Source organism: Bombina bombina, chromosome 7 (genome assembly GCF_027579735.1).
Source record: "Bombina bombina isolate aBomBom1 chromosome 7, aBomBom1.pri, whole genome shotgun sequence".
Classification (NCBI taxonomy): Eukaryota; Metazoa; Chordata; class Amphibia; order Anura; family Bombinatoridae; genus Bombina; species Bombina bombina.
Window position 1 is genome coordinate 558079273 of NC_069505.1, and position 288358 is coordinate 558367630.

Below are 288358 nucleotides of genomic sequence, written 5' to 3' on the forward strand. Positions count from 1 at the left end.
AGGGAGGCTCAACATGGTTATCAAAGCAAAGCTTGCACTGAACTATAGGAGCAAGTTCCTGGTCCATAATTGCAATAAAAAATCTTTTAAGGCCAAAAAAGGATTAAATCCTGCACTGTCCCTTTTATTATTATCCGGTATTTGTAGAGCGCCAACAGATTCCGCAGCGCTGTAAAAATTTTAAGAATTTATCGGCTCCCAAAGGACAATCTGTGTCCTCGCCAAAATAATGCAATAAAGCTCTGGCTAACTAATGGCTAATTTGCAATTTGAGTGGCTAATAAAAAATTGGGAGAAGGAACTAGACAGTAACTTATGCAAAGACCTCTACACCTCAGCGTATAGCTGAGGCACCTACCTGCCCCCTCTTGAACCATGGAGCTGCAACTCCAATGCAACAACAGAATTTCTGCTGAAGCACAACTGCTACGGTCTCCGATGAACAGAAAATCATGTGACACATGATCGGCTTAGAAACTGCGCCACTATCATGAAAGCGCACGCTCCTAGCCGAAACAACCGCCTCTCAACAAGATCCGCCTCCTAGTACCAAAAACGCCTCTCTTTTTAGTTAATGGGGCGGTACAAGGTTACCATAAGCGAGAAAAAGTCTTGTCAGCACGGTCTGACCCTCGCAACTGAGCGATCAGAGAAAAGGTTGCACTAAGCACTAGATAAATTAACTAAGCCACCAAAGGAAAATAAACACCTTCCAAGGAATTTATTTCCAGTCTCTATGGTCACAGTCCAAGTGCCTGCACACTGTCCCAATATACAGTATGTGCAGCTTTTAACAATTTTAACCCTTAAGTTCTAGTGACTCTTCCTAGAAGATAAAAAATGGCACTTACCTGCACCTCTAGCTGTCCGACAGGAGGACAGCCCACCTGGTATGAAAGGAAGCCACTCCTCACAGAGACCTGGGGAAAAAAGAAAAAACAGAGTAATAATACTCTGGGCTTTCTATACAGGGGCAGCAACATGTTAGGAAAACGCAGTGAGGCCCACCTCACAAGTTCCTAACTGCTTGAACGCCACCACTGCCCTACTGAAGAGACTAATGTGGAGTATGGCTAGACCCAGTCCTTGAAAAAGGGGAAAGAACAGAGTAAATCTACTCTGGCTTTCTGAAGTAGTTAAAATCTTGCTTGTAGCAAAAGAAATCCAATTTTTCTTCAGACACCAAAACTTCAGTAAATGATGACGTTGTGGACTCACCATATCTTAGGAAAGAAATAAAACCATTCCCAATCAGGCGCTTTCCAGAAGGAATGGCATAATGAATTAAAACCTGTCTGTACTGTATCGCCAACACCACTAGCAGAAATGTAGCCCCAAACCAGGACAGACCCTCCACCATGTTTCACTGAAAGCCGCAGGCACTCATTCTTCCATCTCTCTCAGACTCTTCTTCTCACATATTGTCAACGATTGGACCCAAAAATGTCAAACTTGGATTTGTCACTTCATAATACGTTGTTTCCCACTGATCTTCATTCCAATCTTTTAAGCTTTAGCATATCTTAGACTTTTCACCCTGTTCCCCTTCCAAAAAAAAAAATGGTTTCTTGGCTGCTACCCTTCCACAAAGACCATTCCTGATAAAGCTTCTTCAAGCTGTAGAAGGGTCAACTTGGCATCCAGATGAAGCTGCCAGATGCTGAGCCAGGTCCTTGCTGGACTTCTTTTATGCTTTCAAATAAGAAACTCTTGGTGTTTTTTGTCCTTGACCTCTGCTGATTCTTCAAATGTCTTTATAACAGCTTGAATACCACATCTTGAGTATCTAGTTTGTTTGCCGATTTCCCCTTGAGAGTGGCCTTGCTGATGCAAAAGTATGATTTTATGCTTGTCAAATTCTGTGATCTTTGGCATTTTGAATGGAATGATGCGATTGAAATTTGGTCTTATTAGTAAGCTTCCAATAAATTAAACTCATACCACGTGTATATAATGCTCAAGCATGTCTTGCACAAACCTGGTGTAATAGACCTTTTTCACATTCATTTTACGTTAAATAGTAGGACAAATACAGGTGTTAGCAATGACATTAATTATGGTTCCATTCCATTTAGGTTTACGAGAGCCAGGTTCTACTTGCCACTTTAACCTATAGAAGCTGTTTTCTTCTTTTTTTAACTTACCTATGAATATACTGTGTATATATATTATTATTATCGGTTATTTGTAGAGCGCCAACAGATTCCGCAGCGCTAATATATATATATATACATACACAAACACATACAGTATATTCATAGGTAAATAAATAAAAAAAAAAACAGGGGCTCTATCTGAGTGATAGCAAACATTTAAAATTCCATGGTACTTGGGACAATATTTGTAAAAAACTTGGGGTTAATAATGTTTAAAGTCCCTTTAAGCGGGCTTTGCTGTGAGGTGGATAGTTAAAGACTGGCAGCTGAAAATAAAGGAAAAAGTACTAGGTATGGAATTGTTCTTTGTTGAGTGCTACTAGGGTGAGCCAAGATATCCTTTTTTCTTTTATTGCTGTAGATATTTTTCAATCACTGAGAAAGGGATTGTCATATTTTTATACAATAAAATTGCTCCACACAACCTTCATCTATTGAAAGACATGCATACTTTCTGAATTTCCTAACCTAATGAACAATAATCTGAAAATCTGACAGGGTCTTTTACCATTTAAGCAGATGGGAAAATAATGCTGTGGGATTGAAGGGGATAAGCTCTGATACATTAGTTTAAGATGAGGAGCTCTTTATATGCATCAATAAATAACAATAAAATCATTTGTACTATATTAGCATATATGGGGATACGAGTAAGGGTGCAATTAGAACCGTGAACTATTGGAAACAAAGCATCTGTGGATTGTATAGAGCACATCTTATAGGTCTATATAATATTTTAGCAATGGGCCCTATTGTCTCTGTCTAATTCCACTCCCAGTATAACAGCTTGAATAAGTATTACATGACAAATATATATATATATATATATATATATATATATATATATATATATATATATATATATATATATATATATATACAGTATAAATATATATATACATATCAAACTAAAAAAAAAAAACAGAGTGCAAGTTTCTAAACAATCTTTTACTGTGAAAAGTGACGTTTCGGGAACAAAGTATCCCCTTCCTCAGACCCGGGAATACTTTGTCCCCGAAACGTCACTTTTCACAGTACAAGATTGTTTAAAAAAAAAAAAACCAGAGTGCAAGTTTCTAAACAATCTTTTACTGTGAAAAGTGACGTTTCGGGAACAAAGTATCCCCTTCCTCGGACCCGGGGATACTTTGTCCCCGAAACGTCACTTTTCACAGTAAAAGATTGTTTAAAAAAAAAAAAAAAAGACCAGAGAGTGCAAGTTTCTCGTTTGCTGTACTTATACCACACTAGCACCCTGGCAGCTGTTTGACTCAATGAGAGTACTCACCTTTGCTAATAAATATATATTTATATTAAAAAAAAAAAAACATAAATTATGCTTATCCTGATAATTTTATTTCCATTGAGGGGAGGAGAGTTCACGGCTTCATTCATTACTAGTGGGAATTAAGAACCTAACCACCAGGAGGAGGCAAAGACACCCCAGCCAAAGGATTAAATACCTCCCCCACTCCCCTCATCCCCCAGTCATTCTGCAGAGGGAACAAGGAAAAATAGAAGTATCAGGGTATAAATGGTGCCAGAAAAACATAACAAATTTAGGTCCGCCCATCGGAAATACAGACGGGAGCCGTGGACTCTCCTCCCCTCAATGGAAATAAAATTATCAGGTAAGCATAACTTATGTTTTCCATTTAAAGGGGAGGAGAGTCCATGGTTCATTCATTACTAGTGGGAACATATACCCAAGCTCTACAGGACACTGAATGAAACCAGGAGGGTAAAAGGCGGACCCCTAGTCTGAGGGCACCACAGCCTGTAGAACCTTTCTCCCAAAAACAGCCTCCGCAGAAGCAAAAACGTAAAATTTGTAAAACTTTGTGAAGATATGCAAGAAGGACCAGGTAGCCGCCTTGCAAATCTGCTCCATAGAAGCCTCATTTTTGAAGGCCCAAGATGAGGCTACCGCTCTAGTGGAATGAGCCGTAATCCTCTGAGGAGGCTTATGACCCGCTGTCTCATAGGCCAAGCGGATCAAGCTCCTCAGCCAGAAAGACAAAGAAGTAGCAGAAGCCCACTGACCCCTGTGCTTCCCTGAATATACAACAAAAAGATTTTGATTGTCTGAAATCCTGTGTAGCCTGAAGATAGAACTTCAAGGCACGAACCACGTCCAGATTATGAAGTAACCTCTCCTTAGGAGAAGGGTTAGGACACAAAGGAGGAACATGTCAGGGTTTTTTCCGTTTTGTTTGCCATGTGCTGCTGACAGCCATTTTACTCACCGATCTTGCTGACTCTGGTGCATACTGTGTGATGCTGCTCATTTTCTGCACTTCCTTTTATGGCCAGACAGGTGTACATCATCCGTGTGAGACCGGATGAAGTCTCAGAATTGTGATGTCATCACTTATTATTTAAAGGGCCTCTGTTCAGTATGCTTTGCCCTTGCGTTGTCTAAGACCTGTTTGTGAGAGCTCCTGTGTATTACCTGGCTGTCTGACGTCCCTCGTGGTTCCTGATACCTGGCTTGTTCATGACTCTGTTGTTTTCCTTGTTCCTGATTTCGGCTCATTTGACTATTCGCTTTGGCTCCTGACTCGGCTTGTCTCACTACTTGCTTTGGCTCCTGACTCGGCTCGCCTGACTACCAGCTCTGGTTTTGATTCCTGGCTTGTTATTTGACTTGTGGATTTTTTATTATTTTTTTTATTAATAAAGGTGCAATCATTTTTGCACTTCTCGTCTCAGTCTGATTCCTGGCATCCTGACATTACGCAAGGGCCATGAATCCTGATGGTGCTAATAATCCACCTTTACCTGCCATAATTTCCAGGATGGATGAACAGGATCACCGCTTGGATCAATTTGCACTAGCCCTGCAAACCCTGCTGACTCGCACTGCACATTTGGACCAAAGTGTCCCGCAAGTTATGGCTGCTCCTGTTTCCGCTGTTGCACCTAGTCCTACCAGGAGCATGCCCGGTTCTGCACCTCTAATTCAGTGATATGGAGGCGATCCTAATCAGTGCAGAGGGTTTTTGAACCAGGTGGGCATTTACTTTGAGATGTTACCTCAGGCGTTTCCCTCTGACAGAGCTAAGGTGGGATATCTCATCTCGTTACTCTCTGACACAGCTCTTGTCTGGGCTAATCCCTTAATCCCTTGTGGGAGACTAATAAACCTGTGATTTCAAATTACCCTGAATTTGTGGCCTCCTTTTGAAGGGTATTTGATATTCTGACTCGCTCCTCCTCTGCTGCTAAACAACTCATGTCCATTCAGCAAGGTACAAGATCTGTTGCTCAGTATGCCATTGAGTTCCGTATGCTTGCCTCAGAGGTAGGTTGGAACAATGAAGCCTTTGTTGCCGTCTTCTTTCATGGGCTCTCTGATGCGATTAAAGACTAAGTTGCTGCCAGAGATTTACCAGAGGATCTCGAGGCATTTGTGTCTTTTTTGATCCTAATTGACATCAGACTCAGAGAGAGGCCCTCTTTCAAGGAGTGCTTGCGGAAGCCTCCTTTTCCGTTGTCTCCTATGTGTTTGTTCCTACCCATGCCTCCCTCTCCTCCCATGCCTCCTGGTCCCGAGTCACCAGGTACTGCTGAACCGATGCAGTTGGGATTCACGTGTCTCTCACTGCGGTGAGGGCCTTTATGAGGAGGGAGGGGCTCTGCCTCTATTGTGGGTTACAGGGCCACCTTTTGAAGTCTTGTCCTACATGGCCGAGAAACACTCACACCGAAGGTCCTGTCGGGGACAGACCTTGGGTGGTTTATTCTTGTCCCCTGAACCGCTAAATGAGAAATGTTTGGTTATGGTTGTCCTTTCCTGGGTGGACTCCTCCATAGTCACCCAGGCTCTTGTTGACTCTGGTGCTGCGGGCTATTTCATTGATAGTACTTTTGTATCAAAGCACTCCATTCCTGTTTTGCCTCGGTCCGTTCCGCTTGCTATTGAGGCCATTGATGGCAGGCCCCTTCAACCCGCACTCGTTACTCACGAAACTGCTCTGTTATCCATGGCTGCTGGGGCTCTCCATTTTGAAACCCTCCAGTTCCAGGTGATAAGCTCTCTGCATTTTCCGGTTGTTCTGGGTTATCCCTGGCTCCAAAAGCACAATCCCAGTCTCGACTGGCACAGGTCCGAAATTTTTTCGTGGTTAAAGTTAAAGTCTTGTGCACTTCTTCGGTATCTCAATTGCCAGAGGAGTACCGAGAGTTCCTAGACGTTTTTGACAAGGTGAGTGCCGGTACATTGCCTCTTCACCGGTCTTACGATTGTGCCATAGACCTGCAACCCGGAGCCATTCCTCCTCGGGGCCGGGTTTACCCTCTGTCTGTTGCAGAGAATTGTGCTATGGAGGAGTATGTTGCCGATGCTCTGTCGCGGGGGGATCATCTGCAAATTCTGTTCTCCTGCAGGGGCTGGCTTCTTCGTTGTGAAGAAAAAGGGTGGCGAGTTAAGACTACGTATCGATTATAGGGGTCTTAATTATCTTACCATTAAGAATGCTTACCCTATTCCGCTCATTTACACAACTCTTTGACCGCCTCAAGGGAGCTACGGTCTTTACCAAACTTGATTTGAGAGGAGCGTACAATCTCGTTAGGATCAAGGAGGGCCACAAATGGAAAACAGCATTTAACACCAGAAGCGGGCATTATGAGTATCTTGTAATGCCCTTTGGCCTATGTAATGCCCCTGCTGTTTTCCATGAACCTATTAATGATGTCCTACGAGATATGTTGCAACAGTGTGTTGTGGTGCACTTAGACGACATCCTCATACACTCACCCACACTTGAGGCTCATCGTTCTGATGTTACACGGGTTCTTCAGAGACTACGTGAGAACGGCCTGTTTTGTAAACTCGAGAAATGTGAGTTCCATCAGACTCAAGTAACCTTCCTAGGTTATGTTATCTCCGTTGCAGGGTTCTCCATGGATCCTGACAAGTTATCTGCAGTTCTGCAGTGGCCTCGCCCAGTTGGTCTTCGGTCTATTCAACGTTTTTTGGGGTTCCCCAATTACTATAGAAAGTTTATTAAGAACTTTTCTTCCTTGGTCAAACCTATCACAGACATGACCCGTAAAGAGAATGATCCACTCCATTGGTCACCTACTGCCATTACGGCATTTGATAGTCTTAAGACTGCCTTTGCTGCTGCTCCAGTTCTGGCTCATCCTAACTCTGTCCTGCCTTTTGTTCTTGAGGTCGATGCGTCTGAGACTGGAGTAGGTGTCCTCTTGTCTCAATGTCCTACGCCTGACGGTTCCTTGCATCCGTGTGGTTTCCCCTCTAAGAAATTGTCTCCAGCGGAGTGCAATTATGAAATTGGCGAAACAGGAAATTACTAGCCATAATTTTGGCACTCAAGTAATGGAGGCATCTACTCGAGGGTACTAGCGTGCCAGTGCTCATTCTTACGGACCACAAAAAATTTACTTATCTATCTGAAGCAAAACGTTTGTCGCCCCGACAGGCCAGATGGGCGCTATTTTTGTCTCGGTTTAATTATGTGTTCTCCTACCTGCCTGGTAGTAAGAATGTTAGGGCTGATGCCCTCTCTCGACAATTTTCGCCTCTGTCCAAGGAGGAGTCTGTACCTACTCCAGTTATGCCTCCTGACCATATTTTGGCTACCATACATACTAATTTGACTTCTCCCTTGGGGGAGGAGATCCTGGCTGCACAAACCAATGCACCTCCTGAGAAACCTAGTGGTAAGATTTGTTTCTGAGAATCTTCGAACTAAACTTTTGCACACTTACCACTATCCTAAAGCCGCAGGTCACCCAGACAAGAACCAAATGATTTGGTCTGTCACTCCACAATCCTGGTGTCCAGGTCTTCGTTCTGATGTTGCTGCGTATGTTGCCTCCTGCTCAGTTTGTGAACAGAATAAGACTCCTCAACGTCTTCCTGTGGGTCTTCTTCAACCTATTGCTAATGGTGAGCATCCTTGGACACATATTTCCATGGACTTCATTGTCGAGCTCCCTGTTTCCAATGGCAATATTGTTATCCTTATGGTGGTTGACCGTTTTTCTAAAATGTCACATTGCATTCCCTTAAAGAAGTTGACTACCGCTCAGGAGCTTGCTTCAATTTTACATGGGTTACCCAAGGAGATAGTGTTGGACCGGGGTAGCCAGTTTGTCTCCAGATTTTGGCATTCCTTTTGTGCTCAAATGGGGATCCAGCTTTCCTTCTCCTCGGCATATCACCCTCAATCCAATGGGGCTGCGGAACGGTCTAATCAAGCTCTGGAACAGTTCCTCCGTTGCTATGTCTCAGATCACCACAATAATTGGTCTGAACTGTTACCTTGCTTCCTCCAAGTTATCCCCGTTCATGGCGAATTATGGGTTTCAACCATCCTTGCCCGATTCATTCATGTCTCAGGGTATTCCGGCTTTGGAGGAGCATCTCCGGCAACTCCGTTCCACGTGGGTGCAGATTCAGGATTGCTTTCATCGTTCTATGCAGCGGCAAAAGTTCCAGGCTGATCGTAGGCGTCTGCCCACTTCTTCCTACCAGGTTGGTGAGAGAGTTTGGTTGTCCTCCCGCAACTTGAACCTTTGTGTGCATTCCAATAAACTGGCTCCTCGTTATGTTGGTCCTTTTCGTATACTCCGATGGGGGAGGGGTCGTTGAGGGGAGGGTACTGTCAGGGTTTTTTCCCTGTTTTGTTTGCCATGTGCTGCTGGCAGCCATTTTACTCACCTCTCTTGCTGATTCTGGTGCATACTGTGTGATGCTGCTCATTTCCTGCACTTCCTTTTATGGCCAGACTGGTGTACATCATCCGTGTGAGATGCAGTCTAAGAATTGTGATGTCATCACTTATTATTTAAAGGGCCTCTGTTCAGTATGCTTTGCCCTTGCGTTGTCTCAGACCTGTTTGTGAGAGCTCCTGTGTATTACCTGGCTGTCTGACGTCCTGCCTGGTTCCTAATCCCTGGCTTGTTCCTGACTCTCTTGTTCTCCTTGTTCCCGATTCTGGCTCATCTGACTACCAGCTCTGGTTTTGATTCCTGGCTTGTTATTTGACTTGTGGACTTTTTATAATTTTTTGCTATTAATAAAGGTGTGATTATTTTTGCACTTCTCGTCTCTAGTCTGATTCCTGGCATCCTGACAGAACAATTATCTCCCGATTGATGTTATGGTTAGACACCACCTTAGGAAGAAACCCAAAGCCTGTACGAAGAACAGCCTTATCCGCATGAAACACCAGATAAGGGGGCTCATATTGCAAGGCCGCCAGCTCAGTGACCCTGTGTGCCGATGCAATGGCCAACAGAAAGAGGACCTTCCATAACAGGATCTTTATGTCAAGAGAATGCATAGGCTCAAACAGAACATTCTTTAAAACTTTAAGTACTAAGTTTAAGCTCCAAGGAGGAGCAGACTGCCTAAAAACAGGACTGAGACAGCGCCTGAACAAAGGATTAGATGTCAGGGAGATCAGCGAGTCTCCTATGCAACAGAACAGATAAAGCCTAAATTTGGCGGCAAGGCCCTTTTCCAAACACTCTTGGAGAAAGGACAAAATCCTGGATACCCTCACCCTATGCCAAGAGTATCCATGACTCTCACACCAGGACAAGTAAGTCCTCCACACCTTATGATAGATGTGACGAGTGACTGGCTTCCTTGCTTGAACTAGAGTGCCAATCACGTTTTCAGAAAAAAACCTTTTCGACAAGACTAAGATTCAATCTCCACGCAGTCAGCCTCAGAGAATCGAGATTTTGATGTTGAAATGGACCCTGTTCCAGCAGATCCCTGCGTCAGGGTAACCTCCACGGCGGAGAGAATGACATCCCCACCAGATACGCAAACCACGTTCTCCTCGCCACGAAGGAGCAATCAGAATGGAAGACGCTCTCTCCTGCTTTATGAGAGCCACTACGCGTGGAAGAAGCGGTAACAGAGGAGATATGTACACTAGACCGAACCCCCAAGGAACCGCTAATGCATCTATCAGTTCCACCTGGGGGTCTCTTGATCTCGACCTGTAACAGGGAAGCTTGCAATTCAATCGTGATGCCATGAGATCGATCTCCGGCATTCCCCATCTGAGACAGATCCCCGCAAACACTTCGGGGTGGAGAGACCATTCCCCCGGATGAAAAGTCTGTCTGCTGAGAAAATCCGCCTCCCAGTTGACCACACCCGGGATGTGGATCACAGAGAGCGAACAACTGTGGGTTTCCGCCCAATCCAGGATCCGAGACACCTGCCTCATTGCCAGGGAGCTTCTTGTGCCCCTCTGGTGGTTGATGTAAGCAACAGAGGTAATGTTGTTCGTCTGGAACCTGATGAAGTTGAAGTTCCCCAGACAAGGCCACGCCTTCAGAGCATTGTAGATCGCTCAAAGCTCCAGAATATTTATCGGAAGGGACTCTTGCCGAGACCACTTCCCTTGTGCCATCTTGGCACCCCAAACAGCTCCCCAGCCCGCCAGACTCAGATAAGAATGGTCGCCGTTCCACTGTCTCAACATGCACAATTAAAGAGGTCTGAGATGAAACCTGGCGAATGAAATGATGTCCATGCTGGAAACCATGAGCCCAATCATTTCTATGCACTGAGCTACGGATGGTCTCACTGTAGACTGAAGGGCAAGACAGGTAGACGCCATCTTTCCGCGTCGCTTGTCCGTGAGAAAGATTTTCATGGACACGGAGTCTATGATCGTGCCCAAGAACTCCACCCTGGTACTGGGAACTCTTCTTGACATTGATCTTCCAACTGTGAGATTGAAGTAAATGTAGCAGAGCCCTGGTGTGAGCCTCTGCCAGATGGGACGACGGCGCATGAACCAGATGACGAGAAGAGGCTGCTGTCAGCAGAATCGAAATGGATATTCCATCTGGACTGTTTATACCCCAAAGGTCTTAACAATAAAGAAGATCTAGCACATTTTCTCAATTTCGTTTGAGTGATGCGCATATATGTTTTATCTTACTAATATGTGTTTACATCATACAAAAATTGAAGTGTGATCAAACTCCTACCTTTACTATGTTCTGATCCCCCTCTAACAGGGTTTAAATGACTAAGATTCAAGTTCCACTACTAACTCTATCATTTACCCTATGGGGTAACCCTCTCCTGACATCCAAGTCCAAACAAATAAGCTTTAATAGCATTTTATCTATAACTAACGAGGAAGATCCAACACCTCAAGCTATCAAATATAATAATTAGGGAATTATTATATATCCCTTTAATACTATCTGCCAATAGTATGTATCCCCCTCTCAATTAGAATCCCTCAATTTGGTACAACGATATACCCTGTAAGAAAATACAGACTACGCAAGAAATATACCTATGAATGTTGACATCTAAATGGACTACCAGAAACAATTGAATAGAGGTAGCATACAATAATATGGTTTAATAACCCAAGGAGTACCCCCTCATGCCTATATCCCTGCCAACTATGACCGTTCTATATATCTTCAAATTTAAGATAGAAGTAGGTCCACATACAATCCCTTTCTAGATAGTTTAACTAACAAGATCGGGAATTGGATTTTTAGAATGATACTTAGCTCCGCAGATCAAGCAGGGTTTAACTACTTCCCTTACTTGTCTCCCCTCACAGTTTCCCAATAAGCAATCAATTGGAATGGTTATGTATTATTCACCATATGAGTTTGCTTATAATTTACATGGAAACAAAATTTGTTACTCATCTGCTCTCTTTAAATTTGTAACTCTATAAATTTCCCGTCATCCAACATAGGTGTATAAATATCCAACAGTTATACATTATACACCATATGAGCTCGATTATGTTTTATACAGTAATAGAATGTTTTTTCATAGTAACACAAAATGTGTTACACAATTTGTTACTCGTCTGCCCCTTTAAGGTTTTACCTCTCTTTATTCATATCCTGTCATCCCTCGTAGTTTAAAAGTTTTTATTAAGGGTTAAGTTTATATTTATATGTTTACGATACCCATAGAAACCGTATGACTCATTGTTTTTAACGATACCCATAAAAACCATATTGACTCATTGTTATTCATACCAAATGTGTATAGTTTTTCAAGAAGTTCGTCTATGGTGATTAAGACTTATAACCACAATCAGAATGTGCACAGTGAAAGGTCTGATAGATCTAAACTATTAGCTGTAACTTACAATAGCAGTAATCTTTAGCACAGATGGCTGGTTGACACAATCTTTTGCAGCAATCAGCTGTAGTGTGTATACACAGGTATAAACCAATCAGGCTCCGTTCCTAATAAAGAGAAACCAATCAGGAAGCCAAATGTCCACAATGAAGATTCGACTATAGGAACTGTATGGTTTAATGTTTTATCCTATCTTATTGCCAATACCAAAAATAAGTAATTACATCCAATAGTACTGCGCATGGTGAACTAAGATTCATACAGACAGTTTGGAGTCAAATCGTTTTTATTCAAATTGTCTGGAGTGGGATTCAAAACGATCATATATTTTTTTGGATAATGATCAGCTGGACTGTGACACTTATTTAACTGTTTGTGGATTTGCTGTTGTTTTCTGTTTTTTGATTATCACTCACGACACCCTTTGTGGTTTCACTCACTACACAGTGATATCACCACCATCCAATTTTTATTTTCAATTTTTATTTTTGGTTTCCCAATTTTTGTTTTTCTAATTTTTGTTTAATTGTGTGGTATTATCACCACCATTTTTCACATCTTTTTTATTCACCTTTTTTACATTTATACTGGTTACTCCCATTGCCACACTCCACCAGGTGTGAGTCAGCCTCAATAAGTCACAGGCCCACACTAGGGTCTCATCTTAGACCTTACAAAAGATAGGTTACTCTAATAAAGTACTATTGATTTATTCCTGTTAGCCAGGTGGATCCACCATTTCAGTACATTGTATCACACTGTAATTTAGTGTAATTTTATTGTGTTTTTATTGTACTTTTATTGTTATTTATTGTGTAAATCCATCTCAGTGTATGGTTTTTAAGCACATTGTAACTCATTTATCGTTTATGCATTAAATTTAGTACAGATTTACTGCACCTGCCTTTGGCGCTTCTCACTATCTATCACCTGAAGCAGGATATCGTCCAGGTAGGGCGCCACCACGATGCCCCGGGATATGGCCGCTGCTAGAAGGGCCCCCAGGACCTTCGTGAAGACCCTCAGGGCCGTCGCCAGACCGAAGGGAAAAGCCACAAACTCGAAGTGCTGATCCAGAAAGGCAAATCTGAGGAACCTGAAATGGTCCCTGTGAATCGGAACATGAAGGTAGGCATCCTTCAAGTCTATCGTGGTCATTAGCTGCCCCTCTTGAACTAGGGGCAGAATAGATCTGATTGTTTCCATTTTGAACGATGGAACGGACAGGAACTTGTTTAAACATTTGAGGTCCAGAATCGGGCAAAACGTGCCCTCCTTCTTTGGGACCACAAACAAATTTGAGTAGTACCCTAGATCCCTTTCTGCATGGGGTACTGGTACGATAACACCTAGAGCGGAGAGATCCCGCACACAATCCAGAAAGGCCTGCCTTTTTTCCGGCCTTGAAGATAGGTTTGACAGGAGAAATCTGCCCCTGGGCGGAGATTTGAACCCTAGCCTGTATCCCTGGGCAACCACATCCAGAACCCAGGGGTCCTGGACATCCTGCAACCAGGCGTCTAAGACAAGAGACAATCTGCCCCCCTCGTGGTCCGCAGACCAGTCGGGGGCCGCCCCTTCATGCGGACTTAGTCCCAGTGGGCTTCTTGTAAAGGGTAAAGACAGGAGCCTCGTCTTAGACGTCATGTCCGCTGACCATGATTTTAGCCACAGGGCTCTGCATGCTAGAACCGAGAAACCAGAAACTTTAGCATTCAGGTGGTTAATTTGCATATTAGCGTCACAAATGAAAGAATTGGCCACCTTTAGGGCCTTAATCTTTTCCTGCACTTCCTCAAAAGAGGGTTCACAATCAATCATATCAAATAAGGCATCACACCAATATGACGCAGCTCAGGCAACCACACCTACCGCCGCTGCCGGTTGAAAAACAAACCCCGTTTGCTGAAACATCTTACGTAAAGTTTTCCATTTTTTTATCCATAGGCTCTTTGAACTAAGAACTATCCTCTAAAGGAATCGTTATGCGTTTGGCGAGCGTGGAGATGGCCCCATCCACTTTGATTCAAAGTGGCTGAGCCTCCGGAATGGGGAAAACTTTTTAAACTGAGAAGGGGAAAAGGAAGAACCTAACCGCTCCCATTCATTCTTTATAATGTTTGCCATCTTGACAGGAACCGGGAAAGTCTGGGGAACCACCCTGTCCTCGTAAACCTTATCTAACTTAGGAATGGAGGGCTCTTCTGGAAGCTTCGGTTGCGGAACCTCCAAAGTAGCCAGCACTTGTTTTAGTAAAATACTTAAGTTCTCCATCTTAAACCTAAAGTCAGGCTCCTCCGCTGCCGGAGTTTTAGATGACACAGACTCCGACCCAGAAGGGGCCCCTTCGGATGCGTCGGAATGGGCGTCGTCATCGTACCACCCTTCCGGGGCGTCCGACAGAGAGAAATCCTGGGTTGGGCCTCTATGTAAAAGCCCTACGTTTGTGCTTAGTAGAACGCGGCAAAGCATGGATCACCTTTGCGACTGCCGTTTCAAGCGGGTCTGCAAAATCAGACGGCAAAGCAATCTCCCACCAAAGGGGTAACAGTTGGACCCTGGGACGCTGCATGTGGGATAGGGGACGCCATTAGGGAACACACCTCATGGGAAGGTGACCTCTCAGAGGTGGACAGCCCAGTATAGTGCTAGACTTTCACTTATGTTTAGAAGTCGTAGCTTTTTCGAAGCATGTGGAACACAGTTGCGCAGGCTGGTCTACCAAGACCTCGCAATAAACACAGGTATAAGACTTAGTGAAAGAGGGAGTACCCTCTAACGCGTCAGGATCCTCCATAGCTTGAATTAATAAAAGATAAGACAGACACATTTATAACCACCAATGGCCGGGGCACTCACCACCTCCTATGACCCGGACTCCAGAAACCGCTTTGTCTCCTCTGTCACAGATCAGACCGGAAGTGAAGAAGCCCCACCCGGTCACACGGCTATCTACGCAGGATCGCCCATGCCGATGAAAAAGTGCGCCAAAAAAATCCATACACATATATGCATATCTTTTGAACACTTTTTTGCACACTGTTGTTTAATTTTTTCACTCAGTTGGAACACACCAAATATTTGACCAGCCTGAACAGGTCACAGGACTGTTCTTGGATTTTCAGGATTTCTTTTGGACATTTCACATCAACTGGACATAAACTGACTGAATAGCAGTACTTCCATCATATATATACTATAGAGTTGTGCCTATAGTCCTTTTTCAGCAGCACCATATGTGCGCTTAGATTGTATACATTTTTAATCATTTTTAACTATTGTCTTCACTATCATTTAACTCATTGTTATATTAAATGTTATATATTTTAATCTTATTTAGTATTTAGTAGTGATTTATTTTATTTTGCAATAATTTTAAATTTTGGATCTTACGTATTTGAACCCACTAGTCATTTATATATTTATAACCAATCGTGGACACCATCTTTAGCCACATACCCTTCATCTAGGGTATTGTAGCGCTGTACCTTTGGCATTTTATTCTACAATCTGTGAAACTCATCAACGCTGACTGCTGTAGGAGCTGTTAATCTGAGTCGGGATGGTGTTGCAAAGGGAAGCTCCCTCTGCATCTCCGGACTCTAACGTTCACCCAGGCCCTCAAGCTGAGAAGCTTACAGGGCTACTTAAACTCCTGTCCCATAGCGAAGGGTAGAACCCCTCATAAGAGACTTCCGATTTTCCAGCACCTCTCTGCCACCTCCTGTGACAAAAGGCAAAGAATGACTGGGGGATGAGGGAAGTGGGGGAGGTATTTAAGCCTTTGGCTGGGGTGTCTTTGCCTCCTCCTGGTGGCCAGGTTCTTAATTCCCACTAGTATTGAATGAAGCTGTGGACTCTCCCCTCCCCTATAAAACATAATTTATGTAAGAACTTACCTGATAAATTCATTTCTTTCATATTAGCAAGAGTCCATGAGCTAGTGACGTATGGGATATACATTCCTACCAGGAGGGGCAAAGTTTCCCAAACCTTAAAATGCCTATAAATACACCCCTCACCACACCCACAATTCAGTTTAACGAATAGCCAAGAAGTGGGGTGATAAGAAAAAGTGCGAAAGCATCAAAAAAATAAGGAATTGGAATAATTGTGCTTTATACAAAAAATCATAACCACCACAAAAATAGGGTGGGTCTCATGGACTCTTGCTAATATGAAAGAAATTAATTTATCAGGTAAGTTATTATGTTTTCTTTCATGTAATTAGCAAGAGTCCATGAGCTAGTGAAGTATGGGATAGCAAATACCCCAGATGTGGAACTTCCACGCAAGAGTCACTAGAGAGGGAGGGATAAAATAAAGACAGCCAATTCCGCTGAAAAAATAATCCACAACCCAAATCAAAAAGTTTTAATCTTATAATGAAAAAAACTGAAATTATAAGCAGACGAATCAAACAGAAACAGCTGCCTGAAGTACTTTTCTACCAAAAACTGCTTCAGAAGAAGAAAACACATCAAAATGGTAGAATTTAGTAAAAGTATGCAAAGAAGACCAAGTTGCTGCTTTGCAAATCTGATCAACAGAAGCCTCATTCCTAAAAGCCCAGGAAGTAGAAACTGACCTAGTAGAATGAGCCGTAATTCTTTGAGGCGGGGACTTACCCTACTCCACATAAGCATGATGAATCAAAGACTTTAACCAAGACGCCAAGGAAATGGCGGAAGCCTTCTGACCTTTTCTGGAACCAGAAAAGATAACAAATAGACTGGAAGTCTTCCTAAAATCTTTAGTAGCTTCAACATAGTATTTCAAAGCTCTAACTACATCCAAAGAATGCAACGATCTTTCCTTAGAATTCTTAGGATTAGGACACAATGAAGGGACAATTTCTCTACTAATGTTGTTAGAATTCACAACCTTAGGTAAAAATTGAAATGAAGTCCGCGACACCGCCTTATCCTGATGAAAAATCAGAAAAGGAGATTCACAAGAAAGAGCAGATAACTCAGAAACTCTTCTAGCAGAAGAGATAGCCAAAAGGAACAATACTTTCCAAGAAAGTAATTTAATGTCCAAAGAATGCATAGGCTCAAACGGAGGAGCCTGCAAAGCTTTCAAAACCAAATTAAGACTCCAAGGAGGAGAAATTGACTTAATGACAGGTTTGATACGGACCAAAGCCTGTAAAAAACAATGAATATCAGGAAGATTAGCAATCTTTCTGTGAAAAAGAACAGAAAGAGCAGAGATTTGTCCTTTCAAAGAACTTGCAGACAAACCCTTATCTAAACCATCCTGAAGAAATTGTAAAATTCTAGGAATCCTGAAAGAATGCCAAGAGAATTTATGAGAACACCAAGAAATGTAAGTCTTCCAAACCCGATAATAAATGTTTCTAGAGACAGATTTACGAGCCTGTAACATAGTATTGATCACTGAATCAGAGAAACCTCTATGACTAAGGATCAAGCGTTCAATCTCCATGCCTTCAAATTTAATGATTTGAGATCCTGATGGAAAATTGGGCTTTGAGATAGAAGGTCTGGTCTTAACGGAAGTGTCCAAGGTTGGCAACTGGCCATCCGAACGAGATCCGCATACCAAAACCTGTGTGGCCATGCTGGAGCCACCAGCAGTACAGAGGAATGCTCCATTAGAATTTTGGAGATTACTTTTGGAAGAAGAACTAGAGGCGGAAAGATATAAGCAAGATGATAATTCCAAGGAAGTGACAACGCATCCACTGCTTCCGCCTGAGGATCCCGGGATCTGGACAGATACCTGGGAAGTTTCTTGTTCAGATGAGAGGCCATCAGATCTATTTCTGGAAGACCCCAGATTTGCACAATCTGAAGAAAAACCTCTGGATGAAGATACCATTCGCCTGGATGTAACGTCTGGCGACTGAGATAATCCGCATCCCAATTGTCTACACCTGGGATGTGAACCGCAGAAATTAGACAGGAGCTGGATTCTGCACATACAAGTATCCGGGATACTTCTCTCATAGCTTGAGGACTGTGAGTCCCACCTTGATGATTGACATATGCCACGGTCGTGACATTGTCCGTTTGAAAACAGAGAAACGATTCTCTCTTCAGAAGAGGCCAAAACTGAAGAGCTCTGAAAATCACACAGAGTTCTAAAATGTTGATTGGTAATCTCGCCTCCTGAGATTCCCAGACCCCCTGCGCTGTCAGAGATCCCCAAACAGCTCCCCAACCTGAAAGACTCGCATCTGTTGAGATCACAGTCCAGGTTGGACGAACAAAAGAGGCCCCTTGAATTAAACGATGGTGATCCATCCACCAAGTTAGAGATGATCGAACATTGGGATTTAAGGATATTATTTGTGATATCCTTGTATAATCCCTGCACCACTGGTTCAGCATACAAAGCTGAAGTGGCCTCGTGTGAAAACAAGCAAAAGGGTATCGCGTCCGAAGCAGCAGTCATGAGACCTAAAATCTCCATGCATAATGCTACCGAAGGGAACAATTGAGACTGAAGGTTTCGACAGGCTGAAACCAATTTCAGACGTCTCTTTTCTGTCAGAGACAAAGTCATGGACACTGAATCTATTTGGAAACCTAAAAAGGTTACTCTTGTCTGAGGAATCAAGGAACTCTTTGGTAAATTGATCCTCCAACCATGTCTTTGAAGAAACAACACAAGTTGATTTGTATGAGATTCTGCAGAATGTAAAGACTGAGCAAGTACCAAGATATCGTCCAAATAAGGAAATACCGCAATACCCTGTTCTCTGATTACAGAGAGAAGGGCACCTAGAACCTTCGAAAAGATCCTTGGTGCAGTTGCTAGACCAAACGGAAGAACAATAAACTGGTAATGCTTGTCTAGAAAAGAGAATCTCAGAAACTGATAGTGATCTGGATGAATCGGAATATGCAGGTATGCATCCTGTAAGTCTATTGTAGACATATAATGCCCTTGCTGAACAAAAGGCAGAATAGTTCTTATAGTCACCATTTTGAATGTTGGTATCCTTACATAACGATTCAATATCTTTAAATCCAAAACTGGTCTGAAAGAATTCTCTTTCTTTGGCACAATGAATAGATTTGAGTAAAACCCCAGACCCCGTTTCAGAACAGGAACTGGCATAATTACCCCAGCTAACTCTAGGTCTGAAACACATTTCAGAAACGCCTGAGCCTTCACTGGATTTACTGGAATGCGTGAGAGAAAAAATCTTCTCACAGGAGGTCTTACCTTGAAACCTATTCTGTACCCTTGTGAAACAATGTTCTGAATCCAAAGATTGTGAATCGAATTGATCCAAACATCTTTGAAAAATCGTAACCTGCCCCCTACCAGCTGTGCTGGAACGAGGGCCGCACCTTCATGCGGATTTAGGAGCAGGTTTTGACTTTCTCGAAGGCTTGGATTTATTCCAGACTGGATTAGGTTTCCAACCGGAAACTGTTCCTTTAGGAGAAGGGTCGGGCTTCTACTCCTTATTTTGACGAAAGGAACGAAAACGATTAGCAGCCCTATAATTACCTTTAGATTTTTTGCCCTGGGGCAAAAAGGCTCCCTTCCCTCCAGTAACAGTTGAAATTATAGAATCCAACTGAGAACCAAACAATTTATTACCTTGGAAAGAAAGAGAAAGCAAAGTTGACTTAGAAGTCATATCTACATTCCAAGATTTAAGCCACAAAGCTCTTCTAGCTAAAATAGCTAAAGACATATACCTTACATCAATGATATCAAAGATGGCATCACAGACAAAGTTATTAGCATGTTGAAGAAGTTTAACAATGCTATATGCATTATGATCTGTCACTTGTTGCGCTAAAGCCTCCAACCAAAAAGTTGAAGCTGCAGCAACATCAGCCAAAGATATAGCAGGTCTAAGTAGATTACCTGAACATAAATAAGCTTTTCTTAAAAAAGATTCAATTTTTCTATCTAAAGGATCTTTAAACGAAGTGCTATCAGCCGTAGGAATAGCAGTACGTTTAGCAAGGGTAGAGATAGCCCCATCGACTTTAGGGATTTTATCCCAAAACTCTAGTCTATCAGATGGCACAGGGTACAATTTCTTAAACCTTAAAGAAGGAGTAAATGAAGTACCCAAACTATCCCATTCCCTAGCAATCACATCTGAGATAGCATCAGGAACTGGAAAAACTTCAGGAATTAACACATGAGGTTTATAAACCGAATTTAAACGTTTAGCAGTTTTAGTATCAGGAGGACTGGATTCCTCCATATCTAATGCAATCAAAACTTCTTTTAGTAATGAACGGATAAACTCCATTTTAAATAAATATGAGGATTTATCAGAATCAATATCTGTAATAGAATCTTCTGAACCAGAAAAACCCTCATCAGAATCAGAGAAATCAGAATGATGACGATCACTTAAAAATTCATCTGAAATATGAGAAGTCTTAAAAGACTTTTTACGTTTACTGGAAGGAGGAATAACAGACAGAGCCTTCCTAATAGAATTAGAAACAAATTCTTTTACATTAACAGGAACATCCTGAACAATAGATGTTGAAGGAACAACAACAGGTAAAGGATTATTACTAATGGAGACACAATCTGCTTTAGAAAAATTTTCATGACAGCTTTCACAAACTACAGCTGGAGGAACAGTTACCACAAGTTTACAACATATGCACTTAACTTTGGAAGAACCAGCATCAGGCAGCGTCTGTTCATTAGTAGATTTTGATCCAGGGTCGAGATGAGACATCTTGCAATATGTAATAGAAAAAACAACATATAAAGCAAAATGATCAAATTCCTTAAATGACAGTTTCAAGAATGGGAAAGAATGCAAAAAAATAAGCTTCTAGCAACCAGAAGCAATGAAGAGAAATGTTTAATAATGTGAGAAAAAATGGCGCCACAAATGACGCCCACATTTTTTGGCGCAAAAACAATGTCTGAATACGCATGCGTCAAAAAAGACGCTAGACAGAATACAACTTCCGGGGTCAACTACGGCGCCGGAAGTGACAAATTTTTGCGCCAAAAAAGTCAGCGCCAAGAATGACGCAATAAAAAACATAATTTATGTAAGAACTTACCTGATAAATTCATTTCTTTCATATTAGCAAGAGTCCATGAGCTAGTGACGTATGGGATATACATTCCTACCAGGAGGGGCAAAGTTTCCCAAACCTTAAAATGCCTATAAATACACCCCTCACCACACCCACAATTCAGTTTAACGAATAGCCAAGAAGTGGGGTGATAAAAAAGTGCGAAAGCATATAAAATAAGGAATTGGAATAATTGTGCTTTATACAAAAAAATCATAACCACCACAAAAAAGGGGTGGGCCTCATGGACTCTTGCTAATATGAAAGAAATGAATTTATCAGGTAAGTTCTTACATAAATTATGTTTTCTTTCATGTAATTAGCAAGAGTCCATGAGCTAGTGACGTATGGGATAATGACTACCCAAGATGTGGATCTTTCCACACAAGAGTCACTAGAGAGGGAGGGATAAAATAAAGACAGCCAATTCCTGCTGAAAATAATCCACACCCAAAATAAAGTTTAATAAAAAACATAAGCAGAAGATTCAGACTGAAACTGCTGCCTGAAATACTTTTCTACCAAAAACTGCTTCAGAAGAAGAAAATACATCAAAATGGTAGAATTTAGTAAAAATATGCAAAGAGGACCAAGTTGCAACTTTGCAAATGTGATCAACCGAAGCTTCATTCCTAAACGCCCAGGAAGTAGAAACTGACCTGGTAGAATGAGCTGTAATCCTCTGAGGCGGAGTTTTACCCGACTCAACATAGGCAAGATGAATTAAAGATTTCAACCAAGATGCCAAAGAAATGGCAGAAGGTTTCTGGCCTTTTCTAGAACCGGAAAAGAGAACAAATAAACTAGAAGTCTTTCGGAAAGACTTAGTAGCTTCAACATAATATTTCAAAAGCTCTAACAACATCCAAAGAATGCAATGATTTCTCCTTAGAATTCTTAGGATTAGGACATAATGAAGGAACCACAATTTCTCTACTAAAGTTGTTGGAATTCACAACTTTAGGTAAAAATTCAAAAGAAGTTCGCAACACCACCTCATCCTGATGAAAAATCAGAAAAGGAGACTCACAAGAAAGAGCAGATAAATCAGAAACTCTTCTGGCAGAAGAGATGGCCAAAAGGAACAAAACTTTCCAAGAAAGTAATTTAATGACCAATGAATGCATAGGTTCAAAGGGAGGAGCTTGAAGAGCTCCCAGAACCAAATTCAAACTCCAAGGAGGAGAAATTGACTTAATGACAGGTTTTATACGAACCAAAGCTTGTATAAAACAATAAATATCAGGAAGAATAGCAATCTTTCTGTGAAAAAGAACAGAAAGAGCAGAGATTTGTCCTTTCAAGGAACTTGCAGACAAACCCTTATCTAAACCATCCTGAAGAAACTGTAAAATTCTCGGTATTCTAAAAGAATGCCAAGAAAAAAGATGAGAAAGACACCAAAAAATATAAGTCTTCCAGACTCTATAATATATCTCTCTAGATACAGATTTACGAGCCTGTAACATAGTATTAATCACAGAGTCAGAGAAACCTCTTTGACCAAGAATCAAGCGTTCAATCTCCATACCTTAAAATTTAAGGATTTGAGATCCTGATGGAAAAAAGGACCTTGCGACAGAAGGTCTGGTCTTAACGGAAGAGTCCACGGCTGGCAAGAGGCCATCCGGACAAGATCCGCATACCAAACCTGTAAGGCCATGCCGGAGCTACCAGCAGAACAAACGAGCATTCCTTCAGAATCTTGGAGATTACTCTTGGAAGAAGAACTAGAGGCGGAAAGATATAGACAGGATGATACTTCCAAGGAAGTGATAATGCATCCACTGCCTCCGCCTAAGGATCCCGGGATCTGGACAGATATCTGGGAAGTTTCTTGATTAGATGAGACACCATCAGATCTATTTCTGGAAGTTCCCACATTTGAACAACCTGAAGAAATACCTCTGGGTGAAGAAACCATTCGCCCGGATGCAACGTTTGGCGACTTAGATAAACCGCTTCCCAATTGTCTACACCTGGGATATGAACCGCAGAGATTAGACAGGAGCTGGAATCCGCCCAAACCAAAAAAATTCGAGATACTTCTTTCATAGCCAGAGGACTGTGAGTCGCTCCTTGATGATGTATGCCACAGTTGTGACATTGTCTGTCTGAAAACAAATGAACGATTCTCTCTACAGAAGAGGCCAAAACTGAAGAGCTCTGAAAATTGCACGGAGTTCCAAAATATTTATCGGTAAACTCACCTCCTGAGATTCCCAAACTCCTTGTGCCGACAGAGATCCCCACACAGCTCCCCAACCTGTGAGACTTGTATCTGTTGAAATTACAGTCCAGGTCGGAAGCACAAAAGAAGCCCCCTGAATTAAACGATGGTGATCTGTCCACCACGTTAGAGAGTGTCGAACAATCGGTTTTAAAGATATAAATTGAAATATCTTTGTGTAATCCTTGCACCATTGATTCAGCATACAGAGCTGAAGAGGTCGCATGTGAAAAACAAGCAAAGGGGATTGCGTCCAATGCAGCAGTCATAAGACCTAGAATTTCCATGCATAAGGTTACCGAAGGGAATGATTGTGACTGAAGGTTTCGACAAGCTGAAAACAATTTAGACGTCTCTTGTCTGTTAAAGACAGAGTCATGGACACTGAATCTATCTGGAAACCCAGAAAGATTACCCTTGACTGAGGAATCAATGAACTTTTTGGTAAATTGATCCTCCAACCATGATCTTGAAGAAACAACACAAGTCGAATCGCATGAGATTCTTTGAATGAGAAGACTGAGCAAATACCAAGATAATCGTCCAAATAAGGAAATACAAAAACCCTGTTCTCTGAATACAGAAAGAAGGGCACCGAGAATTTTTGAAAAAAATTCTTGGAACTGAGGCTAGGCCAAACAGTAGAGCCACAAAACTGGTAATGCTTGTCTAAAAAGAGAATCTCAAACACTAAAAGTGATCTGAATGAATCGGAATATGCAGATACACATCCTGCAAAACTATTGTAGACATAAAATGCCCTTGCTAAACAAAAGGCAGAATAGTCCTACAGTAACCATCTTGAATGTTGGTATACATAATGATTCAATATTGATAGATCCGGAACTGGTCTGAAGGAATTGACCTTCTTTGGTACAATGAAGAGATAAAATAAAACCCTAGCCCCTGTTCCAGAACTGGAACTGGCATAATTACTCCAGCCAACTCTAGATCTGAAACACATTTCAGAAATGCTGAGCCTTGCTGTGTTAACTGGGACACGGGAAGAAAAAAAAAAAAAAATCTCTTAGCAGGAGGCCTTAACTGAAGCCAATTCTGTACCTTTCTGAAACAATGTTCTGAAACCAGAGTTTGAGAACGGAATTGATCCAAACTCCTTTGAATAAAACGTAATCTGCCCTATACCAGCTGAACTGGAAAAAAGGGCCGCACCTTCATGGGTACTTAGGAGCTGACTATAGGTTTCTATAAGGCTTGGATATATTCCAAACTGGAAATAGTTTCCAAACTGAAACCGCTCCTGAGGATGAAGGATCAGGCTTTTGCTCCTTATTATGAGAAAAAGAACGAAAAAATGATTATTACCCTGGAAAGAAAGGGAAAAACAAAGTTAACTTTAGAAGACGTATCAGCATTCCAAGTTAAATCCATAAAGCTTTTCTAGCTAAAATAGCTAGAGACATATACCTGACATCAACTCAAATGATATCAAAAGATGGTATCACCAATAAAATTATTAGCATGTTATAGAATAAAAATAATGCCATAAAATTATGAACTGATACTTGTTGCGCTAAAACTTCTAACCAAAAAGATGAAGCTGCAGCAACATCCGGTAAAAATATAGCAGGTCTAAGAAGATTACCTAAACATAAGTAAACTTTTCTTAGAAAGGATTCAATTTTCTTATCTAAAGGATCCTTAAATTTAGTACTATCTGCCGTAAGAATAGTAGTACATTTTAGCAGGAATAGAGACAGCCCCAAACCTTAGGGATTTTGTCCCAAAAAACTCTAATCTGTCAGATGGCACAGAATATAATTGCTTAAACGTTTAGAAAGAGTAAAAGAATTACCCAAATTATTCCATTCCCTGGAAATTACTTCAGAAAAAGCATCAGGGAGATTAAACACTTCTGGAATAAATACAGGAGATTTAAAAAACCCTATTTAAACGTTTAGATTTAGTATCAAGAGGACCAGAATCCTCTATATCTAAAGCAATTAATACGTCTTTAAATAAAGAACGAATAAATTCCATCTTGAACAAATAAAAAGATTTAACAGCATCAACCTCTGAGACAGAAACTTCTGAATCAGAAGAACCATTATCAGAACGATGATGTTCATTTAAAAATTCATCTGAAAAAAAGAGAAGTTTTAAAAGACTTTTATGTAAACTAGAAGGAGAAATAACAGACATAGCCTTCTAAATGGATTTAAAAAATAAAATCTCTTATGTTTATCAGGAACACTCTGAAAATGAAATGTTGACGGAACAGCAACAGGTAATATAACAGTACTAAAGGAAATTTTATCTGCATTAATAAGTTTGTCATGACATGCAATACAAACAACAGCTGGAGAAACAGGTACCAAAAATTTATAGCAGATACACTTAGCTTGGTAGCTCCAGCCCCGGGCAGTGATTTTCCTCAAGTAACTTCTGACTCAGTTGCAACGTGGAACATCTTGCAATATGTAATAGAAAAAACAACATATAAAGCAAATTGATCAAAATCCTTAAATGACAGTTTCAGGAATGGGAAAAAAATGCCAGTGAACAAGCTTCTAGCAACCAGAAGCAATAAATAATGAGACTTAGAAAGGACTTCCGGTAGGAGGGCGGAGAGAGCAGACGCACGGACCAGAGCTCCGCAGTTTCCAGCTATTAACCTGGAAAAAAACAGCACATAGCCCCAGAAAAAGCCGGCATCCTTGGCAGGGATACCCCTCACTGCCCGGACACAAGCCGGCAGGGATTCTAACAGCGGAATCCACTACCGGAGAAGTAACAGACCACAGAAGTGATTGTAAGTAGCGGCTGTAGCCGCGAGGGACACAAACAAACAGACAGGGGAATTAGAAGTGCTCCACGCTACACAAGGAGCCAAGGATTTGAACCGTATAATACGGATTAAAGACTCAGACCCCTACAAGAGAAGGGTGGGACACGGAACTGGGACCTTAACTAACGGCGGGAACGCCGCCATCTTGCCCCACTGCCGCACTTGCCAAAAAGTTAACCGCAGAAGCGGGTAATATTCCATCACTCTCACTTACACCTAGAAGAAGTAGGAATCAGCAACGGACCTCACAGTCAAAACTAACGCTGCTGAATATTAATTACCTTACCTAACATAGCCCTCACAGATCCAGGGGTTAATCAAGAGGAAGCTGTCCCCAAATCTAGATTCCACACAAAGTGTGTAGGGCTGCATAGGAGACAGGAGGTGGAGAAATATGAACTTTGGCCCACTGGACCCTACCTTTCCTAATAAATAATATAGGCTAACACACCATGAGAGGCTAGAAGGCACAGACCTGCCCCTACCCTTCCCACCCACCGCTCAACAAGCATAACAGTGAACCTGTGTTCAACCTTATTCTGAGGCCTAAAATAACTAATAGAGGGAAATAGCAACTTGTAATAAAGTAAGCAAACAGGAGTCACAGTACTGGCGAAGCTGATTGACAAAACACTAAAGCTGCATGCAAAAGTATTATAACTCCTATATAAAAACAACAGGGACAATGGCAGGCAGACTTAAGCACGCAGAAAAAAAAAAGAATCACTTAGAGACACCGCAGACCCCAATGGAAGCGGATCCATTACCAAACTCTAACAATATAGACACACACCCAATTGTCACACAGATATCTGCACTATTCCTACCCAAAATTGAGCAGTTGCAAACAGGGATGGACTCACTCACAACTGAGGTTAAGTCATTTAACGGCAGACTGACACAGGTGGAACAGAGAGTGGCAGAAGGAGAAACCCGTCATAGAGAAACAGAAACTAATATACGAGCATTACAACAACAAAATGACCGGTTATGGGCAAAGGTTGATGACTTGGAGAACAGGTCGAGAAGAAACAACCTAAGAATTGTAGGAGTCCCCGAAAACATCCCGGGATCAGAGCTAATAGACCTTGCAGAAAACATCCTCCCAAAGCTGCTGCGTATGCCTCAGTCCTGCCTCCCGTGCTTAGTCGAGAGAGCACACAGAGTGGGAGACCCACGAAAACAAGGAGAAAATACCCAACAGTCACGCCAGGTAATGGTGAAATACCTAAGTTTCAGAGCAAAAGTAGCGATCCTGCAGGCCTACAGAAAGGCTTCACCCTTGGAATATGAAGGAAGGAGAATATATTTATTTCAAGATTACTCAGCAACAGTTGCAGCCAAAAGAAAGGAGTTCACGCCCTACTGCAAACAACTCATGGAGCAAGGCAGAATGGCAGCCCTATTGTACCCGGCGAGGCTGCGGCTCCACACAGCCAATGGACCTCTATTCTTTGAGTCCCCGAACCAGCTTAAATTACACCTGCAGAGAGAAGAAAGACGGAATCAGCAACAAGACCATGAAGCTCAGCCTGACGACACCTGAAAGCAGAGACACTTATCAAGGCCTCAGAAACCATAGACTAAAGACCCTTAAAACTTAGAGACATGACAACTTATATCCTTTACAAGTGGGGGGGGGGGGGGGGGGGGGGAAAGAGGGAAGTGACAAATTGTTTATTGTTTATTGTTTATTGCTTATTGTCTGTTATATTGTTGAAAATTATTGCCTGTTTTCATCTCTCTTAAACAAGTTCAAAAGGAGGTCTTAAAAGTTTAAAAGTTAATACTCACTAACCAGATTGCTTTTTGTTTGTCTTAGTGATAGATAGAACACATCAGATCTCAGGGCGCTCCCTCAGGGGGAGAATAGACAGATTTGGGACATTGCAGAAAACAGTAAGTAAGGCTCATCACCCTATACTGCAGTAACTACACATCGCACTCCACACCTCACACCCTTGACAAATTGTGACACCCTCACACAACAAAATACTTATTGTAGGAAAATGAAAATCACCACTTGGAATGTGGGAGGGATAACATCCCCTATTAAAAGAAAGGCGATTTTGAGACAGTTAAACACAAAAAAAACTGATATAGCTATACTGGAAGAAACACACCTTTCTCAAATAGAACACCAAAAGCTTAAACAGGGGTGGGTGGGAGAAGTACTCTTCACGCCTTATGAAAAGAAAAGAGCGAGAGGGATTGCAATGCTGTTCCGAAAGGGACTAAACTATGACATCTCACAGGTGATCACTGATGTAGAGGGTAGATACCTGATTATAAAATTAACGATTGACACACTAACCCTGATACTCTGTGGTATATATGGCCCCCAGACGCAGAAAAGAGAATTTCTAATCCACCTCCAAAGCAAACTCATACAATTTTCAGACTTACCCATTATAGTGGGTGGAGATTATAATATAGCGCCACATACACCTGCGGACAGATTCCGCAACCCCACTAGTAACACAAATCCCAAACAGCCATGGACAGGATCTAGAAGAGAAACACTAATACTTAAAAACTTCAGAAATAGTTTAGATCTCCTTGATGTATGGAGGGAAAGAAATCCTGAGGCGCGTGATTACACATGTGCACACCCATCCAAAACCACACTCTCCCGCATAGACTATTTTCTAGTCTCAAGTCAATTGTGTTCTAGGATAGGAGACATTAAGATTGATCCCATAACCATCTCGGACCACTCACCAGTGACACTAGAGCTAACTACTGATGCCCCTCAGAGAAAGATGTGTGGGTGGAAATTCCCTACATACCTGTACCACGACCTTAATTTGCGAAAACACTTAGTGGGAGAGTGGTTAGCTTACAAGGAGCTTAACAAGCAACACATAAAAGACATCTCACTGTTTTGGGAAACGGCAAAAGCGGTGCTAAGAGGGGAGATCACAACTTATGCAATTAGAATAAATAAACTTAGCAGAAAAAGAGGGGACCTACTTCTACGCCAACTCCTAAACGCTAGAAATCAATACCTTAGACACCCGACAGACCAAAACAGACTAAAATACAGAGACATCAAGACCCTCAGAGACACTCATCTTATTCAGACAGCAGGCAGAGCCCAAACTAGGACGCAGGCTAAATTCTACCGCTATGGGAATCGCACAGGTAAATTATTAGCAAAGATCACCAAACTAACCAGGAAAACTAATACTATAACAGCCATACAGGGACAAGGAACAATATTAACAAAGAAAGAGGATATTCATAAAACATTTGTAGACTACTATTCTAAATTGTATAGCCCACAAGTGATAGATGAAAAATTGAAACAAAACTTTTGGAAGGACTTAGTCCTCCCGCAAATAACTGACGCGCAGCTACAGACCTTAAATAAGCCAGTGACCCCCCTGGAGACTATTGGAGCTATTAACGCGTTGCCCCTAGAGAAAACACCCGGGCCGGATGGCCTACCAGGGGAGTTTTATAAAATGATCAGGGAAGAGGTGGCGGAGACACTTACTTTAATGTTTAATGCTATAATGAAAGGAAGGGCTGACCTATCAAATAGATTTACAGAGGCGAATGTGACAGTCATCCCCAAACCAGACAGAGACCCACTACTGACATCCTCGTACAGACCAATCTCACTACTCAATTCAGACTACAAACTGTTTACCAAAATTTTAGCCAATAGACTGACAGAGATACTACCGGACCTGCTACACGAGGACCAGACGGGATTTGTTAGGGGTAGATCCTCAGTTAAAAACATGAGAAAATTACAATTAGTCCTGTCACACTACTGGGGGGAAGATAATCAAGAGGGAGACCGGAGGGAAGGAGACGCTTGTATACTACTGGTAGACGCTGAGAAAGCGTTCGACAAGATACTATGGGACCACCTCTTCACAACTCTTAGGAAATTTGGAATTCAGGGCGACTTTATGACAGCCACTTATGCAGTGTATAATGAGCCCCGTGCAGCAATTCTAGTTAACGGCGAACCATCAAAATCTTTCCCGCTAATGAGAGGCACGAGACAGGGGTGTCCACTCTCCCCGCTCCTCTTTGACCTGGCGCTTGAACCATTAGCAACCAAAATTAGGAAAAACACGGAAGGACTAACTATAGGCAAAGAAACCCTCCATATATCCCTTTTCGCAGATGATATGATTCTATACACAAGAGAGCCTAGGCAGAACATCCCTATTTTAATGCGCATCATAGCCGAGTTCGGTCAAATTTCAGGATACTGTATAAATAAAGACAAATCAGAGCTGTTGTGGCTACGGAATGAGTCGCCATCAGACCCATTGCAAGATAACTTTAAGATTGTCACTAACTCGTTTAAATACCTAGGTATTAATCTCTCTAGAGACCCCAGACAGTGGTATGGACTTAACTTCCGACCACTATTTAAAGAACTAAGACACTCACTCCTAAACTGGACACCACTACCACTGACACTGTCGGGAAGAGTGGGGCTAATTAAGATGATTCTATTCCCCAAACTGCTATACACACTACAAATGCTACCCGAACTCATCCACAAACAAGACCTCCAGACATTTTATTTTATTTATTTATTTATTTATAAAATATTTTACCAGGAAGGATACATTGAGATTTCGCTCGTTTTCAAGTATGTCCTGGGATCACAAAACATTGCATTGATACAATAGGGTACAATAAAATACAAAAACAATAATAAAAATACACATTATATGCAAACATTTAACATAGAGCAGGTATGAAATATTTAACCATGACAGGAGCATTCTGTTTTGAGATATGTATAGAGTGATCTCTTAAAGGATTTTAGGCTTGGGGAAGTTTTTAAAGTGTGAGGGAGGTCATTCCATAATTGTGGCGCTCTGTAGGAAAAGGAGGATCGAGCTGCTTTTTTTTTGTATTGAGGCAAGCTAAATAATGTGCTGTTATTGGATCGGAGGTTATAGGAGGTGGGAATAGCAGGGGAGAGCATTCTGCTCAGGTAGGGTGGGAGCTTCCCAGAAAGGCTCTTAAAGACAAGGCAGGAAAGATGGAGGGTGCGTCTGGATTCCAGCGACAGCCAGTTTAGTTCTTTTAGCATGTCACAATGGTGGGTCCTGTAGTTACATTGTAGCACAAAGCGGCAGAGCGAGTTATATAACGTATTTAGTTTATTAAGGTGAGTTTGCGGAGCAGGTGCATATACTATGTCCCCATAATCCAAGATAGGCATCAGCATTTGCTGTACAATCTTTTCCTTTACTGTAGGGCTGAGGCAAGATTTGTTTCTGTACAGGGCACCTAGTTTTGGATAAAGTTTAGAGGCAATTTTTTCTATGTGGAGTCCAAAAGATAGATTGGGGTCTAACAACATACCTAAGTATTTAAAAGAGTGGACTGCGGTCAGCGTGCAATTCGATTTTGTTTTGATGCGAAGATGGGAATTTTGTAATTTATGTATTTTAGGTCCCGTTCCAAAGATCATTGTGACCGTTTTGTCAGTGTTTAGGAAGAGTTTGTTTTTTGAGATCCACTTTTCTACCTCTGTGAACTGGTCTTGGAGCACTGTTTCAAGCTGCAGCAGATCAGATTTGTTTGCATAGATTACCGTGTCGTCTGCGTACATGTGTACAGTTGAGGATTTGCAGACATTAGGCAAATCATTTATAAATAATGTGAATAGTAGGGGGCCGAGAATGGAACCTTGGGGAACACCACACGTGACTGGGAGAGGGAGGGAGTCACTGTTAGAGACAGAGACATATTGTGATCGATCCGATACATATGATTTAAACCAGGTTAACGGGTGATCAGCAATACCAGAGTTTTTTAGTTTGAGAAGTAGTAGGTCATGGTCCACTGTGTCAAAAGCCTTTGCAAAATCAAGGAAAATAGCTCCAGTTAGGTCTCCTTGTTCCATGGCAGTTTGGATGTCGTTGCAAACTTTTAGGAGGGCAGTTGTAGTGGAGTGATTTGGTCTGAAACCTGATTGATCAGGGGTCAGATAGTTAGAAAGTTGATAATACTCGCATAATTGCGTATGGACGCATTTTTCTAGGATTTTTGACAATACAGGGAGCAGTGATATAGGACGATAGTTAGAAACCAAGGTTAACTCCCCACTTTTATGAATAGGCACTACTCTTGCAGTTTTCCAGAGTTTGGGTATGTATCCAGACACCAAGGATTCGTTAATTAGGGTTGCAACAGGCTTAGCAATTGCCGGCGCACTGAGCTTCAACAGCATTGCTGGGATTTGATCAGGTCCTGACTGGTTTTTCATTTTTAGATTATTGAGGTGTTTCTTAATGACATTGAAGGGTACAGGTCTAAAATTGAACTTTTCTATATTGGGTCTTTGCTGTTTTAGTGGGGCCTGATCCACATTTGTAGCTTCAGGATGTGTGCCATTTATTAGTTTGTCAATCAGGGTGGTGGAGCATCCTACAAAATAATTGTTAAAGGCATTTGCTACTTCTAAGGGGAGTTGCAGGTTTTGGTTATCCACATTGACAGTGGAGGGTTGGGAGTGGATTGGTGGATTTTGTAAGTTATTTATGAGTTTCCAAAACTTTCTAGGGTTACATATATTATTGTTCAGATTTTCACAGAAATATTGCGCCTTAGCCAATTTTGTTTGTTTAGTACATATATTTCGCCAATTTCTATATACACAGTGATCATTCATAGAGCCAGTATGCTTGAACTTTGACCACAATGAATCCCGAAATTGGTACATTTGAATGAGGTCAGCTGTGATCCAATTCAAGTGTGCTCCTTTTACTCTCACCTTACGCAGCGGCGCATGTAAATTCCAAACTTGTAGGAGTTCAGACTGAAAGAATTCAACTGCAGAGTCTAGATCTGGGATTAGGTTTAATCTGTGCCAGGGGAGGTTCTTGATGTCATTTAGAAATGATTGAAGATTAAATTTTTTGAAGGACCTGGTGATTTTAACCTTGGGAGAGGATTTAGTTGCCTTTATTTTGCGCACGCAGTACACTAAGCAGTGGTCACTGAAATTGTTAGGGAGAACACCTGCCTCCTGGATTCGGTCGGGAGAAGTGGAGAGAATCCAGTCGAGCAGGGTATGATTATGGCTTTTGATGTTTATGCGAGTTGGGGAGGAGATTAATTGTGTTAGCTGCAAAGATTTAAACAGCGAGCGACAACTGTTATTTTTTGGATTCAGCCAATCGATGTTAAAATCTCCAAAAACCAAAATTTCACTTTTTGGGTTTTGAGTTATGGATTCACTAAGGAGCTGTGCTATGTCCGAAATGGAATGCACAGGGGAGCTTGGTGGGCGGTAGATTCCTGCAACAATGATTGATTTACTGCACGGGATCTCAATTTTGCCAGAAAGGAAATCAAAGGTGGCAGGAGAGCTAGATTTTTGTATGGGGGTGAACTTTGTGGAGTTGTCAACATAAATTACAATGCCGCCTCCTCTCTTTGCTCTGTCAATTCTATGGCATGAATACCCAGGTATTGCAATGGCAGAGTCAGGTATTTTTGCAGTTAGCCATGATTCAGAGATCACAATGATTTTTGGCTTGTATTGTAAACACCAAGCTTGCAGTGCATCGATTTTTGGAAATAAGCTGCGTATATTACAGTGCACAAAGGAGAGGCCTTTTTTAGCTGGAAGGCTAGGAATGGAATTTGCTGGGGGACCAGGGTTAGACTCTACATCATTTGCAAGGGCAAGTAGCATAAGGAATAGGAATTTGGACATAGTTTTTGTTTGGCTATATAGTGAATGGCATACTTTATAATTTTGTGTGGTGGGAGTAGGAGGGCTATTTTTTATAACTCTCCACCAGCACTCAGCAGATAAGTTAAAGCAACAGAGCAGGCCATGGTGTATGATAATTTGTTTTCCAGTTTGAGGTGGGTGATTATGGCGGTAATGAAGTGAACAAAATTGGAGTGAGAAAATAGTTGTCACGAATATCAGTATGGTCATATTTTTATACATGTTAGTGCTATGAGATGTGTAGGTGAAAATAAATCAAGAATAGTACAATATAAAAAATAAATATATATATGTATACATACACACACATACACATATATATTCACACACTATTGGTGTGGGATATATAGCTATTTGTAGGGAGAGAGGGTATGTATTCTAAAGGGTTAAGTGAATGGAAGGATGAGCTGATTAGTGTTTGCAGCTGTCAGTTTGGGAGAATGAAAGGTGTGTGGGAGACTATCTATAAATTGGGGAATGAACCTGGGGTGGGTGGGGTGAGGGGTAGGGTGGGAAGGTAACTATCTTCCTGTAACTACCTGATGCAGAGAGCAGTTTCAGCTGCAAATGTGGGTCTGTGAATGTTCCTTAGACTTGTTGTGAGTATACTTTAAGTCAGCTGATGCAGAGAGCAGTTTCAGCTGCAAATGTGGGTCTGTGAATGTTCCTTAGACTTGTTGTGAGTATACTTTAAGTCAGCTGATGCAGAGAGCAGTTTCAGCTGCAAATGTGGGTCTGTGAATGTTCCTTAGACTTGTTGTGAGTATACTTTAAGTCAGCTGATGCAGAGAGCAGTTTCAGCTGCAAATGTGGGTCTGTGAATGTTCCTTAGACTTGTTGTGAGTATACTTTAAGTCAGCTGATGCAGAGAGCAGTTTCAGCTGCAAATGTGGGTCTGTGAATGTTCCTTAGACTTGTTGTGAGTATACTTTAAGTCAGCTGATGCAGAGAGCAGTTTCAGCTGCAAATGTGGGTCTGTGAATGTTCCTTAGACTTGTTGTGAGTATACTTTAAGTCAGCTGATGCAGAGAGCAGTTTCAGCTGCAAATGTGGGTCTGTGAATGTTCCTTAGACTTGTTGTGAGTATACTTTAAGTCAGCTGATGCAGAGAGCAGTTTCAGCTGCAAATGTGGGTCTGTGAATGTTCCTTAGACTTGTTGTGAGTATACTTTAAGTCAGCTGATGCAGAGAGCAGTTTCAGCTGCAAATGTGGGTCTGTGAATGTTCCTTAGACTTGTTGTGAGTATACTTTAAGTCAGCTGATGCAGAGAGCAGTTTCAGCTGCAAATGTGGGTCTGTGAATGTTCCTTAGACTTGTTGTGAGTATACTTTAAGTCAGCTGATGCAGAGAGCAGTTTCAGCTGCAAATGTGGGTCTGTGAATGTTCCTTAGACTTGTTGTGAGTATACTTTAAGTCAGCTGATGCAGAGAGCAGTTTCAGCTGCAAATGTGGGTCTGTGAATGTTCCTTAGACTTGTTGTGAGTATACTTTAAGTCAGCTGATGCAGAGAGCAGTTTCAGCTGCAAATGTGGGTCTGTGAATGTTCCTTAGACTTGTTGTGAGTATACTTTAAGTCAGCTGATGCAGAGAGCAGTTTCAGCTGCAAATGTGGGTCTGTGAATGTTCCTTAGACTTGTTGTGAGTATACTTTAAGTCAGCTGATGCAGAGAGCAGTTTCAGCTGCAAATGTGGGTCTGTGAATGTTCCTTAGACTTGTTGTGAGTATACTTTAAGTCAGCTGATGCAGAGAGCAGTTTCAGCTGCAAATGTGGGTCTGTGAATGTTCCTTAGACTTGTTGTGAGTATACTTTAAGTCAGCTGATGCAGAGAGCAGTTTCAGCTGCAAATGTGGGTCTGTGAATGTTCCTTAGACTTGTTGTGAGTATACTTTAAGTCAGCTGATGCAGAGAGCAGTTTCAGCTGCAAATGTGGGTCTGTGAATGTTCCTTAGACTTGTTGTGAGTATACTTTAAGTCAGCTGATGCAGAGAGCAGTTTCAGCTGCAAATGTGGGTCTGTGAATGTTCCTTAGACTTGTTGTGAGTATACTTTAAGTCAGCTGATGCAGAGAGCAGTTTCAGCTGCAAATGTGGGTCTGTGAATGTTCCTTAGACTTGTTGTGAGTATACTTTAAGTCAGCTGATGCAGAGAGCAGTTTCAGCTGCAAATGTGGGTCTGTGAATGTTCCTTAGACTTGTTGTGAGTATACTTTAAGTCAGCTGATGCAGAGAGCAGTTTCAGCTGCAAATGTGGGTCTGTGAATGTTCCTTAGACTTGTTGTGAGTATACTTTAAGTCAGCTGATGCAGAGAGCAGTTTCAGCTGCAAATGTGGGTCTGTGAATGTTCCTTAGACTTGTTGTGAGTATACTTTAAGTCAGCTGATGCAGAGAGCAGTTTCAGCTGCAAATGTGGGTCTGTGAATGTTCCTTAGACTTGTTGTGAGTATACTTTAAGTCAGCTGATGCAGAGAGCAGTTTCAGCTGCAAATGTGGGGTCTGTGAATGTTCCTTAGACTTGTTGTGAGTATACTTTAAGTCAGCTGATGCAGAGAGCAGTTTCAGCTGCAAATGTGGGTCTGTGAATGTTCCTTAGACTTGTTGTGAGTATACTTTAAGTCAGCTGATGCAGAGAGCAGTTTCAGCTGCAAATGTGGGTCTGTGAATGTTCCTTAGACTTGTTGTGAGTATACTTTAAGTCAGCTGATGCAGAGAGCAGTTTCAGCTGCAAATGTGGGTCTGTGAATGTTCCTTAGACTTGTTGTGAGTATACTTTAAGTCAGCTGATGCAGAGAGCAGTTTCAGCTGCAAATGTGGGTCTGTGAATGTTCCTTAGACTTGTTGTGAGTATACTTTAAGTCAGCTGATGCAGAGAGCAGTTTCAGCTGCAAATGTGGGTCTGTGAATGTTCCTTAGACTTGTTGTGAGTATACTTTAAGTCAGCTGATGCAGAGAGCAGTTTCAGCTGCAAATGTGGGTCTGTGAATGTTCCTTAGACTTGTTGTGAGTATACTTTAAGTCAGCTGATGCAGAGAGCAGTTTCAGCTGCAAATGTGGGTCTGTGAATGTTCCTTAGACTTGTTGTGAGTATACTTTAAGTCAGCTGATGCAGAGAGCAGTTTCAGCTGCAAATGTGGGTCTGTGAATGTTCCTTAGACTTGTTGTGAGTATACTTTAAGTCAGCTGGGGGGAAAGATAAATTAGTGTTATATTGGTCTGCAAAAAAAGTTAAGGGAGGGTGCTAGGGTCATACAGGCCAAAAAGAAAATAAAAACCAATAAAAAAAACACAGAGAAAGATCACAAATTAAAGAGATAAGAGAGGTATCCATTGAGGAAAATAAAACCATTTAACAAGCAAGATAAATGGCCCATCAGTGTGCTCCAGTATGCATTTAAAATACAGAATACAAATAATAGCAAATACATATTACAACATACACATTATTAGAAAACAGGGGTGAAATATAATAAGATGACTTTCTTCCTGTAACTACCTGATGCAGAGAGCAGTTTCAGCTGCAAATGTGGGTCTGTGAATGTTCCTTAGACTTGTTGTGAGTATACTTTAAGTCAGCTGATGCAGAGAGCAGTTTCAGCTGCAAATGTGGGTCTGTGAATGTTCCTTAGACTTGTTGTGAGTATACTTTAAGTCAGCTGATGCAGAGAGCAGTTTCAGCTGCAAATGTGGGTCTGTGAATGTTCCTTAGACTTGTTGTGAGTATACTTTAAGTCAGCTGATGCAGAGAGCAGTTTCAGCTGCAAATGTGGGTCTGTGAATGTTCCTTAGACTTGTTGTGAGTATACTTTAAGTCAGCTGATGCAGAGAGCAGTTTCAGCTGCAAATGTGGGTCTGTGAATGTTCCTTAGACTTGTTGTGAGTATACTTTAAGTCAGCTGATGCAGAGAGCAGTTTCAGCTGCAAATGTGGGTCTGTGAATGTTCCTTAGACTTGTTGTGAGTATACTTTAAGTCAGCTGATGCAGAGAGCAGTTTCAGCTGCAAATGTGGGTCTGTGAATGTTCCTTAGACTTGTTGTGAGTATACTTTAAGTCAGCTGATGCAGAGAGCAGTTTCAGCTGCAAATGTGGGTCTGTGAATGTTCCTTAGACTTGTTGTGAGTATACTTTAAGTCAGCTGATGCAGAGAGCAGTTTCAGCTGCAAATGTGGGTCTGTGAATGTTCCTTAGACTTGTTGTGAGTATACTTTAAGTCAGCTGATGCAGAGAGCAGTTTCAGCTGCAAATGTGGGTCTGTGAATGTTCCTTAGACTTGTTGTGAGTATACTTTAAGTCAGCTGATGCAGAGAGCAGTTTCAGCTGCAAATGTGGGTCTGTGAATGTTCCTTAGACTTGTTGTGAGTATACTTTAAGTCAGCTGGGGGGAAAGATAAATTAGTGTTATATTGGTCTGCAAAAAAAGTTAAGGGAGGGTGCTAGGGGTCATACAGGCCAAAAAGAAAATAAAAACCAATAAAAAAAACACAGAGAAAGATCACAAATTAAAGAGATAAGAGAGGTATCCATTGAGGAAAATAAAACCATTTAACAAGCAAGATAAATGGCCCATCAGTGTGCTCCAGTATGCATTTAAAATACAGAATACAAATAATAGCAAATACATATTACAACATACACATTATTAGAAAACAGGGGTGAAATATAATAAGATGACTTTCTTCCTGTAACTACCTGATGCAGAGAGCAGTTTCAGCTGCAAATGTGGGTCTGTGAATGTTCCTTAGACTTGTTGTGAGTATACTTTAAGTCAGCTGATGCAGAGAGCAGTTTCAGCTGCAAATGTGGGTCTGTGAATGTTCCTTAGACTTGTTGTGAGTATACTTTAAGTCAGCTGATGCAGAGAGCAGTTTCAGCTGCAAATGTGGGTCTGTGAATGTTCCTTAGACTTGTTGTGAGTATACTTTAAGTCAGCTGATGCAGAGAGCAGTTTCAGCTGCAAATGTGGGTCTGTGAATGTTCCTTAGACTTGTTGTGAGTATACTTTAAGTCAGCTGATGCAGAGAGCAGTTTCAGCTGCAAATGTGGGTCTGTGAATGTTCCTTAGACTTGTTGTGAGTATACTTTAAGTCAGCTGATGCAGAGAGCAGTTTCAGCTGCAAATGTGGGTCTGTGAATGTTCCTTAGACTTGTTGTGAGTATACTTTAAGTCAGCTGATGCAGAGAGCAGTTTCAGCTGCAAATGTGGGTCTGTGAATGTTCCTTAGACTTGTTGTGAGTATACTTTAAGTCAGCTGATGCAGAGAGCAGTTTCAGCTGCAAATGTGGGTCTGTGAATGTTCCTTAGACTTGTTGTGAGTATACTTTAAGTCAGCTGATGCAGAGAGCAGTTTCAGCTGCAAATGTGGGTCTGTGAATGTTCCTTAGACTTGTTGTGAGTATACTTTAAGTCAGCTGATGCAGAGAGCAGTTTCAGCTGCAAATGTGGGTCTGTGAATGTTCCTTAGACTTGTTGTGAGTATACTTTAAGTCAGCTGATGCAGAGAGCAGTTTCAGCTGCAAATGTGGGTCTGTGAATGTTCCTTAGACTTGTTGTGAGTATACTTTAAGTCAGCTGATGCAGAGAGCAGTTTCAGCTGCAAATGTGGGTCTGTGAATGTTCCTTAGACTTGTTGTGAGTATACTTTAAGTCAGCTGATGCAGAGAGCAGTTTCAGCTGCAAATGTGGGTCTGTGAATGTTCCTTAGACTTGTTGTGAGTATACTTTAAGTCAGCTGATGCAGAGAGCAGTTTCAGCTGCAAATGTGGGTCTGTGAATGTTCCTTAGACTTGTTGTGAGTATACTTTAAGTCAGCTGATGCAGAGAGCAGTTTCAGCTGCAAATGTGGGTCTGTGAATGTTCCTTAGACTTGTTGTGAGTATACTTTAAGTCAGCTGATGCAGAGAGCAGTTTCAGCTGCAAATGTGGGTCTGTGAATGTTCCTTAGACTTGTTGTGAGTATACTTTAAGTCAGCTGATGCAGAGAGCAGTTTCAGCTGCAAATGTGGGTCTGTGAATGTTCCTTAGACTTGTTGTGAGTATACTTTAAGTCAGCTGATGCAGAGAGCAGTTTCAGCTGCAAATGTGGGTCTGTGAATGTTCCTTAGACTTGTTGTGAGTATACTTTAAGTCAGCTGATGCAGAGAGCAGTTTCAGCTGCAAATGTGGGTCTGTGAATGTTCCTTAGACTTGTTGTGAGTATACTTTAAGTCAGCTGATGCAGAGAGCAGTTTCAGCTGCAAATGTGGGTCTGTGAATGTTCCTTAGACTTGTTGTGAGTATACTTTAAGTCAGCTGATGCAGAGAGCAGTTTCAGCTGCAAATGTGGGTCTGTGAATGTTCCTTAGACTTGTTGTGAGTATACTTTAAGTCAGCTGATGCAGAGAGCAGTTTCAGCTGCAAATGTGGGTCTGTGAATGTTCCTTAGACTTGTTGTGAGTATACTTTAAGTCAGCTGGGGGGAAAGATAAATTAGTGTTATATTGGTCTGCAAAAAAAGTTAAGGGAGGGTGCTAGGGGTCATACAGGCCAAAAAGAAAATAAAAACCAATAAAAAAAACACAGAGAAAGATCACAAATTAAAGAGATAAGAGAGGTATCCATTGAGGAAAATAAAACCATTTAACAAGCAAGATAAATGGCCCATCAGTGTGCTCCAGTATGCATTTAAAATACAGAATACAAATAATAGCAAATACATATTACAACATACACATTATTAGAAAACAGGGGTGAAATATAATAAGATGACTTTCTTCCTGTAACTACCTGATGCAGAGAGCAGTTTCAGCTGCAAATGTGGGTCTGTGAATGTTCCTTAGACTTGTTGTGAGTATACTTTAAGTCAGCTGATGCAGAGAGCAGTTTCAGCTGCAAATGTGGGTCTGTGAATGTTCCTTAGACTTGTTGTGAGTATACTTTAAGTCAGCTGATGCAGAGAGCAGTTTCAGCTGCAAATGTGGGTCTGTGAATGTTCCTTAGACTTGTTGTGAGTATACTTTAAGTCAGCTGATGCAGAGAGCAGTTTCAGCTGCAAATGTGGGTCTGTGAATGTTCCTTAGACTTGTTGTGAGTATACTTTAAGTCAGCTGATGCAGAGAGCAGTTTCAGCTGCAAATGTGGGTCTGTGAATGTTCCTTAGACTTGTTGTGAGTATACTTTAAGTCAGCTGATGCAGAGAGCAGTTTCAGCTGCAAATGTGGGTCTGTGAATGTTCCTTAGACTTGTTGTGAGTATACTTTAAGTCAGCTGATGCAGAGAGCAGTTTCAGCTGCAAATGTGGGTCTGTGAATGTTCCTTAGACTTGTTGTGAGTATACTTTAAGTCAGCTGATGCAGAGAGCAGTTTCAGCTGCAAATGTGGGTCTGTGAATGTTCCTTAGACTTGTTGTGAGTATACTTTAAGTCAGCTGATGCAGAGAGCAGTTTCAGCTGCAAATGTGGGTCTGTGAATGTTCCTTAGACTTGTTGTGAGTATACTTTAAGTCAGCTGATGCAGAGAGCAGTTTCAGCTGCAAATGTGGGTCTGTGAATGTTCCTTAGACTTGTTGTGAGTATACTTTAAGTCAGCTGATGCAGAGAGCAGTTTCAGCTGCAAATGTGGGTCTGTGAATGTTCCTTAGACTTGTTGTGAGTATACTTTAAGTCAGCTGATGCAGAGAGCAGTTTCAGCTGCAAATGTGGGTCTGTGAATGTTCCTTAGACTTGTTGTGAGTATACTTTAAGTCAGCTGATGCAGAGAGCAGTTTCAGCTGCAAATGTGGGTCTGTGAATGTTCCTTAGACTTGTTGTGAGTATACTTTAAGTCAGCTGATGCAGAGAGCAGTTTCAGCTGCAAATGTGGGTCTGTGAATGTTCCTTAGACTTGTTGTGAGTATACTTTAAGTCAGCTGATGCAGAGAGCAGTGTCAGCTGCAAATGTGGGTCTGTGAATGTTCCTTAGACTTGTTGTGAGTATACTTTAAGTCAGCTGATGCAGAGAGCAGTTTCAGCTGCAAATGTGGGTCTGTGAATGTTCCTTAGACTTGTTGTGAGTATACTTTAAGTCAGCTGATGCAGAGAGCAGTTTCAGCTGCAAATGTGGGTCTGTGAATGTTCCTTAGACTTGTTGTGAGTATACTTTAAGTCAGCTGATGCAGAGAGCAGTTTCAGCTGCAAATGTGGGTCTGTGAATGTTCCTTAGACTTGTTGTGAGTATACTTTAAGTCAGCTGATGCAGAGAGCAGTTTCAGCTGCAAATGTGGGTCTGTGAATGTTCCTTAGACTTGTTGTGAGTATACTTTAAGTCAGCTGATGCAGAGAGCAGTTTCAGCTGCAAATGTGGGTCTGTGAATGTTCCTTAGACTTGTTGTGAGTATACTTTAAGTCAGCTGATGCAGAGAGCAGTTTCAGCTGCAAATGTGGGTCTGTGAATGTTCCTTAGACTTGTTGTGAGTATACTTTAAGTCAGCTGATGCAGAGAGCAGTTTCAGCTGCAAATGTGGGTCTGCAAATAGGGACATACTACACTTTTTATGGAAAGGGAAACGACATAGAATAGGACATAAAAAAATGACATGTACACCAGAGATGGGGGGACTAGCACTCCCAAATATAGAGTATTACAACTGGGCAGCCTTGGCTAAGTATGTAATGGATTGGTTTTTGGACAGAAATGTCTTCACCAACAGTGAACTAGAGACGGAGCTTATTGCTCCGTGGTCATTAAAAATGCTCCCACATATGACTCGCACACAACTAGAGGGAATAGTGGGACACAATACTATTCTCCTCCATCCTGTAAGAGCATGGTGGAAAATCTGCAGGACCTTTAGAATAACATGCAAGAATACCGTATACCTACCCTTACGAGGTAACCCAAACTTTCAGGCAGGTTTCACCACATTGCCTTTTAGACAATGGGAAACACTGGGACTCTCTACTATTAGACAGGTCCTGACGCCAGACCAGAAATCAGTCAAATCGTTTGCCGAATTACAATTAGAATTCAATTTACCTCACAAACATCACTTCGCATTCCTACAGACAAGACATTATGTACAAAGCATCTTGGGGATGGGAGACATGCCGGACACCAACTGCGAAATATACAAACTACTGACTCTGACAAGAGGAGGACTGACCTCAATCTCACATACTTACAAAGCACTCCAAACGGTGACTAATAAGGCTACTAGAGACCAAATCCAACATAAATGGAGCACTTGGACTGAACACCCAGTTACAGACCAAATAATTGAACAAAGCGTCTCAAAGGTGAGGAAGGCATCACTATCAAATGACATACGGGAGTCGCATACAAAGCTATTACATAATGCATACATTACACCAAAGATGTTTCACAAATGGAGTCCTGAGACTTCGGGACTTTGTCCAAAATGCGCACACCCAAACCCCAACATAATCCATATGATATGGCAGTGCCCAAAACTCACAAGATTCTGGAACATGGCGCACAAATGGGCAATGAGAGTTACGGGAGGGAGCATAGACCTGAACATTCACGCAGTAGTATTCCTCCACACACAGTCGGACACAAACAAACATATGGCGTTTATTCATAATGTCATACTGTTTGCCAGAAAGCTCATCTTCAAGAAGTGGTTAGAGCCTGACTCACCAACACTCACACAGCTCAAACTAGAATTACAACAGCAAATTATTCGTGAACAAGTAGATACACAGGGTGACATCATAAAACGAACTAAACATTTTCTCAATAAATGGGAACCCTTAATTCGCAGCTTAGACTTAGCACATCAGAGACAAATCTTGCACCCACTTAAAAACTCAGAATTTGTTCTCGAAGCCCAGTTAAGAGGCAAATGGAACATCTTTTAAACTACCCAATTAACAAGGGAATAAACCAATGGAGAGACTAAGATGAGAGACAGGAACAGAACCTTGGGGGAGCGCCCTGGGCGGGGTTAGGGTGGGAGAGAGTAGGAAGCGGAGCTGAATGGGGAGGGAGGGAAACTTAATGTGTTGATATATGAAACCTAATAACGAACGAGAGACTCACCCATAATGGAGCTGCAATGACTTGCTGATTGCAAAGGACTACAAAACACTAGAGACTCTTGGAGAACCTTGATCTAACCAATATGTTATGCAAACTATACTGTTATCTGTTGAATTGCTATATAAGGGGAAACTAGTTATAATAAGTTAGATGAGGAGATAAGGAGAATAAGTAATATCTGGAGTAACTATGCTAATAAGACATAGAAGAAAATGCAGTGCTGTCTTTGGTAACAATTTTTGTTATTATATTTTGCAAAATTCTGTTGTACATACCATTTGTTGCTTTTTTCAGTGCTGAATATATAAATAAATAATTTAAAAAAATAATGAGACTTAAATAATGTGGAGACAAAAGCGACGCCCATATTTTTTTAGCGCCAAACAAGACGCCCACATTATTTGGTGCCGAAATGCCTTTTGGCGCCAAAAATGACGCCACATCCGGAACGCCGACATTTTTGGCGCAAAATAACGTCAAAAAAATGACGCAACTTCCGGCGACACGTATGACGCCGGAAACGGAAAAGAATTTTTGCGCCAAAAAAATCCGCGCCAAAAATGACGCAATAAAATGAAGCATTTTCAGCCCCCGCGAGCCTAACAGCCCACAGGGAAAAAAGAGTCAAATTTTTGAAGGTAAGAAAAAATGAATAATTCAAATGCATTTATCCCAAATATGAAACTGACTGTCTGAAAAATAAGGAAAGTTGAACATTCTGAGTCAAGGCAAATAAATGTTTGAATACATATATTTAGAACTTTATAAACAAAGTGCCCAACCATAGCTTTAGAGTGTCACAGAAAATAAGATTTACTTACCCCAGGACACTCATCTACATGTTTGTAGAAAGCCAAACCAGTACTGAAACGAGAATCAGCAGAGGTAATGGTATATATAAGAGTATATCGTCGATCTGAAAAGGGAGGTAAGAGATGAATCTCTACGACCGATAACAGAGAACCTATGAAATAGACCCCGTAGAAGGAGATCACTGCATTCAAATAGGCAATACTCTCCTCGCATCCCTCTGACATTCACTGCACGCTGAGAGGAAAACCGGGCTCCAACTTGCTGCGGAGCGCATATCAACGTAGAATCTAGCACAAACTTACTTCACCACCTCCATCGGAGGCAAAGTTTGTAAAAACTGAATTGTGGGTGTGGTGAGGGGTGTATTTATAGGCATTTTAAGGTTTGGGAAACTTTGCCCCTCCTGGTAGGAATGTATATCCCATACGTCACTAGCTCATGGACTCTTGCTAATTACATGAAAGAAATAAACCTTTTCTGCCCCCGCGAGCCTAACAGCACGCAGGAAAAAAATGGTCAATTAAAATTTTCAAGGTAAGGAAAAATAAATTGAAAAGCATTATCCCAAATAATGAAACTGACAGTCTGAATTTTAAAGGAATACTGATTATCCTGAATCATGGCAAATATAAGTTTATAGACATATATTTAGAACTTTACATATAAAGTGCCCAACCATAGCTTAGAGTGTCACAAAAAAATAAGACTTACTTACCCCAGGACACTCATCTACATATAGTAGATAGCCAAACCAGTACTGAAAACATAATTTATGTAAGAACTTACCTGATAAATTCATTTCTTTCATATTAGCAAGAGTCCATGAGCTAGTGACGTATGGGATATACATTCCTACCAGGAGGGGCAAAGTTTCCCAAACCTCAAAATGCCTATAAATACACCCCTCACCACACCCACAAATCAGTTTAACGAATAGCCAAGAAGTGGGGTGATAAGAAAAAAGTGCGAAAGCATAAAAAATAAGGAATTGGAATAATTGTGCTTTATACAAAAAAATCATAACCACCACAAAAAAGGGTGGGCCTCATGGACTCTTGCTAATATGAAAGAAATGAATTTATCAGGTAAGTTCTTACATAAATTATGTTTTCTTTCATGTAATTAGCAAGAGTCCATGAGCTAGTGATGTATGGGATAATGAATACCCAAGATGTGGATCTTCCACGCAAGAGGGATAAAATAAAGACAGCCAATTCCGCTGAAAATAATCCACACCCAAAACAAAGTTTAAATCTTATAATGAAAAAAACTGAAATGATAAGCAGAAGAATCAAACTGAAACAGCTGCCTGAAGTACTTTTCTACCAAAAACTGCTTCAGAAGAAGAAAATACAACAAAATGGTAGAATTTAGTAAAAGTATGCAAAGAAGACCAAGTTGCTGCTTTGCAAATCTGATCAACCGAAGCTTCATTCTTAAATGCCCAGGAAGTAGAGACTGACCTAGTCGAATGAGCTGTAATCCTTTGAGGCGGAGTTCTACCCGACTCAACATAAGCATGATGAATCAAAGACTTTAACCAAGATGCCAAGGAAATGGCAGAAGCCTTCTGACCTTTCCTAGAACCAGAAAAGATAACAAATAGACTAGAAGTCTTTCGGAAATCTTTAGTAGCTTCAACATAATATTTCAAAGCTCTAACTACATCCAAAGAATGCAACAACCTTTCCTTAAAATTCTTAGGATTAGGACACAATGAAGGAACCACAATTTCTCTACTAATGTTGTTAGAATTCACAACCTTAGGTAAAAATTGAAAAGAAGTTCGCAACACCGCCTTATCCTGATGAAAAATCAGAAAAGGAGACTCACAAGAAAGAGCAGATAATTCAGAAACTCTTCTAGCAGAAGAGATGGCCAAAAGAAACAAAACTTTCCAAGAAAGTAATTTAATGTCCAGCGAATGCATAGGTTCAAACGGAGGAGCTTGAAGAGCCCCCAGAACCAAATTCAAACTCCAAGGAGGAGAAATTGACTTAACAACAGGTTTTATACGAACCAAAGCCTGTACAAAACAATGAATATCAGGAAGACTAGCAATCTTTCTGTGAAAAAGAACAGAAAGAGCAGAGATTTGTCCTTTCAAGGAACTTGCAGACAAACCTTTATCCAAACCATCCTGAAGAAACTGTAGAATTCTAGGAATTCTAAAAGAATGCCAAGAAAAATGATGAGAAAAAAACCAAGAAATGTAAATCTTCCAGACTCGATAATATATCTTCCTAGATACAGTTTAACGAGCCTGTAACATAGTATTAATCACAGAGTCAGAGAAACCTCTATGACTGAGAATCAAGCGTTCAATCTCCATACCTTCAAATTTAAGGATTTGAGATCCTGATGGAAAAAAGGACCTTGCGATAGAAGGTCTGGTCTTAACGGAAGAGTCCACGGTTGGCAAGTAGCCATCCGGACAAGATCCGCATACCAAAACCTGTGAGGCCATGCTGGAGCCACCAGCAGAACAAACGAATGCTCCTTTAGAATCTTGGAAATCACTCTTGGAAGAAGAACTAGAGGCGGAAAGATATAGGCAGGACGATACTTCCAAAGAAGTGACAATGCATCCACTGCTTCCGCCTGAGGATCCCTGGATCTGGACAGATACCTGGGAAGATTCTTGTTTAGATGAGAAGCCATCAGATCTATTTCTGGAAGTCCCCACATTTGAACAATCTGAAGAAATACCTCTGGGTGAAGAGACCATTGGCCCGGATGTAACGTTTGGCGACTGAGATAATCCGCTTCCCAATTGTCTATACCTGGGATATGAACCGCAGAAATTAGACAGGAGCTGGATTCCGCCCATACCAGTATTTGAGATACTTCTTTCATAGCCAGAGGACTGTGAGTCCCTCCTTGATGATTGACATATGCCACGGTCGTGACATTGTCCGTCTGAAAACAAATGAACGACTCTCTCTTTAGAAGAGGCCATGACTGAAGAGCTCTGAAAATTGCACGGAGTTCCAAAATGTTGATTGGTAATCTCGCCTCCTGAGATTCCCAAACCCCTTGTGCTGTCAGAGACCCCCAAACAGCTCCCCAACCTGTCAGACTTGCATCTGTTGAAATCACAGTCCAGGTCAGAAGAACAAAAGAAGCCCCCTGAACTAAACGATGGTGGTCTGTCCACCACGTCAAAGAGTGTCGTACAATCGGTTTTAAAGATATTAATTGAGATATCTTTGTATAATCCCTGCACCACTGGTTCAGCTGAAGAGGTCGCATGTGGAAACGAGCAAAGGGGATCGCGTCCGATGCAGCAGTCATAAGACCTAGAATTTCCATGCATAAGGCTACCGAAGGGAATGATTGAGACTGAAGGTTTCGACAAGCTGAAACCAATTTCAGACGTCTCTTGTCCGTCAGAGACAGAGTCATGGACACTGAATCTATCTGGAAACCTAAAAAGGTTACCCTTGTCTGAGGAATCAACAAACTCTTTGGTAAATTGATCCTCCAACCATGTTCTCGAAGAAACAATACAAGTTGATTCGTATGAGATTCTGCTAAATGTGAAGACTGAGCAAGTACCAAGATATCGTCCAAATAAGGAAATACCACAATACCCTGTTCTCTGATTACAAACAGAAGGGCACCGAGAACCTTTGTAAAAATCCTTGGAGCTGTTGCTAGGCCAAACGGCAGAGCCACAAACTGGAAATGCTTGTCTAGGAAAGAGAATCTCAGAAACTGATAGTGATCTGGATGAATCGGAATATGCAGATATGCATCTTGTAAATCTATTGTGGACATATAATGCCCTTGCTGAACAAAAGGCAGAATAGTCCTTATAGTTACCATTTTGAATGTTGGTATCCTTACATAACGATTCAATATTTTTAAATCCAGAACTGGTCTGAAGGAATTCTCCTTCTTTGGTACAATGAAGAGATTTGAGTAAAACCCCAGCCCCTGTTCCAGAACTGGAACTGGGATAATTACTCCAGCCAACTCTAGATCTGAAACACATTTCAGAAATGCTTGAGCCTTCACTGGATTTACTGGGACACGGGAAAGAAAAAATCTCCTTGCAGGAGGCCTTATCTTGAAGCCTATTCTGTACCCTTGTGAAACAATGTTCTGAATCCAAAGATTGTGAATCGAATTGATCCAAATTTCTTTGAAAAATCGTAATCTGCCCCCTACCAGCTGGGCTGGAATGAGGGCCGCACCTTCATGTTGACTTGGGAGCTGGCTTTGGCTTTCTAAAAGGCTTGGATTTATTCTAGACTGGAGATGGTTTCCAAACTGATACCGCTCCTGTAGGGGAAGGATCAGGCTTTTGTTCCTTATTGTGACGAAAGGAACGAAAACGATTAGTAGACCTAAATTTACCTTTAGATTTTTTATCCTGTGGTAAAAAAGTTCCTTTCCCCCCAGTAACAGTTGAAATAATAGAATCCAACTGTGAACCAAATAATTTATTACCCTGGAAAGAAAGGGAAAGCAAAGTTGACTTAGAAGACATATCAGCATTCCAAGTTTTAAGCCATAAAGCTCTTCTAGCTAAAATAGCTAAAGACATATACCTGACATCAACCCTAATGATATCAAAGATGGCATCACAAATAAAATTATTAGCATGTTGAAGAAGATTAACAATGCTATGGGAATTATGATCTGTTACTTGTTGCGCTAAAGCTTCCAACCAGAAAGTTGAAGCTGCAGCAACATCCGCTAAAGATATAGCAGGTCTAAGAAGATTACCTGAACATAAGTAAGCTTTTCTTAGAAAGGATTCAATTTTCCCATCTAAAGGATCCTTAAAGGAAGTACTATCTGCCGTAGGAATAGTAGTACGTTTACCAAGAGTAGAGATAGCCCCATCAACTTTAGGGATTTTGTCCCAAAACTCTAATCTGTCAGATGGCACAGGATATAATTGCTTAAAACGTTTAGAAGGAGTAAATGAATTACCCAAATTATTCCATTCCCTGGAAATTACTTCAGAAATAGCATCAGGGACAGGAAAAACTTCTGGAATAACAACAGGAGATTTAAAAACCTTATTTAAACGTTTAGATTTAGTATCAAGAGGACCAGATTCCTCTATTTCTAATGCAATTAAGACTTCTTTAAGTAAAGAACGAATAAATTCCATTTTGAATAAATATGAAGATTTATCAGTATCAACCTCTGAAACAGAATCCTCTGAACCAGAGGAATCATTATCAAAATCAGAATGATGATATTCATTTAAAAATTCATCTGAAAAATTAGAAGTTTTAAAAGACCTTTTACGTTTACTAGAAGGAGGAATAACAGACATAGCCTTCTTAATAGATTTAGAAACAAAATCTCTTATGTTAACAGGAACACCCTGAGTATTAGATGTTGATGGAACAGCAACAGGTAATGTAACATTACTAAAGGAAATATTATCTGCATTAACAAGTTTGTCATGACATTCATTACAAACAACAGCCGGAGGAACAGATACCACAAGTTTACAGCAAATACACTTAACTTTGGTAGATCCAGCATCAGGCAGCGATTTTCCAGAAGTATCTTCTGATTCAGGGTCAATCTGAGACATCTTGCAATATGTAATAGAAAAAACAACATATAAAGCAAAATTGATCAAATTCCTTAAATGACAGTTTCAGGAATGGGAAAAAATGCCAGTGAACAAGCTTCTAGCAACCAGAAGCAAATAAACAATGAGACTTAAATAATGTGGAGACAATAATGACGCCCATATTTTTTAGCGCCAAAAAAGACGCCCACATTATTTGGCGCCTAAATGCTTTTAGCGCCAAAAATGACGCCACATCCGGTAACGCCGACACTTTTGGCGCAAAAACGTCAAAAAAATGACGCAACTTCCGGTGACAAGTATGACGCCGGAAATAACAAAGAAATTTTTTTTGCGCCAAAAAAGTCCGCGCCAAGAATGACGCAATAAAATGAAGCATTTTCAGCCCCCCGCGAGCCTAACAGCCCACAGGAAAAAAAGTCAAATTTTAAGGTAAGAAAAAAATTGATTATTCAAATGCATTATCCCAAATAATGAAACTGACTGTCTGAAATAAGGAATATTGAACATCCTGAATCAAGGCAAATAAATGTTTAAACACATATATTTAGAACTTTATATAAAAGTGCCCAACCATAGCTTAGAGTGTCACAAAAATAAGACTTACTTACCCCAGGACACTCATCTACATGTAGTAGAAAGCCAAACCAGTACTGAAACGAGAATCAGTAGAGGTAATGGTATATATAAGAGTATATCGTCGATCTGAAAAGGGAGGTAAGAGATGAATCTCTACGACCGATAACAGAGAACCTATGAAATAGACCCCGTAGAAGGAGATCATTGAATTCAAATAGGCAATACTCTCTTCACATCCCTCTGACATTCACTGCACACTGAGAGGAAAACCGGGCTCCAGCCTGCTGCGAAGCGCATATCAACGAAGAATCTAGCACAAACTTACTTCACCACCTCCATGGGAGGCAAAGTTTGTAAAAACTGATTTGTGGGTGTGGTGAGGGGTGTATTTATAGGCATTTTGAGGTTTGGGAAACTTTGCCCCTCCTGGTAGGAATGTATATCCCATACGTCACTAGCTCATGGACTCTTGCTAATTACATGAAAGAAACGAGAATCAGTAGAGGTAATGGTATATAAGAGTATATCGTCGATCTGAAAAGGGAGGTAGGAGATAAATTTCTACGACCGATAACAGAGAGCCTATGAAAAAGATCCCCTAGAGGTAGACCATTGTTCTCAAATAGGCAATACTCTCTTTACTTCCCTCTTTCGCTGCACTCTGAGAGGAAAACCGGGCTTCAACCTGTTGCGAAGCGCATATCAACGTAGAATCTAAGCACAAACTTACTTCACCACCTCCACGGGAGGCAAAGTTTGTAAAAACTGAATTGTGGGTGTGGTGAGGGGTGTATTTATAGGCATTTTAAGGTTTGGGAAACTTTGCCCCTCCTGGTAGGAATGTATATCCCATACGTCACTAGCTCATGGACTCTTGCTAATTACATGAAAGAAATTATATTTTTATATATATACATATATATATATATATATATATATATATATATATATATATATATATATATATATATATATATATACACACACACACACACATACACAGTAGGGTTGCACGTTTTTTTTTGCGGTGCATTAAAAAAAAAAAAAAAGCTCTATTCCTAATGAAAAACTGAGGCGTAAAGGGAGGATGAGAGGCGGACCAGTAAGCGGCCGTGGGCGGACCTCAGAATGCCCGCGAAACGGCCGTTTTGGCAGAGATTGCAGACAGAGTGTGTGGGGAGCAACAGGTCTTCTGAGAGTCATCTGGGAGTGGTGTGGCGGTGGTGCAGCTCAAAGCTGTGAGCAATAAAGTGAGTATTCTTGGAAAAAAAAGTTTAAAGTGCCTTTTTTTTCCCCTTCTGTGTGTGATGCATATATTTTATTTATAAATGTTCATTAAGGGTTGCTTGTAGGATGTATTGTGAAGTGAAAAAAAATATAGCACAACAATTTGTTATTATATTTTTCCTCTAATTAAGTGTTAATGTTTAATTTACATTGCCATTACCCTTATTATACCAGTTTGCAGTCCAAAATAGCATACTTAAGTGTGCAATCTGCATTCATTGTGTCTGGTGTGCAATGCCCTAACCTGTCCATGTGCAATGTGAAGCCACAAAATATCAGCCTGGCTTCTGAAGTTTGCCTATTTCCTAACCAATTGTGTTTAAGAATTTTAAGAAAATAGCTAAGCTAATATAATAAGTCAAATCAATAATTCAATTGTGAATGTTGTTTAAAATTGCTCTTCTATTGCTCTTGAATTTGATTGATTGGTTCAGAAGTTGAACCCAAAATACATTCATTAATTAAATGAATAAAAAGTGTTTTTTTCCTTTGATGTCTCTCCCAGTCCATTACTGTTTCTGTGTGTTTGTGTTTGTTTTCTTTCCAAAAAGAACTTGTCTCCCCTGACCACCCCTATTCTATTTTGTCTATTTTTTCCTCCCTCCCATCTTATGCTAAACATCTTTTATGTTATTGTTCAACCAACATCAAAGACTGCCTGTGGTTCCAGAAAGATTGCAGCCTGTTCCTTCTTCTACAACAGCAAGGCCATCCACATCCTGCACTGCATCCTTTCTTCTTCTACAACAGCAAGATCATCCACATCCTGCACTGCAGCGTACTTTCTTCTTCTACAACAGCAAGGTCATCCACAATCCACATCCTTCTGCAGCCTGTTTCTTCTTCTTCAACACCAAAGTCATCCTGCAAGTGCACTGCAACTCTGCAAGCCTGTGTCTTCTACAACAGCAAGGTCAGTCATCAAAAGCCAGTGTCTTCTACAACAGCAAGGTCAGTCATCCAAAGCCAGTGTCTTCGACAACAGCAAGGTCATTCATCCAAAGCCAGTGTCTTCGACAACAGCAAGGTCATTCATCCAAAGCCAGTGTCTTCGACAACAGCAAGGTCAGTCATCCAAAGCCAGTGTCTTCTACAACAGCAAGGTCAGTCATCCAAAGCCAGTGTCTTCTACAACAGCAAGGTCAGTCATCCAAAGCCAGTGTCTTCTACAACAGCAAGGTCAGTCATCCAAAGCCAGTGTCTTCTACAACAGCAAGGTCAGTCATCCAAAGCCAGTGTCTTCTACAACAGCAAGGTCAGTCATCCAAAGCCAGTGTCTTCTACAACAGCAAGGTCAGTCATCCAAAGCCAGTGTCTTCTACAACAGCAAGGTCAGTCATCCAAAGCCAGTGTCTTCTATAACAGCAAGGTCAGTCATCCAAAGCAAGTGTCTTCTACAACAGCAAGGTCAGTCATCCCAACCAAGTGTTTTCTACAACAGCAAGGTCAGTCCTCCAGAGCCAGTGTATTCTACAACTGCAAGGTCAGTCTCCTCCAGTGAAAGCCATTGTTGCCTCAGTCACTCTCAAATAGACAGGATGATGAGCAAGCCCATTGTTGTCTTCTTTATATTCAATGCATTTCAAGTGTAAGCCTGTGGTCTCTTGTCTCTTCTCAATCAAGGTGACTGCATCATCAAGCCTATTGTTTTCTTCAAGCGCAGCAAGCCTGAGTGTGTTCTTGTCACATATATATCTATGTACTGACTTATTGGTAATATATCTTTATGGGTTCCTTTTCACATCCTATAAAAAGCTCCTCCCCTCTCCTCCAAATTGCTTGGTAATTTTGGTTTACAACTAATTAACCTTCCTACTCAGTTGTGGATTTCCCAGGTCTCTCCTACACTAGAGTTCACTCTCTAGAATCTCAGCAGCTTGTTGTTTCTCCACCTAAGTTTTGCCCCGTTCCTACAGAAAGACTTAACTCTTGCCTTTTACTTGCTACAGACGGTGGCGCTCCGTCTCATCTCTAACTGCTGCCTTCTGTCAGCTGACCCGACATTCCTTCCTGCTGCTATCAGCTGTGAGCAGCGTCTATACAGCTTACTGACGACAGTGAACGGTCACACAGACCTCTACAGTTACCGGTCAGGTGATCCTCTCGCCTCCTTGTTTTGTTTGCTGAGAGCAGCATTTGTGGCCGACTACAGCTTCCATTGCACTGACTTCAATCCACACCGCTGGAGGAATACTCAGCTAAGGTACCTTACGCTTGTATGTCTGTTCCGCCTGATGTTTGCAACATATTATGGATACCCATTACCTCCTGCGTAATACTCAGTCTCTTTTGCTATCATCAACATACGCTACTTGTTCAAACCAGTGTATTTAACACCTGAGCCTATTATAAGATTTCACTGTTGTACAACTTGTAGTGATATTTTACCTACTCTGTAAAGCTTAATGAAAAACCATTCCTACACTTTACAATGTGTCCTGATTCCTCATTAAGTATAGGAAAGCTACATTTAACCCCTCACTTCTCAAGAAGTGACTCCTGAGTGGTTAATACTAGCAACACTTCTAAAATTCTCCTTAAACTATGAATAAACTAGAATGGTTCATAATAAGATCTCTTCTTAAAAATTGCAGGAACATTTCTGCTGATCTCTGAAGGAGACCTGAGAATATTGTGACAGTTCTCTTCAATCAAGGTGATTGCATCATCAATATCATTGTTGTCTTCTTTATATTCAAGCGCAGCAAGCCTGTGTTGTGTTCTCTCTTCAATCAAGGCGACCGCTTCATCAAGCACATTGTTGTCTTCTTTATATTATTTCATTAATTTCAAGAGCAAGCCTGTTGTCTCTTGCCTTAATTGCTGCAGAGTGCAGAAGATCATCCTCATTATTGATCCCAAAAAAAACAGAATTTATGCTTACCTGATACATTTCTTTCTCTTACGGTGTATCCGGTCCACGGCTTCATCCTTACTTGTGGGGATATTCTCAATCCCTACAGGAAGTGGCAAAGAGAGCACACAGCAGAGCTGTCCATATAGCTCCCCTCAGGCTCCGCCCCCCCAGTCATTCGACCGACGGTTAGGAGAAAAAGGAGAACCATAGGGTGCAGTGGTGACTGTAGTTTTACAAAAATAAAGTTAAACCTGACTTAATTGCCAGGGCGGGCCGTGGACCGGATACACCGTAAGAGAAAGAAATTTATCAGGTAAGCATAAATTCTGTTTTCTCTTACATTGGTGTATCCGGTCCACGGCTTCATCCTTACTTGTGGGAACCAATATCAAAGCTTTAGGACACGGATGAAGGGAGGGAACAAGTCAGGTAACCTAAACGGAAGGCACCACTGCTTGCAAAACCTTTCTCCCAAAAATAGCCTCCGAAGAAGCAAAAGTATCGAATTTGTAAAATTTGGCAAATGTATGCAGTGAAGACCAAGTCGCTGCCTTACAAATCTGTTCAACAGAAGCCTCATTCTTGAAAGCCCATGTGGAAGCCACAGCTCTAGTGGAATGAGCTGTAATTCGTTCAGGAGGCTGCCTTCCAGCAGTCTCATAAGCCAACCGGATGATGCTTTTCAGCCAGAAAGAAAGAGAGGTAGCAGTCAACTTTTGACCTCTCCTCTTGCCAGAATAGACGACAAACAAGGATGATGTTTGTCTGAAATCTTTAGTTGCTTTTAGATAGAATTTTAAAGCGCGAACCACATCAAGATTGTGTAACAGACGTTCCTTTTTAGAAAATGGATTAGGACACAGAGAAGGAACAACTATTTCCTGGTTAATATTCTTATTGGAAACCACTTTTGGAAGAAAACCAGGCTTAGTACGCAAAACAACCTTATCTATATGGAACACCAGATAGGGTGAGTTACACTGCAAAACAGACAATTCAGAAACTCTTCGAGCAGAAGAAATAGCTACCAAAAACAAAAATCTCCAAGATAGTAACTTAATATCTATGAAATGTAGAGGTTCAAACGGAACCCCTTGAAGAACTGAAAGAACTAAATTTAGACTCCATGGAGGAGCCACAGGTCTGTAGACAGGCTTGATCCTAACTAAAGCCTGTACAAACGCCTGAACATCTGGCACAGCTGCCAGACACTTGTGCAACAGAATAGACAGAGCAGATATCTATCCTTTTAAGGAACTAGCTGACAACCCTTTCTCCAATCCTTCTTGGAGAAAAGATAATACCCTTGGAATCCTAATCTTACTCCACGAGTAACCCTTGGATTCGCACCAACAAAGATATTTCCGCCATATCTTATGGTAAATTTTCCTGGTAACAGGCTTTCTAGCCTGGATCAACGTATCTATAACTGATTCAGAGAACCCACGCTTAGCTAGAATTAAGCGTTCAATCTCCAAGCAGTCAGTTGCAGAGAAACTAGGTTTGGATGCTTGAATGGACCTTGGATTAGAAGGTCCTGCCTCAAAGGTAGCTTCCATGGTGGAGCCGATGACATATCCACCAGGTCTGCATACCAAGTCCTGCGTGGCCACGCAGGAGCTATCAGAATTACCGAAGCCTTCTCCTGTTTGATTCTGGCTACTAGCCGAGGGAGAAGAGGAAACGGTGGAAAGACATAAGCTAGATTGAATGACCAAGGCGCCACTAAGGCATCTATCAATGTCGCCTTGGGATCCCTGGACCTGGACCCGTAACGGGGAACTTTGGAGTTCTGGCGGGACGCCATCAGATCCAGTTCTGGAATGCCCCATAGTTGGGTAAGCTGAGCAAAGACCTCCGGGTGGAGTTCCCACTCCCCCGGATGGAAAGTCTGACGACTCAGATAATCCGCCTCCCAGTTGTCTACTTCTGGGATGTGAATTGCAGATAGATGGCAGGAGTGATCCTCCGCCCATTTGATGATCTTGGATACCTCCCTCATCGCCAAGGAACTCCTTGTTCCTCCCTGATGATTGATGTACGCTACAGTCGTGATGTTGTCCGACTGAAATCTGATGAATTTGGCCTCCGCTAGTTGAGGCTAGGCCTGGAGCGCATTGAATATCGCTCTCAATTCCAAAATGTTTATCGGGAGAAGAGATTCTTCCCGAGACCATAGACCCTGAGCTTTCAGGGAGTCCCAGACCGCACCCCAGCCTAAGAGACTGGCGTCGGTTGTGACAATGATCCACTCCGGTCTGCAGTGATCCTGAGACAACCATCAGAGGAGCGAGTCTCTGGTTTTCTGGTCCATTTGTATCTGGGGAGACAAATCTGCATAATCCCCATTCCACTGTTTGAGCATGAACAGTTGCAGTGGTCTTAGACGAATTCGGGCAAAAGGGACTACGTCCATTGCCGCAACCATTAGACCGATTACCTCAATGCACTGAGCCACAGAAGGCTGAGGAATGGCATGAAGAACTCGACAAGTATTCAAAAGTTTTAACTTCCTGACCTCCGTCAGAAAGATTTTCATTTCTACCGAGTCTATTAGTGTTCCCAGGAAGGGAACCCTTGTGAGCGGGGACAGAGAACTTTTTTCTACGTTCACCTTCCACCCGTGAGACCTTAGAAAGGCCAGAACAATGTCCGTATGAGCCTTTGCTCTGTGAAAGGACGACGCTTGTATTAAGATGTCGTCTAGGTAAGGTGCTACTGCAATGCCCCGCGGTCTTAGAACCGCTAGAAGGGACCCTAGCACCTTTGTGAAAATTCTGGCAGCAGTGGCCAACCCGAATGGAAGGGCCACGAACTGGTAATGCTTGTCCAGAAAGGCGAACCTTAGGAACTGATGGTGATCTTTGTGGATAGGAATATGCAGGTACGCATCCTTTAAATCCACGGTAGTCATATATTGACCTTCTTGGATCATCGGTAAGATTGTCCGAATGGTTTCCATCTTGAATGATGGAACTCTGAGGAATTTGTTTAGGATTTTTAAATCAAGGATTGGCCTGAAAGTTCCCTCCTTTTTGGGAATTACAAACAGGTTTGAGTAAAAACCCAGTCCTTGTTCTGCGGTTGGAACTGGGTGTATCACTCCCATCTTTAGAAGATCTTCTACGCAGCGTAAGAACGCCTGTCTCTTTGTCTGGTCTAAAGACAAGCGAGAAATGTGGAACCTTCCCCTTGGAGGAGAGCCCTTGAATTCTAGAAGGTACTCCTGAGCAACAATTTCTAATGCCCAGGGATCTGGAACATCTCTTGCCCAAGCCTGAGCAAAGAGAGAAAGTCTGCCCCCTACTAGATCCGGTCCCGGATCGGGGGCTACCCTTTCATGCTGTCTTGGTAGCAGCAGCAGGCTTCTTGGCCTGTTTACCCTTGTTCCAGCCCTGCAAAGGTTTCCATGTGGGCTTGGGCTGGGAAGCGTTACCCTCTTGCTTAGTGGCTGTAGAGGTTGAAGCAGGTCCGTTCCTGAAATTGCGAAAGGAACGAAAATTGGCCTTGTTTTTAGCTTTGAAGGGTCTATCTTGTGGAAGGGCATGGCCCTTTCCTCCAGTGATATCTGAAATAATCTCTTTCAACTCTGGCCCGAATAGGGTCTTACCCTTGAAAGGAATATTAAGCAATTTTGTTTTGGACGACACGTCCGCCGACCATGATTTTAGCCAAAGCGCTCTGCGCGCCACAATGGCAAAACCAGAATTTTTCGCCGCTAATTTAGCTAACTGTAAAGCGGCATCTGTGATGAAAGAATTAGCCAGCTTCAGGGCGTGAATTCTATCCATGACTTCGTCATAAGAAGTCTCCTTCTGAAGCGAGTTTTCCAGTTCCTCAAACCAAAAAGCTGCTGCAGTGGTTACAGGAATAATGCAAGAAATTGGTTGAAGAAGGAAACCTTGTTGAACAAATATTCTCTTAAGTAAACCTTCTAATTTTTTATCCATAGGATCTTTGAAAGCGCAACTGTCTTCTATTGGTATAGTTGTGCGCTTTGCAAGTGTTGAAACTGCCCCCTCTACCTTAGGGACCGTCTGCCACGCGTCCCGTCTAGGGTCGATTATGGGGAACATTTTCTTAAATATAGGAGTGGGAACGAAGGGTACACCTGGTCTCTCCCACTCCCTAGTCACAATATCCGCCAGCCTCTGAGGGATCGGAAACGCCTCAGTGTGTACCGGGACCTCTAAGAATTTTACACAATTTTTCTGGGACCACTAAGGGGTCACAATCATCTAGCGTAGCGAAGACCTCCTTAAGCAGGACGCGGAGGTGTTCTAGCTTAAATTTAAACGCTATGGTATCTGGCTCTGCCTGCTGAGAAACTTTTCCTGTGTCAGAAATTTCTCCCTCAGACAGACCATCCCTCACCGCCAAGTCAGATTGTTGTGAGGGCACTACAGATAAATTATCCAACGCTTCTGATTGCTCATTTTCTGTATTTAAAACTGAGCTATCGCGCTTCCTTGGAAATGCTGGCAGTTTGGATAAAAATGCTGCAAGAGAATTATCCATTACTGCTGCTAACTGTTGCAAAGTAATAGGGATCGATGCGCTAGAGGTACTGGGCATCGCTTGCGCGGGCATAACTGGTGTCGACACAAGAGGAGAGGAAAGAGTACTATCCTCAATACCTTCTGCTAAAGAATCATCTAGGGCTACATTTTTAAGTGTCACTGCATGGTCCTTAAAATGCTTAGACGCTATAGCACACTTTAAACACAAATGCAATGGGAGTACCGCCATAGCTTTTAAACACAAAGAACAAGGTCTATCTGAAGGCTCAGACATGTTTGACAGACTTAGACAGCAATATAATGCAAGAAAAAACACTTTTTGAAAAAACGTTACTGTGTCTTTAAATAATAAAAGCACACACTTTTTTTACCAAAACATCAAAAAAACATCCGATCTTAATGAACTTTTCACCACATTATCCTAATGCTTTGAAATGATTGCACACAAATTTTCAAATCAATTAACCCCTTATTGCCCAAACCGGAGCTAAAAGAAGCAGGCAACCGGTTGTAAACACTACAGCACGATGCCACAGTCTCTACTGTGGCTTTTACCTTCCTTAGGGATTATTTGAAGATGAAATAAGCCTCTCTGAAGTCCTCCCTGAAGTCTCTGGACTCTACACGTGAAGCTGCATGAACTGTCTAATAAAAACAACTGCGCAACTGAGGCGCGAAAATGAGGCCCCCTCCCTCTTCATTCCGAAGTGATGGGGCCTTCTGAGATAGATTAGGTGTCTAATAATATGCCAGGCGAAATAAAAACCCCAGAAAGTGTTTAATAAGTCTAAAAACACTTGATCCAATAATAAATTATGCTAGTAAAGCATACGATTTAGCCCAAAACAGTGTCAACCAGTATTTAAGCCCTTAACCTAAGCCATCCTTCTATACAGTCTCAGAAAATGGCTTACCTTCCCTCATGGGGATTCCTGTCAGTCTTCTAGCATTACTAGGTCTTGTTAGAAAAAATGACTGATCATACCTGAAGCAATTAAGCCTGCAAACTGTTCCCCCCAACTGAAGTTCTCCGGTACTCAACAGTCCTGTGTGGGAACAGCAATGGATTTTAGTTACGATTGCTAAAATCATATTCCTCTCAGCAGAAATCTTCATCACTTTCTGCCTCAGAGTAAATAGTACAAACCGGCACTATTTTAAAATAACAAACTTTTGATTGAAGAAATAAAAACTATAAATCTAACACCACAAACTCTTTACCCTCCCGTGGAGATGCTACTTGTTAGAGCGGCAAAGAGAATGACTGGGGGGGCGGAGCCTGAGTGGAGCTATATGGACAGCTCTGCTGTGTGCTCTCTTTGCCACTTCCTGTAGGGATTGAGAATATCCCCACAAGTAAGGATGAAGCCGTGGACCGGATACACCAATGTAAGAGAAATAGGGATTCGAAAATCTTTAGGAAGCTTTTTTAAGACTGCTTCCGCTGCGTCATCTCTGCAACTTGAAGAAGCTAGCATCAGAGCTAAGCTAACAGCTATCTGCATCATCAATCAAAGCCATTCAATTATTCTGTCTTTCTATTCAAGTGCAAGCCTGTGGTCTCTTGTCTATCATTGTGCCACAGCAGTTGCCGGTGCCATCCTACTGATTGTGGCAGGCAGTGTGTGTGGTAGTATAATCTCATCATTTTCAGTGTCAGCTTGCAGTGTGTGCGGTAGACTCCGGGATTTTAATTCTCACTTTTTTGTGCCAGCTGGTATTTTGTGTGATGCGCTTTACATAATATTCAAGATGAGTTCTGAAGAGCTATCCGTGTCCAACAATTATGATGTTGCTAAAGAATTGTTGGTGCCAAAGAAAAATTCAACATCAGTTGTTTGGGAATATTTTGGATTCAGAAAAGATGATGTGAAACAGAACCAAGTAATCTGCAAGACTTGTGGAACGAGTGTTGCAGCAAAACGAAGTAACACATCAAACAGCGGCATAAGGAAATCTTTCAACTATGTATGGCAAAAACAAAATAACCCTGATAAAGATAAGACAACACAAACAAGCTGTAAAGCTAAAGTTGAGCATCAACAATCAATCATAAAGGCATTTGCAAACACAGTGACAACACCATATGCGAAGACCTCTAAAAGGCATAGAGAAATAACCAAAGACATGGTGCCTGCATCGGTTAGTAAAGAAGGCTTCAAAAGAATGATACACACACCCGACAAGAGATACCAACTGCCATCTCATAATTACTTCTGCAGAAAACAAAGTCACTGTTTCATATGTGAAACCAGTTCTGCATCTATTAAACACAAAGATACTGGCTCTGGAGGAAGAGGATTCCTTCTGACCTTAACAAGACACTGAAATCCAAAAATCTTTAATATATGTATGAAGAATGAATTTAAATAGAATTTATGAAGATGAAGATACTCAAGATCTGCTAGATATGGCATCATTTCTTGATGCACGATTCAAGACAACCTACATAAATGTAAATAAAATTTAAATCATCAAGGCCAGGGTGATGTCTGATATGGACATTGTGTCTGAGCAGCAAGTCCTGCAAGCAATCAGCAGTCCCCCATGAATGTAGAAGAAGAAAGAAACTGTGCCATAAATGCCATAACCTGGGCAGCCAGGTTAAAACTTCCAATGTTTTGAATATTGGATTATCTGTTAAATTTAAAAATGTACTCTTACTGTACTATGCTGCAGTGCTGCTGCTATTAGTTGATGCATGGATCGATGTTAAATGGGTTGCAGGATTTACCTTGTCAGTGCCCCATCCCTCATGTTTTCCTGGATAGTCAATCAGCTAAATGACTAACACACATGAAGCAGTGTACATTGACTACCGAAATTACTAGACTTAGAAACACAAATCATCAGTCAAATCAATCAATCATTCAATCAAATCATTCAAAAATCTAATTAATCAGTCAGACCAAAATCAAGTCAGCAGTTTTCAGGTTTCTACATGCATAGTTACACTGCTTCATTACACTACATTACATTACACTGCACTCATACCACAGCTAGATCGACTGCCCATTAGAAAACATGGACAATGTGGTAAGAACTGGACAGCTAATTTTTTTTCAATTAGCTGTGTGTCTTGAGTTCACTTGTTTGTATTATGTACTCTAACTATAACTGTCTTCTTAGTGTTATGTACTACTACTACAGAATAGCTGTGTGATGTAATATGACAGGCAGTGCAGGATGTCAGGATTGACCTTGTCAGTGCCACATCCATGTTTTCCTGGATAGTCACTCAGCTAAATGTAGGGTTGCCACCTCAGCCATGTTTTCCTGGACACTTATGAGTTATACATGCTGCAGAGTGTGCAGGGAGGAACATGAATTTCAACCCTGGACAGCACACACATGGTGACACTGAACAGCACTATTCATGTTCCTCTCTGCACACCCTGCAGCATGTATAACTCATAATTGTCCAGGAAAACATGGCTGAGGTGGCAACCCTAGCTAAATGACACATGAAGCAGTGTGCATTGACTAGACTACCTAAATTACTAGACTTAGAAACACAAATCAGTCAAATCATTCAAAAATCAATCAGTCAAAAATCTTGTCAGCAGTTTTCAGGTTTCTCCATGCATAGTTACACTGCTTCATTTGTTACTATACCACAGCTAGACTGACTGCCCATTAGAAAACATGGACATGGATGGTCATTGGACAATGTTGTAAGAACTGGCCAGCTCATTTCCTTTCAATTAGCTTTGTGTGTCTTGAGTTCACTTGTTTGTATTAAGTACTCTCTAACTATAACTATTCTTAGTGTTATGTACTACTACAGAATAGCTGTGTGATGTAATATGACAGGCAGTGCAGGATGTCAGGATTGACCTTGTCAGTGCCACAGCCATGTTTTCCACTCAGCTAAATGGCACATGAAGAAGTGTGCATTGACTAGACTACCTAAATTACTAGACTTAGAAACACAAATCAGTCAAATCATTCAAAAATCATTCAATCAAATCAATCAGTTAGTCAAAAATCTTGCCAGCACTTTCTCCATGCATAGTTACATGACTGCTTCATGTGTTACTATACCACATCTAGACTGTGACTGCCCATTAGAAAACATGGACATTGAATGTGGTAAGAACTGGCCAGCTAATTTCCTTTCAATTAGCTTTCTGTGTCTTGAGTTCACTTGTATTAAGTACTCTAACTATAACTGTTCTTATGTACTACTAATAGTACTACAGAACAGAATAGCTGTGTGATGTAATATGACAAGCAGTGCAGAATGTCAGGATTTTCCTTTACTGTATACTGTCTTATACACAAATCATACTGCTATAAATTCAGCAATTTTCAGGTTTCTACATGCATACACTGCTTCATATGTTAATCATACCACAGTTATAATGACTGTCCAAGAAAACATGGCAATGGTGTGTCAGAAGACCTAAGAACTGGCTAGCTGCTACTATGTAACCACAGCAAAGGCAGCAAATTTTATTTTAACTATTTTGTGGTTTGTATTTTTAAGCTCCAAGAGTGTTTTGTACACTGAGAAACATGTACATTAAGATTCTGTAGTGTTAAATAAACTTTTTAATACAAAATTAAGGTGTTTTTGTAATTTTTAATAAAATCGTGATTAAATCGCAACAGAGTTTGTTTGTTTTTTGCCCATATCGCACAGCCCTAATATACACACACAATCAAACCCACTACTCACCTATATGTCAAAGGTTTGTTCTGAAGACTTCGGTTTTACTCCAACCACACAAAGGCATGTGTGCAATTTTAAACATATATATATATATATATACACACACATATATATATATATATATATATATATATATACACACACACACATACATATATATACACACACACATATATTTTTTTTTAAAGAAATTGTACCAGCTGTATTTCGGAAATAATTAATAGGTCGAGTAACAAAGATGCAAAAAATGCCTGTTACAACTTTGGTGCAAGAGGGTAATAAATGTTAAATTAAATAGAAATAGAAATACCCTTGTTCCAGCACTAACTCATTCACCAAACAATTTTAATATACCCCAGGTAATAAGTGTGGGTCAAGAATGGACACAGAAGCCGGTGATGAGCACGAATAAATCAAATGCATTTATTAAAATAATGCAAATCTTATAAATGTATCATTACCTATATTACCTTGTTAATAAGTTCGTAACCACATGAACTATTAAATATTATATTAGCAAGGTATTGGCACCGAACAATTGCAAATAAATAACAGCTGTAACTCTGTCACAAATAACATTGTCCATATATACATCATGTCAATGATAAAGCCGGATTTTAAATCTTCGCATGCAATTTGTAATGAATGTTGGTATTTCAATATTAGACCATTACTGGTAAGTATAGCTGCAGCTGGTCGGTAGCCAAGCAGAGAGATTAGTAGCAGCAAACTGATTGGGTTAATGCGACTTAATAGCTAGTCCGCCTTTAACAACTGTTTGACAGAGCACAAAGTCAATAGTGGTGGAGCGGTACTTCCCCTTACCTTCACAGTGGTAAACACATTCACAGCTCACCTCACCCAATTCAAATCTGAGTCCAAAAAGATACTCCCGCTTCCTCCGTTACATATATTACTATCACAGAATCACCTGTTTCTCCGGATAGACTAGCGGAGCCGCCAGCAGATAGAGGGACAGGTCCCGACGGTGAGCTTTCCACTGACTTACTTTGTTCCTACTAGGATCCAAGGCTAGGGCACACTGTATGGGGGTAAACCGACTTCGACCAAACAGACGCCACGCTCACGGAGCTCCTGTGAGCTTGAACTTCCTAACAGCAACACGTGTTTCACCCATTCCAATGATTCTATTGGGTTTCATCAGGCATGTGATTTCAGCATGTCATATATGAGCTATTTATATTATACCGGGGGAAATATTTAACAAGTGCGGTGACAGAAAAAAATTTGATGTTAATTTTAATTACGCTAAGTTCAAAAATACATACACACACATTCACACACATATATACATATAAATATATATATTTAAAAAAAAAATAATTAAATATGTGCACCACGCAAAGAACTAGTAAGAAACAAAAAAATTTATTCTCAAAGTTTTTACAAAACCAAAAGTTACTTAACAAAGTAAGAGGGGGGGAGGTATCCAAAATACCCCGGGTGAGATACCCAAAATACCCCGGGGGAGATAACCCCATTAATCCCCGTCTTAAGATCAACCTAGAGGGGAGATACCCTAAGACATTTCTTCTACTCTCAATTCCAGGAGAGGGCACATTTGCGGACATCGCACAAAAGGGTGATGTACACAAAGCAATTCCTGTGTGGCAACCAAGCGCTACTACTAACCGTAACCAGCTATGAAATAGAGACCTGCTGATGCCGTAACTAATAATTCCTCCTAACCCCACCCCTAAAGTTGGCCTTATATAACCCCTCCCAATACCACCAGGGTAGATAACCCCAGAAACGCATTTAAATAAACCCCAGCAGAAATCGGGTATCCCCTCTCTTTTAATTAATTATACAAAAAAGGCTGGAAAATCAGTCCGAGAGAACAATCACTTCTTCTGGGTCACACTGAGTAGAGGCATTGGTCTGATAAAGGGAAAAAAAAAAAAAAAGTAAATCAGTTTAGCCAATACCGTACATTTATCTTATCTCTAGCTTTAATAAAAAGGTAGCTGCTTGTCTCTTACCTTCTTGTTCTGGCTGGTTCTGGAGGTGGGTGGGCTGCACGAAACAATCATCTCCAGTGACAGATCTTGTGAAGGGTCCTTGTCAGGAGAGCTGGGGAGGGACAATAAATATGAACTGTCGAGAAAAATTTGAAGAACATAGGGGTAAAAAGGGAATTTTAAAGACAGGTGTTTTGTGCAGCGAAAAGGTCACTCAGCCTCAAAAGATGCTCTTAACCCCTTAACGACCAACAACGTATGGGGTAAGTCCTGCAAAAAAATGCAGTTAACAACCAAGGACATACCCCGTACGTCGTTGGTCTTTGAAAGCGGTGGAAGCGATCCTGATCACTTACAGCTGCTTTCCTGTTATTGCAGTGACGCCTCGATATTGAGGCATCCTGCAATAACTGTTTTTAGTCATCCGACTCTGTGGCCCTCTCTGCATCGGACATCGATGACCGTGATCGTTGGTGGGTGGGAGCCGATGTGGGAGGCGGGTGGGCGGCCAACGCTGGCGGGTTGACGTCAGAGGGGGGCGGGATCACAGGTGGAGTACCCGGGAGCGCGCACAGGCGCGCGTGCACGGGGGGCGGGTGCGTACACGGGGCGGGAGCAGGTGGGAACCGCTACACTATGACACATTTGCCCTAAAAAGTGGGAGATTGGAGGGATGGAATGATGATCGAAGGGATCTGGGAGGGGGGTTGGTTTTTGAGGGGGGGGGGGGGGGAAGCTACACTACAGACAAAATTGGTAATAAAAAAAAAAAAATCTGTATTTTTTATTGTATTATTGTAAACTGGGTACAGGCAGACAGCTTAGAGAGCTGTTTGGAGGGGGGTCAGGGAGGTTGGGGCTAAGGGGGGATCCTACACAGCATAATATGTTTTTATATATATATATATATATATATATATATATATATATATATATATATATACACACCCCCCTTTTATTTTAGTACTGGCAGACTTTCTGCCAGTACTTAAGATGGCAGGGACAATTGCGGGGTGGGGGAGTTAAGAGAGCTGTTTGGGAGGGATTAGGGGGTGTAATGTGTCAGGTGGGAGGCTGATCTCTACACTAAAGCTAAAATTAACCCTGCAAGCTCCCTACAAGCTACCTAATTAACCCCTTCACTGCTGGGCATAATACAAGTGTGGTGCGCAGCAGCATTTAGCATTTAGTCTGCTATTTCTAAACAAAAGGGATCCCAGAGAAGCATTTACAACCATTTGTGCCATGATTGCACAAGCTGTTTGTAAATAATTTCAGTGAGAAACCCAAAGTTTATGAAAAAAAATTGTGAAAAAATGAACAATTTTTTTTATTTGATCGCATTTGGCGGTGAAATGGTGGCATGAAATATACCAAAATGGGCCTAGATCAATACGTTGTCTACTACAATACACTAAAGCTAAAATTAACCCTACAAGCTCCCTAATTAACCTCTTCACTGCTAGGCATAATACACACACACACACACACCTTTTATTTTAGTTCTGGCAGACTTTCTGCCAGTACTTAAGATGGCGGGGACAATTGTGGGATGGGGGAGGAAAGAGAGCTGTTTCGGAGGGATCAGTGGGTGTGATTTGCCAGGTGGGAGGCTGATCTCTACACTAAAGCTAAAATTAACCTTGCAAGCTCCCTACAAGCTACCCAATTAACCCCTTCACTGCTGGGCATAATACAAGTGTGATGCGCAGCGGCATTTAGCGGCCTTCTAATTATCAAAAAGCAACGCCAAAGCCATATATTTGCTATTTCTGAACAAAAGGGATCCCAGAGAAGCATTTACAACCATTTGTGCCATAATTGCACAAGCTGCTTGTAAATAATTTCAGTGAGAAACCCAAAGTTTGTGAAAAAAAATTGTGAAAAAACATAATTTATGCTTACCTGATAAATTCCTTTCTCCTGTAGTGTGATCAGTCCACGGGTCATCATTACTTCTGGGATATTACTCCTCCCCAACAGGAAGTGCAAGAGGATTCACCCAGCAGAGCTGCCATATAGCTCCTCCCCTCTACGTCACTCCCAGTCATTCGACCAAGGACCAACGAGAAAGGAGAAGCCAAAGGGTGTAGTGGTGACTGGAGTATAATTTAAAAAATATTTACCTGCCGTAAAAAACAGAGCGGGCCGTGGACTGATCACACTACAGGAGAAAGGAATTTATCAGGTAAGCATAAATTATGTTTTCTCCTGTTAAGTGTGATCAGTCCACGGGTCATCATTACTTCTGGGATACCAATACCAAAGCAAAAGTACACGGATGACGGGAGGGATAGGCAGGCTCTTTATACAGAAGGAACCACTGCCTGAAGAACCTTTCTCCCAAAAATAGCCTCCGAAGAAGCAAAAGTGTCAAATTTGTAAAATTTGGAAAAAGTATGAAGCGAAGACCAAGTTGCAGCTTTGCAAATCTGTTCAACAGAGGCCTCATTCTTAAAGGCCCAAGTGGAAGCCACAGCTCTAGTGGAATGAGCTGTAATTCTTTCAGGAGGCTGCTGTCCAGCAGTCTCATAAGCTAAACGTATTATGCTACGAAGCCAAAAAGAGAGAGAGGTAGCAGAAGCTTTTTGACCTCTCCTCTGACCAGAGTAAACGACAAACAGGGAAGACGTTTGTCGAAATTCTTTAGTTGCCTGTAAGTAAAATTTTAGGGCACGAACTACATCCAGATTGTGCAGAAGACGTTCCTTCTTTGAAGAAGGATTTGGACACAAGGATGGAACAACAATCTCTTGATTGATATTCCTGTTAGTGACTACCTTAGGTAAGAACCCAGGTTTAGTACGCAGAACTACCTTATCCGAGTGAAAAATCAAATAAGGAGAATCACAATGTAAGGCTGATAACTCAGAGACTCTTCGAGCCGAGGAAATAGCCATTAAAAATAGAACTTTCCAAGATAACAACTTTATATCAATGGAATGAAGGGGTTCAAACGGAACGCCCTGTAAAACGTTAAGAACAAGGTTTAAACTCCATGGCGGAGCAACAGCTTTAAACACAGGCTTAATCCTGGCCAAAGCCTGACAAAAAGCCTGAACGTCTGGAACTTCTGACAGACGTTTGTGCAACAGAATGGACAGAGCTGAGATCTGTCCCTTTAAGGAACTAGCGGATAAACCCTTTTCTAAACCTTCTTGTAGAAAAGACAATATCCTAGGAATCCTAACCTTACTCCAAGAGTAACCTTTGGATTCGCACCAATATAGGTATTTACGCCATATTTTATGGTAAATCTTTCTGGTAACAGGCTTCCTAGCCTGTATTAAGGTATCAATAACTGACTCAGAAAAACCACGTTTTGATAAAATCAAGCGTTCAATTTCCAAGCAGTCAGCTTCAGAGAAGTTAGATTTTGATGTTTGAAAGGACCCTGTATTAGAAGGTCCTGTTTCAGAGGTAGAGACCAAGGTGGACAGGATGACATGTCCACCAGATCTGCATACCAAGTCCTGCGTGGCCATGCAGGTGCTATTAGAATCACTGATGCTCTCTCCTGCTTGATTCTGGCAATCAATCGAGGAAGCATCGGGAAAGGTGGAAACACATAAGCCATCCTGAAGGTCCAAGGTGCTGTCAAAGCATCTATCAGGACCGCTCCCGGATCCCTGGATCTGGACCCGTAACGAGGAAGCTTGGCGTTCTGTCGAGACGCCATGAGATCTATCTCTGGTTTGCCCCAATGACGAAGTATTTGGGCAAAGACCTCCGGATGAAGTTCCCACTCCCCCGGATGAAAAGTCTGACGACTTAAAAAATCCGCCTCCCAGTTCTCCACTCCCGGGATGTGGATTGCTGACAGGTGGCAAGAGTGAGACTCTGCCCAGCGAATTATCTTTGATACTTCCATCATTGCTAGGGAGCTTCTTGTCCCTCCCTGATGGTTGATGTAAGCTACAGTCGTGATGTTGTCCGACTGAAACCTGATGAACCCCCGAGTTGTCAACTGGGGCCAAGCCAGAAGGGCATTGAGAACTGCTCTCAATTCCAGAATGTTTATTGGTAGAAGACTCTCCTCCTGATTCCATTGTCCCTGAGCCTTCAGAGAATTCCAGACGGCGCCCCAACCTAGAAGGCTGGCGTCTGTTGTTACAATTGTCCAGTCTGGCCTGCTGAATGGCATCCCCCTGGACAGATGTGGCCGAGAAAGCCACCATAGGAGAGAATTTCTGGTCTCTTGATCCCCATTCCACTGACTTAGCATGCACAATTGCAGCGGTCTGAGGTGTAGGCGTGCAAAGGGTACTATGTCCATTGCCGCTACCATTAAGCCGATTACCTCCATGCATTGAGCCACTGACGGGTGTTGAATGGAATGAAGGACACGGCATGCACTTTGAAGTTTTGTTAACCTGTCTTCTGTCAGGTAAATTTTCATTTCTACAGAATCTATAAGAGTCCCCAGGAAGGGAACTCTTGTGAGTGGAAAGAGAGAACTCTTCTTTTCGTTCACCTTCCATCCATGTGACCTTAGAAATGCCAGTACTAACTCTGTATGAGACTTGGCAGTTTGAAAGCTTGAAGCTTGTATCAGAATGTCGTCTAGGTACGGAGCTACCGAGATTCCTCGCGGTCTTAGTACCGCCAGAAGAGCTCCCAGAACCTTTGTGAAGATTCTTGGAGCCGTAGCCAATCCGAATGGAAGAGCTACAAACTGGTAATGCCTGTCTAGAAAGGCAAACCTTAGATACCGGTAATGATCTTTGTGAATCGGTATGTGAAAGTAAGCATCTTTTAAATCCACTGTGGTCATGTACTGACCCTTTTGGATCATGGGTAAAATTGTCCGAATAGTCTCCATTTTGAACGATGGAACTCTTAGGAATTTGTTTAGGATCTTTAAATCCAGGATTGGCCTGAAAGTTCCCTCTTTTTTGGGAACCACAAACAGATTTGAGTAAAACCCTTGTCCCTGTTCCGATCGTGGAACTGGATGGATTACTCCCATTAATAAAAGCTCTTGTACGCAGCGTAGAAACGCCTCTTTCTTTGTTTGGTTTGTTGACAACCTTGACAGATGAAATCTCTCTCTTGGGGGAGAGTATTTGAAGTCCAGAAGGTATCCCTGAGATATTATCTCTAGCGCCCAGGGATCCTGGACATCTCTTGCCCAAGCCTGGGCGAAGAGAGAAAGTCTGCCCCCCACTAGATCCGTTCCCGGATCGGGGGCCCTCAATTCATGCTGTTTTAGGGGCAGCAGCAGGTTTCCTGGCTTGCTTGCCCTTGTTCCAGGACTGGTTAGGTCTCCAGCCCTGTCTGTAGCGAGCAACAGATCCTTCCTGTTTTGGAGCAGAGGAAGTTGATGCTGCTCCTGCTTTGAAATTCCGAAAGGAACGAAAATTAGACTGTCTAGCCTTAGGTTTGACTCTGTCTTGAGGCAGGGCATGGCCTTTACCTCCTGTAATGTCAGCGATAATTTCTTTCAATCCGGGCCCGAATAAGGTCTGCCCTTTGAAAGGTATATTAAGTAATTTAGACTTAGAAGTAACGTCAGCTGACCAGGATTTTAGCCACAGTGCTCTGCGCGCCTGAATGGCGAATCCGGAATTCTTAGCCGTAAGTTTAGTTAGATGTACTACGGCATCTGAAATAAATGAGTTAGCTAATTTAAGAGCTTTAAGCTTGTGTGTAATCTCATCTAATGGAGCTGATTCAAGTGTCTCTTCCAGAGAGTCAAACCAAAATGCTGCTGCAGCCGTAACAGGCGCAATGCATGCAAGGGGTTGCAATATAAAACCTTGTTGAACAAACATTTTCTTAAGGTAACCCTCTAACTTTTTATCCATTGGATCTGAAAAGGCACAGCTATCCTCCACCGGGATAGTGGTACGCTTAGCTAAAGTAGAAACTGCTCCTTCCACCTTAGGGACCGTTTGCCATAAGTCCCGTGTGGTGGTGTCTATTGGAAACATTTTTCTAAATATCGGAGGGGGTGAGAACGGCACACCGGGTCTATCCCACTCCTTAGTGACAATTTCAGTGAGTCTCTTAGGTATAGGAAAAACGTCAGTACTCGACGGTACCGCAAAATATTTATCCAACCTACACATTTTCTCTGGTATTGCAACTGTGTTACAATCATTCAGAGCCGCTAACACCTCCCCTAGTAATACACGGAGGTTTTCCAGCTTAAATTTAAAATTTGAAATATCTGAATCCAATCTGTTTGGATCAGAACCGTCAGCCGCAGAATGAAGCTCTCCGTCCTCATGTTCTGCAAGTTGTGACGCAGTATCTGACATGGCCCTAGCATTATCAGCGCACTCTGTTCTCACCCCAGAGTGATCACGCTTACCTCTTAGTTCTGGTAATTTAGCCAAAACTTCAGTCATAACAGTAGCCATATCTTGTAATGTGATTTGTAATGGCCGCCCAGATGTACTCGGCGCCACAATATCACGCACCTCCTGAGCGGGAGATGCAGGTACTGTCACGTGAGGCGAGTTAGTCGGCATAACTCTCCCCTCGTTGTTTGGTGAAATGTGTTCAATTTGTACAGATTGACTCTTATTTAAAGTAGCATCAATGCAGTTAGTACATAAATTTCTATTGGGCTCCACTTTGGCATTAGCACATATAGCACAGATGTCTTCCTCTGAATCAGACATGTTTAACACACTAGCAAATAAACTAGCAACTTGGAAATACTATTCAAGTAAATTACTATGAAAACGTACTGTGCCTATAAGAAGCACAGAAAGAGTTATGACAGGTGAAAGTTAATAAACTGAAAAGGTTATAGCATCAAATCTTTGTAAAAAAAAAAAACACAATTTTAGCAAAGGCTTGTTCCCATTAGCAAAGGATAACTAACCCTGATAGCAGAAAAAAAGTTACAGAAATAAACGCTTTTTATCACAGTCAACTACAATCTCACAGCTCTGCTGTGAATGATTACCTCCCTCAAAACAAGTTTTGAAGACCCCTGAGTTCTGTAGAGATGAACCGGATCATGCAGGAAATACAATGAGCTTCTGACTGAATTTTTTGATGCGTAGCAAAAGCGCCAAAAAAGGCCCCTCCCCCTCACACACAACAGTGAGAGAGATCAGTAAACTGTCATAAATTAAATCAAACAACTGCCAAGTGGAAAAAAATAGTGCCCAAAACATTTTATTCACCCAGTACCTCAGACAATGAAAACGATTTTACATGCCAGCAAAAAACGTTTAACATAAATTAAGAGTTATTAAAAAGCCTGTTGCCAGTCCCTGCAAATTAGGCTAAAGTCTTATGCACACAGTATAATTCCAGTGAAGTACCATTCCCCAGAATACTGAAGTGTAAAATATACATACATGACAGCCTGATACCAGATGCTGCTACTGCATTTAAGGCTGAGTTTACATTATATCGGTATGGCAGAATTTTCTCATCAATTCCATTGTCAGAAAATAATAAGCTGCTACATACCTCTTTGCAGATTAATCTGCCCGCTGTCCCCTGATCTGAAGTTTACCTCTCCTCAGATGGCCGAGAAACAGCAATATGATCTTAACTACGCCGGCTAAAATCATAGTAAAAACTCAGGTAGATTCTTCTTCAAATTCTACCAGAGAAGGAATAACACACTCCGGTGCTATTATAAAATAACAAACTTTTGATTGAAGGTATAAAACTAAATATAATCACCATAGTCCTCTCACACATCCTATCTAGTCGTTGGGTGCAAGAGAATGACTGGGAGTGACGTAGAGGGGAGGAGCTATATGGCAGCTCTGCTGGGTGAATCCTCTTGCACTTCCTGTTGGGGAGGAGTAATATCCCAGAAGTAATGATGACCCGTGGACTGATCACACTTAACAGGAGAAATATTTTTTTTTATTTGATCGCATTTGGCGGTGAAATGGTGGCATGGAATATACCAAAATGGGCCTAAACCAATACTTTGGGTTGTCTACTACACTACAGCTAAAGCTAAAATTAACCCTACAAGCTCCCCAATTAACCCCTTCACTGCTGGGCATAATACAAGTGTGGTGCACAGCGGCATTTAGCGGCCTTCTAATTATCAAAAAGCAACGCCAAAGCCATATATGTCTGCTATTTAACAAATGGGATCCAAGAGAAGCATTTCCAACCATTTGTGCCATAATTGCACAAGCTGTTTGTAAATAATATCAGTGAGAAACCGAAAATTGTGAAAAAGTGAAGAATTTTTTTTATTTGATCGCATTTGGAGGTGAAATAGTGGCATGAAATATACCAAAATGGGCCTAGATCAATACTTTGGGGTGTCTTCTAAAAAATATATATATACACATGTCAAGGGATATTCATGGATTCCTGACAGATATCAGTGTCTCAAAGTAACTAGCGCTAATTCTGAAAAAAAGTGGTTTGGAAATAGCAAAGTGCTACTTGTATTTATTGTCCTATAACTTGCAAAAAAAGCAAAGAACATGTAAACATTGGGTATTTCTAAACTCAGGACAAAATTTAGAAACTATTTAGCATGGGTGTTTTTTGGTGGTTGTAGATGTGTAACAGATTATAGGGGTCAAAGTTAGAAAAAGTGTGTTTTTTTTCCCCCCTCATTTTATATTTTTTTCAATAGTACATTATAAGATATGATGAAAATAATGGTATCTTGAGAAAGTTCATTTAATGGCGAGAAAAAAACCCTGTATATAATATGTGTGGGTACAGTAAATGCGTAAAAGGAAAATTACAGCTAAACACAAACACAGCAGAAATGTAAAAATAGCCCTGGTCCCAAACGGTCAGAAAATGGAAAAGTGTTGTGGTCCTTAAGGGGTGAAAGGGAAATTGGAGTCAAAATTAAACTTTCATGATTCTAATAGGGCATGTAATTTTAAACAACTTTCCAATTTACTTTTATCATCAAATTTGCTTTGTTCTCTTGGTATTCTTTGTTGAAAGCTAAACCTAGATAGGCTCATATGCTAATTTCTAAGCCCTTGAAGGCCGCCTCTTATCTGAATGCATTTTGAAATTATTTTCACAGTTAGACAGTGCTAGTTTATGTGTGCCATATAGATTAACACTGTGCTCACTCCTGTGGAGTTTTTTTATGAGTCAGCACTGATTGGCTAAAATGCAAGTCTGTCAAAAGTACTGAAATAAAGGGGCAGTCTGCATAGGCTTAAATACAAGTTAATCACAGAGGTAAAAAGCATAAAGGGACACTGAACCCACATTTTTTCTTTCGTGATTCAGATAGAGCATAAAATTTTAAGCAACTTTCTAATTTACTCCTATTATCAAATTTTCGTTATTCACTTGGTATCTTTATTTGAAATGCAAGAATGTAAGTTTAGATGCCGGCCCATTTTTGGTGAACCTGGGTTGACCTTGCTGATTGGTGGATAAATTCATCCACCAATAAAAAAAGTGCTGTCCAGAGTTCTGAACTAAGAAAAAAGCTTAGATGCCTTCTTTTTCAAATAAAGATAGCAAGAGAACGAAGAAAAAATGATAATTGGAGTAAATTAGAAAGTTGATTAAAATCGCATTCTCTATCTGAATCATGAAAGAAAACATTTGGGTTCAGTGTCCCTTTAATATAACTGTTGGTTATGCAAAACTGGAGAATGGGTAATAACATAATTTATGCTTACCTGATAAATTCCTTTCTCCTGTAGTGTGATCAGTCCACGGGTCATCATTACTTGTGGGATATTAACTGCTCCCCTACAGGAAGTGCAAGAGGATTCACCCAGCAGAGCTGCTATATAGCTCCTCCCCTCTACGTCACCTCCAGTCATTCGACCAAGGACCAACGAGAAAGGAGAAGCCAAAGGGTGTAGTGGTGACTGTAGTATAATTTAAAAAGTATTTGCCTGCCGTAAAAAACACAGGGCGGGCCGTGGACTGATCACACTACAGGAGAAAGGAATTTATCAGGTAAGCATAAATTATGTTTTCTCCTGTTAAGTGTGATCAGTCCACGGGTCATCATTACTTGTGGGATACCAATACCAAAGCAAAAGTACACGGATGACGGGAGGGACAGGCAGGCTCTTTATACAGAAGGAACCACTGCCTGAAGAACCTTTCTCCCAAAAATAGCCTCCGAAGAAGCAAAAGTGTCAAATTTGTAAAATTTGGAAAAAGTATGAAGCGAAGACCAAGTTGCAGCCTTGCAAATCTGTTCAACAGAGGCCTCATTCTTAAAGGCCCAAGTGGAAGCCACAGCTCTAGTGGAATGAGCTGTAATTCTTTCAGGAGGCTGCTGTCCAGCAGTCTCATAAGCTAAACGAATTATGCTACGAAGCCAAAAAGAGAGAGAGGTAGCAGAAGCTTTTTGACCTCTCCTCTGACCAGAGTAGACGACAAACAGGGAAGACGTTTGTCGAAAATCTTTAGTTGCCTGTAAATAAAATTTAAGGACACGAACTACATCCAGATTGTGCAAAAGACGTTCCTTCCTTGAAGAAGGATTTGGGCACAAGGATGGAACAACAATCTCCTGATTGATATTCCTGTTAGTGACTACCTTAGGTAAGAACCCAGGTTTAGTACGCAGAACTACCTTATCCGAGTGAAAAATCAAATAAGGAGAATCACAATGTAAGGCTGATAACTCAGAGACTCTTCGAGCCGAGGAAATAGCCATTAAAAATAGAACTTTCCAAGATAACAACTTTATATCAATGGAATGAAGGGGTTCAAACGGAACGCCCTGTAAAACGTTAAGAACAAGGTTTAAACTCCATGGTGGAGCCACAGCTTTAAACACAGGTTTAATCCTGGCCAAAGCCTGACAAAAAGCCTGAACGTCTGGAACTTCTGACAGACGTTTGTGTAACAGAATGGACAGAGCTGAGATCTGTCCCTTTAAGGAACTAGCGGATAACCCCTTTTCTAAACCTTCTTGTAGAAAAGACAATATCCTAGGAATCCTAACCTTACTCCAAGAGTAACCTTTGGATTCGCACCAATATAGGTATTTACGCCATATTTTATGGTAAATCTTTCTGGTAACAGGCTTCCTAGCCTGTATTAAGGTATCAATAACTGACTCAGAAAAGCCATGCTTTGATAAAATCAAGCGTTCAATTTCCAAGCAGTCAGCTTCAGAGAAGTTAGATTTTGATGTTTGAAAGGACCCTGAATCAGAAGGTCCTGTTTCAGAGGTAACGACCAAGGTGGACAGAATGACATGTCCACCAGATCTGCATACCAAGTCCTGCGTGGCCATGCAGGCGCTATTAGAATCACTGATGCTTTCTCCTGTTTGATTCTGGCAATCAATCGAGGAAGCATCGGGAAAGGTGGAAACACATAAGCCATCCTGAAGGTCCATGGTGCTGTCAAGGCATCTATCAGGACCGCTCCCGGATCCCTGGATCTGGACCCGTAACGCGGAAGCTTGGCGTTCTGTCGAGACGCCATGAGATCTATCTCTGGTTTGCCCCAACGTCGAAGTATTTGGGCAAAGACCTCTGGATGAAGTTCCCACTCCCCCGGATGAAAAGTCTGACGACTTAAGAAATCCGCCTCCCAGTTCTCCACTCCCGGGATGTGGATTGCAGACAGGTGGCAAGAGTGAGACTCTGCCCAGCGAATTATCTTCGATACTTCCATCATTGCTAGGGAGCTTCTTGTCCCTCCCTGATGGTTGATATAAGCTACAGTCGTGATGTTGTCCGACTGGAACCTGATGAACCCCCGAGTTGTTAACTGGGGCCAAGCCAGAAGAGCATTGAGGACTGCTCTCAATTCCAGAATGTTTATTGGAAGGAGACTCTCCTCCTGATTCCATAGTCCCTGAGCCTTCAGAGAATTCCAGACAGCGCCCCAACCTAGTAGGCTGGCGTCTGTTGTTACAATTGTCCAGTCTGGCCTGCTGAATGGCATCCCCCTGGACAGATGTGGCCGATAAAGCCACCATAGAAGAGAATTTCTGGTCTCTTGATTCAGATTTAGAGTGGGGGACAAATCTGAGTAATCCCCATTCCACTGACTTAGCATGCACAATTGCAGTGGTCTGAGATGTAGGCGTGCAAAAGGAACTATGTCCATTGCTGCTACCATTAGTCCGATTACCTCCATGCATTGAGCTACTGACGGGTGTTGAATGGAATGAAGGACACGGCATGCATTTTGAAGTTTTGTTAACCTGTCCTCTGTCAGGTAAATCTTCATTTCTACAGAATCTATCAGAGTCCCCAGGAAGGGAACTCTTGTGAGTGGAAAGAGAGAACTTTTCTCTTCGTTCACCTTCCATCCATGCGACCTTAGAAATGCCAGTACTATCTCTGTATGAGACTTGGCAGTTTGAAAGCTTGAAGCTTGTATCAGTATGTCGTCTAGGTACGGAGCTACTGAAATTCCTCGCGGTCTTAGTACCGCCAGAAGAGTGCCCAGAACCTTTGTGAAGATTCTTGGAGCCGTAGCCAATCCGAATGGAAGAGCTACAAACTGGTAATGCCTGTCTAAAAAGGCAAACCTTAGATACCGGTAATGATTTCTGTGAATCGGTATGTGAAGGTAAGCATCCTTTAAATCCACTGTGGTCATGTACTGACCCTCTTGGATCATGGGCAAAATTGTTCGAATAGTTTCCATCTTGAACGATGGAACTCTTAGAAATTTGTTTAGGATCTTTAAATCCAAGATTGGCCTGAAGGTTCCCTCTTTCTTGGGAACTACAAACAGATTTGAGTAAAACCCTTGTCCTTGTTCCAACCGCGGAACTGGATGGATCACTCCCATTAATAAAAGATCTTGTACGCAGCGTAGAAACGCTTCCTTCTTTGTTAGGTTTGTTGACAACCTTGACAGATGAAATCTCCCTCTTGGGGGAGAGGATTTGAAGTCCAGAAGGTATCCCTGAGATATGATCTCTAACGCCCAGGGATCCTGAACATCTCTTGCCCAAGCCTGGGCGAAGAGGGAAAGTCTGCCCCCCACTAGATCCGGTCCCGGATCGGGGGCCCTCAATTCATGCTGTCTTAGGGGCAGCAGCAGGTTTTCTGGCCTGTTTGCCCCTGTTCCAGGACTGGTTAGGTTTCCAGCCTTGTCTGTAGCGAGCAACAGCTCCTTCCTGTTTTGGTGCAGAGGAAGTTGATGCTGCTCCTGCTTTGAAATTACGAAAGGAACGAAAATTGGACTGTCTAGCCTTGGCTTTGGCCTTGTCCTGAGGCAGGGCATGACCTTTACCTCCTGTAATGTCAGCAATAATCTCTTTCAAGCCGGGCCCGAATAAGGTCTGCCCTTTGAAAGGAATATTAAGCAATTTAGATTTAGACGTAACATCAGCTGACCAGGATTTCAGCCACAGAGCTCTGCGTGCCTGAATGGCGAATCCTGAATTTTTAGCCGCAAGTTTAGTTAAATGTACTACGGCATCTGAAATAAATGAATTAGCTAACTTAAGGAATTTAAGTTTGTGTGTGATGTCATCTATTGTGGATGATTCAAGTGTCTCTTCCAGAGACTCAAACCAAAATGCTGCTGCAGCCGTGACAGGCGCAATACATGCAAGAGGTTGCAATATAAACCCTTGTTGAACAAACATTTTCTTAAGGTAACCCTCTAATTTTTTATCCATTGGATCTGAAAAAGCACAGCTATCCTCCACCGGGATAGTGGTACGCTTAGCTAAAGTAGAAACTGCTCCCTCCACCTTAGGGACCATTTGCCATAAGTCCCGTGTGGCGTCTATTGGAAACATCTTTCTGAATATAGGAGGGGGTGAGAAAGGCACACCGGGTCTATCCCACTCCTTAGTAACAATTTCAGTAAGTCTCTTAGGTATAGGAAAAACGTCAGTACTCGTCGGTACCGCAAAATATTTATCCAACCTACACATTTTCTCTGGGATTGCAACTGTGTTACAATCATTTAGAGCCGCTAATACCTCCCCTAGTAACACACGGAGGTTCTCAAGCTTAAATTTAAAATTTGAAATGTCTGAGTCCAGTTTATTTGGATCAGAACCGTCACCCACAGAATGAAGCTCTCCGTCTTCACGTTCTGCAAACTGTGACGCAGTATCAGACATGGCCCTTGCATTATCAGCGCACTCTGTTCTCACCCCAGAGTGATCACGCTTACCTCTTAGTTCTGGTAGTTTAGCCAAAACTTCAGTCATAACAGTAGCCATATCTTGTAATGTGATTTGTAATGGCCGCCCAGATGTACTCGGCGCTACAATATCACGCACCTCCCGAGCGGGAGATGCAGGTACTGACACGTGAGGCGAGTTAGTCGGCATAACTCTCCCCTCGTTGTTTGGTGAAATATGTTCAATTTGTACAGATTGACTGTTATTTAAAGTAGCATCAATACATTTAGTACATAAATTTCTATTGGGCTCCACTTTGGCATTAACACATATAGCACAGAGATATTCCTCTGAATCAGACATGTTTAACACACTAGCAAATAAACTAGCAACTTGGAAATACTTTTCAAAGTAATTTACAAATAATATGAAAACGTACTGTGCCTTTAAGAAGCACAGAAAAAAATTATAACAGTTATAGCATCAATCTTTGTCAGAATATACAGTTTTAGCAAAGGATTGTTCCCCTCAGCAAATGATAACTAACCCAGGCAGCAGAAAAAAAATACACAAATAAACGTTTTTTATCACAATTACAATCAGCACAGCTCTGCTGTAATGATTACTTCCCTCAAAAAAGGCTTTGGAGATCCCTGAACTCTGTAGAGATGAACCGGATCATGCAGGAAGAAAATTAACCTCTGACTGAGTTTTTTTTTTTTTTTTTTTTTTGATGCGTAGTAAAAGCGCCAAAAATGGCCCCTCCCCCACACACATAACAGTGAGAGGGATCAGTGAACTGCTCTAATTTAAACCAAAACTATTGCCAAGTGGAAAAAATAGGCCCAAAACATTTTTTCACCCAGTACCTCAGAGAAAAAAAACGTTTTTACATGCCAGCAAAAAAACGTTTTACCTCAATAATTAATTGTCATTTAAAACCTATTGCAAGTCCCTGCAAATTAGGTTAAGTCTATGCATACAGTATAAAACCAGAGAAGTACCATTCCCCAGAAAACTGAAGTGTAAAATATACATACATGACAGCCTGATATCAGCTACATCTACTGCATTCAAGGCTGAGTTTACATTATAACGGTATGGCAGGATTTTCTCATCAATTCCATGTCAGAAAATAATAAACTGCTACATACCTCTTTGCAGATTAATCTGCCTGCTGTCCCCTGATCTGAAGTTTACCTCTCCTCAGATGGCCGAGAAACAGCAATATGATCTTAACTACTCCGGCTAAAATCATAGAAAAAACTCAGGTAGATTCTTCTTCAAATTCTACCAGAGAAGGAATAACACACTCCGGTGCTATTATAAAATAACAAACTTTTGATTGAAGGTATAAAAACTAAATATAATCACCATAGTCCTCTCACACATCCTATCTAGTCGTTGGGTGCAAGAGAATGACTGGAGGTGACGTAGAGGGGAGGAGCTATATAGCAGCTCTGCTGGGTGAATCCTCTTGCACTTCCTGTAGGGGAGCAGTTAATATCCCACAAGTAATGATGACCCGTGGACTGATCACACTTAACAGGAGAAAAAGGGATTATCTATTTTTTTTAAATAATAACAATTCTGGCGTAGGCTGTCCCTTTAAACACATGGTTCCTAAACCGCAGTAAATACTGTTACTACACACTGTTCTATCATGGGTCTAGCATCCCTATAGATCCTCTTTTGGCTTCTATTAGAAAATTTCTTAGAGGGACAGTATACTGTAAAATAGTTTTTACCTTAAAGGGACACTGAACCCAAATTTTTTCTTTCATGATTCAGAAAGAGCATGCAATTTTAAGCAACTTTCTAATTTACTCCTATTATCACATGTTCTTCATTCTATTGGTATGTTTATTTGAAAAGCAAGAATGTAAGTTTAGATGCCGGCCCATTTTTGGTAAACAACCTAGGTTGTCCTTGCTGATTGGACAGCACCAATAAACAAGTGCTGTCTATTGTCTGAACCAAAAATTTGCTGGCTCCTTAGCTTAGATGCCTTCTTTTTCAAAGAAAGATAGCAAGAGAATGAAAAAAATTTGATAATAGGAGTAAATTAGAAAGTTGCTTGAAATTGCATGCTCTATCTGAATCATGAAAGAAAAAAATTGGGTTCAGTGTCCCTTTAAAGTGAAGGTTAACTTTGATCGTTTCTAATGAAATTTTGTATTTGTCTCAAAAAATAAATGTCAGTTTCATTAATCAATACTTTTACTTCTACATTGTTCCTTAGATATATCAATTGTTTCTTTGTAATTTCGCTATCAGTAAATCAACCCTGTTTTTTTTTTTGTTAAAGGATGATCACGTTGTTTTGCTAGCCAATTGACTTTTAGGTCGTTAGGCGGCCGTCAATTGACGTCAGCAGTTACTTTGACAATATGCGCATGCGTCAGTATTCTCTGTTTACATCGGCAAAGCGAGCGCGGCCCCGTTTCGCGCATGCGCACTGCAAATATTATTTATGCACTGTTAGTTAACAGCAGTTCCACGACAAGCTGCAACAGTATACAATGTTTTTCAAGTAACGGGAACAAAGGATCACTAAAAAAGACAGCTAATCTCTGTCTGTTCAAACATAGTATTGAATGGATATTGTTATTCATTCAATACTATGTTGCGGATGAATGACGCATGCGCTGAAATGGGCAATGGACTTGATTAACGCATGCGCATTGATGAGAGTCGGAGAAAGATGCGCATGCGCAGTTTTGGATAGTCTCCGTGCACAAGCCTACTAGACACGTATAGAGCGGGAGGGACCGCTCTATACGTCACTGGATCAAAAACCAGGAAATAACTAATGGGAGGAGAATAGAAGGGAACAGTAAGCAATAAATATAGCGACTAGATATTTAATATGCATAGAAGTGTAATAATGAAATATGAAGGCTCTAACTTAACCTTCACTTTAATGTGTTTCCAATTACTTGATATACCAGCTGCAGTGTATAAAATGGATGAGAAATTGCTTGTTTAGGATTATTTTTGTATATGAAAGAGGTTTTTGTTCTTTGGAACTACAACCCATTAAAATAGGTTGAGGTTGCAGGGAAATCATCTTATTTTATCACTTTCTGTACACACACATGCTTCTTTATATTATCTCTGTATACCAAAGCCAAATACTTAGAGAAAACAAAAATTTCAATTGTATTGCTTTTTTCTTTCTTACCTCCCACTGGGAGTGTAATTTCTTCAGCTGGCTATCTTGACACAGCTTTCCCATAGCCAATACTTAAAGGGACACTCAAGTCAAAATTAAAACTTTCCAATTTATTTCCATTAACAAAATTTGCATAGTTTTTTTATATTTACATTTTTTGAGTCACCAGCTCCTACTGAGAATGTGCACAAATTCACAGAATATACGTACATGCATTTATGATTGGCTGATGGCTGTCACATGATACAGGGGGAATAGAAATAGACCTCACTTTAAAATTTGTCACACAAAAAATCGACTTATTTGTGTATATGAAATAGCTGATTTTGTGTTTTGAAGCCACAACCTAATAAAATGGGTTGAACTTGTAGGTATAATCAGATCTCATTACTTTATCACATTGTGTACATATACCTGCTTCTTTATCTTATATCTGTCCATAAATCAATCACCAATACTTGGAGAGAACAATGGAAGTTTAACATTTTATTACCTTATCTCTTCTATAACCCACTGGGAGTGTAATTTCTTCTACTGGCTGTGTTTACACAGCTTAGTCTCAAGGCCAAAAACTTTCAGGATAGGTGGGATACCACAGGCTAAATAAACTATTTCAAATGCCAATATGAAAGTAAAGGAAATACTTGTAAACAATTTAATACACTCCAGCAGGTAAAGTGGATCATTGGGAACAAATTAAAGGGGAGAACATTTTTGAGTAAACTGTCCCTTTAAGTATAGAAACTCTCACTATAGATAGGGACACCACAGACACAATCAACTATTTTAAATGCCAATATAAAGGTAAAGGAACTATTTGTAAACAATTTAAAACACTACAGCAGGTAAAATGAATAATTGGAAACAAAGAGATTTTTAATTTTTTTTTAAAGTAAACTGTCCCTTTAAAGAGACACGAAACTACAAAGTTTTCTTTCGTTTTTCCGACAGAGCATATAATTTTAAGAAAGTTTCCAATTTACTTAGATTATCAATTTACCTTGTTCTCATGGTATTATTTGTGGAAGAGCAAACCTGGGTAAGTAACATGCACATATCTGCAGCACTAAATGTATAATATTGTTAACAGTATTCTTGCAAAACTGTAGTAGAAATACAATAAGAAGCGGTGCTGTCATATGGCGTGCTAGACACGTGCATACTCCTGGGCCTAACTAACCTCCATTAAACAAGGATAGGAAAAGAACAAAGTAAATTTGATAACAGGAGTAAACTGGACACTTAATATTGTATGCTCTATCTTTTTTTTTTTTTAGGCAGGCTCAGGAGCAGCAATGCACTACTGGGAACTGCTAATTGGTTATTGCCTCTTGACGTTGACTCATGTGATGTATTCAGCTAGCTCCCAGTAGTGCATTGTTGCTCCTTCAACAAAGAATATTAAGAAAATGAAGCAAACGATAACATAAATAACTAATGATAAAGCAATAATGAAGTATTCTAATGCAGAGGAAGGTCAAATAAGGCCTACCCCCTGTTTTCTACAGCCTGGGAACATTTTTAAGTGTTTGGGGGGTGGAATAATCAAAATAAAATTCATGCTTATCTGATCAATTTCTTTCTTTCCGGATATGGAGAGTCCACAACATCATTTAATTACTAGTGGGAATATCACTCCTGGCCAGCAGGAGGAGGCAAAGGAGCACCACAGCAAAGCTTTTAAGTGTCACTCCCCTACCCATAATTCCCAGTCATTCGACCAAAGGGAAATGGAAAAGGTATAACACAAAGGTGTAGAGGTGCCTGAGGTTTAGCCAAAATAACTGTCTTAATAAAGGGTGGGGTCGTGGACTCTCCATATCCAGAAAGAAAGAAATTTATCAGGTAAGAATACATTTTGTTTTCTTTCCTAAAATATGGAGAGTCCACAACGTCATTCAATTACTAGTGGGAACCAATACCAAAGCTAGTGGACACAGAATGAACAGGGAGGGAGAACAAGGCAGGCAGACCTAAACAGAAGGCACAAGTAGTAAGAAGTGAATACAGCGCCAACAAGAGGCCAAGGGATAAATATACTCACAGAGAGATAAAAGAAGATTATTTAATGAACCATGTTAAAAAACATCAGTAATAAAAGACTATGTATAAAAAATGTAAAAAGCACATATAAATAAAATTACAAATACAGGAATATCTTACAGAAGCGGCTCAAAGGGCCAAAGCTGATAATTACAATAAAAACAGAGGTAATAACAGGTGATCAGTGTGAGTGGTACACCAGAATAAGAGTGTATACTAATAAAACAGAATTAGCCTAAGTGCAACTATAACAAGTGCATCAAGCAAAAAACTAATAAACAATAATACAAACAATAGTGTTCAAAATTAGTGTTTCAAAAATAGTGTTCCAAAAAAAATAGAAAAATGCACTGCAGTGCAAAAAAAAGGGGGGTAACAAAATAATTGTATAGATACAATCAAATAGTGAGTGAGTGCAAATGGATATAAAAATGCTAGCTACTTAATATATAATTAAATAAAATACACAATATGCAAAAACATATTTGAGCCGCTTCTGTAAGATATTCCTGTATTTGTAATTTTATTTATATGTGCTTTTTACATTTTTTATACATAGTCTTTTATTACTGATGTTTTTTAACATGGTTCATTAAATAATCTTCTTTTATCTCTCTGTGAGTATATTTATCCCTTGGCCTCTTGTTGGCGCTGTATTCACTTCTTACTACTTGTGCACATTTTTTGGAGGTTGGTTAGGATCTCTGTTTGGATACAGCTTGGGGATTACCTTAGCGCTTGTACACTACCCCTTTTTCACTAAACAGAAGGCACCACCGCTTGAAGAACCTTTCTCACAAAAGAGGCCTCAGCCTAGGCAAATGTATCAAATTTGGAAAAAGTATGCAGAGAGGACCAAGTTGCAGCCTTGCAAATCTTCCACAGAAGCTTCATTTTTGAAAGCCCAAGAAGAGGAGACAGCCCTAGTGGAATGAGCTGTAGGTTGCTGTCTAGCAGTATCATAAGCAAGCCAAACTATACTTCTCAACCAGAGGGAAAGAGAAGTAGCAATAGCCTTCTGATCCTTACGCTTTCCTGAGAAACAAACAGGGCAGAAGACTGGCAAAAATACTTAGTTGACTGTAAGTAGAATTTTAGAGCACCCACAACATCCAGGTTGTGCAACAGACATTCTTTATGAGAAGAAGGATTGGGACAGAGAGAAGAAACAACAGTTTCCTGATTAATATTTCTATCTGAAACCACTTTAGGATGAAACGCCAATTTAGTACGAAGAACCGCCTTATCCACATGAAAGAAAAGGTAAGGTGAATCACACTGCAAAGCAGAGAGTTCCGAAACTCTGAGAAGAAGATATAGCAATAAGAAACAAAACCTTCCAAGATGGGGGGGGCGGAGCCAACTGCAGTTCAGGACAGTCGCACAGAATCAGAGCTCTGCTAAAAACTGACAGAAAAACGCTATTTAAACTAAATAGGAAGGCTTGAAAATTATTACTAAGTGGCCGGGAGAGTTCCAGGATACCAGCAATAGCACCCACAAGACTGTAAAGTGTCTCATAGCAATCTCCTCCTGAACACCACTGGTATAGTAGTAGAAAAGACCGCGGCTGCGGCCTACTACAGAAGAAACATGCATCTATAAATATACTGCGGTGGATAAGTGGACTCTGAGCGGCACACTACGATAGATCCTTTGTCATGGAGGAGATCTATAATGTGTTACAGACCTACATGGAGGAACTTGAGAAGACATTCTGCGAGAGAATAGACAGCATGACTGAGTCAGTGAACAAAGTGAGAGACGACTTGAGGAGCAGAAAAGTAGCAGGCGCAACACCGACTCTAAAGACGATCCCTACAGGACCTGCTTCCCACGCATCCACTCATGTACTGACAGCAGATGAGGGGGGGAGAGGGGAGCTCATGAACCCTCAAGAGCATCCGTGCGAGTTGCAACCCCCCGATGATCCGTCCCCTCGGAGATGTAGCCCGGCAGCGGAAGCGAGTCCCTCTGGACCGCGGGATGTCTGGCGGCAGGTTAGCTCTGAGGAGGAAGATGCCTGGAGAGATACCTGGATGGTCAACTGGGGAGGTATGACGGGTTCCCTGAATTGCTGCCTGGGGTGTGTATGGAGGGGACGAGAGGCCTGCAACACACCTCTCTAGTCACCAACACCTCATATGCAGCGGTCGCCTCCGTGCACACTCAGTACAGTATGGACTATATTGGTGTCTGCCTCACAATCATGGTCGTCATAGCCAAGAGGGTTGGTGTGGGGTAGTTGTGCTGATCCCTGGGCTCCAGAATGTTGATACTGAGAGACACTGTGGGACTGTTTTCTGTATCACCCTGATGCAGAGGATTGCGACAGCTACTTGTTTATTGGGAAAGCTTTGCTTTACATATGCATCGTAAAGGGTGGATATAAATGAATGGACTCGCAATATAGATGTTTAGTGAACATTTTGTGTCCTGCTGTTCTCCTGGTACAGTGTATGGTGTACTCCTCCCGTTTTCTTTATGTTTACTGTGTGACTGTTATGGGTTGTTCATTCTAAAATACCGCCATTTTAATGTGCTCTGGATAATATAATAGCATACTCTGCGCAAAGGGGGCTTGAAATGACGATTGCTTTCTGCTGATCTATAACCAGGGGATGTGCATCCTGTATCCCCAACTGACCCCTACACTAACATCTCCCTGTATTTGTGATCTGGTTCCGATGGCCATTTACCTATATATAAGGTGTATATTACTTTAGCTCATGTGTCTGATCCATTTAGGGGGCTGTTGGCTGCTACTCCTATAAGACTACAGCTTCACATTATGCTGCAGCCCTTTGGCTGGGGGACTAGGATGTATTATGCCTAATTATTAATAATGCCATTCTTTCTGTACATATTGCTTTACAAGATGTTTTTATTTGACTGACTGGATTTATGCACACCTGCTAAGCACTGTTAATGTTTAATCCTATGTCCCTAGTAGTAAATTTAGAAGACATTACCCCCACTATAGTACCCTATACCAGACAATAAGTAAATTCTAACATCTGGTTTTTCTCTTTATCAAATTATGGTCAAAATATATACTTCTCTATTACTATTAATACGCACCGCGGATAGATTACCAAGCATCATGTGATCCCTTGGGATCTGGCTGTATCTGAATCCTCTTTATTATTTTCTCCTTAATACTAGAGCTTGTATATCTGTTGAGTATGCTAACCTGCAATGTTAGGGTAAGCTATTACTGGTCTATCTTCCGCCCCCTGCCACTCTTGTGCGGTAGGGATGAATACTTTCTCCTCCGCACTCCTTTCTGGTAGAGTTAAGCATTCTCTACCTAGTCCGAAGACCTAGGGCTAAGTTTTCCCCTGCATTCATGTGAAAAGGTTCCTCGGGCCCTAATACAGGAAATTCTCCTTTGTTTATTGTATTTTGGCTTATCAAATCTTATTTGTAACTATAGTTTTGCTAATGTTCACGTTTCTATCAATGTTCAGTACGAATGTCAATCTATGCTTATAGTGGCAACTGAGATCTGTTCTGGTGCATCACTGATACCAGCTGGTAGAGTAATTTTGATACCATTTTTTGTACTTTTATTTGTGTGTATGTATGTTTAACTCAAAGTTTGCCTATAATTTATATACACTGAAGCTGGTCTTTTTATTATTAACTTCATCATCATGTCCTTAATGGTTTAATGCAGTCGCTGGTCCCTTGATTGGACCTGTTTGGTTAGGGGACATTATGAATCCATACCAAAAAACAAGCTAGTATATGATGAGGACTCTCCGAATTCTTGAAGATGTCTTCAGATTGGCCCCAGTCACCAGTTCCCATGAGCGGATCTCTAATATATTGAAGACGCCTGAGTGTTTAATCACAAAAAGAGGCATAGATGAAGGGTGATACTTTGCCTCAATTAACGTTTTGCTTAATGTTGTATTACTGTATGAGACTACTGATCTGTATTATTGTTATGGAGATGTTACCCTTCATTCCATGATTGTTATCTTTGTTTCTTTTTTTTTTGCCTTAATAAAAAACACTTTTGAGAAAAAAAAAACAAAAAACCTTCCAAGATAGCAACTTAATATCTATGGAATGCATTGGCTCAAACGGAGCCTGCTGCAAAACTTTGACAACAAGATTAAGGCTCCAAGGAGGACCAACAGGTTTAAACACAGGCCTGATTCTGACCAGGGCCTGACAAAAAGATTGAACATCTGGCACATCCGTCAGACGCTTGTGTAACAAAATAGATAATGCAGAAATCTGACCTTTCAGAGAACTGACTGACAACCCTTTCTCCAGACCTTCCTGGAGAAAAGACAAAATCCTAGGAATCCTGACCCTAGGATTTTTCGAGTAACAGGCTTGCGAGCCTGCATCATGGTCTCAATGACACTTAGACAGAACTAAGCGTTCAATCTCCAAGCAGTCAGCTTCAGAGAAACGAGATTTGGATGGAGGAATGGACCCTGAGATGACATCTTCACTAGGTTTGCATACCAGATCCTGCGAGGCCATGCAGGAGCTATTAGAATTACCGATGCTCTCTCCTGTTTGATACGAGCAATAACTCGTGGAAGGAGAGCAAACGGAGGAAACTGGTATGCTAGACAGAAATCCCAAAGAACCGCCAGAGCATCTATCAGAGCGGCCTGAGGATCTCTTGACCTTGAACCGTACTTTGGAAGCTTGGCGTTCTGTCGAGATGCCATCAGATCCAACTCCGGCAGCCCCCATTTGAGGGTTAACCTGGAGAACACCTCCGGATGGAGAGACCACTCCACGGGATGAAATGTCTATCTGCTCAGGAAATCCACTTCCCAGTTGTCCACTCCAGGAATGTGGATGGCAGATAGACAACAATCGTGAGCTTCCACCCACTGAATAATCTGTGCCACCTCCCTTATGGCTAAGGAACTCAGAGTTCCTCCCTGGTGGTTGATGTAAGCCACTGAGGTGATGTTGTCCAACGGAAACTTGGTAAACTGGGCTAAGGACAATTGAGACCAAGCCAACAGAGCATTGTAAATCGCTCTCAACTCCAAGATGTTTGTGGGGAGAGCAGACTCCTCCCGAGTCCATAGTCCCTGCGCCTTTAATGAGTCCCAGACTGCTACCCAGCCTAGCAGTCTGGTGTCCATGGTCACAATTACCCAGGAAGCATGTGCCCTGAGACAGATGGTCCTGAGAAAGCCACCACGGGAATGAGTCTCTTGTCGACTGGTCTACATCTATCCACTGAGACAGATCCAAATGGTCTCCGTTCCATTGTCTAAGCATGCATAATTGCAGAGCTCTGAAATGGAATAGAGCAAAGGGTATGATGTCCATGGAAGCGACCATCAGACCAATTATCTCTATACATTGAGCTACTGATGGCCGAACAGTAGACTGTAGAGAAAGGCAAGAAGAGATAATTTTGGATTTTCTGACCTTTGTCAGAAAAATGTTCATAGACAGGGAATCTATTATGGTCCCTAAGAAAACCACCCTTGTAGCTGGAACAAGGGAACTCTTCTTTAGATTCATTTTCATCAGTGGGAACGTAGAAAAGACAACAAGATCTCTGTGTGAGAGTTTGCTTGTTGAAAAGATGGCGCCTGAACCAATATGTCGTCCAGATAGGGTGCCACTGCAATTTCCTGAGACCTGATCACTGCCAAGAAAGCCCCCAGAGTCTTTGAGAAAATTCTAGGTGCTGTGGCAAGGCCAAACGGAAGAGCCACAAACTGAAAGTGTCTGTCTAGAAAGAAGAATCTAAGGAATATGTGATGATCCCTGTGGATGGGAACATGAAGATACGCATCCTTCAGGTTTATGGCTGTCATGAACTGACCCTCTTGGACCAAAGAAAGAATGGAACGAATGGTTTCCATTTTAAAGGATGGTACCCTGAGAAACTTGTTGAGGCACTTTAGGTCTAAAATGGGTCGAAAAACAAAATTTATGCTTACCTGATAAATTTCTTTCTCTCGTGGTGTATCCAGTCCACGGGTTCATCCATTACTTGTGGGATATTCTCCTTCCCAACAGGAAGTTGCAAGAGGACACCCACAGCAGAGCTGTCTATATAGCTCCTCCCCTAACCCCCACCTCCAGTCATTCGACCGAAGACAAGAAGAAAAAGGAGAAACTATAGGGTGCAGTGGTGACTGTAGTTTTAAAATAAAAAATAAAAACACCTGCCTTAAAGTGACAGGGCGGGCCGTGGTTTGGATACACCACAAGAGAAAGAAATTTATCAGGTAAGCATAAATTTTGTTTTCTCTTGTAAGGTGTATCCAGTCCACGGGTTCATCCATTACTTGTGGGATACCAATACCAAAGCTTTGGGACACGGATGAAGGGAGGGACAAGGCAGGAACTTAAACGGAAGGCACCAATGCCTGCAAGACCTTTCTCCCAAAAATAGCCTCCGAAGAAGCAAAAGTATCAAATTTGTAAAATTTAGAAAAAGTATGAAGCGAAGACCAAGTCGCCGCCTTACAAATCTGCTCAACAGAGGCCTCATTTTTAAAAGCCCATGTGGAAGCTACCGCTCTAGTGGAATGAGCTGTAATTCTTTCAGGAGGCTGCTGGCCAGCAGTCTCATAAGCTAAATGGATTATGCTTCTTAGCCAAAAAGAAACAGAAGTTGCCGAAGCCTTTTGGCCTCTCCTCTTTCCAGAGTAGACAACAAACAATGCAGATGTTTGACGAAACTCTTTAGTAGCTTGTAAATAGAACTTTAAAGCACGAACCACGTCAAGATTGTGTAACAGACGTTCCTTCTTTGAAGAAGGATTAGGACACAGAGACGGAACAACAATCTCCTGATTGATATTCTTATTAGAAACCACCTTAGGAAGAAACCCAGGTTTGGTACGCAAAACTACCTTATCTGCATGGAAGACCAGATAAGGGGAATCACACTGTAAGGCCGATAATTCTGAAACTCTTCGAGCCGAAGAGATAGCTACTAAGAACAAAACTTTCCAAGATAAAAGCTTGATATCTATGGAATGCAAAGGTTCAAACGGAACCCCTAGAAGAACTTTAAGAACTAAATTTAAACTCCATGGCGGAGCAACAGGTTTAAACACAGGCTTAATTCTAACTAAAGCCTGACAAAACGCCTGAACGTCTGGAACATCTGCCAGACGCTTGTGCAAAAGAATAGACAGAGCAGAAATCTGTCCCTTTAAGGAACTAGCCGATAATCCTTTTTCCAATCCTTCTTGGAGAAAAGACAATATCCTAGGAATCCTGACCTTACTCCATGAGTAACCCTTGGATTCACACCAATGAAGATATTTACACCATATCTTGCGATAGATTTTCCTGGTGACAGGCTTACGAGCCTGAATCAAGGTATCAATGACCGACTCGGAGAAACCACGTTTTGATAAAATCAAGCGTTCAATCTCCAAGCAGTCAGACGCAGAGAAATTAGATTTGGATGTTTGAAAGGACCTTGAAGTAGAAGGTCCTGCCTCAGCGGCAGAGTCCATTGTGGACAGGATGACATGTCCACCAGATCTGCATACCAAGTCCTGCGTGGCCACGCAGGTGCTATCAAAATCACCGAAGCTCTCTCCTGCTTGATCTTGGCAATCAGACGAGGGAGGAGAGGAAATGGTGGAAACACATAAGCCAGGCTGAAGGACCAGGGCACTGCTAGAGCATCTATCAGCGCTGCCTGGGGATCCCTTGACCTAGACCCGTAACAAGGAAGTTTGGCGTTCTGACGAGACGCCATCAAATCCAGTTCTGGTTTGCCCCATAGTTGAATCAGCTGGGCAAATACCTCCGGATGGAGCTCCCACTCCCCCGGATGAAAAGTTTGCCGACTTAGAAAATCCGCCTCCCCTGCCAGGGGACTCCTTGTTCCCCCCTGATGGTTGATATAGGCTACAGTCGTGATATTGTACGACTGAAATCTGATGAACCTGGCCGTAGCTAGTTGAGGCCAAGCCTGGAGAGCATTGAATATCGCTCTTAGTTCCAGAATGTTTATCGGAAGGAGGGCTTCCTCCTGAGTCCACGAACCCTGAGCCTTCAGGGAGTTCTAGACTGCGCCCCAGCCCAGAAGGCTGGCATCTGTCGTCACTATAGTCCACTCTGGCCTGCGGAAACTCATTCCCCTGGACAGATGGACCCGAGATAACCACCAGAGAAGAGAATCCCTGGTCTCTTGATCCAGATTTAGCAGAGGGGACAAATCTGTGTAGTCCCCATTCCACTCATTGAGCATGCAAAGTTGCAGTGGTCTTAGATGTAGGCGGGCAAACGGAACTATGTCCATTGCCGCTACCATTAGGCCGATTACTTCCATACACTGAGCCACTGACGGCCGAGAAGTGGAATGAAGAGCACGGCAGGAAGTTAGAAGCTTTGATAACCTGACCTCTGTCAGAAAAATTTTCATTTCTACTGAATCTATCAGTTCCTAGGAAGGAAACTCTTGTGAGAGGGGAGAGAGAACTCTTTTCTTCGTTCACCTTCCACCCGTGTGACCTCAGAAAAGGCCAGAACAATGTCCGTATGGGACTTTGAAAAGTCGACGCCTGTATCAGAATGTCGTCTAGGTAAGGAGCCACCGCTATGCCCCGTGGCTTTAGAACCGCCAGTAGATACCCTAGAACCTTCGTAAAGATTATTGGTGCCGTGGCTAACCTGAAGGGAAGAGCCACAAACTGGTAATGCCTGTCTAAGAAGGCGAACCTGAGGAACTGATGATGACCTCTGTGAATCGGAATGTGGAGATAAGCATCCTTTAAGTCCACGATAGTCATATATTGACCCTCCTGGATCATAGGGAGGATGGTTCGGATAGTCTCCATCTTGAAGGATGGGACCCTGAGAAATTTGTTTAAGATCCTGAGATCCAAGATTGGTCTGAAAGTTCCCTCTTTTTTGGGAACTATAAACAGATTTGAATAGAAGCTCTGCCCCTGTTCCTCCCTTGGAACTGGGTGGATCACTCCCATAACCAGTAGGTCTTGAACACAACGTAAGAATGCCTCTCTCTTTATCTGGTTTACAGATAATTGTGAGAGATGAAATCTCCCCTTTGGAGATGAAGCTTTGAAGTCCAGAAGATATCCCCGGGAAATAATCTCTAATGCCCAGGGATCCTGGACGTCTCTTGCCCAAGCCTGGGCGAAGAGAGAAAGTCTGCCCCCTACTAGATCCGGTCCCGGATCGGGGGCTACTCCTTCATGCTGTCTTAGAGGCGGCAGCAGGTTTTTTGGCCTGCCTCCCCTTGTTCCAAGCCTGGTTCGGTCTCCAGACTGGTTTGGACTGGGCAAAATTTCCCTCTTGTTTTGCATTAGAGGAAGCTGAAACTGCGCCACTCTTGAAGTTTTGAAATGAAGAAAATTATTCTGTTTGGTCCTTAATTTATTGGACCTATCCTGAGGAAGGGCGTGACCTTTTCCTCCAGTATTATCATAAATGATCTCCTTCAGGCCCGGCCAAAATAGGGTCTGTCCTTTGAAGGGGATGTTAAGAAGCTTAGACTTTGAAGTAACGTCTGCTGACCAGGACTTAAGCCATAATGCCCTGCGCGCCAGAATGGCAAAACCTGAATTCTTAGCCGTTAGTTTGGTTAGATGAAAAACGGCGTCAGAAATAAAGGAATTAGCTAACTTGAGAGCTTTAATCCTGTCTAAAATATCATCTAACGGGGTCTCCACCTGTAGAGCCTCCTCAAGAGACTCGAACCAAAAAGCCGCTGCAGCAGTAACTGGGGCAATGCATGCAAGAGGCTGGAGAATAAAACCTTGATGGATAAAAAATTTCTTAAGGAGACCCTCCAATTTTTTATCCATATAATCTAAGAAAGCACAACTGTCCTCGACGGGGATAGTTGTACGCTTAGCTAGGGTAGAAACAGCACCCTCCACCTTAGGGACTGTCTGCCACGAGTCCCGTATAGCGACATTTATGGGAAACATCTTTTTAAAAGCAGGAGGGGAGAGAACGGAACACCTGGTCTATCCCATTCCTTAGTAATAATTTCCGAAAACCTCTTAGGGACTGGAAAAACATCAGTGTAAACAGGCACTGCAAAGTATTTGTACATTTTACACAATTTCTCTGGAACTACAATGGGGTCACAGTCATCCAGAGTCGCTAAAACCTCCCTGAGCAATAAGCGGAGGTGTTCAAGCATAAATTTAAAGGCTGTCATTTCAGAATCGGACTGAAGTAACGTCTTCCCTGAATATGAAATCTCACCCTCAGATAGCAACTCCCTTGCCACGGCTTTGGAGCATTGTGAGGGTATATCGGACATGGCTATTAAAGCGTCAGAAAGCTCTGTATTTGTTCTAGCCCCAGAGCTGTCTCGCTTTCCTTGTAACCCTGGCAGTTTGGACAATACCTCTGTGAGGGTATTAGTCATAACTGCCGCCATGTCTTGTAAGGTAAACGCATTGGACGTGCTAGATGTACTTGGCGTCACTTGAGCGGGAGTTATAGGTTCTGACATGTGGGGAGAGCTAGATGGCATAACCTCCCTTTTGTCAGTCTGAGAAACCTCTGGTGATAAATCTTTAAATGCCATAATATGGTCTTTATAATTTATAGAAATTTCAGTACATTTGGTACACATTCTAAGAGGGGGTTCCACAATGGCTTCTAAACATATTGAACAAGGAGTTTCCTCTATGTCAGACATGTTTAACAGACTAGTAATGAGACCAGCAAGCTTGGAAAATACTTTAATAAATGTGAAACAGCAATTAAACAAAAACGGTACTGTGCCTTTAAGAGAAAAAAACTATCACATAAACTGCAAAACAGTGTTAAAAAGTAGTAAATGCTTCGAATTTTTTACAGTGTGCATAAGGGACTAAAGCAGCATTGCACCCACTTGCAAATGGATGATTAACCCTTTAGGCCCCAAACCGGATTTGAAAAACGTTAAAAACGTTAATAAAAAGTTAAACACCTTGCCACAGCTCTGCTGTGGCTCCTACCTGCCCTCAAATACGATTTAGGGAAGAAATAAGCCCTCTATAGTGGTCCTCAGATGCCAGAGGACTCCTTTAGGGAAGCTGGATGTCTCAGTCTGAATATAAACTGCGCATCTAGAGCGCGAAAATAGGCCCCTCCCACCATGCACTCGATGTCAGAGGGCCTTAAGAAAATACTCCTAGTAGTATCTGACTAGCCATGTGGAAACTAGGCCCCAAAAAACGATTTATCACCCTCAGAGAAAAAACGTTCCTACTATATAACATGTAAACATTTTGTCACTAAGAAATATGAGTATTAACATGAATATTACCCTTTTTTGTAAGCATGATCCCAGTCGTTGTTAAATCACTGCATCAGGCTTACCTCAATTATACAAGGCTCTGTCAGCATTTTCTAGATCTTATCTCTCTAGAAATAAATATACTGAACATACCTCAAAGCAGGTAATCTGCAGACCGTTCCCCCAACTGAAGTCTTTCCCATACTCTTCAGTTATGCGTGAGAACAGCAATGGACCTTAGTTGCAAACCGCTAAGATCATCAACCTCCAGGCAGATTCTTCTTCTAATTTCTGCCTGGGAGTAAAACAGTATGACGCCGGTACCGTTTAAAAATAACAAACTCTTGATTGAAGGTAAAAACTACACTAAGTCACCACATATCTCTTATACTTCCTATCTTGTCGAGAGTTGCAAGAGAATGACTGGGGGTGACAGTTAGGGGAGGAGCTATATAGACAGCTCTGCTGTGGGTGTCCTCTTGCAACTTCCTGTTGGGAAGGAGAATATCCCACAAGTAATGGATGAACCTGTGGACTGGATACACCTTACAAGAGAAATAGGCCCCTCCCACCATGCACTCGATGTCATAGGGGCCTTAAGAAAATACTCCTAGGAGTATCTGACTAGCCATGTGGAAAACTAGGCCCAAAATAAAGACTTATCACCGTCAGAGAAAAAAACGTTCTTATCTATATAACATGTAAACGTTCTGTCACTAAGTAATATATATTACCCTGTTTTATAAGCATGATCCCAGTTGCTGTTAAATCACTGCATCAGGCTTACCTCAATACACAAGGCTCTGTCAGCATTTTCTAGACCTTATCATCTTTCTAGAAATAAATATACTGAACATACCTCAAAGCAGGTAATCTACAAGCCGTTCCCCCAACTGAAGTTTTCCCATATTCATCAGTTATGTGTGAGAACAGCAATGGACCTTAGTTACAAACCGCTAAGATCATCAACCTCCAGGCAGAATTCTTCTTTTAATTTCTGCCTGAGAGTAAAAACAGTACAACGCCGGTACCGTTTAAAAATAACAAACTCTTGATTGAAGGTAAAAACTACACTAAGTCACCACATATCTCTTATACTTCCTATCTTGTCGAGAGTTGCAAGAGAATGACTGGGGGTGGGGGTTAGGGGAGGAGCTATATAGACAGCTCTGCTGTGGGTGTCCTCTTGCAACTTCCTGTTGGGAAGGAGAATATCCCACAAGTAATGGATGAACCCGTGGACTGGATACACCTTACAAGAGAAAGTTCCCTCTTTTTTGGGAACCACGAACAGATTTGATTAGAATCCTAGACCCTGTTCCCTTACTGGAACTATCACTCCCAGAGAGGAAAGGTCCTAAACGCAGTTCAAGAATGCCTCTCTTTTTACCCGGTAGGCAGATAATCTTGAGAAGTGGACTCTGCCCCTGGGAAGGAAAGTTTTGAATTTTATTTTGTAACCCTGAGATACTATGTCCACACCCCAAGGATCTGGGACATCTCGTATCCACGCTTGACAAAACAGGGAAAGTCTGCCCCCCACTTGATCCGATCCCGGACCAGGAGCCAACCCTTCATGCTGACAGACTCAGCTGAGGGTTTCTTTGATTGCTTCTCCTTATTCCAAGACTGATTGGGCTTCCAAGAAGACTTGGACTGCTCCTGCTTGGAAGAGGAAGACTTTTGCCCTTTGAAGTTACGAAAGGAACGAAAATTACTTTGACGTCCTTTGAGTCTGTTCTTCTTGTCTTGCGGTAGAAAATACCCTTTTCCACCCATAATATCAGAAATTATTTCTGCCAGACCAGGTCCGAACAAGGTCTTACCCTTGTAAGGAAGCACCAGAAGCTTGGACTTAGAGGTAACTTCAGCTGACCAAGATTTTAGCCACAATGCCCTGCGGGCTAGGACAGTGAAGCCAGACATCTTGGCTCCCAGTCTAATAACTTGTATGTTAGCATCAGAAATAAAGGAGTTGGCTAGTTTGAGAGCCTTAATCCTATCTTGTATCTCCTTCAACGGAGTCTCTACTAAAACTGGTTCAGACAAGGCGTCGCACCAATAAGATGCCGCACTTGCTACTGTGGCAATACAAACTGCAGGTTGCCATTGAAGACCTTGATGAACATACATCTTTTCAAATAAGCTTCCAGCTTTTTGTCCATGGGATCCTTAAAGGAGCAGCTATCCTCTATAGGGATCGTAGTTCTCTTAGCCAGAGAAGAAATAGCCCCTTCTACTTTAGGCACCATGCTCCAAGAATCTTTAATGGAGTCGGCAACAGGAAACATCTTTTTAAATACGGGAGATGGGGAGAAATGAATCCCTGGCTTCTCCCATTCCTGTGAAATAATCTCCATCACACTGTCTGGGACAAGAAAAACTTCCCCAGAGGAAGGAACATCATAGTATTTATTAAGTTTACTAGACCTCTAAGGGTTGACAACAACAGAAGTATCAGAGTCATCCAAAGTAGTCAATGCCACCTTTAACAGTACACAAAAGGTGTTCAAGCTTAAATCTAAAGTTTACTTCTTCAGTAACAGATGAAGGAATAATACTGTCGGTATCTGAGATTTCACCCTCAGAGGCTACCGACGTATCCTCCTCATCAGACTTATGAGGGAGGGCAACCTGCGTAGCAGTAGGTGGAACAGAAATCTTACTATTTGAATGTCTAATTTTCCTCTTGCGTTTTCCCAGTATAGACAAATCAGATAATGCCGCAGAAGATACCTGTGCAGCAAAATCTGCAGGCACATAAACTCCTCCATGAGGCTGAGATGAACTGAAGAGGCTTGAAACGTTTGAGGAGAAAGCTGTGGCATTGCCTGAACAGCATCATCCTGAGAGAAATTGGACTCAAAGGGCAACAATTCATCTTTAAATTGAAGAGTCTTGGTCCATGTCCATAATACTAAATAAAAAATTCCCCAAATTGAAGAAATACACTGCCCAAATGCTCAAGCAGTTTGTCAGTTAGCCTGTTCTAGTTAAAGGGCCACTAAACCCAAAATCTTTCTTTCATGATTCAGATAGAGAATATAAATTTAAACAACATTACAATTTACTTCTATTATTTATTTTGCTTCATTTTTTAGATATCCTTAGTTGAAGAAAAAGCAATGCACATAGTGAGCCAATCACAAGAGGTTTTTCATGTGCAGCAACCAATCAGCAGCTACTGAGCATATCTAGATATGCTTTTCAGCAAAGAATATCAAGAGAATAAAACAAATTAGATAATAGAAGTAAATTAGAAAGATGTTTAAAATAGCATTCTATTTCTAAATCATGAAAGAAAAAAATGTGGGTTTCATGTCCCTTTAAGCAAGCAAAGAAAACCAACTGCCAAATTTTAAGTTTATACATAATCCCTGTATAAAACATAAGCCACACACATACTAAAAAAGTATTTCAACAAAATTTGCCCAAAGAGGAAAAACGTTCAAATAAAGAGAAGATTAACCCCTAGTCTCAACATACATAATGTGCCTGCCCACTGCCACTGCCTGTATAAAGGATTTTAAAAATGTCCCAATCTACTGCATATGACATATGCTTCTAACGTGCAAGTCTCAAAGACCTAGAAGACAAAAGCACTTACCTGCAGTCTAGATGTCCAGCAGGAAGAAAGCTCACAAGGAGTGAAAGGACGCATACTCCTTACAGAGACCTGTAAAAAAATGAAAGAACAGAGTAACCAACTCACTTTCTGTACCATGGGCAGCAAAGTGTTAGGAAACAAAGCCTCAGGCACCTCTGCACCTTATGTTACTTCATTTCTCTCCTTTCCCTTTGGTCGAATGACTGGGGGAATGTGGGTAGGGGAGTGACACTTAACAGCTTGCTGTGGTGCCATTTGCCTCCTCCTGCTAGCCAGGAGTGATATTCCCTCTAGTAATTGAATAACGTTGTGGATTCTACATATCTTAGGAAAGAAAAGAATATTTTGTAATGTGTGAAGATTATATGAAATTCAAGTATCGGTGCCTTGAAGGCCTAAAATATTTACTACCTGTCCCTTTACAGAAAAAGGTTGACAACCCCAGATCTAATGTATTGCAGCATTATTGCACTATTTCATGCAAAAAAAAAAAACTATTTAAAAAGGACCATTAGTGCATTGTCTGTCCAGAGCTAGGCAAAGCCATTAAAGGACCACTCAATGCAGTAGAATTACATAATTAACAAGTACATAATAAAAAGACAATGATTTAACACCTACTCCGAATTTCAAATAAGCATATTTTTTTCTGACAAATTATTTTTTTCTCTAATTTTCCAGCCCCCTGTATCATGTGACAGACATCAGCCAATCACAGACTAGTATACATATACCCTGCGAACTTGTCCACATGCTCAGTAGGATTTTGTTCCCTTGAAAAAGTGTCCATATAAAAAGACTGTGCAAAATTTGATAATGGATGTAAATTGGAAACGGTCTTAAAACTACTGCTGTATCTGAATAACGAAACTTTATTTTGACTTGAGTGTCCATTTAAAGGGACCATCAACTTCAAAATGTTTATCGTTTAAAAAGACAATTGCTTTATTAAAAGGTCAGGAAACTCCAACATTTTATTTCAGGATTTGGATAGAACATACAATTTTAAACAACTTTCCAATTTACTTCTACTATCAAATTTGCTTCATTATCTAATTAACCTTTTGCTGACAGAACAGCATTGTACTACTGGCAGCTAGCTGAACACATCTAATTAGCCAATCACAAGAGACAAATGTATGCAGGCACCAATCAGCAGCAGCTCCCACTAGTGTAGGATATGTGTGTATTCTTTTTCAACAAGGGATACCAAGAGAACAAAGAACATTTGAAAATAGAAGTGAATTTAAAAGAGTATTAAAATGACCGGCTCTATCTGAATCATGCAAGTTTGACTTTACTATCCCTTTAACCATTCCCCAGTTTGGCGTAACAAACACTGTTATATTAATACACGTTTTACCTTTGTGATTACCTGGTAAACTAGCATCTACAGACTGCCCCCTTATTTCAGTGCAATTATATTTTGACTTGCATTTTAGCTAGTTAGTGCGGTCTCCTGCACAACTCCACGAGAGTGAGCACAATGTTATCTATATGGCCCACATGAACTAGCAGTCTTTTGTGAAAAACAAAATTTATGCTTACCTGATAAATTTATTTTTCTCTTTCTTGACACGGTGAGTCCACAGATCATCTATAATTACTGTTGGGAATATCACTCCTGGCCAGCAGGAGGAGGCAAAGAGCACCACAGCAAAGCTGTTAAATATCACTCCCCTACCCACAATCCCACATTCATTCGACCAAAGGGAAAGGAGAGAAAGGAAGTAACATAAGGTGCAGAGGTGCCTGAGGTTTATATAAAAAAGAAACTGTCTGAAAATACAGGGCGGGCCGTGGACTCACCGTGTCAAGAAATAATTAAATTTATTAGGTAAGCATAAATTTTGTTTTCTCTCTAATGACACGGTAAGTCCACGGATCATCTATAATTACTGTTGGGAATCAATACCCAAGCTAGAGGCCACAGATAAGGGAGGGACAAGACAGGTAACCTAAACAGAAGGCACCACTGCTTGAAGAACCTTTCTCCCAAAAGAAGCCTCAGCCGAGGCAAAAGTATCAAATTTATAGAATTTGGAAAAAGTGTGCAAAGATGACCAAGTTGCAGCCTTGCAAATCTGCTCCACAGAAGCTTCATTTTTGAAAGCCCAGGAAGAAGAAACAGCCCTTGTGGAAAGAGGTGTGGAGGTTGCTGTCCAGCAGTCTCATATGCCAAGCGAATAACGCTTCTCAGCCAAAGGGAAAGAGAAGTAGCAGTAGCTTTCTGACCCTTGCGTTTCCCAGAAAAAAAAAAAACACAATTCAGAAGACTGACGAAAGTGCTTAGTTGATTGCAAATAAAATTTTAGCGCACGCACAACATCCAGATTATGTAACAAATGTTCTTTGTGAGGAGGATTAGGACACAAAAACGGTACAACAATTTTCTGATTAATATTCTTGACCGAAACAACCTTGGGCAGGAAACCAAACTTAGTACGCAGAACCACCTTATCAGAATGGAATATAATATAAGGGGAATCACACTGTAAAGCAGAGAGTTCAGAAACTCTCCGAGCAGAAGAAATAGCAACAAGAAACAAAACTTTCCAAGTTAACAACTTAATATCTAAAGAATGCATAGGCTCAAACGGAGAATGCTGTAAAACTTTAAGAACAAGGTTAAGACTCCATTGACGAGTAACAAGTTTAAAGACAGGCCGAATCCTGACCAAGGCCTGACAAAAAGATTGCACGTCTGGCATATCCACCAAGCGTTTATGTAACAATATAGACAATGCCAAAATCTGACCCTTTAGAGTACTAGCCGACAAACCCTTCTCCAGACCATCCTGGAGAAAGGACAAAATCCTAGGAATCCTTACTCTACTCCAAGAGTAACCTTTGGATTCACACCAATACAAGTATTTACGCCAGATCTTATGGTAGATCCTGCGAGTAACAGGCTTACGAGCCTGAATCAAGGTCTCAATGACCGACTCTGAAAATCCACGCTTCGATAAAACTGAGCGTTCAATCTCCAAGCAGTTAGCTTCAGAGAAACGAGATTTGGATGAAGGAAGGGACCCTGAAGTAGAAGGTCCTTCCTCAGAGGGAGTCTCCAAGGTGGAAAGGATGACATTTCCACTGGGTCTGCAAACAAAACCCTGCGAGGCCACGCCGAGGCTATGAGAATCACAGACGCTCTTTCCTGCTTGATTCGAGCAATGACTTTTGGAAGGAAAGCGAACGGAAGAAACAAGTATGCTAGACTACAATTCCAAAGAACTGCCAGAGCATCTATCAGAAATGCTTGCGGATCCCTTGATCTCGAGGCGTATTTCGGAAGTTTGGCATTCTGACGAGAAGCCATGAGATCTAATTCCGGCTGTCCCCACTTGAGGGTCAAGCTGGTAAACACATCCGGATGAAGTTCTTACTCCCTGGGATGAAAAGTCTGTCTGCTCAGAAAATCCGCTTCCCAATTGTCCACACCTGGGATGTGGATCGAAGAAAGACAGCAGTTGTGGGTCTCCGCCCACTGAATAATCCAGGCCACCTCTAACATAACATAGTAACATAGTAGATAAGGTTGAAAAAAGACTGAAGTCCATCGAGTTCAACCTATACAAATCTAAAATACTTACAAAAAGCTCCAGTTAAGCTTAAATAACCCCATTAAAATGTGACCCATTTAATAACAGCAATCATATCCATGAATTTTGTTTATATACAGAAATTTATCCAGACTATTTTTAAATGTATCAATGGTATTGGCATTCACTACCTCCTTTGGTAATGAGTTCCACAATTTTATTGCTCATACAGTGAAAAAACGTTTCCGTTGCAGGAGATTAAATCTCCTTTCCTCCAACCTTAAATTATGACCTCTTGTCAGAAACAATTTTCTTGGAATAAACAGAGCTTCTGCCATCTCTGTATATGGGCCTTGAATATATTTATATAAAGTAATCATGTCACCTCTCAAGCGCCTTTTTTCTAAAGAGAACAGACCCAGTTTGGCTAGCCTCTCCTCATAGGTTAATTTCTCCAATCCCCTTATTAGCTTTGTGGCCCTTCTCTGATCTTTTTCTAGTTCTGCAATATCTTTTTTAGTAATCAGTCCCCAGAACTGCACTCCAAACTCAAGGTGAGGTCTTACCAGGGCTTTATATAATGACAGAATTATGCTTTCCTCCCTTGAATCAATGCCTCTTTTAATACATGCTAGTATCTTATTAGCCTTTGAAGCCGCTGCCCTGCATTGTGCACTCATCTTTAGCTTGTTATCTATTACTACTCCCAAATCCCTTTCCTCCTGTGTTTGGCTAAGTCTTGTCCCATTTAAAAAATACGTAGCCTGCTTATTTTTACTTCCAAAATGTAGAACCTTGCATTTTTCCGTATTAAATCTCATTTTCCATTCACTTGCCCATAGTTCTAATTTTAGCAAATCCCTTTGTAAAGAGAGTTCGTCCTGCTCTGACCTAATGACCTTACTTAACTTAGTATCATCTGCAAAAATAGAGATGTCGCTATTTAATCCTTGCTCCAAGTCATTTATAAAAATATTAAAAAGAACAGGGCCCAGTACTGATCCCTGGGGGACGCCACTGATTACCTTTGTCCAATCTGAGTATGATCCATTTACTACTACTCGTTGCTTCCTATCTTTTATCCAGTTATTTATCCATGAGCTAACATTTTCAGCTATTCCCAGTCCCTTAATTTTGTGCATTAATCTCTCATGTGGCACTGTATCAAATGCCTTTGCAAAATCTAAGTATATCACATCAACTGATGGCCAAGGAACTCTGAGTTCCCCCCCTGGTGGTTGATGTAGGCCATTGGGGTTATGTTGTCCGACTGGAATTTGATAAACCGGGCTAAGGCTAACTGAGGCCAGGCTAGAAGAGCATTGAAAATTGCTCTCAGCTCCAAGATGTTTATGGGCAGGGCTGACTCCTCCCGAGTCCATAAGCCCTGCACTTTCAACGAGCCCCACACTGCTCCCCAACCTAGAAGGCTGGCATCTGTGGTCACAATCACCCAGGAGGGTATCCTGAAGCAAGTACCCTGGGAAAGATGGTCCTGAGAAAGCCACCACGGAAGAGGGTCTATTAATACCCGATCTAGGGCTATACGAGGAGACAGATCCGTATAGTTCCCGTTCCATTGTCTGAGCATGCATAACTGCAAAGGTCTGAGGTGAAAGCGAGCAAACGGGATGATGTCCATGGAAGCCACCATCAGACCTATTACCTCCATACATTGAGCCACTGACGGCTGTGGAGAGGACCGAAGGGCAAAACAAGAGTCGAAAATATTTTTCTTTCTGACCTCCGTCAGAAAAATCTTTATTAACAGGGAGTCTATTATGGTTCCTGATTCACTTTCCATCCGTGGGATCGAAGAAAAGACAAGATCTCCGTATGAGATTCTGCTTGTTGAAAAGATGGTGCCTGAACCAGAATATCGTCCAGATAAGGAGCTACTGCAATGCCCTGAGATTGAAGCACAGCTAAAAGAGCCCCCAGAACCTTTCAAAACATTCTGAGGGCTGTGGCAAAACCGAATGGAACAGCTAGGAACTGGAAGTGATTGTCCAGAAAGGCGAATCTCAGAAACTTGTAATGATCCCTGTGAATGTGAACATCAAGGTATGCATCCTTTAGGTCTATGGTTGTCATGAACTGACCTTCCGGTACCAAGGGAAGAATGGAGCATATAGTCTCCATTTTGAAGGATGGTACTTAAAGAAACCTGAGAACATTTAAGATCTAGGATTGGTCGAAAAGTTCCCTCCTTTTTGGGAACTACGAACAGATTTGAGTAGAATCCTAGACCCCTTTCCTGAAAGGGAACTGGAACTATTACCCCCAGGGCGGCAAGGTCCTTGACACAATGTAAGAACGCCTCTCTTTATCTGGTCTACAGATAATCTGGAGAGAAGAAACCTGCCTCTGGGAGGAAAAGATTTGAAGTCTATTTTGTATTCCTGGGAGACGATGTCTACCGCCCAGGGATCCGGAACATCTCTTATCTAAGCCTTAGAGAAAAAAGAAAGTCTGCCCCCAACAAGATCCGCTCCCGGATCGGGGGCCAGCCCTTCATGCTGACTTGGAATCAGCTGAAGGCTTTTTAGATTGTTTTCCCTTATTCCAGGACTTATTGGGCTTCTAGGAAGGCTTGATCTTGCTTGGAGGAAGACTTTCCTTTAAAGTTATGAAAGGAACGAAAATTACTCTGAAGTCCTTCTGCTTATTCTTTTTATATTGAGGAAGAGAAGAACCCTTCCCTCCAGTAATATCTGAAATAATTTCCGCCAAACCAGGTCTTACCCTTGTAAGGAATAGACATGAGCTTAGATTTAGATGACACATCCACAGACCAGGACTTCAACCACAAGGCCCTGCGGGCTAGGACTGCAAAGTCAGAAATTTTGGCTCTCAGTTTAATAACCTGTAAGGAAGCATCTGTAATGAAAGAATTGGCTAACTTAAGAGCCTTAATCCTCTCCCGGATCTCCTCAAGAGGAGTATCCGTCTGAAGAGATTTAGACAAAGCATCAAGCCAGTAAGCCGCAGCGCTGGTAACAGTGGCGATACACACTGCAGGCTGCCATTGTAGTCCCTGGTGGACATACATCTTTTTTAATAAAGCCTCTAATTTTTTTATCCATTGGATCCTTAAAAAAACAACTATCCTCTATGGGAATAGTAGTCCTCTTAGCCAAAGTAGAGATTACTCCCTCTACCTTAGGAACCGTCTGCCATGACTCCTTAATAGAATCTGCTAAAGGAAACATTTTCTTAAAAATAGGAGAAGGAGAAAAGGGAATACCAGGTCTTTCCCATTCTCTAGCAATAATCTCCGTAGCACGGTCAGGAACCAGAAAAACCTCCACCGGGGAGGGAACATCAAAGTACAATTTACTAGACTTTTTAGCGTTTACTACGATAGTTGTGTCGGAGTCGTCCAAAGTAGCCAAAACCTCCTGAAGTAATAAGCGAAGGTGTTCTAGCTTAAATCTGAAGGATACCACTTCAGCATCAGAAGGAATTACACTATCTGAGTCTGAGATTTCCCCCTCAGACACTACAGACATGTCTTCTTCCTCAGGCTTATGGGAAGGGACATTCTGGATAGCCAGAACTTGATCAGAAACCTTAGTAACTGTTTCTTTAAAGTTCCTTTTACATCTTCCCTGCAACATAGGAAAAGCTGACAAGGCTTCAGATACTGCAAGGGATACCTGGGAAGCAATGTCTTGTAGAAGCAATGTCTTGTAGAGAAAACCCTTCCGGATTGCCAGAGGAAACAAAGGGCATAGTATGTGGAGACTGAAAAAGTTGGGACCCTTGAGGAGAAAGCTGCGGCAGATCTGCTACAGGAGACACCTGAAAAGCATTTGCCTGGGATAATGGTGGCTCATGGTCAAATATTTTATCTTTATAACTTAAAGTTCTCTCAATGCATGAGGAACAAAAAGGAACTGGAAGTTCCACCTGAGCATCAAAACATAACTGGCAAGCAGATACTTCGCCTGGGATACTGGTTTGAAAAGCATCTTGATCCATAATGTGTAATAAATAAGGATAAAGTGTAAAACATTTCTTTATTTGAAAATAAAAAATAAGTGTACTGTTTCTTTAAATGTAAATGAACGATAACGAAACAAACCAAATAAACCTCAGGCTACCTATACACATCAGTAGCTTTACTGAGGTGCCTAACTGTCCTGTTTTTCAAACACAGAGCTGTCCTAGCAGTTACAGAGCCCTAACTGCCGGAAAAAAACGGCTAACAACAGTAACAGTTTTTACAAAGTAAAATAAATCACTGAGCCACCAAGAATCCCACTCCTCACAGTCTCAATGCCCAAAACTGCCTTAAATAAAACCCCAAACATGAAGGTTTAATTAAGTCCCAATAAATGTAATACAGCTCTTAGCTGTAACAAGTGCCAGTTTTCTCATTGTAAAAGAAATTAAAATGGCACTTACCTGAAAAGTGCTGTCCGGTCGCAGGACAGCTCCCCTGGTTTGAGAGGGTGCAGCACCTCACATGGACCTGTGAAGAAAGAAAGAAAACAGAGTAAACCTACTCAGGCTTTCTGGATAGGGCAGCAAATTCTTGAGAAAACGCAGTGAGGATTGTACCACACAAGTTCTCAAGTGCTTAAAAGCCACCACTGCCCTACTGAAGAGACGGACGTGGACTAAGGCTAGACCTCAGAAAAGATCAGAGTAAGCTTACTCTGCTTTAAAAATAATAAAATCTTGATTGAAGAAAACTTTTCATCAGACACCTAAACTTCACCTCCTCCTTGCACTACAGGCAAAGAGAATGACTGAGGGATTATGGGTAGGGGAGTGACATTTAACAGCTTTCCTGTGGTGCTCTTTGCCTCCTCCAGGTGGCCAGGAGTGATATTCACAACAGTAATTATAGATGATCCGTGGACTCACTGTGTCATTAGAAAGAAAGCTATATATACACACACATACAACTTTTTTCACAATAAGTTCAACCCCTTCATGCCAGGGTGCAAGTGCTTAGATCAGACCGAAGTTCCGATTTCAAGGCCGTGATCGGATCATGGGGGACTGCCTATGCCGCTAAGCACCCCCCCGAAGTCAGATTCTTGCTTGTGTCAAAGAGGGAGGCTGCAGAATGCCAGATAAGGTAGGACATTCCATGCCGTCCTAACGGCCTTAAAGCCCAGTGCAGTTAGGATGGCATGGAACTTACTAATGGCGTGAAGGGGTTAACTAAGCAATGTATTGGGAAGATTATTTTGTGTTTAATGTCCCTCTAGCAATCCTAATAAAAAAATAAAAATAAAAAAAAATCACACAATTGTTGCTTTTATTTGCATGCTAGACCACTTTTTGAGTTTACTATCCTTTTACATTTCTCAAAATCTGGCCTTTATGTAGGTCTCAAAGGGAAGATCAAGAAACTCAGTTCTGTTACACTAATTATTATCCTATGACCTATGGTCTTTGTAAGTCATACATGGTCACCAGCAGTCAAAAGTTGTCCCTATACTTTTTCCATTTATGGTCTGTCGCTACCTCATCTTGCCAGGGAAATCCCCTTTCTACCGCACGCACCCTCTGCAGCCAGCGGATCATTCCTTGTTGGTGACATTCTGCATGTGGATAAGTATTCATCTGTCCGGTTTATGCAAGTAAACGTTGAATACATCTTGCTTATTATCTGAAAGTGCAGCACCGGTGTCATATGGAATGATTGAATGTAATACATACGCTTGAACTTTATTGCATGCAGAGGGTGTTCTATAGTAACTTTGCTAAAGATATGTTTGGCTGTCTGAAGAATTAATACCTGCTTGTGGATATACCTTACTTTACGTCAAGCTGTTTTTTTGTCTGCTTTGTGAAATACGCTTTCCAGCAACATTTGGATAACGATACTGACATTGACTGCTTTGCTGAGCTTGCTAACACTTATGCTTATACACTTATTGCTTTCCCAGCAGCCTTGGACATCCTTGCTATTTTGTCCTTTTGAAGCATTAGTGGTGCACCACTTTAGTTTTCTATTTAGCCATATCTTTGCATTCCACTCTGTATGGGGATCCCTGTCTTGTATGTGTGTTTTTATATGTTTATACATTTAGAATAATAAATGTATTAGTGTTCGTACCTTGTTTCACTCTTACATTATACTGTTTTATATTGTCTTATAGGTGCTGTTTATCCTAGACTTTTAGGTCACACTGATTGGTGTGATCTATTCTATCTTTTTAAACACATATATAAACCTTCTTTCTAGGTTGCACTATATAACTGATGCAATTAATTAACATGAAGTGAGCATTGCAGCCTTATTTTTGTTCTTTTTCCATTTGTACTTGAATAAAACAAATGCTTGTTGCTATGTTTTTAACCATTGCAAAAGGGATTAAATGCATAGTGAAGGTTAAACTAAGGATCCACAATGCATTGCAACTGCAAGTGAGGCAATTAGGAGCAGCATATGCACATAGCTGCAAATCATCTGTTTCCTGCTTAGGAGCGTGCCTGATGTGAGAGTCCAGACAATTTCCTGCAAACATTTGTTTAAAAGGAGATGATACCCAAATGTTGAGGCATTTGAAAGTGATACAGGATAGCTGTAAAAAGTTGACTAGAGAATATCACCTGATATCTATGTGAAAAGGAAGATATTTTACCTCAATTTCCTCAGCAGCCACATCCCATTGTGAATGAACTTTAAGCAGCCAATTAGGATGCTAGTCCCAGGACTTGCATGGGAGTGTGGATCTAGCATGTGCAGACAGAGTCATGTTATTTCCCCTCTCAGTTTAAGGAACGTTTACTATGAAATCTCAGATCATCACAGCAAAGCAAAGCATGACCTTTGCACGGCTGATGGGCTATTTTTTTTTTCATCTTGCAGCTGGACAGTAGCTGAAGGTTAACTATTCACAGAGCACTTACTATTGTGAGCTGAAGACATTTTGAGATGCTCAGGTAATATTTTCTTGTCAGCTTTTTACAGTTATACTGCATCACTTTCAAGTGATATAGCATATAAGTATTATGTCCCTTTAAAAACAAAATTCTCTAGCAGATTAACTCATTTTATTATTATTGTAGAAGATTTCTTTAGTCCACTAGACATCAAACTTAGAATAATAAAATATGAACTTCTCTACCAATAATAAACCAATACCAACTTATACTCTCTTCTAAAATCTGTTAGGAGCCTCGTATGTATAAATGCAGTTACATAACCCAGTTGCTTCAGATATAACTGGGATGTTTAAACCGTAATTATATGTTTTTCTTCCCTATGCTGAAATACTTATGGTTGTCATATGTCGTTTCCTATTGATAGATGACCTTGTAAGAAGCAGATTTAAATTAACTGCTTTCTTTAAATCCTGCAGGGATCGATCACACTCACAATAAGATTATTTTGTCTCCTTTCATGACATGGCATAATTAGTTTCACAAACTGCTAGTGACTTATTTCACACATAAATGATCTATTACTAGGACTTTACCCAACACTAGATTTCTCTTTCATGCTACCTTAATATCCAATCTCATTACACGTTGGTGACCTGCTTTTCAATCTAGTGAATATTTAATTGGCTTTAAATTTGCAAAACTACCAATTTTAAATCACCCTTTTAGCCCTCACCGGTTTATCGATCTCTTGAAGATCTTTGCTCGTCTGTCGTGCTTCTTTCCATTGAATGCCCTGTCTCCGTTCTCAAGCAGGGTTCGTTCGGAGCTCCATTTCCTCTTTCTGTTTGTGAAGCTCAATTTTCTTTTTTTTATGATGTCCGTGGTACCCCTTTGAACCCTCATGTGACTGTCTGTACTGCTGCCCACGCACAGCAAATCCTTCCCCCGTTGTTTTGCAATGGGCACACTCAGAAGTCCATTGCTGCTGCCCATATGCGACACCTCCTCCTTAATACTACTGTCTCCACTGCTGATAAGCGACGATCCTCTGCTGTCTTCAGAATCATCTCTAAGGCTACTTTCCACGCATGATACACCAGTATCTAAATCTGTATTACTCCCTTTGCAGTTCATTTTAGTCTTGCTTTCACCTTCCCTTGTGCTACTCACAGAGGAACCCTTTGCGCCACCAATTGTTGAGTGCTCTTCAGTGTTGCTCTCTATATGCAACACCTCTGTCTCTCTACTGCTGCTCTCCACAGGAGGTGTGTCATTATCTACATGAGTGCCCTCACAGCTGCTCTCATCAAGCAAAATGTCTGAGTTAGTATGAGTGCTACTGTTTGCGTTAAGCCCTTCCTCTTCCTTAAGGTCGGTTGTCTGTTTATTTACATGATTGGTAGACTCTTCATCATCACCAACCAATAAAGACTCTGTATTGTCACTGCTCGATTGAGTGTCTCCTGTGTGTGCTGGATCTGCAGGTGTATCCAAATGACTTTCTTCATGTGGCAGTGCACCATCAGCCAGCACCTCCTCTACTACGCTGCTGTCTGTGCTGGATGGCAAATCACTCTTTATATCACTTTCCTTGGCAATCAAAGTTTTATTCTCTGAATAAGGCATGTCTGATTCTTCATGAGTATCTCCATTATCCACAATTACATCTTTTTTACAGTCTTCTACAGTTTCCACTTCAGAAGTGTTAATCGCTTCCTCATGGTTTTCCTTCTCCCCATTATCTGCTGTTGTACTGCATGGGTGGGGTTTGTTGATCTGTGTAGCAGAACATGTAGGCGATTCCTGTATATTGCTCTCTGTCTCCTGTATATTAATGGAGTCTTCCTCTTCATCTGACAAGGGAGTAACAGGTTGGGAAATGTCTTCCATTTGTTCATCATTGTCTTCATTAAGGTCATCTCCCTCCTCTTCATCATTGGCCTCTTCGACTGGCAAGTTCGGAGGTGTGGATGGGATTTCCATTCTCTGATCTCCATCATTTTCTTCGTTGTTTGGAACTTCAGTAGCCTCTTCGTCTTCCTCCCCCTCTGATACTTCTTCGGCCTGCTTCAATTCCTCCTCAATGTCAGTTTCAGATTCCTCCACAGACTCCTCATCATCCTCTGAATTCTGAGAAGGTGGGGTAGGAGTGTTTCTACTCTGTACTGGTGAAACCTGCAAAAAGACAACGAAATACTGAAGTTTCACAAAATACGCACAAACCAATAAAGGGACAGTCTAGTCAAAATTAAACTTTCATAATTCAGATAGGACATTTTAAACAACTTTCCAATTTACTTTTATGATCAAAGGTAGGCTCATATGCTAATTTCTAAGCCCATTAAGGCCGCCTCTTATCTGAATGCATTTGACTGTTTTTCACAGCTAGAGGGTGTTAGATCTTGTGTGCTATATAGATAAACATCGTGCTCGCTCCAGTGGAGTTATTTATGAGTCAGCACTGAATGACTAAAATGCAAGTCTGTCAAAATAACTGAAATAAGGGGGCAGCCTGCAGAGGCTTAGCTACAAGGTAATCACAAAGGTAAAAAGTATATTGTATATGAAGGGATTAACTATCTTTAAAAACGACAAACATTCTGGAGTAGACTGTCCATAATATTCTCTCTGAATAAAATTAAAGGTTCAGGTATTTAGATTTTCTCACACAATTAATATGACAAGAAAAACATAATTTATGCTTACCTGATAAATGTATTTCTCTTGTGATGTATCGAGTCCACGGATTCATCCATACTTGTGGGATATTCTCCTTCCCTACAGGAAGTGGCAAAGAGAGCACCCACAGCAGAGCTGTCTATATATCTCCTCCCTTAGCTCCACCCCCGTTATTCGACCGAAGGCTAGGAAGAAAAAGGAGAAACTATAGGGTGCAGTGGTGATTGAAGTTTTTTAAATAAAAATATACTGCCTGTCTTAAATAAACAGGGCGGGCCGTGGACTCGATACATCACAAGAGAAATAAATTTATCAGGTAAGCATAAATTATGTTTTCTCTTGTAAGATGTATCGAGTCCACGGATTCATCCATACTTGTGGGATACCAATACCAAAACCTTAGGACACGGATGAAGGGAGGGACAAGACAGGTACCTTAAACGGAAGGCACCACTGCTTGTAGAACCTTTCTCCCAAAAATAGCCTCCGAAGAAGCAAAAGTATCGAATTTGTAAAATTTGGAAAAAGTATGAAGCGAAGACCAAGTCGCCACCTTACAAATCTGTTCAACAGAAGCCTCATTTTTAAAAGCCCATGTGGAAGCCACTGCTCTAGTAGAATGAGCAGTAATTCTTTCAGTAGGCTGCTGGCCAGCAGTCTCATAAGCCAAACGGATGATGCTTTTCAGCCAAAAGGAAAGAGAGGTAGCCGTAGCCTTTTGACCTCTCCGTTTACCAGAATAAACAACAAACAATGAAGATGTTTGACTGAAATCTTTAGTTGCTTGTAAGTAGAACTTTAAAGCACGAACCACATCAAGATTGTGCAACAGACGTTTCTTCTTTGATGAAGGATTAGGACACAGTGAAGGAACAACAATCTCCTGATTGATATTCCTATTAGAATCAACCTTAGGAAGAAACCCAGGTTTGGTACGCAAAACCACCTTATCTGCATGGAAAACAAGGTAAGGTGAGTCACACTGTAAAGCAGATAGCTCAGAAACTCTTCAAGCCGAAGAGATAGCTACTAAAAACAAAACTTTCCTAGAAGCTTAATATCTATGGAATGCATAGGTTCAAACGGAACCCCTTGAAGAACTTTAAGAACTAAGTTTAGGCTCCATGGTGGAGCAACAGGTTTAAATACAGGCTTGATCCGGACCAAGGCCTGACTAAATGCTTGAACGTCTGGGACATCTGCCAGACGTTTGTGTAAAAGAATAGACAAAGCAGATATCTGTCCTTTTAAGGAACTAGCTGATAATCCCTTCTCCAATCCTTCTTGGAGAAAGGACAATATTCTAGGAATCCTAATCTTACTCCATCAGTAACCCTTGGATTCACACCAATAAAAATATTTGCGCCAAATCTTATGATAAATCTTCCTGGTGACAGGCTTTCTATCTAGCTTGAATCAGGGTATCAATGACCGACTCAGAGAAACCACGCTTTGATAGAATAAGGCGTTCAATCTCCAAGCAGTCAGACGCAGAGAAATTAGATTTGGATGCGAATGGACCTTGGATTAGAAGGTCCTGCCTCATTGGCAGAGTCCACGGTGGAACCGATGACATGTCCACTAGGTCTGCATACCAAGTCCTGCGTGGCCACGCAGGTGCTATCAGAATCACCGAAGCTCTCTCCTGCTTGATTCTGGCCAGACGTGGGAGGAGAGGAAACGGTGGAAATACATAAGCCAGATTGAAGGACCAGGGCACTGCTAGAACATCTATCAGTACCGCCTGGGGATCCCGGGTCCTGGACCCGTAACGAGGAAGTTTGGCATTCTGATGAGACGCCATCAGATCCAATTCTGGTGTGCCCTATAGCTGAGTCAGCTGGGCAAATACCTCCGGATGGAGTTCCCACTCCCCCGGATGAAAAGTCTGACGACTTAGGAAATCCGCCTCCCAGTTCTCTACCCCTGGGATATGGATTGCTGAGAGATGGCAAGAGTGATCCTCCGCCCATCAGATTATTTTGGTTACCTCCATCATCGCTAGAGAACTCTGTGTTCCTCCTTGATGATTGATATAAGCTACAGTCGTGATGTTGTCCGACTGAAAGCTGATGAATTTGGCCGCAGCTAGCCGAGGCCACGCCTGGAGCGCATTGAATATCGCTCTCGGTTCTAGAATGTTTATCGGGAGTAGAGTTTCCTCCCGAGACCATAAGCCCTGTGCTTTCAGAGAGTTCCAGACTGCACCCCAGCCTAGCATCTGTCGTTGCTATGAGCCACTCCGGCCTGCGGAAATACATTCCCTGAGACAGGTGGTCCTGAGACAACCACCAGAGAAGAGAATCTCTGGTCTCCTGGTCCAGATGCAGTTGAGGAGATAAAGCTGCATAATCCCCATTCCACTGTTTGAGCATGCATAGTTGCAGTGGTCTGAGGTGTAGGCGGGCAAAAGGAACTATGTCCATTGCCGCTACCATGAGTCCGATTACCTCCATACACTGAGCCACTGATGGCTGAGGAATGGAATGAAGAGCTCGGCAAGTGGTTAAGAGCTTTGATTTTCTGACCTCCGTCAGAAATATTTTCATTTCTACTGAGTCTATCAGAGTCCCTAGGAAGGAAACTCTTGTGAGAGAGGGAAGAGAGAACTTTTTTTTTTTTATGTTCACCTTCCACCCATGAGATCTCAGAAAAGCCAACACGATGTCCGTGTGAGACTTGGCTAGCTGGAAAGTCGACGCCTGAATCAAGATGTCGTCTAGATAAGGCGCCACTGCTATGCCCCGCGGTCTTAGAACCGCCAAAAGGGACCCTAGCACCTTTGTGAAAATTCTGGGAGCCATGGCCAACCCGAAGGGAAGGGCCACAAACTGGTAATGCCTGTCCTGAAAGGCGAATCTGAGGAATTGATGATGATCTCTGTGAATAGGGATGTGTAGATACATCCACGGTAGTCATATATTGACCCTCCTGGATCAACGGTAGAATAGTCCGAATAGTCTCCATCTTGAATGATAGTAATCTGAGGATTTTGTATAGAATTTTGAGATCCAAGATTGGTCTGAAAGTTCCCTCTTTTTTGGGAACCACAAACAGGTTTGAGTAAAACCTTAGTCCTTGTTCCGCTTTTGGAACTGGGCGGATTACTCCCATGGTATGTAGGTCTTTTACACAGCGTAAGAACGCCTCTCTCTTTGTCTGGTTTGCAGACAATTGAGAAATGTGAAATCTCCCCCTTGGGGGAGAGTCTTTGAAGTCCAGAAGATATCCCTGGGACACAATTTCTAAGGCCCAGGAATCGTGAACATCTCTTGCCCAAGCCTGAGCGAAGAGAGAGAGTCTGCCCCTACTAGATCCGGTCCCGGATCGGGGGTTACCCCTTCATGCTGTCTTAGAGGCAGCTGAAGGCTTCTTGGCCTGTTTACCCTTGTTCCAAGCCTGGTTAGGTCTCCAGAGTGACTTGGATTGGGCAAAATTCCCCTCTTGCTTTGCAGCAGGGGAAGCTGAAGCGGGACCACTCGAAGTTCCGAAAGGAACGAAAATTATTTTGTTTGGTCCTCATTTTATTTATTCTATCCTGAGGGAGAGCATGGCCTTTCCCTCCAGTAATGTCTGAAATAATCTCTTTCAGTTCAGGCTCGAATAGGGTCTTTCCTTTGAAAGGGATGTTCAAAAGTTTAGATTTTTATGACACATCAGCAGACCAGGACTTAAGCCATAACGCCCTGCTTGCTAAAATGGCAAAACCTGAATTATTTGACGCTAATTTAGCCAGTTGGAAAGCGGCATCTGTAATGAAAGAATTAGCCAACTTAAGGGCCTTAATTCTGTCCATAATATCCTCTAATGGAGTCTCCATCTGGAGAGCATCTTCTAGAGCCTCGAACCAGAAAGCAGCTGCAGTAGTTACAGGAACAATGCACGCAATAGGTTGGAGAAGAAAACCTTGAGGAACAAAACTTTTCTTCAGGAGACCCTCTAATTTTTTATCCATAGGATCTTTAAAAGCACAACTGTCTTCGATAGGTATAGTTGTACGCTTGGCCAGAGTAGAAATAGCTCCCTCCACCTTAGGAACTGTCTGCCACGAGCCCCGCATGGTGTCAGATATGGGAAACATTTTCTTAAAAACAGGAGGGGGAGCGAACGGAATACCTGGTCTATCCCACTCCTTAGTAACAATATTCACAATCCTCTTAGGGACTGGAAAATCAGTGTAAACAGGAACCTCTAAGTATTTGTCCATTTTACACAATTTCTCTGGGAACACTATAGGGTCACAAACATCTAGAGTCGCTAATACCTCCCTGAGCAATAAGCGGAGGTGTTCAAGCTTAAATTTAAAGGCCGTCATATCAGAATCTGTCTGAGGGAGCGTCTTTCCTGAATCAGAAATTTCTCCCTCAGATAACAAATCCCTTACCCCTACTTCAGAACATTGTGAGGGTATATCGGATACGGCTACTAAAGCGTCAGACGGCTCTGCATTTGTTCTTAACCCAGAGCTGTCACGCTTTCCTTGTAAACCGGGCAGTTTGGATAAAACCTCTGTGAGGGTTGTATTCATAACTGTGGCCATGTCTTGTAAAGTAAATGAATTTGACGCACTAGAGGTACTAGGCGTCACTTGTGCGGGCGCTACTGGTTGTGACACTTGGGGAGATCTAGATGTTAAACCCTCATTTCCTTCTGTCTGAGAATCATCTATTGCAATATTTTTAAGTGCTAAAATATGCTCTTTATAATTTATAGACATATCAGTGCAAGTGGGACACATTCTAAGAGGGGGTTCCACAATGGCTTTTAAACACATTGAACAAGGACTTTCCTTGGTGTCAGACATGTTAAACAGGCTAGTAATGTAACAAGTAAGCTTGGAAAACACTTTAATCAAAGCAAATAACACTTAGAAAAAAACTGTGCCTTTAAGAGAAAAAAAGCTGCACAAACTCTGCAAAACAGTGTAAAAAAGCAGTAAACTCAACAAAATTTTTACAGTAGCATCATAAAGCCTTAGTAACTTTGCACAGCTATGAAATAAACAATTAACCCCTTAATGTAAAAACCGGTTTTGACAAAACGTCAAAAACCGGTAAAAGAACGTTCAGTACCTTGCCACAGCTCTGCTGTGGCGCCTACCTGCCCTTTAGGAACGATTTGTGGGGGGAAAAACTTCTTTACAGCACTCAAACACAGTAGGAACCCCTGCAGAAGCAGCTGGATGTCTCTGAGGAAAAGAAACTGCGCAACTGAGGCGTGAAAATAGGCCCCTCCCACCTCACTCGATGTTTTGGGGCCTAAAAGAAAAACATAATTTATGCTTACCTGATAAATTCCTTTCTCCTGTAGTGTAGTCAGTCCACGGGTCATCCATTACTTATGGGATTATATCTCCTCCCCAACAGGAAGTGCAAGAGGATCACCCAAGCAGAGCTGCTATATAGCTCCTCCCCTCTACGTCATACCCAGTCATTCGACCGAAACCAAACGAGAAAGGAGAAACTATAGGGTGCAGTGGTGACTGGAGTTTAATTTAAAATTTAGACCTGCCGTAAAAACAGGGCGGGCCGTGGACTGACTACACTACAGGAGAAAGGAATTTATCAGGTAAGCATAAATTATGTTTTCTCCTGTTAAGTGTAGTCAGTCCACGGGTCATCCATTACTTATGGGATACCAATACCAAAGCTAAAAGTACACGGATGACGGGAGGGACAGGCAGGATCTTTACACGGAAGGAACCACTGCCTGTAGAACCTTTCTCCCAAAAACAGCCTCCGAAGAAGCAAAAGTGTCAAATTTGTAAAATTTCAAAAAAGTGTGAAGTGAAGACCAAGTTGCAGCCTTGCAAATCTGTTCAACAGAGGCCTCATTTTTAAAGGCCCAAGTGGAAGCCACAGCTCTAGTAGAATGAGCTGTAATTCTTTCAGGAGGCTGCTGTCCAGCAGTCTCATAGGCTAAACGTATTATGCTACGAAGCCAGAAAGAGAGAGAGGTAGCCGAAGCTTTTTGACCTCTCCTCTGTCCAGAATAAACGACAAACAGGGAAGAAGTTTGGCGAAAATCTTTAGTTGCCTGCAAATAAAATTTCAGGGCACGGACGACGTCCAGATTGTGCAGAAGTCGTTCCTTCTTTGAAGAAGGGTTAGGGCACAATGATGGAACAACAATCTCTTGATTGATATTCCTGTTAGTGACTACCTTAGGTAAGAACCCAGGTTTAGTACGCAGAACTACCTTGTCTGAATGAAAAATCAGATAAGGAGAATCACAATGTAAGGCCGATAACTCAGAGACTCTTCGAGCCGAGGAAATAGCCATTAAAAACAGAACTTTCCAAGATAACAGCTTGATATCAATGGAATGAAGGGGTTCAAACGGAACACCCTGCAGAACGTTAAGAACTAAGTTTAAGCTCCACGGCGGAGCAACAGTCTTAAACACAGGCTTAATCCTGGCCAAAGCCTGACAAAAAGCCTGAACGTCTGGAACTTCTGACAGACGTTTGTGTAAAAGGATAGACAGAGCTGAGATCTGTCCCTTTAACGAACTAGCAGATAAACCCTTTTCTAAACCTTCTTGTAGAAAAGACAATATCCTAGGAATCCTAACCTTACTCCATGAGTAACTCTTGGATTCGCACCAATGTAAGTATTTACGCCATATTTTATGGTAAATTTTCCTGGTAACAGGTTTCCTAGCCTGTATTAAGGTATCAATCACTGACTCCGAGAATCCCCGCTTTGATAGAATCAAGCGTTCAATCTCCATGCAGTCAGCCTCAGAGAAATTAGATTTGGATGTTTAAAAGGACCCTGAATCAGAAGGTCCTGTCTCAGAGGTAGAGACCAAGGTGGACAGGACGACATGTCCACTAGATCTGCATACCAGGTCCTGCGTGGCCACGCAGGCGCTATTAGAATTATCGATGCTCTCTCCTGTTTGATCCTGGCAATCAATCGAGGAAGCATCGGGAAGGGTGGAAACACATAAGCCATGTTGAAAACCCAAGGTGCTGTCAGAGCATCTATCAGTACCGCTCCCGGGTCCCTGGACCTGGATCCGTAACAAGGGAGCTTGGCGTTCTGGCGAGACGCCATGAGATCCAGATCTGGTTTGCCCCAATGCTGAAGCAGTTGGGCAAACACCTCCGGATGAAGTTCCCACTCCCCCGGATGAAAAGTCTGGCGACTTAGGAAATCCGCCTCCCAGTTCTCCACGCCTGGGATGTGGATCGCTGACAGGTGGCAAGAGTGAGACTCTGCCCAGCGAATTATCTTTGAGACTTCCATCATCGCTAGGGAACTCCTTGTCCCTCCCTGATGGTTGATGTAAGCCACAGTCGTGATGTTGTCCGACTGAAACCTGATGAACCTCAGAGTTGCTAACTGAGGCCAAGCCAGAAGGGCATTGAAAACTGCTCTTAATTCCAGAATGTTTATTGGAAGGAGTCTCTCCTCCTGAGTCCATGATCCCTGAGCCTTCAGGGAATTCCAGACAGCGCCCCAACCTAGCAGGCTTAATCCTGGCCAAAGCCTGACAAAAAGCCTGAACGTCTGGAACTTCTGACAGACGTTTGTGTAAAAGGATAGACAGAGCTGAGATCTGTCCCTTTAACGAACTAGCAGATAAACCCTTTTCTAAACCTTCTTGTAGAAAAGACAATATCCTAGGAATCCTAACCTTACTCCATGAGTAACTCTTGGATTCGCACCAATGTAAGTATTTACGCCATATTTTATGGTAAATTTTCCTGGTAACAGGTTTCCTAGCCTGTATTAAGGTATCAATCACTGACTCCGAGAATCCCCGCTTTGATAGAATCAAGCGTTCAATCTCCATGCAGTCAGCCTCAGAGAAATTAGATTTGGATGTTTAAAAGGACCCTGAATCAGAAGGTCCTGTCTCAGAGGTAGAGACCAAGGTGGACAGGACGACATGTCCACTAGATCTGCATACCAGGTCCTGCGTGGCCACGCAGGCGCTATTAGAATTATCGATGCTCTCTCCTGTTTGATCCTGGCAATCAATCGAGGAAGCATCGGGAAGGGTGGAAACACATAAGCCATGTTGAAAACCCAAGGTGCTGTCAGAGCATCTATCAGTACCGCTCCCGGGTCCCTGGACCTGGATCCGTAACAAGGGAGCTTGGCGTTCTGGCGAGACGCCATGAGATCCAGATCTGGTTTGCCCCAATGCTGAAGCAGTTGGGCAAACACCTCCGGATGAAGTTCCCACTCCCCCGGATGAAAAGTCTGGCGACTTAGGAAATCCGCCTCCCAGTTCTCCACGCCTGGGATGTGGATCGCTGACAGGTGGCAAGAGTGAGACTCTGCCCAGCGAATTATCTTTGAGACTTCCATCATCGCTAGGGAACTCCTTGTCCCTCCCTGATGGTTGATGTAAGCCACAGTCGTGATGTTGTCCGACTGAAACCTGATGAACCTCAGAGTTGCTAACTGAGGCCAAGCCAGAAGGGCATTGAAAACTGCTCTTAATTCCAGAATGTTTATTGGAAGGAGTCTCTCCTCCTGAGTCCATGATCCCTGAGCCTTCAGGGAATTCCAGACAGCGCCCCAACCTAGCAGGCTGGCGTCTGTTGTTACAATCGTCCAATCTGGCCTGCTGAAGGGCATCCCCCTGGACAGATGTGGCCGAGAAAGCCACCATAGAAGAGAATCTCTGGTCTCTTGATCCAGATTTAGCATAGGGGACAAATCTGAGTAATCCCCATTCCACTGACTTAGCATGCACAATTGCAGTGGTCTGAGATGCAGGCGTGCAAAAGGTACTATGTCCATTGCCGCTACCATTAAGCCGATTACCTCCATGCATTGAGCCACTGACGGGTGTTGAATGGAATGAAGGACACGGCAAGCATTTAGAAGTTTTGATAACCTGTCCTCTGTCAGGTAAATTTTCATTTCTACAGAATCTATAAGAGTCCCCAAGAAGGGAACTCTTGTGAGTGGCAATAGAGAACTCTTTTCTACGTTCACCTTCCACCCATGCGACCTTAGAAATGCCAGAACTAACTCTGTATGAGACTTGGCAGTTTGGAAACTTGACGCTTGTATCAGAATGTCGTCTAGGTACGGAGCTACCGCTATTCCTCGCGGTCTTAGTACCGCCAGAAGAGAGCCCAGAACCTTTGTAAAGATTCTTGGAGCCGTAGCTAACCCGAAGGGAAGAGCTACAAACTGGTAATGCCTGTTTAGGAAGGCAAACCTTAGATACCGGTAATGATCCTTGTGAATCGGTATGTGAAGGTAGGCATCCTTTAAATCCACTGTGGTCATGTACTGACCCTTTTGGATCATAGGTAAGATTGTCCGAATAGTTTCCATTTTGAACGATGGAACTCTTAGGAATTTGTTTAGGATCTTTAAGTCCAAGATTGGTCTGAAGGTTCCCTCTTTTTTGGGAACCACAAACAGATTTGAGTAAAACCCTTGTCCGTGTTCCGACCGCGGAACTGGGTGGATCACTCCCATTAGTAAAAGGTCTTGTACACAGCGTAGAAATGCCTCTTTCTTTATCTGGTTTGCTGACAACCTTGAAAGATGAAATCTCCCTTTTGGAGGAGAAGCTTTGAAGTCCAGAAGATATCCCTGAGATATGATCTCTAACGCCCAGGGATCCTGGACATCTCTTGCCCAAGCCTGGGCGAAGAGAGAAAGTCGGCCCCCCACTAGATCCGTTTCCGGATCGGGGGCCCTCACTTCATGCTGTCTTAGGGGCAGCAGCAGGCTTTCTGGCCTGCTTGCCCTTGTTCCAGGACTGGTTAGGTTTCCAGCCCTGTCTGTAGCGAGCAACAGTTCCTTCCTGTTTTGGAGCGGAGGAAGTTGATGCTGCTCCTGCCTTGAAGTTACGAAAGGCACGAAAATTAGACTGTTTAGCCCTTGGTTTGGCCCTGTCTTGAGGCAGGGCATGGCCCTTACCTCCAGTAATGTCAGCGATAATTTCTTTCAAACCGGGCCCGAATAATGTCTGCCCTTTGAAAGGTATGTTAAGCAATTTAGATTTAGAAGTCACATCGGCTGACCAGGATTTAAGCCACAGCGCTCTACGCGCTTGAATGGCGAATCCGGAGTTCTTAGCCGTAAGCTTAGTTAAGTGTACTACGGCATCAGAAATAAATGAATTAGCTAGCTTAAGGACTTTAAGCTTGTCTATAATCTCATCCAATGGAGCTGAGCTAATGGTCTCTTCCAGAGACTCAAACCAGAATGCCGCCGCAGCCGTGACAGGCGCAATGCATGCAAGGGGTTGTAATATAAAACCTTGTTGAACAAACATTTTCTTAAGGTAACCCTCTAACTTTTTATCCATTGGATCTGAAAAAGCACAGCTATCCTCCACCGGGATAGTGGTGCGCTTAGCCAGAGTAGAAACTGCTCCCTCCACCTTAGGGACCGTCTGCCATAAGTCCCGTGTGGTGGCGTCTATTGGAAACATTTTTCTAAATATAGGAGGGGGTGAAAAGGGCACACCGGGTCTATCCCACTCCTTGTTAATAATTTCTGTAAGCCTCTTAGGTATAGGAAAAACATCAGTACACACCGGTACCGCATAGTATCTATCCAGCCTACATAATTTCTCTGGAATTGCAACCGTGTTACAATCATTCAGAGCCGCTAAAACCTCCCCTAGTAATACACGGAGGTTCTCAAGCTTAAATTTAAAATTTGAAATGTCTGAGTCCAGTTTACTTGGATCAGATCAGTCACCCACAGAATGAAGCTCTCCGTCCTCATGTTCTGCAAATTGTGACGCAGTATCAGACATGGCTCTATTATTATCAGCGCACTCTGTTCTTACCCCTAAATTCTGGCAATTTAGATAGTACTTCAGTCATAACATTAGCCATGTCTTGCAAAGTGATTTGTAAGGGCCGCCCTGATGTACTTGGCGCCACAATATCACGCACCTCCTGAGCGGGAGGCGAAGGTACTGACACGTGAGGAGAGTTAGTCGGCATAACTTCCCCCTCGTTGTCTGGTGAAATTTTCTTTACATGTACAGATTGGCTTTTATTTAAAGTAGCATCAATGCAATTAGTACACAAATTTCTATTGGGCTCCACATTGGCCTTTAAACATAGTGAACAAAGAGATTCATCTGTGTCAGACATGTTTAAATAAACTAGCAATGAGACTAGCAAGCTTGGAAAATACTTTTCAAATAAATTTACAAGCAATATAAAAAACGTTACTGTGCCTTTAAGAAGCACAAAAAACTGTCACAGTTGAAATAACAAAGAACCAAATTAGTTATAGCAACCAAATGTTCACAGTAAATGCATTAAGTTAGCAAAGGATTGCACCCACCAGCAAATGGATGATTAACCCCTTAGTACCCAAAAACGGATAACAATTTAATATAAACGTTTTTATCACAGTCAAAACACACTCTCACAGGTCTGCTGTGAGTGATTACCTCCCTCAAAACTAGTTTTGGAGACCCCTGGGCTCTGTAGAGACGTCCTGGATCATGTAGGAAGAAATAGGAAGACTGTGACTGAATTTTTACTCCGCAATAAAGCACTAAAATAGGCCCCTCCCACTCATAATACAACAGTGGGGAAGCTCAGTAAACTGATTTTATTCATAAACAAACGACAGCCATGTGGTAAAAATCATGCCCATAAAGTTTTATCACCAAGTACCTCAGAAAAAAACGATTAACATGCCAGTAAACGTTTTAAAAATAAAATTATGAAATGTTATTAATAAGCCTGCTGCTAGTCGCTTTCACTGCAGTGGAGGCTCAAATATAACTTAAATGTATACAGTATTTTCTTAGTGAAGTTCCATTCCCTAGAAATACCTCAGTGTAAACATACATACATATCAGCCTGATACCAGTCGCTACTACTGCATTTAAGGCTGCACTTACATTACATCGGTATTAGCAGTATTTTCTCAGTCAATTCCATTCCTTAGAAAATAATATACTGCAACATACCTCCTTGCAGGTGAACCCTGCCTGCTGTCCCCTGTTCTGAAGTTACCTCACTCCTCAGAATGGCCGAGAACAGCAAGTGGATCTTAGTTACGACCGCTAAGATCATACACAAACTCAGGTAGATTCTTCTTCTAATGCTGCCTGAGAAAAAACAACACACTCCGGTGCTGTTTAAAATAACAAACTTTTGATTGAAGAAATAAAAACTAAGTTTAACAACCACAGTCCTCTCACACGTCCTATCTATTAGTTAGGTGCAAGAGAATGACTGGGTATGATGTAGAGGGGAGGAGCTATATAGCAGCTCTGCTTGGGTGATCCTCTTGCACTTCCTGTTAGGGAGGAGATATAATCCCATAAGTAATGGATGACCCGTGGACTGACTACACTTAACAGGAGAAAACAACAGAGTGTTTCTTAAACTAGCCATGTGGGTTAATAACCCTTAAACAAGCCACAATGACCCCTTAAAGTCCCTCAAAAAACGTTATATTTGCATTTTTTATAAATAAACAAAACGTTTTTTCCTATCAGTGTCACCAGTAACTAATGAGCCCTTCATGCAAGCTAGGATTCCTACTAAGTGTCTGAATACAGATTACCCTTCCCTCATGGGGATATTGCCAGCCTTTTCTAGAATTAACACAGTCTTTCTAGAAAAAAATAGACTGAACATACCTCAATGCAGTTTAGCCTGCAAACCGTTCCCCTAACTGAAGTTTTCCTGTACTCTTCAGCCCTTGTGAGAACAGCAGTGGATCTTAGTTACAAAGTGCTAAGATCATCATCCTCCTTGCAGAAATCTTCATCCCTTTTCTGCCAGAGTAAATAGTACACACCGGTACCATTTAAAATAACAAACTTTTGCTTGTGAAAATAAAAACTAACATTTTTGTCACCACACTCACTTTACCCTTCCTAGTACTTAGAGTAGGCAAAGAGAATGACTGGGGGGTGGAGCTAAGGGAGGAGCTATATAGACAGCTCTGCTGTGGGTGCTCTCTTTGCCACTTCCTGTAGGGAAGGAGAATATCCCACAAGTATGGATGAATCCGTGGACCCGATAAATCTTACAAGAGAAATATACAAATATTTTTTTTAAACAACTAATAGCATTTTAAAAAATACAAGGGTAACATTTTTAATGTCCATAAAACAGTGGGTGCAACCATATTGTAACTTAAGTTACCTTTTCTGCTTAGGCCAATTAGGAATATTTATAAACGGCTTACTAGAGTGAGCAACCAATGACAACTGTGTCTGCACTTCCACGTTTAACAGGAATTTAGGAAGCCCACAACATTCAGAATTAAATTATAGGAAAAAAGGGAACAAAATAAATAATGAAAGTATATTGCAAAGTGTTTTTAACACATATTATTAAACATTTTATATTAATATTTCAAAGCGTTTAATGTCCCTTTAAAGATGCTACTTAGAGGAATATACAGTAGATGTCACATTTTGTGTACACCTATGCAGTTCCATTCAGATTAAAGGGACATAATACTCAACCACTACTTATGATGCAGTATAACTGTAAAAAGCTGACAGGAAAATATCACCTGAGCATCTCTATGTAAAAAAGGAAGATATTTTACACAATTTCCTCAGCTCAGCAGAGTAAGTTCTGTGTAAAAGGTTATACTTCAGCTGCTGTCCAGCTGCAGGTAAAAAAAAAATAATAAAAAAAATGAAGAAATGAACAGCAGCCAATCAGCATCAACAGTGCTGAGGTCATGAACTCTTTTACTGTGATCTCATGAGATTTCACTTAACTCTCATGAGATTTCATTGTAAACTTCCTTATGCTGAAAAGGGAAATAACATGAGAGTGCACGAGGCACAATCCTTCGGCTGTCCCGGGACAGACATACTGATTTGCTGCTGAAAGTCCTTTACAATGGGATGTGGCTACTGAGGAACTTTTGAGGTAAAATATCTTTCTTTTTTACATAGAGATGTTCAGGTGATATTTTACAGCTATGCTGCATCATTTTCAAGTATTTAAACATTTGGGTATTATGGCCCTTTAATTATGAACTGTGAAACATGCCAATAATGTGTTGCATTGCGTCACTAGGACTTGGTGCACAGGTTGGAGAGAAATACATGTGCACATGTAAAGGACTTGGATCATGTGCAGAATAAAAGATATCCCTCTTGTAGACATAACACTTACTGGAAGCAATTTGCAAATGCAAGAATATAACCAAAACATATCTAACTATTTTATATGCACTACTGATAATTTTAAAGGGATAGTTTACCCAAAAAAAGTTCTCCCCTTTTATTCCCAATGATCCATTTTACCTGCTGGCGTGCATTAAATTGTTTACAAGTAGCTCCTTTTCCCTTATTTTGGCATTTGAAATAGCTGATGTAGCCTGTGGTATCCTCACCTATACTGAAAGTTTCTATACTTAAGGGACACTGAACCCAATTTTTTTCTTTCGTGATTCAGATAGAGCATGAAATTTTAATCAACTTTCTAATTTACTCCTATTATCAATTTTTCTTCATTGTCTTGCTATCTTTATTTTAAAAGCAGGAATGTAAATCTTAGCAGCCAGCCCATTTTAGGATCAGCACCATGGATAGCACTTGCTTATTGGAGGCTTACATTTACCCACCAATAAGGAAGCATAACCCAGGTTCTCAAGCAACAATTGGCCGGCACCTATGCATCACATTCCTGCTTTTTAAATAAAGATAGCAAGAGAACAAAGAAAAATTGATAATACGAGTAAATTAGAAAGTTGCTTAAAATTGCTGCTCTATCTGAATCATGAAAGAAAAAAATATTGGGTTTAGTGTCCCTAGTCTAGGCTATTGACAAGCTATGTAAATGCAGGCAGCAAAAGAAGTGAAACTCCAGTTGGGGGGATAGAAGAGATAAACAAAATAATTTTCCATTGTTTTCTCTAAGTATTGGGCTTTGGTTTACAGACAGATATAAGATAAGAAAGCAAATGTGTGTACACAGAGTGATAACATAATTAAATCTCATTTTACCTGCAAGCTCAACCCATTGTAATAGGTTGTGGTTTCAAAACACAAAACCAGCAATTTCATATACACAAATAAACCTGAAAATGCAATGTCTCATACATTTTATACTCTGCAGCTGTTATAACAAATCATTGGAAATACATTAAGGCAAAAACAGAATTTATGCTTACCTGATAAATTACTTTCTCTTACAGGTGTATTCAGTCCACGGATTCATCCTTACTTGTGGGATATTCTCAATACCTACAGGAAGTGGCAAAGAGAGCACACAGCAAAGCTGTCCATATAGCTCCCCCTCAGGCTCCGCCCCCCCCAGTCATTCGACCGACGGTTAGGAGAAAAAGGAGAACCATAGGGTGCAGTGGTGACTGTAGTTATTGTAAATTAAATTTGAACCTGACTTAAATATCAGGGCGGGCCGTGGACTGAATACACCTGTAAGAGAAAGTAATTTATCAGGTAAGCATAAATTCTGTTTTCTCTTACTTGGTGTAGTCAGTCCACGGATTCATCCTTACTTGTGGGATACCAATACCAAAGCAATAGGACACGGGTGAAGGGAGGGAACAAGTCAGGTAACCTAAACGGAAGGCACCACTGCTTGCAAAACCTTTCTCCCAAAAATAGCCTCCGAAGAAGCAAAAGTATCGAATTTGTAAAATTTGGCGAATGTATGCAGTGAAGACCAAGTCGCTGCCTTACAAATCTGTTCAACAGAAGCCTCATTCTTGAAAGCCCATGTGGAAGCCACAGCTCTGGTGGAATGAGCTGTAATTCGTTCAGGAGGCTGCTTTCCAGCAGTCTCATAAGCCAATCGGATGATGCTTTTCAGCCAGAAGGAAAGAGAGGTAGCAGTCGCTTTCTGACCTCTCCTCTTACCAGAAAACACAACAAACAAGGATGATGTTTGTCTGAAATCTTTAGTTGCTTTTTAAATAGAATTTTAAAGCACGAACCACATCAAGATTGTGCAACAGTCGTTCCGTCTTAGAAACTGGATTAGGGCACAGAGAAGGAACAATGATTTCCTGGTTAATATTCTTATTAGAAACCACCTTTGGAAGGAAACCAGGTTTAGTACGCAAAACAACCTTATCTGCATGGAACACCAGATAGGGTGAATTACACTGTAAAGCAGACAATTCTGAAACTCTTCGAGCAGAAGAAATAGCTACTAAAAACAAAACTTTCCAAGATAATAACTTAATATCTATGGAATGCAAAGGTTCAAACGGAACCCCTTGAAGAACTGAAAGAACTAAATTTAGACTCCATGGAGGAGCCACAGGTCTGTAGACAGGCTTGATTCTAACTAGGGCCTGTGCAAACGCCTGAACGTCTGGTACAGCTGCCAGACGCTTGTGTAACAGGATAGACAGAGCAGATATTTGTCCCTTTAAGGAACTATCTTACAGACCTTTCTCCAAACCTTCTTGGAGAAAAGACAATATCCTTGGAATCCTAACCTTACTCCACGAGTAACCCTTGGATTCACACCAACAAAGATATTTCCTCCATATCTTATGGTAAATTTTCCTGGTGACAGGCTTTCTGGCCTGTATCAGAGTATCTATAACTGATTCAGAGAAAGCCCGCTTAGCTAGGATTAAGCGTTCAATCTCCAAGCAGTCAGTTGCAGAGAAACTAAATTTGGATGCTTGAAAGGACCTTGGATTAGAAGATCCTGCCTCAATGGCAGTTTCCATGGTGGGACCGATGACATGTCCACTAGGTCTGCATACCAAGTCCTGCGTGGCCACGCAGGCGCTATCAGAATTACCAAAGCCTTCTCCTGTTTGATTCTGGCTATTAGCCGAGGGAGAAGAGGAAACGGTGGAAAGACATAAGCTAGACTGAATGACCAAGGCGCTATTTATGCATCTATCAATGCCGCCTTGGGATCCCTGGATCTGGATCCGTAAAGGGGAAGTTTGGTGTTCTGACGGGACGCCATCAGATCCAACTCTGGAATGCCCCAAAGCTGGGTCAGCTGAGCAAAAACCTCCGGGTGGAGTTCCCACTCCCCCGGATGGAAAGTCTGACGACTTAGAAAATCCGCCTCCCAGTTGTCTACCCCTGGGATGTGAATTGCAGATAGATGGCAGGAGTGATCCTCCGCCCATTTGATAATCTTGGATACTTCCTTCATCGCTAGGGAACTCTTTGTTTCTCCCTGATGATTGATGTACGCTACAGTCGTGATGTTGTCCGACTGAAATCTGATGAATTTGGCCTCTGCTAGTTGAGGCCACGCCTGGAGCGTATTGAATATCGCTCTCAGCTCCAAAATGTTTATTGGGAGAAGAGATTCTTCCCGAGACCATAGTCCCTGAGCCTTCAGGGAGTTCCAGACCGCACCCCAGCCTACCAGACTGGCATCGGTCGTGACAATGATCCACTCCGGTCTGCGGAAACTCATTCCCTGAGACAGGTGATCTTGAGACAACCACCAGAGAAGAGAGTCTCTGGTTTTCTGATCCATTTGAATTTGAGGAGACAAATCTGCGTAATCTCCATTCCACTGTTTGAGCATGCACAGCTGCAGTGGTCTGAGATGGATTCGGGCGAAAGGGACTACGTCCATTGCCGCAACCATTAAACCAATTACTTCCATGCACTGAGCCACAGAAGGCCGAGGAATGGAATGAAGAACTCGGCAAGTATTCAACAGTTTTGACTTCCTGACCTCTGTCAGAAAGATTTTCATTTCTACCGAGTCTATTAATGTTCCCAGAAAGGGAACCCTTGTGAGCGGGGACAGAGAACTCTTTTCTACGTTCACCTTCCACCCGTGAGACCTTAGAAAGGCCAGGACAATGTCCGTATGAGCCTTGGCTCTGTGAAAGGACGACGCCTGTATTAATATGTCGTCTAGGTAAGGTGCTACTGCAATGCCCCACGGTCTTAGTACCGCTAGAAGGGACCCTAGCACCTTTGTGAAAATTCTGGGAGCGGTGGCCAACCCGAAAGGAAGGGCCACGAACTGGTAATGTTTGCCCAGAAAGGCGAACCTTAGGAACGGATGGTGATCTTTGTGGATAGGAATATGTAGGTACGCATCCTTTAGATCCACGGTAGTCATATATTGACCCTCCTGGATCATCGGCAAGATTGTCCGAATGGTTTCCATCTTGAAAGACGGAACTCTTAGGAATTTGTTTAGAATTTTTAGGTCCAGGATTGGCCTGAAAGTTCCCTCCTTTTTGGGAACTACGAACAGGTTTGAGTAAAAGCCCAGTCCTTGTTCTGCAATAGGAACTGGGTGTATCACTCCCATTTTTAGAAGATCTTCTACACAGCGTAAGAACGCCTGTTTCTTTATTTGGTCTGAAGACAAATGAGAAATGTGGAGCCTTCCCCTTGGGGGAGAATCCTTGAATTCTAGAAGGTACCCCTGAGCAACTATTTCTAATGCCCAGGGATCTGGAACATCTCTTGCCCAGGCCTGAGCGAAGAGAGAAAGTCTGCCCCCTACTAGATCCGATCCCGGATCGGGGGCTACCCCTTCATGCTGTCTTGGTAGCAGGAGCAGGCTTCTTGGCCTGTTTACCCTTATTCCAGCCCTGCAAGGGTTTCCAGGTTGCTTTGCGCTGGGAAGCGTTATCTTGCTTTGCGGCAGCAGAGGTAGTGGCAGGTCCGCTCCGGAAGTTGCGAAAGGAGCGAAAATTAGCCTTGTTTTTGGCCTTAAACGGCCTATCTTGTGGAAGGGCATGGCCCTTGCCCCCAGTGATATCCGAAATAATTTCTTTCAGCTCTGGGCCAAATAGGGTCTTCCCCTTAAAGGGAATATTTAACAGTTTCGTTTTGGACGACACATCGGCCGACCAAGATTTGAGCCAAAGCGCTCTTCGCGCCATGATGGCAAAACCTGAATTTTTCGCCGCTAGCTTAGCTAATTGGAGAGCGGCATCAGTGATAAAAGAATTCGCCAGCTTTAGAGCATGAATTCTATCCATGACCTCATCGTATGAAGTCTCCCTTTGGAGCGACTCCGCCAAGGCTTCGAACCAAAAAGCCGCCGCAGTAGTTACCGGAATAATGCAGGCAATTGGTTGAAGAAGAAAACCTTGCTGAACAAAAATTTTCTTCAGCAATCCTTCCAATTTTTTATCCATAGGATCTTTGAAAGCACAACTGTCCTCTATTGGTATAGTTGTACGTTTAGCAAGTGTTGAAACAGCCCCCTCTACCTTAGGGACCGTCTGCCACGCGTCCCGTCTAGGGTCGTTTATGGGGAACATTTTCTTAAAGATAGGTGGGGGAACAAAGGGTACACCTGGTCTCTCCCACTCCTTAGTCACAATATCCGCCACCCTCTTTGGGATCGGAAATGCCTCAGTGTATACAGGGACCTCTAAAAACCTGTCCATTTTACACAATTTTTCAGGGACCACCATGGGGTCACAATCATCCAGCGTAGCTAAAACCTCCATAAGCAGGACGCGGAGGTGTTCCAGCTTAAATTTAAACGCTAAGGAATCTGACTCTGCCTGCTGAGAAACTTTTCCTGTGTCAGAAATTTCTCCCTCAGACAGACCTTCCCTCACTGCTACCTCTGAGTTTTGTGAGGGTACTACAGATAAATTATCCAAAGCTTCAGATTGCTCATCCTCTGTATTTAAAACTGAGCTATCGCGCTTTCTTGGAAAAACTGGCAGTTTGGATAAAAATGCTGCAAGGGAATTATCCATTACTGCTGCTAATTGTTGTAAAGTAATAGGTGCCAATGCGCTAGAGGTACTAGGCATCGCTTGCGCAGGCGTAACTGGTGTAGACACGTGGGGGGAGGAAGAAGGACTATCCTCATTACCCTCCGTTAAGGAATCATCTTGGGCAGCATTTTTAATTGTCACTGGATGATCTTTAAAATGCTTAGATGTTTTGGCACACTTTAAACATAAATGCAATGGGGGTACTGCCATGGCTTTTGAACATAAAGAACAAGGTCTATCTGAAGGCTCAGACATGTTTGACAGACTCAGATAACACTAAAATATCGAAAAAAATACTTTTTGAAAAAAACTTTACTGTGTCTTTAAATAATAAAAAGCACACACTTTTTTACCAAATCATCAAAAAACATCCGATCTTAATGAAATTTTCACCACATGATCCTAATGCTTTGAAATGATTGCACACAAATTTTCAAATCAATTAACCCCTTAATGCCCAAACCGGAGCAAAATGAAGTAAACAACCGGTTTAACCCACTACAGTACGATGCCACAGTCTTTGCTGTGGCTTTACCTTCCTTTAGGGTTATTTGTAGGTGCAAATTAAGCCTCCCTGAAGTCCTCCTGTACTCTTAAGACTCTACACGTGAAGCTGCATGGAGCTGTGTTGCAAATCAACTGCGCAATTGAGGCGCGAAAATGAGGGCCCCTCCTTCATTACTCCAGAGTTATGGGGCCTTTCTGAGTCAGATTAGGTGTCTTACAAAATGCCAGGCGTAATAAAGTCCCCAAAAAGTGTTTCCAACGTCTAAAACGCTTAATAAATATAAGATTACCTTAATAAAGTAATCGATTTAGCCCATCACAGTGTATGTATTAAAGCCCTTAACTGAAGCCATCATTCTATACTGTGTCTCAGAAAATGGCTTACCTTCCCTCATGGGATTTCTGTCAGTCTTCTAGCACTACCAAGTCTTGTTAGAAAAAATGACTGAGCATACCTTAAGCAGTATAAGCCTGCAAACTGTTCCCCCCAACTGAAGTTCTCCGGTACTCAACAGTCCTGTGTGGGAACAGCAATGGATTTTAGTTACGACATGCTAAAATCTTTTTCCTCTCAGCAGAAATCTTCATCACTTTCTGCCTCAGAGTAAATAGTACAAACCGGCACTATTTAAAAATAACAAACTCTTGATTGAAGAAATAAAAACTACAAATCTAACACCACAAACTCTTTACCCTCCCGTGGAGATGCTACTTGTTAGAGCGGCAAAGAGAATGACTGGGGGGGCGGAGCCTGAGAGGAGCTATATGGACAGCTTTGATGTGTGCTCTCTTTGCCACTTCCTGTAGGGATTGAGAATATCCCACAAGTAAGGATGAATCCGTGGACTGAATACACCAAGTAAGAGAAAACTATTTTACAGTTTACTGTCCCTTTCATTATTTGTAGAGGTCCCACCTACTGAATACTAAAAAGAACCATCTGCCTCCATCAAATCCAGAAGCCATTCTTCCCCCCCAAAAAAACATACTGCTGTTTCCCAACTTGTTGGATTATTCCCGGAGGATGTTTACTTCTTTGCTACCTAAAAGGACATTAAACTCAGTATTTTCCAGCGCACTGGGTGTACTGCTAAAAACATAATTTATGTAAGAACTTACCTGATAAATTCATTTCTTTCATATTAGCAAGAGTCCATGAGCTAGTGACGTATGGGATATACATTCCTACCAGGAGGGGCAAAGTTTCCCAAACCTTAAAATGCCTATAAATACACCCCTCACCACACCCACAATTCAGTTTAACGAATAGCCAAGAAGTGGGGTGATAAGAAAAAAGTGCGAAAGCATATAAAATAAGGAATTGGAATAATTGTGCTTTATACAAAAAAAAATCATAACCACCACAAAAAAAGGGCGGGCCTCATGGACTCTTGCTAATATGAAAGAAATGAATTTATCAGGTAAGTTCTTACATAAATTATGTTTTCTTTCATGTAATTAGCAAGAGTCCATGAGCTAGTGACGTATGGGATAATGACTACCCAAGATGTGGATCTTTCCACACAAGAGTCACTAGAGAGGGAGGGATAAAATAAAGACAGCCAATTCCTGCTGAAAATAATCCACACCCAAAATAAAGTTTAATGAAAAACATAAGCAGAAGATTCAAACTGAAACCGCTGCCTGAAGTACTTTTCTACCAAAAACTGCTTCAGAAGAAGAAAATACAACAAAATGGTAGAATTTGGTAAAAGTATGCAAAGAGGACCAAGTTGCCGCTTTGCAAATCTGATCAACCGAAGCTTCATTCCTAAACGCCCAGGAAGTAGAAACTGACCTAGTAGAATGAGCTGTAATCCTATGAGGCGGAGTCTTACCCGACTCAACATAGGCAAGATGAATTAAAGATTTCAACCAAGATGCCAAAGAATTGGCAGAAGTTTTCTGGCCTTTCTAAAACCGGAAAAGATAACAAATAAACTAGAAGTCTTTCGGAAAGACTTAGTAGCTTCAACATAATATTTCAAAGCTCTAATAACATCCAAAGAATGCAACGATTTCTCCTTAGAATTCTTAGGATTAAGACATAATGAAGGAACCACAATGTCTCTACTAATGTTGTTGGAATTCACAACTTAGGTAAAAATTCAAAAGAAGTTCGCAACACCGCCTTATCCTGATGAAAAATCAGAAAAGGAGACTCACAAGAAAGAGCAGATAATTCAGAAACTCTTCTGGCAGAAGAGATGGCCAAAAGGAACAAAACTTTCCAAGAAAGTAATTTAATATCCAATGAATGCATAGGTTCAAATGGAGGAGCTTGAAGAGCCCCCAGAACCAAATTCAAACTCCAAGGAGGAGAAATTGACTTAATGACAGGCTTTATACGAACCAAAGCTTGTACAAAACAATGAATATCAGGAAGAATAGCAATCTTTCTGTAAAAAATAACAGAAAGAGCAGAGATTTGACCTTTCAAGGAACTTGCGGACAAACCCTTATCTAAACCATCCTGAAGAAACTGTAATATTCTCGGTATTCTAAAAGAATGCCAAGAAAAATGATGAGAAAGACACCAAGAAATATAAGTCTTCCAGACTCTATAATATATCTCTCTGGATACAGATTTACGAGCCTGTAACATAGTATTAATCACAGAGTCAGAGAAACCTCTTTGACTAAGAATCAAGCGTTCAATCTCCATACCTTTAAATTTAAGGATTTCAGATCCTGATGGAAAAAAGGACCTTGAGACAAAAGGTCTGGTCTTAACGGAAGAGTCCACGGTTGGCAAGAGGCCATCCGGACAAGATCCGCATACCAAAACCTGTGAGGCCATGCCGGAGCTACCAGCAGAACAAACGAGCATTCCTTCAGAATCTTGGAGATTACTCTTGGAAGAAGAACTAGAGGCGGAAAGATATAGGCAGGATGATACTTCCAAGGAAGTGATAATGCATCCACTGCCTCCGCCTGAGGATCCCGGGATCTGGACAGATACCTGGGAAGTTTCTTGTTTAGATGAGAAGCCATCAGATCTATTTCTGGAAGTTCCCACATTTGAACAATCTGAAGAAATACCTCTGGGTGAAGAGACCATTCGCCCGGATGCAACGTTTGGCGACTGAGATAATCCGCTTTCCAATTGTCCATACCTGGGATATGAACCGCAGAGATTAGACAGGAGCTGGATTCCGCCCAAACCAAAATTCGAGATACTTCTTTCATAGCCAGAGGACTGTGAGTCCCTCCTTGATGATTGATGTATGCCACAGTTGTGACATTGTCTATCTGAAAACAAATGAACAACTCTCTCTTCAGAAGAGGCCAAGACTGAAGAGCTCTGAAAATTGCACGGAGTTCCAAAATATTGATCGGAAATCTCACCTCCTGAGATTCCCAAACCCCTTGTGCCGTCAGATACCCCCACACAGCTCCCCAACCTGTAAGACTTGCATCTGTTGAGATTATAGTCCAGGTCGGAGAACAAAGAAGCCCCCTGAACTAAACGATGGTGATCTGTCCACCATGTCAGAGAGTGTTGTAAAATCGGTTTAAAGATATTAATTGAGATATCTTTGAGTAATCCCTGCACCATAGGTTCAGCATACAGAGCTGAAGAGGTCGCATGTGAAAACGAGCAAAGGAGATCGCATCTGATGCGGCAGTCCTAAGACCCAACATTTCCATGCATAAGGTTACCAAAGGGAATGATTGTGACTGAAGGTTTTGACAAGCTGATATCAATGTTAAACTTCTCTTGTCTGACAAGGACAGAGTCATAGACACTGAATTTATCTAGAAACCTAAAAAGGTTACCCTTGTCTGAGGAATCAATGAACTGATTGGTAAATTGATCCTCCAACCATGAACTTGAAGAAACAACACAAGTCGATTCGTATGAGATTCTTCGAAAATGAGAAGACTGAGCAAGTACCAAGATATCGTCCAAATAAGGAAATACCAAAACCCTATTCTCTGATTACAGAAAGAAGGGCACCGAGAACCTTTGAAAAAAATTCTTGGAACTGAGGCTAGGCCAAACGGTAGAGCCACAAAAACTGGTAATGCTTGTCTAAAAAGAGAATCTCAGACACTAAAAGTGATCTGGATGAATCGGAATATGCAGATACACATCCTGTAAATCTATTGTAGACATATAATGCCCTTGCTAAACAAAAGGCAGGATAGTCCTAGAGTAACCATCTTGAATGTTGGTATCCGAACATAACGATTCAATAATGATAGATCCGGAACTGGTCTGAAGGAATTGACCTTCTTTGGTACAATGAAGAGATAAAATAAAACCCCAGCCCCTGTTCCAGAACTGGAACTGGCATAAATACTCCAGCCAACTCTAGATCTGAAACACATTTCAGAAATGCTGAGCCTTTGCTGTGTTAACTGGGACACGGGAAAGAAAAGAATCTCTTAGCAGGAGGCCTTAACTCGAAGCCAATTCTGTACCTTTCTGAAACAATGTTTCTGAAACCAGAGATTAAGAACGGAATTGATCCAAATTTCTTTGAAGAAAACGTAATCTGCCCCATACCAGCTGAGCTGGAATAAGGGCCGCACCTTCATAGGTACTTAGGAGCTGGCTATAGGTTTCTATAAGGCTTGGATATATTCCAAACTGGAAATAGTTTCCAAACTGATACCGCTCCTGAGGATGAAGGATCAGGCTTTTGTTCCTTGTGAGGAAAGGAACGAAAATGATTATTTACCCTGGAAAGAAAGGGAAAGCAAAGTTGACTTAGAAGACATGTCATCATTCCAAGTTTAATCCATAAAGCTTTTCTAGCTAAAATAGCTAGAGACATATACCTGACATCAACTCTAATGATATCAAAAGATGGTATCACCAACAAAATTATTAGCATGTTATAGAATAATAATAATGCTATAAAATTATGATCTGTTACTTGTTGCGCTAAAGCTTCTAACCAAAAAGTTGAAGCTGCAGCAACATCCGCTAAAAATATAGCAGGTCTAAGAAGATTACCTGAACATAAGAAAGCTTTTCTTAGAAAGGATTCAATTTTCCTATCTAAAGGATCCTTAAATGAAGTACTATCTGCCGTAGGAATAGTAGTACATTAGCAGGAGTAGAGACAGCCCCATAACCTTAGGGATTTTTGTCCCAAAAAACTCTAATCTGTCAGATGGCACAGGATATAATTTGCTTAAACGTCTAGAAGGAGTAAATAAATTACCCAAATTATTCCATTCCCTGGAAATTACTTCAGAAATAGCATCAGGGAGATAAAACACTTCTGGAATAACTACAGGAGATTTAAAAACCTTATTTAAACGTTTACATTTAGTATCAAGAGGACCAGAATCCTCTATTTCTAATGCAAATAACACTTCTTTAAGTAAAGAACGAATAAATTCCATCTTGAACAAATACAAAGATTTATCAGCATCAACCTCTGAGACAGAAACCTCTGAACCAGAAGAACCATTATCAGTATCAGAATGATGATGTTCCTTTAAAAATTCATCTGAAAAAAGAGAAGTTTTAAAAGACTTTTATGTATACTAGAAGGAGAAATAACAGACATAGCCTTCTTAATGGATTAAAAAATAAAATCTCTTATGTTATCAGGAACACTCTGAAAATTAGATGTTGACGGAACAGCAACAGGTAATGTAACAGTACTAAAGGAAATTTTATCTGCATTAATAAGTTTGACATGACATGCAATACAAATAACAGCTGGAGAAACAGATACCAAAAGTTTATAGCAGATACACTTAGCTTGGTAGCTCCAGCACTGTGCAGTGATTTTCCTGAAGTATCTTCTGACTCAGTTGCAACGTGGAACATCTTGCAATATGTAAAAGAAAAAAACAACATATAAAGCAAAATTGATCAAATTCCTTAAATGACAGTTTCAGGAATGGGAAAAAAATGCCAAAGAACAAGCTTCTAGCAACCAGAAGCAATAAAAAATGAGACTTAAATAATGTGGAGAAAAAAGTGACGCCCATATTTTTTCGCGCCAAATAAGACGCCCACATTATTTGGCGCCTAAATGCTTTTTGGCGCCAAAAATGACGCCACATCCGGAACGCCGACATTTTTGGCGCAAAATAACGTCAAAGAATGACGCAACTTCCGGCGACACGTATGACGCCGGAAACGGAAATAGAATTTTTGCGCCAAAAAAGTCCGCGCCAAGAATGACGCAATAAAATGAAGCATTTTCAGCCCCCGCGAGCCTAACAGCCCACAGGGAAAAAGTCAAATTTTAAGGTAAAAAATGTTAAATTAAAATGCATTATCCCAAATATGAAACTGACTGTCTGAAAAATAAGGAAAGTTGAACATCCTGAGTCAAGGCAAATAAATGTTTGAATACATATATTTAGAACTTTATAAACAAAGTGCCCAACCATAGCTAGGAGTGTCACAGAAAATAAGACTTACTTACCCCAGGACACTCATCTACATATAGCAGATAGCCAAACCAGTACTGAAACGAGAATCAGCAGAGGTAATGGTATATATAAGAGTATATCGTCGATCTGAAAAGGGAGGTAAGAGATGAATCTCTACGACCGATAACAGAGAACCTATGAAATAGACCCCTTAGAAGGAGATCACTGCATTCAAATAGGCAATACTCTCCTCACATCCCTCTGACATTCACTGCACGCTGAGAGGAAAACCGGGCTCCAACTTGCTGCGGAGCGCATATCAACGTAGAATCTAGCACAAACTTACTTCACCACCTCCATCGGAGGCAAAGTTTGTAAAACTGAATTGTGGGTGTGGTGAGGGGTGTATTTATAGGCATTTTAAGGTTTGGGAAACTTTGCCCCTCCTGGTAGGAATGTATATCCCATACGTCACTAGCTCATGGACTCTTGCTAATTACATGAAAGAAATGTAAGCCAAGTTAAAAAAAAAAAAAAAAAAATATCGGCTAATTTTAATGACAGTAACTCAACTCACTGACCCTTCAAGTCTGTTGGAATCATTCTCAGGAATGGGCGTTAAAGGGACATGAAACTCAACCATACAATTTTAAACAACTTTCCAGTTTAGGTCTTTTATCCATTCTGCTTCATTCTTAATTCTCTTGGGATACTTTATTTATAAGAACATACCAAAATAGGTTTTGGAGCATGCACGTGTCTAGAGTACTCTATGGAAGCAGTTTTGCAACGTTTTATTGCATTGACTTCACACTTTCCATACACCTTATACATTTGGAGAAAGTGTTTGTTTAGTCAATGGAGGTTCACAGTAACCTTTGTAAAAAAAGAGCTAGTGCAAATAAATAATTGTAAAAGGACAGCTGCTTATTCTAGCAGGAGTGTTTTTATGTGCACACTTTCTGAGGCACTTGCTCATACTAAACATGAGCGTTCTTCTTATCGAGTTAGCTATTTTCTTGTACGACAGTTTAGCAGTTCGTGTTTAATATTTTTCAGTTAGCTATTTCAAATACAAATCAGCGTGTGCAAGTAGGAAAATGTATTTAATAGTCAATCGTGATTGGAGAAACTTAACATACCAAAATATACACGTTTTAGGTGGGCGACCATTTTTGGCTCCAATCAAGCAATGAATATTTAAATGTTGCATGTTCATCTTGCAAGCTTATAGATGTGGGACCAGTTAAAGGTTGCTTCTCTGGTATGTAACAATAAATAAATTATGTATTGGGTCTAGACTGTCCCTTTAAATCTCAAAGTGTTTACTGACCCTTTAAATACATGCACAATAACCCTCAAAGGATATAAAAGGTGTTGCCTCTTTTTGCCCAACAAGCATTGCAGTATCATATAGTAAACCCATATTAATCTTTACATGTGGTACAGACCATAAGGCTGTCAGAGCACAAGTAGGACAAACCTTTCCTGCTTTAGAAGTGCTGGCTGTTTCCGTATCCTTTTTTCTTTTCCTCCTCTTCTCATCCTCTCCCTCATCCTCATCCTGTTTCTCTGCATAAAGTTTAATGACTTCGTCAAGCCGTGCAAGTGCCATGCCTCTGTTCTCCCGTAAACGCCGTGACAAACTTGGGTCCTGTTGAGCTGGGTCAGTACCTAGGACAAAAGAAAAAAAATGAGTATCAAAATATCATGCACTTTACATAATATATTTCTCATAGCCACCCAGAATACTAAGCAACTAGTCATAACTGTTTAGAAGACAGGGCGTGAACCTGTATAGTGATGTGAGTAGAATTTATGGATCTGTAAATCACCGTTAAATTATATAACCTTTAGCAGTGCTCTGTAAATCTGTTCAAAAATGTGGAGGGCTCAACATTCCCCCCCCCCCAAATGTTTCCCTATTAGATACATAACTTAATATAAAACAAGAAATATATGTGTGCATATACACACAAAAACAACAAAAGTATTGGTGCACATCCAACCACTTAAGTCCACATATTTACAGCATATTTATATATACTTTTGTCTGCTAAATATTCTTAAAATAGTTTAAATAAAATTGGGATCAATATCTCACAATAGTATTAACATATATTTATGCTGCAAAAAGTTTTTGCCTGTTAAATATGCTTTTAAATTTTAAATAAAGATGGGATCTTAGTCACACAATATGGCCATATTCTGCTAAGCCAGTCACCACTTACAAGGTGTCCCATAATAGACTGGTCCTAACACTAATCAGTTTAGCTTTGCTGGGACAATGTGATTGTGGTATACCTATAAAGCTAGGGAGTTTCATTTCATGTCTACACAGAATGAAACTCCCTAGCTTTGTCAGAGTATATGAATATTATGATGAATATTACATATGTATACATATATATGTATATATATATGTATATTTTATACACTGTATATGTTAGATGAGACCTCAGGATTAACTGAACATGAGTTTGTTGAACACTTCAGCTTTTAATCCACTGTGGTCCCAACCCCCTACCATATGGGTTAGCTGGGTGAATACACGTTTATCAGGATTGAGAATCAGCATAGCTTTTGAAGAACCACCTCCCGTGGTGTAAAACATACAAACATTTTTTTTCCTACTCATTTGACTATATATGCAGAGTTTTATAACTTCAGAACATTTGGTGATGAGAGAAAAGAATGTGTTCAAGGACCCCTTTGGAATTTGACACGCTGAACAAGCTGAACCCCAGGGGCAACCACGCCAGAAAAGAAATAACGGCCCTGATTCTGAGGGAACCCAATGGTCCAGGAATCAGTACAATGGGGCACCAAGACATAGGCCCAGGGGTAGAGGTAACTTGTACAATCAGGTAGATATGCTGTTTACCCAGTTAAATCAGTTGAGCGAACAAATCGCTAATATGAGTCAAAAATCTACGGCTCAGCAACCGAACAATGCTTTTTTAGGGGTACAGCCAGTGGTCAGCAGTGGACCACAGGCACAGTCATAAATACTGCAGTATCACCTGAAGGGGAGGGGAGAGATATACAAAATGTAATAATGAATATTGATGATACTAATCATGTTCTCTCCCCACAGACCGGAAACGGATGATTTAGCCGTGATGACAAGCAACCTCATCCGGGAAAAATTAACAAAACTCTTCCCTTGCAGCTCTCTCCTAACCTTATCTCCACAGATGCAGTACAAAAGAATCCAACCGACCCTGTCATAGAGGAAACAGGTAGGTATGAAGGTTCCTCTGCATCGAATGACACAGCGAATTCAGGTAACACGTGGCGAAGCCCACAGATGTGTGAGAATGCCAATTTTATGTGTGAAATGGTAGAAACTGCAGGAAGATATTATGTATTAGTTGAGCTGCAAGATTCAGTCTCCAACCCTATCAGGGGATTAATTGACACTGGGTCACAGGCAACTATCTTATCCCACAGGTACTACACACAGCTAAATGAGCTAACACCCCACAAACCAAAAATAAAAGAATTTGACGGTTCTCTAATAGGTGTTGGGGGTGACTCCCTAAAAGTCTATGGTACTGCCTGGTTAAAATTTAAATTGGGGAACAGGGTCATAAGACACCCTGTCATTATAGTGGATATGCCAACTGATCGTTTAATTATTGGTAGTGATCTCCTGAAACGATTAAGCACCATAATTGATTGCACAAATAATGTAATTTGGTCACAAGTTAAACGGCCTATCAATTATGAAAAATCTGGTATATCTCGCACCCGACATAGCTGTCACGTGGTGGAAGAGAAACCAGATGCTGTGGAGATTCATTTCAGGAATAACTCTGTACCTGAAATCACTATTCTACAAATTGATGATCAGACTCCTTTTAGTGGCTCTGATGGTAATACTTTTAAAATTTCGCCTGGAAAGATAGCGAATATTTCCCTGGATGGCGATGTATTAACCATATCACTCCACAAGGGGGATCATAAAATCCCTAAGGGGGGAGACCACGCTCAATACCTCACAGGGATTGAGAGAGTTAAAGAGGATCTATTTATCCCTATACAAGTACATGACCTTGGTAAAACCAAGTATGCTAAAATAAACTTAAAACAGGAAGCTAGCTATATAAGCGAAGGTTTATTAGCGCAGATAGCTGAACCTAAAGTGATTAAATATCTTTCTCCCCAAGACCACTGTGTCCACAACCTGGACAACAGGTCTGAAAGCTATAACATCACAGCTAAGTGCTTATTATCTATCTCTATAGGAAATAAGTCAGTGAAGCACCTGTTTTTAGTTTTAAATACTCCCCATAATCAAATATACATTGGCAATGATATCTTACATAGATATGCCATACAAATAGATCTGATTAATTCTTGCCTCTGGAGCAGGTTAAAGGGGTACCCTGAAGTATTTCAGGATGAAAATGCAGCCCTAAAATCAAACCAGCAATTGCCATATGCTGTGAATATGCAGGTATCTAGCGATGTTATAATTCCTGCTGGGGCTGATAAATTTCTTTTACCCTTACAGGTAAGGAGAGGTCAGAAATTAAAAACTTCTGAAACACTAATTTGCCTCTCCCATAGAATACAAAATCTGGGTGTCACAGTAACCTACACTCCTATGGTGAATATTGGAACTGTTCCAATACATATTGTTGTGCATAACATGACCCCACAGGATATAACATTATCCAAGGGAACTACCATAGGATATGCACTGGAATCAAGTTATTACACTTTTGGATTCCAAAATAATGTAATTGGGCTAATACCTGAAGGATACTTAACTGAAGAACAATTAATAGAACAATCCTTTGCATCTATGCCAGAGGGTCTATTTAATATTCAGTCTATTTATCCCTTCAGCTCAGAGGAAGGCATCTGTAAAATTGAAGAAGCCTCTCTAGTGTTTGATCAGCCAATCAAACAGCAAGATTACCCCAATACCCAGAGTCATGGGAGCAATGTAAATTATAATCAAGGGGATCTCACCTCTAGGCTGGAAGAAGCCTATGAAATAGGACAGCCTGAAATCTTTCCAGGATTTCAGCAAATAGTCGAAGAGCAAATATCCTTAGCTAATGGCTGTTCCAGCGATGACGAACGCCAACAGCTGCGAGAACTCCTAATGGAATACAAGGATATTTTCGCTAAGGATTCTTATGACTGTGGTACTACAGACTTGCACATTGCAAGAATACAAACAGATCCCGATGCGCCACCTGTATTTGTCAAACAATACAGACTTCCCTTAGCCTCATATGATTCTCTTGCAGAGATCATAAGGAATTTGGAAGAAAGAGGTATTATCAGACAGGTGCACAGCTCTTATAATAATCCTATTCTAGGTGTCCTTAAGCCCAATGGACAATGGCGTTTGTGTGCTGACTTAAGACAGCTAAACAAACGAGTATACATGTCTGGCTGGCCTGTACCATACATTGACCAGTGCCTAGCACAAATGCAGGGATCCAAAATATTCACTGCCATTGATTGTGCACAGGGATATTGGACCATAAAGGTAACCATAGAGGACCAATATAAGCTAGCATTCTCCTTCCAAAAGGTTCAGTATGCATTCCAGAGACTTCCATTTGAATACATAAATTCTGGACATGAATTTGCTGTATTCATGCATAAGGCTATGCCTGACGCACTGGAAAGGGGGACCTTATCTTATGTTGATGATGTTTTAATCAAAAGCACAGACTTTGAAAAACACATCGCAGAGCTTAAACACGTCCTTAGCCAACTTAAAAGGGCAGGTGTCAAATTATCCCTGCAAAAAGCTCAATGGTGCCGCACTCGTGTAAACTTCTTGGGACATGAAGTTACCTCTGAAGGATTAAATTCCTAAAAGAAAAAGGTGGAAGCTATAGTGAATTCTAAAAACCCAACTAATTTAAAGGAATTGAGATCATTCCTGGGTATGACAAATTATTCTCGCAAATTCATTGATAATTATGCGGAATTAGCTAAACCACTACTACTTCTTCTAAAGAAAGATGTGAAATGGCACTGGAGTGAGTCTCAAGAGACAGCCATCAGAGAGTTGAAGAGAAAACTCACTCAAGCACCTTGCTTAGCGTACCCTGAAGGTGGTAAACCTTTCTTCTTAGAAACCGGTTACACAGATGTAAGCATGAGTGCTGTTTTATACCAAAAGCATGATAATTTGAACAAAGCCATTGCTTATGCGAGCAAAAATCTATCCCCAGTAGAAATAAAATTTAGCGATTGCGAAAAAGCCCTCTTATCTACTGTATGGGCTCTACAAAATTTCCGCAGCTATATACAGGGCGAGAAAATTATTGTAGAAACGGCCCACCAGCCTTTACTATATTTGCAAAGTGAAAGAATAAGAGATGGAAATTTGTCAAATAGCCGCATAACAGAGTGGACTCTTTCCTTGCAAGGCTGGCCATTAGAAATTCGCTACAAACAGAATAAAAAGAATCCAGTCGCACAAGGGCTTGCTGAGCTCCACGACTGTACTGCTAGAGATCCTGGGGAAGAATTATCAGAAGATGATTTTCTGGAGGAACAATTGCTTTCCCCATATAAAATGTACAATGAGGACCATTGTCAAACATTACCTTGGGTATATGTTGATGGTTGTTCTTACCATGCCACTATTGATAATGAGCGCAGATTAGTCGCTGGCATTGGTATAACTGGGGCAAATGGATTCCCAAATATATCTATAGGTTTCAACATTGGACCAAGATCCAGTCAGGTTGCAGAACTAACTGCTGTTTTCAAAACCATTGAAATGGCTATTGAACATGGTATTCATGAATTTGTGATCATAACTGACTCAAATTATGTGCATGACAGTTTTGTTGAATACCTGCCAACTTGGAAAAGAAATGGCATGCAGAAAAGCAATAACAAACCAGTCAAGCATGGCAAGTTGTTCTGCGAGATTGATAATCTGGTGGTATCCAATGACTTAACCATACACTGGAAAAAGACCAAGTGTCATTCCAGAGTTTTAGGTCCTGATAAGGAAGGCAATGACCTTGCGGATTCATTAGCCAAACAAGGAGCCATAACTGGAGAACTCCTTAATATTGACCATTTAATGGGTGCAATTCAGGTAGAAGCCATTACCAGAAACCAGGCAACACAACAGAGTGAGCCTAACTTGGTACAATGGAGTCAGGATTCTCCTAGTGAGGACCTGATCACTAGTCAAAAAGAAGACCCCATTGTAGGCATCTTCTATAAACACACAGAAGATCTTGAAAGCAACCCCATCTCAAAAGATGATTGTATTGGCAAGGAAGATCTTAGAATCTTAATAAAATCTAAATCACAATTCAAGTTACAGGAGGGTTTGTTAATTAGAACCTCCAAAACTGGCATCCAGCAGTGGGTAGTACCCACCAAGTTCAGAGGTCTAATGCTTCAACATGCCCATGATGCTCCCACATCTGGTCATCGTGGTGCCAAACTCACGTATGAAATATTACGTGATTATGCTTTTTGGCCACACATGTTGAAAGATGTTCAAACCTACTGTCAAGGGTGTTTAATCTGCCCACAGTTTCAACCCACTGCACCAACGCATAGAGCGCCATTGCAGAAAAGGGGGATGGTAATGCCATGGTCAGATATACAAATTGATTTCATTGGCCCAGTAACAAGATCATCAAGAGGTAACAAATACATGTTAACCGTGACATGCCTGTTCACTAAATGGGTAGAATGCATTAGTGCACCTAACAATAGTGCTGAAACATGTGCAGCGTTGCTCATCAACCATGTATTTTCCAGATTTGGTTTGCCCCAAAGAATCGAATCAGATCGGGGAACCCACTTCACTAGCGAAGTGATGACGAAAATGTGGAAAATACTAGGGGTTAAAAGAAAGCTCCATATTGCTTATAGAGCTGCCTCAAGTGGTGGTGTAGAGCGTTACAACCAGTCCATTGTAAAAAACCTCAAAAAGTTTGTGAGTGAAACAGGTAAAGACTGGGATGTAAAACTACCTCTAGTCTTAATGGCATTAAGAGCAACTCCAAGTAGTGCTACCAAAATGTCACCTTTTGAGCTGATGACTGGTAGAAGAATGGTTCTACCTCAACATCTGCTGTACCGTACATCAGACCAAAATTTGATAAACGCTGCCAATACACATCAATATGTGGAAAACCTAAGGAAACACCTGCAACATGCCTTTGCATTTGCTCAAAGGAATTTAGAAAGAGCCACAACTGCCACTAAAACCTATTATGATCTCAAAACATCCAAAAAGGAATATGAAATAAATGATAAAGTTTATCTTTATAACTTTGGAAGAGATCAGGTTAAGGAGAAGAAATTTCTTCCCTCATGGAAAGGTCCTTTTGTCATTACTGACAAAATATCTCCAGTGGCCTATAAAATAAGAATCCCCAAAAATGAAGGTTTCATAGATAAATGGGTCCATATAAATCAATTGCGGGCATGTCATCCCAGATCCCAACTACAAGTCATAGAGGAAGAATGAAGTGTCATATCCCCAAATGCACTAAAGACGTACTGTAGTTTAAAGATGCCCAACTGATAAACATGAAGGCTCAAAATAACAAACTTTCTACATAAGAGACTGTCTATGAGGTATACGGTTGATCCTCATCAAATACCACTGACTTTAAGCCAATTCAAATACATGTGTCCTACATCTATTTGAAGTTGGAAGGGGGATTTATGTCAGAGTATATGAATATTATGATGAATATTACATATGTATACATATATATGTATACATATATATATATATATATATATATATATATATATATATATATATATATATATATATATGTATATTTTATACACTGTATATGTTAGATGAGACCTCAGGATTAATTGAACATGAGTTTGTTGAACACAGCTTTTAATCCACCGTGGTCCCAACCCCCTACCATATGGGTTAGCTGGGTGAATACACGTTTATCAGGATTGAGAATCAGCATAGCTTTTGAAGAACCACCTCCTGTGGTGTAAAACATACAAACATTTTTTTTCCTACTCATTTGACTATATATGCAGAGTTTTATAACTTCAGAACATTTGGTGATGAGAGAAAAGAATGTGTTCAAGGACCCCTTTGGAATTTGACACGTGTGATAACAACAGTTCTATCTCACTGAATCTCTGACATTTGAAAACGTACTGCAGACCCCATCTTGGGGGAAGGTGACACAAATAAAATTAAATACATTTTGCAAGGGGAACAATGCCAGTTTTCCAGGTATGTTTGGAATGATTCATGATATATATATTGAAATTAAGCACATTGTATTAAATAGATAATTGCTACAGGGGATATTTATATAGGAAATAAATTCAGATATACATAGAAATGATATATATGTTTTGAAAACATAAAAGATCTTACTTAGCCCCTGTGTTTCTAAGAATATAAATAAATACTTATGGACCATAGACATATGAATGCTTGGATCATCTCTAATAATTATTTCTATTTTTATTGCAGACAACCATTGGTCATGAGCATCAATCTATGCACTTAGAAAGAGATGGAATGCCTGCATGAAATGAATTAAATCATATCATATAAACGTGAAATAAATGTTTATAAAGTTTTAAATACATCTCTTAAAATATAGTGAGATGAAGATATGGAAGTTACTTTGATGTGATATGACTATGAGATATAAATTTTCTGTTAGGCTAAATAAAATATAAATTATTTTAATATAATGTTAGATATATGTGATGTTTCATATCAAAATGATCAGAAAATTCATTAAGATATAACTTATCCAAAACAAATATTATGAATAGTTGTCGCAGTAAATTATGATAAAATTAATAACCATTTCATAGAAATACTGATTTAAGTTGTTTCAAATGTTACTATGCCTGTTCATAATGCTGCCACCCGGTGTTGCCACGAGAGAACTACAGCCAGAAAGATTTTTGGCTGTTGGAAATGGGATATCCAGTTATCCAATAGAGGGACAAGGTTTCGAAGGGCCACCCATATTTCACACCAATGATTACAATATATAGTGTATACAGAAGGAAGGAGACACACTGGCTGCAGAGTTTTGTAACTGACTGAAACGGTTTTGCGTGGGACACAGTTAAACTATAAAAACAAAGTGGGCCATATTTCTCCTATTCCATTGCAATTACACTTATTTTATATGAGGTGTGAAATTGGATCTGTTGCGAAAATTGGAAACTGGATTGCTGTTATTTGGTGATGTATATAAAAGTTTTATTATAAGATAAGTCATATGCATAGCCTTTACAGTTAATAGATTTAAAGAGCAGATTATATTTTTAAACTGTGTGCCATTGTCTTAGATAGCTCTTAGCCTGCCTATTTGTATGCAAACATTTAAAATAAGCATTTATTATTACTGTATGTGGCAGAATAGGATAAATTGCAGTTAAATAGCAGAATATATATATTATCCTATTGTTTTATAAACACTGTTTAGAATTGTATTGCTTGGATGTTAAAAGACTTGTATATAAGGCTGGTTTCTTAAGATAAGCGTGTAGGAATTTTGCATAGCATATTTAAATAGTTTTCAAGCGCCTATAATATTATTTAGTTTCCTTTTATTGCAAATATACTTCAATATGTTCATAGATATTAACTAAATAAAAGAATTCAGGTATTTATATTAATTGTATGGTCTAGTAGATGCATGGTTAATTAGGGTTTCTATTTTTTTTGTATTGTGTTTATAACCCTGCCATAAACTGATATATTATTTGGATAGCACTACTAAGATTCTTATAAATATACTGACAGCTTTATAGGTATACCACAATCACATTGTCCCAGCAAAGCTAAACTGATTAGTGTTAGGACCAGTCTATTGTGGGACACCTTGTAAGTGGTGACTGGCTTAGCAGAATATGGCCATATTGTGTGACTAAGATCCCATCTTTATTTAAAATTTAAAAGCATATTTAACAGGCAAAAACTTTTTGCAGCATAAATATATGTTAATACTATTGTGAGATATTGATCCCAATTTTATTTTAACTATTTTAAGAATATTTAGCAGATACAAGTATATATAAATATGCTATAAATATGTGGACTTAAGTGGTTGGATGTGCACCAATACTTTTTGTTGTTTTGTAATTATTTTGGTCACTATGATAGCACTCCCACAATATGTGTGCTAAGATATAAAAAGTTTTTTTTTGGTGTGCTTAACCAAACCCCCTTGTTGTTGCATATACACACACACACACACACTATATATAGATTTTGGACCTCCCTGGGCAGGGAACTAGGTTAAATGGAGGAATCTTGTGCTTTGGATACACGGCTGGTGGTTTATACAATAGGGGTGGATTTTGGACATCGCTAGACAGGGCTTGGACAGTCCAAGGAGGAAAGAAACCAGGATCTAAAAAGAAAGAACCATGGGCTAAGAACCCCATTTAGGACAATCCTGCTAATTGAAGGAAACCTGTAAATGCTGCTGTTTTTACCAGTGTATTATCCTGCCTACATTCTCCATTTTTCCTCCCCACATAATTTTTTCCTAATGAGTTAGAAAGAAGCTTAAGAGAAATCTACAACAACCAAATATAGCTTAGTTTCCTCCCTCTACTAAGTTTAATTACTACCAATTACATTCCATCCAAATATTTTCACTTCTGCCCTGTTTACTCACCAGCTTTATAACTGTCAGTAAGGTGACAGCCAAAGTTGTACACCATATCCAGGTGCCTTCTCTCTTGCAGAAGATTTCCTATTTCCCGGAAAGCGTCTTGTGCCATTCCTTGTATCTTCCTGCGTGGCAGCCCAAGTTCATGTCTGTCACAGGCCCTTTCAATTACACGAAGCACGTCGCCATAATCAGGAAAACCATCCCGGGATTCATTGATGAATTTTTCTAGGCGACGATTGACCTCGGGGTAGCGAGTACCACGGTAAGGAATTCTCTGCTCTATCACTCTGCCAGTCAAACTAGGACAGTCTTTTAATTCACAAAGTTTCTGAAAAATAAGCAAAATCTTGCGCTTGAGTCGAGCCTCTTGAATGTAAGCAGAGTCCTCCTCCTCTAGGTCATCAAGAGTTAACTCTCTTTCCTGAAGCTTCTGGATCTCTCGAGAGTATATACGAAGAAGATTCTCCAGGTAACGTATTTGACGCTTGGACCCTGTTTTTTTCACTGGTTCCTCCTCTTCTTTTTCTTCATTTTCTTCTTTTACTTCTTCTACCTGTTTGACAGATGGCGTAGACTTAGTAGATGGCTTTAGGGTGAGCTTGCGCTTCTGGGAATTGGCCTTGAGTGACGTACAAAGCTCATTGATGTAAACATAGATTTTAGAGCGCTTGCTCTGAACCCGTGTAAGGCAGCGACCCAAAACATTACGGAACTCAACGGAAGAAAGATAAGTTTGGTTGGCATTAGCCAATCGCCCTTTGAGGAAAGGGATAACTTCTGGATGATCTTCTGTAAGGCCAGAGCAGTAATCCACAAACTAAAAACAAAAAAAAAATATATATTAATAAATAATATTAGATACTATGATATAAAAAGGAGAAAGAAATATAATGTGAAAGGTAATGGTTATACAAAGAAAATATGCAAAGATAGAAGGTTGATTAAGGGAGGAAATCCCAAAACGTTGTTGTGTTTTTAAAGATGAGATGAAATAAAGTTAAAGTTTTTTTTACACAACAGGTGCTAATTGAAATCAATTCCCTACTCTCCACTAATATTAATTACGACCATTCCATTATTTTGCTCCACAAACCAATCCCCAAACTCTTTAAGATACACAACAATGCCCTACTGATTATTTTAAACAAGTTATTCCCAGGCACTGGAAATCACCTATAATACCAACTACCCAGGAATGGTATCAGCAAGTTTGGAAAAACTTAATTTTTGTTAAGAACCTACCTGATAAATTAATTTCTTTGATGGTGGAGAGAGTCCACAAGCTAGTTACTGAAGGGATATACATTCCTACCAGGAGGGAGCAAAGTTTCCCAAACCTCAAATGCCTATAAATACACCTCCCACCTCACTCATACCTCAGTTTAATGTATAGCCAAGTTAGTGAGGTGAATAAAGAGTAAAAAGCATAAAAAAGTGGAACAGGATAAATAAGGTGCTTTATACAAAAAAAAATCATAACCCCCAAAAAATAGGTGGGTCTCATGGACTCTCGCCACCATGAAAGAAATACATTTATCAGGTAAGTTCTTACATAAATTATGTTTTCTTTCATATAGGTGGCAAGAGTCCACAAGCTAGTTACTGATGGGATATAATACCCAAGACGTGGAAGTCCACGAGTAACTATAGAGAGAGGGATAAAATACTTACCATATTTATTTCATTGCTAGGGGACTGTGAGTCCCCGCTTGATGATTGACATATGACACTGTTGTGACATTGTCTGTTTTAAACTGAATATACAATTCTCTAATAGAGGTCCAGCCTGAAGAGCTCTGAAAATAGCAGAGAGTTCTAAGATATTGATTGGTAACCTCGCCTCTCTAGGATTCCAAACTCCTTGTGCTGTCAGAGACCCCCAAACAGCTCCCCAACCTGTGAGACTTGCATCGGTTGTGATCACAGTCCAGGAAGGATGAACAAAGCAGGCCCCTTGAACAATAAGGTGATGGTTTAACCACCAAGTCAGAGAGAGTTGAGTGTTGGGATTTAAAGGGATAGGAAAGTCAAAATTAAACTTGCATGATTCAGAAAGAGCTTGTCATTTTAAGAAACTTAAAATTCACTTCTATTTTCAAATGTGCTTCGTTCACTTAGTATCCCTTGTCAAAAAATGAATACGCACATATCATACACTAGTGTGAGCTGCTGCTAATTGGTGCCTGCACACATTTGTCTCTTGTGATTGGATAAATAGATATTTTCAGCTTCCTGTCAGTAGTGCAATGCTGTCCCTTCAGCAATGGACAATGGATAAGAGAATGAAGAAAATTTGATAATAGAATTAAATTGGAAAGTTGTTTAAAATTGTGTGTTCTATCGGAATCATAAAAGAAAATTTTGAGGTTTACTATCCATTTAAGTATATCAGTTGTGATATCCGAGTATAATCCCTGCACCATTGGTGCAACATGCAAAGCTGTAGAGGTCTCATATGAAAATGAGCAAAAGGGATAGCGTCCGATGCTGCAATCATGAGACCTAAAACTTCCATGCACATAGCCACTGAACGGAATGATAGAGACTGAATGTTTAGACAAGCTGAAACCAATCTCAAATGTCTCTTTTCTATTAGGGATAGAGTCATGGACACTGAATCTATCTGGAAACCTAAAAAGGTGACCTTTGTCTAAGGAATCAAGAAACTCTTTGGTAAATTGATCATCCAACCATGTCTTTGAAGAAACAACAGCAGCTGTTTTGTGTGATATTCTGCTAAATGAAAAGATTGAGCTAGTACCAAGATATTGTCCAAATAAGGATTACAGATAGAAGGGCACCGAGAACTTTTGAGAATTTTCTTGGTGCTGTTGCAAGGCCAAAACGAAAGAGCAACAAATTGGCAATGCTTGTTTAGAAAAGAGAATCTCAGAAATCGATAGTGATCTGGATGAATCAAAATGTAAAGGTAAGCGTCCTGCAAGTCTATTGTGGACATGAAGTGACCTGAACAAAAGGCAGAATAGCCCTTATAGTCACCATCTTGAAAGTTGTGACTCTTACAAAATGATTTAAAGTTTTCAGATCCAAAATTGGTCTGAAAGAATTTTCCTTCTTTGGTACAATGACTAGATTTGAATAAAAAAAGCAATATTTGTTCCTGCTGCGGGACTGGGATAATTACCCCTAAAAGTTCTAGCTCTGAAACATATCTCAGAAAGGCTTGAGCTTTTATTGGGTTTTTTGGTACATGGGTAAGAAAGAATGTTCCCAAGGGAGGTCTTATTCTGAATCCTATTCGATACCCCTGAGAAATTATATTCTGAATCCACTGATTTTGGACAGAGTCTTTCCAAACTCTTTGAAATAGCTTTAGTCTGCCCCCTATCAGAAGAAATTGCTTGAGGCCTGCACCTTCATGGAGGTTTAGGGACAGGATTTGGTTTCTTATAAGGCTTGGATTTATTCCAATTCGGAGATGTTCTGAAATTAGAGCCAAAGGCATTAAGGGAAGGAGTGATTGTCTGTTCTCTAATCTGACGAAAGGAATGAAAATGATTATGAGCTTTTACCCTTAGATTCTTGTCTTGGGGCAGAAAAACTCCCTTCCCCCAGTGATAGTGAAAATAATAGAATAAAAAAAAAAAAGATAGCAATCTTGTTTAGATACCATGTCAGCATTCCAAGATTTAAGCCATAAAGCTCTTCTAGAGATTTAATATATAAAAAGGAAGCGTTGAAATAAGCAGTGATATAACAAGTGCTGCATATAGCATGCTAACAAAAAAATTAAAAAAATTAACACACAGGGCGATTTGGGGATGAAGTTTTATCCCCAAACATGTCAAGACATGCCTGTTTTTTTTTCCTTTCTTCAGACATGCTAAGAAATACTAAGATATGTTTCAAACTCAAACAAACCTGTTGTACAGCTATAATATATAAGGAGCACTAAACAACTGACTCAAGACACACACACACACACATATATATATATATATATATATATATATATATATATATATATATATATATATATAAACAATATAGAACAGCTTTACTTAAAAAGTGCCTAATCCATAGCTGAGAGTGTCTGTTAAAAAAGATACATTTTCCAAACTTACCGTTAAGACACCCATCCACATATAGCAGACAGCCAAACCAGTACTGAAACATATCAGCAGAGGTAATGGTAGAGGAGTATATTGTCGATCTATAAAGGGAGGCAAAAGATGAATCCATGCGACCGATTTACATAGAGCCTTATGAAAAGCTTTCCCATAGGCGAAAACATGATATCATCAGGCAATACTCCCTTCACATCTCTCAGACAAACACTAGACTTACAGAGGAACTGGGCTGCAATATGCTTAGAAGCGCCTTTCACTGAAGGACTCAAGCACATCATGCTTCAGCACCTCCTAAGGAGGCAAAGTGTTTAAAACTGAGGTATGAGTGAGGTGGGTGGTGTATTTATAGGCTTTTAAGGTTTGGGAAACTTTGCCCCCTCCTGGTAGGAATGTATATCCCATCAGTAACTAGATTGTGGACTCTCGCCACCTATATGAAAGAAAACTACACTACCAAATGTCAGACCAATAAGATATATATTTTGGGATTGCTGAATTGTTGCATATACAGTTATAAGGATTTCTTTGTTTTATTTTTGCTTTTCCAGTCGATATAGCCAAATTCATTAACATGATATAAAACATAATTTATGTAAGAACTTACCTGATAAATTCATTTATTTCATAGTAGCAAGAGTCCATGAGCTAGGGACGTATGGGATATACATTCCTACCAGGAGGGGGCAAAGTTTCCCAAACCTCAAATACCTATAAATACACCTCCCACCACACACATACCTCAGTTTAATGTATAGCCAAGTAGTGAGGTGTAAAAAGGAATAAAAAAAAGCATACAAAAAGAGGAACTAGAAAAGAAAATAATGTGCTTTTATACAAAAAAATCATAGCCACCAAAAAAAGGGTGGGTCTCATGGACTCTTGCCACTATGAAAGAAATCAATTTATCAGGTAAGTTCTTACATAAATTATGTTTTCTTTCATGTAAGTGGCAAGAGTCCATGAGCTACTGACGTATGAGATATGATACCCAAGATGTGGAAATCCACAGAGTCACTAGAGAGGGAGGGATAAAATAAAAATAGCTATTTCGGCTGAAAAAAATTAAATCCAAACAATAATTATGTTTTCTTAAATATCAAAAAACTCAAATCATAGGCAAAAAGAATCAAATTGAGTCAGCTGCCTGAAGAACTTTTCTACCAAAGACTGCAGCAGATACATCAAAATGATAAAATTTTGTAAATGTATGCAAAGAAGACCAAGTTGTTGCTTTGCAAATCTGATCAACTAAAGCTCCATTCCTGAAAGCCCAAGAAGTGGCAACTGATCTAGTAGAATGAGCTGTAATTCTCTGAGGCGGAGACTGCCCCGCCTCCAAATAAGCCTCGTGAAACAAAAGTTTCAACAAAGATGCCAAAGAAATGGCAGAGGCTTTCTGACCTTTCCTGGAACCAGAGAAAATAGCAAACAGACTAGAAGTCTTTCTGAAATTCTTAGTAGCCTCAACATAGTATTTCAAAGCTCTCACCACATCCAAAGAATGTAAAGATCTCTCAAGAGAATCCTTAGGATTAGGACACAAGGAAGGAACAACAATTTCCCTACTAATGTTGTTAGAATTCACAACCTTAGGCAAAAATGTAAACTAAGTTCGTAAAACCGCTTTATCTTGATGGAATATCAGATAAGGAGACTCACAAGAGAGCCGACAACTCAGAAACTCTTCTAGCAGAAGAGAAGCCAAAAGAAACAACACTTTCCAAGAAAGTAGTTTAATATCCAAAGAATGCATAGGCTCAAAAGGAGGAGCCTGCAAAATCCTTAAAACCAAATTAAGACTCCAAGGAGGAGAAATAGACTTGATATCAGGTTTGATACGAATCAAAGCCTGAACAAAACCGTGAATATCAGGAAGTTTAGCAGTCTTTCTATGAAATAAGACAGAAAGAGCAGAGATTTGTCCTTTCAAAGTATTTGCAGACAAACCCTTACCCAAACCATGCTGAAGAAACTGTAAAATCTGAGGAATTCTAAAAGAATGTCAAGAAAAAGTACGAGAGGAGCACCATGAAAAATAGGTTTTCCAAACCCGATAATAAATCTTCCTCGAAACAGACTTACGAGCCTGTAACAGTGTTAATCACTGAGTCAGAGAAACCTCTATGACTAAGAACTAAGCATTAAATTTCCATACCTTCGAATTTAGAGATTTAAGATCCTGATGGAAAAACGGCCCTTGAGATAGAAAGTATGGCCTTAAAGTGGCCAAGGCTGGCAACTGGACACTTGGACAAGATCCGCATACCAGAATCTATGAGGCCATGCAGGTGCTATCAGAAACACATGAGATTGTTCCATTATGATCTTGGAAATCATCCTTGGAAGAAGAACTAGAGGTGGAAAAATGTAAGCAGGTTGGTAAAACCAGGGAACTGCTAAAGCATCCACCATCTCTGTCTGAGGATCCTTGGATCTGGAAAGATATCTGGGAAGTTTCTTGTTCAAAAGAGAGGCCATCAAATCTATTTCTGGAAGACCCCACATCTGTACAATCTGATGAAACATATCTGGATGGAGAGACCACTCCCCTGGATGCAAAGTCTGACGACTAAGATAATCCGCTTCCCAATTTTCTACACCTGGAATATGAATCGCAGAAATGAGACAAGAGTTGAACTCCGTTCAAGAAAGTATCCAAAATACTTCTTTCATTGCTTAAAAGCTGCGAGTCCCTCCCTGATGATTGACATATGCCACTGTTGTGATATTGTCTGTCTGAAAAGTGCTCTCTTCAATAGAGGCCAAGCCTGATAAGCTTTGAAAATAGCACAGAGTTCTAAAATGTTGATTGGTAACCTCGCCTCTTGAGGTTTCCAAACTCCTTGCGCTGTCAGAGACCCGCAGACAGCTCCCAAACCTGTAAGACTTGCATCTGTTGAGATCACAGTCCAGGAAGGACGAACAAAAGAGGCCCCTTGAACAATCCCACGATGGTCCAACCACCAAGACAGAGAGTTGAATGTTGGGATTTAAGTATATCAGTTATGATATCCGAGTGTAATCCCTGCACCATTGATTCAGCATGCAAAGCTGCAAAAGGTCTCATATGAAAACGAGCAAAGGGGATCGCGTCCGATGCTGCAGTCATAAGACCTAAAACTTCCATGCACATAGCCACTGAAGGGAACGATCAAGACTGAAGGTTTAGACAAGCTGAAACCAATTTAATTTGCCTCTTGTCTGTTAAAGACAGAGTCATGGACACTGAATCAATCTGGAAACATAAAAAAGTGACCTTTCTTTGAGGAATCAAGAAACTCTTGTCAATTGATCCTCCAACCATGCCTTTGAAGAAACCACACTAGTTGTTTTGTGTGAGATTCTACTAAATGAAAAGACTGAGCTAGTACCAAGATATAGTCCAAATAAGGAAACACTGCAATACCCTGCTCTCCGATTACAGGCTGAAGGGCACCGAGAACCTTGGAAAAGATTCTTGGAGCTGTCGCTAGGCCAAATGGAAGAGCAACAAACTGGTAATGCTTGTCTAGAAAAGAGAATCTCATAAACCTATAGTGGTCTGGATGAATTGGAATATGAAGATAAGCATCCTGTAAGTCTATTGTGGACATAAAATGCCCTTGCTGAACAAAAGGCAGAGTAGTCCTTATAGTCACCATCTTGAAAGTTCGGACTCTTACAAAATGATTTAAAAGTTTCAGATCCAGAACTGGTCTGAAACAATTCTCTTTCTTTGGAACAATGAATAGATTTGAATAGAGCCCCAAACCCTGTTCCTGTAGAGGAACTGGAATAATCACCCCTGAAAGCTCTAGATCTGAAACACATCTCAGAAAAGCCTGAGCCTTCACAGGATTTGTTGGAACATGAGAAATAATCTTTCCACGGGAGGTCTTATTCTGAAACCTATTCAATATCCTTGAGACACAATATTCTGAATCCATTGATTTTGAACGGAACCTGACCAAATTTCCTGAAAGAATTTCAGTCTACCCCCCACCAGCTGAACTGGATTGAGGGCCGCACCTTCATGCAGTCTTGGGGGCTGGATTTGGTCTTTTATAAGGCTTGGTTTTATTCCAATTTGAAGATGGTTTCCAATTGGAACCAGAGGCCTTAGGGGAAGGAGTAGACGTGTGTTCCTTATTCTGAGAAAGGAACAAAAACTATTAGGAGCCTTAAATTTACCTTTAGACTTTTTATCTTGAGGTAAAAAAAAAAACTCCCTTCCCCCCAGTAATAGTGGAAATAATAGAATCCAATTGAGAACCAAATAAATTCTTACCCTGGAAAGATATATAGTAATCTAGATTTAGACACCATGTCAGCATTCCAAGATTTAAGCCATAAAGCTCTTCTGGCTAAAATAGCTAAAGACATAGATTTAACATTGATTTTAATGTCAAATATAGCACAAATTAAATGATTAGCATGTTGAAGCAGAAGAATAATGCTGGACAAATCATGATCTTCTACCTGACGGGCTAAACTGTCCAACCAAAAAGTTGAAGCAGCAGCCACATCAGCCATAGAAATGGCAGGTCTAAGAATATAACCAGAATGTAAATAAGCTTTGCTCAGATAAGATTAAATCTTTCTATTTAAAGGATCATTAAAAGAAGTACTATCTTCCAAAGGAATAATAGTACGTTTGGCAAGAGTGGAAATAGCCCCATCAACCTTAGGGACTTTTTCCCAAAACTCTAAAATAGCCACAGGAAAAGAATACGACTTCTTAAACCTAGAAGAAGGATTGAAAGAAGAACCAGGCTTAGACCATTCTTTAGTAATCATATCAGAAACAGCATATGGAACAGGAAAAACCTCAGGTGCAACCTTAGGAGGTTTAAAAACAGTATACAGGCAGTCCCCGGGTTACGTACAAGATAGGGACTTTAGGTTTGTTCTTAAGTTGAATTTGTATGTAAGTTGGAACAGGCACTTTTTTTAGGTGAAACTCTAGCCAAACATTTTTTTTTTGTTTTGGATAGCATAGGATAAAGTTTGTTTTGCTATCTGTGCCCCTGTTCAGAAAATTTCACATCACTTTCTGTCCTTGTGACAATTGGATTTTCAGTATTTTGGATTATCCTGGAAAGAAGGATTGTCGATAAAGCTCTATTTTCTCTGTATGTAAGTACGAGTTGTACTTAAGTCGGATGTCTGTAACCCGAGGACTGCCTGTATATGAGTTTACTGGCTTTGTTATCAAGAGGACTAGACTCTTCAATACCCAAAGTAACCAGAACTTCCTTTAATAAAGAATGAATATAATCAATCTTAAACAGATAGGAAGATTTGTCAATTTCAGAATCTGAATCAGGATCTTCTAAACCAGAAGAATCCTCATCAGCAGAGGATATTTCAGTATACTGTCGGTCAATACAAAGTTCATCAGAATTATGAGAAGTTTTAAAAGACCTTTTATGTTTATTTGAAGGCGGAATAGCAGACATAGCCTTATCTATAGCTGCAGCAATATAATTCTTTATATCTGCAGGAAAATCAGGTACATTAAACATTGAAGGAACAGACGATATATTAGTACTAATAGAAACATGCAAAAGCTTATAATGACAGATGCCACATAATTGGGCTGAAGAATTAACATCAGTTAATTTACAACAGACACTCTTTGGTAGAACTGTGTTCAGGCAACATGGTTTCTACAGCAACATCAGAGGCAGGATCAGATTGAAACATCTTGCAAAATGTAAAAAGAAAAAAAAACAACCTTTAAACAAAATATCCAATATCCTCATATAGCAGTTTCAGGAATGGGAAAAAATGCTTATGCTAAAGTAGGATGCAATAAAATCTTAATAATATGAAGAGAACCAGAAACATTAAAGGAAGAGGGTAAAATACAAAAACTTTTTGGCGCCAAGTATGATGCAAAAAGGAAGGAAAAGATTTTTTGGTGCCAAAGCTAACATCAGGAAATGACGCAACTCACGTCATAACAAGCACTACTTTGCACCAAAACAACATGCGTCCACAAAGACGCAGGAAATGACTAAACTTACGTCACCTTAGACGCAATTTTGCACCAAAAAAAATTTCTGCGCCATAAAAAACTGCATTTTGCGTCCTCGTGAGCCTAGTTTGCCCACAAAAATTTGGAAAAGAAAGTCAAATTGAAAGAACTGGAACCCCAAGTAAGAAAAACAATTAAAAATAATCTTCCCAAACATAAATTCCATACTGAAACTGATAGTATGCAGAAAAGGAAAATATACATAGACCTGACTCTTGGCAAATATAAGCAAAAGTAAACTTATGCTTACCTGATAAATTAATTTCTTCTATGGTACGACGAGTCCACAGACTCATCCTTTACTTGTGGGATATTATCCTCCTGCTAACAGGAAGTGGCAAAGAGCACCACAGCAGAGCTGTCTATATAGCTCCTACCTTAGCTCCACCCCCAGTCATTCGACCGAAGGTACAGGAAGAAAAAGGAGAAACTAAAAGGTGCCGAGGTGACTGAAGTTTAAAATAAAAAAATATAATCTGTCTTAAAAAGACAGGGCGGGCTGTGGATTCGTCGTACCATAGAAGAAATTAATCAGGTAAGCATAAATTTACTTTTCTTCTATAAGGTACGACGAGTCCACGGATTAATCCTTTACTTGTGGGATACAATACCAAAGCTACAGGACACGGATGAACGGGAGGGACAAGACAGATGGCTAAACAGAAGGCACCACTGCTTGAAGAACTTTTCTCCCAAAAATAGCCTCAGAAGAAGCAAAAGTATCAAATTTGGAAAATTTGGAAAAGGTATGAAGCGAAGACCAAGTCGCAGTCTTACAAATCTGTTCAACAGAAGCATCATTTTTAAAAGACCAAGTGGAAGCCACCGCTCTAGTAGAGTGAGCTGTAATTCTTGCAGGAGGCTGCTGTCCAGCAGTCTCGTATGCCAAACGGATGATGCTTTTCAGCCAAAAGGCAAGAGAGGTAGCCGTAGCTTTTTGACCTCTACGTTTTCCAGAATAGACAACAGAGAAGATGTTTGACGGAAATCTTTGGTCGCTTGCAAGTAAAACTTCAAAGCACGAACCACGTCCAAGTTGTGCAACAGACGCTCCTTCTTAGAGGAAGGATTAGGACACAGAGAAGGAACAACAATTTCCTGATTAATATTCTTATTAGTAACAACCTTAGGAAGGAATCCAGGTTTGGTACGCAAAACCACCTTATCAGCATGGAAAACAAGATAAGGCGAGTCGCATTGCTACGCAGATAGTTCAGAAACTCTTTGAGCCGAAGAGATAGCAACTAAAAACAGAACTTTCCAAGATAGAAGCTTAAAGGGACACTGTACCCAAAAATTTTCTTTCGTGATTCAGATTGAGCATGAAATTTTAAGCAACTTTCTAATTTACTCATATTATCAAATTTTCTTCAGTCTCTTGGTATCTTTATTTGAAATGCAAGAATGTAAGTTTAGATGCCGGCCCATTTTTGGTGAACAGCCTGGGTTGTCCTTGCTGATTGGTGGATAAATTCATCCACCAATAAAAAAGTGCTGTCCAGAGTACTGAAACCAAAAAAAGCTTAGATGCCTTCTTTTTCAAATAATGATAGCAAGAGAACGAAGAAAAATTGATAATAGGAGTAAATTAGAAAGTTGCTTAAAATTGCATGCTCTTTATGAATTACAAAAGAAAAATGCATGGAATGCATAGGTTCAAACGGAACCCCTTGAAGAACTTTAAGAACTAAATTCAAACTCCATGGCGGAGTAACAGGTTTAAAAACAGGCTTGATTCTAACTAAAGCCTGACAGAACGACTGAACCTCTGGAAAATCTGCCTGACGCTTGTGCAGTAAAATTGATAAAGCAGATATCTGTCCCTTTAGGAAATTAGCTGATAGCCCCTTCTCCAATCCTTCTTGGAGAAAGGACAAAATCCTAGGAATCCTGATCTTACTCCATGAGTAGCCTTTGGATTCGCACCAATAAAGATATTTACGCCATATCTTATGATAATTTTTCCTAGTGACAGGCTTTCGAGCCTGAATCAAGGTATCTATGACCGACTCAGAGAATCCCTGCTTGGATAAAATCAAGCGTTCAATCTCCAGGCAGTCAGCCGCAGAGAAACTAGATTTGGAACGGACCTTGAATGACAAGGTCCTGTCTCAGTGGCAGAGTCCATGGTGGTAGAGATGACATGTCCACCAGGTCTGCATACCAAGTCCTGCGTGGCCATGCAGGTGCTATCAAAATCACTGAAGCTCTCTCCTGTTTGATTCTGGCAATCAGACACGGAAGGAGAGGAAAAGGTGGAAACACATAAGCCAGGTTGAACGACCAAGGTACTGCTAGAGCATCTATCAGTACTGCTTGGGGATCCCTTGATCTGGAACCGTAACAAGGAAGTTTGGCATTCTAACGAGATGCCATCAGATCCAATTCTGGTGTGCCCCATTGATGAATCAATTGTGCAAACACCTCCGGATGGAGTTCCCACTCCCCCGGATGAAAAGTCTGACGACTTAGAAAATCCGATTCCCAGTTCTCCACTCCTGGGATATAGATGCAAGGGTGAGTCTCTACCCATTGAATATCGCTCTCAGTTCTAGAATATTTATCGGGAAGAGAGCCTCCTCCTGAGTCCACACACCCTGAGCTATCAGGGAATTCCAGACTGCACCCCAGCCCAATAGGCTGGCGTCCGTTGTCACTATGACCCATGCTGGCCTGCGGAAACACATTCCCTGGGACAGATGATCCTGTGACAACCACCAAAGAAGAGAGTCTCTGGTCTCTTGATCCAGATTTATCTGAGGAGATAAATCTGCATAATCCCCATTCCACTGTTTGAGCATGCATAGTTGCAGTGGTCTGAGATGCAATCGAGCAAACGGAACTATGTCCATTGCCATTACCATTAGTCCGATTACCTCCATACACTGAGCCACTGACGGCCGAGGAATGGAATGAAGAGCTCGGCAGGTGGTTAAAATCTTTGATTTCCTGACCTCCGTCAGAAAAATTTTCATGTCCACCGAATCTATCAGAGTTCCCAGGAATGGAACTCTTGTGAGAGGGATAAGTGAACTCTTTTTTACGTTCACCTTCCACCCGTGAGATCTTAGAAAAGCCAACACGATGTCCGTGTGAGATTTGGCTAGTTGGTAAGTTGACGCCTGAATTAAGATATCGTCCAGATAAGGTGCCACTGCTATGCCCCGCGGCCTGAGAAATGAAAAAAGGGACCCTAGCACTTTTGTGAAAATTCTGGGAACTGTGGCCAACCCAAAGGGAAGAGCCACAAACTGGTAATGCTTGTCCAGGAAGGCGAACCTGAGGAAATGGTGATGATCTTTGTGGATAGGGATGTGTAGAAACGCATCCTTTAAGTCCACGGTGGTCATATATTGACCCTCCTGGATCATTGGTAAAATAGTCCGAATGATCTCCATCTTGAAGGATGGGACTCTGAGGAATTTGTTTAGGATCTTGAGATCTAAAATTGGTCTGAAGGTTCCCTCTTTCTTGGGAACCACAAACAGTTCTGTTTTCGGAACTGGGCAGATCACTCCCATGGTATAGAGGTCTTCTACACAGCATAAGAACGCCTCTCTTTTTGTCTGGTTTACAGACAATTGAGAAAGATGGAATCTGCCCCTTGGAGGAGAATCCTTGAAATCTAGAAGATAGCCCTGGGTTACGATTTCTAACGCCCAGGAGTCCTGAACGTCTCTTGCCCAAGCCTGAGCAAAGAGAGAAAGTCTGCCCCCTACTAGATCCGGTCCCGGATCGGGGGCTACCCTTCATGCTGTCTTCGTGGCAGCAGCGGGCTTCTTGGCCTGTTTACCTTTGTTCCAAGTCTGGTTAGGTCTCCAGACCGACTTGGATTGAGCAAAATTCCCCTCTTGTAGAGGTACCATCTTTGAAGTTTCGAAAGGAACGAAAATTATTTTGTTTGGTCCTCATCTTATTTGTCTTATCCTGAGGAAGGGCATGGCCTTTTCCTCCAGTGATGTCTGAAATGATCTCTTTCAGTTCAGGCCCGAATAGGGTCTTACCTTTGAAAGGGATGGCTAAAAGCTTAGATTTCGATGACACATCAGCAGACCAGGACTTAAGCCATAACGCTCTACGCGCTAAAATGGCAAAACCTGAATTCTTTGCCACTAATTTAGCCAGTTGAAAAGCGGCATCTGTAATGAAAGAATTAGCTAGTTTGAGAGCCCTAATTCTATCCAGAATATCATCCAATGGGGTCTCAACCTGAAGAGCCTCCTCTAGAGCCTCGAACCAAAAAGCAGCTGCAATAGTTACAGGAACAATGCACGCTATAGGTTGCAGAAGAAAACCCTGATGAATAAATATTTTCTTTAAGAGACCCTCTAATTTTTTATCCATACGATCTTTGAAAGCACAACTGTCCTCAATAGGTATAGTTGTACGCTTAGCCAGGGTAGAAATAGATCCCTCCACCTTAGGGACCGTCTGCCATGAGTCCCGCATGGCGTCTGATATGGGAAACATTTTCTTAAAAGTAGAAGGGGGAGAAAACGGAATACCTGGTTTATCCCACTCCTTAGTAACAATGTCTGAAATCCTCTTAGGGACCGGAAAAACATCAGTGTAGACAGGAACCTCTAGATATCTGTCCATTTTACACAATTTCTCTGGAACTAAAATAGGGTCACAATCATCCAGAGTCGCTAAAACCTCCCTGAGCAATAAGCGGAGGTGTTCTAGTTTAAATTTAAAAGCCGTCATATCTTTCCTGAATCAGAAATCTGTCCCTCAGACAGCAAATCCCTCACCTCCAACTCAGAACATTGTGAGGGTACATCGTATATGGCTAATAAAGTGTCAGAGGGCTCAGCATTTACTCTCACACCAGACCTACTGCGCTTCCCCTTCAACCCAGGCAGCTTAGATAAAACCTCTGTGAGGGTAGTATTCATAACTGCGGCCATATCTTGCAGGGTGAAAGAATTAGACGCACTAGAAGTACTTGGCGTCACTTGTGCGGGCGTTAATGGTTGTGACACTTGGGGAGAATTAGATGGCATAACCTGATTCCCTTCTGACTGAGAATCATCCTGTGACATACTTTTATTAGCTAAAATATGTTCTTTGCAATTTATTGACCATTCAGTGCATGAGGGACACATTCTAAGTGGGGGTTCCACAATGGCTTCTAAACACATTGAACATTGGCTTTCCTCAATGTCAGACATGTTGAACAGGCTAGTAATGACCACAAACAAGCTTGAAAACACTTTATTTAGTGAAAAAATAACAATCTGAAAAAAAACGGTACTGCGCCTTTAAGAGAAAAAAAGCATACACGTTCTGCAAAACTGCCTTAAAATACACCAATCCTTTCAATTTTTTTGATATACAAATAATGCAGCTGAGATTGCCCCACAAAGAAAGGAACAGTTAACCCTTTACTGTGTAAAACAGGATCGTTAATAGGCCTAAATCCGGACAAAAACACCCCCTGCACCTTGCCACAGCCCTGCTGTAGCGCTTACCTGCCCTCAGGGGTTGGAAAAATGGAGTTAAAGCTTTGATTTGGCCCAACACTTCCACAAGGGCCCACCGGAGTTGGAGCTTGCTGCAATTACAACTGCGCAACTGAGGCGCGAAAATAGGCTCCGCCCATCTCACTCAATGTTTTTACAGCCTAAAGGAACCGCACCCGAGCGTTTCCAAACTAGCCATGTGGGTTCTAAAACCCAAACCAGAAGCCAAGTGTACCCTCAATAAAGTCACAAAAAAACGTTATTGAAATAAACTCTTTCAGTTCCCAAAAATGTTATCAGCACTCCCAGTTCACAAAACGTTTGCCTGCAGTGTCAACCATTTTTTTATTAGCCCCTTATGCAAGCTTAGTAATACCCCTCTATATCTTTTAGGATTACTGCTTACCCTCTCCCTCATGGGGATATTGTCAGCCAATTCTGAAATACCACAGTCTCTCCAGAAAAAAATGACTGAACATACCTCACTGCTTATAGCATGAAAGGGTTCCTCACACTAAAGTTTCTTGTACTCCTCAGCCATTCTGTGGGAACTTCTCTGGATCTTAGTGACAAAGGCTAAGATCATCAGCCTCCAGGCAGAAGTCTTCATCCATCTGCAGCCTGAGAGTAAATAGTACACACCGGTACCATTTAAAATAAAAAACTCTTGCTTGAAGAAATAAAAAACGAATATTTTATCACCTCTTTCACTTTACCCTTCCTAGTACTTAGAGTAGGCAAAGAGAATGAATGGGGGGGTGGAGCTAAGGGAAGAGCTATATAGACAGCTCTGCTGTAGTGCTCTTTGCCACTTCCTGTTAGCAGGAGGATAATATCCCACAAGTAAAGGATGAATCCATGGACTCGTCGTACCTTATAGAAGAAATACATATATTTAAAACTTGATAACATAAAGCGCCAAACATAGCTAAGAGTGTCTTAAAAAAATTATACATACTTACCAGAAGACACCCATCCACAAACGGCCAAACCAGTACTGAAAAATATCAGCAGAGATAATGGTATAGGAGCATAAAGTCGATCTGAAAAGGGAGGCAGTGCATGAATCCCTGCGACCGATTACAGAGAGCCTTTGAAAGGATTTCCCATGGGTGAAACCACTAAATCAACCGGCAGTACTCCCTTCACATCCCTCTGACAAACACTGTACTCTGAGAGGAATTGGGCTTCAAAATGCTTAGAAGCACATTTCACAGAAGAAAATCAAGCACATCTTGCTTTACCACCTCCACAGGAAGGTATAGTTTGTAAAACTGAGGTATGTGTGTGGTGGGAGGTGTATTTATAGGCATTTTGAGGTTTGGGAAACTTTGCCCCCTCCTGGTAGGAATGAATATCTCATACGTCACTAGCTCATGGACTCTTGCCACTTACATGAAAAAAGAAAATTTATGCTTACCTGATAAATTTATTTCTTTTTTGACGGGATGAGTCCACGGATCATCTTAATTACTAATGGGATATTCACCTCCTGGTCAGCAGGAGGAGGCAAAGAGCACAACAGCAGAGCTGTTAAATAGCTCCTCCCTTCCCTCCCGCTCCAGTCATTCGACCGAAGTTAGGAAGAGAAAGGAAAAGCCAAGGTGCAGAGGTGTCTGAAGTTTACAATAACGCACAACCTGTCTAAAAGAACAGGGCGGGCCGTGGACTCATGTAAAAAAAGAAATAAATTTATCATGTAAGCATAAATTTTCTTTTCTTTTTTAAGACACAATGAGTCCACGGATCATCTTAATTACTAATGGGATTCAATACCCAAGCTAGAGTACACAGATGATACGGGAGGGACAAGACAGGTAACCTAAACAGAAGGCACCACTGTTTGAAGAACCTTTCTCCCAAAAGCGGCCTCAGCCGAAATAAAAGTATCAAATTTGAAGAACTTTGAAAAAGTCTGAAGAGAGGACCAAGTTGCAGCCTTGCAAATCTGTTCCACAAAAGCTTCATTCGTGAATGCCCATGAGGAAGCAACAACCCTCGTAAAAATGAGTCGTAACTCTCTCTGGAGGCTGCTGTCCAACAGTCTCATATGCAAAACGTATGATACTCTTCAGACAAAAAGAAAGAGAAGTAGCCGTAGCCTTCTATCCCTTACGTTTTCCCGAGAAAACTTTAAAGCATGGACCACATCCAAATTGTACAGAGTCGTTCCATCTGAGAAGAAGGATTAGAACACAAGGAAGGAACAACAATCTCCTGATTAATGTTCTGATCAGAAAGAACCTTAGGAAGAAATCCTAATTTAGTACGTAAAACTATCTTATCTGAATGGAAAATAAGGTAAGGAGACTCATACTGCAATGTCGAGAGCTCTGACAATCTACGAGCAGAAGAAATAGCAACAAGAAATAAAACTTTCCAAGATAACAACTTAATATCTAAGGAATGCATAGGCTCAAACAGAGCCCCTAGAAGAACTTTGAGAACTAAATTCAGACTCCATGGAGGAGTAACTGGTATGAACACAGGCTTGATCCTGACCAAGGCCTGACAAAATGATTGTACATCTGGAACATCCGCCAGACGTTTGTGAAACAAAATAGATAAGGCAGAGATTTGACCCTTTAGGGAACTAGTCGATAAGCCTTTCACCAAACCTTCTTGGAGAAAAGACAAAATTCTAGGAATCCTAACTCTACTCCATGAGTAGCCTTTGGATTCACACCAATAGAGATATTTATGCCATATCTTATCTTATCTTCCTAGTTACAGGCTTACGAGCCTGAATCATAGTCTCTATGACCGAGTCAGAAAAACCTTGCTTGGATTGAAGTAAGCATTCATCTCCAAGCAGTCAGCTTTCTAGGAAATTAGATTTGGGTGATGGAAGAACCCTTGAACTAGAAGGTCCTTCCTCAACGGAAGTATCCAAGGTGGCAGAGATGACAAGTCCACCATATCAGTAAACCAAATCCTGTGAGAATCAGGCTGGAGAAAACTTCCGGAAGAAAAAAAAGACTGCCTGCTCAGGAAGTCCGCCTCCCAGTTATCCACCCCTGGAATGTGGATCGCCGACAGCCAACAAGAATGGGCCCCGCCCACTGAATTATCTTGGTTACCTCTGTCATCGCTAAGGAACTCCTCGTTCCTCCCTGATGATTGATGTCAGCCACTGAAGTTATGTTGTCCGACTGGAACCTGATAAACTGGGCCAAGACTAACTGAGGCCAGAAGAGCATGGAAGATCGCTCTCAGCTCCAGGATGTTTATAGGAAGAACAGACTGTGACTGAGTCCACACAGCCTGAGCCTTTAGGGAACCCCAGACTGCTCCCCACCCCAGAAGGCTGGCGTCTGTTGACACAATCACCCCAGATGGTCTGCGAAAGCAGGTTCCCTGGGAAAGATGATCCAGAGACAACCACCATTAAAAAAAGAATCCCTTGTCTCCTGCTCCAGTAATATTCGAGGAGACAAATCCGCATAATCTCCGTTCCATTTGCCATAGCATGCTTAACTGCAGAGATCTGAGGCGGAACCAAGCAGACGGGAAGATGTCCATTGCCGCCACCATCAGCCCGATTACCTCCATGCACTGAGCCACTGATGGCCGAGGAGTGGACTGAAGGAATCGACAAGTATCGATAAGCTTTGATTTCCTGACTTCCATCAGAAAAATCTACATTGATAGGGAATCTATTATAGTTCCCAAGAAAGTTACCCTTGTATTTGGGACTAAAGAACTCTCTTCCAAATATACCTTCCAACTGTGAGATCGCAGGAAGGATAACACCAAGTCTGTGTGGAATCTTGCTTGTTCTAAAGATGGTGCCTGGACTAGGATGTCGTCCAGATAGGGCACCACTGCAATGTTCCTTAACCGAAGCACCGCCAACAGTGACCCCAGATCATTTGTGTCTTTTTTTTTAAATTCTGGGAGCTGTGGCAAGACCGAAGAGAAGAGCCACGAACTGGTAATATTTGTCCAGAAAGGAAAAACCTTAGAAACTTGTGATGATTCTTGTGAATGGTGATGTGCAGGTACGCGTCCTTTAAATCCACTGTTGTCATAAACTGACCCTCTTGGATCAGAGGAAGAATGGAACGAATAGTTTCCATCTTGAAGGACGGTACTCTGAAAAAAATCGTTTAGACTCTTGAGATCTAAAATTGGTCTGAAGTTTCCCTCTTCTTTAAGAACCACGAACAGATTGGAGTAAAAACCCCGACCTTGTTCCTGTATTGGAACTGGAAAAATCACGCAGCGTAAGAACGCCTCTCTTTTTGTCTGATCTGCAGATAATCTTGAAAGTAGAGACCTGCCTCTGGGAGGAAAACTACTGAACTCTAGTTTGTATCCCTGGGACACTATTTCTATTGCCCAGGGATACTGAACATCTCTAACCCAAGCCTGAGCAAAGAAGAAAGTCTGCCCCCTACAAGATCCGGTCCCGGATCGGGGGCATGCCCTTCATGCTGTCTTTGATTCGACAGCAGGCTTTTTGGATGGTTTTCCTTTTATTCCAAGATTGATTGGGTCTCCATGCAGGTGAGGTCTGTACCCGATTGGAGGCGGCAGAGGAAGAATTTCCCTTGAAATTTCAAAAGGAAAGAAAATTGCTCTGTCGTCCTTATATGTTTGTTTCTCTTATCTTGAATGAGAAGATGACCCTTACCGTGATATCAGAGATAATCTCCGACCGGCCAGATCCAAACAAGGTCTTCCCCTTGTAAGGAATCATCAAAAGATTATACTAAGATGAGGCATCCGCAGACCAAGACCTTTCCGTAACGCTCTGCGACCATATGGTAAAGCCTGAAATCTCAGCTCCCAGACCAAAACCTGAAGGGGAGCATCTGAAATAAAGGAGTTGGTTAGCTGAATCGCCTTTATCCTATCCTGGAATTCCTCGAGAGGAGTATCTGAACGAATATGATCAGACAACGCATCAACCAGTACGCCGCCGCACTGGTAAGAGAGCAATACAAACCATAGGTAATTTTAACCCCTGACCGACACACATCCTTTGATAGGATCTGCTCTATTTGGAGAAAAGGGGGAACCCCCCTATCCAATCATTGTAGCCCTATTTGGTACAAACAAAGCTTCTACCATGAAGGGCACGTCAAATTGTTTATATAGCTTACTGGACTTATTAGGATTGACCAACGTTCAGGGTAGCATCCTTAAGTAGCAAACGGAGGTGTACAAGCTTAGTTTAAGCTTGTACAACCTCAGTACTAAAAAAAGGAATTACCCAGACAGAGTCTGAGATTTCCTCCTTATATACTACCGAAGAATCTTCCTCTACAGGCCTCAAGGAAGAAAATTCGGAATAGCGACTACAGTATCAGCAAAATTAACTGATTAAATACATTTCCTCAATTGTTTTCCCTAGCATGAGAAAAACAAACAATGCAACATATATCGATCGCTTCAATGATATTAGGAGGCAATGTCTTGCAAAGGGCACTGCATGTGTGGGCTATCAAAAAATTAAATTTTTTAATATCCCTATAGAAAAATCTCTCACAACATAAAGAATAGAGAAAGGGATTGGTGTTACCACATTTGTTTTCAAATAATGAGACTTACATATAGGTGATTATCAAATAAAAAAACTGACACAGAAAAAACATTACTGTCTCTTTAATTTTTAAAATAACTTTTTTATGCACTTTACTGTGTCTCTAACTTTTAAAGTGTAACCCTTATTATTTATCACTGCGAGGTACTTGGGCCCTTGTGTAAACATGTCTGATTCGGTACACGATATTGCAACCACTTCTACGCCTCAGCAAACCTAGCTGAGGTGCCTGGCAGCCCTTCTGCTCCACAAAAATTCCGGACTCATTGCTATAGTTCTGTCTTGTACTAAGAACAAACACCTAGATTTCTCCACTGTTCCTTCCGATAACGGAAGTTTTAGCAATGTGGTGCGCAACAACATTGGCGCCACACGAAAACTCTGCCCATCGTGGGCGTTACCAAAAACCATTTCCCGGTCGCCATTAATATTTTACAAATGAAAGCGTTGGGAGACCAACAACAGACCGCTCCAGCCTCAAACAGCATGGCAACACTAGTCTGTATCAACATGCAATGTACTGGGCAGATGCCAGTCCCAGACATACAGCATAAACGTGGAACCACCTCACATTGAGCTTGCAGTATTAGCCCACATCAACATGCAATGTATTGGGTAGCTGTCAGTCCCAGACACACAGTGCAAACGTGGAACCACCCCACATTGAGCCCGCAGCACTAGCCCACATCAACATTCAATGTATTGGGTAGCTGTTCGTCCTAGACTCTCACATTGAGCCCGCCATTGAGCTTGCAGTTATAGCTTATTTCAATATGCAATGTCCCGGTCGGCTATTAATAAACCGCAGGGAGGAGAGCTAATGTATCACATACAGCCCCAGTGCCTGCGTCCAACTGTCTAAGGTGTCCCCTAAAACGTCTAGGAGAATTAATGCCCAAATTTAATGAGGTATAAATAAAAAATAAAGTGTCTAACCTTTTTCTGAGCTTACTTCCACTCCCCAGAAAGAAAGTCAGCACTTACCTCATTTTCTGCCTGAAAGCAAGGCAATTCCAGGTTTAAGAGGTCCTCTCCCTCCCAATTAACCTGTAATATAACGAAAGTCCTGAGTAAATATCCCTCAGGTTTTCTTGGTAAGGGCAGCATTCAATGTATGGGAGGCGCAGTGAGAATTATGTCCCACTGCTGTAAGTTCCCATTGCTCTAAAGCCACCAAAGCTCTACTGAAGAGACTGATATGGACTATGGCTACACCCTAGAACAAAGCAGCACAATCGTGCACTACTTTAAAAATAATAAATTCTTGATTGAAGAATCTAATCTAACACCTCACTTTGCCACTTCCTATCACTAACGTAGGCAAAGAGAATGACTGGGGTGGGAGGGAAGTGAGGAGCTATTTAACAGCTCTGCTGTGGTGCTCTTTGCCTTCTCCGCTGACCAGGAGGTGAATTTCCCATTAGTAATTAAGATGATCCGTGGACTCATCGTGTCTTAAAAAAGAAATCTATTTTACGTATCAAATTTAGTCTTGGAGGTGTTTATTTTTTTTCTATTCATTTCAATTTATTTTTTTCTCTTGGTTTTTCTCTATTTTTCAGATTATTTACATTTGTAGGTTATATTTCTGCCACAGCAGCAAGCACCTTTTTAAGAATACTCATGATTAAAGGGATACTGAACACAATTTTAAGCAACTTTCTAATTTACTCCTATTAATTTTTCTTCGTTTTCTTGCTATCTTTATTTGAAAAAGCAGGAATGTAAGCTTACGAGCCGGCCCATTTTTGGTTCAGACCTTGGATAGCTCTTGCCGATTGGTGAATACCATTTAGCCACCAATCAGCAAGTACAACCTAGGTGCTGAACTAAAGATGGGCCGGCTCGTAAGCTTACATTCCTGCTTTTTTAAATAAAGATACCAAGAGAATGAAGAAAAATAGATAGTAGGAATAATTTAAAAAGTTGCCTGCTCTATCTGAATCATGAAAGAAAAAAATGTGGGTTCAGTATCCCTTTAATTATATGGACACCACTTTAACTGGGACTATGCTTACTGGACTTATAATTGCTCCTTAAAGGACTACCGCTCCATGCATGGTGTACAATATTTATTTTTCTTGCCGCTGTTGTGTTGCAATTGAATATTATCTCAATAAAAAAAATCAAAAGTTATTTACACAAAGTAGTGCTGTGGACCAAGATTTGTTGGATATTGGAATGAGGATTGATCATACTCCAAATTCTGCATCAGCACTAATATAATCCAGGAGAGTAAAAATGCTGTTTGTACAAGAAGGACTTCATTAAAAGGTTGTTGGCAAAGAGATAAAAAGAAACAAGGAGTGAGAATTTAATGGAAGGAAGAGAGAAAAAGAGAGAGAAAAAAAAAAGTGCATTTGTGTTTAGAGAGGTAGTATTCAGAGATTAGTCTAAGATTTAGACAACAGCCACATGTGATAATGTAGATTAAGAAGTGGGTTAAACTAAACCTGAGAAATTCACAAATTATTCCCTGGATCCTGCATTTCAAATGTTTTCTTTTAAATAGCCATAAACCTAACACAAATACACGTAGCCATACACCTAACACAAATACACGTAGCCATACACCTAACACAAATACACGTAGCCATACACCTAACACAAATACACATAGCCATACACCTAACACAAATACACATAGCCATACACCTAACACAAATACACGTAGCCATACACCTAACACAAATACAAGTAGCCATAGACCTAACACAAATACACATAGCCATACACCCAACACAAAAATCAGTTTGCATGAACAATAAAAAAGTACCCAAGTATTATCCTCAACTCCTTCACAGCACTAAAAAAAAACTACTCATGGGCCCTATAAAATTGAGACCTTCTCTCATTTAAACCCTGCATTACATCAAAATAATCTTATTTCCTAAACCAAACCTTCAGACTCTTCCCTTGCCCCGGAAAACACTGCAAATAGCCTCTATTCAAGGCTATATACATGCCCAATGTGATAAGCAAATTTTTTTTAAACTGTACACACTTTTATAGACCCTGCACACTGTCCTAACATTCCACCTTCTGGGAAAAGAACAATCCACAAACATCCTCTTTTCCAGACCAAATATTTTCCTGAAACATTAACTTCCCTGGACAATGAACAGACCACGAACATTCTTTTACAGAACTGTACCTACTCCAAAAAACATTGCCGACCTATACAGCACCCCACTTGGGTAACAAAACAAAAAAAGTTTGAAAGGGCATATAAGAAGTACAGACAGGTGAAACAAGAGAAACAGATGCAAAATAACATAGATAGATGGATGGATGGATGGATGGATGGAGAGAACAAACAAAATAATGCGTTTAAAGGGACATTGAACCCAACTTTTTTCTTTTATGACATAGACAAAGCATGCAATTTTAATTAAGTTTCTAATTCACTTCTGGAGTGCTGGTCCAGGGAGAGGAGCAGGGGAGCAGTGGCCCAGAGAGAGAGAGAGAGAGGAGCAGTGGCCCAGAGAGAGAGAGAGAGGAGCAGTGGCCCAGAGAGAGAGAGAGAGAGAGAGAGGAGCAGTGGCCCAGAGAGAGAGAGAGAGAGAGGAGCAGTGGCCCAGAGAGAGAGAGAGAGAGAGAGAGGAGCAGTGGCCCAGAGAGAGAGAGAGAGAGAGGAGCAGTGGCCCAGAGAGAGAGAGAGAGAGAGAGAGAGAGAGAGAGAGAAGCAGTGGCCCAGAGAGAGAGAGAGAGAGAGAGAGAGAGAGAGAAGCAGTGGCCCAGAGAGAGAGAGAGAGAGAGAGAGAGAGAGAGAGAGAGAGAGAGAGAGAGAGAGAGAGAGAGAGAGAGAGAGAGAGAGAGAGAGAGAGAGAGAGAGAGAGAGAGAGAGAGAGAGAGAGAGAGGAGCAGTGGCCCAGAGAGAGAGAGAGAGAGAGAGAGAGGAGCAGTGGCCCAGAGAGAGAGAGAGAGAGAGGAGCAGTGGCCCAGAGAGAGAGAGAGATGAGCAGTGGCCCAGAGAGAGAGAGAGAGGAGCAGTGGCCCAGAGAGAGAGAGAGAGGAGCAGTGGCCCAGAGAGAGAGAGAGAGGAGCAGTGGCCCAGAGAGAGAGAGAGGAGCAGTGGCCCAGAGAGAGAGAGAGGAGCAGTGGCCCAGAGAGAGAGAGAGGAGCAGTGGCCCAGAGAGAGAGAGAGGAGCAGTGGCCCAGAGAGAGAGAGAGGAGCAGTGGCCCAGAGAGAGAGAGAGGAGCAGTGGCCCAGAGAGAGAGAGAGGAGCAGTGGCCCAGAGAGAGGGAGAGGAGCAGTGGCCCAGAGAGAGAGAGGAGCAGTGGCCCAGAGAGAGGAGCAGTGGCCCAGAGAGAGAGAGAGGAGCAGTGGCCCAGAGAGAGAGAGAGAGAGAGGAGCAGTGGCCCAGAGAGAGAGAGAGAGAGAGAGGAGCAGTGGCCCAGAGAGAGAGAGAGAGGAGCAGTGGCCCAGAGAGAGAGGAGCGGTGACCCAGAGAGAGAGGAGCGGTGACCCAGAGAGAGAGGAGTGGTGACCCAGGGAGAGGAGCAGTGACCCAGGGAGAGGAGCAGTGACCCAGGGAGAGGAGCAGTGACCCAGGGAGAGGAGCAGGGAAACATATTCATATACCAAAAGAAAGAGCAGGAGATTGATGTCATAAGGAGAGGAGCAGGGGAGCGGAAGCGCTGGCCCAGGGAGAGGAGCGGTGAGAGAAGGCACAAAGAGAGGAACAAAGATCAGAAAGACCAGAGGGGGAACAAAGAAAGATGAGCAAAGAGACCGAGGCTATAAAGATAAACACTTTAAATGAACTTAGCAAAGAAGAGTAAGTGTAGAGTAGAAATGCTAAGTGGAAAAAGTAGCAGAGTGGATAGAAAAATGCAAAGGAACAAGGAGCAGAGAATGAGGGACAAACAGACACTTTAAATTACCTCCTCAAATAGCTTCTTATTCTCTGCACTCATACATTGTCCTTTATTCTGGCTTTCCCCTCCCCCTTTCCTGCCGTTGGTCTGTGGTGCTGGAGACTCAGATGGCTTTTTGGCTGTGGAGCAATGTGGCTTTTCATCATCGTCATCATCATCTAGGACTATGATGTCATCCGCGTGCGCCATTTTTTTTCTTCTTCCAGGAGCTCACGGTCTGGGTTGGAGAGGAGCCAGCATGGCCAAGGTTGTGCCCTGAGCACCGGAGAGGATGAGTCACAGGACTGAAGGAGAAATAAAAAACAGACAACACTAAATACAATAAAAAACAGAAAAGTATACTTATCAGATTCTGCGTACATACATATTGTGATCATATCCTTACCATTTGCTCCTATTATGTTCTGTAATCTAGCAAAGTATATTAGGGCTGCAACTAACGATTATTTTCATAATCGATTAATCGGCCGCTTATTTTTTCGATTAATCGACTAATCGGATAAAAAATAAATTATTTTTTTCCTATATTTAAAATAAGATCCACATAAATATAAACTTCCGACTAAAACTTTACATTAAAACAACTGTTGGTCCAATTTTTTAAGCAGCAGAACAAATTTTTATAATTAAGCAAAACAAAACCACAAACTGTTTGTAAAGAGGTAGAAGTAGAAAGAGGTAGACTACCACTGTTTATAACATTCTGTTATTCACTCTTTCAGAAACTTTGCATTGAAATGCAAAAATGTCAACATGACCACATGCGCCTGGCTGAGGCTGGCTCTCTTTTTTTGAAAGCTATTTTGCCTGCAACAAGGAAGAGGTGCTCAGATGGTGTTGAGGTGCCTGAGATGCATAAATAGGGTTTTGCCAATTTCACCAAGGTGTGTTATTCATCTTTGTTAGTTCTCCACCAATGCAAGGGGCCTCTTAAAGTAAGCCTGGATTTCATTTTAATATAAAAATATCTTGAATATCTATATGCAATGGTAAACAACCAGCTATAGGGTTAGGGGGAAAATATCTAGTCCACTCTTAAAATAACAGATATATACTTCCAGAGGTTGAATTTGGTTCAATTAAAAATAGAAAGAAAAAAAGGCAAAAGGGCTAAAGACTATACATCAGTAAAAGGACACAGCCTTACATATTTATCTATGCAGTACATATAATCAGCAAATATCAAGTGATCCGCTAGAAATGCTGCAAACAGGAAATAGTGACATCAATTCATATAACAAATGCCATCAATCTAGGGCTAGGTGTAAATAACAAGCTCGGCACTATATCATGCAAAGCATAGTCCCAAATCACCTGATTTTATATAAGCAATCCAAATTATGACTCCTATTTTATTTCTGGGTTGCACATAACACAGGAGTAGTTGTAAACTTAAAAAGAAACTTATACTGTCCTAAAAAAGTGAAAAGTAAAACATCTGTAGACGTCTTTTAGGCTAAGGGCATAACCATAAAACACAATACCATGTGCCGAAGCTCATTGGGGCAAAGCAGCTGGTGCTGTGCACAGACCAACTAATTGCAAACCAACTAATCGATTATGAAATTCGTTGACAACTATTTTCATAATCTATTATGGCGATTAGTTGTTGCAGCTCTAAAGTATATCTCGACAAATACTGAGTACTGCGTTGCCAGAATGATTACAAACTGCCTGTTTTGTTTTTCAGTGCTGCTACAGTCACATTTACACCACCCTGCCATATCTAAGACTGCCAATAACTGCCACTCTACTCCCACCATCTCCTATATAGTGCATTGGTTTTCTATTTGTGCTTGAATAGAAATATTAAAGTGAATGTAAAGTTGAATGAATGAGTGCCGGTTTTTAAAAATACTATTAAAAACAGGGGCACTTTCATTCATTAAACTTTACATTGCAGCATTTATTTATTTTTTAATACTTACTTTTTTCTTTAGCACACACAGACCGCGATCCTCCGCCCACAGCTCCTCTGTACTTAGGCGTGGCCTCACGAGATGGACGCCCCGGGGTGCACGCCATGATTGGAAGAAGCCGGTTTCGTCATCGCTGAGGTAAGTACAGAGGAGCTGTTGGCGGAGGATCGCTGTCTGTTTGCTGAAGAAAAAGGTAAGTATTTAAAAAAACTCTGCAATGTAAAGTTTAATGAATGAAAGTTTTTAATAGTATTTTTAAAAACCCAGGCCCTCATTCAGTCAACTTCACATTCACTTTAATGAAAAATGCAAATATCTATTCCCTACATTTTTGAGCTGGTTCCTAGAATTTACATGAACAACAAAAGCCCCTATACATTCATACACATACCATACCGCAGGACTCGACAAACCTAGGCGCCAGGGAGCCACTGGCACCTTAAAACTAGGCCCTGGTTTAGACCCCCAAGACACCCACTGGTGTTCCTCCCTTCCCGCCTCCAGCAGCCAACAGCTACCCCCAAAAATTTAGCCTGGTAAGTTAGATCCTTTCTATGCCTTGCAGTTGTGAAATACACATCCAACTTTAGCCAAGACCTCGCTCAAATACCTCCTGCAATAATACAACATGGGGGAGGGGTGTTAATGTCACTTGTTTGCACCTGTACTGTCGCAGCTGGGAGTGTGTTATTATATATGTGACCCTGCTCTGCAATGCAGCAAGTCTCCCGCAAAACAACTCATAAGGATGGGCAAAAGCTGCAAGCTCCTATATTTATAGTCTGGCTCGTAGATTTTGAACAAATTTGTCAAGGCCTGTCATACAGCACAGTCAGTGACACACTGTTTCCAAACGCCATACAATGAGAGATTCTATTTAAAGGACAACTAAACCCAAATAGTTTGGTAACTGGTGTTTTAACCAACTATTATCTATCAATATTATTTACTATGCCCCATTGGCCATATATACTAATATGAGTTAAGTCCATAGTTAAAGGGACACTAAACCCACATTTTTTTTCCTTTCATGATTCAGATAGAGCAGCAATTTTAAGCAAGTTTCTAATTTACTACGATTATCAAGTTTTCTTCGTTCTCTTGCTATCTTTATTTGAAAAGCAGGGATGTAAAGCTTAGGAGCCAGACCATTTTAGTTTCAGCACCCTAGATAGTGCTTGCTTTATTGGTGGATACATTTAGCCACCAATCAGCAAGCGCTGCCCAAGTGCTGAACCAAAAATGGTCCGGCTCCTAAGCTTTATATTCCTGCTTGCTCTATCTGAATCATGAAAGAAAAAGTTTGGGTTTAGTATCCCTTCAAATACACACCACTTTAAGACTGAAAAGTACAAGATGTTTATATACAAACACCATGCATTTGGTATATAGTGACAAACAGAAAAACTATACTTAAATACACAACACTAGACTTCCGGTGGGCGGGATCAGAGTAAGCAACGTTCTCAAGGAGCTCCGTATCGCTTGCTAACCCCAAAAAGTTAAATTGGGGGATTTTTTCAGCCCGAGAACCCTGGTCCTTGGTAAGAAAGTACCTGGACGCACACAGTTCTGGAGAACACCATCGCATCCGCACCGGAACCAAGTTAGCACATATAGTGCGAAGAAGAGCCCGCAAACCGACACCCGTGGCCATCTTGGCCCACAGACAGGTGATAGGACAGAGGACCTCCCTGAGGGAAGGCTGAGAGGTGACCGGTACGTCGTTAGCACCACATAGGCTCACAGAGCAAATCCAGCACTGAGCGGTGAGTGTGGAGCATAGACGGTGATGCGCAGCCGAGACCGGCAGCCAGTAGGAGATTCCCAACGGTGGAGCGGATTCACATAGCCTGCCTGGAGAGCGACGAAGCAGATGACCAGAGGATCGTAAGAGATTGATCCTAGGAGCAGCGGAAAGGAACCAGTTGGCTGAGACGGCTGTTGGTCGGGAGGCAGACTAGCTTTCACAGAACTCGGCATCGGAGTAAAAGGGCGCAAAGGCAGAATACACTTCGCCATCTTGGAAGCCCCAGTCGCTCTGCTCCCTCCCAGAGGAAACTCAGCGCACAGCTTGGCTGACTCTAGCTACAGGACCTCGTAACACATGACACTCAGGAGTACTGTGTGGTAAGATACTGTGTGCCACATACCCAAACAGGCAAGCACTGCACTGGAGACCGTGAACTGTTTATCCTGTAACACACTTTGGTATTACAAGGGAGGTTAAACATCATAGATCAGGCCCCATATCCTATACTCCTTCCGTCCTATACTCCTTCCGGGCATAAACATTGCTCTCTCAAAGCCTGATACTGAAGTACTGTGGCCATCTTAAGAACCCCAAAAATCCTGGTCTCTACTTATTAATACGGGCACTTACATTTGCACAATACCTCCGATTGTCTGTGCACATTGCTCCGGATACAACCTAGCTTAATACCTGACCCCATCTTCCCGGGGTAGTGGATATAGTTTACAGAGCCCTGTGGAACTGATCAACTTATTCAGGGTGGGACTGTGGTGCTTACCGGAACTTTTACACTAAAAACGGGAGGGGCCTGCAGTCTGGGAGCCCCAATTCAACTTGACTAAAACAACATAGATACCAGTTCACTGTGTATAACTGTTGATATATATATAGATTTGCTGTGCACAGGGTTTCAATGTTTATAAGCTGTTCAAACATGTTTGTCCACTACTGAATGCAATGTTTTATATGCTCAACACGGTGTGCTAGGTGTTTACTCTGTATGTCTAAGGTTGTACACTGCATCCATTCCTGAGACGTAGCTGATCTATTAAGAATTAGAGGCTAGGGGTATATCCGTGAACAGCAGAGGAGATTAGAGGTGCGTGATATCTATATTATATGTCAACACACTGCTGTATTTTTGACCCAAGTTGAGCTCCTGCTTCAGGTATCCAACAACACTGGCTCTCTTTGCACCCTACACCTAGTCATCAGACGCATGTACATAAGTTGCATCCTTTTTTTATATGGATAAGTTCTTAGAACCTTCTAAAATGTCAAGTAAGGGTAAGACGGGTGAAAGGAGGCAGAAACATAACTTGGATAACTCTGCGACCTCTGCATCTAGAAGCCAGGATGTCACACCTGAACCTAATGAGTCGCATACCATAGTGCAGCAACTCACTTCTCTCTTCATGCCCAAAATGGATAATATCCAAAGAGGTTTAGACACACTGGCGGGGGAGGTTAAGCAAATAACAAGCCGCTTTAATGAAGTAGAAGAAAGGGTCTCAGAGTTAGAGGACTTTAATGTTGCCTATACAAAAAAAGTTGAGGATTTGACACATCAGAACCAGATCCTATACCAACGTCTGGGAGACTTGGAAAATAGATCTAGGCGCAATAACGTTCGCCTAGTGGGCCTACCTGAATCTGTCAAAGTCTCAGAAATAATTCATTTTAGCCTATCGCAGACTTCCCTCCTTGATGTTTGAAAATACTAAACTCCTACTCTTTCAGGACTATTCCTTGGAGTTGATGAGGAAAAGGAGGGAATTCTCTGCGATCTGCTCATCCTTAAATAGAGAGGGTCGCAGAGTATACCTACTGTACCCGGCCAGGTTAAAGCTCCTAACAGACAACGGCCCTAAATTCTTTGACTCTCCTTCGGAGGTGCAGGACTTCCTAAAAAGAGACCCAAAGAGGACAGAACAACCCCCATAGAGAGGCAATGCATGTTGATCCAGACTGACAACTGGGAAAGTGTAACCACGTGGGTGTGTCTGGCGGGCTTGGGGCGGTGCATTGCGGTGAGCGCTGACCGGGCAAGAATTGGGGATCCACTATTTCAGACTGCCCACTATCTGAATAGAAACCCGGGGAGGCGCGCGCACGCGGCGGTGTCCTACCACCGGGTTGCCTCAGAGAACAGGGAACTATGATGGTTATACTTTACTGAGTAAAGGTTTATGGCTCTATTTATATCGTTGTCAAGGTTGAAACAACTTCGGGGGATAGCGAACCCTAATGGCTGTGCCTTGGTATTGTTTTGGTTCACTGTTAAATCTGAATTGTTAAGAATGATACGCAATAGTCATATGATATTGTTCATAACATTACTTTTCACTATGGGGAATGGTGGACCAATGTCTCAGGTGGCTGCACCCCTTTTCCTTTTTTCTACCCTCATAGATATATTATGCACTGTAAAAGAGCTACCTACGGGAATTTCCCCCTGAGGACCAGTGGGAATATGTGAAGTCCCCTGTCTTTGCCAAAGACCATTGGAAAATTGATGCGCAGCATCAACATCTTATGCTTTTATTTTGAACTCTGCAAAATATGAATAGAGATGATCCTCCAGTGGTTGGACGCATGCAGGGGACCCTCTTCACTGGTGGGACTAATGCTGGTCCATTTTATTTTTTTTCCCCTTGCCTCCTCCCCTCTCCCTCTTACTCTGCAGGCGTCGCCCCGGGGACCCCTCGCTCTTTAGTTCTGGAGGGTAAAGTAAATGATAGCTAAATTTGTTACTTGGAATGTTGGAGGAATCCACTCACCAATTAAAAGAAAGGCCATACTCACACACTTACGTAAGCTACATACTGATGTCGCCTTCTTACAGGAGACACACCTGACCGATTCTGGACACGAAAAGCTGAAATCAGACTGGGTGGGCAGCGTTGCATATGACTCATACACTAGCTCTAGCAGAGGCTAAATTATCCTCTTTGGTAAAAAACTGGCTATAGATGTCATTAAAACTCATAAAGACTCGGAGGGTCGTTACCTCATAGTACAGATCAAACTGGGCTCTCATCTCTACACCTTGTGCAACCTATACGCCCCCAACCAGAAAAGCCCAATTTTTTGGACCCAACTTATCAGAGCTCTCACACAATACCTAGACACTAAGATCATACTGGGGGGAGATTTTAACCTTGCACCCGACACAGTGTGTGACAGACTACAGGCCCCTTAGAGGCCAAACGGCCTAAATACAAGGGGCAGTTTGAGAAAAAGATTTTCAATAACCTAGAAAAGGAACTCGGGATATGTGATATATGGCGGCTACGTCATCCTGAGGGTAGAGATTATTCTTTCATTTCCAAGGCCAAAGCATCATTGTCCAGGATAGACCTTTTTATGATTTCTGATCTGGTTTTTTCATTAGTCCAGCAGGTCAAGATACATGACATCCTGTTGTCTGATCATGCACCAGTGGAGCTTACGCTCCATCCTCACAGACACCCCGCTAACAGAAACACCTTGAGATTCCCAAGCTATTTAAGCACCTCGGTACCTTTCAAACAATTCCTGATCCATTCCTGGAATGATTTTTACACAGATAATCTGGCCCACGTAGAAGATCCTCAATTGTTGTGGGAAACAGCTAAAGTGGTCCTAGCAGGCAACATAATTTCCTATCTGGCCGATCTTCGTCGTAAAACCCAACTTAGATATGTGTCCCTGGAAAAGAGCCTGGTTGTGGCCTACCGGGAATACTGCTCCTGTAAAACTAGAGAGCTATACGACGCTTATATTATAGGTAAGGAAAACCTAGACGCTTTCATGTCACAACAGGCAGTGTCGGGATTAATTAAAACAGCCTCCAAATTTTATAGATTCGGGAACCGGTCGGGAAAAATGTTGGCCTCCATAATTAAATCCCGGACGGCAAAGAGGGATGTCGCCTCTCTGAGATATGGAGGGAAGACGCATACTACCCCCATAGATGTTGTCAAGGGGTTTGCAGAATATTATACTGCATTATATACTAAGCAGCCAGCATGTCCGCCAGCTGTCAGTGAATCATTCTGGTCCTCCTTGAACCTACCCCGGCTTAGCCAAGACCAAGTGGAACAACTAAACTCTCCTATCACCGCAGACAAGATGGATAGGGCTATATTGGGCATGGCTCTGGGCAAGGCGCCGGGTCCTGATGGTTTACCTGCAGAGTTCTACCGTTTACTACAATCCAATGTATCTAAAACTTTATTGAAGATGTACAATGGATACTTCCAAGATGGACTCTCGCCATCATCAGACTTTTCAGCAGCTCATATAACACTCATTCCCAAGGCAGGGAAAGACCACTCCCTACCGGAATCATACAGACCCATCTCACTATTGAACGTTGACTATAAGATCTTTATGGCAGTGCTGGCGGGACACCTGAAGATTCTTTTGCCAACCCTTCTCCACTCAGATCAGACAGGTTTTGTCTATAAACGTTCATCAGCAGTCAACTTGAGGCGGGTTCTGCAGGTTATCGACTTTTGTTGGAGGAGAGGTGGGGGGCAACACAGAAATGACCTATCGGAGGCCTTCCTGCTATCCCTGGCGGCAGAGAAGGCCTTTGATCGAGTGGAGTGGGACCATTTGGACAATGCCTTAGCGCGTTTCAATGTCATTGGATCGTTTGCGCAAACCAGCCAAAACATACTCGCGACCGGTGGCTCGGGTTCTTGCTAATGGCGTGTTCTCCCCTGATTTTGTTTTGCAGAGGGGCACGAGGCAGGGTTGCCCCCTGTCCCCGTTGCTATTTGATCTAGTGCTGGAACCATTGGCCATCAAACTCCGACAAAACTTCCCAGGTATCATGTTACACGGCAAGCCTCAAAGATTGGCCCTATATGCCGATGATATGATGCTATTTGTGGAGGATCCCGCCAGGCATATTCCCAACATTCTTAACATTATCCAAGACTTTGGAGCCTTTTCCGGCTACAAGCTCAATACAGGGAAATCAGAGATCCTATGGCTAAATAAGCATTCCAATAGCCAGGGGAGCTACCCTTTCACTGAAGTGGGGAACAAACTCACGTATCTAGGCATCTACTTACATAGGAATCCTCAAAGTATGTATGACTCCTAATCTCTCGAACCACTGCACTAGTCTTTGCAGGCAGCTCCAGCAGTGGAGCTCCCTGCCTTTGTCCCTCATGGGGCGAATCAGCCTTATTAAAATGGTGACATTACCAAGATTACTATACCCAATGCTTATGTTGCCTTTTCTATTAAACAAAAGAGATCTGAGATCCTTGAACATAGCTGTCAGAAAAATCATATGGCGTGGAGGCAAACCTCGTATAGCAGTGAAATTATAGCAACAACCTTATGGTTATGGAGGCCTCGGCCTCCCAAACTTCAAAATGTACAATTGGGCGGCCTTGATCAGGCTAGTTCTTGATTGGCAATTGGGCACTTCCCACTTCTGCGATACTGACCTGGAGAATGCAGTTTTGAGGCCCATAGATTTGTCATATCTGCCGTATCTGAAGACAAGTGAGACACCCCCACAAATCAAATCCACTATCCTTTATAAAGGCCCATTAGCAGCTTGGCGCATGGCTCATAAAGGCTTGGGGCCTCGATGCCCCTCCTCTAAACTGCTACCCATAGTGGGTAATTTAGACTTCCCAGCAGGCACCGACACCTAACCTTTTCGCCAGTGGAGAGAAAAGGGGATCAGGACAGGAGACTTATTAGACCCTCTGTCGCGCACAGTTAGGACGTTTAGTGACTTAAATATGAGACATGGCATCCCCAATAACCAATTTTATGCCTACCTTCAGGTACGCCATTACATTGACCATCTCAAGCAAAAAGATCCAAACTTTTGGGATGCCTCTGTGTTTGCCATACCGCAAACGGCCTTTAAACTAGGGAACTTTTCCATGTCTAACATATATAGAGTTCTGAAGTACAAAGCAGGGACTGACAACCAGACGCTGATCTTGGATAAATGGATGGTGAGAGGATTGGGAGATATTACCAATGCAGACATTCAAAAGAGCCTGGAACTAACTAAAAAAGTGACTCTGAGTGTCCCTCTCCGCGAGGCACAGGTGAGAATGATACATTTTGACTACATTACTCCCAACAGAAGCTCTAAGTGGAACCCGCAACAACCAAACAGATGTGGTAAGTGTGGAACTGCGGCTCTGAGTGTCCCGCACTACTTCTATCATTGCCCTCTGGTGAGACAGTTTTGGGCCAGAATTCAACATTGGCTGAAATGCGCAATGGGCATCTCTGTTACCCTACATCTAGATCAGGTCTGCTTTTTAGATGGTGTGAAACCCCTAATAAGTATCATGCTATACTGACATTGACGATGCTGATAACCAGAAACTGTATACTATGCATGTGGACAAATAGGAAACCACCTACCATACGACAGTTTAAATGTAAGCTTTACAAACAGCTGTTCATAGAGCAGTTTGACGTTAAACTTGACATTGCACATAGGCTAAGACTTTTTCTGACCAAATGGGGACCCTTCCTGAAAACACAAAATCCTACAATACAAAGACAAATACTCGGACCGTTTTCTCAGACGGAAGATCTTATCACGGCCTGCTTAAGGGGAGAGTGGACAGTATTATATGACAGTGAGACGCCTGTGATGGATAGAGGGGGAGGCGAGATCCTACTCTCACAAATTTTGTAGTAAGGATAAGTAAAAATCATGTAAATTGCTGCGAGGGGCGGCAGGGAGAGGGGAGAGGAGTGCATTGTATGTTTTTTCCTTTTTTTTTTTTTCCTCAGCCTCAGGAGACGTCCACCAGACCCCTGAATACACGCGGATCACTTGTGGGTGGGAAGTGGGTATTGTTGTAGTTAGATAAGTTAAAATTATAAAATGGTAAAGAGAGAATGGAACGACAGGATACGGATAACAACTTAATAACCCTAGGATCTGAATGTAAATATGATAGTATTGATTCTATGTAATACTTGTAGCCTCATAAAAAGACTCTAATTACAATGTAACTGTAATACTTATAACATGTACCCTGTAACTATATGAAGCTTTGTACCTGTCCCTGATCTCTTTTAATAAACAGAATAAAAAATAAAAAAAAATACACAACACTAGACGTCGCATATTTACATGCTGTGTGCCTGGAATACTACACATTTATACACACACACACACACCACAATTAAAGGGACACTGAACCCAAAATTTTTCTTTTGTGATTCAGATAGAGCATGCAATTTTAAGCAACTTTCTTATTTACTCCTATTATCAATTTTTCTTCATTCTCTTGATATCTTTATTAGAAAAAGAAGGCATCTAAGCTTTTTTTTTTTTATTCAGAACTCTGGACAGCAATTTTTCATTGGTGGATGAATTTATCCACCAATCAGCAAGGACAACCCAGGCTGTTCACCAAAAATGGGCCGGCATCTAAACTTACATTCTTGCATTTCAAATAAAAGATACCAAGAGAATGAAGAAAATTTGATAATGAGTAAATTAGAAAGTTGCTTAAAATTGCATGCTCTATCTGAATCCCGAAAGAAAAAATTTGGGTTCAGTGTCCCTTTAATGTCACAGGTACAAGCCTAATAGATATTCTTCATGGTAACACAGTGTTTCATTGAAACTCAGGGTGGATAAACATAAATGATTTTTTTTAAATTTAAAATGAACCCCTTAAGACCAAGGACGTGCCTGGCACATCCTCTGGGTTTTCAAGCACTGGAAGCGATTCTTCCAGGGTATTGCAGCAATGCCTCGATATTTAGGCAACCTGCAATACCCTCTGATTTTAATTTAACCCTGAAATTAGCTTTACCAAAGCAGCAACAAGAAATCTAACTCCTACTGACGAGTTCTAAAAGAACGAAACAGGCTGTCTAGTGAGTGATTTCTGTGTTGCTGCAATAATCCTGTTCAGGGATCGCTGTGTTAAAACAGTATTTGAAGCAAAAAAAACTGAGATTTTGCATATCTAATTTGCATAGCTTACCCAGAATCCTCTTGTACATTGGTAACAATGTATGTGGAGTTTTACTGGGTAAACGCAAGCAGGGAACTTGCCAAGATGTGCTAATTTTCTATGCAAAAATTTGTATTGATTAAATTTTGAGACATGGAGGATTTTAATCTCAGATTTTTATCTCCACCATAATTTTAATTAATATATATATATATATATATATATATATATATACACAAATTATATACACACACATATCAGGGCACAATACCTGATTAAATAACCTGCACACTTTTTAAGACTCATAACAGCACTTCTCCCCCACTTCAGCGGTGAAGGCTGCAGAAAATGTCTGACATACAGTGTTGAGCATTGTGGTGTGGGTTTATAACTAAGAATTTTGTTGAGATAGATGTACTATCAGTTGTCAGGCTTCTGCCCTTTCCTATCTTACTGTGTTTTATTTCCTTTTGAAATCAGATCCCTTGCTGGGTATGCAGGTAGAGAGTGACAGGCTTTCAGTGTGGTGTATTTCAGTCTGCCTCTTCACCTGCTTCATGGTCTGCTTTCACTTTTACTATAGGTCTGAGCTATATGGGGAAACGAAAGAGAAAATGTGAGACTCAGCGGAGCTGAGCAGTGACAAATGTGCACAGCACAAACTACGCAGCAAATTAAAGCTTCTATAAATGTGCTCCCTAATAAAAATGTGATGAAAATCAGTGTCCCCTATCAAATTTGTAATTATATATCTACAGTATATAGCTCAGGGCTGGAAATGTCCACTAGTCCTGAAAAAGTAACATTTTTATCATAGTCCACAAGTAACTTTTCTACACTGGTGAGCAAACCAGGGTGGATAAAAATCAATGATTTTTTTTTTTTTAATCAGATTTTTTTTATTTAAATCAGATTTTTTTGGATTTAAATCGGATTTGGGACAAGCCCTGTCTCCAGCTCATTTTTTGGCAAATATTGTCAATATCCAGTATCAGGGTCAAAACTTAAGTGCTGAGGAAGAGGAGTTAGCTATGACATGGGTATCCAGCAATCATCCATCTGTAATGCCAACTATAATAAACTTCAAAGCTAAGACCATTCAAGAAATATAGGTTTGCTGAAGATATTTTAAAGAAAGTCACACCAGTGAACTGATGGAAGTCACTTAAGCACTTGGATTTAGAGACTGTTCAAGTAATGATTTCACTTTTAAGAGCAGTAGCTTCTTCTGCAGGCGTTGAAAGAATATTCTCTTCCTTTGGACGAGGTGAAGATGACGAGTGAGCTACAGACGACAGTATTTAAGTTTTTCATGTGTAGGCTGGGCTGACAGTCTAAGTTTCTTAAAATATATCTATTTTGTTTAGCCAAATTAGTTAACAAACATGGATGTTTGTTTAAGCAAACAACATATGCTGTAATTTTATTGTTCAGTTGAATAAATCTATTTAAATTGTTATTATTAAGGTAATGATTATTTTTCTCCTTCCTAAGTACAACAGAAAAGTTGTCCAAATATGAATTATATTGATTAACCTATTAAACTGGGGATAAAAAAACTAATATGAAAAGTTGTTATTCTAAAAATCTTCATCTACTTGCATATTAAAGTTATACCAGCAAGAATTAGTCTTTGTGTAGAAAACTATGATTTAAATCAAGCCTTACTGACTAGTGATTTAAATTGTGATTTAAATTGTGAATTAAATCAGTTTGATTTAAATCAAATCCACCCTAGAGAAAACTACAGTGATATTTTCACGAGTATGTATATATCCGAACAGATATAGATAGATAGATAGATATATAGATATATATATAGATAGAGATATATATATATATATATATATATAGTCACACACACACAGTTGTGCTCATAAGTTTACATACCCTGGCAGAATTTATGATTTCTTGGCCATTTTTCAGAGAATATGAATGATAACACAAAAACTTTTCTTTCATTCATGATTAGTGTTTGGCTGAAGCTATTTATTATCAATCAACTGTGTTTACTCTTTTTAAATCATAATGACAACAGAAACTACCCAAATGACCCTGATCAAAAGTTTACATACCCTGGTGATTTGGCCTGATAACATGCACACAAGTTGACACAAAGGGGTTTGAATGGCTATTAAAGGTAACCATCCTCACCTGTGATCTGTTTGCTTGTAATTAGTGTGTGTGTATAAAAGGTCAATGAGTTTCTGGACTCCTGACAGACCCTTGCATCTTTCATCCAGTGCTGCACTGATGATTCTGGATTCTGAGGCATGGGGAAAGCAAAAGAATTGTTAAAGGATCTGCGGGAAAGGGTAGTTGAACTGTATAAAACAGGAAAGGGATATAAAAAGATATCCAAGGAATTGAGAATGCAAATCAGCAGTGTTCAAACTCTAATAAAGAAGTGGAAAATGAGGGGTTCTGTTGAAACCAAACCACAGTCAGGTAGACCAACTAAAATTTCAGTCACAACTGCCAGGAAAATTGTTTGGGATGCAAAGACAAACCCACAAATAACTTCAGGTGAAATACAGGACATATGGTGTGGCTGTTTGACGATGCACAATAAGGAGGCACTTGAAGAAAGATGGGCTGCATGGTCGAGTCGCCAGTAGAAAGCCATTACTACGCAAATGCCACAAAGTATACCGCTTACAATATGCCAAACACAGAAATAGGAGAGAGAAAAATAATTCTCCAGATCTAGTTTGTATGTTCCAGATCTTTATTCATAGCAGCCTTGTTAAAGGCAATGGTGCAGACCCTTTAAGAAAAATTACGAAAAATATATAGAGAGATTTAAAGTGAATAGCTATATCCTCTTTTATAAGAAAGGGAATTCAGCACTCTTAAAAGGGACAGTCAACACCAGAATTTTTGTTGTTTTAAAAGATAGATTATCCCTTAATTAATAATTCCATAGTTTTGCATAACCAACACAGTTATAATTATACATGTTTTACCTCTGTAATTACCTTGTATCTAAGCCTCAGCCGACTGCCCCCTCATTTCAGTGCTTTTGACAGACTTGCATTTTAGCCAATCAGAGCTGTCTCCATGGTAAAGTCACGTGCAAGAGCTCAATGTTATCTATATGAAACACGTGAACTAATGCCCTCTAGTGGTGAAAAACTATCAAAATGTATTTAGATTAGAGGTGGCCTTTAATAAGCATATGAACCTCCTAGGTTTAGCTTTCAACTAAGAATACCAAGAGAACAAAGCAAAATTGGTGATAAAAGTAAATTGGAAACTTGTTTAAAATTACATGCCCTATTTGAAACATGAAAGTTTTTTTTGGACTTGACTGTCCCTTTAAGTTTCAAAACAGAAAATATTTAAATTTTTCTTCCCAAACTATTATCCTATCTTATTGACATGTTTCTATGTGACACACCAATGAAGAAAATCATTTCCCTGTAATCCACAGCTGGTGGACACTTGATCTGGACTAAAATTGAGCATTACCGTACCCCAATATGTAAAAAATGTATTAATATACACACAAAGCACTATGAAGTACTTGTATGCCCATGATGATTACAGAAGTTTTTTATTGGGTAGTTTATACAATGATTAGAAGCTGGCTATAGACAACCATTGTAATCTCTTTTTGTTTAAAGCAGGGTCGTTAACATTGATTTTTGTTAAACAGTAATAGGGTCCCATGGAACACACAGAGCTGTAAAATTTAAAGCAGACATTGTGTCAGAGAAAGTTTAGTTCTAAGTAAATATCTGCAGAATCTCATAATGGTCATGTATAGATTGCTGTTGAACCTTATGCTAATTTAAGGCAACAGATTAAATATTCTAACAAAGTTTAAAACAGACAGTGTGTCAGAGAGAGTTTAGCTCTAAATAAATAACTGCAGGATCTCGTAATGGTCATATATAGATTGCTGCTAAACATTATACTAACTTAAGGCAACATAATAAATATTCTAAACACTGAAAAGCATGGAACGGCAAAAAAAAAAAAATATATATAAGGACATCCATCCTATGAGTAATTCTTAGCTAGAAAGTATTATACTCATTGTGGCTAATAGTACACTCCAGTACTCCAGTGTGCATAAAGAGAACCTCCTTGGATTGTTACCGTTCCTTCAATGTTCATTGAAGTCAGTTCAGAGGGAACCGCTGTTGGTCCATCCTAAATGCGGCAAGAATACCTGGAAACCGGAAGCAACAAATGGAGACTGTGAGCAGGGAAGTCCACCGTAAGTCACCTCGATGCGTTCAGAGAGAGCAGCCCGCAGTAAGCCTCCCGGTTCCCAGTTCAGGTAGAACAAAAGTGAATGTGAACAGATAGCTGATAAAGGAGGTACTCGTGAGAACTGCGCTGCTCGCGGCTGTGCGGATCTGTTGGTCTGGATGTAGTCTCTCCTTTATGATATGTGCCATAGGTATCGGCTGACGGGCTAAAGTAAGGCTGCGTGTATCGATAACTTTTTCCCAGGCTGTCACCCATTGAATGTGGCTTTCCATGTCACAGATTGTTTGATCAAGTCTGATGTCCGGAACCACAGGTTCTGTGGGAGTAGGGTTGGAGTCCCTTTGGGGTGCCTTGTTAACAGGTGGCGAGCCATGGAGCACAGGTGTAGTTTCATGGACTGTTGGGAAGATCTCAGGAGATTGTTGTGAAGTGCGATCGTCACTGCCGTTGAGTGCCATGCACAATTTTTCCTCAAAGGCAGCTCTGTGTGTTTCAAGTAGGCAGCGTAGCTCCTCTAAAATAAAGATTGCGATCTCCATGCCTCATCTAATATATGGCAGGCCTGTGGCGTAAAATGTTTTGTGGTTATATTCAAGGTGCTTAAAGTTCAGCACTACGTGCCGCCTAACAACAAGCCCAGAGCGCACCTCGCCAAGGGGTGAGTGAAAGGTCTCAGACTTAGAATGTGCTCCGGGTGCCCCAAGTTACAGTCTTTTGAGATATAGTAGGCCCATCTAAAGCAGGATCTTTAGTTTTGTAGAAATCAGGCTATATGGACAATAGATGGGCCGTCTAGGATATTATTTTAGAGAGAAATAATGCAAAGGCTGGAGCAGAGTGGTGATGTGCGACCTATCATGGCCGCCTCCCGGAAGTTCCCCCCGTTAACATTGATTTTAAGTTGCGACTTTATACTTTGTAACCAGGGTGTTCAGCATTAACAATACGTTGTGATTTGCTGTATTGTAACCAAGATTGTGGATTACAGGGAAATGATTTTCTTCATTGCTGTGTCACATAGAAACCTGACAATAAGATAGGATTATAGTTTTGGAAGAAAAATAAAATATTTTCTGTTTTGAAACTTAAAGTGATGGTAAACTCAGATAGAGTGCTCAATAAAATCAGAGGTAAAATTAAAAAATTATATTAGTTTAATTCATGAAAAACTTACTTTTGGATTCTAATTTAGGTATTTCCTTTTCTAACCACTACTTTCCTAATGATTACTCAGGCAGCCCCGACACACAATTATTTTTTTTATGCTCGTTTAGCTTCAGCCAATCAAATTTCAGGCATTTTTGGCATGTTTGTTGGGAGAAAAAAAAAAACAATCTTCTGCGCAAGCGTTCCTTACGTCACGGTGAACATTAGCATTAGTTGAACGCATGCACATTATCATTGTTGAAGTCACTGATGCCCACAGTGCTTGCGATACGGATCATCTACGCCAGACAATCTTGATTTCAGATTAGGAAATGTATATTTATTTATTAATATTTACGAAAGATTAATATAAAATATGCATATCAAATACTCAATATGTATAAATAACTTTAAATTAATTTTTGGAGCATTTATATTTTACTTACTATTATAAATTAATTGTTATAAAAGGGGTAATCACATTCTCTTATTACGGCAGCTTGTAATAATTATCCTGCTCTCGCGTCTCCGGAGATATACAATGAATCGATTGAGCGATTCATTGTATTCCCATTAGCGTAAACTGCGCCATTGCGTGTGCACAGAGGGTCTGTTTACAATTCTAGCCTTAGGATGTAAACAATAAATCCTGTGATTCATGGTTTACATTTTAGACGGACGATTTCAATAGAGCATGTGCGGACAACGTATTGAACGTAAGCATTGCGTCATGAATAATTACAGAGCGGGTGGGACAGAACTCAAGATCGCACATATTGAATAAGGAAGTTGAATGGGGGTGGAGCCTGTCAATGATAGTGTATAATATAAAGAGTTGTTTTATATATAATTAACTATTATATTTCAAAAAATATATAGTGACTGAAGCATTTAATAGTATGTAAATTCATTTGTGAGGGTTTGGATAGGATAAATTTACCATCACTTTAAAAGAGTGCTGAATTCCCTTTCTTATAAAACATTATATAGCTACCCACTTAAAGGGACGTTAAACCCAAAGTGTTCTTTCATGATTCAGAAAGAGAATGCATCTTTAAACAACATACCAAATTTATTTCTATTATCTAATTTGCTTCATTCTTTAGATATCCTTTGTTGAAGAAATAGCAGTGCACATGAGTGAGCCAATCACACGAGGCATCTATGTGAAGCCACCAATCAGCAGTTACTGAGCCTATATAGATATGCTTTTTCAGCAAAGGATATCAAGAGAATGAAGCAAATTAGACAACAGAAGTAAATTAGAAAGTTGTTTAAAAAATGCATGATCTTTCAAAATCATGAAAAAATGGGTTTCATGTCCCTTTAAAATATATTTTTTGTATATATATATATATATATATATATATATAAATACACACACATATACACACAATAATATATAAATTATATATATATATATACAAACACACAATATAAATGCATATACACACCCTATACTACCCTAGGGAGTATACAGGGAGGCTATGTATGTACACAAGAATCCTAAAGGATAATATATAAAATGAGACATCTACACAATGTATTCCATAAAAATTTGTTGCCATTCTCTATTTTTCACATGTACACGTCGTTGATTGACAGTTATAGATTCGCATTATTTGACTGACAGGCAGTTAGTAGTTGACTAACAGATATGTTGTCACAGGCACCGCTTTCCGTTCCTCTATTTATAAACAGATATGACGTATCCCAGGAATACATTACCAGTCGCCGCTTACTCCCTCCGCTTCCGGTGTGTTGCTGTCCGTGTCGCGAGTAGTTCCTTAGTTTCCGTTTCCGTGTGAAGGGTCAACGCGGAAACATGAGAGGGCGGAGTTTTTTGTTCAAAAGTCTCTAAAGCGGGAACTGGAGGAGAACGTGGAGGCGAGGCATGTTTTCCCGCCTCCGTGTAAGCATTATTGGAAGAGATATTGACTGACATAAGAATGGACAAATTAAGTGTTTGTAGGGTTAGAGTGACAGGTAACGCTGCCAATTAGGGTTTGTTGTTGTGAATATGGTAGGTACCTTATTTGTTTAGAGCAGATTTATAGGTCGCTATTATCCTATATAATGAAGCTATTTTAAAATCAAAGATAGGAATTAGGTATCTAAAGTATTAGACATTATAAACAAATCAAAAAAATAAGATGCCCCAAGAACAATTAAAGGGACATTATTCCTTGTGTATAATAAAGTAGCTTTGCCATACACATTCATTATTTATGTTACCTCCTTTTTCTGTAATTAAAATTGAGGACTTTCCAGTGAAAAAGCATATGGCAGTGCAGACTTCACAAGCCTAACCGTGCCACATATTTCTCCAGAATTTGCTGTTTGTTACCTTTAATGCTAAAGGTCAAACCATTGAGATTTTAGTAACACAATGATAGTGGCAAGCCTTGACTTCTCCATAAGCAAGTCCAGATATACACCTCTATATATGGAAAGTGGTGGGAGGAGTTTGACAATTGAAAACAACTGCAGCAAACAATATGTTAACCTGTTCTAATACAAGTCAGATTATACTGATATATATTAATCTTTTGGAAGACTCTAGAAAAATGCTGTAATTACAAGGTGACTGTTGTATGGTAGCAACATGAGCAGCATTATAGTACTGCCCCCCTGCCCCAATTCAGAATTCCTCAGTGCTCTGATTATGAAATAGTTGAAAATGTTATCACAAAAAGTGAGAATAAGAAATAAAAAGACAAGATGAACCTTGCATGTGTAAATATATTGTACAGACTCCCATAATCTCTATATTGAATATAGAGATTATGGGAGTCTTTACAATATAGAGATTATGGGAGTCTTTACAATATAGAGAGTATGGGAGTCTGCACAATATAGAAAGTATAGGAGTCTGTACAATATAGAGAGTATGGGAGTCTGTACAATATAGACAGTATGGGAGTCTGCACAATATAGAGTATTAGAGTCTGCACAATATAGAGAGTATGGGAATCTGCACAATATAGAGAGTATGGAAATATGCACAATATAGACAGTATGGGAGTCTGCACAATATAGAGAGTATTAGAGTCTGCACAATATAGAGAGTATGGGAGTATGCACAATATAGAGAGTATGGGAATCTGCACAATATAAAGTTTGGGAGTCAGCCCAATATAGAGAGTTTGGGAGTTTGCACAATATAGAGAGTATGGGAATCTGCACAATATAAAGTTTGGGAGTCTGCACAATATAGAGAGTATGGGAATCTGCACAATATAGAGAGTATGGGAATCTGCACAATATAGAGAGTATGGGAATCTTCACAATATAGAGAGTATGGGAATCTGCACAATATAGAGTGTATGGGAGGGAGTGTGCACAATATAGAGTGTATGGGAGTCTGCACAATATAGTGTATGGGAGGGAGTCTGCACAATATAGAGTGTATGGGAGGGAGTCTGCACAATATAGAGAGTATGAGAGTCTGCACATCTCACCTCTATATATAACAGGTCTGCTGCTGTCTCGCACTCGCACCGCACTAGAGTTCAGGATCAGTAATGGGGAGAAAAGTCCAGAGAGGAACGCAGTAGCTATTTACCTTGAGCTACAATGGAGCAGTGACACCTACAGGTAGAAAGGAAAAGTGCAGGCACACATTTGATTTTCTCTGGCTCTGCTCTTTCCGAGATCTTATGTTTACTTTGCGGGTGTCAGGGAGCCGCTATTTAAATGCGGGAGACTCCCGGAACTTCCTGGAGAGTTGGGATGTCTGTAATTCAACTTGGTGTTTAGCTCCCAACATTTGTGGCAAGGTATTTAACAGTGGAGGGCCCCCTAGTGGGTCTGTAACAAAATTAAGGGATAACTGACTCGAAGTCTGGAGTTTGCCATGTGTGTTTGTTACTTTGTTGCAACTGGAGGGGCGGAGAGTGTGCTTACCTTTATAGGTTCCTGTTGCTGAGGATCCGGCCTCTTTCCTGGTTCCAGACGTCAAGGAGAGTTTTTCCCACCCGCCCTGTCCCGTTTGGAAACAGAGATTGGTGGGGAAGAGGTAACTGGATGAGTGGTAGGGCATTCTCCTGGCGGGAGTAGGTTTAATTGAACCAGCTCCATAAGCCCAGGACTTTAACTTAGACTCCACCCTTAGACAGCGGGTTTTATGGCACGCTGGTCAGGATTGCCCTACTGGGTTGGTAGTTATATACCCTAGCTAGGCGGTCGGTCAGGGCTTTGTAGCGAGCAGTCAGAATGAAGAGTGACGGCCTGGGAGAACGGGGAGGGGTGACACCCACTAGGCACCGGACTAGGGGTTCCTCTCTCCGACGAATGGCGGCCGAAGATCTCTACCAACACAGCCATTCTATCTGCTAAAGAGCGTGAGCAACCCGTGCCACGCTCCAGGAACCGAAAGGGGCCATGACCATCTGTCAGTAGGGGGTTAATTTATATTAGTGAGAAGTGCCGCCAACGAGTTAAGAACTTTTACAAAGTTCAAGTATTAAAGTTGCCTAATACTATTAAATAGTTATTAAAGTTTACATTTTAATAAACGTGACCGGTCTTTTCCTCCCAAAAAAGGTGTTTGTGTTAATTATTGTTAGAGTTTTAGTTAAGTAAACATAACAACGAAATAGGAGGTTTATCCCTTAAGTTACTCAGGAGGTTAACAGGACCTGTCTCTGTTTTGTACTGAGAGATGGTGAGGCTGTGGTTGTATAATGGGTGAGATTGTGGCTGTGTCTGTTCGCCAGTTGGCATGTCTGGATGTCCCATGGGTGTGTTTGTGGGCAGAACTGAGGGAAATTCTGCAAATTGGGATATGTGGCCGTTTTAGAGGGACAGAGCTCAGAATTAGGGACTGTCCCTCTCAACTATACTAGGGATAGTTGGGAGGTCTCGATTATGTATATAAAGGGTAAAATTCCAGGGGGGATTTGCCCTCTGGACACCCATTGGGAGAGCTAACAACCCCAAACACAGCCCATTGACACACTTAGTATATTTGAGTCAGTGGTATAGCTCTCTTGTGAATACTTTCCATCTGACACTAACTTTAGGCTCGTGTGTTACCTCTCCATCTGGTTGTCTCTTTTAATGTTATAAATTTATATGTTGTACATTTGTTTGCTTTATTATATTTTGTTTCCAGACTTAGGCGTAATACAAGGGGCTCATTTTACTACCTGTACTATCTTGCTTTACTAATAATATTTAGTGGTAAAGAAAAGTAAATAACAATCCCCTTTGTAGCACACTCTGTAACAGTCTCTAGATGTGTAATGCTCGTGGGATAATCCACTATCAGTCCGAACTCGGCCAGTAGTCTTCTTATCCCGGCGTCTAGCTGGAATGATAGGGAATATCCAAGAGCAGAGAAAGTTTGCAAGATGAGGTAAGCGGCACTTACCACAGGCAGGATGGTCTTCAGCGGCAACAGGCAGGGAATCAGAGAAAGGCAGTTCAGGGGTAAACCACAAGAAGGGTCAGGCAGGCAGGATTTGGCAATGGTAAAGCAGTCCAAGGGTAAACCACTAGAATGGTCAGGCAGGCAGAGTTTGGCAACAGAGAGGCAATCCAAAACAATAGGGGTTAAACAAGCAGAACGGGCAAACAAGTAGAGTTCAGCAGCAGTAAGCAATCCAGCAATTTAGGGGTTAACAGGCAGAGTAGTCAGACAGGCAGAGTCCAGCAGCAGTATATCAATCCAGCAATTTAGGGGTTAACAGGCAGCGTAGTCAGACAGGCAGGGTTCAACAACAATAAGGCAATCAGAGAAGTAACAATCTATCACACCCAGGAGCACACAAAGTAACACCTATACTTGGGCAGTGATAGATCGTTTTGAAAAAAAACTTACATAGGCGCAGGATTCGTGCCACAGGCATCCGGACCGGCATCAGAGAGAGAGAGGAGCGAGCGGCGATGACGTCAGGAAACGCCGCAACCCTAGCAATGGCTAGAGCGGCGTGGCGACACAAAATGTGCATCCTTCTATTCAAGGATTCTACTGTACTAATGGGTAACCAATTATATTGCAAATGAGGGTTTTTTGACCTGAACTATAATTATAACTTGAATAAAAGCTAACACTTGGTTTTGCAAGCTCCCATAATTTATGGGACTGTTTATGATGCGATTTTGCCTATACTAAGGTTTTGTGGGACTTAAATTTACTCCATTATTTATATTGCCTGATTTCATTTTGTGCCTCCATTGGCAAATTTTAAGTATATATATTTAATCTGTTCTAGCGTCTGCGGCCAAGGAGACAAGACATATTGTCTCTTACTCCAGTTTCAAATTACTAAACTTTGAGGTAAATCACTGTGACCAATTGAGAGCACATAGTTTGGTAACTCGTGTTTTAACCAACTATTATCTATCAATATTATTTACTATGCTCCATTGGCCATATATACTAATATGAGTTAAGTCCATAGTTAAAACCCAAATTTTTTGCTTTGATGATTCAGATAGAGCATGCAATTTTAAGCAACTTTCTAATTTACTCCTATTATCAATTTTTCTTCGTTCTCTTGCTATCTTTATTTAAAAAGCAGGAATTTAAAGCTTAGGAGCCAGCCCATTTTAGGTTCAGCACCCTGGATAGTGCTTGCTTACTGGTGGCTACATTTAGCAAACCAATAAACAAGCAAAGCTTAGGTTCTCAACTAAAAATGGGCCGGTGGTCTAAAATAAGTCTCGACTTAGAAGAATGCGGGACCTGTGTCACTTCCGGTGACGTGACATCAGCTGTTGGAGGTGTGTGGGGCTCACTGCGCATGCGCAAGTGGCCCAACCTCTCAAAATCAGCTGTTTCAGTAGCAGCAAAAGGTCGGGAATTATATGGAGATTAGCCTTTATTGCGCATGTGCTCCTGACACACTCCGCGCTTGCGCACGGCATCAGAGGGTCCAGGATTTATACAGGCGAGTTGCCTTCAGTGCGCATGTGCGTGGTGACGTATGATGTAAATGGGGGTGAAAAAAAAAACATACAATTTGAAATAATATGAAAAATATGTGAATCCCAAATGATCAACACTTAGGCCCCAATTTATCAAAGGTCTTACGGACCTGATCCGACACTGCGGATCAGGTCCGCAAGACCTCGCTAAATGCAGAGAGCAATACGCTCTCCGCATTTAACATTTCACCAGCAGCTCACAAGAGCTGCTGGTGCAACGCTGCCCCCTGCTGACTCGCGGCCAATCGGCCGCCAGCAGGGAGGTGTCAATCAACCCGATCGTATTCGATCGGGTTGATTTCCGGCGATTCCTGTCCGCCTGCTCAGAGCAGGCGGACAGGGTTATGGAGCAGCGGTCTTTAGACCGCTGCTTCATAACTTGTGTTTCTGGCGAGTCTGAAGACTCGCCAGAAACACGGCCCTTCAAGCTCCGTACGGAGCTTGATAAATATGGGCCTTAAAGTATAGGGCAGATTTCATTAAAAAACTTCATGTATAGTGTCACGTGGCCCCACAAAATCTCACGGTTGTGTCTGCATAGAGTGATCGGACCTAAGGTTTGTGGAATGAACCATTTACAGATTTAAATTTTTAGTTGAGACTTATTTTAGAACACCAGCTCTTAAAGGGACAGTAAACCTAAAAAATAATGTTATATAATTCTGCACATAGTGCAGAATTATATAACATTATATTAGTGTTATCGTTATAAAACCTTATATTCCCTTGAATTTTTTTAAAATATGACAGTTTTTAAGACCCACTCTCTGTGCTCTTCTGAGCGGGTCTGTTTTTATTACACAGCGCATCGGGCCAGCTGTATAGTCACAGCCCGGCCCGATCGCGCCATAACACTAAGTGCAGCTCGCTCCTGCTGTCAGACAGAGCATTATTTTTTAGGTTTACTGACACTTTAAGCTTTACATTCCTGCTTTTAAAATAAAGATAGCAAGAGAACGAAGAAAAATTGATAATAGGCGTTAATTAGAAAGTTGCTTAAAATTGCTGCTCTATCTGAATCATGAAAGAAAAAAATCTGGGTTTAGTGTCCCTTTAAGATGTGCCCCTATGGAAATTTCTAGGATATCTACTAACCTAATACCATGTTCATGGGAGACTTTGGGAGACCTGGATTTGGCAGTGTGTTAAAGCCCCGTAACATTGTTATTCACTACTGTAACACATATTTACTAGGCTCCCTTTCTAGATTTCTAGTTTTGCAGACCAGCAAAGGGACATTTATATAGTCATTGCTCAACTTTGAATCATAATATTCTCCTTCTTCGGGTCTACTTACGCTCAGCTATTTTTATGAGCACAGTATAAGTGTATTCATATGTTTGTTTTATTTCTAACATACACAACTAGTTTTATTCCACAGGCCGCCCAGTACAATTGGTGTGGTTCTCCCTTTTTTCTCTAAAGCCTGTGGGCGATCTTGATATCCTTCATTTCCTCCAGTTATTTACTGTTTTGCTTTTTGAAAGATCCAAGAGTGACCTCATATTACCTCAGGAGGTTGAGGGAAAAAATTAGGATTGCCTGCTATTCATTATTTTACTTATATCGTATGAATTACTTGATCTGTGAGTCATGCACAACATATTATTGTACTCCTATGATGTACCTTGTTTATTTCACCCTATGTTTATGTTTTGTGTATGCTATATAATCCTCAATAAAAATATAAGTACAAAAAAACTTCCAATTATCCTATCATTGTATACAAATAATCTAGATTTTATTTAAGACAATTGTTGGAGAGGATGCGGGGCACAAGGAACACTATATCAAATATGGTGGATGTGCCTGATGATGCAACCATTTTGGAGATCCTTCCTACAATGTATTGGTTACATAGTAACATAGTAGATGAGGTTGAACCGAAACAGAAATCCATCAAGTTCAACCTATATAGATACAACTTGATCTACAATTAAGAATCTGCCAATTGAACTTACATTAATACATTGAGATAGCTGACCTAATTAACACAAGCAATGATACCCCTGAATTCTGTTTCTAGCTAGAAATGTAGCTGTCATTTTTAAATGTATCTACGGTATTGGCATTCACTACCTCCTTAGGCAATGAGTTCCACAATGTGATTGCTTACATTGCTGGAGATTAAATCTCATTTAGCCTTAAATTGTGACCACTTGTCACAATTGCCTTGGAATAAACAGAGATTCCTCCAACTCTGTATATGGGCCTTGAATATATTTATATAAAGTCACTAGATCACCTCTCAAGCACCTTTTTCTAGAGAAAACAGTTATTCAAGTGTAACATTACTTTAGACCCTCATTATTTCTTACTTGAAGCCTAAATTAAAATGTAAGCTTAAAAGTTAACTTTTCCAGATATTTAAAGATAGGGCAACCGTCTGGGATATTCCTACTTGAAAGGACTGGTAAAATCAAGTCACTCTAAATCATACACTGGAAAGATATCAATATCTATTAACAACGGATTTGGGTGGAGCGGAGTGTGTGTATCCCGGCGACTGGGCCCCCTCAACAGCTTGCACAGGCTGCCACTATGGCCCCGGACTATGACCATCTCTTCAAGCTGTTGATCAACGGGGATAGCGGTGTTGGGAAAAGCAGTTTACTTCTAAGGTTCACTGACAAAACTTTTTCAGGCAGCTATATAATGTCCATTGGGGTTGACTTTAAAATTCGAACTGTTGAGATCAATGGAGAGAAAGTGAAACTTCAGCTATGGGACACTGCAGGCCAGGAACGATTTAGGACCATAATATCCACGTATTACAGAGGCACTCATGGCGTTATTGTTGTCTATGATGTAACCAGTGCAGAATCTTTCGTCAATGTAAAACGATGGTTACATGAAATCAATCAGACCTGTGATGATGTATGTCGGATACTGGTTGGAAATAAAAATGATGATCCTGATCAGAAAGTGGTGGAGACTGAAGATGCCTATAAGTTTGCTGGACAGATGGACACACAGCTGTTTGAGACTAGCGCCAAAGAGAACATAAATGTTAAAGAGATGTTTAACTCTATAAATGAATTGGTCCTCAGAGAAAAGAAGGAGAATTTGGTGAAACAGCAGCAACAGAATGATGTGGTGAAACTAAATAAAAACAGTAAACAGAAAAAGAAGTGCTGCTTGGTTCAGGCACAGCACAGCGGCTGCTCTCAATCTGAACATCCACTCCTAGGACAAAGAGTAGTAGTGTCATGGGCAGTGCCCAGCTTTCAGGGGCTGGGGCATTTTCTCAGTTTTGTGCTGTTTATTTAGGAATTTCTCCAGATTTTCTATTGAGGCGCTGGCATCTTTTATTGCTGTGCCAGAAGGTGTTGTGGATTCTTGTCATCCCCTTGCCACACCTGCTCTTCAAGAGCGACTGCCAGAAAGGACAGTTGCAGTGCCTACCCTGTGGACTGATTTAACAAGAGTCTGTATATTGAAAAATAAAACCACAATATAAATACAAATATTGTGTGAGAGGTGCGCACACTATAAATGCAAAGGGTCTAGTAGGTCCTACACGTAGGTGTTAAACTTCTGTCTGCAGCGTCTCTTCCTTTGGCTTGGAAGTCGTGACATCATTGGAGACAAGCCCCTTCGAGTTCCTGCAGTCTTGACACAGTGTTTGAGTCAGCCGAGCAGCTCTGAAGTTTTGGCGTGTGTGTTATTGCACTGGAAGTGCATCTCCCTTTGTGAGTACCCTGTTGTTGATTCACACGCTACTGTATCACTCCATAGATACTGCACCATAAGGTAGGGTTGCCACCCGTCCCTTAAAATACAGAACACTTATGAGTTACACATGCTGCAGGGTGTGCAGGGAGGAATATGACTAGCACTGTCCAGAAACACAATACATGTTCCTCCCTGAACACCCTGCAGCATGTGTAACTCATAAGTGTCCAGGAAAACATGGCTGAGGTGACAACCCTACCATAAGGCGCCTTTTCCCCTTTTGTATTTCAGGGCATTGTTTTTATCATATACTGTATATTGCCCTAATCAGCCTCGCCTCCCTCCTCTTAATTTGGCTTATGCCTTTTTGCCAACCTTTCATGATGTACTGTATAAACATGAAGTGATCATCTTTTTAAACATTTAAAATGGATGGCGTCTTAACCTTGGCTTGTGCCTGGTTTCATGTCTAGCCATGATGGTAGACTTAATTAGACCTGGCTACTAATTTGCTTCCCGTGATTTAGTTTGTCAGAATGCAACCATGTTCCAGAATACAAAGCTCACCATAGCCCATACGGAATTTAAAGTGATACTGGTCCAGGAATTTAATTATACTTCCTTCTTAAGCAATTGGGTAAGAGATACCAAGCCCATGCCAACAGACTGTGGGAGAGCTTCTGCTGTTTAGAAATCCATGTGCCAAAAGCTCCTATTGGAGAGCACACACACTAATGGTGGGAGGGGGTGCAAGACAGTGTACATAACTTCCATAAATTTGCATTGTTTAAGATAAAATGTGGGAATTAGGACCAGAGGTCAAGTAGCATTGCAGTAATTCTACTCTAAACACCCCTCCCCCCCAAAAAAAAAAAACAACACATCTCATATGCTTTCTCAGAGGCTATTCTTGAATTTATTTTAGGGTAAAAAATTAAAACGGAAAATATTTGTCTTTGTCTTTTAATAAAATCTAGATTATTCCTACACAAAGCTATTAATAATTGGGATTTTACTACAAAGTTTAAAGCAAAATGGATCATTCTATTCAAGAAAAAGCAGTATTAATGATAGGTTTAAAATAACATTGTCTGGAAGCGGTGTCAGAGGAATATCTTGCACAGAGGAGGATTTAAAAAAATGCCTGATCATCTAAACCTCTCTGCTCTGGCGAGATGATCTAATTAGTCCTGTCAGTACTGCGAGGTCCCTCAAAGACTTAAAAAAGGCATTTTTTTTCTTGAGTGTTGTTTATTTCTCTATGTGGAGTTCTGGGTTTGAAGGGGAGATACCGACATTGCAAAATAATGCTCAAAAATAGCCTCCAAAGATTTGGCAAGATTTCTCTCCATGCTGGAGAGTTTTTATCAGACCCTGAGTGAGTCATAAAAGGAACCTTAAAGGGATAGTAAACCCAAATATTTTCTTTCATAATTCAGATGGAGCATGCAATTTTAAGCAACTTTCTAATTTACTCCTATTATCATTTTTTCTACGTTCTCTTGGTATCATTATTTGAAAAAGCAGGAATAAAAGCTTTGGAGCTGGCCCATTTTTGGTTCAGTACCCTGGATAGGGCTTGCTGATTGGTGGCTACATTTAGCCATCCAATTAGCAAGCGCAGCCCAGGTTCTCAACCTAAAATAGGCCGGCTCCAAAGCTTTTACAAAGCGTAGCTGCATGCCTGAAGCTATTGTGTTAATTCGGCTCAGATATAATCTAAAACAACTTAAGAAGTTCCTGTCTAATTCAGTCAACCTTATTATCACATATACTTTCTTGACTGAAGTATTGCCAAATCCATCTGCTTGCTACTGCAGTTTGCGAGTTCTCACCCTCTCACTGGGAGCTACGTTCCAGCTTTCCACACTCCATCCTGCCTGAGCTCATTTCTAGTAAGCAGCAATTCATCGACTCACTACCTACCTGATCCACACTACAAAGACAAACTCCGGCTGTCAAGTTCTACTACGGTTAACGGACTAGAAACTGAAACCGGTGTCTCCGCCCAGCACTTGTCATCACTGCTGACGTGCAGAGCCTGTCTTTGCAGGTGCATCAGTACTAACAAGTCCCTATTGGTATGGGAGCCGTGATGAGTCAGTGGGCATGTTGCCCTGTTGTTTATACAGAACTCCGCAGTAAGAGGGGCGTGTGAGCCTTAAGGAACTCCGTGGGCGTGTTAGCCCGAATGGCTTGACGAGGCCCTGACATTGCAGGAGGGGCATATTAGCCCGGAGTAGACAGGAGTGTTCTTCCGTACGTCAGCAGTGATGACAAGTGCTGGGCGGAGACACCGGTTTCAGTTTCTAGTCCGTTAACCGTAGTAGAACTTGACAGCCGGAGTTTGTCTTTGTAGTGTGGATCAGGTAGGTAGTGAGTCGATGAATTGCTGCTTACTAGAAATGAGCTTAGGCAGGATGGAGTGTGGAAAGCTGGAACGTAGCTCCCAGTGAGAGGGTGAGAACTCGCAAACTGCAGTAGCAAGCAGATGGATTTGGCAATACTTCAGTCAAGAAAGTATATGTGATAATAAGGTTGACTGAATTAGACAGGAACTTCTTAAGTTGTTTTAGATTATATCTGAGCCGAATTAACACAATAGCTTCAGGCATGCAGCTACGCTACACACCAAACACACATTAATTGGCAAGTGGTGATGGGCTTCCTAGACCTCTCAGCAGCATTCAACACTGTCTCCTACCTCACCCTTCGCAACCGCCTACACGATGCCGGCATATGCAGAAAAAGCCCTGGAATGGATCACCTCCTTCCTCACCGGCAGAACCCAGAAAGTTAGACTCCCACCCTTCACCTCCAAGCCCACAGAAATCAGCTGCGGTGTACCCCAAGGCTCTTCGCTGAGCCCCACCCTCTTCAACATCTACATGGCCCCTCTCACCACCATCACCCAACGACACGACCTCAACATCATCTCCTACGCCGACGACACCCAGCTAATCATCTCACTCACCAGAGACCCCACCACCGCCAAGAGAAACGTCCACGAAGGGCTGACAGCAGTCGCCACCTGGATGAGCTACAACTGCCTAAAGCTGAACACAGACAAGATCAAAATCCTCATCCTCGGTCCCACCACATCCGCCTTGAATAACTCCTGGTGGCCCACAGCCCTTGGACACCCTCCAACCCCCACCGACCATGCACGAAATCTAGGCGTCATCCTGGATTCATCGCTCTCCATGGACCGACAAATCAACACAGTCTCCTCTGCATGCTTCCACACACTTCACCTGCTGCAAACGATCTTCAAATGAATCCCAGCCAAGACCAGGAAGACTGTCACCCATGCCCTCGTCAGCAGCCGACTGGACTACGGCAACGCACTCTACGCCGGCTTCACCATCAAGCTCCAAAAGAGACTACAGCGCATCCAGAACGCCTCGGCCAGACTAATCCTTGACATCCCTCATCAATGCCACATCACCAAACACCTGCGGGACCTGCACTGGCTCCCCATCAACGAAAGAATAACCTTAAAGCTTCTCACCCACGCATTCAAGGCCCTCCACCACATGGGTCCCGAATACTTGAACCACTGCGTTACCTTCTACACCCCCGCCAGACAACTTCGATCAGCCGACCAAGCCCTCGCAGTCATCCCCCACATTAGGAAAACCACAGCGGGAGGCAGAACCTTCTCTCACCTGGCAGCAAAGACTTGGAACACCCTCCCGCTGCACCTCAGACAAGCTACCGCCCTAAGTTCAGAAAGGACCTCAAGACCTGGCTCTTCGACTGAACTGCAACCCTCAGCGCCTTGAGACCCTTACGGATGAATAGTCGCGCTTTACAAGAACCCAATAGATAGATAGAGATATTGGAACAAAGGGTATATAATAATGCATAACATACTTGTGAAATGAGGCATATTTATGTTTATAGGTGCAATACGACTGTAAAAAGTTGTGAATAATTTTACAGGATGTTCCCTATACCATTTCCCTCTTCCTTTTTATGTATCCCTTTTCTTACTCCCTCTCTTCCAGCTTTTTCAAAGAATATTTAAAGCTGCAGAAAGGGCGGAGCCTCCACTTTTGAAAAAGTCGTAAGATGAAACAATCGCAACACTCTTATATTGAGAACAGCAACTAGCCTAGTGCTGTGATACTCCAAATATACTATTGTGATATTTTTGTAACCGTTATTAGCTCACACATATACATACTGGTAATCACTATTTAGCTATATGGTTGATATATATACATTGTAACAATCGTACCACGTTTTTATATCCAAACCTACAGCTAGAGTGGTTTACATACTGTGTTACTACTAGCGTTTCACTTAATAATTATTGGCTGGAGTGGTTCACAGGCTGTGTCATTTAAAGAGACAGTGCCGAATTAACCTAATAATCACTACCAGCCAAAGTACAAAAAATAAATTCTAGGTTAATGACTGTTTACCCCTCAATGATTCATGCAGGACAATTTATTCCTATTATTACGATCATATGCTACTCTTAGCATCCTAGCTCTCACGGATGGTTTGCATCCCTATGAAGATAAACCAGTCTATTTCTGAATAAATCTCTCGACTGAATCTACTTGCGCCATTCTTACAGGGACATAGAGGAATAATCCTCCGTATTTCCCTAATAGCAGTTAATGGTCACACATCACACATTATTAAATGTAAGGGCACTAATATATGATTGCACACATGCTTACTTGCTGCAACTGTTTTTAATGTGACTGTTACCCATTTTAATAAACGTAATAAAGAATGTAATTTCAATGACCAAACAAGTTCAATCACCTCCACACAATAAGGACAAGAGTGCTTATTATGGTATCCTGTTCAGCTTCTATGCTAGAATTTGTAAATACATCTTGTGTAAACTGCTTACTAAATTTCACAAGACTTGTGAGAGAGCTTCAGACATACCCTGGAAACTTCCATGTTCACCCCCAGGGAACTGCCCTGTTGTCCCTCCCACTTTCTGAAACTGTCAGTTTTAGTTTTCAATGGAGCAAATACAAAGTGCAATGTAATTTGTAAAATATAAACAGAAATATACAAAGTATGATCCTAATTTGTTACAGTAACAGAAACTTTTAAAACATAATAATAATTTGTAAAATCACTGCTGGATCTAAATATATTAAAATATAAAAGAAAAAGTGCAAAGCTTAAAGGGAGACTGAACCCAAATTTTATCTTTAAAGTGACACTGTACCCAAATTTTTTCTTTCGTAATTCAGCTAGAGCATGACATTTTAAGCAACTTTCTAATTTACTCCTATTATCAAATTTTCTTCATTCTCTAGGTATCTTTATTTGAAATGCAAGAAAGTAAGTTTAGATGCCGGCCCATTTTTGGTGATCAACCTGAGTTGTTCTTGCTGATTGGTGGATAAACTCATCCACCAATAAAAAAGTGCTGTCCAGAGTTCTGAATAAAACAAAAAGCTTAGATGTCTTCTTTTTAAAATAAAGATAGCAAGAGAACGAAGAAAAATTGATAATAGGAATAAATTAGAAAGTGGCTTAAAATTGCATGCTCTATCTGAATCATAAAAGAAAAAATTTGGGTTCAGTGTCCCTTTAATGATTCAGATAGAGCATGCAATTTTAAGCAACTTTCTAATTTACTCCTATTATCATTTGTTTTGAAAAGCAAGAATGTAAGTTTAGAAGGCAGCCCATTTTTGGTTCACAACCTGGGTTGTCCTTGCTGATTGGCAGATAAATGCTGTCCAGGGTCCTGAACCAAAAATTGGCTGGCTTCAAAGCTTAGATACCTTCTTTTTCAAATAAGGATAGCAAGAGAACAAAGAAAAAATGATAATAGGAGTAAATTGCTTAAAATGGCATGCTCTATCTGAATTATGAAATAAAAAAATTTGGTTTAGTATCCCTTTAATAATAATACTGAAAGGACCCAAAGTAATATAAAATACAATGCACAAAATGTAAGTGTAACATAACTCTCATATCACACAGTGCTATATTGCATACACTGGGCTTGTCTCTTCATATGTAGAAATGAGAGAGATCTCGCAGTGCTCGACAGTTCCACCCTTTTTCTTTTGAGCATTCGGTGAGTTCAGAGTGACCCTGTGAAGTTTGCACTACAATTTCTCTCCAAGCCAGGAAAATTATTTGATCATCTTGCCTTGTGTATAGGGTTTTGGCAAACAGACTGAGATAATATAAAGAAGCATATGTGTGTACAAAACGTGATAAAATAAGAAGATCTGATTTCTCTGCTCTAAACACATTTTAATGGGTTGTGGTTCCAAAGAACACCACCCAGCTATTTCATATGCATATATAAACCTAAAGAAAATATTTCACAGTCAACTGTCCCTTTAAGTTACCTGAGCACTGAGTACAAATGTCAGCTTCTGGTGTCTCTGTAGCCTGTAATTTATTACTTAGATAAACTGTGCAGTAAGTGTAAATAACATTGGTGTTCAAGGGACATTCTGGTAATGAACATAGATGAATTACATTTTTGAATAGAAACATATTTGCATTATACACTTATTGGCAAAACTGCTTCTAGTAAAAGTTATCACTGTTTTAGTGTTAGCATTTTTCTCTGCACGTGAACGTGAAGTATAGCTAGATATTCTCAGTGCACCAGCATTTTAAATACTGCAGCTGCTCAGTGCACCAGTGGGGCTTGTATCATGTCAGTGATTAACACACTGAGTCATTACCAGATGTTACAAGCACCTTAGTCTCTCTGAGTAAGTGCTGTATTTAAAATGCTGGTGCACAGTGCATACTTAAATACACTCTTGAAACAACTGTAGCTTTTATTAGAAGCAGTTTTACTAATACATGTATGTTACAAAAGTGTTTCTATCCAAAACTGAAATGCATCCATGTGGTATCCAATTTGGTCTGGAATGTCCCTTTAAATTTCCTACATTACTATTCCTAACCTTCCCTATGTTATCAGTCACTGACTATGGGTTATAGCAAAGAGCAAGCTGTGTTAGGGGTGTATATTACGTCCGCACTGCAAGCTGATATCAGGGCTGCTAGAACAGGGACGTTTTATCAGGAAGGAAGACAAAACAAACCTCACATGGGAAGATTCCGTCTCAGGAACCAGAAGTAAACAAAATAAATAGCTTCAGAAACTGGACAGACTTAAAAAAAAATATATATATATCAACAATAAAACTTGTGTGGGTGTCTGAGGTTAGATGAAAACAACAAGGTGACTAAATTAGTTCAGCTAGAGGGGAGGAAAAGGTTCTGTATAATTTAGGACAGCTAATACTCTCTTGAGTTTAATTACTGTGTTATCTAGGGGGGGGGGGTGTACTTACTGGCTCAGAATCACCTGGGTGGGTTATTGCAAATGTCTCTTAAGTGATTCACATACTCACTCAGAACAGCCTTATTAGATCACACAATTATACAAATATTCAATAGGAGGAGTTCTCTAGGAACACTCTGAAGCCACAAGGTTGAGTCCTTAAAGGAACATAAAACCCAAAACTTGTCCTTTATGATTCAGATAGAGAATACAATTTTAAATAGCTTTCCAATTTACTTCTATTATACAATTTGCTTAGTTCTCTGGGTAACCTTTGTTCAAAAGTATACCTAGGTAGTTTCAGGAGATGAGAGCTATCTGCTGATTGGTGGATGCACATATATGTTGTGACACCTCTCTGACAAAGTGTGTTTTCTCACACGAAATGCGTAAGAGGCGTTCTGTTGCACAGAATTGGGGTTTCACCTTGCTTTGTACTTACCCCTGTATTTATAAGCACAAATACATTTTTATGCCAGCACCTGAACTGATTGCTGTTATCCTTTGTTGTATATGTTGTGACAAACAAACCAATCCCTTACCTTATGATAAATGTTTAAATAACAGAAACATCCAAAATGGTGTCCACTTTAGTAGCCTGTAATGTATTCTGTCTAGAATGAACAAAGGGTTGTTAACATCTAGGTACTGATATTCAAAGGATTCTCCAGCTTGGAGAGAAATTGTAATTCAGACTTCACAGGGGTTTAACTCACGGAATATTCAAAAGAAAAAACTGTCCGGCACTGCAAGATCTCTTTCTGTATATGAAGGAGAGATAAGCCCAGTGCAATATATCACTGGATGATATGAAAATCATGTTACACTTACACTTTGTGCATTGTATTTTATATTACTTTATATTTCAAATTGGGTCCTAACATTTAAGCTTTGCACTTTCTCATTTATATTATAATACACTTAGCTTTAGCTCTAGCAGTGATTTTACAAATTCTGATTACCTGTATGTTTTGAAAGTTTCTGTGTTACTTTAACAAATTATGATCATACTTTGTATATTTATATGTATCTTTTACAAATTACATTCCACTCTGTATTTGCTCCATTGTAAACTAAAACTGACAGTTTCAGAAAGAGGGAGGGACAGAAAGAGGGAGGGGAGTTTCCAAGGTATGTGTGAAGCTCTCTCATAAGTCTTGTGAAATTTTGTAAGCATTTAAAAAACAAGCTGGTCTCACTGATTTTTCTCCACAGCTGTATGCAGGTGAACTTTGCTCAAAATTCACAATACACTTATTTTAATTAACAGAAAGGTAATATATACTAACATATATAGACAAAAGCAAGTTATATTGTTGTGAAAACTTTTCAGTTTAATTTGTAATTGATGCAAGCTGAGCCTTTATATCAGCCCCATGTGTTCTTCTCCAGTTACCTTCCCTCTCCCATGTGAAATTTTGTATCCCAGAGAGCTCCATTACTTTCTATGGAAGGCATCTCTCATCTCTCTGGGACTTCCAGGTTCCGCCCTTTTTCTTAGAAAAATTAGTGAGTTCAGTCCCTGTGAAGCCTGCACTATAATTTCTCTCCAAACTAGAGAATGTTTGATTATCTGGCCCATAGAAAGTTATGAAGCACTCTGTGAAACTGACACTGACAGTTTTTCAATTTTAATTTAAATAGAAGAAATGCAAAGTGCAATGTAATTTGTAAAAGATACATATATCATAATCTACCAAAGTATGAGACTATTTTTTTAAGTTACATAGAAACTGTGAAGTCTTAATCAGAATTTTTAAAATCACAATCTTAAAAACACAACTGTATACAAAAAAAAATATAAACTAGAAAATGCAAAGTTTAAATGTAATAGAAGTTAATCTAAAGTGTAAAGTGATATAAAATACAAAGCACAAAGTATAAATGCAGCAGAACTCTGATGTCACGCAGTGCACTGGGCTTGTTTCTAATTCACATACAGAAAAGCAGGAACGCCCCTTGGAGAAGTATAGCAACATTTCACTAGGGATCTTGCAGTATTGAAGGATCAATTTAGATAATCTCACCTGAGTGGAGAGATTTTGAACATCAGGACCCTAGACATAAGGTGATTGCGTGTGTGTATGCCGGTTGGGGGGGGGAGAGAGGCATACACCCATATCGCTCTCTTGTCCTCAGGGATGTTCTGTTGCTTAGAGGAGTCAGTATCTAAGGAGAGGGTCTGGCAACAAGGGAGTTTGAGATTGGGCTAGTAATGGATTCCTGAGGTGTTTGACACACACAGTAGTATGAAGCTTTGCTATTGGGTCTAAAAGAAGCAAGTCCCTTTAACTAGCTGTGCTGAACAAAACTGTGTCTTTTTTTACTTTAAATCTTTTCTCTTACTTGGTGTATTCAGTCTACGGATTCATCCTTACTTGTGGGATATTCTCATTCCCTACAGGAAATGGCAAAGAGAGCACACAGCAAAGCTGTCCATATAGCTCCCCTCAGGCTCCGCCCCCCCAGTCATTCTCTTTGCCGCTCTAACTAGTAGCATCTCCACGGGGGTGGTAAAGAGTATGTGGTGTTAGATTTGTAGTTTTATTTCTTCAATCAAGAGTTTGTTATTTTAAAATAGTGCCGGTTTGTACTATTTACTCTGGAGCAGAAAGTGATGAAGATTTCTGCTGAGAGGAAAAAGATTTTAGCATGTTGTAACTAAAATCCATTGCTGTTCCCACGCAGGACTGTTGAGTACAGGAGAACTTCAGTTGGGGGGAACAGTTGCAGGCTTATTCTGCTTAAGGTATGTTCAGTCACATTTTCTAACAAGACCTGGTAGTGCTAGAAGACTGACAGATATCCCATGAGGGGAGGTAAGCCATTTTCTCAGACACAGTATAGAAAGAGGGCTTCAGTTAAGGGCTTTAATACTGACAGACACTATGATGGGCTAAATCGATTACTTTATTAGGGTAATCTTATGTTAGTAAGCGTTTTTAAACGTTTGCAAACACTTTTTGGGGTATTTTTTACGCCTGGCATTTTAATAGACAACTATTTTGACTCAGAAAGGCCCCATATCTCTAGAGTGAGAAGGAGGCCTCATTTTCGCGCCTCAATTGCGCAGTTAATTTGCAACACAGCTCCACGCAGCTTCATGTGCAGAGCCTTTAGAGTACAGGAGGACTTCAGGGAGGCTTAATTTACACCTGCAAATAACCCTAAAGGAAAGTAAAGCCACAGCAAAGACTGTGGCATAGTACTGTAGTGGGTTAAACCGGTTATTTACTCATTTTGCTCCGGTTTGGGCATTAAGGGGTTAAACGATTTGAAAACTTGTGTGCAATCATTTCAAGGCATTAGGATCATGTGGTGAAAATTTCATTAAGATCGGATGTTTTTTTGATGATTTGGTAAAAAGTGTGTGCCCTTTTATTATTTAAAGAGACAGTAACGTTTTTTCAAAAAGTATTTTTTTCAATATTTTAGTGTTGTCTGAGTCTGTCAAACATGTCTGAGTATTCAGATAGACCTTGTTCTTTATGTTCAAAAGCCATGGCAATACCCCCATTGCATTTATGTTTAAAGTGTGCACAAACATCAAAGCATTTTAAAGATCATCCAGTGACAATACAAAATGCTGCCCAAGATGATTCCTTAACGGAGGGTAATGAGGATAGTCCTCCTTCCTCCCCCCACGTGTCTACACCAGTTACGCCCGCGCAAGCGATGCCTAGTACCTCTAGCGCATTGCCCCCTGTTACTTTACAGCAATTAGCGGCAGTAATGGATAATTCCCTTGCAGCTTTTTTATCCAAACTGCCAGTTTTTCCAAGAAAGCGCAATAGCTCAGTTTTAAACACAGAGGATGAGCAATCTGAAGCTTTGGATAATGTATCTGTAGCACCCTCACAAAACTCAGAGGTAGCAGTGAGGGAAGGGCTGTCTGAGGGAGAAATTTCTGACACAGGGAAAGTTTCTCAGCAGGCAGAGTCAGATTCCTTAGCGTTTAAATTTAAGCTGGAACACCTCCGCGTACTGCTTAAGGGGGTTTTGGCTACGCTGGACGATTGTGACCCCATGGTGGTCCCTGAAAAATTGTGTAAAATGGACAGATATTTAGAGGTCCCTGTATACACTGAGGCATTTACGATCCCAAAAAGGGTGGCGGATATTGTGACTAAGGAGTGGGAGAGACCAGGTGTACCCTTTGTTCCCCCACCTATCTTTAAGAAAATGTTCCCCATAAATGACCCCAGGAGGGACGCGTGGCAGACGGTCCCTAAGGTAGAGGGGGCTGTTTCAACATTGGCTAAGCGTACAACTATACCAATAGAGGACAGTTGTGCTTTCAAAGATCCTATGGATAAAAAGTTGGAAGGCTTGCTAAAGAAAATTTTTGTTCAGCAAGGGTTTCTGCTTCAACCAATTGCCTGCATTATCCCGGTAACTACTGCAGCGGCTTTTTGGTTCGAGGCTCTGGAGGAGTCGCTCCAGAGAGAGACTTCATACGATGAGGTCATGGATAGAATTCACGCTTTAAAGCTGGCTAATTCTTTTATCACTGATGCCGCGCTCCAATCAGCTAAATTAGCGGCGAAAACCTCTGGTTTCGCCGTCATGGCGCGACAAGCACTTTGGCTCAAATCGTGGTCGGCGGATGTGTCGTCCAAAACAAAACTGTTAAATATTCCCTTCAAGGGGAAAACCCTTTTCGGCCCAGAGCTGAAAGAAATTATTTCAGATATCACTGGAGGCAAGGGCCATGCCCTTCCACAAGATAGGCCATTTAAGGCCAAAAACAAGGCTAATTTTCACTCCTTTCGCAACTTCAGGAGCGGACCTGCTACAACCTCTGCTGCCGCAAAGCAAGATAACGCTTCCCAGCCCAAAGCAACCTGGAAACCCTTGCAGGGCTGGAATAAGGGTAAACAGGCCAAGAAGCCTGCTCCTGCTACCAAGACAGCATGAAGGGGTAGCCCCCGATCTGGGATCGGATCTAGTAGGGGGCAGACTTTCTCTATTTGTTCAGGCTTGGGCAAGAGATGTTCCAGATCCCTGGGCATTAGAAATAGTTGCTCAGGGGTACCGTCTAGAATTCAAGGATTCTCCCCCAAGGGGAAGGTTCCACATTTCTCGTTTGTCTTCAGACCAAACAAAGAAACAGGCGTTCTTACGCTGTGTAGAAGATCTACTAAAAATGGGAGTGATACACCCAGTTCCAATTGCAGAACAAGGACTGGGCTTTTACTCAAATCTATTTGTAGTTCCCAAAAAGGAAGGAACTTTCAGGCCAATCCTGGATCTAAAGATTCTAAACAAATTCCTCAGAGTTCCGTCTTTCAAGATGGAAACCATTCGGACAATCTTGCCGATGATCCAGGAAGGTCAATATATGACTACCGTGGATCTAAAGGATGCGTACCTACATATTCCTATCCACAAAGATCACCATCAGTTCCTAAGGTTCGCCTTTCTGGACAATCATTACCAGTTCGTGGCTCTGCCTTTCGGGCTGGCCACCGCTCCCAGAATTTTCACAAAGGTTCTAGGGTCCCTTCTGGCGGTACTAAGACCGCGGGGCATTGCAGTAGCACCTTATCTAGACGACATCTTAATACAGGCGTAGTCCTTTCACAGAGCCAAGGCTCATACGGACATCGTTCTGGCCTTTCTAAGGTCTCACGGGTGGAAGGTGAACGTAGAAAAGAGTTCTCTGTCCCCGCTCACAAGGGTTCCCTTTCTGGGAACATTAATAGACTCAATAGAAATGAAAATCTTTCTGACAGAGGTCAAGAAGTCAAAACTGTTGAATACTTGCCGAGTTCTTCATTCCATTCCTCGGCCTTCCGTGGCTCAGTGCATGGAAGTAATTGGTTTAATGGTTGCGGCGATGGACGTGGTCCCTTTCGCCCGAATCCATCTCAGACCACTGCAACTGTGCATGCTCAAACAGTGGAATGGAGATTACATAGATTTATCTCCTCAGATTCAAATGGACCAAAAGACCAGAGACTCTCTTCTCTGGTGGTTTTCTCAAGATCACCTGTCTCAGGGGCTGAGTTTCCACAGACCGGAATGGATCATTGTCACGACCGATGCCAGTCTGATAGGCTGGGGGGCGGTCTGGAACTCCCTAAAGGCTCAGGGACTATGGTCTCGGGAAGAATCTCTTCTCCCGATAAACATTTTGGAGCTGAGAGCGATATTCAATACGCTCCAGGCGTGGCCTCAACTAGCAGAGGCCAAATTCATCAGATTTCAGTCGGACAACATCACGACTGTAGCGTACATCAATCATCAGGGGGGAACAAAGAGTTCCCTGGCGATGAAGGAAGTATCCAAGATTATCAAATGGGCGGAGGATCACTCCTGCCATCTATCTGCAATTCACATCCCAGGAGTAGACAACTGGGAGGCGGATTTTCTAAGTCATCAGACTTTCCATCCGGGGGAGTGGGAACTCCACCCGGAGGTTTTTGCTCAACTAACTCAGCTTTGGGGCATTCCAGAGTTGGACCTGATGGCGTCCCGTCAGAACACCAAACTTCCCCTTTACGGATCCAGATCCAGGGATCCCAAGGCGGCATTGATAGATGCATTAATAGCGCCTTGGTCATTCAGTCTAGCTTATGTCTTTCCACCGTTTCCTCTTCTCCCTCGGCTAATAGCCAGAATCAAACAGGAGAGGGCTTCGGTAATTCTGATAGCTCCTGCGTGGCCACACAGGACTTGGTATGCAGACCTAGTGGGCATGTCATTGGTCCCACCATGGAAACTGCCATCGAGGCAGGATCTTCTAATCCAAGGTCCTTTCAAGCATCCAAATCTAGTTTCTCTGCAGCTGACTGCTTGGAGATTGAACGCTTAATCCTAGCTAAGCGGGGTTTCTCTGATTCAGTTATAGATACTCTGATCCAGGCCAGAAAGCCTGTCACCAGGAAAATTTACCACAAGATATGGCGGAAATATCTTTGTTGGTGTGAATCCAAGGGTTACTCGTGGAGTAAAGTTAGGATTCCAAGGACATTGTCTTTTCTCCAAGAAGGTTTGGAGAAAGGTCTGTCAGCTAGTTCCTTAAAGGGACAGATATCTGCTCTGTCTATTCTGTGACACAAGCGTCTAGCAGCTGTATCAGACGTTCAGGCGTTTGCACAGGCCTTAGTTAGAATCAAGCCTGTCTATAGACCTGTGTCTCCTCCATGGAGTCTAAATTTAGTTCTTTCAGTTCTTCAAGGGGTTCCGTTTGAACCTTTGCATTCCATAGATATCAAGTTATCTTGGAAAGTTTTGTTTTTAGTAGCCATTTCTTCTGCTCGAAGAGTTTCAGAACTATCTGCTTTACAGTGCGATTCACCCTATCTGGTGTTCCATGCAGATAAGGTTGTTTTGCGTACTAAACCTGGTTTCCTTCCAAAGGTGGTTTCTAATAAAAATATTAACCAGGAAATCATTGTTCCTTCTCTGTGTCCTAATCCAGTTTCTAAGACGGAACGACTGTTGCACAATCTTGATGTGGTTCGTGCTTTAAAGTTCTATTTAAAAGCAACTAAAGATTTCAGACAAACATCATCCCTGTTTGTTGTGTATTCTGGTAAGAGGAGAGGTCAGAAAGCGACTGCTACCTCTCTTTCATTCTGGCTGAAAAGCATCATCCGATTGGCTTGAGACTGCTGGTAAGCAGCCTCCTGAACGAATTACAGCTCATTCCACCAGAGCTGTGGCTTCCACGTGGGCTTTCAAGAATGAAGCTTCTGTTGAACAGATTTGTAAGGCAGCGACTTGGTCTTCACTGCATACATTCGCCAAATTTTACAAATTCGATACTTTTGCTTCTTCGGAGGCTATTTTTGGGAGAAAGGTTTTGCAAGCAGTGGTGCCTTCCGTTTAGGTTACCTGACTTGTTCCCTCCCTTCATCCGTGTCCTATTGCTTTGGTATTGGTATCCCACAAGTAAGGATGAATCCGTGGACTGAATACACCAAGTAAGAGAAAACAGAATTTATGCTTACCTGATAAATTACTTTCTCTTACAGGTGTATTCAGTCCACGGCCCGCCCTGATATTTAAGTCAGGTTCAAATTTAATTTACAATAACTACAGTCACCACTGCACCCTATGGTTCTCCTTTTTCTCCTAACCGTCGGTCGAATGACTGGGGGGGCAGAGCCTGAGGGGAGCTATATGGACAGTTTTGCTGTGTGCTCTCTTTGCCATTTCCTGTAGGGAATGAGAATATCCCACAAGTAAGGATGAATCCGTGGACTGAATACACCTGTAAGAGAAAGTAATTTATCAGGTAAGCATAAATTCTGTTTTTATTGAGGATTTGCACAGAACAATAAAAGAAAAGTATACATTTGTACATGGGATATGCTCACGAGTATACAGACAATATTCAGAATATAAACATGTTTGTACATTTTAAAGCAACTATCCTTTTTTTTTTTTTTTTTTTTTCCCTTTTCCCAAGCAATATTTGTTCGGGCCACTCTTGGGTCCTAAATAGCTGGACAGATAGCTCAGCGTGCTAATCCATGGTTGCAGAAATCTGTGGCAACCTGAGGGTTGAAGGTTCGATCCTGGTGAGGTCCACTCAGCCTTTCATCCTTCCGAGGTTGGTAAAATGAGTACCGTTGGGTAATAATAACACCTGTTATCAGCACCGCAAGTTGGTTAAGTCCGAGGTATGGGAATAATAAAACAACACTAAAGCTATGTTATACAGTTATCATGGGATATACAGGGGTGAGGCCAAAGCCAAACTTTCTGGTATCAGTGAAATACAATAGTAAGTAGCACTCTGCACAGGTACATTTTATTTAAAATAATGATTCTTGTGGATATTAGTAGAAGAGAAAGGTATCTTTTGGGTTCAGATTATATTAGTAACCAGGCTATCTAGCTGATGTCAAGAACAAATTTTTGTTCCTCACAGGGAATTGTAGCTGCACTAGGTCTTCGGGCCAGTTAGAATGTATAATGTCAAAACCACTACTATCAGCTACGTGCCCCTTCCGCTGCCTCGGCTGATAGCCGCTGCAAAAGGGTCAGGTACAGTATGTGCTGAACAAATGTGTTTAGGTAGCTTCAATGCTAATACACAGAACCCCTAGCATTATCATGCTTAAATATTGGGATAGACTATATAAATAAATAAAGATAGAGATCTGAAAGGGGACAGAATTGAAGGCTTCTTTCCTTGTATTAGCTGCACGGCCTGTAAACACTCAAAGAAATGTAGAGTATTCAAATCAGGAGTAACAAAAAAAGAATTTAGAATAAAGGATGTTTTTAGATGTACAGACTATAATGTAGTTTATCTTCTTGAGTGTTTATGTGGGGCACAGTACGTAGGAGAGTCTACCAGGCCTGTCAGGGATAGAATAAGAGAACACAAACTCAATTGAAAATATGAATTAGGATAGAAATAAGGAACTCCCTATCCCTAAACATTTCAAGAAGTGTAATAATGGAAATACCAAGCATTTAACATATACTATAATAGACAAAGTAAAACCCAATTGGAGAGGTTGTAATATCCAAAAAGAACTTCTAAAATTAGAGGCAAAATGGATCTTTGAGTTAAAAACCCTGACACCCCATGGCTTGAATCTGGAATTAAACTTGGGATGTTTCCTATAATTCTAATAATAACATTTATTTTTTCGTCTAATGAATATATAGCTTGGATTAATGCGTATGAATTAAGTTACTGTTATTGTTTTAAAGTTTTTAGGAATATAAAGAAAGGAATAGGACCCTGCAGGGAATTTACAATTATATCAATGTTGAATTAAGTACACTATATCATTTGTTTTCCTTTTCTTTTTCATAATTTTCTGCCACTCAAGTACAAATAAATGTTTTAAATGTTTTAAATATTTTTCACGTAACGTATTTTTCACAAACTTTGAAGGTGCTGGAACTTTAAAGTATTGTATGTTAGATTATTTTTTTGTGTGAATTTTTTCTTTTGTATTATGATTTTACTATCTTATTTAATAATATGGAGTTTTTAATAATAGGAAGCAGTTTATGCATTTTATTTCTTATGTTACAATACATTTATTGTATAACTATCATATTTTAGCATTTATGAAATAAGTTATATTTTTAGCATATGTGAAATAAGAACTTTGACAGCAGTAGACTTTATAAATTAATTTTATTCTGTCGTTGCAGTGGGCTGTTCACAAGTGTGTGGCCGTTATTTAACCAATAAGATCAATAGGCTAGATATAAAAGGAAGTACGTAACCTTGCCCCATTATGAGCTTGAGAAAGAAAGTATTTTGAAACGCGTTGCTCATTTCTGCTTCCCTAGGGAAGCACAGCTGTTTTAGGTGTTGGCAATTGAACCCGTATAGCGGTGAACTAGTACTGCTGAAGCAGACTCGAGGGCTCCTCTGATTTGTTGGGTACGATCAGGCCCTTATCGAGACACTTCCTGCAGCCGCTGGGTTTTTCGCCTTTAACTTTATCTAATTAATTTGCACCTGCTAGGGTGGAACGGTTTGTCCAAACAGACATCTTAGACAAAGCCTTCCCTTTGGAATCCTATTACACATTGATATAGGAGCAAATCAACCCTGACGCCGACACTAACTATCCTAATTGTGAGTACGGATATTGTTTTCTATTCATATTATTTTATGCTACACTAAAAAGGAACTCCCCCTTCTCTATAGGAGGAACTATGCCATCTAAACGCAACTAAAAGGAAGCAGCTGGGAGTCAATACAAGCCGCAATACACCATCTCGCATTAGGATTATTATTTCGAGACTTGATAGACGGTACTTTTTACTGGCACTCAATCACCGTATATCTACAAGCCACTTCTGAGACACATTGTATTTTATTAGTGCTTAACGACATTGTGTATAAATTTTGAGTTCTATTATGTTAGGAGTTTTTTGATTGAATAATACACATTATATTGTTTATTATATATGGTAGGAGCATTCATATTTTAGTAGGTCGACCTAACTAGTGTGTATAATTTATGATTATAATATATGTTTTTAATGTTTTTTGTATGATATTTTTTGTCATTAAATGATTTTATGGTGTATTTGTAACCAGCACCTTCAATCAAGTTTGTTACCCAATATATATATTTATTTATTTATTTATTTAATAAACATCAATTTTATTAATATTTCATATTTTTTGGAGCTTTTGAAAATTGATTTATAGCTGTTCAGAGTACACTTGCGGTTTACCTTCTACACTTGTTACTTTGTTCAGATAAAGCCTTTAAAAACAATACATTTTATCTCTGTCTTTTTTGGTTACACTTTGGCTTCTTTTTAGCGCTCCCTAGTGCCCCTCCTTTTTCTTTAAATTATTATTTGTAGGGTATTTGGAGAGACCCCTACTATCTAGTTGGAGTGTGCTGTAACCCCTCCCCCTCTTTTGGCGCTGGTCACACCCCCCTCTTTTAAATTCGTTTCATGCTTGTGTCACAGGGGTAGCCCCCCCCACCCAAACTCCCCCAGCGCCACAGTGGAATTGTAATGCCCTCCAACCTGTAAAGGTGATTTTTGTGCATGGATCTGCGGTGTGCTGTATATAGAAAGCCGATCAGCCAGTGATGTCGCCCATTTGGTACGATAAACCTCCGGAGGTGCCTTGTGGAGTGGCGATCTGTGAGTCGGCTGCTTCTCTTCCAGGTAAGTAATTATGGCAGATTTATTTTCTGCGGAGTAGGCAGTGTTGTGCCCCTGCGTCCAGTTTGTATTCCGTGGACATATGTTCAGTGTTTGAGGAAGGACAACGGCTTAGTAAATAATCCATTGGAGCACTATCTATGAGACGTATGGTTTCTCAGCCCTTACGTTCGCTGACTTCTTTTGAATTTCCTCTCTGTATCTTTCTTTTGTTTCTATCTCCACAGTAGGAGTAGGTTGTTGTGGTCTGTGCAGGTCTGTGTAACAAATACGTTATAAATGCTACAAAAATAAGTTTTTGTTGCTCTTTTGTGAAAGATACTCAGGAGTCACTGATTACTCTTAGTAACAACACATTGAGCTAGTTTTGATGTTAAGTAGTTTCAGATATAAGAGAGCAGATTTTATGCTTTAAGATAGTTCTCTCAGCGTGGGCTGGCTCTGATATGAGTAGCTTAGCAAGGAGATGCTAGTTTGAATTGGTAATAGAAGCAGTAAAAAGTCTTTACACAAATGATGAAGTATAATCTGATTGAGTCTTTCTGTCTTCACACACACACACCCGATCAATACATACACACACAGAAGCTCACAGGTATTGAGAGGAATCCGGCAATGAGCAGAGATTAGGTAAACAGTCTTAGTATGAGTTCCGGTATTTGTATTAGTAACAGTTGATATAAGGTTTTGTATAAACACAAGTAATGAGAAAAGTAATATGCTTGAAGTGGTAACCGCTATGATACCTGACCTCCTCGGCGTGTTCAGTGTTTACACAGCAGCGGGTATGTGTGTGACTGACTTCCGGTCCTGCAAACACCGTGTCCTTGCTGTGAGATTCTGCAAACAGCTGACTCCTGTCAGCGTAACGGTTAATGTACAAATGGAAGTTTCCTGAGAAAAGGCTGAGAAGAGGTTTACCCAATAATGCACAAAAAAGGAATAATAGCGAAACTGCTAGCAAAATAACAAATAGATAAATAGCAACAAAACTTGTAGTAGAAAGTTTGAAATACTGCAGTAACAATCAGAGCAATTAAGAAACTCAGATGCACAGCAGTGTTTGTCCTTCAATATTCAGGCAATGAGATACAGGAACAGGAAGCCTTTTATAGGGTTAGAGGCCAAACAGGTGATATACCTTAAAGGTATATCACATACCCCCCTCCTCAAGGCCCCCCAGGTCAAATCAGGAAGGTTTATTGGGGTAACGTCTGTGGAATGCAGAACGAAGCGAAGGAGCATGAACGTCAAAGTGAGAAACCCAGGAGTTTTCCTCCATACCATAACCTTTCCACTTAACCAAATACTGGAGAGTACGTCTCCGTACCCTGGAGTCAAGAATTCGCTCCACCTCATACTCCGGACCATCCTGAAGCAAAACAGGAGGGAGAGGAGATGATTGATGAAGGCAGTCATAAGGTTTCAGTAGGGAGACGTGGAATACAGGGTGCAACCTACAATCAATGGGTAATTTCAACTTTACAGCATTTGGATTCACTATGGAAATAATACGGTACGGTCCGATATATTGATTAGCTAATTTCTTGCTGGGGAGCTGAAGCTTAAGATGTTTGGTAGAGAGTAGCACTAAGTCACCTATTTTGTAGAGAGGTGTTGGTGAATGATGATAATCATAATATTTTTTCTGACGATCTTTAGCCTCACTTAAATGTAGTTTGAGTATCTCCAGTCTGTCTTTCAATGTTGAGGTGAAATCAGTAACGCTTGGACAAGAGACCGGGGCATGCGAAATGGCTATAGTGGATGGATTATATCCGTAAGTGGCAAAGAATGGAGTCATCTTTGTGGATGTTGATATCGAATTGTTATAAGAGAATTCTGCCATAGGTAGGTATTCAACCCAATCGTCCTGTAAGTGGGTTATGTAACATCTTAGGAACTGCTCTAAAGTCTGATTTAGGCGTTCAGTCAACCCGTTGGTTTGAGGGTGGAATGAAGTTGAGTACCTAGTCTCTATTTGTAAAAGTTTACAAAGTGATTTCCAGAGAGCTGAGGTAAACTGTGTACCCCGATCAGAAATGATGGTAGTGGGAATGCCATGTAAGCGTACTATGTGTTTCAAAAATACTCTAGCTGTAGTCATAGCAGTGGGTAGATTCTTGAGAGGGATGAAATGTGCAAGCTTTGTTAAGTGGTCAACAACTACTAATATTGTGGTAAAGTGTTGAGATGAGGGTAGATCTACTATGAAATCCATGGAGATGGTGGACCATGGCATAGACGGTATTGGTAGTGGTGAGAGATATCCAATTGGTTTTTTGTGTATAACTTTGTTTCTTGCACATATATCACATTTTTTTATATAGGAGATAATAGAAAGTTCCATTTGAGGCCACCAGAAGTAGCGTTTAATTAGCTCTGTCGTCTTTTGTATGCCTTTATGTCCTGCTAATACATTGTCATGATGATGATATAAAATGACATCTCTGAGTGTTTTGGGAACATAGATTTTCTTGTTGTGAAGGTAAAGTCCGGTGGCTTCGTCTTTCTCACAGTCACTTGGTAACTCTGTCTCTTTAAGAGTTTCAGTTAGTATCTCACTTTCAAGAGAGGTTAGGGATCCCAAGAATTTTTCTTGAGGAATAATCGGATTGAGGGTATCCAGACTCGAATTGACATTCGGTATTCGAGATAGTGCATCAGCTTTAGTATTACTGTTTCCAGGTCGATAGGTGATTAAAAAATTGAAACGGTCTAAGAATAAAGACCAGCGAACTTGTCGGGCCGAGAGAGTCTTGTTTTTCCGTAAGTATTCTAAGTTCTTATGGTCAGTGTATATTAGGAAAGGTTCTGGAGAACCTTCCAGAAGGTGCCTCCAATGCTCCAAAGCAGCTTTAATCGCTAGAAGTTCTTTATCTCCCACATTGTAGTTTAGTTCAGCTGGGAGTAAAGATCTGGAGTAGTACTCTATTGGATGTAATTCCTGAGTAGTTTTATCCTTCTGGGATAAGACAGCTCCTAGTCCATAATTAGAAGCATCTACTTCTAGGATGAACTGTGAAGTATAATCAGGCAGGGTTAACACAGGTGCAACTGTGAATAAATGTTTTAGAGTAAGAAATGCTTTTTGAGCCTCGTCATTCCATTTGTAGTTACAGTTCTTTCTGGTAAGTAATGTGAGTGGCTTCACAATGTCTGAAAATTTATTTATAAATTTTCTGTAAAAATTGGAGAATCCCAGAAACCTCTGGAGTGCTCTCAGGGTTTTAGGTTGTGGCCAATTAGTTATTGCAATGATCTTGTCTGGGTCCATTTGAATTGTATTAGGTGAAATGATATATCCAAGAAATTTTATTTGTTGAACATGGAAATTACATTTTTCCATCTTTGCAAACAGTCGGTGCTCTCGTAGCCGTGTCAGGACCCATCTTACATGTTTTTCATGTTCTTTAAGGGATTTGGAATATACCAGAATATCATCTAGATAGATGATGACGCATATGTCTATGAGATCGTGAAATATTTCGTTAATAAAATATTGAAAAGTCGCTGGGGCGTTAGTTAAACCAAATGGCATCACGTTGTATTGGAATAAGCCATAGCGTGTCCTGAAGGCTGTTTTCAATTCATCCCCTTTTTTGATGCGAATTAAGTTATAAGCACCTTTAAGGTCTAGTTTGGTATAAATTGTTGCATTTGTCAATCTTTCTATCAATTCTGGTATCAAGGGTAGTGGGTAACGATTTTTTATGGTAATTGCGTTGAGGCCTCTATAATCTATTATGGGTCGTAGTGAGTGGTCCTTATTTTTTACAAAAAAGATTCCAGCTGCTGCTGGTGATGTGGAATGTGAAATAAAACCTTTTTTGAGGTTATCATCTAGATATGTGCGTAAGTGTTCGAGTTTGGTTTGAGATAATGGGTAGATTTTCCCATATGGGATTTGTGAACCAGGAATTATATCTATTGGACAGTCAAAGGGCCTATGAGGTGGTAAACTGTCCGCTTCTTTGAGATCGAACACATCTACCAAATCAGAATATGCCAATGGTAAACCAGTCTCCAGGCTGGATATCGAACAATGTGGAAAACAAGTTTTAGTACAGTAATCCGAACTTAAGAGAATGGAATTATGCGACCAATCTATGTTTGGATTATGTGTATTCAACCATGAGTACCCTAGAATTATTTCATGTCTATCAATAGGAATTATATAATAGACTAAATATTCTGTATGTCCATCTAGTGTTGTGGTAAGTAAAGGAATGGTGTGATGGGTTATAGGCCCTTTTTGTATTAAAGAACCATCAATTAATTTGACAAAGACTGGTTGCTTTTTACACACAACAGGAATTTTATTTCTATATACATAATCAGCATCTATATATATCCCAGATGCTCCGGAATCTATTAAGGCATCAGTCTGGGTATGTGTTTGATCCCACTGTAAAGAAATGGATAAAGTGAGTTGGTTTGGAGTAGGTGTTTTGGTTTTACACACAAATATAGTGGTCTTAATCTTACCCTTCTTTTGTTTGGCCAATAGAGGACATGAGGATACTGTATGCTCTTTGTGTGCACAGTAAAGGCAAAGATTCGCCAGTCTCCTCCTGGTCTTTTCCTCTGCAGATAATGGTCCCTTGATAGTACCTATTTCCATGGGTGTGGATTGGTTTCTATCGTGACCTTGGGTAGTTTGAGTCATGCGTCTGGGGGTAGGATCATAGTAACCCTTTTCTGCCTTTCTTTCTCTTAATCTGCGATCAAGTGTAGTACTGAGTTTAATTAATGATGCAAGTGTCTCAGGCATTTCCAAACGAGATAGCTCGTCCTTCAGAGTCTCTGAGAGTCCCAACCTAAATTGATTTTTCAGGCTGATCTCATTCCAAAGAGATTCAGAAGCCCACATTTGGAAGTCAGTGGTGTATTCTTCCACTGTTCTTTTCCCTTGTTTGAGAGCTCTTAATTTTGTCTCTGCATTTAGCTGACTGTTTGAGTCCTCATATAAACTAGCTAAAGCAGAAAAGAATTCTTGAAGTGAATCTAATATTGGGTCATTGTTCTCAAAAAATCTATTAGCCCAAGTCCGCGGTTCACCAATCAAATAAGAGATAGTTGTGCAGACTCTGATTCTATCTGTAGGATAGGTACGTGGCTTCATAGAAAATAAAAGGAAGCATGCATTTTTAAAGTCACGGAACTCTGACCTTTTCCCTGAGAAGGGTGTAGGTGTTTGTATGTGTGGCTCAGGAAGCTGTGGTTCCTTAGGGGTTAATGAATCCTTTATCAAGGTTTTGATAGCTGTGTTTTCAGCTTTAACTTCATTTAATGCATGAGCTAAGAAATCTAACTTCTGGTACACATTATTAAATTCCTTTTTGATTTCATTAGGATCCATGGTTTAATAACCTGATACTAATGTTTATATGGCCTGAATATTATGTAACAAATACGTTATAAATGCTACAAAAATAAGTTTTTGTTGCTCTTTTGTGAAAGATACTCAGGAGTCACTGATTACTCTTAGTAACAACACATTGAGCTAGTTTTGATGTTAAGTAGTTTCAGATATAAGAGAGCAGATTTTATGCTTTAAGATAGTTCTCTCAGCGTGGGCTGGCTCTGATATGAGTAGCTTAGCAAGGAGATGCTAGTTTGAATTGGTAATAGAAGCAGTAAAAAGTCTTTACACAAATGATGAAGTATAATCTGATTGAGTCTTTCTGTCTTCACACACACACACCCGATCAATACATACACACACAGAAGCTCACAGGTATTGAGAGGAATCCGGCAATGAGCAGAGATTAGGTAAACAGTCTTAGTATGAGTTCCGGTATTTGTATTAGTAACAGTTGATATAAGGTTTTGTATAAACACAAGTTATGAGAAAAGTAATATGCTTGAAGTGGTAACCGCTATGATACCTGACCTCCTCGGCGTGTTCAGTGTTTACACAGCAGTGGGTATGTGTCTGACTGACTTCCGGTCCTGCAAACACCGTGTCCTTGCTGTGAGATTCTGCAAACAGCTGACTCCTGTCAGCGTAACGGTTAATGTACAAATGGAAGTTGGCTGAGAAGAGGTTTACCCAATAATGCACAAAAAAGGAATAATAGCGAAACTGCTAGCAAAATAACAAATAGATAAATAGCAACAAAACTTGTAGTAGAAAGTTTGAAATACTGCAGTAACAATCAGAGCAATTAAGAAACTCAGATGCACAGCAGTGTTTGTCCTTCAATATTCAGGCAATGAGATACAGGAACAGGAAGCCTTTTATAGGGTTAGAGGCCAAACAGGTGATATACCTTAAAGGTATATCACAGTCTGCTATTATGTTCGGCTTTGGTGAAACACCTCAGAGTACCGAGGGAGGTGGCGTTACCTTCTGTGAGCTGCCGCTCAGGCCTCTGTTGTCTGTTCCGGGCTCTAGTTTCAAAAATACAACAGAGATTGCACTGTATCGAATGTCACTAAGTGCTGAGGCACAGTGGTGATCTTAGTAGGTAGTTTTGTTATAGGATGTCTCACTAAGTTGGAGGATTCTTTGTATCAGCTTGAGCTCTGGAAATTGCGACCGCACGGATCGCTGGTCAGACATGCCTCCCGACTGTATGTCTCTTGTATGGAGTCAGAGCAGAGGAAACAGAGTCTTAGCTGTAGTTTTCCTACTACGCCAGAAGCTGATCCGTGCTCCCAGATAACACAATAAGAGACTGTAGGTTTCGTTTCTTTGTTTTATTCTCTTTTATTTTATACCTTCAGCTGTAATTGTGCTCCCTGTATTGTTACCTTTTCTCTATTAAACGTTCATTTAATAACTCTTCTTGGCTGGTTGATTGTAAACTAACGTGATTAGAGGGGCTGTGTATTATTTTATCTGATTATGATTGATTAAAGGGACATGAAACCCAAACTATTTATTTCATGATTCAGATAGAGCATATAAATCTAAACACATTTCCAATTGACTTCTATTATCAAATTTGCTTTTTTGTTCTAGTATTTGTATTTGTTGAAGGAACAGCAGTGCACTACTGTGAGCTAGCTGAACATATCAGGTAAACACATCAGGTAAGCCAATGACAAGAGGCATATATGTGCAGCCACCAATAAGCAGCTAGCAACCAGTAGCGCTTTGCTGCTCCTAAGCTTACCTAGGCATTCTTCTAGGTTTGGGTAAACAAAGTTAATGTTTAAAGGGACACTGAACCCACATTTTTTCTTTCATGATTCAAATAGAGCAGCAATTTTAAGCAACTTTCTAATTTACTCCTATTATCAAATTGTATTCATTCTCTTGTTATCTTTATTTTAAAAAGCAGGAATGTAAGCTTAGGAGCCGGACCATTTTTGGTTCAGAACCTTGGGTAGCGCTTGCTGATTGGTGGCTACATTTAGGAGTTAAAATAGGAGAAATATGTTGAGTAGAGACTAGAGATGTGCAGGGAAGAAAATTTTGTTTAGAATATTCGAAGGAAATTTTGTTTCTCCGAATATTCATTAACTGTACTATTCAGATTTCCTTTAGTTTTTAAAACAAAACGAAAATTGAATTTTCTGTAAACATTTTCATTCCTTTTTGTGCAAAAAAAGTAAATGTTTCAAAGCTACAGGTGAAAAGTTCCCCTGTAGCTACAATACTTACCCTAACGCGCTCTGGAGAGTGCGCTAACCCGATCCTCTTCTTGCCAGAACCGTGAACGCGCTAACAGAAGGTTTAGCCATTCGGCTCCCAGAACCTGCTCTCCAGAGCACGTTAAAGGCACACAACCCAATTTTTTTCTTGCGTGATTCAGATAGAGCAGCAATTTTAAGCAACTTTCTAATTTACTCCTATTATCAATTTTTCTTCGTTCTCTTGCTATCTTTATTTGAAAAAGAAGGCATCTAAGCTTTTTTGTTCAGAACTCTGGACAGCACTTTTTTATTGGTGGATGAATTTATCCACCAATCAGCAAGAACAACCTAGGTTGTTCACCAAAAATGGGCCGGCATCTAAACTTACATTCTTGCATTTCAAATAAAGATACCAAGAGAATGAAGAAAATTTGATAATAGGAGTACATTAGAAAGTTGCTTAAAATTGCTGCTTTATCTGAATCACGAAAGAAAAAAAATTGGGTTCAGTGTCCCTTTAAGGTAAGTATTAAAGGGACAGTCTAGTCAAACTTAAACTTTTAGAATTCAGATAGAGCAGAAATTTTAAGCAACTTTCTAATTTACTCAATTTTTCTTCATTCACTTGGTATCTTTATGTCAAAAAGCAAGAATGTAAGCTTAGGAGCCGCCCCATTTTTGATTCATCACCTGGGTAGCACTTTCTGATTGCTGTTTAAATGCAACCACCAATCAGCAAGCGCTACCCAGGTTCTGAACCAAAAAATGGGCCGTCTCCTAAGCTTAAATTCAAATAAAGATACCAAGAGAACAAAGAAAAATTGATAATAGGAGTAAATTAGAAAGTTGCTTAAAATTGCATGCTCGTTTAATTTTGACTAAACTATTCCTTTAAGCCTTTAAAAGTAATTTAAAGGAAACAAAATAATACTGACGAAGTTCGTCAGTATTTATTGTTTTATTTTTACTTGTGCATTCATTCGGATATTCGATAATCCGATTTTTCTGTGCAATCGTCTGAAAGCAAATGCACATCTCTAGTAGTGACCCTGCTACTGTGCAGTTTAATGTCCCTTTAAATATGCATGATGCTCTCCCAGCACTAAAAAGCAGATAACTTACTGTGGTAAAAGGCAGAGAAAACAATGAACACAAATTGCACTGTTGTTTAGAACATTGTTTCTCCTATCAGGCAACATTTTCATTATAGCTGAACTAGAGCACAGGTGAAGTAATCAGCTGATCAGTAACCATGGTTACTAACCTGCTCTCACCCATCAGCTGATTATTTCACCTGTGCTCTAGTTCAGCTATAATGAAAACCTGGCCTGTTGAGGGTATTTGAAGACCGCGGTTGAGAAACGCTGGTTTAAAGGGACAGTAAAGTCAAAATTAAACTTTCATGATTCAGATAGAGCAGCAATTTTAAACAATTTTCCAATTTCTGTTATCAATTTTGCTTAGTTCTTCTGGAATCCTTTTTTAAAGAGTTATGCCAAGTGAGCTCAGAAGTGTGCACGTGTCCTTAGCTATCAGGCAAGGGTTTGCAAAAATGCTTAAAACAATGTTATATATACTGTAGTTACAGTGTCTGTAGAATTATATGGCAGCCGTGTTTGCAACAATGTTATACATAGTTACAAACATTAATGATAGATGGTTAAATACACGTGCATGCTCCTAAGCTCACCTATGGTTACTCTTTAATAAAGGGTACCAAAAGAACTAAGAAAAATTGGTAATAGTAAAAGTAAATTGGAAAGTTGTTTAAAAAGCCATGCTCTATCCAATCCATATACATTTAATTTTAACTTTACTGTCCCTTTAATTGCTTGATAATAATAAAAATAAAAAAAAACATAATTTATGTAAGAACTTACCTGATAAATTCATTTCTTTCATATTAGCAAGAGTCCATGAGCTAGTGACGTATGGGATATACATTCCTACCAGGAGGGGCAAAGTTTCCCAAACCTCAAAATGCCTATAAATACACCCCTCACCACACCCACAAATCAGTTTAACGAATAGCCAAGAAGTGGGGTGATAAGAAAAAAGTGCGAAAGCATATAAAATAAGGAATTGGAATAATTGTGCTTTATACAAAAAAATCATAACCACCACAAAAAAAGGGTGGGCCTCATGGACTCTTGCTAATATGAAAGAAATGAATTTATCAGGTAAGTTCTTACATAAATTATGTTTTCTTTCATGTAATTAGCAAGAGTCCATGAGCTAGTGACGTATGGGATAATGACTACCCAAGATGTGGATCTTTCCACGCAAGAGTCACTAGAGAGGGAGGGATAAAATAAAGACAGCCAAATTCCTGCTGAAAAAAATCCACACCCAAAATAAAGTTTAATGAAAAAACATAAGCAGAAGATTCAAACTGAAACCGCTGCCTGAAGTACTTTTCTACCAAAAACTGCTTCAGAAGAAGAAAATACATCAAAATGGTAGAACTTAGTAAAAGTATGCAAAGAGGACCAAGTTGCTGCTTTGCAAATCTGATCAACCGAAGCTTCATTCCTAAATGCCCAGGAAGTAGAAACTGACCTAGTAGAATGAGCTGTAATCCTCTGAGGCGGAGTTTTACCCGACTCAACATAGGCAAGATGAATTAACGATTTCAACCAAGATGCCAAAGAAATGGCAGAAGCTTTCTGGCCTTTTCTAGAACCGGAAAAGATAACAAATAGACTAGAAGTCTTTCGGAAAGACTTAGTAGCTTCAACATAATATTTCAAAGCTCTAACAACATCCAAAGAATGCAACGATTTCTCCTTAGAATTCTTAGGATTAGGACATAATGAAGGAACCACAATTTCTCTACTAATGTTGTTGGAATTTACAACTTTAGGTAAAAATTCAAAATAAGTTCGCAACACCGCCTTATCCTGATGAAAAATCAGAAAAGGAGACTCACAAGAAAGAGCAGATAATTCAGAAACTCTTCTGGCAGAAGAGATTGCCAAAAGGAACAAAACTTTCCAAGAAAGTAATTTAATGTCCAATGAATGCATAGGTTCAAACGGAGGAGCTTGAAGAGCTCCCAGAACCAAATTCAAACTCCAAGGAGGAGAAATTGACTTAATGACAGGTTTTATACGAACCAAAGCTTGTACAAAACAATGAATATCAGGAAGAACAGCAATCTTCCTGTGAAAAAGAACAGAAAGAGCAGAGATTTGTCCTTTCAAGGAACTTGCGGACAAACCCTTATCTAAACCATCCTGAAGAAACTGTAAAATTCTCGGTATTCTAAAAGAATGCCAAGAAAAATGATGAGAAAGACACCAAGAAATATAAGTCTTCCAGACTCTATAATATATCTCTCTAGATACAGATTTACGGGCCTGTAACATAGTATTAATCACAGAGTCAGAGAAACCTCTTTGACCAAGAATCAAGCGTTCAATCTCCATACCTTTAAATTTAAGGATTTTAGATCCTGATGGAAAAAAGGACCTTGCGACAGAAGGTCTGGTCTTAACGGAAGAGTCCACGGTTGGCAAGAGGCCATCCGGACAAGATCCGCATACCAAAACCTGTGAGGCCATGCCGGAGCTACCAGCAGAACAAACGAGCATTCCTTCAGAATCTTGGAGATTACCCTTGGAAGAAGAACTAGAGGCGGAAAGATATAGGCAGGATGATACTTCCAAGGAAGTGATAATGCATCCACTGCCTCCGCCTGAGGATCCCGGGATCTGGACAGATACCTGGGAAGTTTCTTGTTTAGATGAGACGCCATCAGATCTATTTCTGGAAGTTCCCACATTTGAACAATCTGAAGAAATACCTCTGGGTGAAGAGACCATTCGCCCGGATGCAACGTTTGGCGACTGAGATAATCCGCTTCCCAATTGTCTATACCTGGGATATGAACCGCAGAGATTAGACAGGAGCTGGATTCCGCCCAAACCAAAATTCGAGATACTTCTTTCATAGCCAGAGGACTGTGAGTCCCTCCTTGATGATTGATGTATGCCACAGTTGTGACATTGTCTGTCTGAAAGCAAATGAACGATTCTCTCTTCAGAAGAGGCCAAAACTGAAGAGCTCTGAAAATTGCACGGAGTTCCAAAATATTGATCGGCAATCTCACCTCCTGAGATTCCCAAACTCCTTGTGCCGTCAGAGATCCCCACACAGCTCCCCAACCTGTGAGACTTGCATCTGTTGAAATTACAGTCCAGGTCGGAAGCAAAAAAGAAGCCCCCTGAATTAAACGATGGTGATCTGTCCACCATGTTAGAGAATGTTGAACAATCGGTTTTAAAGATATTAATTGAGATATCTTTGTGTAATCCTTGCACCATTGATTCAGCATACAAAGCTGAAGAGGTCGCATGTGAAAACGAGCAAAGGGGATCGCGTCCGATGCAGCAGTCATAAGACCTAGAATTTCCATGCATAAGGCTACCGAAGGGAATGATTGTGACTGAAGGTTTCGACAAGCTGAAATCAGTTTTAAACGTCTCTTGTCTGTTAAAGACAGAGTCATGGACACTGAATCTAACTGGAAACCCAGAAAGGTTACCCTTGTATGAGGAATCAATGAACTTTTTGGTAAATTGATCCTCCAACCATGATCTTGAAGAAACAACACAAGTCGATTCGTATGAGATTCTGCTAAATGTAAAGATTGAGCAAGTACCAAGATATCGTCCAAATAAGGAAATACCACAATACCCTGTTCTCTGATTACAGACAGAAGGGCACCGAGAACCTTTGTAAAAATTCTTGGAGCTGTAGCTAGGCCAAACGGCAGAGCCACAAACTGGTAATGCTTGTCCAGAAAAGAGAATCTCAGGAACTGATAATGATCTGGATGAATCGGAATATGCAGATATGCATCCTGTAAATCTATTGTGGACATATAATTCCCTTGCTGAACAAAGGGCAGAATAGTCCTTATAGTTACCATCTTGAATGTTGGTATCCTTACATAACGATTCAATATTTTTAGATCCAGAACTGGTCTGAAGGAATTCTCCTTCTTTGGTACAATGAAGAGATTTGAATAAAACCCCATCCCCTGTTCCGGAACTGGAACTGGCATAATTACTCCAGCCAACTCTAGATCTGAAACACATTTCAGAAATGCTTGAGCTTTCACTGGATTTACTGGGACACGGGAAAGAAAAAATCTCTTTGCAGGAGGTCTCAACTTGAAACCAATTCTGTACCCTTCTGAAACAATATTCTGAATCCAAAGATTGTGAACAGAATTGATCCAAATTTCTTTGAAAAAACGTAACCTGCCCCCTACCAGCTGAGCTGGAATGAGGGCCACACCTTCATGTGGACTTAGAAGCAGGCTTTGGCTTTCTAGCAGGCTTGGATCTATTCCAGACTGGAGATGGTTTCCAAACTGAAACTGCTCCTGAGGATGAAGGATTAGGCTTTTGTTCTTTGTTGAAACGAAAGGAACGAAAACGATTATTAGCCCTGTTTTTACCCTTAGATTTTTTATCCTGTGGTAAAAAAGTTCCTTTCCCACCAGTAACAGTTGAGATAATAGAATCCAACTGAGAACCAAATAATTTGTTACCCTGGAAAGAAATGGAAAGTAGAGTTGATTTAGAAGCCATATCAGCATTCCAAGTTTTAAGCCATAAAGCCCTTCTAGCTAAAATAGCTAGAGACATAAACCTGACATCAACCCTAATAATATCAAAAATGGCATCACAGATAAAATTATTAGCATGCTGAAGAAGAATAATAATATCATGAGAATCATGATCTGTTACTTGTTGCGCTAAAGTTTCCAACCAAAAAGTTGAAGCTGCAGCAACATCAGCCAAAGATATAGCAGGTCTAAGAAGATTACCTGAACACAGATAAGCTTTTCTTAGAAAGGATTCAATTTTCCTATCTAAAGGATCCTTAAACGAAGTACCATCTGACGTAGGAATAGTAGTACGTTTAGCAAGAGTAGCAATAGCCCCATCAACTTTAGGGATCTTGTCCCAAAATTCTAATCGGTCAGACGGCACAGGATATAATTGCTTAAAACGTTTAGAAGGAGTAAAAGAATTACCCAATTTATCCCATTCTTTGGAAATTACTTCAGAAATAGCATTAGGAACAGGAAAAACTTCTGGAATAACCACAGGAGATTTAAATACTTTATCTAAACGTTTAGAATTAGTATCAAGAGGACCAGAATCCTCTATTTCTAAAGCAATTAGTACTTCTTTAAGTAAAGAACGAATAAATTCCATTTTAAATAAATATGAAGATTTATCAACATCAATCTCTGAGACAGAATCCTCTGAACCAGAAGAGTCATCAGAATCAGAATGATGATGTACATTTAAAAATTCATCTGTAGGGAGAGAAGTTTTAAAAGATTTTTTATGTTTACTAGAAGGAGAAATAACAGACATAGCCTTCTTGATGGATTCAGAAACAAAATCTCTTATGTTATCAGGAACATTCTGCACCTTAGATGTTGAGGGAACTGCAACAGACAATGGTACTTTACTAAAGGAAATATTATCTGCATTAACAAGTTTGTCATGACAATTAGTACAAACAACAGCCGGAGAAATAGCTACCAAAAGTTTACAGCAGATACACTTAGCTTTGGTAGATCCAGCACTAGACAGCGATTTTCCTGTAGTATCTTCTGACTCAGATGCAACGTGAGACATCTTGCAATATGTAAGAGAAAAAACAACATATAAAGCAAAATTGATCAAATTCCTTAAATGACAGTTTCAGGAATGGGAAAAAATGCCAAAGAACAAGCTTCTAGCAACCAGAAGCAATGAAAAATGAGACTGAAATAATGTGGAGACAAAAGTGACGCCCATATTTTTTGGCGCCAAAAAAGACGCCCACATTTTTTGGCGCCTAAATGCTTTTGGCGCCAAAAATGACGCAACATCCGGAACGCCGACATCTTTGACGCAAAATAACGTCAAAAAATGACGCAACTACCGGCGACACGTATGACGCCGGAAACGGAAAAGATTTTTTGCGCCAAAAAAGTCTGCGTCAAGAATGACGCAATAAAATGAAGCATTTTCAGCCCCCGCGAGCCTAACAGCCCACAGGGAAAAAGAGTCAAATTTTTGAAGGTAAGAAAAAAATTATCAATTTGAAATGCATTATCCCAAATATGAAACTGACTGTCTGAAAAATAAGGAATGTTGAACATTCTGAGTCAAGGCAAATAAATGTTTAAATACATATATTTAGAACTTTATAAACAAAGTGCCCAACCATAGCTTAGAGTGTCACAAAAAATAAAATATACTTACCCCAGGACACTCATCTACATGTTTGTAGAAAGCCAAACCAGTACTGAAACGAGAATCAGTAGAGGTAATGGTATATATAAGAGTATATCGTCGATCTGAAAAGGGAGGTAAGAGATGAATCTCTACGACCGATAACAGAGAACCTATGAAATAGACCCCGTAGAAGGAGATCACTGCATTCAAATAGGCAATACTCTCCTCACATCCCTCTGACATTCACTGCACGCTGAGAGGAAAACCGGGCTCCAACTTGCTGCGGAGCGCATATCAACGTAGAATCTAGCACAAACTTACTTCACCACCTCCATAGGAGGCAAAGTTTGTAAAACTGATTTGTGGGTGTGGTGAGGGGTGTATTTATAGGCATTTTGAGGTTTGGGAAACTTTGCCCCTCCTGGTAGGAATGTATATCCCATACGTCACTAGCTCATGGACTCTTGCTAATATGAAAGAAAAACACATTTTGAGGTTTATGTCCTTTTAACCCCTTCCCTCCGGGTCTTATTTGTCTACATCAGAACAAAGTTGATGGGACCTGGTCAGAGGGTAGTGCCTATGACTAGGTACGCCCTCAAGTCTGCGATCCCAGTTAGGAAGCCATTATGGCTTCAGTAGACGTTCCATGTAGTCCTAATGGCACTAAAGTTCAGCGCAGTTAGGATGGCATAGAAAGTCCTAACGGCAGGAAGGGGTTAATATGCTAAATTTAAAACTAATACTGTGCAATATAATGATGTATTTTTTTCAGAGACTAGCTGCCTCATACTGAGCTTAGAGTCTGCTCTGATATACAAGCCATAAGCTTCTGCATTATGTGGTATACAAGTAAATGATAACTTCAAGATACAAGTCATAAGTGTATGCAAGTAAATGATAATAATTATAAGTATAAGGAAGTAATAATAGGGTTCACTTGTGAGATCCAGTTATACAGCTTAGCCTCTTTTAAAATACAATTACAGGTAGCTTTAGATAAGAAGCACGACACACCTATACATTTTAGTATTGAGAGTTTCTGAAGGTGTATTTATTTGGTCATTTACAATGAACCCCTTAACGCCTTTACTACGTTCCATACCATCCTAACAGCACTGGGCTTTAACGTTGTTAGGACGGTACGTCCTGTCCTATCATACAGGGGTCAAGTCAAAAGGGAACGCATGGGAACGGAGTTCCTGCACTATTTTTGTAGGAGGAACTAAGTTCCCTCTGGACAGAGAACAGAAAAGCTTCAGTAAACATTGCTGCTGCTGGTGGGTGTTGCTGGAGCACAGTCTGGTTAGAGGGATAGTGAAGTCCTCTAGTAATGGGCAGTAATACTTCCTACGCTATACACTAAATTCAAGCCTGTCAGTGGTCCTGCTTTGTGATCCCCCCCGCTTGCTCTGGGGTTATTTAGCTTCCTTCAACAGAAATAGGACCTTAAGTGGGTGAGACTCTGTGACAGAGGAGGATTCTCAGGCTCAAAGGCAACCATTCAACCCTTCATTGGATTTAATTTGCTTTCATTAACCAAAGTGTGTGTATGTATATATATATATATATACAGTGTGTGTGTATAAAACAATATTAATTGTGGGGGGGGGGGGGGGGTCTTGGTGAGTTCCCACACTTTTTTTTGTAGGACTTGACCCTTGCTATCATATACGGCGTCCTACAGCTTCCCCCTTTGACGTAGGCAAGGATTGATCTGGGGGCGCGGTTAGCAGCTTAGGAAGTCCTCCATGATCGAACCCCGGCTTTGAAATCACGCAATCGCATCAACAATTGCATGATTTCATTTTTACAGATTTGTTCCGATGTGAATACTATTTTACTGTCACAAAGGGGTTAATGAATAAATCTGCAAGATTCTTATCCTATGTTCATAGCATGAGGTACTTCTTGGGGTACTCGTGTCAAAAGCAGGGATCGCTCTATGGTTTGCCTTTATTTTTAAACAATGTTTGAAGAAACAGTGTTAGTATTTATCCGCCCTGGATATAATTACAGGGAGTGGTGATTACTTTTAGCTCAGATATTTCTTAAAGGGACCGAAGGCAAAGATAATGACTGGGGGTTGTGGGTAAGGTGGTGCTCTTTGCCTCCTCCTGCTGGCCAGGAGTGATATTCCCAACAGTAATTACTCAAGCCGTGGACTCACTATATCTTAGGAAAGAAATAAAAACGTTTCTTCATTCAAAATAACATTCCAAAATGAAAATGTCACTATTTACTTACTATTATCGTTTATACTTTATTTTTATTTAAAGGGACATGAAGCCTAAAATTTTTCTTTCATGATTCAGATGGAGAATACAATTTTTAAAAAGTTTCCAATTTACTTCTATTATCAAATAAGCTTTGTTCTCATGTTATTCTTTGTTGAAGAGATATCTAGATCGGAAATGTGTACATGCCTGAAGCATTTCATCACAGGAAATAGTGCTGCCATCTAGTGCTCTTGCTCATGAATAACACTGATGCAAAACTGTTGCCATATAGTGCTGCAGACACGTGCACACTCCAGAACTTACCTCCCTGCTTTTCAACAAAGGATAACAAGAACACAAAGAAAATTTGATAATAGAAGTACATTGGAAAGGTGTTTAAAATTGGATGCTGAGTCTGAATCATGAAAGAAAATCTTTGGGTTTTTGTCCCTTTAATGCTCAATATAAAAGCCTGCATTACCAAACCCACCATAGGACTCATTTAAAAAAAGAGTTCTATTACAACATAGAAGCTTTGTTTTTTAAGAAAAGTAACACAGTAGATGAGGTTGAAAAAAAGACAGCAGTCCATCAAGTTCATATTATACCAATCTTAATATATCTACAATAAAAGCTCCAGTTGTGCTTAAATTAATCCCACTAAAAGGTGACAGATTTAACACAATCATATCCCTGAATTCTGTTTCTAGACAGAAATGTATAGAAATGTATCCAAACCATTTTTTAATGTATCCAAGGTATTGGCATTCACTACCTCCTTTGGTAATGAGTTCCACAATTTTATTGCCCTTACAGTAAAAAAACATTTCCATTTGACCTATGGCTCATACCGTTAGTGGTTAATGTTAGAAAATCCATTTATCTGACCAGTCACGAGATGCCCCTAGCATCAGTTCATCATGATAATTAGGTATATTCTCCACATATTCCTAGTATTAATTCATTTTTTAATAATGATGTTTTTAGGATCTTTCACATTATAACATACACATCCTGTATTTTTATATAGGTGATTGCCCTATTGTGCTGATAGAATAGGGACAGTCTGAAACATAATATCTATCCTAATCACACCCAGTTATTAGATCACATGATCGGACACTTGTATCGCGATCACCAGAGCAACTGAAATACACTTTCGGATTAATGAGATTCAGTTTGAGTGCACGGCACCAAAATATTAACCGAAGACTAATACATAAGTTGAACTGAATAAAATTTCATTGATTGACGGAAAATAAATAAGATAGATGTGAGGGGAAAAAATCTTTCATGTCCAAGATTCGCCACTTTGAATGAAATATACCACATGATACCCTTTGACCAATGACATGTCCATACTTGTATTTTGAAGTTTCCTTTAATGTGCAAAAGATACATTGTGTTTATACAGATGCAATCTATTATCCATAGAGTCTAGCAACAATACAGATTTAGGGGTACATTTATCATAGTGCGAGCGGGCATGATACAATGTAGCGTATCAAGTCCACTGCACATCGATAAATGCCAACAGTATATGCTGTCGGCATTTATCATTGCACCATTTTGGAATGTTATTTTGAATGAAGAAAAGTTTTTATTTTTTATAGTTTCATATCCCTTTAAGAAATATGTGAGCTAAAAGTAATCACCACACCCCATAATTATATCCAGGGCGGATAAATACTAACACTGTTTCTTCAAACATTGTTTAAAAATAAAGGCAAACCATAGAGCGATCCCTGCTTTTGACACAAGTACCCCAAGAAGTACCTCATGCTATGAACATAGGATAAGAATTTTGCAGATTTATTCATTAACCCCTTTGTGACAGTATAATAGTATTCACATTGGAACAAAGTTGTAAAAAGGAAATCACGCAATTGATTTCAAGGCCGGGATTGGATCATGGAGGACTTCCTAAGCTGCTAAACGCGCCCCCCAGGCCGATCCTTGCCTATGTCAAAGTGGGAAGCTGTAGGACGCCATATATGATAGGACAGGACGTGCCGTCCTAACAACGTTAAAGCCCAGTGCTGTTAGGATGGTATGGAATGTCATAAAGGCGTTAAGGGGTTCATTGTAAATGACCAAATAAATACACCTTCAGAAACTCTCAATACAAAAATATATAGGTGTGTGGTACTTCTTATCTAACTAAAGCTACCTGTAATTGTATTCTAAAAGAGGCTAAGCTGTATAACTGGATCTCACAAGTGAACCCTATTATTACTTCCTTATACTTATAATTATTATCATTTACTTGTATACGCTTATGACTTGTATCTTGAAGTTTCCTTTAATGTGCAAAAGGTACACTGTGTTTATACAGATGCAATCTATTATCTATAGAGTCTAACAACAATACAGATTTAGGGGTAGATTTATCATAGTGTGAGCGGACATGATACAATGTAGCGTATCATGTACGCTGCACATCAATAAATCCCTACAGCATACGCTGTCTGCATTTATCATTGCACCAGCAGATCTTGTGAAATGCTGGTGTAATGTCATCCCCTGCAGATTCGCAGCCAATCGGCCGCTAGCAGGGGGTGTCAATCAACCAGATCTTTATACCGCTGCTTCATAACTGCGGTTTCCGGCGAACCTGAAGGCTAGTGCGGAAACAGGGGCATCGAGCTCCATACGGAGCCTGATAAATCGGCCCCTTAGTCTCCAGCATGCGGTTATATTTAAAACCTATTTTTAAATAAAAAATAAGCACATTAGAAATAATTTTAAATACAAAATAGGATCTTTATATAGCAAATCACAGTAGGAGTGTTTTTAATTGTAACCAACGTGTTTTTGTTGAACCTAAGAATGTGATTGCCAGAAACTTGTATATAAGGTAGCATGTTTGTTCTGTTTTTTATGCCTGATGAAACTGCTTGTATAGCAGAGAAACGCGTTGCAGCATATTGGGGCTCTGAATGACTGTTTAAACTCCTGGATCTGTGCACTTTTTTAAGGTTTTTATTAAACATTTACGGCTAGATTACGAGTTTTGCGGTAAGAGGGGTGAGTTGCTAACTTGCACTTTATTCTCACCGCTCACTTTCCTACAGCGCTGGTATTACAGGTTTTTATAAACCCGGCGTTAAAAGACAAGAAGTGAGCATAGAGCAAAATTGTGCTCAATACCGCACTCCAATACCAGCGCTGCTTAAGTCAGCGGTGAGCTGGTTGTACGTGCTTGTGCACGATTTCCTCATAGACATCAATGGGGAGTGCCGGCTCAGAAAAAGTCTAACACCTGCAAAAAAGCAGCGTTTAGCTCAGTAACGCAGCCCCATTGATTCCTATGGGGAACCAAAATTTATGTTTACACCTAACATGAACCCGAGTCTAAAAACCCCTAATCTTACACTTATTAACACCTAATCTGCCGCCCCCGACATCACCGACACCTACATTATACTTATTAACCCCTAATCTGCCGCTCTGGACATCGCCACCACCTACATTATACTTATTAACCCCTAATCTCTGCTGCCCCCAACATCGCCGACACCTACATTATATTTATTAACCCCTAATCTCCCTCCCCCAATGTCGCCGCAACCTACCTACATTTATTATCCCCTAATCTGCCACCCTGTCGCCGTCACTATTCTAAATTTATTAACCCCTAAACCTAAGTCTAATCCTAACCCTAACACACCCTAACTTAAATATAATTTAAATAAATCTAAATAAAATTCCTATCATTACCTAAATAATTCCTAAACTAAATACTTACCTATAAAATAAGTTATCAACTATTTACTAACTACCTAGCTAAAATAAAACCTAACCTAAGTTAAACTAACACCTAACACTACACTACAATTAAATAAATTACCTAAATTAAATACAATTAAATAAATTAAATACAATTACCTAAATTTAAAAAAACAAACACTAAATTATAGAAAATAAAAAACAAATTACAAGATATTTAAACTAATTACATCTAATCTAATAGCCCTATCAAAATAAAAAAAGCCCCCCCAAAATAAAAAAAACCCCAGACTAAACTAAACTACCAATAGCCCTTAAAAGGGCCTTTTGCGGGGCATTGCCCCAAAGAAATCAGCTCTTTTATCTGAAAAAAGAATACAAACAACCCCCTCAACAGAAAAAAACCATCACCCACACAACCAACCCCCCAAATAAAACCCTAACTAAAAAAAACTAAGCTCCCCATTGCCCTGAAAAGGGCATTTGGATGGGCATTGCCCTTAAAAGGGCATTTAGCTCTATTACGGCCCAAAGCCCTAACCTAAAAATAAAACCCACCCAAAAAACCCTTAAAAAAAACCTAACACTAACCCCTGAAGATCCACTTACAGTTTTGAAGATCCGACATCCATCCTCAACAAAGCCGGGAGAAGTCCTCAACGAAGCGGCAAGAAGTCCTCAACGAAGCCGGGAGAAGTCTTCATCCAAGCCGGGAGAAGTGGTCCTCCAGACGGGCAGAAGTCTTCACCCAGACGGCATCTTCTATCTTCATCCATCCGGCGCGGAGCGGGTCCATCTTCAAGACATCCGATGCGGAGCATCCTCTTCTTTCCGACGACTAACGACGAATGAAGGTTCCTTTAAATGACGTCATCCAAGATGGCATCCCTTAAATTCCGATTGGCTGATAGAATTCTATCAGCCAATCGGAATTAAGGTTGAACAGCCAATAGAATGCAAGCTCAATCCTATTGGCTGATTGGATCAGCCAATAGGATTTTTTCAACATCGTTCTTTGCCTTGCCTCCTATTAGGAGCTTCCTGTGCCTGTATATCTAGAGCTTGATATTGAAGCTCTAGACAATGTGAGTACCGTTTCTGGTTCTGCATATATTTCACATAACCACAGAACTTCACTATATGTGTTTCTTTCTTTTTTCCCTAAGGTTCACCTGCTGTGCATTACCACCGTGATAGGTAACCTGGGACTTTTATCCTTTTTTGTGCACCATCACATTTATTTTTGTATTTTATTATTTCTTATATTGTGATTCAAGCAAGTTTATATATTGTTTGTTGTTCTCATATATATATATATATATATATATATATATATATATATATATATATATATATGCTATGGGTAAAGTCCAAAATCTGGGTAATTCTAGTATTACCCAAGGAGCTCTGGGTAAAGCCCGAAATAGTATAATTCCCCATCTACATACCAAATAAACAGTATATCTTATATGCATTACTTCGCTATATTAAATCATAAATCTTATTACATATGTTTAAGTTCAATGGTGCATTAAGTTTACTTGCAGCTAAAAAACTATTATTCATCTATATCATGCCTAACTATAAATTCAGTAGTAATAGTATACCATGTTGGAATAAACTGAAGAAACATGTAAGTACTGTGTATTACCATCAATGACACCGGCCCGCACCCCCTCTGAGGAAGCGTTTTTGTGAAACGCGCATCAGGGGTCTTTTAAAGAAGCTCTGTCTCTCCGTTTTCTTAATTTGCTTACCAATGTTGTAATAAGTATTCCCTACCAATCCACTAGGATATTTCAGCTAAGCAAATAGCTTATAATTGTAAAAATAACTTTAATAATAGCCCTCGGATTGTAAGGGCTTAGATGATATCGTTCACGTTTCTGCTGGCTGTGGTAATTTAGATTTAGCTTTAATTATTTAGTTTAACCAACGAACATGGGAAACTAATATTTCTTTTCACCTTGGTTCAAGTGATTTTAATCTGAGCTTAAGATAGTTGTATGCATGAATATTTTCCTCTTTTTTTGACATTTTCTAATAAAGATTCTAGTGTGAATGGATTTGATTTTTTATTTTATATTTTTCGATTAACCATTCGAATTTAGCAGAGTTACTACTTCACATACACAGATTAGAGCTATCTATACTTAATTGTATACCCTATTACAATTAGTTTGTTAGTTGTTCTCCAATCCCTAATTGTATGTAATGCTAGGATTACCCGGGTAATGCTAGGATTACCCAATTTCTTACTTTACCAGCAAAAAAATAATATATATATATTGTTTATATGAAATTTTGAAAAGTTTTACAATGATTTTAAACAACTTTCTAATTTACTTCTACAGGTATTATCTAATTTACTTTATTTTCTTGATGTCCTTAGTTGAAAAACATACCTAGATAGGCTCAGGAGCAGCAAAGCAGTACTGAGCGCTACCTGCTGATTGGTGGCTGCACATATATGCCTGTTGTCATTGGTTCACCAGATATGTTCAACTAGTTCCCATTAGTGCATTATAGCTGCTGCAACAAAGGATACCAAGAGAATGAAGCACATTTTATAAAAGGAGTACATTGAAAAGTTGTTTAAAATTGTATGTTCTATCTGAATCACGAAAGAACATTTTTGAGTTTCATGTCCCTTAAAGGGACAGTCTACACCAGAATTTTTATTGTTTTATCCATTCCCCAGTTTTACATAACCAACACAGTTATATTAATATACTTTTAACTTCTGTGATTATCTTGTATCTAAGCCTCTGCAAACTGCCCCTTTATTTCAGTTCATTTGACAGACTTACAGTTTAGCTAATCAGTGCCTGCTCCCAGATAACTTCACGTGCACGAGCACAGTGTTATCTATATGAAATACATGAACTAACACTCTCTAGTGGTGAAAAACTGTTAAAATGCATTCTGAAAACGGTGGCCTTCAAGGTCTAAGAAATTAGCATATGAACCTCCTAGGTTAAGCTTTCAACTAAGAATAACAAGGGCGCGATCCGATATAGATCGTAGTTTGCGGCGCAAGCGAGGGAACCCCCGCCGCCCGTAGTTTCAGCTCGCAACTCGAGCTATCCCATATACGGCGCCGTCAGATGCTAAAGTGCCGTAAGTCTGATAAACCAGCGATGTCCAGAAATCTGCGTAAGTACAAATTTCTGGAGTCGCCAGTGACTTACGGCACTTTAGAAACTGCCGGCGCCTACAAAACCTGACTAAGTTATAAAATCTCCCATACTGTCTAACACGCCTCCCAAACATAGCCCGACACGTCTAACCCTCTATCCGCTATCCCCCTCACTCTCCTAATAATAAAAAATGTATTAACCCCTAAACCGCCGCTCCCGGACCCCGCCGCCACCTACATTAACTACCCCCTAATGTGAGCCCCTTACACCGCCGCCAGCTACATTAACTACCCCCTAATGTGAGCTCCTACCCCGCCGCCAGCTACATTAACTACCCCCTAATGTGAGCCCCTATATCGCCGCCAGCTACATTAACTACCCCCTAATGTGAGCCCCTATACCGCCGCCAGCTATATTACCTACCCCCTAATGTGAGCTCCTACCCCGCCGCCAGCTATATTAAAATTATTAACCCCTAATCTAATCCCCCTATACCGCCGCCAGCTATATTAAATTATTAACCCCTAATTTTATCCCCCTATACCGCCGCCACCTATATTAAATTATTTAACCCCTAAAATACTAAACTATCCCTACCACTAAACCTAAGTCTAACCCTACAAATAGCCCTGAAAAGGGCTTTTTGCATGGCATTACCCCAAAGTAAACAGCTCTATTGCCAGCCCTTAAAAGGGCTTTTTGCGGGCCATTGCCCTAAAGTAATCAGCTCTTTTACCAGCCCTTAAAAGGGCTTTTGGCGGGGCTTTGTCACAAAGTAATCAGCTCTTTTGCATCTAATCTATATACCCTTATACCGCCGCCACCTATAATAAATGTATTACCCCCTAATCTAATCCCCCTACACCGCCGCCACCTATATTAAATACATTACCCACTAATCTAATCCCACTATACTGCCGCCACCTATATTAACTATATTAACCATAATTATATTAGGGTTAATATAGTTAATATAGTTATTATATTATATATATTAACTATATTAACACTAATTATATTAGGGTTAATATAGTTATTATATATATATATATATAAGTATAATAACCCTATCTAACTCTAACACCCCTAACTAAATTCTTATTAAAATAAATCTAATTAATATTAATATTATTAATTAAACAGTATAATAACCCTAACTCTAACACCCCTAACTAAATTCTTATTAAAATAAATCTAATTAATATTAATATTATTAATTAAACTATTCCTATTTAAATCCTAATACTTACCTATAAAATAAACCCTAAGATAGCTACAATATAATTAATAATTACATTGTAGCTATTTTAGGGTTTATATTTATTTTACAGGTAACTTGGTATTTATTTTAACTAGGTACAATAGCTATTAAATAGTTAATAACTATTTAATAGCTACCTTGTTAAAATAATTACCAATTCACCTGTAAAATAAATCCTAACCTAAGTTACAAATACACCTACACTATCAATAAATTAAATAAACTACAAATCTCTAAACTAAAATACAATTAAATAAACTAAACTAAATTACAAAAAAACAAACACTAAATTACAAAAAATAAAAAAAGATTACAAGAATTTTAAGCTAATTACACCTATTTTTAAGCCCCCTAATAAAATAATAAAGCCCCCCATAATAAAGTTCCGATCAGCTAATAGAATGCAAGCTCAATCTGATTGGCTGATTGGATCAGCCAATCGGATTGAACTTGAATCTGATTGGCTGATTGAATCAGCCAATCAGATTTTCTTACCTTAATTCCGATTGGCTGATAGAATCCTATCAGCCAATCGGAATTCAACGGACGCCATCTTGGATGACGTCATTTAAAGGAAACTTAATTCGTCGTTCAGTCGTCGGGCCATCTGGATGTTCCGCGTCGAAGGGCTGAAGAAAGAAGATTGAAGATGCCGCTTGGAGGAAAACTTCACCCCGATGGAGGACCTCTTCTTTGCCGCTTGGATGAAGACATCGCCGGATGGAAGACTTCTTCTTTGCCGCTTGGATGAAGACATCGCCGGATGGAAGACTTCTTCTTTGCCGCTTGGATGAAGACATTGCCCGGATTGGATGAAGAGTTCGGCCCGGCTGGGTGAAGACGACTCAAGGTGGGGAGATCTTCTGGGGCTTAGTGTTAGGTTTTTTTAAGGGGGATTTGGGTGGGTTAAGAGTAGGGGTATGTGGGTGGTGGGTTGTAATGTTGGGGGGTGGTATTGTGTTTTTTTACAGGCAAAAGAGCTGTTTACTTTGGGGCATGCCCTGCAAAAAGCCCTTTTAAGGGCTGGTAAAAGAGCTGGTTAATTTTTAATTTAGAATAGGGTAGGGCATTTTTTTATTTTGGGGGGCTTTATTATTTTATTAGGGGGCTTAGAATAGGTGTAATTAGCTTAAAATTCTTGTAATCTTTTTTTATTTTTTGTAATTTAGTGGGGGGGTTTTTGTAAATTAGTTTAGTTTATTTAATTGTATTTTAGTTTAGAGATTTGTAGTTTATTTAATTTATTGATAGTGTAGGTGTATTTGTAACTTAGGTTAGGATTTATTTTACAGGTAAATTGGTAATTATTTTAACAAGGTAGCTATTAAATAGTTATTAACTATTTAATAGCTATTGTACCTAGTTAAAATAAATACCAAGTTACCTGTAAAATAAATATAAACCCTAAAATAGCTACAATGTAATTATTAATTATATTGTAGCTATCTTAGGGTTTATTTTATAGTTAAGTATTTAGATTTAAATAGGAATAGTTTAATTAATAATATTAATATTAATTAGATTTATTTTAATAAGAATTTAGTTAGGGGTGTTAGAGTTAGATAGGGTTATTATACTTAATATATATATAATATAATAACTATATTAACCCTAATATAATTAGGGTTAATATAGTTAATATATATAATATAATAACTATATTAACTATATTAACCCTAATATAATTAGGGTTAATATAGTTAATATAGGTGGCGGCGGTATAGTGGGATTAGATTAGGGGGTAATGTATTTAATATAGGTGGCGGCGGTGTAGGGGGATTAGATTAGGGGGTAATACATAGTTTTATTTAGCAGTTCACGGTTGCCAGGTAGATAGATATTGCGCATGCGTTAGGTTTTATTTAGCAGCTAGTTTAGGGAGTTACGGGGCTCCAATAGACAGCGTAAGGCTTACTACGCCTGCAATTTGTGGCGAGGTGAAAATGGAGTAGAATTTCTCCATTTTCGCCACGTAAGTCCTTGCGCTGTATATTGGATACCAAACTGCGCTGGTTTGGTATACCTGTCTATGGGCAAAAAAACTACGGCCGAAGGCAGAAATATACGTGCGTAACTTCTAGGTATATGTGATACCAAACCAGCGCAAAATTTGGCGTCGCCGGCTTTTGCAGGCAACGCTGCATATCGGATCAGGCCCCAAGAGAACAAAACAAAATTGGTGATAAAAGTAAATTGGAAAATTGTATAAAATTACATGGTCTATCTGAATCATGAAAGTTTATTTTGGCCTAGACTGTCCCTTTAAAGCATTATTAACCCTTTAACTACTGAGCCATTTCCACCCCTGTGCTGAGTTGTTTTGGGGATGGGCGATTGTTTTGCAACATTCGAAAAATTAAACAAATTTAAAATGTTTGTACAACATTCTAAGATTCATTTGATATATTAGTATATCTGATGCTCTGTTAGAATGTAATCTTCAAATTAGAAAAATTCAAATCAATATATTTGTAAGTAGTCGTAAAGCCCGTTTACACGGGCCAAAATGGGTCATTTAAGAAATATACCTCTTAGGAGGTATTGTGCACTTTTCACAGCGTTCCCACCTGCTCCCGCCCCCCTCCAGGGATGGTCCGCCCACCCCCCTCCCTCCTAACCCTCCCACGCCACCAACGATCGGCACACAGAGTGCACCACTCGTGGGGCATGCAGAAATAGTGCAATCTTACTACTTTTAGCGAGATCGCAGCAGAGAGAGGCCCAGAACAGCAGGGCTTAACAACCAGCTCTACTGCGCATCGGCACTGGTCAAGGGGTTAAATCCTGGTATGTTTGTCTCTCGCAGTCCCTACTGTGCATGACTGTGTCGGACAAACATACTTGAACCTTTTAAAATTGAAGTTGCTTGTCCAATGAAAATAGTTTGGTCATCCTTGTCTCCAAAATTAATATCGTATGGTTTGGACCTTAAACCCAATTTTTTTCTTTTATTATTCAGAAAGAGCAGCAATTTTAAGCAACTTTCTAATTTACTCCTATTATAATTTTTCTTCATTCTCTAGGTATCTTTATTTGAAAAAGCAGGAATGTAAAGCTTAGGAGCCGGTCCATTTTTGGTTCAGCACATGTGTAGCACTTGCTGATTGAGTGGCTAAAATGTAACCCACCAATAAGCAAGCACTATCCAGGGCGCTAATCATAAAATGGGCCCGGTGCCTAAGCTTTACATTCCTGCTTTTCAACTAAAGATACCAAGAGAACGAAGAAAAAATGATAATAGGAGTAAATTAGAAAGTTGCCTAAAATTGCTGCTCTATCTGAATCAGTATCCTTTTAAAGGGACAGTCTAGTCAAAATTAAACTTTCATGATTTAGATAGGGCATGCAATATTAAACAACTTTCCAATTTACTTTTATCATCAGATTTAATCTCTTGGTATTCTTTGTTGAAAGCTAAACCTAGGTAGGCTCATATGCTAATTTATAAGCCCTTGAAGGCCGCCCCCTCTTATCTCAGTGCATTTTGAAAGTTTTTCACAGCAGACAGTTCAAGTTCATGTGTTTCATATAAATTACATTGTGATGTGCTCACTCCCATGGAGATACCTAGGAGTCAGCACTGATTGGCTAAAATTCTTGTCTGTTAAAAGAACAGAAATAAGAAGGGGGCAGTCTGCAGAGGCTTAGCTACAAAATAATTACAGAGGTAAAAGTGTATTATTATTATTACTGTGTTGGTTATGCAAAACTGGGGAATGGGTAATAACAAAATGTATACTTACCTGATAAATTTCTTTCTTTCTGGGCATGGAGAGTCAACGATTTCATTCCAATTACTAGTGGGATATTCAACTCCTGGCCAGCAGGAGGAGGCAAAGAGCACCCCAGCAGAGCTGTTAAGTGTCACTTCCCTTACTCATAATCATTAGTCATTCGGCCGAAGGAAAATGGAAAAAGAAGATAACACAAGGGTATAGAGGTGCCTGAGGTTTGTATAAAAAAATGTGTCGTCTTGGGGGGCGTGTCCATACTGCGATCTGAGATAGTCGCACTTTTCTAGAGCTCCGGCTGATACTCTGTGAAATCCGCCGATATTGGAGACATCAAACAGCGTATACCCAATTTCAATCATCTCTACATCTGTGCTAGTTAATAGCATACTAAATATTATATTATTTGCTGTATTTTTGAAGCTGGAGTAAAGAATCCAACGTTTAAGGCCTAGGGCGGCAGCTCACAGTAGGCAGCTCTACCCCCCCTCGGTAACACGAGGTTCTTTGCCACAACTGGTCATAAAAGAATAATAACATTGACTCTGACTATATCCATTAAACAACACAGACAACATTAGCACTCATTAGCAGAAAAGGAGAAGATAATTACTGTGGAATACACCATTTCACAATAAGCATGGCCACCAAGCGGGACACAAACTTCATAGCCCGCATCAACCAGCGCCTGGATAACCTTGAATCTCGACTACTAAGCCTATTGGAGAGAGCTCCGCAGGACTTTCTGATGGGACGCCTAGATACCTCTCTAATGTTGGCTTCTCCTACGGGAACGTTAGATAACCATTCTAAGGCAGACGGGCCTCAACAACAGGAGATACTAACACCTACAAAGCAAGGGCAACTGCTTACTTCGGAACTGCAGAAGAGAAATTACTCTCTCCGCACACTCACCTTACCAGCACCGTGGACACAGATAAATACAATATCAGAGACGGCGTACCTATCCCCACCTCATCTTCCTCGACTTACACCGTCGCATCACAAAATTCAACACAGGCGGGATGGATCTTGTCGGTGGCCGTGCCTCTACGGGAGCTCGGGGGGGGGGGGGGCTCCTGGGTTGTCGCTGTCACGCCGCGCCACTCTAGCGGTTGCTAGGGGCGCGGCGTCTTCTTCCCTGCTCATTGCCAAGGGTAGTGTCGGGTCCAGATGCGTGCGGCACTGACGTCATCGCCGCACTCTCCTGATGCTGGTTGGACCTCTGTGGCGCGAATCCTGCACCTATTTAAAGTTTGTACAAACGATCTGTCACTGCCCAAGTATAGGTGTTACTTTGTGTGCTCCTGGGTGTGACAGATCGTTGTATCTATGTGCCTAATTACTGTTGCTGAACCTGCCTGTTTGACTACTCTACCTCTTTTACCCTTAACTGCTGGATTGAATTTCTGTTGCTGAACCTGCCTGCCTTTCTACTTTACCCCTTAACTGCTGGATTGTATTACTGTTGCCGAAACCTGCCTGTCTGACCATTCTAGTGGTGTGCCCTTGGACTGCTTTACTGTTGCCAAACCCTGCCTGTCTGACCATTCTAGTGGTGTGCCCTTGAACTGCTTTACTGTTGCCAAACTCTACCTGCCTGACCATTCTAGTGGTTCATCCTTGGACTGCTCTGCCGTTGCCGCTGGGGACTGTCCAGCCTGTGGTGAGTGCCGTCTTCCTCATTTTACTAACTTTCTCTGCTCTGGAATATTCCCTATCATTCCGACTCGATGCCAGGATAACAAGACAACTGGCCGAGTTTGGTCTGATAGAGTATCCCACGAGTGTTACAGTCGCTGGGACTGGGGGGACCCATTCGACGCCTGCTGAAATCACCCAATGCATCCTATCCACACAGCTGGACTTTAGTGACTATTGGACAGGCCCGACTTTAACTAAAGCCATAACACTCTGTGCCCACTCGAAACCACATGCTGATCCCCATTTGTACTCTGGGACTGAGCTCTATAAACAAGTAAAGTATTGGAGTGGAGGACCTTTTTACAACCCAACTTAATCTGTTTATAGAAAACTAAATGAGTGATTTAAAGGTATTTCTCAATACTATGTTCGTTGTTTTTGATGTTAACCACTTCTAGTAAATGGAGTCACGTTTCATTTATACTCCTTCAGACACAGATGTTATAATATACACAACTTGTTTCCATAGAATATTCTAGATATACCCTGTGGGGTCCTGTTCTTTTTGTTACTCTTTATTATAAGTCTTTGTTAATATTTCTCAAGTCTAAGGGTTCCAGTATAGGGGACATACTGTAAACGGAATTTATACATAGCAGAAATAGACTAGACATCTATAACTTGCATTACCTCTGAATCACATATTCCCATATACTGTAACTCTGCACTTTCTATTAAAATATTGAAGCACCAGTTCCCATAAACTTTATTTATCATAATGTATGCACTGAAGATTTTCTGTCGATGTAATGTTGACCACGACAACTGTAATGTACTTTATATGTGTACTCTTGTTCTGGGTTTTTTTGTGGGGGGCCCTCCAAATTACATTTTATGCACGGATTATAAGACAGGTGTTGTTTCTGTTAACACAGTATCCTTATATATAATCTTAAGCTGTTATGGGTTTCTCCACTCGGGCTAGTGGCCGGAGCCGTGGGGGGAGACAAAATAGAAAAGCTTTATATAACACACGTTTATTTCTACTTGACTAAGAGATTCAAACCTAACACACCGATACCACTTATAATATAATGGAAGACATTTGCATACACATACTTTAAATGGGATCTGAAGGTATACCCCCATTGAGTTAGTACGGCTGTTCAATATCAGTGAATTAATATACATATACACGCTTAGAATGGGGAAGGATTTGTCTTAAGAGGTATAAAACTTCTGCTACATAATTTGTATACCCCCTTGGATCAACATGACTTAGTTATATAAACTACTAGTTAATTGTAATTTTCAATAGCACTGTTCTTATGGTTTTCATATGCTTCCAGTTCTGGCTAATGAATCCCACTATACATCAGAGACTACAAATCTGATTTAACACTGTATTGTGATGCACTTGTTTGTTTATATGTCTTTAACCCCTGATAGAAGTATACGTACAACACTGAGGTCCAAAAGTGACCTATGTTAAAGTTAAGGGGAGAAAACGAGGTAAATAATTATCTTAGGTACATTACTATGTGTCAAAATATGTCAAATATGTTAGGAATATTTGAAATATCGGTTGTCAAATATGAATATTTTAAATGTTGATTGTACCTCTTAAACTCCTTTCTGTTTGTAAATTTCATTATCCTCAAATTATTGAACTAAAAAAAAATCTTAAATGTAAATAAGGACAGGTTGTGGACACTCCCTGCCCGGAAAGAAAGAAATTTATCAGGTAAGCAAAAATGTTGTTTTCTTTCCTATGGCATAGAGTCCACAATTTTATTCCAATTACTAGTGGGAACCAATACCCAAGCTAGAGGACACAGAATGAAAGGGAGGGAGAACAAGACAGGCGAACCTAAACAGAAGGCACCACCGCTTGAAGAACATTTCTCCCAAAGAAAGCCTCATTAGAGGCAAAGAATCAAATCTGTAGAAATTGTAAAAAATATGCAATGAGGACCAAGTGGCTGCCATGTAGATTTGCTCCATAGATGCTTCATTATTGAAAGCCTAGGAAGAAGAGACAGCCCTAGTTGAATGAGCCATAAGTCTCTCAGGAGGCTGTTGTCCAGCTGCCTCATATGTCAATCGGAAAACACTTCTCAAACAGAGAGAAAAAGAAGAATTCTGACCCTTACACTTACCAGTGAAAACAACGAACAGGGCGGAAGATTGCCGAAAATCCTTAGTTGCTTGTATATAAAATTTCAAAGCACGAACAACACCCAGATTGTGGAACAAACATTTCTTCTTAGAAAAAGGATTTAAACAAAAATAAGGAACAACACTATCGATAGTATAAGTGATGTTGCGATCCGATATCACTTTAGAAGAAATCCTAATTCAGAATGAAGGACTACCTTATCCGCATAAAAAATAAAGAAAGGGGAATCACACTGAAGAGCCAAAAGCTCAGAAACTCTGCGAGCAGACGAAAAAGCAAACAAATGCAGAGGCTCAAATGGAACCTGCTGCAAAATTTTAAGAACAAGGTTAAAGCTCCAGGGAGGAGCAACAGGTTTAAACACAGGCTTGATTCTGACCAATGATACATGACTAAGGGCCTATAGCAGGCCTGAAACTATGTATGTTCTGCTCTCTGGACCCTATGTGAAATAATAAAGGTCTTTTTTAACTTTGGAGGCTGGAATACCTTTCTTTTGTTACTGATTCTGACCAAGGCCTGAACAAAAGATTGAACATCTGGTAGATCTGCCAGATGATTGAACAAAACAAAAGACAGACATCTGACCCTGACAACTGACTGACAAAACTTTTCTCCAGACAGGCTTACGAGACAGAAGTATAGTAACAATGTCTTTCACAAAAAAAAAACAAGCAGCTGCAGAGAATCTAGATTTGGAAGCAAGAAGGGATCCAGAAGTAGAAGGTCCTTCCTCAGAAACAACTTTCAAAGGGGAAGAAGAGACATCCACACCAGATCGGCAAACCAAATCCTGCGAGGCCAGGCAGGAACTATTAGATCACAGACGCCCTCTCCTAAATGATAAGAGCAATGACTCGAGGAAAGAGAGCAAACGGTGGGAACAGGTACTCCAAACTGAAGTTCCAAGGCACCACTAGGGCATCTATCAGAGTGGCTTGTAGATCTCTTGATCTTGAACCGTACCTTGGAAGCTCTGCGAGACGCTATCAGATCCAAAACCGGAACCCCCCATTTGAAGGTTATCATAAAGAAAAATTCCGGAAGGAGAACCCACTCCCCGGTATGAAAGATCTGCCTACTCAGAAAAAACGCTTCCCAGTTGTCCACCCCTAGGATGAGGATGGCAGACAGGAGACAATCAGAGACTCTGCCCAATAAAGAATGCAAGTCATCTCCTCCATGGCTAAGGAACTCTGAGTTCCTCCATGAAGGTAGTAATATACGCTACTGAATAAATATTGACCAATTGGAATCTGAAAAAAAACAGACCAAACTCAATTGAGGCCAAGCTTTCAGAACATTGAAGACGGCTCTCGATTCTAGAATATTAATTGGGAGGAAGACTCCTCCAGAGTCCAAAGTCCCTAAGCTTTTAAGGAACCCCAAACTGCTCCCCAGCCAGCCCGACAGGCTGACATCCGTGGTCACGATCGTGCAAGATGGTCCCAGGATGGATGAGCCCTGGGACAGAAGATCCTGGGAGATCCACCAGAACAGAGAGTCTCACGTCTGGGAGTCCAGGGGAATCTTCTAAAAGAGGCCCAAGTGGTCTCCGTTCCATTGTCTGAGCATGATAACTGTAGAGGTCTCAGAAGAAAAAGAGCAAAAGGAATAATTCATGGAAAGCACCTTTAGACTAATCACTTCCATATAGATGAAGAAATGATACAAACCGGGAAGTCCGCTTCCATAAAAACACTCTTTATTTCTTGCACGCGTTTTGGCCAATGGCCTTAGTCTTAACTGAGACTAAGGCCATTGGCCGAAATGTGTCAGCTGACCTGTGACGCTGTTGACACACTCGGAAGCCTTTACAACACAGTGGTGGATGAAACACTGTTGTATTTTAAAGTGCAAGAAAAAAAGAGTGTTTTTATGGAAGCGGACTCCCCGGTTTGTTCATTTCTTCATCTACATTTATACGCATTTGCCTGATACAGGGTGGAGCCAAGATCTATACGGCATTGACGGGAAAGGAAAGTTTGTTCTGCACCAAGCGGGAGTGAGGAAACCAGCACTATTTACAGCTTACCCTGAGGAGGAGAGGTGTCACAACGGACGAAAGGGCCCTAAGTATACATCTGTCCCTCTCTGTGGACCGGGGTAAGACTGTTTTATATTATTGCATACTACTTGTGACATTGACTGAGTTTCCTGCCCAGGTGCATATGACACAGTGTCTTCTTTTTTGGTAGAAATACCTTGCTTGACAGGGAAACAACTGTTAAAATAAAGTTATATTGTACTGTACACCTTATCCTGGCCTCGCATAAACAGTCTATCTGTGGATTATAGGTATACTTTTTAGTTCTTAAAGGGACAAAATTTTGCATTATAATCACTTCCATACACAGAGCCACTGACGGATGTACACGGGAAGCAGCAACAAACTTGGATTTCCTGACTCTGTTAAGGAAATCTTTATGGAGATCGAATCTATGATTAACCCTAAAAAATATACCCTGGTATTTTGCACCAAAGAATTTTATCCAGCTTCACCTTCCATCTGAGGGAGAGGAAAATTGACAACAGAGATCCCTCTGATATCTTAATTGAAAAGATGGCACCTGAACTAAGATATAGTCCAGGTACGAAGCCACTGCGATTCCCACAAATCTGGCAACCGACAAAAGAGCCCCTAAAAAATTTGAAGGGCAGTGGCAAGACCTGAAGGAACAATGCGAACCTCAGAAATTTTAAATGCTCCTAGAGAATACGAATATGAAGATATGCGTCCTTCAGGTCAACAGTCATGAACTGACCTACCTAAACTAAAGGGAGAATGCAACAGATATTCTCCAAGATAAAGGACGGAATCTTAGATGTTACATTTGAGATCCAAAATGGTCAAAAGTTCCCTCTTTCTTGGGAACCACTAAAGGTTTCCATCCATTACCCTGTTCCGCCAAAGGAACCGGGACAATCACTCTTAGAAAAGTAAGATCCTGAACGCAGTTTAAGAGAGCATCTCTCATTACCTGCATCCGCAGATAAGCTTGACAGGAGCACAATAATTGAATTCTATCCTGTATCCCTGAGACTACTTCTACTGTCCAAGGGACATTACAAATCCAAGTTAGCTGAAAGAAGGAAAATCTGCCCCCCACCTGGATCCATGACTGGATCGGGGGAATAATTTAGACTCAGAGGACAGTCTCTAAGATTGCTACCCTGATTACAAGTCTGGCTAGACCTCCAAGACGTCCTCGCTTGCTCAGGATAAGAAGAAGAGGAGAATTTCTGTCCTTTGAATTTGCGAAAGGAACAAAAAACATACGCCTAGATTATGAGTTTTGCGTTAACAGGGGTGCGGTGCTAACAAGCAGTTTTCTCTCACCGCTCACTTTCCTGCAACGCTGGTATTACAGGTTTTTACAAACCTGGCGTTAAAATACAAAAAGTGAGCATTGAGCAAAATTTTGCTCCACACTTCACTTCAATACCAGCGCTGCTTAAGTGAGCGGTGAGCTGGTGTAACGTGCTCGTGCACGATTTCCCCATAGGAATCAACGGGGAGAGCCTGCTGAAAAAAAGTCTAACCTGCAAAAAAGAAGCGTAAAACTGAGTAACGCAGCCCCATTGATTCCTATGGGGAAATAAAATTTATGTCTACACCTAACACCCTAACATGAACCCCAAGTCTAAATACCCCTAATCTTACACTTATTAACCCCTAATCTGCCGCCCCCGACATTGCCGCCACCTACATTATACTTATTAACTCCTAATCTGCCGCTCCGAACACCACCGCCACCTACATTATACTTATGAACCCCTAATCTGCCGCCCCCAACATCGCTGCAACCTACCTACACTTATTAACCCCTAATCTGCCGCCCCCAATGTCGCTGCAACCTACCTACACTTATTAACCCCTAATCTGCCACCCCCAACGTTGCCGCCACTATAATAAACATATTAACCCCTAAACCGCCACACTCCCGCCTCGCAAACATTAGTTAAATATTATTAACCCCTAATCTGCTGTCCCTAACATCGCCGCCACCTACCTACATTTATTAACCCCTAATCTGCCGCCCCAACACTATATTAAATGTATTAACCCCTAAACCTAAGTCTAACCCTAACACCCCCTAACTTAAATATAATTAAAATAAATCTAAATAAAAATTCCTATCATCAACTAAATAATTCCTATTTAAAACTAAATACTTACCTGTAAAATAAACCCTAAGCTGGCTAACTAATAGTTACATTGTATCTAGCTATTTTTATTTTACAGGCAAGTTTGTATTTATTTTAACTAGGTAGAATAGTTATTAAATAGTTATTAAGTATTTAATAACTACTTAGCTAAAATATATAAAATTTACCTGTAAAATAAAACCTAACCTAAGTTACACTAAGACCTAACCTTACACTACAATTAAATAAATCAACTAAATTAAATACTATTAAATAAATTAAATTAAATTATCTAAAGTACAAAAAAAACACTAAATTACAGAAAATAAAAACAAATTACAGATATTTAAATTACAGATATTTAAACTAATTACACCTAATCTAATAGCCCTATCAAAATAAAAAATGCCCCCCTCCCCAAATAAATATAAAAACCCTAGCCTAAACTAAACTACCAATAGCCCTTAAAAGGGCCTTTTTTAGAATTCTATCAGCCAATCGGAATTAAGGTAGAAAAAATCCTATTGGCTGATGCAATCAGCCAATAGGATTCAAGTTCAATCCTATTGGCTGATCCAAACAGCCAATAGGATTGAGCTCGCATTCTATTGGCTGTTCCAATCAGTATAATAAGTATAATGTAGGTGGCGGCAATGTCCGGAGCGGCAGATTAGTGGTTAAAAAATGTATTTTAGTGTTTGCAATGCGGGAGGGCCTCGGTTTAGGGGTTAATAGGTAGTTTATGGGTGTTAGTATAGTTTTTAGCACTTAAGTTATGAGTTTTATGTTACCGCATTATACATAAAACTCATAACTACTGACTTTCAAATGCGTTAGAAATCTTGACAGGAGAGGGTGTACCGCTCACTTTTTGGCCTCCCAGGACAGTCTCGTAATACCAGTGGTATGAAAGTCCCATAGAAAAAAGGGTTTAAGAAGTTTACGTAAGTCGTTTTGCGGTAAGGCCAAAAAAGTGTGCGGTGACCCTAAACCTGCAAGACTCGTAATACCAGCGGTAGTAAAACAGAATTTATGCTTACCTGATAAATTACTTTCTCCAACGGTGTGTCCGGTCCACGGCGTCATCCATTACTTGTGGGATATTCTCCTCCCCTACAGGGAAAGGCAAGGAGAGCACACGGCAAGAGCTGTCCATATAGCTCCCCCTCTGGCTCCGCCCCCCAGTCATTCGACCGACGGTTAGGAGAAAAAGGAGAAACTATAGGGTGCCGTGATGACTGTAGTGTATAAAGAAAAAGAAAAAATTTTCAAACCTGATTAAAAAACCAGGGCGGGCCGTGGACCGGACACACCGTTGGAGAAAGTAATTTATCAGGTAAGCATAAATTCTGTTTTCTCTAACATTGGTGTGTCCGGTCCACGGCGTCATCCATTACTTGTGGGAACCAATACCAAAGCTTTAGGACACGGATGAAGGGAGGGAGCAAATCAGGTTACCTAAACAGAAGGCACCACGGCTTGCAAAACCTTTCTCCCAAAAAACAGCCTCCGAAGAAGCAAAAATATCAAATTTGTAAAATTTGGCAAAAGTGTGCAGAGAAGACCAAGTCGCTGCCTTACATATCTGATTAACAGAAGCCTCGTTCTTGAAGGCCCATGTGGAAGCCACAGCCCTAGTGGAGTGAGCTGTGATTCGTTCAGGAGGCTGCCGTCCGGCAGTCTCATAAGCCAATCGGATAATGCTTTTCAGCCAGAAAGAGAGAGAGGTAGCAATAGCTTTTTGTCCTCTCCTCTTACCAGAGTAAACGACAAACAAGGATGAGGTTTGTCTAAAATTCTTTGTTGCTTCTAAATAGAACTTTAAAGCACGGACTACATCTAAATTGTGTAACAAACGTTCTTTCTTTGAAACTGGATTCGGGCACAGAGAAGGAACAACTATTTCCTGGTTAATATTCTTGTTGGAAACAACTTTTGGAAGAAAACCAGGCTTGGTACGCAAAATAACCTTATCTGAATGGAACACCAGATAGGGTGGATCACACTGCAAAGCAGATAATCCAGAAACTCTTCTAGCAGAAGAAATAGCAACCAAAAACAGAACTTTCCAAGATAGCAACTTGATATCTATGGAATGTAAGGGTTCAAACGGAACCCCCTGAAGAACTGAAAGAACTAAATTTAGACTCCAAGGAGGAGTCAAGGGTCTGTAAACAGGTTTGGTTCTGACCAAAGCCTGTACAAAAGCTTGTACCTCTGGCACAGCTGCCAGTCGTTTGTATAACAAGACAGATAAAGCAGAAATCTGTCCTTTTAGAGAACTCGCTGACAATCCCTTATCCAAACCTTCTTGGAGAAAGGAGAGGATCTTAGGAATTTTAATCTTACTCCAGGAGAATCCCTTGGATTCACACCAACAGATATATCTTTTCCATATTTTATGGTAAATCTTTCTAGACACAGGTTTTCTGGATCTATCACTGAATCTGAAAACCCACGCTTGGATAAAATCAAACGTTCAATTCCCAAGCAGTCAGCTGCAGAGAAATTAGATTTGGATGTTCGAATGGACCTTGTACTAGAAGATCCTGTCTCAAAGGTAGCTTCCATGGTGGAGCCGATGACATATTCACCAGGTCTGCATACCAAGTCCTGCGCGGCCACGCAGGAGCTATCAGAATCACTGAGGCCTTCTCCTGTCTGATCCTGGCTACAAGCCTGGGAAGGAGAGGGAACGGTGGGAAGGAGAGGGAACGGTGGAAACGCATAAGCTAGGTTGAACGACCAAGGCGCCACTAATGCATCCACTAGCGTGGCCTTGGGATCCCTGGATCTGGACCCGTAGCAAGGAACCTTGAAGTTCTGACGAGACGCCATCAGATCCATGTCTGGAATGCCCCATAATTGAGTCAACTGGGCAAACACCTCCGGGTGGAGTTCCCACTCCCCCGGATAGAAAATCTGACGACTCAGATAATCCGCCTCCCAGTTGTCTACTCCTGGGATGTGGATTGCAGATACGTGGCAGGAGTGATCCTCCGCCCATTTGATGATCTTGGATACCTCTCTCATCGCCAAGGAACTCCTTGTTCCTCCCTGATGGTTGATGTAAGCTACAGTCGTCATGTTATCTGACTGGAATCTTATGTATCCGGCCTTCGCTAGATGAGGCCAAGCCCGGAGAGCATTGAATATCGCTCTCAGTTCCAGGATGTTGATCGGGAGAAGAGACTCTTCCCGAGACCATAAACCCTGAGTTTTCAGGGAATCTCAGACCGCGCCCCAGCCTGATAGACTGGCGTCGGTCGTGACAATGACCCACTTTGCTCTGTAGAAACTCATTCCCTGAGACAGGTGATCCTGTCTACTGGAGCATGCACAGTTGTAATGGTCTTAGATGAATTCGAGCAAAAGGAACTATGTCCATTGCTGCAACCATCAACCCTACTACTTCCATGCACTGAGCTATGGAAGGCTGCAGAATAGAGAGAAGAACTTGACAAGCGTTTAGAAGCTTTGACTTTCTGACTTCTGTCAGGAAGATCTTCATTTCAAAAGAATCTATTATTGTTCCCAAAAAGGGAACTCTTGTCGACGGAGACAGGGAACTCTTTTCTACGTTTACCTTCCACCCGTGAGATCTGAGAAAGGCTAGAACAATGTCTGTATGAGCCTTTGCCTTGGAAAGAGACGACGCTTGAATTAGAATGTAGTCCAGATAAGGTGCCACTGCAATGCCCCTTGGTCTTAGAACCGCTAGAAGGGACCCGAGCACCTTTGTGAAAATTCTGGGAGCAGTGGCTAGTCCGAATGGGAGAGCCACGAACTGATAATGTTTGTCCAGAAAGGCGAACCTTAGGAACTGATGATGATCTTTGTGGATAGGAATATGTAGATACGCATCCTTTAAATCCACGGTAGTCATATATTGACCCTCCTGGATTGTAGGTAAAATTGTTCGAATGGTTTCCATTTTGAACGATGGAACTCTGAGAAATTTGTTTAGAATTTTTAAATCCAGAATTGGTCTGAAAGTTCCCTCTTCTTTGGGAACTACAAACAGATTTGAGTAAAAACCCCTGAACTTGTTCCACAGTTGGAACTGGGTGTATCACTCCCATCTTTAACAGGTCTTCTACACAATGTAAGAATGCCTGTCTACTTATTTGGTTTGAAGAGAAGTGAGAAATGTGGAACCTTCCCCTTGTGGGTAGTTCCTTGAATTCTAGAAGATAACCCTGAGAGACTATTTCTAGTGTCCAGGGATCCTGAACATCTCTTGCCCAAGCCTGAGCAAAGAGAGAGAGTCTGTCCCCTATTAGATCCGGTCCCGGATCGGGGGCTACCCCTTCATGCTGTCTTGGTAGCAGCAGCAGGCTTCTTGGCCTGTTTACCCTTATTCCAGCCTTGCATTGGTTTCCAAGCTGGTTTAGTCTGGGAAGCGTTACCCTCTTGTCTAGAGGCTGCCGAGTTAGAAGCCGGTCCGTTCCTGAAATTGCGAAAGGAACGAAAATTGGACTTATTCTTAGCCTTGAAAGGCCTATCCTGTGGGAGGGCATGGCCCTTTCCCCCAGTGATGTCTGAAATAATTTCTTTCAATTCTGGCCCCAAAAAGGGTCTTACCTTTGAAAGGGATATTAAGCAATTTTGTCTTGGAAGATACATCCGCCGACCAAGACTTTAGCCAGAGCGCTCTGCGCGCCACAATTGCAAACCCTGAATTTTTCGCCGCTAATCTCGCTAACTGCAAAGCGGCGTCTAAAATAAAGGAATTAGCTAACTTAAGTGCGTGAATTCTGTCCATGACTTCCTCATACGGAGTCTCCCTACTGAGCGACTTTTCCAGTTCCTCGAACCAGAAGCACGCCGCTGTAGTGACAGGAATAATGCACGAAATAGGTTGAAGGAGGTAACCTTGCTGTACAAAAATCTTTTTAAGCAAACCCTCCAATTTTTTATCCATAGGATCTTTGAAAACACAATTGTCCTCAATGGGAATGGTCGTGCGTTTGGCTAGTGTAGAAACCGCCCCCTCGACCTTAGGGACTGTTTGCCATATGTCCTTCCTGGGGTCGACCATAGGGAACAATTTCTTAAATATAGGAGGAGGGACAAAAGGTATGCCTGGCTTCTCCCACTCCTTATTCACTATGTCCGCCACCCGTTTAGGTATCGGAAAGGCATCAGGGTGCACCGGGACCTCTAGGAACTTGTCCATCTTGCACAAGTTTTCTGGGATGACCAGATTGTCACAATCATCCAGAGTAGATAGCACCTCCTTAAGTAATGCGCGGAGATGCTCTGATTTAAATTTAAATGTCACAACATCAGGTTCTGCCTGCTTAGAAATTCTTCCTGTATCAGAAATTTCTCCATCTGAGAAACCCTCCCTCACTGCCACTTCAGACTGGTGTGAGGGTATGACAGAAAAATTATCATCAGCGCCCTCCTGCTCTACAGTGTTTAAAACAGAGCAATCACGCTTTCTCTGAAATGCTGGCATTTTGGATAAAATATTAGCTATGGAGTTATCCATTACTGCCGTCAATTGTTGCATAGTAACAAGCATTGGCGCGCTAGAAGTACTAGGGGTCGCCTGCGCGGGCATAACTGGTATAGACACAGAAGGAGAAGATGTAGAACTCTCTCTACTTCCTTCATCTGAGGAATCATCCTGGGCAACCTTACTATTTGTGACAATACTGTCCTTACTGTGTTTGGACGCTATGGCACAATTATCACATATATTTGAAGGGGGAACCACATTGGCTTCCATACATACAGAACATGATCTATCAGAAGGTACAGAACATGTTAAACAGGCTTAAACTGGTTAATAAAGTACAAAAACCGTTTTAAAACAAAACCGTTACTGTCTCTTTAAATGTTAAACAGGGCACACTTTATTACTGAATATGTGAAAAACTATGAAGGAATTATCCAATCTTTACCAAATTTTCACCACAGTGTCTTAATGCATTCAAAGTATTGCACCCTAATTTTCAAGCTGTTAACCCTTAAAATGTGGAAACCGGAGCCGTTTGCAATTTTAACCCCACTACAGTCCCAGCCACAGCCTTTGTTGTGACTTCAACTATTCCAGGGGGGTATTTCAAGCCTTCTAGGAACTTTTTCAGTGGACACCAGACCCTCTCACATGCATCTGCATGCACTGTACTTAAAAGAAACTGTGCAAAAATGGCGCGAAAATGAGGCTCTGCCTAATACAGTGAAAGGCCCTTCCTGACTGGGAAGGTGTCTTAACTAGTGCCTGGCGATAAAAAACGTTCCCCAAATAATAAAAGTGTGAAATCCACTTCAAACTTTAAATAAAAACTTAAATAAACAATCGATTTAGCCCTTAAGAGTGTCCACCAGTTAATAGCCCATAATAAGCCCTTTATTCTTTCTAAGTCTAAGAAAATGGCTTACCGATCCCCATGAGGGAAAAATGACAGCCTTCCAGCATTACACAGTCTTGTTAGAAAATGGCTAGTCATACCTTGAGCAGAAAAGTCTGCAAACTGTTCCCCCCAACTGAAGTTCTCTCATCTCAACAGTCCTGTGTGGGAACAGCAATCGATTTTAGTTACTGCTGCTAAAATCATACTCCTCTTTTAAACAGAACTCTTCATCTCTTTCTGTTTCAGAGTAAATAGTACATACCAGCACTATTTTAAAATAACAAACTCTTGATAGAAGAAATAAAAAACTACAACTAACACCACAAACTCCTCACCATCCCCGTGGAGATGCTACTTGTTCAGAGCGGCAAGGAGAATGACTGGGGGGCGGAGCCAGAGGGGGAGCTATATGGACAGCTCTTGCCATGTGCTCTCCTTGCCTTTCCCTGTAGGGGAGGAGAATATCCCACAAGTAATGGATGACGCCGTGGACCGGACACACCAATGTTGGAGAAAAAAGCAGCGTTAGCACCTGTTAATGCTGCTTTTTCAGCTACCGCAAAACTCGTAATCTAGGCCATAATTTATTCTTACCTGATAAATGTATTTATTTATTAACACGGTGAGTCCACAGATCATCTTAATTACTGTTGGGAATATTACTCCTGACCAGCAGGAGGAGGCAAAGAGCACCACAGCAAAAGCTGTTAAATACCACTCCCCCTACCCACAATCCCCAGTCATTCGACCAAAGGGAAAGGAGAAAGGAAGTAATCTAAGAGGTGCCTTAAGTTTATAGAAAAGCAAACTGTCTGAAAAACAGGGCGGGCCGTGGACTCACCGCCGATAATAAACTGAGCGATCCTTTGTATCCAATCCACCCACAATTGCGGAATAAAATACACACTCATCAAGAAGTCGACTGAGCCAGGAAAACCACATGGCGTCAAGTCAGACAAAAAATATGTTAGCACACAAAGCGGTCCAGCCGCGATTGTAAACCACAGAGCAGCATGCTAGGAAAAAGCCTAAGCTGAATACAGCCATAACTCCATAGTACAGGAGCGCATACCAAACTGTGCCATCAACGATCCTGTCCCTCACTAAATATCTGAGGAAGAATGATCACAATAAAACTGTGTACTACTGTGCTCGTAACTAGTACTGTAAAGAGCCGTAAAAACGGATAAGTAGGCTATAACCGTTCTAAACCCCTTCTCTAATAAGAGATCCCAGGAGTGTAAAATGTTTCTCAACTTAGCGTACCGCCATCTTAAAATAGCTGACAACCTTTTCATACAGCTAAATAAATAGGCAGATATGATTAGATACACATTATACTAACATACATTAAGGTGATGTATACTTTGAGAGGGGAGAAGAGTACTTGGAGAGGTTAGCATAGTTGACAGACTAACGATTCGAGCCCTAACTGTGCAACACCAATTACGAGATAAATAAGTCTTCTTCAGAGCTGCTTGCTCATATAATAACTTGATAAACACATATCCACAATAAAAACTGAAACTTACAAAAAGTAAAGCACTTTAAAGATCCATAACAACGGACCATACAGGGATATCAGAAGGGAAGAAATATATCACCATGACACCCAGTCCCACCATAGGTCCTGGGCTTTTTTGTAAAATAGCCCAGCAATGAAGTGGCAAAAACCCTGTCCCTGGCAGAAAGCCAGATAGCTGCTCAGCTGCAATATATCAGAAAAAACACATATATATTAATTATTCAAACCCCTTTAGAAGGTCACAGGTCCCACTAGGTCCCTTAACTGAGTCCTGTTCCATGGATTCTGCTAATCCAGAGAAATACCCTCCAGGGAACTTCTGCTGTGGAGCAGTCACAGCAGCTGCAGGTCTGATAGCCTCATACGACCGCCAACAGGGACCTGCAGAAAAAGAAAAGCAGAGTAACCAACCCTGATTTTCTATAGAGGGGTAGTATACACTTTTAGAAGGTAAGCAAGGACTACCTCGATGTCTTCTAACTACTAACAGCCACCATTACTCTTACTAAAGAGATTGACATGGACACAGCTTGGCCCCAATCCTTGCTTGCAGGGAAAAGTATCCATTAAAGGACTAAATTTCTTCAGACACCATCTTCGCATATCCTCCCGTGACAGAGGCAAAGAGAATGACTGAGGATTATAGGTAAGGGAAGTGACACTTTACAGCTCTGCTGGGGTGCTCTTATCTTCCTCCTGCTGGCTAGGAGTTGAATATCCCACTAGTAATTGGAATGAAATTGTGGACTCTTTATGCCATAGGAAAGAAAAAAGGGATTATCTATCTTTTTAAACAATAACAATTTATTTGTAGACCGTCCGTTTAATTTAATATAGTGTAGTATACATTTTTATTTGTTACTTTTATTCAAGCCCTAACACTTTACATTGGGTCTCCAGTTGTGCACAGCACGTAACTCACAACTTGTAATATGAGCAATATTTAGCATGGCCACGCTATCCATTAAAAGTCTATGGTGACCGGGGCGGAGCTGGCTCAGCTAAGATGGCTGCATAATACCAGAGCTCCTGATACCAGCTTCACTAAACTGCCAAAAAAAAATACATAATATAATCAGCCTGCATAAGAAATTGGAGGTAACAAACGTTAGATGAAGCCATCTGACATCAAATAGACCACATCCGACCTGGGAAACAATCGAACACAGCCGCATTTGAGACCCGGTGGAGTTCGCTAGAGGAGTGACGCACCATAAATACCACGCAGCGCATCAATACAGAGCTAGATGCAGAGAGGAAAAAACGGGAGACTAATAACAGAACACAGATCGGAGACATATTGAGAGGTTATGTGAGGCAAATAGATACCATATAAAGAGAGGAAAGCCAATGGAAATATATGGTAAGCGACAATAGCAAAAGTGTGAAAATACCCCATCAAGCAGAATACAGAGCTCTCCTGGCGTTTCTCTTGAAGCGATTTTTAAGCTCTGTCTGAGTGATAAAATCATTATTTGGGGATATATCCCTTAATACCTTGCACATAATGGTCAAATTAAAAATACATCACTTAATATCAGTGGGAAAGTAGTAGCACAACAAAATTGGGCCCACTACCCTATCCAGTGCCTACATTCTAGTAAACTATTTCGGAAGGCCTTAAACAGAGTGACAGCATATCCTTAACATACTTCACAAACTGAGCTGTATTGCAAATAAATGTAGATTGATACTGGCTACCTGCATATCTTCTCAAAAGTTAATAGTTATTTGGGAAATAATATAGGACTGAGTCTACTAGCTGAATTTAAGCAAGATGTACACTCCATTGGGAACAGAGTTGAATCCTTAGAGGAATATACGGATAATATACAAGAAGAAATAAATCACTTACAGAATGCAACCTCACAACATGCGGGACTGCTAGACACATATGATAAGATTGAAGATCTTGAAAATAGCAGCCGCAGAATAAATCTGAGGATCCAAGGTATACCAGAATCGGTGCTCCCTAAAGATTTACCAACATATCTTCCTGCCTTATTCGCACATCTCAAGAATGCTGCAATTTCCAATGATATCCCCTGGGTTAGAGCACATAGGGCGTTGAGGCCGAGACCACTAGACATACTGCCTCCAAGAGATATCATTATGAAGTTTAAACAATTCAATGAAAAAGAAGAAATCCTAAATATTTCAAATAAGCAGCAACCTGTGAAATTTAGAGGGGTAGTGCTTCAATTTTTTCAAGATTTATCACAGAGAACACTTCAAAGACGAAGAGAGTTAACCCCTTTACCAAGTTTATTACGTAAGAAAATAATTTTATATAGGTGGGGTTTTCCCTTCCACCTATACGTCCGTCATGGTAATAGAAAATTGTCCTGTCGATCAACGATGGTAATCAAAGACTTCTGCACAGCTTTGGACATTGATCCACCTAAAATGCCTGGATTAGAGGACTCTCAACAGCCACCCAAAAGAAAGGCCACCCAAGAGAAGCCTCATTAATGGCATTAAGTCAGTTCCAGAGATGGAAAGACATTGTCAACCAGACAATCTAATTCATTAAGAGAAGAGGGCAGCAACACCTGAACCAGACCCGCATTATACTGCACCTTAAATGCTTCCTTATTTGTCAAAAGTGACTTAACAAATGAAGGATGGGTAATACCAAAATTAAACTTCATTTGATTATAGTTAAATATTTAAATGTTATGAAAATGTTCTTGTTATATATAATAGGTTTGCATTAGTATATATGTTAGATTGTTAAGTTTGCTCTGGATTAAAGCAGGTATTAAAGCACTATTAAATCTCAACTGCAGATCTAAAAAAACATAGAGCGCAGAAAAGAAGCACAATCTAAGTGTAGTATTTAAGTAAAAACATATTCCTTTATTTAATAACAAAATTGCACTCACAGATTCCAACCTTAAACACATGAGGTATGATAACAACGATATACTGGATTCCTCACGGCAGAAAGTGTCTCTTCCTTCCGGTCTTTACAACTAGTCAGAAAGTGCCGATTCCGGATACATGCATGCAGATAAACATACACAGGAGGAATAGAGCCCTTTAAAAATCGCATACGGACAATTGGTGGGCAGAGCCTCTGAAGAAGCAGGGAGGAGCCCTGAGAAACGCGTCAGGCCACGCCCACGTTTGTGACGCTGTGTGTCCGCAACTATCGTGTTAGAATAGCATGTCTGCCAGCCGGCCTTTTAGCAGACACACTGAGCTTCGGTAGTAAGAGACGTTTTGAATACAACTGCTGGTATCCGGAATCAGCACTTTCTGAGGTTGTGCATCCTTTTCTTTTTACTCCTATTCATCCACATACATGGAAACTAGATGATACCCTATTAGGCCCCACTAATATTGTAGAAAAAGTTGAAAAAGCACTAGAATACTTTACTTTTAATTCTTTAGAAGATAGTGATCCATACATATGGGAAGCCTACAAATGTTTTATGTGAGGGGAATTTATTAAATTAAAATCACAAATTAAGAAGGCAGCTAGAAAACATTATGTAGACCTATCCCTATTCCGAAACCGGGAAAGACCCCAGACAAATTTCAGATCAATTTTGTTACTAAACGTTTATATAAAAATCTATGCTAGGATCATTGCATCACGTATAAATAAAATATTACGACAATTATTTAACCTAAATCAAGTAGGATTCGTCCCACATCGCGAAGCAAGAGACAATACCATCAAAGTATTACACCTTTTAGAGTTTGCACAAACACATAAAATTCTGACAGTATGGGGGGCGGAGCCAAGTGCCTTCGAGTATGGAGGCTTTCTAACAGAGCTCCGTGAAAGAGCAAACTAATTATCCTAACATGGTTATCAATAGTGCTTAAATAGAGCCTTAACATCATCCACATAACCGTCTTTGCCCACAGATTGCTGTGAAAGAGAAAGCGAAAGGAAAAATATAACAAAAACTTCAGTTCCGTCACATTGAACGATTCTATCCGTAAGGATCAGTCGCCATATTGGAATGAACACCACAGGCCAAGTAGCTCAGTCCTGAACCGCTGCAAATAAGCTGTTTCCCAGACAAGAGTTATCACACTCTACAAAGCCACGGAAAACTTACATTCTTCTGCATGTATAAGCTTCAATGCAATACATAACACAGCAGAAGTACCTGAATCACGGGGGAACTACTTTTTACTAAAGCCTGCTATAATTTCCCTGCCGCAAAACTATGGAGACACTTCGTGATACTTTAAGGGCCCAACTGAAGCTTTTTGAGCAGCGCATGGACAACAATTTCAGTGAATTGCGGGAGCTGTGCATTTCTTTTAAAAGCCCGCCAGAACCGCTACCGCTTACAACTGGGAGTGAGCAGGCTGCAACAACCACTCTGTTGTCGTCGAAAGCTTTAGCTCCAGGACCTACAACGATTGAATATGAAATACTTCACGGGCCGTTTCACGAGCTGAAGTGTGGACCCGATGGTAGTATTGGGCAGCCTAGTTTGCCCCTATTAGAGGTATTCACTCCAACACTGCCATTGACTCCTGTGGACTGGGAAGCAGCTGATCCCCCTAGAAAAGAAGAAGGTTCTCTCACTGGATATGAAGGGCTACCTCTGGAACTACCCAGCTGCGTAGACACTATAACAAGTTTGATCCATAGTATGCTCCTCTACACTACAGGGAAGCTATACTTATCACTTGATCTCCTGAACAGTGTAAATTCAGGAACCCTAGATTCCCTGTGGCATTCACCTTCCCATGCCGGATGCTTACGCAAAAAACTCTCCACTAACATGAACATGATAGAACTCCGGTTGCAGAAAATTGGCATAGGTTAGATGAGACTATGTCAACAAGGGGTATGCCGATTACCTTATGCCTCTGACACTAAATCCCTGAGGTACGGGCTGTAACTCTAGTTACTTAAAGTAGCAAGCCTTCAGAGCAAATTTTATCTTCATAATCTTTACAGTGCAATCGCTTGATCTTTCAACTTACTGAATAATATGATGGCTATAAGTCTGTTATAGTCTTAAATACTGTTTACTAGTAAATCCAATTTTCACGTTGTAATGTTTAACTCTTTGTATTACTTTTCAAAATTAGGACTAGATAGAGTCCCTATAGCAGGCTGGGGGGTAGATGATTATACTTTATATACCAGTTAGAAACCTATTTTGATATGTTTTGTTACAAATGTTAAGCTCATTCTGGTTGTTATTACAGGAGACACATACCATTGAAAGCGCTATGGGTAATAAATGCAAAACTTAGAGCTGACGCAGATTAGTTATCCCTCTGAACCCTCTGGGGATCACATCAATCAGCATAATGCTACTATTTATTGTTAATCCTATGTTTAGATACTTCTCCCTACTGAGACCTTATACCTAAGATAGATAAATATTGGGTCCCATAGATATTGCATTAGTTAGGACTGAGCTTGAATAGATGCCTAAGCCCCTAAAACTGTGACATAAGGTTGTTAACTGACCTAACCTCTCTCCATATAAGCCAAGCAATGCAACTGCTCTTTTAGTATTTTATTCAAAGGTGTTGGTCAATATCTCTCAGTTCCATATTGTTATAATTCAGTAAGTATGAAACTATGCAATGTATTAACCTGATAACTGTACTATGTGGTTTTAGATTCGCTGTCAGGCTACATATATCATCAAGCACATATTATACTGCTATTGTATATTAACCATATCTTTAGTTCCTAGGAAGCTCTTATGTAATCCTATACTTAATATAAGGTATAGTTAGACTCATTTAAATGCAAGCAGATGGTTTTTGTATATTTTTCATAACATGATAATAGGACTCTCCCCCTACCCATGCTATAACGGGTATTTCTTTTAGTAGAGCTCTTTATTTGCCACTTTGTCATGTTAGGACCGCTACCTTCAGAGCATTACATAACCATAGCTGGCTATTCCTGTAAATTGTTTCTGTTGAATTGAGCTTCTTATTTATAGCTTATATCTATTTGTCAAGTATTTTTGCCACTTGCCTGAATTCATGCTTTACATGCGGGGACTGCTACCTAAGGATATACAGTACATGCAATAAAAATACAATGGTTAACTATTATGGTTCAATCTAGTATATGCCTCTAGTCTTATGTCAACTTGTATGATGTTTTTTGTATTGCCTCATAACCTCAATAAAAAAATTATTTTAAAAAAAAAATCCGACAGTACTATTAGCAATCAACGCTGAAAAGGATTTTGATAGGCTGAACTGGTCCTTTTTGAAAGTGGTACTCTCTAGATTTGGATTTGGACAAAAAACAATAGAGAGAATCTTGACATTATATTCTACAGCGTCTGCTCGCATTAAGCTTAATGATTCATTATCAAATACGATAACCATACATAACGGAACATGCCAGGGATGCCCTTTGTCCCCAATTTTGTTTGATCTGACCATGGAAATACTATCTGCTAAAATAAGACAAAATGATATGATACAAGGGTTAAAGGTAGGACACTACCAATATAAGATGTCACTATACGCAGATGATGTGTTATTGACTCTAACTTCACCACTAAAATTTCTTGAAGCCCTAAAAAGTGAATGTGAACTGTATAGTGCTTTCTCACATTATAAAATAAATACTACAAAGTCTGATATCTTGGGCATTGCAATTCCTGAAACAGAAATGCGACAAATTCGTAAAAATTATCAATTCTCTATTCAACAGACATCAATAAATTATTTAGGAATTAATATAGCAAGAACCACACAGGAATTATTTTTACATAAAGGGACACTCAATCAAAATTAAACTTTCATTATTCAGATAGAGCATGCCATTTTAAACAACTTTCCAATTTACTTCCATTAACAAAATGTGCACAGTCTTTTTACATTTAATCTTTTTGAGTCACCAGCTCCTACTGAGCATGTGCAAGAATAAGTGTGTATGCATTTGTGATGGCTGTCACATGGTATGAGTATGCATTTGTGATTGGTTGATGGCCGTCACATGGTACAGGGGGAGTTGAAAAAGAAATAACTTTTAAAATTGTCAGAAAAAAATCTACTATTTATTTGAAGTTCAGACTAAGTGCTATTGCATTGTCTTGTTATCTTGCATTTGTTGATTATGCAAATCTACTGTGTTGACTGGTCCTTTAATTATCAAAAACTATTCCAGGACTTACAAACAGAATTACAAAACTGGGTCAGAAATATTTATCATGGCTAGGACGCATACATGCCTTCAAAATGACTACTTACCAAAATTCTTTATTTATTTCAGATATTGCCTATCCCAATACCAGAATCATTTATATATTCCCTCCAAAACATTACCTTTAAATTTATTTGGCGCAACAAACAACCCAGGATTTCTAAATACATTATGTATAGAGAGAGAGATAATGGGGGGCTGGGGGTCCCAAATGTATCTTACTATAGAATTGCATTGCATTTAACTCGTATAATTGACTGGAGCAAACACGTAGAACATAATGAATGGGTAAGGCTGGAGCACGCTTTGACAGATTGTGAAAGCTTGAGTGGTTCATGCTGTTACATAAATCTAAAAGACAACTAAACTTGCAAACCCTGAGTATAATACTAGAAAAATACAATACATGGGATAAAATACTCAAAGATAATAGAGATTTGTCTAATATTCCTTTACCACTAACACCCATTATATCTAACCCAGACCTACCATTAATACAAAAAATATATCACACAACATTAACAAATATTCACACACTTCTTCCAGTCTATACCATTCTTAACAATGGAAAGATACTCTCAGAATCTGAAATTAAAGAAAAACGTCCAATGCTGACACAATACAAATATCACACTTCATCCATAGTAACCTGGATAGACAGAAATGAATGAGACCATTATTGCCTTTCGAGACACTATGTCACTCCCCAGGACCCTCAAAAAGAGGCCTTATCTTATAGAACACTCATTTCTCTTCATTCAAAACATTTACCAAAGTATAATAAAATATGGGAAAAAGAACTAAACATAAAAATTTCATCTAAAGTTTGGCAAATTATATTTAGACAGATGGGAAAATTCCCCTCATCCATGAGCATTGCAGAAAATTTTAACCAGATGGTATCTTAACCCAAGTAGACTTCATAAGATTTACCCAAATACTAAAATTGTGTACACAGGCAGGCACACTGTTACATATTTGGTGGAGTTGCCCTTTAATCATTGTATACTGTAAACAAATATTGAAAGAAATGGAACATGTTATAGGTCAAAATCTTGCTCTAGACCCTCTAATATTTTTATTCAATAAACCACCAAAGCTAAAATGTCAGATTAGATTATTATATATAATGATTAGTAGCGCCAAACAACTAATCGCCAGACTGTGGAAATCACCACAAATACCCACAACACATGAGTGGAGACAAAATGTGTCAAAACTTGTAACACTAGAGAAATATCATATTCAGACGAACCGTCTTGATTTTTATCACTCCATTAAATTTTATTGGGAGGAATATCAAACCTCGTTAATTATTCAAAGATAAAGTAAGAATGATACCAAATAAAGTTACGTAAGTGCTGAAAGGGAAAAAAAGTGGGATATTATATGCTGGTAAATATATGCCAGGAACACACTATAGCACAAACTATATTGTAACTTTAAAAAAATTGTGAACATTCTTTTTTTATTTTGTGTGTGTGTTTTTTGGATTGTTTAAATATAATTTTATGATTGTTTAAATTTATATCGTACTAAGTTCAATAAAGCTTTTTGAAAATGAAAAAGAAAAAAAAAAGTCTATGGTGACCTAAAGAGACGTCAGCCAGCTAAACACTTGCAATACCAGACTGTGCTCTTTACTGATTCTATTGAGATCACACTCTATCAATAGGCTCCACTTGTAATCTAGGTACTAGACCACAGCTTGGGTCTGAAATGCAAAAATGTACATACTCAAATGTAATACCTTCTAAAGATTAAAGGGGCACTATACACCAATTTTATTTAAACTGCATGTTATAGACACTACTATAAAGAATAATTTGCACAGATGCTGATTTAAACATCCAATATAAAACCTTTAAAAACTTACCTAAAAGCTCCAAAATGTATCAGTGTTGATTAGATAAGCCTGGGACACCCACTGAAAGGGGCTGATAGCAGACCCCCCTCCTCTGCATATGAAAAGACTCATTATACAAACAGAAGCAATCTGAAGTCTGTATACATCAGTATACATTGAAAACGGGGCTTGGTTAGGATTCTGAAAATCAGCACAATCGGCCAGATTACGAGTTTTGCGTTATGAGTGGCTCGGTAATAACTTGCAAGTTATTTCCACCGCTCACCTTTAATAGCGCTGCTATTACAGGTTTTCCAAAAACCTGCGTTTGCAGGCAATATGGCAGCGTTGAGCTCCATACCGCACACAAATACCAGCGCTGCTTTGAGCTGGTTTTACATGCTTGTGCACGATTTCCCCATAGACATCAATGGGGAGAGCCGGCTAAAAAAAAGCCTAACACCTGCAATAAAGGAGCGTAAAGCTCCGTAACGCAGCCCCATTGATTCCTATGGGGAAAGAAACGTTATGTTTAAACCTAACACCCTAACATAAACCCTGAGTCTAAACATCCCTAATCTGCCGCCCCCGACATTGCCGACACCTATATTACACTTATTGACCCCTAATCTGCCGCCCCGACATCGCCGACAACTACATTACACGTATTAACTCATAGGGGCCTATCTATCAAGCAGTTATGAAGCAGCGGTCACAAAGACCGCAATTCAACCCAATCGAGTAAGATCGGGTTGATTGACACCCCCCCTGCTGCGAATCTGCAGGGGGCGGTGTTGCACCAGCAGGTCTTGTGAGCTGCTGGTGCAATGCTGAATACAGAGAGCGTATTGCTCTCCGTATTCAGCAAGGTCTGGCGGACCCAGACTTTAATAAATAGAGGCCCTAATCTGCCGCCCTCGACCTCACCAACACCTACATTACACTTATTAACCCCTAATCTGCCGCCCCCTACACTTATTAACCCCTAATCTGCCGCCCCCAACGTCGCCGCAGCCACTATACTAAAGTTATTAACCCCTAAACCTCTGGCCTTCCACATCACTAAATAAATATATTAACCCCTAAACCTAACCCTAAGTCTAACCCTAACACCCCTAACTTTAATATAATTAAAATAAATCTAAATAAAAATAACTATTATTACCTAAATAATACCTATTTAAGACTAAATACTTACCTGTAAAATAAAGCCTAAGCTAGCTACAATATAACTAATAGTTACATTGCAGCTACCTTAGGTTTTATTTTTATTTCACAGCTAAGTTTGTATTTATTTTAACTAGGTAGACTAGTTAGTAAATAGTTATTAACTATTTACTAGCTACCTAGTTAAAATAAATACAAAGTTACCTGTGAAATAAAACCTAACCTGTCTTACACTAACACCTAACCTTACACTACAATTAAATAAATTAAATTAACAAAAAAAACTAAGATAGCTACAATGTAACTATTAGTTATATTGTAGCTAGTTAAGGGTTTATTTTACAGGTATTTAGTTTTAAATAGGAATTATTCAGGTAATGATAATAATTTTTATTTAGATTTATTTTAATTATATTAAAGTTAGGGGTGTTAGGGTTAGACTTAGGGGTTAATATATTTATTTAGCGTTAGTGATGTGGGAGGCCAGAGGTTTAGGGGTTAATAACTTTAGTACAGTGGCGGTGACGTTGAGGGCGGCAGATTAGGGGTTAATACATTTATGTAGGTGGCAACGACATTGGGGGCAGCAGATTAGGGGTTAATAATATTTAACTAGTGTTTGCAATGCAGGAGTGTGGCGGTTTAGGGGTTTATATGTTTATTATAGTGGCGGCAATGTCCGGAGCAGCAGATTAGGGGTTCATAATTTTATTTTAGTGTTTGCGATGCGGGAGGGCCTCGGTTTAGGGGTTACTAGGTAGTTTATGGGTGTTAGTGTACTTTGTAACACTTTAGTTATGAGTTTTATGCTACAGCTTTGTAGCGTAAAACCCATAACTACTGACTTTAGATGGCGGTACGAATCTTGTCGGTATAGGCTGTACCGCTCACTTTTTGGCCTCCCAGGCAAAACTCGTAATACCGGCGCTATGGAAGTCCCATTGAAAAATAACTTTTTGAAAGGAGCAGTAGTTACGTTGCATTACGGCCAAAAAGGTGTGCGGTACAGCTATACTTACAAGACTCGTAATAGCAGCGATAGTGAAAAAGCAGCGTTATGAGCCATAACGCAAAACTCGTAATCTAGCCGAATGTTATTAAAAAATAAGCAAAACGATACATTGTTACAAAAACACACCCAAATGGGCTATATAAATGAATTATCTACAAAACATTTATGCAAGGAAAAATCTAGTGTACAATGTCCCTTTAAGAAGTGCTCTTTCCCCTGATTTTTACCCCTAAGATAGGATCATATAATCCACTTGTAATGCGTTATCCTACATTCTAACTTCATCTAATTCACAAACCTAGATGAGAATCAATAGGTATGTGCAGTCAGAGGTTTTGTTCATATCCGAATGTGGAAGAAGGCGGCTTTCCGTGTCGCTCTGGTATTTTAGTTGCTATTGCAGAAGAATAAATGCAACAACGCACTAAAATCTGCACAAATCCAGATTTTAGTGTGTTACTGTTGCACAATAATAAATGCGGCAATGAAAATAGCTGAGCGGCACGAAAAGTCGCTGCCTTTCGCCTTCGGAGATGAATGAAACCTCTGAATGTGAATATCTAAGAATCAATTCACTCAGATATCCCGGCTCACCTAACACATCTGACCACTGCCAGTATACAAACTAGACATGGGCATTTGGTGTATTCAGCACTAAATACCGAACATGGCGACCACAAGCCACATTCGGCAATTCTTGTATCAGTGCATCACACTAAGATCTGGCTTTGTACAGATCTTAGTGTATTGCACTTTCACAAGAATAAATCCGGCTCTGAAAATTGCCGAAATATGGTCGCCATCTATTCGTTTAGTACCGAATGCACATTAAACACAAAATAAATGCTCGATAGAATGATGCAGTCAAAGGAAAGATTAGCCTGAGAATAACATAGATGAAAATTGTATTAGCGGTTTAAATAATGACAAAATATGTGTAAAGTTTTAGTGTCTATAAAACACTGGGAGCTGCCATGTTGTAACTTAGGCTACCTTCTCTGCTGTGGCCAATTAGGGACAGTTATAAATAGGTCACTAGAGTGTGCAGCCAATGGCTGTGTATAATATAACAGTGTTCTGCACTTCCATTTCTAACAGGAACTGAAAAGTTCACAATTTCAGACTGGAGTTAAAGGAAAACAGAATTTATGCTTACCTGATAAATTACTTTCTCTTGCGGTGTATCCAGTCTACGGATTCATCCTTTACTTGTGGGATATTCTCATTCCCTACACACAGCAGAGCTGTCCATATATAGCTCCCCCTCTAGCTCCACCCCCCAGTCATTCGATCAAAGGTTAGGAAGAAAAAGGAGAAACCATAGGGTGCAGTGGTGACTGTAGTTTAAACAAAAAAAAAATTACCTGACTTAAATGCCAGGGCGGGCCGTGGACTGGATACACCGCAAGAGAAAGTAATTTATCAGGTAAGCATAAATTCTGTTTTCTCTTGCAAGGTGTATCCAGTCCACGGATTCATCCTTTACTTGTGGGATACCAATACCAAAGCTTTAGGACACGGATGAAGGGAGGGAACAAGTCAGGTAACCTAAACGGAAGGCACCAATGCTTGCAAAACCTTTCTCCCAAAAATAGTCTCCGAAGAAGCAAAAGTAACAAATTTGTAAAATTTGGCAAAAGTATGCAGTGAAGACCAAGTCGCTGCCTTACAAATCTGTTCAACAGAAGCCTCATTTTTGAAAGCCCATGTGGAAGCCACTGCTCTGGTAGAATGAGCAGTAATTCTTTCAGGAGGCTACTGGCCAGCAGTCTCATAGGCCAAACGGATGATGCTTTTCAGCCAAAAGGAAAGAGAGGTAGCAGTCGCTTTCTGACCTCTACTCTTACCAGAATAGATAACAAACAAGGAAGATGTTTGTCTGAAATCCTTAGTTGCTTGTAAATAGAACTTTAAAGCACGAACTACATCAAGATTGTGTAATAGACGTTCCTTCTTCGAAGATGGATTAGGACACAGAGAAGGAACAACTATTTCCTGGTTAATATTCTTGTTAGAAACCACTTTATGAAGAAAACCAGGCTTGGTACGCAAAACTACCTTATCTGCGTGGAACACCAGGTAAGGTGAATCACACTGTAAGGCAGATAATTCTGAAACTCTTCGAGCAGAAGAGATAGCTATCAAAAACAAAACTTTCCAAGATAACAACTTAATGTCTATGGAATGTAAAGGTTCAAACGGAACCCCTTGGAGAACTGAAAGAACTAGATTCAAACTCCATGGCGGAGCCACCGGTTTATAGACAGGCTTGATTCTGACTAAAGCCTGAGCAAACGCTTGAACGTCTGGTACCTCTGCCAGACGCTTGTGTAACAGGATAGACAAAGCAGATATTTGTCCTTTTAAGGAACTAGCTGACAATCCTTTCTCCAATCCTTCTTGGAGAAAGGACAATATCCTGGGAATCCTAATCTTACTCCATGAGTAACCCTTGGATTCACACCAACAAAGATATTTCCGCCATATTGTATGGTAGATTTTCCTGGTGACAGGCTTTCTAGCCTGAATCAGAGTATCTATAACTGACTCAGAGAACCCACGCTTTGATAGAATTAAGCGTTCAATCTCCAAGCAGTCAGAGATAGAGAAACTAAACTTGGATGCTTGCACGGACCCTGTATCAGAAGATCCTGCCTCATTGGCAATGTCCATGGTGGGACAGATGACATGTCCACTAGGTCTGCATACCAAGTCCTGCGTGGCCACGCAGGCGCTATCAGAATCACTGAAGCCTTCTCCTGCTTGATTCTGGCAACCAGACGCGGGAGGAGAGGAAACGGTGGAAAAACATAAGCCAGATTGAAGGACCAAGGCGCTGCTAGAGCATCTATCAATACCGCCTTGGGATCCCGGGACCTGGACACGTAGAGAGGAAGTTTGGTGTTCTGACGGGACGCCATCAGATCCAACTCTGGAGTGCCCCATAGCTGAGTCAGCTGGGCAAATACCTCCGGGTGGAGTTCCCACTCCCCCGGGTGAAAAGTCTGATGACTTAGAAAATCCGCCTCCCAGTTGTCTACTCCTGGGATGTGAATTGCTGAGAGATGGCAGGAGTGATCCTCTGCCCACCTGATTATTTTGGTTACTTCCGTCATCGCTAGGGAACTCTTTTTTTTGTTCCCCCCTGATGATTGACGTAAGCTACAGTCGTGATGTTGTCCGACTGAAATCTGATGAATTTGGCCGCAGCTAGTTGAGGCCATGCCTGAAGAGCGTTGAATATCGCCCTCAGTTCCAGAATGTTTATCGGGAGAAGAGTTTCTTCCCAAGACCATAAGCCCTGAGCTTTCAGGGAGTCCCAAACTGCACCCCAGCCTAACAGACTGGCGTCGGTCGTTACAATGATCCACTCTGGTCTGCGGAAACATATTCCCTGAGACAGGTGATCCTGAGACAACCACCAGAGAAAAACATAATTTATGTAAGAACTTACCTGATAAATTCATTTCTTTCATATTAGCAAGAGTCCATGAGCTAGTGACGTATGGGATATACATTCCTACCAGGAGGGGCAAAGTTTCCCAAACCTCAAAATGCCTATAAATACACCCCTCACCACACCCACAAATCAGTTTAACGAATAGCCAAGAAGTGGGGTGATAAGAAAAAAGTGCGAAAGCATATAAAATAAGGAATTGGAATAATTGTGCTTTATACAAAAAAATCATAACCACCACAAAAAAAGGGTGGGCCTCATGGACTCTTGCTAATATGAAAGAAATGAATTTATCAGGTAAGTTCTTACATAAATTATGTTTTCTTTCATGTAATTAGCAAGAGTCCATGAGCTAGTGACGTATGGGATAATGACTACCCAAGATGTGGATCTTTCCACGCAAGAGTCACTAGAGAGGGAGGGATAAAATAAAGACAGCCAATTCCTGCTGAAAAAAATCCACACCCAAAATAAAGTTTAATGAAAAACATAAGCAGAAGATTCAAACTGAAACCGCTGCCTGAAGTACTTTTCTACCAAAAACTGCTTCAGAAGAAGAAAATACATCAAAATGGTAGAACTTAGTAAAAGTATGCAAAGAGGACCAAGTTGCTGCTTTGCAAATCTGATCAACCGAAGCTTCATTCCTAAATGCCCAGGAAGTAGAAACTGACCTAGTAGAATGAGCTGTAATCCTCTGAGGCGGAGTTTTACCCGACTCAACATAGGCAAGATGAATTAACGATTTCAACCAAGATGCCAAAGAAATGGCAGAAGCTTTCTGGCCTTTTCTAGAACCGGAAAAGATAACAAATAGACTAGAAGTCTTTCGGAAAGACTTAGTAGCTTCAACATAATATTTCAAAGCTCTAACAACATCCAAAGAATGCAACGATTTCTCCTTAGAATTCTTAGGATTAGGACATAATGAAGGAACCACAATTTCTCTACTAATGTTGTTGGAATTCACAACTTTAGGTAAAAATTCAAAAGAAGTTCGCAACACCGCCTTATCCTGATGAAAAATCAGAAAAGGAGACTCACAAGAAAGAGCAGATAATTCAGAAACTCTTCTGGCAGAAGAGATTGCCAAAAGGAACAAAACTTTCCAAGAAAGTAATTTAATGTCCAATGAATGCATAGGTTCAAACGGAGGAGCTTGAAGAGCTCCCAGAACCAAATTCAAACTCCAAGGAGGAGAAATTGACTTAATGACAGGTTTTATACGAACCAAAGCTTGTACAAAACAATGAATATCAGGAAGAACAGCAATCTTCCTGTGAAAAAGAACAGAAAGAGCAGAGATTTGTCCTTTCAAGGAACTTGCGGACAAACCCTTATCTAAACCATCCTGAAGAAACTGTAAAATTCTCGGTATTCTAAAAGAATGCCAAGAAAAATGATGAGAAAGACACCAAGAAATATAAGTCTTCCAGACTCTATAATATATCTCTCTAGATACAGATTTACGAGCCTGTAACATAGTATTAATCACAGAGTCAGAGAAACCTCTTTGACCAAGAATCAAGCGTTCAATCTCCATACCTTTAAATTTAAGGATTTGAGATCCTGATGGAAAAAAGGACCTTGCGACAGAAGGTCTGGTCTTAACGGAAGAGTCCACGGTTGGCAAGAGGCCATCCGGACAAGATCCGCATACCAAAACCTGTGAGGCCATGCCGGAGCTACCAGCAGAACAAACGAGCATTCCTTCAGAATCTTGGAGATTACCCTTGGAAGAAGAACTAGAGGCGGAAAGATATAGGCAGGATGATACTTCCAAGGAAGTGATAATGCATCCACTGCCTCCGCCTGAGGATCCCGGGATCTGGACAGATACCTGGGAAGTTTCTTGTTTAGATGAGACGCCATCAGATCTATTTCTGGAAGTTCCCACATTTGAACAATCTGAAGAAATACCTCTGGGTGAAGAGACCATTCGCCCGGATGCAACGTTTGGCGACTGAGATAATCCGCTTCCCAATTGTCTATACCTGGGATATGAACCGCAGAGATTAGACAGGAGCTGGATTCCGCCCAAACCAAAATTCGAGATACTTCTTTCATAGCCAGAGGACTGTGAGTCCCTCCTTGATGATTGATGTATGCCACAGTTGTGACATTGTCTGTCTGAAAGCAAATGAACGATTCTCTCTTCAGAAGAGGCCAAAACTGAAGAGCTCTGAAAATTGCACGGAGTTCCAAAATATTGATCGGCAATCTCACCTCCTGAGATTCCCAAACTCCTTGTGCCGTCAGAGATCCCCACACAGCTCCCCAACCTGTGAGACTTGCATCTGTTGAAATTACAGTCCAGGTCGGAAGCAAAAAAGAAGCCCCCTGAATTAAACGATGGTGATCTGTCCACCATGTTAGAGAATGTTGAACAATCGGTTTTAAAGATATTAATTGAGATATCTTTGTGTAATCCTTGCACCATTGATTCAGCATACAAAGCTGAAGAGGTCGCATGTGAAAACGAGCAAAGGGGATCGCGTCCGATGCAGCAGTCATAAGACCTAGAATTTCCATGCATAAGGCTACCGAAGGGAATGATTGTGACTGAAGGTTTCGACAAGCTGAAATCAGTTTTAAACGTCTCTTGTCTGTTAAAGACAGAGTCATGGACACTGAATCTAACTGGAAACCCAGAAAGGTTACCCTTGTCTGAGGAATCAATGAACTTTTTGGTAAATTGATCCTCCAACCATGATCTTGAAGAAACAACACAAGTCGATTCGTATGAGATTCTGCTAAATGTAAAGATTGAGCAAGTACCAAGATATCGTCCAAATAAGGAAATACCACAATACCCTGTTCTCTGATTACAGACAGAAGGGCACCGAGAACCTTTGTAAAAATTCTTGGAGCTGTAGCTAGGCCAAACGGTAGAGCCACAAACTGGTAATGCTTGTCCAGAAAAGAGAATCTCAGGAACTGATAATGATCTGGATGAATCGGAATATGCAGATATGCATCCTGTAAATCTATTGTGGACATATAATTCCCTTGCTGAACAAAGGGCAGAATAGTCCTTATAGTTACCATCTTGAATGTTGGTATCCTTACATAACGATTCAATATTTTTAGATCCAGAACTGGTCTGAAGGAATTCTCCTTCTTTGGTACAATGAAGAGATTTGAATAAAACCCCATCCCCTGTTCCGGAACTGGAACTGGCATAATTACTCCAGCCAACTCTAGATCTGAAACACATTTCAGAAATGCTTGAGCTTTCACTGGATTTACTGGGACACGGGAAAGAAAAAATCTCTTTGCAGGAGGTCTCAACTTGAAACCAATTCTGTACCCTTCTGAAACAATATTCTGAATCCAAAGATTGTGAACAGAATTGATCCAAATTTCTTTGAAAAAACGTAACCTGCCCCCTACCAGCTGAGCTGGAATGAGGGCCACACCTTCATGTGGACTTAGAAGCAGGCTTTGGCTTTCTAGCAGGCTTGGATCTATTCCAGACTGGAGATGGTTTCCAAACTGAAACTGCTCCTGAGGATGAAGGATTAGGCTTTTGTTCTTTGTTGAAACGAAAGGAACGAAAACGATTATTAGCCCTGTTTTTACCCTTAGATTTTTTATCCTGTGGTAAAAAAGTTCCTTTCCCACCAGTAACAGTTGAGATAATAGAATCCAACTGAGAACCAAATAATTTGTTACCCTGGAAAGAAATGGAAAGTAGAGTTGATTTAGAAGCCATATCAGCATTCCAAGTTTTAAGCCATAAAGCCCTTCTAGCTAAAATAGCTAGAGACATAAACCTGACATCAACCCTGATAATATCAAAAATGGCATCACAGATAAAATTATTAGCATGCTGAAGAAGAATAATAATATCATGAGAATCATGATCTGTTACTTGTTGCGCTAAAGTTTCCAACCAAAAAGTTGAAGCTGCAGCAACATCAGCCAAAGATATAGCAGGTCTAAGAAGATTACCTGAACACAGATAAGCTTTTCTTAGAAAGGATTCAATTTTCCTATCTAAAGGATCCTTAAACGAAGTACCATCTGACGTAGGAATAGTAGTACGTTTAGCAAGAGTAGCAATAGCCCCATCAACTTTAGGGATCTTGTCCCAAAATTCTAATCGGTCAGACGGCACAGGATATAATTGCTTAAAACGTTTAGAAGGAGTAAAAGAATTACCCAATTTATCCCATTCTTTGGAAATTACTTCAGAAATAGCATTAGGAACAGGAAAAACTTCTGGAATAACCACAGGAGATTTAAATACTTTATCTAAGCGTTTAGAATTAGTATCAAGAGGACCAGAATCCTCTATTTCTAAAGCAATTAGTACTTCTTTAAGTAAAGAACGAATAAATTCCATTTTAAATAAATATGAAGATTTATCAACATCAATCTCTGAGACAGAATCCTCTGAACCAGAAGAGTCATCAGAATCAGAATGATGATGTACATTTAAAAATTCATCTGTAGGGAGAGAAGTTTTAAAAGATTTTTTATGTTTACTAGAAGGAGAAATAACAGACATAGCCTTCTTGATGGATTCAGAAACAAAATCTCTTATGTTATCAGGAACATTCTGCACCTTAGATGTTGAGGGAACTGCAACAGACAATGGTACTTTACTAAAGGAAATATTATCTGCATTAACAAGTTTGTCATGACAATTAGTACAAACAACAGCCGGAGAAATAGCTACCAAAAGTTCACAGCAGATACACTTAGCTTTGGTAGATCCAGCACTAGAC

At 40.7% G+C, this 288358-nt stretch overlaps 2 protein-coding genes across 2 annotated transcripts; one reads left to right on the plus strand and one right to left on the minus strand.

Moving 5' to 3' along the window:
• Positions 1 to 65780: 65780 nt before the first annotated feature.
• Positions 65781 to 196469, minus strand: DAXX (death domain associated protein). Its single transcript, XM_053721902.1, has 7 exons — positions 196401 to 196469; positions 177685 to 177962; positions 151678 to 152491; positions 141507 to 141697; positions 111571 to 113012; positions 66414 to 66504; positions 65781 to 66312 (listed from the first exon to the last, which is right to left on the minus strand). The coding sequence occupies exons 2-7, from the start codon at positions 177865 to 177867 to the stop codon at positions 66259 to 66261; spliced, it is 2775 nt and encodes a 924-aa protein (XP_053577877.1). The 5' UTR covers positions 177868 to 177962; positions 196401 to 196469; the 3' UTR covers positions 65781 to 66258.
• Positions 196470 to 204146: 7677 nt separating this feature from the next.
• LOC128636565 (ras-related protein Rab-35-like) lies at positions 204147 to 204875 on the plus strand. The gene has a single exon (XM_053689559.1). The coding sequence runs from the start codon at positions 204147 to 204149 to the stop codon at positions 204873 to 204875; it is 729 nt and encodes a 242-aa protein (XP_053545534.1).
• Positions 204876 to 288358: the final 83483 nt, after the last annotated feature.

Bases quoted from the DNA above. Each gene is read 5' to 3' on its own strand.
- DAXX (XM_053721902.1), bottom strand. From the start codon at position 177,867: ATGGCGCACGCGGATGACATCATAGTCCTAGATGATGATGACGATGAT. The intron at 152,492-177,684 runs GTAATTTAAAGT...TTTTGTTTTTAG, and splicing joins ATAAGAAGCTATTTGAGGAG to TTTGTGGATTACTGCTCTGG. The intron at 66,313-66,413 runs GTAAGAGACAAG...TCCCTTTATCAG, and splicing joins GAACCAGCCAGAACAAGAAG to ACCAATGCCTCTACTCAGTG.
- LOC128636565 (XM_053689559.1), top strand. From the start codon at position 204,147: ATGGCCCCGGACTATGACCATCTCTTCAAGCTGTTGATCAACGGGGAT.